We start from the raw sequence: 243,793 nt of genomic DNA, 5'->3' as shown, positions 1-243,793 counted from the left end.
ATTTACGGCTATTTACTTCACCAAACATCGCGGTGAAGCCCACTGTAACTTCGGGTTATGCAAGCAAAAATTGTATCGACTTTAAGAACCAATTGAGCTCCTTTCAATACAAAGTAGTTTTCGGCTTCAGAGCAGTTATTAAGAAGTTAAGTTATTCAAAATCATCGAAAGAATGACAGATGTATATAACAGAGGTAAATAAAAAATACATTAGTTAATATTCATATAATGTTTTGATTATCTTGTTTTGTTCAGACCCACTTTAGTAGCACCGTAACGATTTGCGAAAAAGGTTAAGCAATTTGCAAAACGGGTAGTTTTTCTTTTTCTTTTCTTTTCTTTTCTTCTTTAAAAAAAAAAAAAAAAAAAAAACTCGACAAGTACGTACATACTTGTCTCAGAAGGAAACCAAAGTTCAGTTTCCATGTATTAAAACGGATATATTCTGAAGGTATGTCTGAATTTCCGTGGTTTTGGAATTTTCCAAGATTCTTGTGTTAATTATGTGATATTGTTAGTATTTTGGTATTCTCAACATGTGAGAAACATATTAATTAAGAGCCTTCTCCTTATTTCTTTGGTTTCAGAAGAAATTGTAATAGCGACTGTCTAAAATGAGTATGTTGTCACAGTGTCAAAATAAACAGAAAACAAGTACTACGGACAACAGACTACTTTATTGTGTTGTGGCCTCATAGAAAGATGAACATGATGACGATGACCAGATGATAACGTCTTACATCCAGGAACCAGCGACTCCTGTCCGATGGCTGATGATGAGAAGAGCCGCCCTCTGGTGGCCTAGGAAGAAAAACCCCGCATTTGTAACCAATGAGGAACCAAACTACAGCAAGGGAACGGTGGCATAATGAAGAAACAACAAAAGTGACATTTATTTGTAGGCTGGAACCTTGAGGGGCGGGAAGGGAAGGAATGGACGATTGTAGAGGGGGGGGGGAACTAGTACCACTTCTGGTCAGAAACGCATGGTACGTCTCTGAGCAGTTGTATTGGGAAATGACGTCTATAAATTATGTGTTCTGCCACCGGTAAGCGGACAACCAGGGCTTCGCACAAAACACAAAACAACACGATACGGATGGCACTTTGGAGGTGATGGTGGTACCTTAGTAAGCAGTCCGTCCAACAGTGTCCCTTCATTCTTCTTGTCTCGAGGAGCCACACATACACAAAAGCCACAGAGTGATCTTCTGACCGCTCCAATTCATGACTAGAAATCGATTCACACTATGTGGTCCATGACTTATTACGCTGCCTTCTTCTTCTATCAAAGAATCTCTCTCAATAATGGGCCACGGAGGGAGGGGGATGAGAAGTTGTCATGCTAGATGCACCACCGTCTACCTCGTCTAACCAGGAAGCCGGGCTCGGCGGGAACTCCGGAAAGGTCATGTTACTCCGGTTGGTCGAGAGATCAGTGGGTTGAGGAGGTGGAACACCTGCGACTGACCCGAGAACCCGCGCAGGCTGGAGGGCTGCAAGGGGTGATATCTGTCCATTCTGACCCGGGACGGTGGTAGGGACGTGACCATATGGGCCCCCTATCCCGTCTCCGTAGTAGGAAGGAGGGTAAGGGCTGTGGCTGCCAGCGATGTACGGAGGAGTACCAGGACCAGGATAAGGATGTCCAGATCCTAAATACGTCATCCCATTAGGTCCGTGAGAAACTGGAGGTGAGTGACCCAAAGGGGTGTCTTCTCCTACCATCATGGAACTGGATAAAGAGCTTCCATATTGTTCGGAGGTCCTCATGTCGTTGACTTCATCTGAAAGGGAAAGAAAAAAATATTTCATTAGCGATCAAACTCTGTAAGGATTAACTGCATAAATAATCGAAAATGTCGCTAATATTCTGCTATACTACAGCGCTCTGTTACTCGGAAGTTATTCTACTTTACTATTCAATTGTAGCCTTTAGTCGCTGCAGGCGTCCTTTTCTGTAGAACACCCACTACGGCGACACAAGATGTCAATTCACTGGCGCCTTCCCTGCTGTCATGACGTCATCTCATGCTACCTCTGAATGTGTCAGAAGATCGCGTCGTTATTAATTTAATTAAGCAATTTGTTTGATAAACGTTGTCCCTGGCTTTGTTTAGTCATTGGAGTGTCGCAGTTTATGACCATTGTTTCCGGCAGTTCCTTCCTCTCCCCGCTGAATCCATAAAGGGAAACACGAGGTTACAGATAATTACAATCGTTTTCTCAAGGGATAACGGAATACAACGAATCATTTATTAAAGACTTTTAATTTTTGAGATGCTATAATATAAAATATCTAAAGCCAAGTCAAGGAATTTTGTCAATTTACACAAAACATCTACAATGAATTAAAACATTACAGTAGACAGTACTATTCGGATTATTAATAAATTTTTATCATTAATATTTGAAATAGGTGTCTTTATATTATTTTTATTTTTGCAATCAAGTTTTAAAATTTTAAGTGATTTTATATAAAATATAAAATATTATTATTCATAAAATAATATATTTGAGACAATCTTGTTGAAAAATTTTCAAAAATATACTTGTTAAAATATTACATATATATGACTAAGGATAAGGTATGCGATGGAATATCAGCATTGACACAGTGGAATAAAAAAATATTGTATAGGATCTCAAAAATCGATTCACAAAATAAAATACGTAAAACCTATTATATTCGTTTATTTTTGTTCTTTTATTCTACTCAGCTACATATAATCTAGTTGAAACGGATTTTTATTGAAATTTAATATTTTGACTCAATTTTGCCAGCCAGATTAGTTTTGCTTTAAATTGAACCATGCAACAGGAGACAAAATATTTCAAATAAATAATATCAAACATCTATTCTGGATGGATCGATGGAATTTAATGAAATTCGATATTTCGAATCCCTATGAAACTTTGTCTAGTCAACTCAATTTTGGTTACACGAAACTATTGTTATTGGCAAGATGATTTCACTGCCAGGTGTCCACCATCCTGCTTAATGGATCGGAATTAGCTTGAGATGTTAGGTCTTCTAGAGCAAGATTTCTGAATTATCTTACCCTTAGCCCACCAATGGTGATAAAGTTTACAAACTTTCGTGAGTAGAATTCATATAGAAATATTCCAAAGAAAACATCCTACAAGGCTTTATTCTCTCATTCTTTCTCTGATCATGCGACCTCCAAAAACCTACTTTTTTTTCCTTCTTCATGTGTATATCAGTAAATCCACCTTGTTTGTTGTATTCGCCTTTGTATATTTAATGTTATTTTGATTACTTGTTGTATTCGCCTTTGTATATTTAGTGTTATTTTGATATTTCTCTTGACGAAGCGTATTAAAAGCGAATTACGTAACATGCCAACTTCAAGAATTAATAATGAACAGCAATGGCTCTAGAGAAAATGCACCACCACCAAATGAAAATCCTTATATCCTTATAAGGACTGGCTTATTGACAATTGACAATTGACATTTTATATTGACAATTGACATTTTATATTGACAATTGACATATATTCTTTAAGGGTGAAGCAAAATGCTTTTCATATTCCCCGCTATCTGTCGTGGTTACAGTGAGGGTAAAATTTACGAGCAGTTTGCTCGCCCTGAATGGGCATGGAGATTATGTATTGCTATAGGAGGCTAATATAGTTTTTGGTCTTCTATATTTGAATATGTCCGTTGGCTCGTATGCTGCAGCTTGTTGAACCAAATCGTTGGGATGTGTGGACGTCTTTAGAAAAAATTTGGAAGCTAAGGATTGTAGATAAGAGAGAATATAGGGAATATTTGTGTCTCTGTGGAGTTGGCTGTTTCTAACATACCACGGGGCGTTCAAAATCATTCTCAAGCACTTGTTCTGCACTCGCTGTATCTTAATAATGTTAGAATTAGAGGTGTGGCTCCGGGCTGGAGAGGCATAGGTGATTATAGGACGAATCGTCATCTGGTATAGCTGCAATTTGATTCTGTTGCTGAGTTTGCTATTTCTATTAATTAGCGGGTAGATCTGAGCTATGGAAGGACTGGCTTAAAACATTTCTTTCTTATTTTAATATTAATACATTTATTTAAATATTTGGTGTATTTAGTTTCTTTAATAAAACATTTTTTGAGGCTGTTTTCTATTTAAGGTTTTCAGAATTCAGTGTATTTTAATTGATTAAATAATATAAAAGAGTAAAATTTCTTAATATTTTTTATTATAAAAACTATAGATTTCTTTAACGTAATGTTATGATTTCTGTTATGCTCTATTTTAAGATTATGGCAATGCAGATGACAGAGCGCTGCACCTGTTGATTTCAAGTAGCATCTAATTTTGCTGGTAGATGGCTCTTTTAATAATGGTAAGTGAGCTACGCTGCAAATATAAATCTGTCGGCTCCCTAAAGAGATGTCTGAATAAGAACAACACAAAGGGAAAAATGAAACAAAATCAGTCCTGAAAATAAAATGAAAATGAACATAGTACTAAAAATCAAATGAAATCACGAGCCGTAGAATTCCATAGAATATTCCTTTCCCCATCCTTAGAAAGAATGAAGAGGAACCAAAGAAATAAAGATAGAGAGAGAGAGAGAGAGAGAGAGAGAGAGAGAGAGACGTGAAAGGAAACAGATAACTGTAGTATGTAAGACTGTAGCAATAACTACTGAATAAGAAATAGCGCAATCATCATAACTTTACTGATAAAGTGTGTTCATAAGTTGCTCATTGATTGACAATTTATTGTAATGTCAAAAATCTGCAAATTCCAAATAAGGTCACTAGATGGCATTAAGCTTAATGTTGAATGACAATGTACTTTCACTAATTATGAGAGTGTTTTTATATTTAATGAACTGTACATTGGATCTGAAATATCGGCTATAAATATATATTACTCATTGTCATTCAGATATATTAATTCTTATATAAGAATTTCATTATTTATCCAAATCAGTTATCCAACTAAACATGCACTACGCAGGCGTATTCATTAACCTTATAAGTTCTGCGCATGTGTTTAACCTGAACATCGATCATGATACGCAGCAGATTTCATATGCAAGTTTTATATTTCTTTTGTAAGGTTGCAATTTACATAAAGTTATATTCTTTTTCACTTTCTTTATTTATGTTTATGTTCAATAATATAAATATATTATTATTATAAAATTACAAATAGTATGCAAGAATAAATATATTCATGGTATGCATTAATTGAATGATTATGTTTATATTGCAGCATTGTTCGTTTTTGTCAGACTGTTTTAATGACAATTTTCGTGTCTGCAAAGCATTGCAAAATACGTGACTCAGATAACATCAGCAGCTAGATCAATTTGATTTTTCAGTTAATTTCCTTCATTCAGCAACCAGTATCTAAATATTAGTGTTGCAAGCTTTGCATGATCTATACGAAATGAAAATAAGCTCGCAAACAAAATGTTCTTCAAGAGTAGAATAAAACAGGCTTCAAACTGAAAAGTAAAGAAGCCATATGGATTGAGAGTTTCCGCATCCAGTGGAACTAAGAGGAGTAAACTAGCTCCATCGCATCTTTTTAAACAGAACCTTCAATGAAAAGGAAGCCAGTCAATTCCCAAATACGTGGGAATAGACCATTCGGTAAATGTTAGTGATAACAGGCGAAACCTTGTAAAGTTGTCAGGCAGATGGAGAAAAATCTGAACAGTTTCTTTCGATACAGACTGTGACAACGAAAGATAAAAAGAAAAACACATACCTAGCAGCAGGAACATAAAGAATGGAAGATCTAGTCTGAGTTGTTTCTCCATTAGTTTCTAAGCAGCGTGTTTTTGGAACAATATTACCAAGCTACTATGTAAATTGAATCTCAAATTTAGCTGACGAAGTTAAGAAAGATTTTTGCGATGTCTAGCTAGTGACAACGCAGAAATCGTAATTATGAAATTTTAAAAAATACACGATCTAGCAACTTTTTTTAGAGTAATGTTTATAATAAAAAAATACCTCTACGAATTCTCTTTGTTTTTATTCTTTGAATATCTTCTTTCGATGGTATTAACTGAAAACTATAACGTACAGTTATTCAAATCCATTCCTAAAAAGTTGCATTTTTCCCCTTGTAACCTCAATACAGAACTGCCAACCAAATTTCTTTTATTCATAAAGTGCTCGTTGTTTTTTAAAACAAGGGAATACTTCTTTAAAATCCCCACTTAAAATAATAAATTCATATCCGAACAAGTCTAATAGATTTTTTAAATTTAAATTAATTTTGTATGCATCGGAGTCGTCGTGGCTTGAAGAAAATGATAACGAAAAAAAAATAATAAAACTTCATTAAAAAAAAATAGAAAATAAAGAAAATTTTCATCGCAGAATATTTTTTAGGAAATAACATTTTTGGCAAACATGTTTTCATTGGAGGGAGTGCCATTTCCGCTTTGATGTTTTCGCTAAATTCTTATCATTAGCAAAACTCGATTTAATCTCTGTCAACGGTTTTATTTATTTATTTTTTAATTCCTTACCACTATTTTATATTCATGGCACGGTATAACATCATAATGCATCCTACTTAAATATTATTTCTCTTTGTTCTTTTTAAATAATATATCTGGAAAATAATTGCTAGTAAGTGCATTCGCTGATGTTATTGATTTATTTGAGTGGATAGATTTAAATTTATAGCACTCATAAAGATCTTTTTAGATTTATTCATATCCATGAAAGGATGGAAATTCAAAACACATTAGTACCATGAGTACTAATGTGTTTTGTATAGGAGTAGGGCAAGAGTTTAGATCAGCCAGGAATACTGCTTTATAGCAAGGTCTAAATTAGAAGCTACTTGTACTGTGTTAATCCGGATGCCCTATTCTAGATCGAAACAATACTGAAAAATTACTTCAAAAGTGCCAAAAATACGCTAACCACTCGGCCAACCAGGCCGACATTATGAGATAAATCATGACGCTGTATGCGTGCTATTTTATTTTGTGCTGATACTGATATTCATACTGATACTGAATAGTGTTCACAGACGTTTACTTGATACGAGTATCTATTAGAGCGCCATCTGTTTCTCTCGTGCGTTTCAATACTTCTGCAACGCAACAAGTTCACCTATATTATAATCTAAACTTTTAATTAGATTTTTTGTAATTTAATAATGTAATGACTTATAAGATAAGATGATAATGATAATTTTTTCCCTTTAGGCATTTCCGACCCTGGGTGACTCTGTAGGCAAGTATTCTTGCCTACAAAGTGTTCCTGGTGAGATTTTTACAAGTTTTTTTTTTTTTTATTAAATCCCCTGTTTTATTAAATCCCACATATCCCCCATTTTATCTGGGCTCAGGATCGTCATATGGCTGGGACATATTCATGACTGTAATCCACGTGTGTGTGTGTGTGTTCACGGGGTCGGTTTTCCTGTTCTCGGGGACGAAACACCCGAGTTTCCGGGCGAAAAAAAAATCCCTATCCCAGTACGATACCGGCTGATTCACCTTTCGTCGAAAAAGGCCAGATAAACGTTACTCGCATCACTGACGGAAATCGAACTCAGGTCTTTCTGACCAAAGGGCTTCGTCTATACTGACTGAGCTACGGAGGCTCTTTTATTATAAGATAATATTTAAATTCATATATATTTTATATCAACAAATAAAAATATAACTGAATTTATTTGCTTCATTTGTATTTTAAATGTTTGTAATAATTTTTTTCATATTTAGTTATAACATATTTTTAAAATATACATAAAAATATTATTTCCATTTAGTCATTTCATTGATTCGCTGAACTGTACCCTTGAAGGGTAATGGATGGCAATGCTGTAGCCAATGAAGTTCTAACTGAGACTCGACTATTGCTGTTACCCTTCTGCCATGATCAGAGCTTTAGTAGCGCAATAACACCTTATTCCTACACTGTCCTCTACAGATAACGGGGAATATGAAAAGTATTCTTGCTTCACCCCTTTAAAGCCAGTCCTTTTAAGGACTTAAGGAATGGATAAGGAAAAGGAATGATTCATTAACCCAGAATCAATTCATTGATTTACTGACCAAGAATCCAACTGCTTATCTACAAACTGATGGCTCGTGCTATACTCACTTATGCTTCTCCGGCTTGGAGCCATTCTGCTGATGCAACGAGTGCAAAATAAATGCTTTATGGTTCATAAGAAATGTGCAACTCCATCGGGATACAGATGTCCCCTATATTTACACTTTCCTGCAAATTATAGCGACAAAGTTCTTTTCAAAAGCATCTGTACACCCCAACAAATTGGTTAGGGTGTATAGTCAACTAGCTGCAAATTACGAAACAACGGATTAATTCAAACATAAAAGATCAAAAGCCATCTTAAACTCCAATTCTGATTTAATATTCAAGCCCGCTGAGGGTGAGCAATTTCCTAATAATTTTTTCCACCCACTGTTTCCCTATCAGCGGGGAGTATGAAAAGCATTTTGCTTCACCCTTTATGTCAGAAATGTTAATCGTAATGATTCACTAACTTCCCGTGTGGTGGCCGGAATAAAAATAGCTTCACTGCAGTCCATGCATGTCGTACGAGACGACTGAAATGGATAGCAATGCTGTAGCCAATGAAGTTTTAACTGAGAGTCGGCTATTGCTGTTACCCGCCTGCAGTGATCAAAGCTCATAGCTCAATAACACCCTATCCTTACATTGTCCTCTACAGATAACGGAGAAGATGAAAAGCATTCTTGCTTCGCCCATCTAGCCAAATTAAAAAAAAAAAAATTAATTTACTAACTTCATGAGGAGGTTTAACCTTCACTTAATACGAAACTCTCACTGCATGCTAAACGATCCACAATCTGCATGATCTTGACTAGAAAATTTCATGCGATCTGTGGGACGGGAGTTAAACGGTCTCAGGTGGAAAAGCACTTCAAAACTTGGCAAACCAACCTTAAGAACACAAGCAATACATCTCCCCCCCCACCCCATAATTCTAAATAATCTAACCCTTTGGCTTCTTTGCTGAGATAAAAACGAGTTTTTGAAGTGTTACCTCCATATGAGATCAATTAATTCATCCTCATTTGAAAAGCCGATATAAAGAACCTCTTTCTTTTCCATTGAACACAAGTTTACCTTGACAAATGCGTAAACTTATCAACATATAACAATTAGATGTTAATTATTTATCTATAAAATAATAATAACATAATTTATTATAATTAATCAATAACGATGCAAAAATAATAATATATACTTTATTAAGAATAATTAACAGTTAAATATAAAATAATACTGCGAAGTAATTATTAAGAGTAATTAATAATACTACGTATTTTATGAAAATAATAAATAATCTCAGTTTATTAGCCTGCTTTATTTATAAAATAATAACACAGTTTATTCAAAGAGAGAATATTCAGTAATCATTATTTCTTCATAGCCAGACGCATTTAAAATTCTAAAGTTTCGAAGCTGTCTAAGAGCTTACCAATACAACATTCGACATCGGAGTTGCCTTGGTATTGCTATACTTAAGAGATAATACTTTCCCTAGAAGATTGTATATTCGTCTATTATTATTAATTCTTTATTCATTTATTAATTAATAAAGAATTAATAGATCAATAAGAACAATATCGTAGATAAAATAATTTGTGGTTCTTAGTTAATTTTTTTTTTCCCACTGGACGTTTACTTATTAAACCTGGGCATCTTGCTTTTATGTCGCATAATTGCTTTTATGCCGCTTAAAATAAACAAACCTTTTCGATTGTTTCGAATAGTCTGAAAAATACTATTTGATCTCTAACATTCTTCTACCCACTTATGTAGTAAAAGAAATTTTATAAGTAGAAAGAAATTTTATTATTAACACAGTAAATGCAAGTTAAATTGGTAGCAATTGGCTACTCTCCTTGGGTATCGTCTATGTTATGATGCGACTAATTCATGTTCCGTCTACATTGCCTCCTAACGCTAAGTCAGCTTTCCATAAACACTTACCCAAAAGATATTTTGATATTTATTTTAATCTTATTAAAATCTACGAACGCTAAGTATTTTCGAAAAATTTTATTAACAGCGTGTATGAAATGAATAAAGGATACAATGAGGATAGAATATAATACCTAGAAACCAATGCGGTTAGAACTCTCATGCAAGGATGATGGGTGATGTACACAACAAGCAACGTACACTAAATGGAGAGTGACGGAAAGAGCGATGTGGGACGAGAAGATACTGTAGAAAATGCAAATTATACGAGACAATAATTAGAGTTGCGATATTGCATGGGGGAAGCGATATAGACGCTCAGACGGCTAGGAGAGCAACATTTAAAGGAGGAGGACACAAAGATCATGAATGGAACCTCCGTCGAAATGAAGATACAAGGAAGCGAGGCGGAAATGACGAATCTCTCCGTAAACTGGAAGAGATAGTCAGTTAATGAGATAACAGTAATTAGAAGGAACAAATCAGAAAGGTTATTCGAATGAAAATAAACGGAACTATGAAAGATCCGTAAGAAATAATGGGAAAGGAGTAGAGATATGCAGAAGATGGAACGAATATGAGAGACACAAAATGGACGTGGATGATCCGAACGGGATACATCTACAGATTTGCTGTAATAACAAATTCTAGACGGTCGAACCTGGATCTTTTCAACCAAAGAACACAGTTGTGGTTCTCTTTTATTTTTAAGTATCTCATCTATGGTCAAGAATGTTCTTCAGTTAGGAGGCGACCAAACGGGTTAACGACTTTTAATATTTTTTGTGATCTTTCCAATGGAACCCACGAGCTGTCTTAATTTCTATGTGAAATTCTTTGACCTTTAAAGTGTCAACCTTTAACTCTGAAATAGAAAAAAGTTGACGTCGCAGGGTTGAAAAAGGTTAAGTACGAAAAGTGTTTCATAATTGAAACAAAGTGGTTATTACACTCCTCGATGAGCACAACCAATTTCCATATTAAACTGTACGCTGTAATATTAGTAAGTAGGTGTTGTGACATCTGTCAGCGCGTATCATACTACCAAGCTTTCTATTTTTATCGTTGGCTTTGTTTCAAGATGTGGAAGGCTGTCTTTTTATTGCTAATTTTTTTCAAGGTTTTCCGGTTCCCTCTTGAGACTTCTTAAACTACTTACAAACAAACGTGTGTTGGTGGTGGCATACAACACAGGTTTTCACCATTTCGTTAGTTGTCATTTCCCAATTTTAACAAAAAAATGCAAACGAGTAAATAAATAATAATAAAAATGAAAGAAATTGGTTATTATATAGCCATATTTTTAGATCTTTTAATAAAACGTTTTAATTCATGTAAACTATTGTTGCGTATTTTACCGACAGTTTACTTCGTATAAGTCCTTCCCCGCAGGAACGAATTTCACTGCTCCAGTCATTTTTTGCCGGAAATCTGGCTTCCCATGTCGAAAAAGTTAGACACCACGAGTGGAACAAATCTGCTTTTCTTCACTAGCTTTCTTTTGGGATGTACTATTCATTCTCTTCGTCACTAAACCAAATTTTGGAGGATAGATAGTATCCCCCAACGGCAGACAATCCATTGTGTAACAGCAATTCCATTCTTGAAATGAATTCATACATACAATCCATTGTTTGTCAAAAATTGTACGGTGGAGAGCGTAATACGGAAAGAAAAGTATAAAGCAATAAACAACAAGTTTTATTTAACCCCAAAAGCAAAAGATAATCTACTTGAGTTATTATCTAGGGAAAAAAGTTGATAAATTTCATCAAAAGAACCAAAATATTTGAGGCTCTCTCTATATAATATAATAAACTTCATCAAAAATTCATGTGTTTCTGGAACATGAATTAGTATCCTTATAAGGACTGGCTTAAAGGGGCGAAGCAAGAATGCTTTTTATCTTCCCCGTTATCTGTAGAGGACAGTGTAGGGATAAGGTGTTATTGAGCTATTAAAGCTCTGATCATGGCAGAAGGGTAACAGCAATAGCCGATCCTCAGTTAGAACTTCATTGGCTACAGCATTGCCATCTATTACTCTCCAAGGATATTAATCCTAATACCTCCTAATTAGTATCTTATAGTCCTTATAAAGACTGGCTTAAAATTAGTATCTCCAAGCATAATAATAATAAATAATAATTCATTCATTATAATTAATGGTGTCTATATATTCTAAAGAAATTTTAGTGAATAAAATTAACTTTTCAAAATATTTACACATATTTGAAATAAAAATTAAATTAATGATAAAATTATAAATATATTTAAGAAATAATAGAATATATCTCAAAGGAATATTTGTAATTGCTATCTTTGCTGATTTACAATGACTTGCATATAGGAAACTGTAATAGCAAACGAACTTATTTTTACGATTCTAAGTAAATCCGTCAAGGTAATTTTCTGTTAAAAAGCCCAAGAGAAATCAAACTAGTAAGTCGAATTTAGAATCTAGTTTTAATTAGAAGCTGAATGAACACGATGTCTCAAATCACATCAGAATTTGTTATAACAATGAAGTCGCATGTGAATTTAGAAATAAGTTAAAGACAATTAAAATAATTTTGATATTTGCATTTTATTGCAGTAAATTTAACATAAGTCATTTGAAACTCTTACAGGAAAGATGTAAACAGTGCAAACTTAAGAATGAACAATTCAAATTAATGGTAGACAACAATATTTATCGTAATACTAGTAATTTTTATTAGCGAATGAAATCAAGAACTAAATACGACTTTGTTATGTTTGTTGTATTGTATTTGTTTATCCGAAGCATAGCATTCCACTAGACTAAAAATATATCCCAATTTTTGCAGATACAGCAGGAACTAATTACGATTCTCTTATCCCTGTGGTAGACAGAAAATTGCGACAGTTCACGATGCAAAATATAATTAAGCAAGTACGACGCCTCGCGCCCATACATATACAGTTGCTGTTTTGCGCGAGCAGTTAAATTGCAGAATATAAAACAACAAAAATGGTTGTTTTACACTCTTGTAGAAAACAACTGTTAATTTAGAGTTTATCTACAAATGAAAGGCACCGTCAACATCTTAAGTTAAAGAAACATACAAACTTTTGTTTTTCAAATTAAAAAAAAAAAGAGGTAAAAAAAAAGCCACACTAGGATTTTTATTCTAAACTCTTGTAGATTCATAATAGTTGAGTATATTGGAATGATGCCAAAAGCTTATAACGTAAATGTAAATTTAAGAAAACAGACACACAAACCTGCCAGATTGGCTAAGAAGCACAAAGTAATGTGAAGATAAATGTTCATTTTGCAGCTGCAGATCTTTTGTATTTAGAGTAGGAGAAAAATCAGTTGATGCATTGGTTAAACCACTAGAGAGAGGGGGAGAGAGAGAGAGAGAGAGAGAGAGAGAGAGAGAGAGAGAGAGAGAGAGTATAAATAAGAAAAGCTTTAAGAATACAATTGAATCAACGTTGCAGTAGAAACACACACACAGAGTGAGGCAAGCAACTGGAGCCACACTTGCATCTTAGGTAGACGGAGCCACTTCAAACACAAAGAGAGAATAGCGGACGAATCTGAGTTTTTATTCTTTCGCTCAAAAAGAAAGAAAGAAAAAAGCCTAACATATTTTGTTCGTTTCACCTCGAGAAGTCATATTTCTAAGCTATAATGCAATAAACTCAGGATTTATAAGTAAAAATTTAATAAGACGTATAATCTAGCCCTGCATTCCGAAATAATTTCAAGACAATTGTGGAAGGAAGATGGTAATGATAAGAAACAGGGGGAGGGGAAAGGCAGACGGATGTGAAGCATTTGTTTTCTTTTGGATGGCTCGGTTTGTCTCGCAAATGGAAAAGTGCAGATGAGGATAATGAGTTAAGAAATTAATAGTAAAGCAGTTGACAGGTAGTATATGCGGAGAGATAAAAGAGTGAGAGAAATAGCAGAAAAATAAATGTGAAATATCTTCCGGCCGTTTTCGTTATTATCCTAATAACAAATACGGTAATTTAATATTTTGTTTTTCACTTATATAGATACTAAAAAAGGTCATTTAAAAAATCCGTATCCTAAATCTGTATCCTAAATTCTACTCTTGATAATATGCTAAAAGTTACTAAAGCCTTTTAAAATTGGCAAGTTTTCGTAGAAGAATTTGCCCAAGTGTTTATTTTTTTCTTATATTTCGACGCCATTATGAAACTAACACTTACTATGCTAAATGTGGCTCAGCAGACCAATTTTATGTTAAATAAAAATAAGGAGGAACATTTGTCCCAAATGCAGGCAGTTTCTTTCTGTTTGCCTTTTTGCCAGTAATTTATATTTATCACCTCTACTTCATCCTAATGTCATCCAGATGGTTTTGTTACATAAAGAATTTAAAGAAATAACAGACAGTCATTCAAAATATGAACTTTATAAGAGGAATGCATCACAGAGACTCTCATTTGTTTGATATCTCCAAAAAAGTTCACCTTCTTTTCCAAATTGGACTAATTTTAGAAGGAAGATGGAGTTATAGCCAAAATTTAAGGCACTTCGACGTTGTGGCTTACACAAGAATTTTCTTATTTAAATTCATGGAAACATCCGTATTGACAAGTCTTGGGAACGGAAATGAGCTACTATACGTAAACTACAATTGTAAAGAAATTATTTATTTTATTTTATCTTATTTTAAATATTAATATTACCTACGAAAGGTTGGCAACCTATTGCACGTTTATATATGTATATATATATATATTATAAAACGGCAATTTTTTAAATTCATTTTTAATAAAATACGGGATTAACTGTCCTATCATGAAGAATCCAAGTTACTTGGCCGTGGGAGACCAAAGAAAGAAAGATAAGAATATAGAAGATATATTGCAGGTGTAAAAAGGACAATTAATAGACAGATAGTAAAAATTAACAAAGGTGATAACCACTGTGTACTTATATGTTCGTGTTTACGCATTCACACGTGTTTGGCTAACGAGGGCTAAGACAATATTCGGATCAGTCGATACTTGAGTTTAGATTTGGATGTTTAGGATCCAATGCCATTTCTAAGTATTCCCAAATTCTTCTCTCGGTTATGTCATAGGAAAGGTAAGTTCAGACTTATCCCTTAATACTTGATGTTTCATTGTCAAAGCGTCCTGCGGGGTCAGCTCACGAGAGCACATGTGATGACAAAGCTGAGGCCTCACTCCTTTCATATTCTATATCTTGGATGTGTTCTTCAATGCGTTACTTGATTGATTTTTCTGTCTCTCCATAAGTAGAGATTGTCTTCACCGTTCGATATTTATAGGTTTCAGGTTAATTTTTGTAAAGAAATTACGCTTGGAACGTGTAGCAAACGACTATCTCTTTACAAAGGACACAGATGACATTTTTTTTTTTTTCCTAACATTCTTCATCCACACCAGCATCTTCTTTAGTAACTATCTAATTATAGAAATACTTTAGGTAAAGAAAGGTTTTAAAAAATTGTTTAAAACTACTGAATAATAATGGAAAACGGTGAAGATTTTCTCGTTTATATCTCCTATCAGCTGCTATGAAGGGATAGGTCGTTGATGGAACAATTTGTCTGATGTCTTAAGCGGTATAATTAGTGATTTATAAGTAGAAACTGAGGCTGAATTTCTGGATAACATCACCGGATTTTTCAATTATTCTCGGAGAAGACATCGTTACTGTAGACCAGACTATAAAATGATTGTCAGTGGTGGCATAGACAAATTTGATTTACATCGTTTTTCACGAGTTATAAGTTTATGATGCTCTTTTAGTCTGGTTTCTTAGATTCGACGATTCTGGTCTATGTTAAGACTTGCTGTTAAGTGACATTGATTTTGTAAACAGGCTATTTTTGGAAAATATTCATGCTATTTGAATATCGTAAAAACCTTTACAACTTTTGCATTAGTTTGCGAAATGCTTTAAAGTTTATCTCTCAAACTAAAGACACACAGTACTGATTAAAATACCATCCATGACTAACAGAAGGACAAAGTCCTTGTATATAATAACTGTATTGAAATAAGACTTTATTTATTTATTAGTAGTACTAACAATGTAATAACTTCTAAACTGCTTTCTTAGGATAGCTATTCTAAAATAAATAAACTGATCGAGAAGAAAATAACGTTCTATTATTTCTTTTGTTCTTTTAGAATGCATATGCGCCGTTTCTTAAATCATGACCTTATTAAAATTTCGACTAAGAGAGGTAGAAAGATTTTGTGTGAAGATAATAACCAAGTGTGGTTTAGTTCTAATAGATTCCTAGATTTATACAGCTTTCTGGTTTTGTTTACCCAAAATATCTGCTGAAGGTAATTTTTTATTACTTTCTTTCTAACTTAATAGTAAATAAATTTTATTTTTTGATGACATCTGTTGAGTAAATAGTTTAGTCTTATTATTACCATGTTTTAACTATATCATCGATATTATTCTCGAAAAAACTTGCCTAAGCATTGACTAAGTTAATGCTTAGTCAATGCTTAGGCATTGACTTCCATGAAAAGAAAACGGATCATTGTATCTGTTTTATGTATATTTGGTAGGCCATACATATGTGGTGTTAAGGGAGGGTTTTATTATTATTCTGTCCAAGTTTGCATGTGAGTTTTGAGTGAATTGGTTTTCATATGATTTAACCCAGTTGTCCCACTGGTTGGATAAAGTCATCTCATAATAGAGCTTTAATATATATATATTTTTTAAATTGCGTCATCGTTTATATTCACGATGGCAGAGCAGAATCATCACCTCCATCTACTTTCATAATTATTATTTTTAAAAAAAAATTTTTTTAGGTACATGATTTCAATTCCAGAGTTGTTATGTTGCCTTTTGTATTGGTCTGATTAAGAGAAAACAGAAAAGAGAAAACTCACAACATGTTTTAAGCCTACAGAGCATTAGTACGACTTTTTTATTTTATTTTTTTATTAATTTATATATTTTTTATATTTTATACATATTTTAGATAGTCTAAAAACGCTGCTTAAAAACCAAAATGAAACTTTTTCAAGTCACTATAGACCTCCGATAAGCAAGGTAGGTAATGGTGGTACACCTAGAAGCGAAAGCTATCTCTCACCTAAAAATTAATTTACTGTCGATGCAAAAATTTGCAATGGTAAAACTTTTTTTTTTTGGACAAGATGTGCAGTATAATACATTAAATAATTATAAGCTGGTTGAAATAAAAATTACGATCCAACTTCTCGAGTTACTACAGCACCATTGAAGAGCTACATTATAAAAACAAAACAAAACGATTTTTTAAAAATGATATTTCAGCACATTTATTTATTTAATTTGTTTTTGTTTTTTTTCTAAACGGTTTTGAAGTAAATGAGATAATGCCTTTCTAGTTAGTTATAAAACTAAGAAGAAAGGCAATACTCCTTTATAGGCACATCACCGTCAAATATCTAAAACGAAATAAGGTAATTTTAGGGAGGGGGGGAGAAAGGAAATCCTGTTTTGCCTTTTATTTCCCAGTAAGCGTAGGCGTACTTTTTTTAACCCCCAAACTCCAGTAATTTCATAAACAACTTATTTATAAATCGATTCATCCATTTCATTTTTAAGAGGGTCCGAAGCCACAAACCATCTCTTCTTGCTAAGACACAAGTATAAATGCTTTCCAATGAAAGAAAATTAGCCAATTTCATGTGTGGGTTGCAGAGTTTGTCCCCCAGGAGACTCCAGCTCCTCATCGGGCTTGAAAGCGCGAGCGCGCGCGCGCGTGTTTTCTCTATGATGGGCTAACTCACTTTTAGTTGAAAAAGTTCTTCCGTAGGAAGGTATTCGAACCCAGGTCGTTCCTACCTAAGAACGCTGTCGCTTCCGACTAAGGGGTAAAAGCTGTAAATACGTACAAATACTTTTGTAAATTAGAAAATAATTTTGACTTATATTCACTATTTTCATCTGATCACATTATATCAATTTTCAATTCAGGAACTGTCATTCGTCGAAAGCTGAAAAGCTTTACTCTAATTCTGTTGTGACCCTACGGACAAGCCAATTAACAACGCCAGTAGTAAACTATTTGAAAATAAAATAAAAAGTAAAATAAAATAAAAAATGAAAGCAGTGGCAACATTATTTTAAATTATTAATGCTGATCACAAGAATGTGAGTGTGCCATATAGGTGGAAGCAGTGGTATTGTAAGGGTGAATCATATATACTGCACAGAAAAAAATTGATTTTTTTGTGTGTGTGAGAGAGAGATAGAGAGAGAGAATTTAATAGAAGGGAAAGAGTGGAGTGAACAATGTCCATATGTGGTTAAAATATGGTATTCTCTTTAAGAAACGCAAACTTTGTATAAATAACTTACTATATTCAAATGGTTCTGTTTAAACTCAACTAAAGATCATTAAACGATTGATCACAGTGATGACAATTAGATTAGCGATTAGGATTCAAAATAGGAATGAATTTAAGGAAAATAGAAGAGTAGTAATCTAGGGTAACCATCCATTAAGTTGCTAATATACAGTAACTCACTTTTCACAACTATCCTCCGATGCCTTTTTATTCTCCGAAAAGAAGTAGGAGTCACCTTTCCAGTCCTAATTTTTGGAAATCAATTGGTGGAGTTTACTTCACTACGAGAAGAAGAAGACATCCACCACATTATTAGATTTCTAATGTTAACACTGGCGTCATGTACACCACTACCAATATCTGTCAGGACATTTTAGAAATTTACAATTGTTATCAGCAGGTGAACCCTAATATGATATGTCCACCTCTGGCTTTGATCACTTTCTGCACCCTTTGAGGGGAGTGCGGCAGACATCAGTCTCTATTCTTCCAAAGAAGCACTGTTCAGTAACAGATCGAGTACGTGCTGCTCTGAACTTCAATCTCGGCGCCAATTCATCCCACAGGTGTTCGATGGGGTTGAGGTCAGGAGTATACTCAAGCCAAGACAGTTGTTTAGTGCCTATCTCTTCATACCATTCCATGAATAGTTGCAGCTTTGTGGCATGGAGCATTGTCGCCTTGATAGCAACACAGGTCCGTTTAATAAAACCTCCACAGTCTAGGCAGCACCTGATTCTCCAGAACATCAAGGTACTGAGCTGCCTTCATGGAACCACGGACAACGATCAGTGGTCCTACTCCAAACCAGCTGAATGCTCCTACACCATTACTCCTCCGCCACCAAACTCTACTGTGGGTACAGCACAGTGGTAACAAACGGTCACCATTCTGCCTCTACATCCTGCCATCAGACTGGAAACAGGTGAAACTTGATTTATTGCTCCAGAGTACCGTTTTCCACTCAATCGTCCAGTTCACTCTTTGCACCAGGCCAGACGAAGCGCCTTGTTCGTTGTTGTGATGTTCGGCTTGTGTGCCGCTGCTCTTCCATGGAAACCCAGTAAATGGAGTTCTTCTCGTACAGCATGTGCTCACCTTGATTTTAACTGGCGCTCTGGAACTCATTACGGTTGGTCTGTACCGATTGTAGCCTGTTTTTGCATAAACCGGCTACGCGCTGTAACCCGTTTTAACACCTTCCTGTCCCTGTCAGTCATTTTCGGGGGTCGTCCCGGGTGTTTACCTGCACTAGTGATGCCAGAAAGTCTCTATTTGTTGATCTCATCGCCAACCATTGATTTTGAATGCTCCAGCTGAGCAGCAATTGCACGTATGGACATGCCACCAATGTGACAGCCGACGATGATACCTCTTTCGAAGTCACTGAATTCTCGTAGTGTTGCCATACCACCTGTATTCAACTGCTACGCTGAAATACTGCTTCCAGCTATCTGTACACCGGTTTTTATGTTATTAACCAGTCTGGAATGTCCCATAACTTCAAATAACAGCAGTGTTCGGACTATTATTGGTAGTTAGTGTATATATGTATCATCTCTTCTTCTTCTCTTCCGTCTAAGACGGGTTGAGTCTTCTCTTGAGTAGGATCTTCCAGTCTTCTCTATTCCTTGCTGTTCGAAAAAGTTCCTTATATATTCTGCATCCCGAGATGTTCTTTATTAATTTCAGCCAGGTAATTCTTGGTCTTCTTTCTTCAGTTGGAAAAGTATTGATTAGGACGTTAGGAAGTCTGTCTGCGTCCATGCGTACAGTGTGTCCAAACCATCTCAGTTGTTGTTTTCTAAAATCTATGTGCATCATACACGTAGATTTAACCCACTAAAGATCAATTTAAGACTAAGATGAAAAAAGCTCTAGAAAATGTCTCTGTAATCTTATTAAAATCAAACATAGCCATCTATAGGTATAGAATCATGAAAAATAATTAGCAAATATCTTTGTTAGTATGCCGTATATAGCAGTATAGCGGTAGCAGTTAAGTATAAACCACAAATATAGAATCTAGAATTATGAATAATAAATTATTAGAAACATCTTTGCTAGTATGCCGTATATAGGGGTAGCAATTAAGTATAAACCACATATATAATAAATTATTAGCAAACGAATTGCGGTTAGGAAATTGACCATAACCCTTGGAGGGTAATGGATGACAATTCGTAGCCAATGAAGTTCTAACTAAGGCTTGGCTATTGCTGTTACCCTCCTGCCATGATCAGAGCTTTAATAGCTCAATAACACCTTATCCCTACACTGTCCTCTACAGATAACGAGGATGAAAAAGCATTGCTTCGCCCCTTTAAGCAAGTCCTTAGAAGGACTATAAGGACTTTGTTAGCATACCGTATTTATGTTTATGGGTGCAATTAAGTTCATCAACGATTAGTACATTAAAGATTAGCAAACATCTTTGTTAGTATGCAGTATTTAGGAGTAACAACAAAGAATAACAATCACCGCAACTCAGGTGGATACAACCACCCTCCATCAACAACAAAGTATAAACCACAAATAAAAATTTGTATAATTAATATATATAAAATTTAACGGTGTGTTATTATTTAGTTCTTAATATAATATAATAAAAATTTAAAACTTTGCAAATTATCATTAATAAATAAACTATGATTACATACTATAAAATTTATATTAAATAAATAAATTTTATGTTAATTAATTACTTTTCAAATGTTTATTATGTATAATTTATTCGTAAAATATAAGTTTCAAAAGTCTGTCCAACCAATTCTCTCAACTTGAAAACATCTCTTTTTTTAAATTAACACGGCTTTTGAGGTGTGTGAATTCTTCTAAATTATAATATAAATGAATTATATAAAAAAAAAGAACATAAGGTAGTCAATTAAAAAAAAAGACATGTTTTTTTTAGAATTTCGGGTTCTTTTGCTTGTTTCTAAATGCACTGCAAATAATGGAAAAAAATTGAATTGGGATCCACGATACAATTATTGAGAAAATAAATAAACTGGTTTCATGACCTAATTTATAAGCAAATTAGGTTTCATGACCTATGTGTAAGCAAGACGGAATATTCATCTTGCTTACAATAACCAGAAGAATTAAGGTAATTTAGAATTTATGCCAAAACAACTTCACATTCTGGGGAAAGAGAGTATAATCATGCCTGTAAATTCGCATTTGTTCATCTAATTGTTTTCTTGTTTTATAGGGATAAACTTTAGACAAAAATCCTGTTATCAGCGTTATAGAGCATAGAAATTTACAGTTTATTTTAAATTTTTATTCTAGTTTTTTAATGCAAAGATGACGGCACATTTTAATATGTATGTTTGTTGAAAGCTCATAAAAAACGGCTTCGAAAAATTACACAATAATAATAATAATAATAATAATAATAATAATAATAATAATAATAATAATAATAATAATAATAATAATAATAATTTTGTAATTCTGTTAGAATAAATCCTTCTGTTTTCTTTTTTAATATATCCATAATAACAATAATCTACGTAGGGTATTTTCGAGCCTTATCTTCATTACAGTTATTTTCCATTTGTGATCCAACTTTAGTAGACGGTATATCAAATAAGTGTTCAATGATCAGTTTGCTTGTTACGTTGGAAAATTCCCAAGGTTTTAAGATGACAAATTTTCTTTTGAAAACATAGACATGCCTAAAAAATGCCTAATAGAAGTTCTCCTGTTAGGGAAAATATATGACACGGGCTCATGGTGAAACAGGTCAATTTAATATTTAATCGCTACTGAACCTCACTTATAACATCCACCTTCATTTTACGCATGCCATGATCAATATCATTACCGACTTTTTATGATAATTTTGTCTTATTTTTAAAAAGTATACTGTATCTGATAAAATTTGCTCGCAGCATAAGGTAAAGGTTAACTCATCGCATGTTCTGTGTCTTAAAAGAATAACTCAGTGATTCTAAACCCTTAAGATCTGATTATTATAAGTATGCTCTGAATTAGCAGACTCAGTAGTGATGATCTTAAACTGATAGTTATAGATCAGGAATATGCTGATATGGTTTGTGATTTAATGAGGAAACAGAGAACTTATTCTCTATTCTTGGTTTTCTATCATTTTCACGCATGCTGATGACTGTTTAGAGTCTTTCTCTCTGTATTCTTTATTCAAGTAAAGTAAATTTGACAACCAAGGGATTTTTCAATTTGATAGATGCCACTAATTTGTAGGTTGAAAGTAAGATTGTAAAGATAAAAGTTTCCAATTAATTAATGTTATTTATAAAATATAAAAAAAAGAATAAGCTCTTTCAATTTTTTCAGCTGCTATCATTTACATTTGAGAAGCCTCCATAGCTCAGTTATTATTGACAATACCTTTTGGTTAGAAAGACATGGGTACGGGAACAAGAAGAGGTTAACTTAGTCTTAACTGAAGGTGAGTCAGCAGGTTTCATGTATAGAGTTGGAACGGCACATAAAGAAAACTTAGCTTTCTCATCTGGCTAAGAAACAAGCCAATTTACGCACATAAATTGGAAGGTCCGATTAATTGTTGTTGTTTTGTTGAAAATTATTAAATTTTAACTAACATAACTCTTTCATAAATTATTTTCGTGATGTTTACCACAATAAATAATTTTAATTTAATTACCGAAATAAATTCAATAATAAGTAAAATATTAATTTATTTATCATCAAATAAATTTCAGCTTAACTGTATAAACAACGTGGTAACAAAATATTTTAAATGCTCTATTTATATAAATATTTCATATGAATATTTAGAATAATATTTACTTAAATTAATATTTTTAATTTTAATTTTCTGCTTAATTTTTTTTATATATATTTAATATATTTTTTAGTTGCAGAAACGATATATGAACCCTTATTTTAATTAAAGAACTTGAACAAATTCAAGATATATTTCTCCTTCAGGAAATTGATATATCTTCTATTAACCCCTTAACTTACCAATTAAAAACCAGAAAGCGATCGTTTTTCTGCCAATTTTTTGGGCGAGGGTGATTTGCTGGATTTGCACATATTCATCATTATTTGAAAAATAATGATGAATATGTGCAAACGCAAACGACATAGCCGATATACGCCGTTGGCAACTATTCTCGGCTGAAAGGAAATAGGTACAAGATTGTCTAGCGTCTATGTTCGGTTGTATTTATATGTGAAACCAAAATTAAAAATCAATTTTGGTGCAATAAACAAAAGACGTGTCACAGACGTATTTGTATGTTAAGGGGTAAAGCACAACGTACTTTATTTACTCACCTATTACAAGAGTATTATAATTACTGCGGAAAATATTGCAATAATTTTCCAACTGATCAAAGAACGTAATATAATTTGGCCAATCAAAACATTACCTTTTTATTGTTCATATATATATATATATATATATATATATATATAGAAAGTCTTTTTAACTTGGGTATAGTTATGTTAAAGATACCAAGTAATTTTAAACCTGGTTTTACTCCATTTTTTCCAAGTAAGCAAACAGACAAAATGTCAAGTTTGCGTCTGCAATTTATGCAAGACTAGCTGATCCCACAGGTAGTGCAAGACCAAGGCAACTCGTGGTAGAAGTGGAGCAAGCTCTGATCACTAATCTTAATATTTACCCTTAATGCCAAAACACATCTCCAAGAAGGGGATGTATGATGTTTTGTATTAAAGGCAAGGGGCCACTACTGGTATCTTTAACATAACTATACCCAAGTTAAAAATACTTTCTACATCTATATCTCCTCCTGAGATTTTTATTTAATAAGGTTATAACACCTTATGGTAACTCGTTTTGGTAAAATACTTACAAGCTCTGCATTACTAAATCTTGGTATTTCTAGCCTGGCTCCCACTGATGAGACCTCAATAAAGGTCGAAACCGGTCTGGGTAGTGGCCCCTTGCCTTTAATACAAAACATCATACATCCCCTTCTTGGAGATGTGTTTTGGCATTAAAGGTAAATATTAAGATTAGTGATCAGAGCTTGCTCCACTTCTACCACGAGTTGCTTTGGTCTTGCACTACCTGTGGGATCAGCTAGTCTTGCATAAATTGCAGGCGCAAACTTGACATTTTGTCTGTTTGCTTACTTGGAAAAAATGGAATAAAACCAGATTACGCTAGTAGGCAATCAGTACTTGTTATTTCTTTGTATAATTAAAATTAAAACTAACATTTTTTATATAAAAAAGGTATTATTTATTTATAAAATATTTACTTTATTCCATATTATTAAATAATTTTAGCGTTTAAAATCTTGATTAATAAAATATTAAATACACCAAATTTAAAATTTTGAAATAAATAATATAATACTTAAGAAATTTTAAGATGTGGAGAGGACCGTGAGATGCGGTGATTGATTCATTCAATCGAATATATGGCAATGCTTGTACCTATGAAGTTTAACTGAGGTCCGGCTGTTGCTGTTACCCCATAGGACCCAGAGATTCGAGAGTTTTGAGTTCGCTCTCTTAAGGTTTTTGTCTTAAGGGAGCAATTTGAGTCTCCGGAGAAAGTGTTCTCCGGCACGGCCCGTGAGGGACTTTGTCGGTGAATGCTTATCTTCGGAATAATTTTAGCGTTTAAAATCTTGATTAATAAAATATTAAATACACCAAATTTAAAATTTTGAAATAAATAATATAATACTTAAGAAATTTTAAGATGTGGAGAGGACCGTGAGATGCGGTGATTGATTCATTCAATCGAATATGGCAATGCTTGTACCTATGAAGTTTAACTGAGGTCCGGCTGTTGCTGTTACCCCATAGGACCCAGAGATTCGAGAGTTTTGAGTTCGCTCTCTTAAGGTTTTTGTCTTAAGGGAGCAATTTGAGTCTCCGGAGAAAGTGTTCTCCGGCACGGCCCGTGAGGGACTTTGTCGGTGAATGCTTATCTTCGGAATATGAGCAGTTCTGCTCGGTGGTGGTGTGTGGATGGAAAGCCATCACTGAGTGGAGCCACGCTGAGATGGACGGTCTTTCGACCACTATTGAGTGGTCTAGGGATCGTCCGAATTTTTAGAGTTGGCTTTACTTACACATCGCCAAAACCCTTGGAGGGTAATGGATGGCAATGCTGTAGCCAATGAAGTTCTAACTGATAAAATCTAATAAAATATTAAATACACCAAATTTAAAATTTTGAAATAAATAATATAATATAATACTTAAGAAATTTTAAGATGTGGAGAGGACCGTGAGATGCGGTGATTGATTCATTCAATCCAATACTCTTGGAGGGTAATGGATGGCAATGCTGTAGCCAATAAAGTTCTAACTGTGCTCGGCTATTGCTGTTACCCTCCTGCCATTATCAGAGCTTTAATAGCTCAATAACACCTTATCCCTACATTGTCCTCTACCGATAACGGGGAAGATGAAAAGCATTTTTGCTTCGCCCCTTTAAGCCAATCCTTATAAGGACTACAAGAAGATGTTTTTGATTTTGCTGCTGCTTGTATTGTTATTTTAGTACATAAAGAAATTTGTCACTTGGAAAGTTGCATTTAAATTTTAGTAGAAACGTCTTGAAAGATGGCTTGGTAAATATTCTCTTAACATTTTTATTTGTGTATACGAATTCTTCTAAGAACAATAATTTCCTAAACAGTCGTAGACTGAGTTTAAGAGCGTTTTTATTGCCCCCAGCTTCCCTAAACAGAGAGGGAGGAACAGTTATTGAGAATTGAGGACTTCTCATTGCGTTACATAATAACTTCTCTTAAACATTCTTAAATATTGTATACCGTAATAATATTTAAATATTAATGAAAACAAACAAACAGAACTCAGGACTAGACTTAGACAGTCCTCTTTCTGCAGTTGTAGAAAAATTTTATACGGAAATATTGAAGATGAAACCCTTAAAAGAATATTCTTGCAAATCTGAGATTATGGAAAGGGAATGTATTGTTTTCTTAGTTTAGAGCCAAGGACAACAATCGCTTTTTGATTTGTTTTATTATGCCACCTCAACATATATATTTAATTAATAATCAAGTGTAATCAACCAATAGATGCCTCCATGCCTCTTAATGCAATTACAACTTTCAAAATATGAAGTATTATCTGAAAACAATGAGATCTTTCCAACCAAGTGGTTTCGTCGAAACCTACTGAGCTACAGAGGCGCCCTCTTCTCTATATTGGTTCTATTCCAGTAAACCTAGCCAAAATTCTTAAAGAATATAAAATGTAAACAGCAGTTTTTATGTGACTCCTGCCGATGAAAGGTTATAAAACAATAGTACATTAGTAGAGTGGGTGCGCTAATTATTATTATTATTATTATTATTATTATTATTATTATTATTATTATTATTATATTTTTATATATGTTTATCTGTTTTCTATATAATATAGAAATCCTGTCCAGGAAACTATGCATTCCATCTTGGATCTACTTCCAAGATGGAATTTGAACCTGCAGCATATTTGTTTGCAGAGCAGGTGTACTAACCAACTGGCCAACTAGGTCTGCTTTACATTTTTTTAAATCAAAATACAAACTTCGATATGTTAAACTTAGACATAGTCCTCTAAAATAACCGCGAGTTTACCGCCCGTCTAAGTAACTGCAGGATCCCATATTCTAGACAGATAGAAAGAATCTGTTGATCAACCCATCGAGGAGCTTATTGGAGACAGAATCCAGAACCTACAATTCCATCATCGGGTGTTATCTTCAGCAAATCTGAATGACCTCAAAGAAAAGATCTCAAGTTCCTATTAAATGAAGCGAATATCTTGCAGTGTTGCTATGAAAATATTGTGAGAAAAATATACGAGTCTATTGAGATCTTATTAGAACTGTACATTTGAGTATATTTATTTATATTTAATATATTATATGCATATTTAACTTTCTTAAAGATGAAATAACTTAAATGGCCTTAATAATTCTTCAGACTGTTTTAATATATTTAATTTTCAAAAACATAAATATAAATTAATAAATATAATATCCTGTACATCCTCTGAGGGTAGATACTAAGAATTTGATAATTATGCTAAGGTAGTTCATAAGATTACTTGGCTATTGAAGAACACCTGAACAAGTAGAGATAAGGAAGTTGTTATTCCTCTTTATAAAGCCTTGATATGCCCGTGGATTACTTTACTCAAGTGTGGTCCCCTGGGTTTCTTGGGAAGAGGAAGCAGTGAAGACGATTCAGAGGCGAGTGACCAAGATGGTGAGTGACCTGTGGAATGTGTCCTATGAGGATAGATTGAAAATGTATGGATTGCAGAAATTGTTTGATAGGAGAAAAAGAGGGGATATGATAGAAACATTTAAGTTGATTAAAGCATTTTATAGGATAGATGCAGGGGAAATGTTTCAGCACATGGCTAGATGGAACATAACAAGGGGTCATCCCTGTAAGTTGAATAAAGGTGTGGTTAGTAGGAGTGTGAGGACTAGATTTTTTTTCTTGGAGAGTGGTGAATGAGTGGAATGGCTTGCCAGAGACAGTTGTGAGTGCTTTGTCTGTTAAAGGATTCAAGGAGAGGTGTGGATAGATTGGGACAAGCCGTTTTTCCAGCTCAAGCTAGCATTATCAAAGACACTAAAGATACACACTCGGTAAAAACTAAGAATAAAATAATGTCGAGAATCACGTGCACAGAGACGGCAGTGGTAGCTCTTCGTGGTGATCTTCTATGATTACTACTCACTGAAAGATAATGAGAGCCAAACTTTGGGCAGGAGCACACCTTCAATTCTGTTGCGGTTAACTTTTTTTTAGTCTTTAGAAGCTACCGAGAACAGTCCATGAACTTTAAATTGAGATTGGTGTAGCAGCCTGACTTTCTTCTTCAAGACATGTTATGCAAGTTCTCTTAGGTTTCCCCGTACATAATATACTTTCTTGTGTTCTTTTTTATTTCTCACCAAGGCTGCCGTTCTGTCTATTCGAAATACGGATCCTACATTGACAGGGGGATACTGCAGACACCCGAGAAGGGCGAGAGAGAGAGAGAGAGAGAGAGAGAGAGAGAGAGAGAGAGAGAGAGAGAGAGAGAGAGAGAGAGAGAGAATTCTGACTACTGTTATTTGTCTCAGGAAAGTGAAAATGTTTAGAGGTTTGTAGGCTGTTCTAATTTTATGTTGTTGTAGACGAATCAGTTTATCTGTCGTACGTTTGATGTAGGATAGGGATATGTTATATGGATATACGTAAAGTTTGGTGGAGAACATGCACCCCATCCTACATGAAAGGTAAAATTGGGCTAACTACTAAAATAACACAGAATTAGCAAGGTCTACAAGCCTACAAAGTTTTTGCCTTGGTTCAAATCAAAGACCGCCAGAATCCTCTTTCTGTGTGTCTCTCTTTCTTTCTTTCTCCTTTCTAGGTATCCCTCTTTTAATGTGAGATCGATCAGTATGTTGGACAGACAGCACGGACTACATTTGGTTAAAATACCTGTGTCTCGTGCCAATAATTCTGCTTTTCTCTAGCTGTCCTAAACAGTCCGTCTTCTTTATTTTTCGTTCATTCATAATCTGACGCATTAATTTAGGCCCTTTTTTTCTTCTGTACTGATTTTTTCTAATGTACTGAGAATGAAAACCAGAGAGATTCCTCTCGGAATCTCTCTGGTTTTCATTCTCAGTACATGTCCAATCCATTTTTTTATAATTGCATTGGTGATGCCTATTTGCTCAGTCAAGTTGATATTAATAATCGTTTTTTATTTGTTGGACCCAAAATATTTTTAATATTTTACGCAAATATTTTTGTTTGAAAACTATTTAATTTAGCTTCCTGTTTTTCGGTAATTTTCCATACGTCATCCATATAATAATACGGTTTTAACATTGCTATTGTAGATCTTTAGTTTGGTTTTATTATGATATTTGGATAATTTCCATATATAATTTAATTTTCTGAAATCAGAATTCGCTTTTGTCAATCTTTACATTATACCCCTGTCAGTTCCACCTTGAATATATATATTTGCTCCCAAATATGTAAAATCCTTAAGTTCTACTGCATGTTGATTGATTTTAATGTCTTTGTGGTATCTGCTAATTAGTTTAATCACTTTGTTTTAGTATTTCAGCTATTTTGTACAACGCTTCCGATTTTGCTTGTATATATATATATATATATATATATATATATATATATATATATATATATATATATATATATATATATATATATATATATATATATATATATATATATCAGTGAATTTTGATGGTATCAAAACTATGTCGTCTGCATAATCTAGATCTTCAGGTTGTGACATAGGATTCAATGTACTTCCTCTTCTTACGTCTGCCACAGGTGTAAGAAGAGGAATTAAATTGAATCCGGTTGCAGTAATAATAGAAAATCATCACTAAGAGCGCTACTGTCCCCCCCCCCCCCATGCATATAATTGTGCTCATTTTCGAGATGATTTCATTCTCAGTCGCAGTTAAGTGCGTATCTTTAAATTGTCCTTGATAAATCGACTTGTAAATAGTTAATTTAGTTAGTAAATTATTTATTTTCATTCCAGTTTCACGCACTTTTTGTTTCAGAAACTTTGTTCATAAATAAATGACTTCTTTACGGTCAAAAGAACCTTTAGTTTCAGAAAAAAAATGGCAACAATAAAAGAATTCAAAACGAATGTATATTTCTAAAGTCTATGAATTTATCATTTCGATGAAACTGTGCAAAGTGAAACCGTAAGTACTTTAATAATTGTTTTTTATGTGAATACTACGCACAGAATACTGTGATCTTATAGTATACGTTAGCATTAGTGTCGTGTGTGTGTGTGTGTGTGTGTGTGTGTGTGTGTGTGTGTGTGTGTGTGTGTGTGTGTGTGTGTGTGTGTGTGTGTGTGTGTGTGTGTGTGTGTGTGTGTGTGTGTGTGTGTGTGTGTGTGTGTGTGTGTGATCAAATCGCAACGATGTTCATCTTCTCTAATATCATAATTTCTACCTGTATGAACAATGTATGGCTCGCCACAGGAAAATCAAATTTTGTAGACAACTGGGAAATAAAGAGACCATAGGATGCTGTCTAGTTTTGGAGACTGCTTATTAAGTAATCCTAATGTATAAACCTTATAGCAAAGAAGTGATACGATTAAGAAATAGCATTCTTATGATAAACAACTATATAAAAGAAAGATAATTTGTTCATTTTGTCGCCATCTTTTTAAAATGCAAAAGACTCTATTTTTCAGTGTTGTATGTAATGCCAGAAAAACTTTGTGTAAGATGTAGAGATTTAACATGAAGGTGCATGGATTTTACATGGAAGCATTTGCTGCAGAAAGCCTTGTTTTAGTCAAACCGGGAGAAATTATGAACTGAGAAGAGGGAAACTTAGTAATGATGTAGCATAAAAGACAAATGAGGGTTTAATTGGTTATAACATCATCTGCAAACCACATTACAGACTAAAGGCTACTATATCATGGAAGACAACAACTTTTAGCACATCGTTTTAAAAGATGAACAAGGGTATTCCCAAACAACATCGGAAGAATTACGTAAGAGATGGTTTTTTTTATAGAATTTACTCACGATTAGTGCTGTTCATACTCGGATACGATTTACTCCTAAAGTGGAAAATGAAAGTTCATTTCTTTTTTTTTAGACTTCTTTATTCTTTTCTAGCCAGATGGAAACCTTCAGTTTTTCTGTCTTTCGGAAGAAAACCAGATTTGAACATTATATCCATGGCCAGTCACATCACGATCTCCTTGACAAAAATCTGGCCCCATTAAGTCTCTCATACATTAGACTCACTCTTTATGCTCTACTAAAGCGTGACTGATGCAAGAAATAAATTTGATGAAGACTACATTCTTGTCTAACGGCTTCATTGAGTCCTTTGTTAACAAGGCTAATGATGGTTATGGACTTTCTAGGTCACCTGCCTCTAAGGAAATTATCAACTGTATTGCCATCGCTTATATCAAGAGGATTTCTGAGAGGACCGCTAAACTACACTACTCAGAGCTGTTGGACTCAATGGGAACTTTTCGCCCGATTAATAAATTTCTTTCGTTCTAGGTTCTGCAAAGGATAAGCTTCTGCTAGTAGCGTATCCCGGTATTTATCAGTCCGAGTGGCAAACTTGATTTTGCGGTAGGAACGAAACAAGAATCAAAATTATGTGTCAAGAGTGAAACTCATCAAATAATTATTTACAGCCTTAGATAATAATAATAATAATAATAATAATAATAATAATAATAATAATAATAATAATAATAATAATAAAACCATTAGTGAGCTTAGCAATTATTGTTATTGAAAACGAAACCGCACATAAAATAAACTATGAGGATTCTTAAATTCATTCTTAGTAAAATTCTGAATTTTTGTTAAATAGAAAAATACAATTTTTATATTATTTCTTATTCATTTTTCTTTGTCCAAAGTATACGAAACATTCATGCTTTTGCAAAATAAAGTTTCGAAATTTTAAGCGGGGTGAGACAGAAATTAGTCTATGCACCCCCCCCCCCCCTTAATATTTTATAGATCCGACCCTGAAACAAGATGTTGGATATTTGGGTAGCGCAACTTGTTAGTATTGTGTTATATAATAACGAGATCATTGATCTCATATGGAGAAGAGAGAGAGATTGGCTTTTAATTTTCCAGACCACTGGCCAAATGAACATAATTACACAGATAATACCACACACTTATCTCATGCTCCTTCGGCCATAATTCCCAACAATCCAATTAAAGGGAATAAATTCGATCTTACTATATACTAAGTTATACAGTATATTATAGTATATATTATAGTAATAATTTAATTGCAAGAATATGTTATGTATCAGTGATATCAATCGTAAAGTATTGCACGAAATAAAGTTCAAACGACACTTAATATTCATTTCAGTTTAGTTATTTCAATCCTGATATGAATTTATTATTTTTTTTTTAAACAGAAATTTTTTAAGCGATTGAAGCGTTCTGCTTTCACTTGTTGCTTGAGACCTGAGATTCAGATTCAACTTCGTTAATCACTCCGTATTTTCCAAAACAAAAAATTAATTTGATGTCCCTTAAAGTTGCTCTCAGGAGCTATGTCTTCTATTCCTCCCTTGGCTCTCCCATGAGTTTGAATCTGTTTTAGAATGCAAAGAGCCTTTATAGAAAAATTTCAACGGAAAGTAGGTTACCCGGTCTTGTACGGAGGTGACATGGTTTTGCTCTTGAAAATTCAATGCTTTTATCCTGCAAGATAAGATAAATGCGAGGGTACTGAGAATATTCCATTTAACTTCCACAAAGTTCCACCTAAGTAATTTGGTGGAGTTTCCATATTCGTAGGAGACTGCTAATTCATCTTCAAATGAAAAGTACAGGGTGGCCATAAAATAACTTTCCCTCTTTGGAGGCATCTGTAACTAAAACCAATAAACGGAATGAGATCAAATTTTATATTAAAATTTTCAAGGCATGGGGAGATGATTTCCGCGAAAAAAAGACTTAGTACCAAAAGTCGCCGATAGAAAATTTTGGCGCAAACAAACTGCTAATTGCATTAATGGCAAATAAAATGGAATAATAACATTTCGACGGTGTAAGCGACAGCCGCGTCACGCATTCCAGCTGGATATGCGGCGCGTTACGATGATGATAAGAATAATAATAATTAAACTAAAACAGCAACTTGCGAGAGACACAGACATTAATGTAGTGATTGAACTGCTCTCCGTCCTCTGACAGGTCTAACTCTTAGTGATCCAGTTTCTTCAAACTTCTTAATCATAGCTCTCAGTGCTACAGCTGACATAAGACCTGTACACAGGCTATGAAGCCTTCTAAATTTCCGAAGCGCCGCTACGGCATTGTACTATTTAAGGTAAAACAACTTAACAAGTAAAGCACGCTGAGGCAAGGTAGGACGCATATTGAGCACAGATCGTCAGTCATTCGAATAACTGCCTAAACGTTCCCAATCCCTTTTTGGAATTGGTGGCGCTGCTGTCACGTAGGTACAGTAAAATTTGCATAATCCTTTTTACCTGTGTTTACTGCAAATATTTAACTGCTTTCGGCTCCGCCAGCGCCAAAATTTCCCCTATCGGTGACTTTTGGTACTAAATCTTTTTTTTTTGGCGGAATTCATCTCCCCATGCCTTCGAAAGTCTCAATTTAAAATGTGGTCTCATTCCGTGTATTAGTTTTAGCTACAGATACCTCCAAAGAGGGAAAGTTAATTATGGACACCCTGTATTTATAAAAATTATTTGCGTTGCTAGATAGGATTCCAACCGAAGGATGTCGTTGATACCAACTGAACTACGGAGTCACACGTACTATATAATTGGGAATGATTACTTTACTATTTCTTTCGCTTTTTTTTTTTTTTTTTCAAAAACTTGTAAAAGTACTATAGGAGGACTACGCTGCTGGTAGCTTTGCTTATTTTCACACCACTTTTTAAATTCAACTAAAAAGATATTTGCATTTAAGTGTAGTTTAACATATGTAAATCGTTGCAAAACTAATGACAGCAATAACTTCAGCTTGAAATTAGTTCACAACTAAACCTAAGCCATTAGCAACAATCGATTAAAAAAAAATAATTAATTTTTGTTTAAGATTCTTATAAAATATGTTGTAACAGAGAACAAAAAACTCTCCTTTAAGTTAGGATATAGGAATTCCATTTTAGATATACCACGCACTATGTTTTTTTTTTATTTATTTTTTTTTATCAAAGTCGCCTCAGTTATCCGAGCAACCTAGTCAAGTGACTGTCATAGTTTTTTCCAACTAATCTCCTTATCCCAGGTGTCACTACCATCGAGTTCAAAACTAAATGTTATAGTAAATGAAATCTGATAGCCTGACTCCATGACAACTGACTGGCACAGCGTCAACAACCATGTATAAAACTTATCCTCGTCCCTGAAATCAGCAAATAGCTTTTAGCGCCACCTTTAATTCTTATCGGTCTCAAATGTCAATTTCTTTTTCTTCAACTGATTCTAACCGAAGTAATTTTGTCATATTTTAATGCTCATATATATTCGGTGTGTGTGTGTGTGTGTGTGTGTGTGTGTGTGTGTGTGTGTGGTTTCATTTCGAACTGAACGCTCATTTAAAAGAACATAGATGTATAAGTCGTTACCTTCTATATACTTTTTTTTTACGAATTTCTTAATTCTCTGAACGTTAATCCAATCTACTTTTTATCTGTATATACAATTCAAGAACCTGAAAGTGTTTGTAATATCTAGAAAACCAATGTGATTGACAAAAAGACAAATATTATAATATATGATATTATAAATCAGATAAAACGTCCTATTTTTCTTCAAGTAAATTGACAAATGAAATCAATAAACTAAACTTGACAGAAAGACAATTTTATGACAACTTTTTTTTCATAAAATGTTCATATTGTCAAAAAAAAAAAAAACAGCAAGTACTTTCATGTGATATATAATTAAAATATACATAATAGGTAACTTTAATAATAATAATAATTAAATTTCAATAAAAAAATTATTTCAATACAAGTATAGATATTTGAATATTCAAAACATGATTGTTGTGATGAGTACGTATAGAAATGGTTTTGAATGAAATCAATCAATATATAAACTTTATACTGGATTATTTTTAGAAAATAATCCAATAAATATTTAAAGTAAAAATAATTAAATAGTTTATTTTAAAAAATTAAAATATAATTACAAATATAATTTAAATGTGAATAACTATAGAAAAAATAAGATTTTATTTTATTAAAATAGTATTTATTAAGGTACACCTTTTATTATAATTATTATTTAATTATAAATTAAATTGCTGTGAGTACGTAATGAAATGAGAGTAGGGATGACAGAGTTAATCGATCGTGAGATGCGGTGATTAAGATTAATACCCTTGGAGGGTAATGGATGGCAATGCTGTAGCCAATGAAGTCCTAACTGAGGCTCGGCTATTGCTATTAACCTCCTGCCATGATCAGAGCGTTAATAGCTCAATAACACCTTATTCCTACATTATCCTCTACAGATAATGGGGAAGATGAAAAGCATTCTTGCTTCGCCCCTTTAAGCCAGTCCTTATAAGGACGTTATGAAATTCCACGTGTGGGATAAGAATAGCACCAATGTCGTACGAAGCGACTAAAATTGGTACCCTTAGAGGGTAATGGATGGCAATGAAGTTCTAACTGAGGCTCTGCTGTTACCCTCTTGCCATGATCAGAGCTTTATATAGCTCAATAACACCTTATCCTTACACTGTCCTCTACAGACAACGGGGATGAAAAGCAATATTTTGCTTCGCCCTTTTAAGCCCGTCCTTATAAGGACGTAATGAAATCGAATTTTGAGGGGGGGGGGGAGTTGAGACAGGAGGGACTTCCTTTTTAGAACTTCCAGGGTAACAAATGGCAATGCTGTAGCCTATGAAGTTTTAACTGAGGCTCGGCTATTATCGTTACCCAGCCATGACTAGAGCTTTTTAGCTCAATAACACTCCCTCCACACATATTTTCTTCATTCAGATGACGGGATAAAGAGTCAAGGATTCAGTCCATCGCCCAGTTCTTTAAGAACGTAATGAAATCAATCAATATATAAACTTTATACTGGATTATTTTTAGAATTAAATAATAATATTTAAAAAAATTAAAATTATAATTTACAAAATATAATTTAAATGGTAACTATAGAAAAAATAAGGTTTTATAGTATTTATTAAAGTACACATTTTATTATAATTATAGTATAATTATTATTTAAATATAAATTAAATTACTGTGAGAATTTTCATGTAGCGTGTAATGTAATATAATTAATTATTGTAATCGTAACTAGTAGGATCACTTGTGTTATTTAATTGTAGTTTCCTTTATATACATTCTTAAATAAAAATGGAAGCGACGGATTTCGTGGTTTCATTTTTGTATGTTAACAAAGAAAGTTTTGAGGTTATTAGATAATAAAAAAAAATTTAACCTAACTATGATTATAATAAATGTAAAATATCGATGAGCGTCTGTACTTAAAGAGAAAATCGACAGAAAAGCAGAAAAAAATCGACATGAAAAAAATATTTAGAACACATTCAATGACAAGATTTATCTTAAAAATAGAAACGCAAGAAATATAAGGAAATAAGAGAGGTGTGTGTGGGGGGGGGGGGGGGGGAATCGGCAGTCGACAAGTATGAGAGACTAATAAGATCCTTCGCTACGAAGATGACAAAGTTGAAATTCTTATTATTTTAGACATAGAAATAAATGTAGAAAATGTAGAAAAAAAAAATTAATGCTGTTTTAGGAGGAGACTGCTGTTTGTCCATGTCATCATCATTACAACAAATGATAAATTTGCCAACTTGAAAATGCATTGATCCTTCTTGACTTAGGGATCCAGTTGAGTATTCAATTCTTTTTTCTTTCTTTCTTTTTTTTTCTTTATTATTATTATTTATTATTATTATTATTATTATTATTTTTTGTTTACGTAGATTGCGAGAGACGATAGTTAAGTAGATTCAATGTATTCGATCTTCCACGATGTACGAGGGATAAAATAAATAAAAACACTAAATTAGTAAGGTAATATAAAGAATAGTTTAGGAAATAGATATGCTAAGCGTCAGTTGCTTCGGAAGGAACCTTACGTTCAAATATCTTCTGAAAGGATGAATCTTTATTAGACATTTTTTATGTTGCTTCCACCCACGGAAAGTTATTTGCAAACCTATATTATATTTTGCACCGTGTCTGGGCTAACTATATATTTTTTCAATTTTTTTTATCAGTTTTTATATTTATTTTAAATTAATTTATTTATGTACATGTTGGGAACCTCTAGAGACCAAACATAGTACTTTTCCAAGCCACTTTAGGCCTCCAATAAGTGGAACGGTGGTTTCACACGCGATGAAATCCATCTCCCACCTAAAGACAATCGTAAACATCTACGGCAGAATTCAAACTCGTAGCCCCTTAGTCGGAGATGCAGAAATGCTAATCACTCGTACCAACTAGGCCGGCTTTCTGGCTAGAGTAAGTTCGCTGAAGCAAAATAAATACATAAAAATAAAAGTTAAATGGAAATAAAAAAAGCAAATAAAGATTTTTTTTTTTTAATTTTAAAAAAAGACCCTTCTTTCTGGCTAGAGAAAATCACTTCTCTCTCTCTCTCCTAGAAATGAAGCCTGATATTCTACAAACCTAAGAGACGGAATTAGTATGACTATCTTATTTCGATAAAGTCTTTTTAATGATAATGAGCTACTAAATACCTCGAATATACACCAATTTGTTTTTAAAAAAATAAACAGAGTTGTGTACATTGTACATCCGAGACAGTTGATTAGTGAGTATTTCGTGGAACGGGGAGGGAAAAACACAGATAACATTGAGGAGATCATAAACGTTATCCTCACATAACTAGAGACAGAGAACAAGCAGATCTTAAAGAACAAATTACTAGTTGTAAAAGTGCATGAAGGAAATGAAATCGTATCAACCATCGATGATTCTTAATGAATGAATGTTCTATTTTTGATTACGTGTGAATCGAAATAACTACAGAACGTCAATCGAAATAACTACAGAACGTCACCATCTTATGTTAGATAATAAGAGACCAAGATCCTAGAGTTAACAATACAGAAAACTGAATAGTTTACAAATCAGATGAAGAAAGTACATTTATGTTTTCCAAAGAAATTTCCTGCAAAAGTGGATACTTAGTTAAAGACAAATCGATGTGTGAATGTGCATGTAGGAGAGATGCGTAAATCCACGATTAAAAATATTTGGAAGAAAGACTCAGCAGAGAAATTAAAAAAAAAAAAAACTGGAATTGCAGCTTCGGGGATTAAAGTGTTAGAATTTTAATAGGAGAAAAATGCAATCACAAGTATGTTAATATTTATACAATAAGAATATATAATCGAAAAGTTGGCTGTGATAAATCTCTCCACTAAGTATTCTGAAAGCAGCTACTTACTAAAAGTTTAACTCAATTCCTCATCAGTATCTTTTTGAAGATATTAATGAAAAGAGAATTAATTTACAGGGGGCAAATGATGTTAAAGTTTACGATCTTAAACTACTGAAGAGAAAGGTTTTTTAACTAAAATATAAAATGTGTTATTAGATTAACTCATCGTTCTATAGTTCCGGACCACTTGTTGACATTATCATTTAAGCAATGTCGCTCTACATACGAATCTGAATTATTCATGCAAAGCGCAGTTAACCATAAATGAAAGACACAGAAAACGTCCTGTTACCTCTGTAAGAGGAATCTTTATGTCTTAAGTCGACGTCAAGGGAGTCGTTACTTCGGTCTCCGGGTCTGTCTACACTGCTATCTGGAGACGTAGGGGGCGCTCCAGCCGTCAGAGCCGCCGCCTGCTTCAAATGGCCGTTCCGGAAGTATTCCCCCCAGCGACTTTTGCCTGCATCTTTCTTCAGCCTTTTCTCTTTCGCTCGCCGATTCTGAAACCACACCTGCACCACTCGCATGTCGAGCCCAGTGTCCTGGCTCAGCTGCTCTCGAACGTGCCGTGCAGGCTTCGGACTGTTGTTGTAGGCGGTCTTCAAGGTCTCCAGCTGTTTTGCCGTGATCGTGGTCCTGGGCCGCTTTGTTGTCCCCTCTGTTCTGGAACAAAGGGGGAAGAATTAAACCAGTCAACGCCACCTGGTGATGAAACATCACGACACAACATTATGATGTTATACCTGATGGCTCATCTTTACAGTTATACAGCCTAAAGAGATAAAATGTCAAATATAATCCTAGCCACAGTGATTTTAAAATGTTAAATCCTAGCACATAATGTGGATTGTTTCAGTATTCAAACCTAGTTCAAAGCTTTAATCATAAGGTGACTTGATTTATAAATATCAGTGGAATATCATGAAATGCGAACAAGTGTTGTGTTGTTAAACTGTGCACGAATAATAGGTTAAATTTAATTTAGTCTGCAAGTGTTAGAAAATATAACAGTACGACAACGCACCGTTGTATTTTTCTTAGCATCTTAATCACTTTAATCATTCTTAATATATATATATATATATATATATATATATATATATATTTAAAATATTGTATTGTTACATGCTATGCAATACTGTTACGTTTGAACGTACTTGTAATGCAACACACTGCTAATGCATACTATTGAGAAATGCACCGAAAAATGCTGAGAAGGTTTTCATTTGTCTATTAATCAACATAGAATCCATAACCATCAGAGTCATTATATTTTGATACAAGAATAGTGTAAAATTCTGTATAATTTTTCCTTCTTTTTTTATCGATAATACCACTTTTTAATTAGTCGTGATTGTGTGTGTGTGTGTGTGTGTGTGTGTGTGTGTGTGTGTGTGTGTGTGTGTGTGTGTGTGTGTGTGTGTGTGTGTGTGTGTGTGTGTGTGTGTGTGTGCCGCGCGTTGGTGCAGTATCCACCTGAACGCCTGTTGGCCATGGTGAGCTTTCCGAAAAGTCTCCAGATGCTAGCTATCGCCTCTTCAAAGTTCTAGAAACACTCCATAAGGTATCATGCTCCAGACAGACGTGGATTTCTGAGAATTTGATAGAAGTAAATGTCCTTCTCACGAATCTCATTTCGCCACATCCTCAGTGGGACTGAGATCGTGTGACCGAGGAAAGCAAACAGTTAAGTTGCTATCTTGGTCCTATAACTATTCATGGATATACATTCCTGACTCTGCAACACTGCATTATCCTGTTGGAATCAATAGATGAACCTTGCGCGGTAACCTTCGTCCAGGTACAGATCTCTGGACATTACTTCATTTGTCACCACCTTGCATGGTTGTGTCCAGGCATATTGACTCCTTAGTTTCGTGCCTTCGCCATACCCTTGCCATTTTTTATTAGCTTGATATGACAGAAAACAGCATTCATCATTACACAACCACTTCCACCGGCTTGTAGCGTTTAATGTTCCTTCTGCAGCTGCAGCTAAAATTGGAGAAATTGTCATTTACTGTTATATCCATTCAAGACAGTATTTGATATATAGAGATTTTAGAAAATCTCCACCTTTCCACACTTGGTTATATTGTGCATCATGTGATCAGTTGTGTCCCATCTATTCGACTTTATGGTCTTCTAGTACTTTCATCTTATTTATACCATCAATCAGATGTTGTTTACCAAATGCCCAATATTCATGGATTTGTGGTATTCATGTTGTCAAGGCAACGGTTTTCGAGATAATTTTACTGCTTTTATGGTTGCCATTATAATTCCTCATTCGAAGCAACCGCAGTATCTCAAATCGTGACGATGCCCTTTGGTTGGAAAGTCGTTTTAATTCTTGTACACAATACACAGAACCTTTTTTGAGGACTTTTCAACTAAAGGTAAGTTTAGCGGGTCTCGTATGGAGATGGAGAGGTTTTCCTCCCCATCGGACTTTTTTTTTATTTCCCAGAAGATCAAACACACACGTTTAACAAGCATAATATGCTGCTATTATAACCTTAGCTGCTTTGATTGTAATTCCAAACAACCCAACCTCCATTCGAAGTGAAGTGACGACCTTTGACCACTATACGAACTTCAATGAGGATATTGTGTCTTCTGGAGTCATCTATCATCTATTATATATATATATATATATATATATATATATATATATATATATATATATATATATATATATATATATTTTTTTTTTTTTTTTTTTTTTTTTAAACTAGTGCATGCCACATGTAACTGTTTTGGTTTCTGGGAGATTCCACTTAGGAAGAGGATGTTCCTGATATTCTAATCACTGAAGGTACCATTAAAGGTACTGAAGGTAGGTACTGAAGGTACCATTTTAATTTTAATTCATTAAAATCGTTTGAAGTTTTATAGAAAACTTTTCTAAGAAAATATATTCTGAATAGCTTCTGTTCAGTTTAAGTAAGTAATTCAATTTAGTTAATTTAGTTCGGAGCATTTAACTGTTCGACTGAACTGTTGTTATTGCCTGACATTAAGTAAGTGAACTCCAAAATAGTGCAGTTACTTAGGTGCTGCTGAAGTAAGTCAACTTCAGTAGGAGCGGAACTTAGGTGTCTTTTACAGGAAAGTAACAAGACGAAATCACTAGATGAGGGCAAGGGTGGTTATAATTAGCTCTTTCTAATGTGTTCTTCAGTTTTGCGTTTCACTGTAGGTATTTTTTGGCAATGACTTTAATCTTATCTGTTTATTAATTCACCAGTCATATATTTTGATCGCACGTAACTCATTCGTGTTCGTTTTTTGCTTCTTTTTTTAGGAACAGAAAAAATATTTCATAAACTGAGTCGGTGGGTTATTTGATTGCGAAAACAATGAGTTAGTATACTAAAACTATCACCTACCTACAAGGCAATGCAGATAAAATCGAGCTATGGAATAGCTTCAAATACCATTTAGTAAATGCATTAGTAAAATACGGATACTTTACTCATTCTAAGTAGGCTGTAGATTTGATAAACACGGAACGATTCTAATAAAGTATGCAGCATATTATAATATGTCAGAAATTATATTTTCATTACGTAAGATGAGATCCTAATAAAGATCAAATTGAGTCTATATGTAACTTATTTTATTCTGTGAATATCATAACATTCTAGCAATAAAATTCCACATTTTTCCTCTTCTTTCTTTCTCCACCCCCTCCCCCTAGACTAGTATATAATGCTCTGTTAACGCGTTGATTAACAGTGGGTTAAGAGAGTTATACAACTTAAATTCATGAATATTCTGAAAAAATATTTCAGTTATTCTTTGTTGATCAATGGAAGTACATCCCTGTACGACTTATTTGAGTAATATCCGCGAAGTTTTGCTAAGTGTTTTCACAGCGGGCGAGGTTTATCATTTATGTAAGCGCCCGTTCTTATGTTTTCTTGTTTGAAAGACCAATGACCCAGATTAGAAACATCAGTTGCAAATTAATCGAAAACGATTCGTTAGAAACACCACCTCTCGCTATAGATCGATAATACCCTCATTGTCTGTGAAGAATATCTTCTTATCGTTAAATATATCCCAAGTGGAACAGAGATTAAAAACAAAATAGATCCCTCCAAGTTGTAGACTGAAGGCTTGTAGTTACTCAATACTTCCTAACATGATTAATCGCACTGACAATGAAATAGTCATTTGCTCTTCTACATGATTCATTACACGTTCTTTCTATTCGAAAAATCTGTTTCTGTTCGCCTTCCATCACTTTGCGCAAATGTTTGAGGTTATTGAATGGTTATATTTGGTTTTAATAACAGATAAGATTAGTCATCGTGATTTTTAGTTACGTTATACATGTTGTCTATAAATGTTTCGATTTTTATTAGTTCTCTTTTAAATAAATTTAATTATTTGTGTATTTAATAAATTAAAAACAAAATATAGTTTTCAGACAATACTATCAGATTTTTATAAAAGATGTTTGTATATTTCTAAAAAAAAAATTTAGAACGTATCGAGCATTTATTAATACACCATTTATATTCACACATAAGCAAGATAGATAAAGTCGTTTGATTTTTTTTATTGCCTTTATAGTAATGGTGTTTTTGTGTCATCAATTTGATAGTTGATAAAAGAGTTTCATTTTTTTTTAATTTTAAATATGATATAAGATAAATATGTAATAAAATATCAGTTTACTATGAGAAGGAAAATTTCCGGAATAAAACCTCGATAGATTGATCTCATACAGACTGAGGGGGGAAAAACTGGGAAAAAGACGCTCAGTGAATATCCAAGCATTTCCTTCATCTCTTTAAGAAATTAGTTTATTTGTTTAAATGTTTATGTATAATTTCTAGACATAAAATCTGCAATGAATAAACTTAACAGTGAATTTGTATGAAGCATTTTTCTAATGCAATCATCAGTATTTTAAAACTTAACCATAATATCTGTATGAATGATGATGTAATAAATGCTTGTCTACGTCTTTTTCATATTCAACTGCAAATGAGAGAATTCAAATAAAAATATGAATGCTAAATTATTTATTCCAAGTAGATACATCACATTTCTTGAGTGTGTTAATAAGACTGTATTGTGCATATTTTATAATGAATAAAAAAAGTATTTAAAAGCCCATCTTATTTATTTCATTAGAATGCTAGAAAAAATAGTCTTTTTTATAAGCGCGCAATTGATGTTGCAGTACAAGGTATATGAGTTCATAACCTTTGGTTGCTAGGAAACGTAATCGCGCAATTTAACGAATGAAATGTTGAAATTTACATGTTCTTGTTGCAAGGATATGTATTATTAATAATTGGTTGAAAAGCTGTTGATATTTCTTGAAAGCAAATTGAAACTTTTTACAAAAAAATTCAGTAATATATTATATTTCTACGAAAGTTTATATTAAACACCACTGAACAGAAAAAATTAGCCATCAATAATATATTTTTGTCTATCTGCATAAAAAATGCAAAAAAAAAAAACTTACATTAACGTTTTATTTATGATTATGATTAGAAATCAATGTAATAGTATATTTCTTAGATGCATATCAATTTTCGCTATTTTCTATCATTTAGTGCTGGTGTTAAAATGCATTACAAAGAAGAAGGGAGGAGTATTACCGCGCGCCTTGGCTGCTTCGTAGTCCGCTTTGCAAACGAGCTTGTTGTCTTCCATGAGGTAGAACTCGTCTCCCGTGTTTAACTGTCGTTTGCAGAGTATACAGGCGAAACAGTGCAGGTGGTAGACATTGTCTTGGGCTCTCCGAACCACCTGCGTAGGAGGAATGCCCTGATCGCAACCCGCACATTTGGTGCCGAACCTCCTGCGAAAAACAAAACGGTACAAGAGGTTAAAATATCCATGTGATATTCTTTTTTTTAAATAACATTCTAAAAGTACTAAATGGTTTTAAGACACAAAAATATACTTTTTTTTTTGTATTTTTTGGCTTTTATTCAATTATGATATTTTTTTTTCACAGATATTTAACATCTTCCGTTTTGTTTTTACAAGTTTTCATACAGAGTTGGGTTATTATTTAGTTAAATAGCTAAAGTTACAAATGTGCATAGCAGAACGTCAATTATGTAGAATGGGACACGTGGAATGTATGCCAAAATCAATTATGGGCATCTTTGATATGGTAGCGTGGGGATAGGTGGGGGGCACAATTTCGAGGATTCGTCTAAGGCATCAAGATTGCTTGATGCCATTCGGACTAACGGCGTATCGTGTTCATTTGTGTCACCAGCACTCCGAACTTAGCCGGTTACTAGTTCTTCAATAATTGACGCTCCACTGTAATACAAATAGTAAGGAAAATATTCAGAGATGCCTATTGTATACAGCTAATACTTATTCTTCAGAGCACAGAATTTGCATTAATATGTTATCATAGCAATATAACATTAATATCACAAAATTTCCAAATGTTCAGAAATTCTCCCACCGTAAAGTTTTGTGATAAACTGTTTCAACCTTTCCCAAAAAAAATAAATAAACAAAATTAAAGCATTTCCTTGGAGAAACTCGAATTGTTTTTTTATCAATTACAAAAGATTTCCTATAAAACACATTTTTTCTCCTCTTTTAATCATTTGGATATTAATGAAACCTCTGCATATATTATTGAAAGTATTAGGAAACATACCCAAGAAATTATATAAATTAAGTGGATATTAAATCTAACATCATTTCAAAGCCGAATACAGAAACTATAAAAATTTCGTGCGAAAATTGACCAGAGACTTGCGGGAATACACTCGCCGCCATACTACGAGTTGCCCTAGCCAAACATTATAGGAGACACGAACGCTTTTTAATTTTACATCGCCGAAATGAGGCCTTTTGGCTCTTAATTTTAGTAAATATCCAAGAAAGATTGTAAACTTATACATTAGTACCGTAAATGGACTATAAGGGCTTAGATAATCCAAGAATCTAGTTCTAGCGACCAAACATGAACCTTTTGGAGTCAATTCCTGCCTTCAATTAGCAGGATGATTTCACCCAAGGTACGAACCTCATCTACTCTATAAACATCCATGTCCAAGGCAGGATTCGAACCCACATCCTATTGGTTGTTATCCACTCAACAAACCAAGCTAGCAACTGTTCTTCTTCTGTCTAAAACGATTTCAATTCTGGGCTTTAAATAACATGTTGTGTATATTGTATACAAAATAATGCAATAATTTAAATAATTTCTTTCATTTATTTATTTTTGCACACCTTCATCCTTGTCTGAGTGGATAGCATCTCCACTCTTCAGTCTGCAAGCTATGAGTTTGGAAGGAAAAAGAAAGTACAACATCTTAGGAAACATATACAAATGCCATTTAAATAGCGATAAATATATTCAAAAAGAAAACATGTTTTTTCTCATTATGGTTTTTCATAATATAACTGGAACTGCATCGTCTACAGATTCATTTGCATCATTTAAGAATCTAAAGGATGCATCTGTTAAGATGAGAGAAGGCAGCGCTTATTCTTCGGCGAGGTAGGACATTTACATTAGCAAAAAATTAAATTTTCATCGTTCATCATTGGAATGTTGGTATAGAAGTCACAGCAAGTAGCTCTGATATTGTTATCTGTGAGGATAGCAACTTGAACTCCAATGGTCTTATGGGAAAAATTGCCATTTCCCCATACGAAAAACGCGTGTTGCACGTTTGGAATGGCCAAAGGTGCTAAGTCGAAGAATTCGGATCGATGAATTTATTTTTCCATGGTAAGTCGAAGTTCAAGTTATCACTCAGATGAAATTCAATACGTCAGAAATTTCCTGTTTTTCAGATGGCTGAAGTTCCGTTTCGAGCAAACAAATTGGTCCGTAAACTACATTTTTTGCAAGAAGCATTTAAAGCCGTTGATATCCTGAACTCAATATTACCATCATTCATGATTGAATAGTTTGATACATTTGAAAATTGTGTATTTCAGGATTACTATTAACTTTGTTTTTACACTGATATTTCCAATGATTACACTAAAAGTACAGGTTACTTCTCAAATTCATGAATGTTTCCACCATTTCTTAGCTAAACTAATAACTGCAGAGACAAAATATCACACTCTGTCATGACAAGAGTAGTACTTAATGAATAGTGATAGGAGAAGAATGATCGCAGAGGATGACAAGAGAAATGTAGGAATCGATAATACAAATGTGGATTATCACATGAGTTTATGATATTCGTGATGGACATTGTACCGATCTTTTTACCAGTATGCTTCGTGTATGTGCTGTCAGTATACAGGCAAAAGGTGATCACGCGAAGCACTCAAGAAACAACAAATGGCTGGTTGGTCACACAGAATCGTTATATTCGTATACGTTCATGTAACTTGATGTTTAAAGTTCATTACTGATCATGTAATACGGAAATGTGAGACCTTTGATTACATATTAAATGAAGATTACACACACACTCTCTCTCTGTCTCTCTCAGAATCCCACCCAAGAAAGAGTTAATGATTTGAAAATCCTAGGTTTTTCTGTTCTAGGAAAAACCACACATGGAACTCTTTCAAACTATTTCAGACCTCTAGTAAACAAAGACAGTCTCACACCGGGAGATGAAATTCATTTCCCACCTAAAATCATTTTGAAAACATTCATGCGTATAGCTGGAAAGGTCAGAACAAGAATGAAGCGACATCTGCAGCTTAAATTTGGAAACATTCAAAAACTGAACTATGGTATAATCGGGATTTTTAAATCATCAAATCTTATTTCTAATAAACATTAACATATATATACTAGCAAGATGCAAATTCTACCTGCGATCAATTTGTAATCAATGAGGGATTCATCACAGGTGAATAAATGATCGCTGGCTCTAAATTGGAAGACAATTTCATCACTATCAACAGTCATAGCGGATAGCGAAATAACTTTTTTTTTTTCTTATAATTTTTTATATGATTAGCAATTTTATAATAGCAATTCTCATTAGCAATATAATAATATTGTTGTTTAGTTCTGTGCTCTATGGAAAAAAAATAATAGTAATAAAAAAAGCCTGCATGCGCACACACATAAAAACCACAGGGAAATCAGTGATTGGCAACGATAGAAAACAATAAAGCGAAATGAAATTCTGCGAAAGAAAAGAAGAGGAGAAAAAGTCGGGCGAAAACGAATAAAAAAGAAACATGCATACAACCGCAGGAGGAAATTGATTGTAAAAGAAAAAAAGAAGAAGAACAGCATATTCACGAAGACACAAAATAGAGGGGAAAGAAGAAAAGAGGTGAACGAATGATGGAAGAGAAGAAGAAGAAGAATAAAGAGAAAAAAAAAAGAATAGGGGAAGGGAATGGCGGGAAAAAAGAGAAGAGAAAACGAAGAAGAAAAAGGAAGCAAAAAGAAAAGAGAGAGAGATGAGAAAAAATATATATTATTTTCTCTCTCTCTCTCTCTCTCTCTCTTAAATGATAAAGCAGACGTACGAATGTGCAGACGTACGCACAGCTGTGGTGATTCGTGCGTCTGCTTTAGAACAGAATGAACCTATCACTTGAAAAATTCTTTATAAGAGCTTTGCAACCAAATGTGAGTTAGTCGGTTTCGCGGCGTTTTTCATCCCCAGAAGCCAACTAGGCAAAGGCTGCAGAACATCCGCAGGTTAACAAACATAATAACACTGAATTGAAAGGCTTAGTTGCTTTGACCGTAATTTCAAATTTAAATACAACTCGACGGATCACAACAACAAACTTTTGTTTCTGAGGGCTCAAAAGAAGTACAGGTATAAAAAATAAAGACCAGTTCTCATATTATTTTTCATGAAATAATAATAATAATAATAAATGGTGTTTAAAGGTTTAGTAAATGGCCTCTGAATTCAAAAAAGCTATATTCTGAACGCAAACTCAAAATTATTCAAAGTGCCCAATAACTTAAAAAAAACACACTTACTTAAAAAAATCGTCCTTGCAAAAAACTTGTCCGTTTCTGGCAAAGCACTTATCGGATAATTGTGCTTGGCAGTCGATACACTTGAGGCATTTCGCGTGCCAAGATCTGTCTAGCACCTTGAGTATGAACCTGTCCAGGATTGGCTGTTCACAGCCGGCACATTTAGGAATGGTGGCTGGAAGAAAAGAAAATAATTATTTTTGAATACAATCGAAAAAGAAAATAAAAAAATAAAAAAAGAATGCGCTGTACAGGTAATAATCATTTACAGGCAAATGATTTTTAGAAAGAGAGAGAGAAAAAAGGGGATGCAGCATCCATAAAACCAAAACTTGACTATTATTAACTGTATTCTACCAAGAGAAGTATTCTTTATTACGGAAATAAACCTCTATTAGAACGTCGTCTTATTTTATACTCTCATATATTGACATTCGTATTACTTCCATCTCACACTTTATGGATCATGAAAATGTGAAATGTGCTTTCACAATGCATCATACAATTCCTTGTGTCTAGAATAAGAATGTAAAAAAAGTCAAGATATAAGTCGCATCCCTGTTCGCTATCCCTGTTCACAAAAAAAAAGGTATTTTTTAAACCATTTTTCTTCGAACTTTTTTTTCCCCAGGGATATTTTGTACGGGAAAATTCTCGGCAGTGTTCTTATAAGGTTTCTTTCGAAGCTCTCTGAGTTGCTGTCAGAATCAGGGATCTGAAGATGCTTCTAAAATTGGAACTGCATGTTCTCGCTGTTTGTAAAAGGCTTAAGTAACGAATCAAAAGCTTCCGACATAGTAAATAGGATTTGTATTCGTCCTAGAAAAGAAAATTGTCAATTTAGATTTTATTTCGATAACCTAAAAATATTAAATTAAATTAGAACGGAAATTAGTTTTTTCTATGATTATTTTTCTATAATTATTAAACCGTTAGTTTACACGCCCTTATATGCGAATGGTCAGTTGTTTACATACGACATTTAATAATGTCATATGTAATAATGTTTTACCGTGTGTGAGTATTAAAATAACTGTAAAGCACGCCTACAATTATTGCAATTGTAATTTATATTATTTTATTATTATTATTATTATTATTCCTGATACCTCCAAGGAGTCCGAAGACTCATCGTGGGAGGACATCTACAATTCTCTCTACACCTAACCTCTACTACGAATCATCTCCATCAACGCCATCTACCGCCCACTTCCAACACCACCACAACTAGTAATTTTTGTCTGTAAATTGCGTGTGTTCTGATGGGCCGATTTGTATGTATGCGGGATGAAAAACCCGAGTTTCCGGGAGAAAAAACCCTGCTACCTCCATATGAGATCGGCTAACTCACCTTCGATTGAAATCGACCAGATAAAGATTCCTCCCGTCGCGACGAGAATCGAACTTAGGCCTATTCCAATCGAAGGGCGCAATGTACCGTCGTTCTTCCAATTGCGCTACGGAGGCGCTTATACGATTTTATACGATTATTTTATTATTTATGCGATTTATTATATTATCCAATTAATTATTATAATAACAGTAAATATATTAAACTTTTTTAATTTAATTTTTTCATTGTTTGTCGAATTCATGTCACCAGAGGACAACTCGAGCGATAATAAAGATGTCGTCTGTTTGATAACTATGCTTACTTTGTTCGACACTCAAAGTGGCTCCCTCAAACGGAAGTAATACGTATAAATATTTTATTATTTATGCGATTTATTATATTATCCAATTAATTATTAAAATTAAAATAAATATGTTTGCATTTTTTTTTTCAATTTAATTTTTTCATTTGTTGTCTAATTTATGTCACCCGAGGGCAACTCGAGCGATAATAAAGATTAGAGTCTTAGTTTGATAACTATGCTTACTTTGTTCAACTTAAAGTGGCTCCCTCAAACGGAAAGTAATACGACTGGAAGGTATTTACTTTGTATAAACAATGAGAGTCATTACTCAATGTAAATCTATTAGTAGGAAGTTACCAGACAAGAATTTACACAAGAAATCATCGACAGGATTTCATTTTTTTTTTAATTCCTGACACGAAACGATTTTCACGAAAACCAACAATTATTTTCTGTATACGATAACATCATTTAACATAAAATGGCATCGTTGCGTCTAAATGTATGCAGATAAGTCATCCATTAAGGTTGCCAATTTCAGCTTTTGTATGCATTATTGTAAGTTATCGTTACCTTTATAGCACGCACTATTACAGATTTTTAAAATACTCGCAAGAATGATTATTACAAAGTGTACTACTTAATTGGATTGGAAGGAATGTCATGGGCAAGAAGTGAAGCAATTCTTGTTAATCGAATTGAATACCACCTTACTTTGCGTGAAGATAACAGCAATTTGATATGTTTGTGTCTTGTATTAGATAATTGTAATCTAAATTAATGACTTTCTACTGCATGCGCAGAACTGATTGTGTTTAAAAGAAATCTCGACTATGTTTACCCTTCACATACAGATTGCCATGGGAGTATAATAGCGGTGGTTTGTAATTGTCACTGCACATGCGCAGTAGCTGTCATGGAAATTTAGATTTTGAGAAAGTGAGTTATTTAATTACGTGCAATGCTGTATTAGAGATAATTATTGTTTTTCTTTCTTTTTTTATTACTATATAGAAAACTGCTGTTTGAAATCTCTCTCTCTCTCTCTCTCAAAAAAAAAAAAAAAAAAAAAAGACTGCATTTTTTGGGGTTTTGTAAATTGCTGGAGAATTGCTAAGACTATGAGGCTAGCGGATTATATCTGTTAATGTCGTGTGTTCTCTGGCTGATTTACCTGTTTTAGGAGGCAAACGCCTTATCAACATGCTGAGACAGGTCTATGAATGTTTTTTCTTTCAAAGTATTCCTTTTATTTCTTATATTTTTTGGAGGGGGAATGAGGATGATTATCGGAATGTTTTGGTAACTGCACATGCACTTTAGTACTTTATTAGAATTCAAGGAAAACTCTAGTAAAACCTATACGGCCTACCGTACCTTTTGTTATTTATTTATTTTTTTTTAATATCAGCCTCACACATAAGGAATCACAAAATCTATAACACAACAGTGTCGTATAATAGGCAAGTGATTAGGGAGAAAGAAAGAATCTGTTAGCATGTTTCTTGAAAATCTGGTGGGGGGGGGGAGTGTTCAGTGGATAAAACGGTATGGGGAGAAGGCCGTTCCAAAGAACAGAGATAGACGGAATGAAGGAAAATAAGAAGTTGATTCGGTAAGTTTCAAGTTGAACTTGAATGTATGTTGAAAGTCAATTCAACAAGACTAAACTGATCTTTACTTGAGATAGCAATATTATAAAAAGTAAGAGCGAATGAAGTGGGATCTTTATTTCAGATAGTAACACAGGACTGTTTGGATAGCCTTAAAATTCGCTATACTATCTTCACGTGTCAGAAAGGTGAAGAAATTAGTATGAAGTATTATAAGACCAATCATATGGTACGCTAAGTTGCTTATTGCATGGCATACATGGTACGCTAGCGAAGTTCAATGAAAATATTGAGAATTTCGTATGAAATAAAATCCAAACATTCTTACATTCATCCTGAAGAAATCTGGAGAAAGGGTTTAAAGAATTCACTTCCTTCAAAATTCCAGCCCATTGTACTTTATTTTTCTACATTTTACACTTTCTTTTCCTTTCTTTTTTTGTATTATTATTATTATTATTATTATTGTTGTTATTTTGTATTAGCGCGTGATCTTTTCTACTGACATCTATAAGAGAATAGTAATTTTATTAAAAATAAAATCAATGTATTTTGAAATTTTTAGATTTCCTAACAGCTACACGGAGTGATATGTTAATCTATCCTGAGAATCTGATCTCACTTCCAATGGCAAATATCCCTAAAAAGCATCACAGAAATATAGAAAGAGGAGAAGTTTTTGTGAATTACATATAGAGAGAGATCATCCTTTGTTTTCTTGCAGATTATAGACCTTGTCCATTTTCTTCAGTCACAAAGTTGAAAGGAAAATCAGGAGTACATTCGAAGTCAAATATCTTGACTTAATGCCCTCCTTTAATACGAATTTCTAGAAGATGTCTTCAAATTATACACGACTTATTTGTTCACTATCTTCAACAATAAATTACAAAATAAAACTAATGATGCATTTTTACGAGGACAGCTACCACACACACACACACATACACATTAAACAATTGACAAACCAGAAGAGATCGCTAATTTTTCAGTGAGAATTTGTGTGAATGGATTAAAGAGTGACACAAAAATAGGTTATTTTTATTATGAAGATGAGAAAGAAGACGTCATCAAGATAGATAAATGACAAGGAATGATAATCATCCATTACTTTAATGTCATGGGCGGCTAGATAATCCGGAAACGCTGCTCTTGAGACCAAACGTGGTACTGCTTTCAAGCTATTTCAAACCTACAATAAGTTGAGGGTGGTCTCCTATTGGGCGATGAGATTTGATCTCCCACCTGAAGGCATTTACAGTCATCTATCTCCATGGGAGTCGAAACCACAGCATCTTGCTTGAAGAGCGGGAATGCCATCCACTCCAAACAGTCTGCAAAATTTCCTTTTTTTTTTTTTTTAAATATTCACATAGAGTACTAATGAGTTACATGTTTTGGTCTTTAAGAGAAGGGTTTCTGAATTTAGTAAAACAATAATAAAAATATAAAAAATCCTTAGCCTGCTCACGGTACCAATGTATAATAGATTTACAACCCTTCATGGATGAGAGTCACATAAAAGAGAAAATGTAATTTTTTTTTTTTTAATCGTATGTTTTAAGTGACTGTCACGTTATCGCACCGCTGTGTGGCGCTTCCATTCTACAGATCCTTCCTTGATTAGGAAAATAATTTACAACCGGAATTAAGAATTACAGTCAGTTTCCGCAATGAATGCTGTCGAGTTCCGTTCAGCTCATTCCACACTAGCAATGAGATTTATATTTTCATCTTAATGCGGCTTTATGAAACTCATATAAAACTTGCGAGGTCATTATAACTTTAGCGCTTTAATAATCATATAAAAATACACAGTAGGACATTACTGTTATGTATTTCTCTTAGTAATAAAAAAAAGAATCGAGCAATACTTAAAATTCACTGCTTAAAAAAAACGTTCTGGCTACCACACTCAAGTTATTAACGAATTCTCAGAGATGGCATCGCACCCGTAGTAGTTTGAAAGGAATAATATTTAATTAAAATTAATTTTTAGGATGATCATTTAGTATGTATTATTTTATTTAATTTTATTTCAATTATGTAGAATTTTTATTGATTTAACAATTTTTTTATTATTTCTTATCCTTTATTTAATAAAGTAAATTGTCGATCATAAACCTCTACAGTTTATTCAGCATTCGAATTCATTGAATGCATGCATAGGAATTCATGCAACTCTTCTGTAAAAAAATGAAATGAAGCTAGATACCAATAGATATATCTTGCTTCAATACATAGACTAGATCTTTGGCATGGACGGAAGAGGCAAGTAAGGTTGATTTTTTTTCTTCCCGAAAATTCGTTTTTTTTAATCCTGCATAAAAAATCGGCCATAGAAGCTCGCACTATTACAGACAATAGTGTGAGTGTTACAATTTAGGGCCACAAGATGGCAGTAGCTGCACTCTCTCTTCTGGCAAGCCTGAATTCGTTGATAGTTTGAGCTCACTATCAGTGAAGACTTGAAGAAAGGAGACCCATTTGTCTTCAAAAACGATGGCAACTGAGATCATCGGTATTATGAGATCTGCCTGTTTTTTTAGTATCATAAATACTAAACATTGGTAAAATGTTTAGTATTTTCATACGTCCCAAATCACAGACCGTCACGCTGAAAGAAATGACACATCGAAATGAACAGTGTACCGTTATAAATTAATGGAGATGAATCAGTTTGCTGAACTCCAAGTTCTTCAAGCTTTCTCGTGGGCTTCTTCATGGAGAAATTCTACAAGTTAAGCCCAGTCATCCTAATTGTCAGATGCAAATGGACTAAAAGAACAAACTCATTGCAGCTATTGCTTATATTTCACCTGATAATTTATAGAGGGCGTGGTCAAAAATTAAACATAGTTGAGTTGTCTGCAGTATCATTGTTGGTAATGATCGACTTGTTATTATTGTTGTTGTAATGTTTCTAGATATCCATCATCGCTACATGATTTGTTTACGAAGCAATTTAACAATGCTATAAGACTTACAATTTAGAGAAGTTACGTTTGAAAACAGTGTAGGTAATACAACCTACGTATAATATAATCCGAAACAAACAAACCAAAATCATCCCATCTTAATAACGTGAAATTAAATTGTAATAATTTACTTTTCATCATGATTGCACTTTATGGAGGATGGCTAATGTAAAACTGGATCCTATCCCCCACCACCACACGCACATGAAACAAACAAAGCAGTTCGAGATTGGCTAAATCATATCTACATATAATAGCGTTATTGTATTGCTATTTGGCGTATTTCTAAATATTACTACTCATAATAGTATTAGTAACAGGATTATATACTGCGTACACCCGTCTCTAAAAACAACGTCTTTTTGTGAGGCTTATAATTGGACAATGTAAAAGATGCGAAGGTCGTTAAAGTTAATTAAATGGAAGCCATAAATTTTGTACTCGTTACAAAATATTAAACTTCTCACATAGTTAATAAATATTATTAAACCGGAGGTGCATTTATTGTGCCTTATTACAGGGAAATTTCGATATAGCAGCATATGTATTTAACATCAGTATTACTAATGAGCATATCTGCTTATCTCGACTAAATTCATTCCGGAGCGGTAAATTAGAATAATGATAATTTGCATCCTTCATTCACCCTAAAACGATAAAGAGCTTTCAGAGTTAGATAATAAACAGGGATTCTATTATATTCCTCTTAGCATTTAAGTCAATGTAACAATGTCTGGCTAATTCATTAGACGGTTGAGAGATTTGCTGGAGGAGACATGACTTCATCATTGCGTGACCAATGTCCCAACACACAGATTCTTGTCTGCTGTTAACCTCTTGCTTGCTTTCTGATGGGAAAGAAAGCGAGGTCAGAGGTTAACTAGCCTTCTAAAGACACTTCCTGTTGAGAGCCACCCACTCTCTTCACACGACATTATGTCAAGAATAATGACAGAATCTACCTCGGGAGGTGTTACAGTGACGACAGATACAATTGGGGGTGATGAGAAGCAGAGGGGGGGCTTTTATTTCTCTAAAAAAGAAGTTTCAATGATGACGTCATCATTCTTTTTTCATCTTCTCTATTTATTTATTTATTTATGTTTCTTTTTTTTTTGGTGAGATCTCTAGGCACATAAGCATCTCATACAAGGTTTAGGGCGCCCCCCCCCCCTTTTGCAAAGATCAAACTAATTGCGCGTTTTCTTCTAACAACTGATGTATCTACTTGCTAATCTGCAAAATATAAGACGAACTCTTTACCATCGTAATGGTTGTTGGTATGTCGGAAAGTTTTGTAATTACTACAAAGGCGTCTTGCTACAAGGAGATAACAATCTCCCATCCCTTCATTTCTCCTGCTCTTATTCCATTACTTTAACCGAACATTCATAGGAATGTCATGTCACTGTGAGCTCCCCTCGGTGACTTGCATGTGTTCGCTCATTACAATCAGTTACTATGACAACACCAGTTCATTCAGAATCCATCAACAGAGAGGGAGATAACGATTCTGATTAGCATAACTCTTCGAATTAATGTCTGGCAATTTTTCTTTTTCTTTAAATTAGAACTCCTCTCTCTCTCTCTCTCTCTCTCTCTCTCTCTCTCTCTCTCCATGTTTTTGAAAGTGAGGAAAGAGAAGTCTTCTAAATGACAGAAAACCCTATCTTTTTTACCCGTTTTTTTTTTCCACTACAAAACAAATCAATGCGAAGATTTTTACATGCACACATGAAACAAGTGAGCCATTCTAAAACGCAGTACCTTCTAAATGAATAATGAGAGAAAGACGAGACGCTCACGATTTTCTAGCTTTTATTTGTTATATCATTTGTAAGGAAGCAATTCGCACTCTTAATTCTAAACAACTATGTTTTGGTTCGTTTTAATGGACGAAATCGAATCTTTGTGATGTATTGCAGAAACTCAATCACCTTTTAGTTTCCAACGCAAAAATCTTTCATTTATTTGGTAATAAATTGTAGCTAAGGAAAGATATATTATTAGACTCCCACCCGCTGGACTAATATAGATAATCTATACACACACACACGCACTTTGGAATATTTATTGTTAGAAAAACAAATGAAAGACAGAAGTAAATTTTTAACGCAACGCATACTTGAGAGTTGACGTAACTCCAACTTAACCTTAGCTACTAAGTATACATATTTACGTATCATTGCAATAGTGATTGAGCAACAGAAAGTATTCATTAAATTTTCTTTAAAATCTAAACATTATTCAATTTTGAAGAAAGATTAATGTGAAAAGTGATCACTACCTACACAGTTCTTTGTTCTTAATCTAAAGCAGTCTGCAGAGAAAGAATATTTATGCAAAGGGTTAAATCCTGATCTTAGCATTGCGACATTTCAGATGTTCACAAAACATTTGTAAATGAAAGTTTGATCTTCTTAATGTCAAGTTTCACTTTTGTAAATCTTTTAGTTTGGTTTTATTTTTTTAATACATTTTTTCAAAGTATAGAGATCACCCAACCTGTTACTTGCAAATCGCACTGCAAGGTTGACCGGAAACAGTCCAAGAATAGCGATATCCTGCTATAGGGATTATTCTCATAGACATTACTGGGTCTTGTCATTCCTATTGAACACAACTTGACCACTATAATTTTTACCTGAGAATTGTTTCAGATCATGTATTGCCCTGCATGGTGATAACGTGGCCAGATAGATGTTATCTTCAAGACAACGCTCTCTGTTTTCTGGAAGAATCCAAATCTATGTCACAAGGCATACTTCTTTGAAGTGCACATCCAAGCATTCATTCGTGTTCCTCCAGCCATCCTAATTAATTGGGATTTGAATCCCAACTAATATTTTTGGGATCACGTAAAACGTATCATCCGCAGCTCGGCGCCAGTACTGCGCTCGGTCGGACGTTATTCTGTCTAGGTTCAGAATACCTTGGGACACCCGTGGGTGGAGTTATTGTCCCTAGCGGTTATCTCAATCAAAGGAAGCCCAATACGCTACTAGGTATATGTATATACACATCTGGATATTTTGGCAATTTACAATTGATACCAGCAGGCGAACCCTAATATCGGATATGTCCACCTTTGGCTTTCCATTAATGTGGCGACAGACATCAGGTGAATTTTTCTCTATTCCTCCATTAAAGCACCACTGAGTTCAGCGACAGATCGAGGACGTGCTGCTCTGGACCTTAATCACCGCTCCAATTCATCCCACAGGTGCTCCATAGTATTGAGGTCAAGACTGTGCAGGCCAGGGCAGTCGTTTAACACCCATCTCTTCATACCGTTCCATAACAGCCGCAGCTTTGTGGCAAGAAGCATTGTCGTCTTGATAGTACACGGGGCCGTTCCATAAAAATTCCACAGTTTAGGCAGCACCTGATTATCCAGAATATCAAAGAACGCGGCTGCATTCGTGGAACCGACCAGTGGTCCCACTCCAAACTTTACTGTGGTACAACACACTGTGGTAACAAGCGTTCACCGGGCTGCCTCCACACTCTGCCATCAGGTTGGAAACAAATGAACCTTGATTCATCGCTCCAGAGTACCATTTTCCACTGGTCAATTGACCAGTTTACATGCTCTTTGCACCAAGCCAAACAAGCTGCCTTGTTCGTTGTTGTGATGTTCGGCTTGTGTACCGCTGTTCTTCCGTGAAAACCCAGTAAATGGAGTTTACTTGGTACAGTATTAGTGCTCATCATGGTGTTACTGGCTCTCTGGAAATCATCATGGATATTCTGTGCCGATTGTAGCTGGTTTCTGCGTGCCATCCGTTTTAAACCCCCCCCCCCCATCCCGGTCAGTCATTTTCGGCAGCCCGCCCTGGGTATTTTCCTGCACTACTACTGATGCTAGAACGTCTCCATTTTGTTGATCACATCGCCAACCCTTGATTTTGGATGCTCTAGTTGAGCGATAATGACACATTGTCGCTCAACTAGAGCATGCCATCAATGTGACAGCCGACGATGATACCGCTCTCGAAATCACTGAATTCACGTCGTGTTGCTATACCACCTGTATTCAACTGCTACAATGATATACTGTTCCCCACTATCTGTACACCAGATTTTATGTTATTAACAAATCTGGAATGTTCCATAACTTCAGATAAGTACCAAGATTAATTTATATTGCATTTTTTTTAAATACTTAATAAATATACATTTATATTTCATGTGTGCTACGTATCCTTTAACATTTTCTAAATTTATAAATTTAGAGTTTATTTTCACATATTTATTTCTTATTCTTCTTATAAAGGATTATTTTAATATTAGAACAACTACACACACACACACACACACACACATATATATATATATATATATATATATATATATATATATATATATATATATATTATATTATTAAATAATACTAAATTCTCGTCCTTAAAAGGACTGGCTTAAAGGGGTGAAACAATAATGCTTTTCATCTTCCCCGTTATCTGTAGAGGACAGTGTAGGGATAAGGTGTTATTGAGCTATAAAGCTCTGATCGTGGCAGGAGGGTAACAGCAATAGCCGAGGTTCAGTTAGAACTTCATTGGCTATAGCATTGCCATCCATTACCCTCCAAGGGTATTAATCACCGCATCTCAAGGTCAACCCAAAGACCAGATTTTCTAAACTCTCCTCCTTATATAGTCCTTATAAGGACTGGCTTAAAGGGGCGAAGCAAGAATGCTTTTCATCTTCCCCGTTATCTGTATCTGTAGAGGACAGAATATCTGAGCTGTTAAAGCTCTAATCATGGCAGGAGGGTAATAGCAATAGCCGAGCCTCAGTTAGAACTTCATTGGCTACAGCATTGTCATCCATTACCCTCCAAAAACTCTCGTAAGTTTAAAATAATATATATATTATTCTATTATATAAAAAATAATGGTGTATTGGAATATTTTAAGTAATTTTTGGATTTCAGAAAATTTTGGCACTGTTTTCAAAAATTTTATTACATATTATTTATTATTTATTACATATTATATCTTGTAAAGTATATTACATATAGTTCACCAGAAATTATTTTTTTATTATCTTCTATATTTTACCTAATCATAAATAAAACGGTAAAAATTTAACCATCATTATGTAACCATTATATATTAAGGTTTGTTTGGTAATCATTTTTGTTGCTACAAATATATAATAAATATTCACTTATAGTGTCGAAAACATAAATAAAATAAAAATATAAATTAAGTGGTAATTAAATGTGAACAATAAATTATATTTCAGAAGCGAAAAATTAAATCAAATTATTTCATTTGAATCACTTTAGGTTCACGCACTTTCATTATAAGATATTTGGCTTTTGACGACCACAAATTCAGATAAAAATGATATTTTCTTTATTATCTATCCCCAAAATAGTCTAAGAAGTGATTTATTTATGCATAAAAAGTAATAATATTTACATCAATTAATTGTTATTTAACTGTACCTATAATGAGACGTGAGTTTAAAGAGTTTAAGATGCGTGGTTGCAATTCTCATAATTAACGTAAATAATTAGTTGTCGGCATTAACAAGCTCGTTAAAATTGATTACGCTGCTATTTGTACTCATAAATATTGCAGTTGAATGAAATCGGCTCAAAGTAAAAAAAAAAAAAAAAAAGTTCCTCTCAGAGGAGAAAAAAAAAAGTATGCGCGTGTGTGTGTGTGTGTCCGAGTTCTGAGAATTATCCGATGAAGAGAACGACATGAAATCTCCTGGGGCTTATTATTATAACTATTTTCGATATACATACAATTAAATATATTCTATTCTATTATATATATTAAAAACCAAGCTTGCTGGCCTGGTAGGCCTAGCGGTTAGTGTATCCGCTCTCCAACCAACAGACCACGAGTTAAAATCCCACCGCGGGCATGGATGTTTGTAATTGTCTTGAGGTTCTGGTGTAAGACCACTGACCAGATTCATGGTTCATGAAGCAATTTCAGTCATGTTTTCACATAACATTATGCGATTTCCGTATCTCTTAGGGACTGGAATATTTTTATGGTGACTTAATCCGTTTCAGAATAAAGTGGTTATTATTATTTTTTTCCCCTCGAAGACTGGGAAAAGGGGGTTTCTTTCGTTAGGCAGACGAAACAGGTCGATTAAAAGGCGCATTTGATAAAGTCAGTATACTAGCCTTTTGACCTTAATTCTCTCGATTTGAATTCTATATAAACCAAATAATTCGATTCGCCTTCCATCTCAACGAACATGATTCTATTCGTAACAATATCTATTGAGAAGACATATTACGTATTTGGTATATTACGCACACTGGCCACTAAATTAGAAACTTTTGCGACTACCAATACTGATCCTCTTCTGCACATAGTTCGGTAAGATGTGGGCCGGGAACAGTCTTCATTAAATGCTTCGGTCAATTGCTGCACGCAGGAAGTTCTGTTTGTCCATACAAGCATTCTAAAACGACGGCATCTCATTCCTGACACTCTTACGACCACAGTCACGCCTCTTAACCAAGCAAGTTGGGTATTTTTCCCAAAACGCGTAAGAAACCAGTCATCTATGCCGTTTTCAAAATCGGCATAGATGACGGAAAGATCCTTTGCTTTTCCCATTGTTCTCAACACTATTGACTTTTACTGACCAACAGTCTTAAATAGTTGCTAGAACATGTGGTAACGCACGTGACCAAGTATTTCATATACGTTGCGTAAATGACGTTTACGTACAGCTGCATAAATGTGTCTAATTCAGAGACAGGTATGTGTATAATGTCTTCCCTATGCGATCTATTTGTATCCAACTTTTGTAGAATCTGAAAAATTCTGGAAATCGAAGAACTTCCCCTTAGATCGCAGGAGTGATATCAGTTGATATCAGTTGTGTTCAACTTTTGTAATAAATCACCCAGAATCATTGTTGGAATGATCTGCAAAGTTGGTTAAACGTATGTTTACATTACAAAAATTTCATTGATGTTGGAACTACAGTTTTCTTCTCATATATCAGCGCGTACTCGAAAACATCCTCCCGACATTTGACATTTCGGTAGGAGCAATCTTGGTTTGAACCCCGTCTACGACTAGAAAATAAGTCATAAGGTCTTTTTGTTTGCGGATGGACATTTTGAAAGAAAGTTTATTCTTTCGAAAAACAGCCAAATTAGCCAGAGAACACACGCCGGTCAATTAATAGACAAAAGAAGTGTCAGAGTCACAATTCAGATTAAACCTAATCGATCTCATGTATTAAAAATGTATATTAATAAATAAAGCTAAGTTTTGTGGTATTAATTTGCGTAACGTATTTGTAATTATAATTATTTGGAGGTAACATCAGTGCAGCTGAGACCATTAAGCGAATGTATTTTGTGTCGTGTCCTTAGTTGATGGATGTGTACGTGTGCGTGGGAAGAAACTGATATCTTCGTGACAGGATTTACAAACTCTGAAATGGTAAAATATTCCTTGAGTTCAAACCACCCAACTTCAGTTATAACTAGCATTATGGCCGAAGCAACTAAGACTATGAGGCCACTATTCATGTCTGGTCACCGTGTATGTTCTTCTGACCTGTTTGACGTACAAGTGAGCCGGTACGTGGAACCAGTGGAATCTCCGTTGAAGCCCTTTAATTCACCTTCGGATGAAAAGCCCTGACAAAGGTTGAACGCAACCTAAACGGGATTCGAACTCAGTTCTTTCTAATGGACATTGCCTTTTGACATCGTCCAAGCGACTGCGCATTTGAACCCACTCCTTCCATTCGAAGAGCACGTGCAGGGCCACGGAAGAGCCTTGGCTAATAATAAAGGAGTGTTCGGCACTTTTGTAATTGTGGACTTTAATACGAAGTTCAGTTAATAACCTTACCGAGACCAATAACTCAAGAAACTCTATTCCTATTATTTTACGTACATGACGAGATCCAATTATCGTCGAAATCTTACAGTAAGTGGTAATATTATTTTTTCTTAAAGCAGCTCATGCACATAATCTGCTTCCAGGGTGACTATCACACTGTTTAACATGGAAGTGTGAAAGTTTGAACGTCATTTAATTACATTTATAAACTTGACGATCTTTCTTATGTGATGAAGAACATACAATTACAAGGTGCAAATGTAACTCATGACTGAGGTCTTTGTAGTCATGAAACGAGTATCGAAATATAAGAAAAAAAAGCAAAACGTAGTGACAAATCACTACGTTTGCGAGAACTGAATTATTTTCAACTAAAAGTAATTGTGTTAATCAGAATCTTAAATAAGGTTGATAAAATACATCCGTAAGATACAGCCAGACTCGATCTTTCTGGTTGGAACGATTCAGTTCGACTTTTGTTCAAGGAAGTAAGGAACTTGTCATAAGCCTTTTCTTCTACTTCTTCTTGAGAAGCTAGTCACCTTAGTGTTAATCTTTTGAGGAAGGGTTACCTTCCCACATCTCAGTCCAGAGACATAAGACACGAACGACTGATGGTCTGCTAACTTTACTTAATCAGGCATCTTCAACATTTCGGCTATAATTTATCGTCACTGATTTTGAACTGAATAGAGAGTTGTTGCCAAAAGTATTTATTCCCAAATTCCAAAGCCAACAATTTTGAAAAAAAAAAAAAAAAAAAAGTTTTTCATTTTATTATAAAGATTTTGTATGACGTAAAGGATTTCTTTGAAAGACTCGTTTCAAGCTCTTAGATTGGGAAGCTACGGATAATTAACGAAAAAAAAAACGGCATTTACATTCAATTAACACGCGGTTTCGGAACAAATCACCAAGGAAACAGGGTGGAGAGTTTGAATGTCTGAAATTTAACATAAAGAACGGGACTCCTCTGAATCAATACTTATCTGCATCGGATCAAACTTGTCTCTGCTTGGTTCTCCAGTAACCAAGGGAAAGTGTTGATCCGGTCAAGAACTGAAAACTACAATGAAATAGACTCGGGTTGTTAGTATCCTGTATTCGTATGCCATGCACTATTTAATTACGTACTTTAAAATATTGACGTGATAAAAATCTGACTTGGCTTTTTAAACAAACCAGCTGCTTATAAAATCGAAATTTTCATCAGTAGTCAACCGTTTCTTTAGAAATGGTTGACTACTGATGTCGACTCTATTCAAAAGAGAATAAGCTACTTGTTAGCTAGTAACTTTTCTGTTCGTTGCTGCATCTCTGAGTCCCTTCTAACTCTCTGGCAACCAGCTACAAGTCTGACTTTAAATTGCCGAACTAACTTTTTTTCTGTCTTCATTAATTTCCAGCTGTCATCTTTATTTGCTAAAATGTCCTAAATTAATACTGAATAAAAATGTTTATTGAATATTAATATATGTTTCTTCTTTCTTCTCAACCTGCAACTCGGCGACAGTCAATCAAGAAAGAAAGACGGCTAAATATACTATCCAACATCTTTTCGTGATTGCAATAAAGCAACTAAGAGGTCGCTGTATGATCATTGTCAATATTAATGGTAAGGATGAAAATTTTATTAAGATACTCATCACACAAATGTGCTTTCGGACTAGTTCATTACCATAATAAAATACTTTTTTAGATAACACGTTGCTACGGTGAAATCCCATTGTGCTTGTAGTTTAAACATAGTCTAAACTACAAGTACAGCCAAGGAACAGCAAGTGGAGAATATGAGCGGATGCAGTAAAAGGCTAAAAAAAGGACTTACGGTATAGAAGCGACGAACAATACGCAGCAGGGGGATCTTTGGTTCCTGTAGCTAGAGCACCAACAGGTGGAGACTGACGGGAATCTAGCCGTTGAGTAGGGGAGGTCACGGCGCATCCAGCCGTCATTACCATTGAGGTCGGGTCTCCGGGGCGACTGCCGTAGCATGTGTCGGATACTATTTACCCATGTGCGATTTCAGTCACATTCGGGAGATCTCCCGAAAACGTCCGGGGTGTTGATGACCTCGACGGTGACCTGCAAGCCTCGAATCCGACCTCGTATTTACAGGACACTGTCCACTCTCCCTCGCTCGGCTCACGACCATCACTAAGTAACACCGACTGACGCTAACTTCGCGGTTCACGCTGCTTGTGACGTAAGCGCACTCCTCCCTTGATTCTTTCCACCGTGCCGTTCGTCTTGTGACGGGGCGGAGTCAGAGGCTGGTGCCGAACCCAGCTAGTTGCCCAATGGGATGACTCATGGGTTACGGCCAATGACAAGCCGAGGTTGAACTGTGGCATGAAGAGGTGTGAAACAGCCGGGAAAAAAGAGGTGTCACCACGACACATGATCCCACTTCGACAGTAGGGAATAAGAAGATGACCTCTCCCCCCCGTACTTCACTCATACACACTCTATTCGGAAGTCCTCCGAGAGTTCACTTTTTTTTTTCTTATTTAGATTACAATTCCACAGGTGTTTAAAGACTGCGTTCTGAAGGTTCTCTCCATCTTAAAACGTCCAATCCCCTTGAGATATTTCTCTCAATGAATAATAATTCAAATATATTTAACTGTAGATGGAACGTATGTTAAAATAGCTGTCAGAATTGCTTAATTTGTTTAGATACGAAAAAAAATCAAGTGAGAAGAAAAAATAATCACTGAATATTAATTTTGACCAACTCCTAAGTTTAAATTATTTAAATATTAAACACATCATGAGCTAAACAAAAATTGATGCCAGTTTTGGCAATATAATTTCTACAATGTGTACTCTAATGTGGCGCCGTCGACATAGTGTCGCCATATTGTACCCATGTGGCTGTGAAACAGATATACAATGTCGTTCACCTCTTACCTACTGTAGCATGGCATTCTTTTCAGAACTGACACTGCTTTGTTGGGGCTAGTAACAATTACTTCACACATTGGACACAGAATTGCTGCGTTGTTTTTAACCTATTATTATTGCTTATTTCAAGAACTCATTTGTTTCGCCCTACAAGAATTTCTTTATGCAGTATTAAAATTCAGATAATCTAATTTGTTCTTCATAAAAATTCCACGTTTCCACTAAGGAAAATAAAATTATGACCATAAACAAAAATTACCATTAATGCAAATTACAAACACTAGATGGCAGTAATAAATAATTTAATATTCATCTAGTAGAAGATAAGTTTTTTTTTTTTTTTTTTAATGTTCGTAGCTTATACTTTTCGATATTCATATTAAATTTTCGCCTTTGACATTTTAAATAATTATCAAGCATGGTTAAGTAGATAATTATGCTAAAACGAATCGATAATTCTTTGACAAAATTATGACTCAACCTCAACTCTCATTGTATATAATAGATCACGCTTCAATGGGAAAAAAAAAATACGGAGGCATATTTATTCGGGAAGTGAGGAGGACGTCGAATGGGAAAATAAATATACCGAACAACAAGCACTTACTGGATTGCTTTGTTCTGTGACAATAGACCACTCACACCTAGGTTACGTGAGGTGTGTTTGTACTGGCCTGTCGTGACCTAGGTCGTGTGTCACAAAGCCCGTTTTGGTGGTCCGCAAATGACTTCTCAGTGTTTATCGACAAACAATTCGGTCACCACTTCCTAATTTCCTTGCCATATCTTACATTTCGGAAATATGCGGTTTAAGGACTACTAACCTTTGACTCGATACGTCAAACACGTGCCCTATTCGTTTAAATAAGTTCCCTAAATTAACACGGCCTCCTCCCCTCGTGACCAGGGCAGGCAGAAGTCACGTGTATCTAGACCCGCGCGTGACCAGTGTCGTACAGGTTGTAGTAGGCGTTCATTAGCCTGAAAGACCTCTTGTGGAATAATAATATGCGCACTTCCCCCCTTCTTTCAATCCCTCAGCACCCGCATTGTTTACTAAGATCACGTGTGTTTTTGAAACAGCTTCTGTACTGTACAATAGATACAGCAATTCATAGAGATACGGTGTGTTAGTAGCACAAAAATGTCATTATTAAACATGGACTGGGGCTTGTGTGATTATCAACAGGATGTAGTTTTTCCCTGTGGGGTTGGGTTTTATGTGCCGTTTCACTGGCAAGTAGAGGTACCTAATCATTGGCTCTGTAATCTTTTATATTATTAATTGTATTACTGAAAATGTTAATGTTAGCCACACAAAACTTCAGACTTACAAAAAATCAGCCTCACTAAGTTAATGGAGAAACTTTTGTTTATACTGAGATAAACTAGAAATGAAATAAATGTACAGTAATCTGTTAACTATAATATAGTAATAAAAACAGAAAAAAAATAGAACAGAGAGATGAAAAAAAAATTCATCTCTCTGTTTTTTTTTTTTGTTGTTGTTGTTTTTTGTTTCAAGAGTTAAATTAAAATCTAGAAATACAGTTTTATTTTTTGAATAGTATAGGACTATTTCAATTTTAAAAAATATAAGAAATTGGTAGAGAATCTTTTTTTTTAATTTTTTTTTTTTTATAGAACTTTAAATTTGATGTCAGATGGAAATAGCTAACAATATATGACACATGAACACAAACACAAATTCTGTCTCTTTTAGTTACGTATTTTTTAAATCTATTTGTAATTGAAACAGATGGCAACTTGTGAATTGTTGCAGACTATATACTTTCAGGCCCGCTCGGTTAGCCTAGTGGCTATGCGCTTCGCAACCATATGCCTGGGGAAGGAGTGTCCTAGGTTCGATTCCCGTCGACGACGTGAGGAGCTTAAAGATCAGCCAGAGCCAAGTTAGCCAGTCTTAGGCGTGGACAGCAGGGTTTTTCCATCAGTTTTATCGGGGGGTTTTCATCCCGCAAGCAGGCAAACCGCCCCCGTGAACACACAGGGTGCAGTCATAGGATATAGTACGCAAGGAAGGCAACGGGAGACCACCTTGCTCATAATCATTTCCCTAGTATGGTAGCATATAGCTACCCCCACCAGCCGTATGACTGAGGGAATAGAATAGAATATACCTTCAGCCGGATCTTTCTTTCAAAAATTATGATGCTAATAACATCCCCTTTTTTCCCCAAGAAGGATTGTTGTATATACTTAAAATATTACAGTGTAATTGATCAATCAGTCATTTCTTTTACCGTGGAATAACTGTTAGATAATAAAGTATTATAATAAAATACTCGAGAATAAAATGTATAAACTGTATTGTTGTAACATCCCCATGTGCCTCATGATAAATGTTCCGTCTTTTTTTTTTTTTTTTTTAGGACTGACTTTGAACTTTGCACTCATTCTTGTAATATTTAAATGATCATCGAATGAAGATTTGGGAGTTGATTAACATGATGAAGAGTTCGTTTATTAAACAACGTCTTGACTAAATCGTGAGAAAAGCGTTAATGAGATTATAGTTGAAAATGTTACGCGATGAGAACCTCCGTAGCGCAATTAGAAGAACGACGGTAGGTTGCACCCTTTGGTTGGAAAAGGCCTATTCTCGTCGTGACAAGAGGAATCTTTATATGTTTTTTTTTTCAATTGAAGGATTGTTAGCCGTTCTCATACGAAGGAAGCAAATCCCCCCACCTCTTCGGTAATTCGGATTTTTCATCCCGCATACAGACAAATCGGCCTTGAGAACACACGCAATTTACACACAAAAAAAAAGTATTGCTGGTGTTGGCAGGCAGTGGCGTTGTGTGTAGATGATGAAGGTAGTAGCATTTCTGTGTCACGTGATCATACTAATCATTTAAAGTGAGCAACAAAAACTTTTGTAAATAAAGAATGCACAGTCTATGTGCTATAGTAAGAGCAGAAAGTGTATACTTAGGCTTCGGTTGTACTCGTTCAGCAAAATCACTGTTGGTGTCAAAGAAACATTGCAGAATATACGCTTCTATTGACACGATGAAAACTTCACCGGCATTTGATACTATACTGTTGATACTATATTATACTATATTTGATACTATACTATACTATACTGTTGTACTCACTTGTATCATTTTGAGAGAAATTAAAGCAACTTAATTGATCAGAAAAATCCAGACATGGAACTTTATCAAACCATTTCCAATCCTCTAATAAGTAGGACAATAGAGGTCTTACGATTAACAACAATCACGATGGGCTAACTCTAAATTTCATCTAAATCCGTCCAGGCAGAGCAACAGTCATATGTGGACAGACAGGTGGTTAAATACATCAATAATGCATTGATGTGAAACGCATCTAATAAAAACTCCTAAACCGGCAATGAATTTGTCCATGAAGACCTAGCCGGAAATAATTATCTAATATAAACATAAAAAATTGGTTTTGAATGGCTATTCGGTTATCTTTGAGGACCGTAACCTCAGAATATACATGCCACCCCTTCTCTCCCCTCCCCCAGAAATGGAGCACTTTTTTATTTATTTATTTATTTTTATTTATTTTTTTTAAAGCTGATTATTAAGTCCAGGAGGTGGTTTATTCGCAAATACTAAATGCAGGGGAAGAGGCACCGATCCACACGATACTTAATCCCTCCCACCGCTAAAACAAACGAGGGGAAGCCTAAGAGATGTCCACAATGATTGCAGTTTGCAACAACTTTGACCGTAACATCTACTGCTACGACCTTCTCTCTGTGGAACACCTGCCTGTCAAATCGCCCGCATCGCCTGACCGATGATGGCAAAGCTATGACCTGAGTGACATCCTCAAACCCGTACCGTGTTTCCAGGAAGATTGATGGGTCTACATATCCCAATGTGGAACGTCTCATCACCACCTGCCCGATGACGTCATGGAGCAAGCTATCTTCCTTGACTGATGTGTGTGTGTGTGTGTATGTGAGCACGTTTCGATGCACATGAAGTGGATTGTTGTCCCATCTCTCTGACACTCCCTCTCTTGATCCTTCTCATTGCCCTTGCCTTATTAAAGAATTAATTCTATGCACATTCGGACACGCGTATGGCCTGCAGTCTTATCCACGCTTGTGTGTACTAATTCACCTAACGACTATGACGTCATTAACGAAATGTCATTATGTATAATGCAAGTCAGAAAATGTTGATTTTTGAACGCCCAGCAAATTAAACATGATGCGAATAGGTGGCAGCACGATCTAACCCAGCGAAATGCGGCTGTGATATATTTGTCTTGTATTTGTAATTATAATAATAATAAAAAAATGATAGTTTCTTGGAGATATTATTCTATACTATTTTTACATACATCTAATTTTATTCTTGAAATTGGTTTATCTCTTTTGAAATAAAAGTGTAACTTATAATTTACGTATAATCTATAAACTAACATTTAAAACAACTGAAAATAATTTATAAACTTCCAAAAACATAACACATTAAAGTGCTTCATATCAAAATGGTGTAATTACTTTATGGCAAGCTATTAGGATAGTTAATATCATAAAATTAAATAACAATATGGAGTAGTTAATAGTTTAATTACAACAATAGAATAGTTAACAAGATAAATAACACTGTATACAAAAGACATATTTCGGTTATTACACCACATTTTTTTAATGTGCCAATGCTGTAGCCAATGAAGTTTTAACTGAAGCTCGGCTATTGCCGTTACCCAGCCATGACTAGAGCCTTTAGCTTAATTAACATCCCATCCACACAGATTTTCTTCATTCAGACGGGATAAAGAGTCAAGGACTCGGTCCATCGCCCAGTTCTTTTAAGAACTTTAAGAACAGTATATTTAAATGAAATTATTTCTGTATATTGTATAACTGAATAATAAAAAATGTGGTGTAATCACCGAAATATATCTTTTGAACCAATTAGCCACAGAAGTCTACGCCTGCAACACTGTATACATAATTAACTAATAATAATAATAATAATAATAATAATAATAATAATAATAATATACGAAATAAGAGAATAATACAATCGAAATCAAATATAAACTAAGCTAAAAACGGTAACAAAAAACTTAGTTATAATAATAAAATAAATAGTAATATAAGAATATAAGACTAGTTAACAGTTCTATTAATAACAAAATAATATTAGGATGACAGTTAAAAAAATCCCACTCAGATAAGCATAGCTGTCCATACTCGATATTAGGATAGATTAGGCTAATATTGTGATAAAGATATATTGTAAAGATTTTGGCATGTAACTTCCCACATCTCTCAGAACTCACCGAAGTATTTCCTCAGACAGCAATCAAGAAGACCCAAGGAGTGTATTCAGCTGTTTGAACAAGACAGCTGTTTGTTATGTTTCTTTAAGTTTATTTTGTTCTGTCGTTATTTTGAAAATTTCTAATTGAAGCATAATCTAATATGCTAATTGAAGCAGTGCTCGCCCATTCTTGAAATTAAAATTAACGATATTACCATTTTAAAATACGAAACATTATTTCTTCTTCATTGCATACCATTCAAATAAAAGTATTTGCTTTGGAATTGCACGACTGTAATGAATATAAATTGTACATAATGTGGAAACGTATTTAGCATAACATACTGCACTTAAAAAAAAAAAAAAGTTATTTTCTGATTTAATAACAAAAATCACCGTCTACCTCAACTTTGTATCCGGAGAAGAGATTTCTCCACTGTTTCTAAGGCTGGCGGTTGATTCTATGAGTTACAAGCATTGCTGAAAATTTGCTGGTGAGTTCTGTCATTGGACTTGAGACTCATTCCAGTTTCTCGAGGAGTATCTAGTTTTGTTCTCACAAACGCAAAACATCTTTTGCATAACGTATGATTATCTCCAAAGAAGATATCAATACGTGCGATTGTTGATGCTGTGATGATAATAATAATAATAATAAATGAATATGTTGACAGACAAAAGAAGGTTTATTGGTAAAGGTGTATGAACAGATACTTCCAGCTGAACTTAGCTTCCGTAACTCAGTCGGTATAGACGAAACCCTTTGGTTGGAAAGCCCTGGGTTCGAATCCTGTCTAGAAGAACCTTTTATCAGGGTTTTTCATCTGAAGGCGAGTTTAGCAGTCCCATTCGAATGTAGCAAGGTTTTCCTTCCTAAAACAGACAAATCGGCCAGAAGAATAAACGCAGTTTTTACATACATAATACACTGACATCATAGTCTTAGTTTTTTGGGTCGTAAATCTAAAACAAACAAATCTGAAACTTACAAATCATCTTTCAGTGTAACTCACAACTCAAAAAGGTACAATAACAATAATGGATTTCGCAAGCGAGATAAGAGCTGCCTGTCAGATTGGTATAATAAAGCACTATAAAGATAATACATTTACACTAAAAAGGTGATGTGTAAAATTAACAAGGATAAGACTTTTTTAAAATTTTGGTAGGGAAAAACAGTCGTTTGGGTTCACGTTGGCGGTAATGCAGTAGCGCTTCGGCACTCTCTTTGAATAAGCGCTGGAATTTAAAACGGCATCGATGTAAATAGAAGGGTCTTCGACCATAGAACATCTTTAGTCCGTGTCGATTCCGTGCTGTGTGTGTGTGTGTGTGTGTGTGTGTGTGTCAGAATTGTCTATGGTACTTTTAATAATAATAAAATCTAAGTTTCAGATAGAAAAATTTGGTTCTATATATTATTAATAATATTCTTGTCTGCAAGTGCATATGTTTTTTTTTTTTTATTATTATTTTTATTATTCCATGACCCAAGGATCTGTTGCAATGGAAAGAATTAACCGATTGCAACTGACACAAAATAAGAACTCTTAGGTGAGTCAGGTAGAATTATTGTATATTTACAAAATAAAATGAAAACAAAAACCATTCTGTCTAGTGATTGAAGGTTTCTAAGAGCTCTCGCGATCAAAATGTGTAGCAGTACAACACAGTTCGATATTACATTTACTAAGCTTTCGAACAACGATACTTTATGAGATGTGGTAAAATTTGAATTGTTTTCCCTGTTAATTTTGAACACTTTTCAACAGTGCATACGAATATGATCTCATACAAGGCATTTTATGTACTCCATACAAAAGAACAGCTAACAATGAAACAAAAAATAGGAGTTATCAAAGAGAATCATAAAAACTGTGTGATAATCTTTAATAATAATAATATTCACTATTATTGTGAATATCTCGAGGTAACAATGATAAGAAACATATGCAACAAAGGGAACAAAAATATCATTGCTCATTGTTGTAAACAGCTCAATAAATTCATAATAAACTGTCTGTTTGTACAAAAATGATTAATTCGCAAACCCAACAATCAGGAAAGACATCCCAATTTTTCCGAATCCATTCGTTACATAATAAAAAAAAAAAGAGTTGAGGATATCTTTGGCCTTATTTTTAGATTTCTCTTAGGGAATGGAAAAAAATTGGGGTAATTCTAAACAACCCCTACACACCCAACTTGCTTACGGTAACATTTTCACTTAGTTCCCCCTTGAAATATCCTCATAAGTCTTTTAATTAAATGCAGCCATGTTGTTTTAAATCTGTATTCGCTCAGCCGTGTATTTGTCTCTCCCTATTATCCCAACTCGACACTCGGCCTTCGAAAGACGAAAGTGGGTCAAACAATTAGACCTCCCTATCTAGCAAACTTCCGCCAATGGCCAAGAAGATACAAGAAGTGAGTCGAACGGGGCTCATCAGTTAGCAGTGACGGCTATAGGATGGGACCATGTTTTTAGCCTTGCGCGGTCCGATAGAATGCATGATTAACTCAGCATTCCCTTCATTCAAAAAGCTAAGACAAGAAACTTTATGCAAAATCGACTGAACTCTGCCTCAAGTGACAGGCCCGTTTTAACTGATCGTCCTCGGATGGCACCAATTTCACTTCTGGCGGTGATGGCAATGCATTAAGTTCCGTGCATCCCTTCGCTGGTGACTCTCAAGATATTCAAATGGAGGTGTTCACCAGGAGATGGGTCGTGATCGATTAGGGCCTCTGTTTTCTGAGATAGCGGGATGTCATCTGCATATAGACGTCTTTTGCGTCGATGTCGTCAAAAGTAAGGGGGTGGTTACTGTTTAAACAACGCTATATAGACGCTAATGGAAACTCTCTCTCGGGTGTAAGTGTTATAAAAATAATCTGCTCCCTTTTTTTTTTTCTCTACTCCTTTTTTTTTTTTTTTGTCAATTCATAGGGCAGTTTCGGTGTTGAAAAATTTTTATGATTGTCTGTTCAGGTATTTTTTCTCGAGGTGAGACTGTGAAGGATTCTTCTTGAAGAAAAATGAGTTCTTCGGCTCTAAGATAATTGCGATTTGTCAAACAGTAAGGAAGCCTTTAGCATCTGTCTATAGTGAGGTAAAGAAATGGCTTTGAAAGGGGAAATGGAAGCGAAAGAAAAAAAAAATGCATTTGCTGCATTAGTAAGATTTTCGAGGATGACTTACGAAAATGGTGAGTATTTGAATCAGATATTCTGATAGATAAATCTGGAAAGATGTGACAGTCACTAAACTACTTTAAAAAAATAAAAAAAAAAGAAAGAAAATTTAACTTTTTTAGCTACTATAAGAACATAAAATGTGCTTCCAAATACACAATTCAGCTGCTCAAACAGAAATCTACTGTCTTCTTACAATCATTCTAACCATTTTATTCACTTGTTTGTAGAAGTATAAATGGAGCGGCCTTTGAATTGAGTGTAACAAAAACATATCTCCTAATTTAAATAAACTACAGAGAAAGAGAGGTTCTATTTGTTCTCCTTAAAAAAAGTGTAACTGTCTATTAACAATGTATGGTAAGTCTTGTATTGTTGAAAATTTTAGTTCTTTCTAGCATCTGCGCTATTGTTGATAATATCGTATTATTGCACCTCGTTTTTTGTTTAATTGACAAAATGCAATATTTTGTATTGTTGAGAAACAACAAAAAATTTATAATGACATGTTTGTTATGTAACTGACGGAACTAACATGATTCTCTGACGCGTTTTATTATTATTATGTGACACCTCCAAGGAGTTCACAGACTCATCGAGGGAGAGCACCTACTCTACAACTCTCCATCTCCATCACTCAATCCACCAACTAGAGCGAACCGCATTCGCTTTACAAAAAATACTTATGTTAGCGTCTTGCATTGTATCGCTTATAATAACCATAATTCTGATTGTGACGTTTGAACAATAAAGCAAACAACGTCACAACTTGATATTAGATTACATGAGATGACGTCAGAATTAGATATTAATGATATATCGTTGACAAAGTGAAATACTCAGGACGTCATCTGCACTATCATTAACAATGTGTGCTTATTCTAGTATCTACCTCTTGTATTGTCGAAAAAGTGCTCACTGGGAGTCATGATCTATTTGAAATATTTACAGGAAGTTGTTCTTCTTCAATCGTTTGATCTGTCCACTGCTGGACGAAGCCCCCCCCCCCATGGATTTCCAGATCACTCGGTTTTCTTCCTCTTCCATCCATCTCACTCTTGCAATTTATTCCACTTCATCCCTCCACCTTCTTCTCGATCTTCCTCTTTGTCTTGTTCCATCCATTGGTCTCCACTCTGTTGTTATTCTAGTCCATCTCCCGTCACTGCATCTGGCAATATGGCCAGCCCATCTCCACTTATCCTGTTTAATGTATTTTACAATATCCATCACCCCTGTTTGAGATCTTATCGAGGTATTTATCTTCCTATCTCTTAATGTTATTTTTAGCATACTTCTTTCCACGCGATGTTGTGTTGTTCTCAGCTTTTTGTTTACGGCTTCTGTTAAAGAAGATGTTTCTCATCCATATGTTAGGACAGGAAGTATGCACTGGTCGAAAGCTTTCATTTTTAGACTGATAGGGATGTCATTTCTGAATATGTCTCTCATTTTCCCATACGCCATCCATCCAAAGATGAATTCTTCGTTCAATCTCTTTTCTTTGGAAATCCTCAAAGGATAACAATTGGCCCAAACACACATATGAGGTAAGAGAAATAGATTCCGGTATTGAGACCACATGTTTATTAAATACGAACAGGATACGTGAAAAACCCGACAAGTTTCGCAAGTCGTATGACTTACATCATCAGGGGGCATTGGTGTATAAAAAAAGTGAAACGCAACTAATATTACACCAAGTGTGGTGGGCATTCATAAAAAATCTAACTCCCTCAAATCTCGGACATAACACACGTGAAGCACAGAACGTGACGATAAATAACAATGTTCCAACAAACATTCAGTAATGAATGTTTCAATTTTTTCAATGTTACAGTTGGAAACATCAAATGTGAATTTATTCTTTGTTAGTTGTGTTTAACTTTTTTTTTAATATACACCTTCCAGTTTGTATTCCATAGTCTATTACGACATAGATTTTTTTCTTGTTGAATTAAGTCACAATATTCTATTTATATTATCAAAACACTATCATCAAAATAAATTATGCTAATTAGTTATTACAAACTTCTCTAGATAATGAAAAAATAGGATTTATACATCATCACAACATTTTATTGCTATGTTGCTTTTCCGTCACCCCAATTTAAAACTACGATTTTATTTTAATTTTCTGGCTGTCTTAAAAACCTGGTTACAGTCACTGGTCATGTTAATTACCCATTGAAACAAATAATTCTTCCCCCCCCCACTCCCTTATTATTTGCTTTGATCAAAATATAAAACACGACAAAACGGAACATGCTTGCGCGTGTGTGATTTAGCCACTAAAAGAAAGAGAGAGCTAGTGAGGATAGTCCACCATAACTTTCTTGTTTGCTTTTCATAAAACTGCTCCGCTAAATCATTTCCCGCACGTTACACGACACTCCATTGGTAGGGAAAAGAACGCCTGCAACAACACCGGCACGTGGCTGACATGCGCATCCCCTTAGATCTCCGAGTGCCCCAGCAGGGGATGGAGGAAGGAAAAATGCACACTCACTAGAAGGGATAGCTCATCTGAAGAACGCAGCAAAAGGGACAAAGAGGCGGCAGAAATACACCATTCATGAACGCCATCTGTCATCTTTTTCCCGAACATGTTGGAAGCGACATTAAATTAATATTTGAAGAGGATTGAAGGAACTGGCAATGAAAGACAGGGTTCAGTCATTAGAACGTAATTGACGAACTCTCCATAAATAAGAACAATATTGGCTTTTAATTACAAATAATAAATTGCAGGTTGCATTCAATTAATTTTTTCAAGTATAAAAAAATTTTTTTGTAGTTTTCCCTCAGTGAAATATTATAGTACAGCATCATACAAAAGCGCCCTCTAGTGATATGAGTTATTTTAAAATCATGCGTAGGCGTGAAATGAACATTTAAATTTTCTTTCTATTTGGCATGATAAACTACGCCATCTCTCGGTAGATTCCTAAGTTACTCCATATATAAATTCAAAGGATTACATGGAAATCTAAGTGTGAACAGTGAATGCATCAATTACTTAAAACATGCATATACGTATTATCCAAAGAGTTGGTGTATACTTGATGGACTGGGTTGGTCTTCAAGAGGAAAAATAACAGCATCCTCACAAGGAATTAATGTTGATAATGTACTCCAGCTGCAATTTCTCCTCATCTACCATTAAAAGGCACTCTCCAATTACACTCCTTTATCTTGTCATTTGGCGTGATCGAAAGTTTTGATTTCTGCTGTTTTCAGCGGTAGTACGAGGCTATCACCATGGTAACTGTTGCTCAGTGAAGCGTATGTGTGTGGTGGCCGTTAGCTTCTACTAAAGCAGCCAGAAATGCTTTGCTGCCGACCGACCGGTCGACCCAACAGAGTGCCTGTGCAAAGCTGTGTGCAATCAGCAGAATGTAGAGCAAAGAAAAAAAATTCCGACAGAGCAGCAGTTTAATTAAATCACTACCAATGTAAACAATGAACCCTAATTAACTGTCTCTACCGGCAGCAGTAAGCACAGTTCTGCCATCGGATTCAGGAACATGGGACGACAGTGATTTCGGAAAGATGTCCCCTCGGGGGGTCGAGAACGCGGGCGGAAAGGTCATAGCTCCGAGTCCCAGAAGGGTTGCGTGATACATGGAGAACACGGCATTAAGATCTCCGTTCCTCCGGATTAGATATTGTCTCAACCACTACTTCGCCTGGATGGAATCTCCATTTATTGCTCCTGGGGATCTGATAGCCTGTGCGAAGCTTGTTATGGAGACTGCTTTTATCACGAATTCGAGATTCCTTATGCATCGTCTTCATGCCCATGAGTAATGAAGTACGATGGCAAGTGCTTATCGGTTATGCTTACTGCTACTTTTCTGCTAGATTATCTGTAAATAATACTGAACATTATCGGTGGAAGTAATTTGGTGTAAGTGAACTGTGCTGCCATCTAGTGGTATCTGAATGTTAATGTAAGTTCGGGAAGATGGTTTTTTTTTTATTGGAGGGGGGAAGAGAAGAGACAGGTCCCTGTTTGTTTCATCTCGGCTCTTATATTTTAGCAATCACTTAAAACATCTCCTTTTAAAAAAAGAGCGAATTAATAGCAGAGTAGGGGGTCGGGTGCACTTTTAGAAACGGCTGGACTATTTTTATATTGGTGGTTTTTCGGTATAATATTGATGCTGAAATTTGTGAAGAGAATTTATATTTGCAGCAATTGAAACGGCAATATTAGTCAGCGAAATAACCAATAAACCTTCTGATTGCCCAGTACTTGACTTCAATTTTTGCATACCCTATGTTAATTAAAAGATGTTACTATTTTTAGAGACGTATGTGAACCCTACTTCTCTGGTCAAAACATTTGAAGGATGCAACCTGTAGCATCGTCTGCTGCATTTTGCTTTTTATTTTTTATTTTGCTACTTCCTAACCAGTTATTTTTTCTGTCGAAGTTCTCCGAGCACCCTAAGCAACACTACATGCAGGGGAGGCCCGTGCATAGGCACTGCGGAACTGCAGCACCCCCAATTTTTCTCGATATATAAATATATTTATTAATTTATTTATATTTGCTTGTAATATTTAATTTTATCACCAACAATCCTATACAATTCTCTTATTTTGTATAAAAAAAACAATAAAAATCCACCTTGTAGCACTTAGGAGGGCGAAGGAAGCTAGCAGCACTGTGTTTACCACAGTGTCATATTGCTAGTATTTGTCACGCTCGCCAATGCAAGTCATAGTGAGATGCGAACTATTAGCGTAATGCGACACTGTCCGTCGCGCAGTTCCATTGTTGTTTATATGCAGTTTCCGCCAGTAGTAGAGTGTTCGTAGTGATTATCGTGTTTACTCCGTCTCTTTAAATATTTGGACATTACAATTAAAGACATAACATCTGTTATAGTTTATATTTTAGAATATTATTGGGGTTATGATAATAGATTTTTTTAAAGTAATTTGGATTATACTAAACTATATAATTTTATCGATAATAAACAATATTTTTTCATGTTATTTTTTTTAAATTTTTACCATAATTTTGATATTTTATCCAAACACGTATACACTGTACTTACAGTGTGTATTTCGAAAGTTGCAGCACCCCCCACGATTTCAAGCCACGAGCCGCCACTGACTATATGCCAAATCACACTCATTGTTCCGTTCAGATCCATTGTTCAATTGGAAGATGGAATCTGCAGAAGTGCCTGAGTGCGAGAAGGAAAAGAGAGAGGAATACAATAAGGATAAAAACGATTCTCTTTCCCCATCAAATATAAGGGGTTTATAAATGTTCAACTCGCAATCGAAGGTCGAATTTGGGCGGTAATTATTCTTGTATTTCGCGCGTAGTTAGTGACTAGCTGAAATACTTGATTTACAAGTCACTGCTGTGGCTATCGATATTAATAGGAGAGTTCAACATTGCAGAATCCACTTTGATATTGAAGTACAAATTCACTGTATTAATGATTCTTTTATAGACCGATTCCTTTGGGAACAACAAAACGTTGTCAGTATATAACACAGATACACTAAAAGAAGGGATGTTTCGGATTATGACCTTTTCAGTGTGACAAAGTCACATTAAAAAAAAAAAAAAAAACACTCCAATACTTTTTTTCCCTAAGTAAGATGGAATTTAGTGATCTTTGAGATGACGCTTCATCTTTCACGTGGGGTGTAACTTGGAAGGTAAGATTCGATTTAGCTCAACTGGAATTAAGACAAAAGTCACTACACATTACAGCTATAATTCCCATAATACCAATGTATTATCGCTTTCAATATCGTTTTCCGGACTCTTTGTCTGTTTTTTCTGGCAATAAAATCCCACCGATCTTCGTATGAATCCCAGTAATTCACCTTCCAACGAAACAACCTTATAAGGTTTGTTTATCAATAACATGGTTGGTTTATCAAGGTCATGTTTATCAATAGCATCTGTTCAAGGAATGGTTTACCTATTTTGATGGATGAAAAATACCCGAGTTTCCGAAACGAGACAAGCGATTGTAAATTATAATTATGGCTGAAGCACTTAAACCAGTTGATAATAGACTCAGAATAATATCTACTACGCCCAAGGTTGTCTGGAAATATTTTTATATCCAAATTATTTTAATTTTGGCATTCCTGCTATATATAAATTGTAAATTTGAGTGACTTTTAATTTATTTTAATTTATATTGACATTATATGCATTTTGTCAGCGTAAACAACAACAACAATTAACAATATATTGACAGCAAAAAATGCAAAGTATAATAAAGATATAATAAAAACATTATTATACAGAAAATTAAACGGGATCAATCGACCGTGAGATGCGGTGATTGATTCATTCAATCCAATATCCTTGGAGGGTAATGGATGGCAATGCTGTAGCCAATGAAGTTCTAACTGAGGCTCGGCTATTGCTGTTACCCTCCTGCCATGATCAGAGCTTTAATTGCTCAATAACACCTTATCCCTACACTGCCCTCTACAGATAACGGGGAAGATGAAAAGCATTCTTGCTTCGCCCCTTTAAGCCAGTCCTTATAAGGACTATAAGAAAATTAAACTATAAAATTAAACTATAAAAAAGTACAAACAGAACGCATGCATATTATGCACATTTCTTTCCGAAAAAGGTTTATCAAATCATGTAATATCTAAAAGTCTAATAGTCAATCTATTCATTAAAATGAATAGAATGATGAAATACAACCTCTATGTGGAGTGTTAGATCTATCGAGTAATGCGATGCATAGGCAACTCGTGACAAAGGTGGAACAAGCTTTTTTTTTGTTGTTATTAACACAAAAAAATAAACATTTTATTTTCCTTTTCTCCTTAAAATAATCCATTAATATATATTCAGTTATTAATATACCACTCATTTTATTTTTTTTGCGGAAATAATAGTAGAACATATAATTTATTGAAAAATTTGTTTTAATAGTTTAATACACTATAGCTTCGGTACAGTATGGATGCGATGTTGACCGAGAATCATGTGGGGTTGAACACTTTACCTTTCAATCCCAAAAGATATCTTATAATAATAATAATAAAAAGTAATAATATTAATTTTTTAAAAAAAAATATTAGAAGTTGTTTTAAATATTTTCTAAAAAAGTAAAGAAAGTTCATACACCTATAAATATTACATATCATAATAGATTATTAAAAGACGTCGACTTTAAATTAGGTGTTTGCTTGTTAAGCTCTGCGATTAGTTTTTTGAATGCTTCTCTATTTTGTTCAGTAGCATTGACTACACTTTTAAGGAAAATATAATTTCCATTAATTGACGTAATAATTAAAAATAAGTATGATATGGGGAAAAGAAGAGAGAAATAAATCCCAAAGTATTTATCTTTAGATCGGAAGCTAGTACGTAATATGATCACTTCTCTGCAAGTCTGTTCAAAAGGCATCAACTACACCTCCACTCCTAAAACAAACTTTGTCAAATGCCGACATTGTTTTCCCCTTGCCACGTGCCCAAATGTTATATGTGATCATCAGACCCATCTAGTAAATTCGTGCTTCGACAATAACCCACCAGATCTGGCTGGGTCGGACTTTTGTAATTACAGGCTACTCAGCTTAAGTTCGAAGCCTCTTTGGCGACAGCGGTACCTTTGAACTTCGAGGCGGACTCACTCGCAGTCTGCGAAAATCCCCCCCTTGTCGGAAAGAGTGTCTTTAATCAAACATCCGAAGCGTAATTGACGGAGAGGATTAGACTCCTTGGACCGATATATAAGATGGGCAAGCCGTTGGCAAGGCTGTTTCTCTCTCTCTCTCTCGCTCTCGTTGCGTCCGACTCCCACTTTTTGTGCCACTTATTAATTAACACCACGAACACTGGGATAGATGGGACGCGAAAGCGAAATTCTCTCTGAAAATCCTCTCCTGGTTGGTCTTAACCCGGCCTCACAATCCTAAGTCTTATCAAGCCGACCTTTTTTCTTTTTCTTTTTTATTCTGTCGCTTTGATGAAAGTGATTGCGTCTTGTGAAGAGTGTAAACAAACAATTTATTAGTGCAACAGAGAAAGAGGTTTGTCTCCTCTTGGCTGTGCGTGTGTGTATGTGTGTGTGTGTGGAGAGCTTTGTTCTGCTTTGCATAATAGTGCAATCGTAGTATACGCTCAGCCTTTCTGTTATACGTGCAAATTGGTATTCTTTCTCAAGATGCTTCTCATATGTCTTTCCCGTCTTAAGACAGAAAACCGTTTCTTTAGGACATACGACACCATTCGGAGTCTGTTAGATGATGCAAAGAACCTTGAATAGAGAAGAAGAAGGAAGTTGATTGAAAACGGGGAGGGAAGGAACTTGTTCTCGTTTCAATACAAATCTGAGATTGGATAAAAGTGTTTTTAGATACACTACAAGTTTTTTTTTTTTTTTTTTTTTAAGGCCACTCTAGAAACCAGACAGGACTGAAGTTTGAAATTAGATTACCAACAAAAGCCTGTTGTTAATGTCGGAATATTTTGAGAAGAAAGAGTTAGTACAATAGGACATTAACTAAAATCGTCCATCTCAGATAGAGAAAGATGGACACTTCTTCTCTTCACATTGCTGCTTCGCAACTTTTACGAAATAGATATTCTAGCACTTTCTCCGAGTTCTTACAGTATTCATTGTAACACTGGCTCAGGGACCCGTAAAAATATTGTATCCACTCAAGTACTTGAATTATCGGCAGTCATTCGCCAACGTGTGTGTGGGTCTTCCAAAAACTGATCTACTGGTAATTCTGCAGATGACTAATTAATAATAGTCCCTATTTGGAAGACGCTTTTAATATGGATATGCTTTTATACTACAACAGACATACAATACTTGCAGCTGGAAGATTTAATTCTAACTGCATAGAGACCAAAATGATTGCAGCTTCTTCCTCCATCCTCCAATCTAGCCATAGAAATATAGAATATTTTATTCTTGGGCTTCTTCTGGATTGCTTCCTCTGGGGGGGGGAGTCTTAAGGGTAGGGTCAATTCAGTACCTAAATATCTAAAGGTAGATACCAGAAACTATTCCAAAAGTATCTTAATACATTCATAAAGAAATGAATATTTGCAATGATTCCAACTGTTGTTATTTTTATATCCTTAGAGAACTTGTTTTGGTGAACTTGCTTATACAGTATTTATCTATCTTGAACAATTCTTCATACAATATCTACTTCCTTCCCCAGTAAATGAACACTTAACATAATATGCTTGTAAATATGTACCGAGGTGATTTTTGATAACCTGTGAAACGTCATAGTTTCTTGAGATCAGTTCTCACGAGGAAACAAAACGTGGTGAGTATGGAGACACTCAAGAAGACAGAGATACGAAAAACGGAGGTTTTCGAGATGGTTTCAGAAAAATAAATAAAACAAAATGGACAGAAAATAAAACAAATGAAACTGTAGCACAAGACCTAAAATATACCGACTCATTAATCGAAAATATTAAAAGAAGACAACTTCAGTGGTACAGACATGTCGAGAGAATGCCATCAAAAAGGCTACCTAACCTTGCTTTGCATGCAAGATTAAAAGAAAAAAGAAAAAGAAAAAAAAAAGGAAGACCAAGAAATAAATGGATAACATCAATAAAGGTCAACTTCGGATTTACAAACATATAGACAGCTCACCAGCCACGCAAGAAACCGAGACACTTGGAGGTTGTTGTGGAAACACGGAAGACTCAACCCGCCCCCGACGGATGAGGACAGTAAGAAAATACTGTATGTACATATATATGGTATTTACATGGTAGAACACAGAAATGAATTATTATCTATTGAAATAAACATCTTAGAGAATAAAGAATATATATATATATATATATATATATATATACAAAGGAATGAAAAATGGACTTCGAATGACCTTATTCGACAATACTAACTAGCCATGATTCTTGGAGACAAAGTGATTTAACTTTGAAATAATTCTTGACATTGATACATCTTTTACAAGAGGATCACGGAGGAGGTTCCAGAGGTGACCTTTGATGATCTGTTGAACATCATAGTTGCAATTTTCTTGAGATCTGTTCTCAGGGGGGAAATGATGTGGTGAGTATGAACTGCCTGAAACAAATCCATTTGTGATTTCCTAAAGGTTGAGTTCCGTTTGATTGAAATCAAAGCGAGACAGCTAAGACTATGAGGACAGTTATTATTGTAGTTAAGTATGTGTATTCCTTGGTTGGTTTGTCTGCGTTACAGGATGAAAAACTCAAGTTTCTAGTAGTAAAAATCCTGTCACTCTCGTGGCATAGTGCCACTATGCCACGATAGTCCTCTTTATAAAGAGTTCTCGGGTTTTAGACAGGATGCGAACCAGAATATTCAAAGGAAAAATATTGCAACATCTCTAAGGAGACGATACAGCGATATTCTAAGTTTGACACTTTAATTTCTCCCCCCCCCCCGCAAACTGTTGCAAAAATCTTAAGTAAATCATTAAAATCGAATTCGTTTATCATAACTATAACAAAATCAATCTTCTCGTCAGCTACTGATTCGTAAGCGAAGTTGTTGCACGTTGCACAAAATCCTGTTCAGATTTTGTGCAACACTTCACAAAATATTACACTGTTCAGTCTCTTATTAAGATTTAAATTTCTTAACAAAAATAAATAAAAATATAATATCTTATTAAATTAATAAAATTCTTTTAAGATTAAGCTTAAATTCAAAGTTTACTTATAATGTATTAATATACCTTTTTTAGTTTTACATATTTTTAATATATAATAAATAAAATTTGCTTTGTATTAGTACGTTCTAAACCTAGATTATTCTGGTTATAATTTACAGGATAAGTACATACGGGATAAGTACATATTGGTTATGGTAGGCAGTCAACTAAACTGTACTATTTTAATATATATTTAGCAATTTTTTTTCTTAAATAAATGTAGAATATAATAAATAATAAACCAATTAATACATTTTTATTAAAACACCGTATTTATCTGGATACAAAATGAACAATTAATGTTTAGTATGAATCTGATAATACGTAATTGATGTTACCGATATTGTACTTAGTCAGATCGCAAATGGCATTATAAGAAATAAATAAATCTGCATTTAAGAAATTAGGAAAAGGCAATAAATGTCAACGACTCTGAAAATAAACCCTCTACGAGAATTTGTGAATAAAGGTCTCAGACATCATTTAAACGAATACTTCGTATATTTTGGTGTGTGTTTTCCACATTATTCTAACTTGTTTTACTCCTTCTGAGGAGGGTTTTTAGGGTGACTTATTTGTCATTCCGAGTTTTCCCTTAGTTTCTTTCTAGACCTAATTGACTACTCAACTAATTTTGTTAGTAAAAACCTTTAACAAAAATGAGTTACTTGGAAGACATATAGCGTTTCTAAGTGGTTGATGAAGTGTTCAGAGGGCAAAAACACTTTCTTAAGATTGAACGAAGATTTATAGGCAATTGAAAGTGTAAGTCATTAAGCGTGTATATTCTTCAGCAAAAAAAAAGTTTTACGGGGAAGTCATCGAAAAACTAGGTTACTTTTTCTTTCTCGTTCTTTCAGAAAAGACCCCCCCTTCCCCCGAAGAGCATAGAGGGAAATCAAGTGAGGACAAGTTCAAAATAAAGCGCATTTGTCCAGGGGGGAGGGGGGCAAAAATAAAGTTTAACCTTGATCAAATTTTAATCACGTATAACTTTGTAGCCATGGTGAGGGGGGAGGAGGAAGAGTGTTAGAAACACTGTAATGGGGTTAGCGACATTGACGAATACAGTGTCAGTCGATATCAGAAAGTAATTGTTAATCTCTAGAGTAATGTGGGGGTCCCTTATCTTCCACCCCCTACTTTTAAACTAAAAAAAAAAAAGTTCGGTATAAAGAAGTGTTTTTTCAACGGTGGTGACAAATAGAGAACATTTCTACTCTCCCTCTTGTCGTCTATGTAGGTCTAGACCCCTCCTCAGTAATGGGCCTAGTAGAAGAGCCCCTTAAGAAGGGGGGGGGGCTACTTTAAATTTCCTTCTAGTTTAATATGATTTGCACCTCGCCTACACTCTCTAAAACAGGGACGGAAGCGGTTGAGAGCTAGCTAGCGCGGCAGGGGAGGGCTTGAACAGCGCGAGCCATCAATCACACGCCACGGGTTGCCACTGACACGAGACAGCGGCCACACGACAGCCGATGGCTGGGTGAACGATGGACCTCGGCCGATTCGCCTTCCTAATGGAGAAAAATTTTTCTTGGCTCTCTCTTGGGTATAAAAAACATCTCGCACCGCTACCTCGGCTGTTGGTGGCGGCTACAAAGTTTAAAAGATCACCGTCCGTCTCGGCTCTTTGGAATCTTTCTCATCTTTTCTGTGGTGCAGTTGTTAAGGGGAGTGGCTGAGTTAGGGGGGTGGTGTAAACAGTATTGTGCAGTGTTTGGAGTATTTACGGCAACTTGTATTGAATGATGGAAGAGAGAAAAGGCATAGTCGGTTGTTTCGGCTTCTAGCCATTCGTATGGATTACCATTGAAGGTTTCGGTTGCTTGCGTTAATTTTCCAGGCTCGTGCTGGTTTAATTATGCTTCGGTAAAGTCAAAGGATGAACGAGGAGGTCGGCTTCATTATGGTCAATAGTCTCCGTACGCTAAAACCTCTAGAGGATGGGTTGGAAAGACTGCAACCAAAGATAATCACAATTAATAAGCGACCACCAGAGAATTCTCTTCACCCTTCTTTCTACGAAAATCTATAGAGAATTGGAAAAGCGATAAAGCGGAGAAGATCACAGTCTTGTAATTCCTTTGTGTGAATGGAAATCATCAGAGTCTGCTTGTAGAGAAATTCGCTAGGAAATAACTTCGCTGACGAAACAGGTCAATAAAAAAAAAGTTCTTCAATAGATAGAGAATTCAAAAATCCAAAGAAGTATTCTAGAATAATCTGAGTTTAGAAAGCGGAAAATTTTAGTTTAAATGATGAAAGAAGAGGAATTAATTCTCATCCTTTGCATACGAACAAAAGAAACGGATAATCGGAATTGATTAAACTCTTTAATTCGAAGTTCTTCGAATTTCGTGAAAATTCATACATTTGATAAAATCAGAGAAAGTAGACAACTGATAATCTGATTCTCTCTCTTTTTTATCTTCGGATAAATACGGATGATATATTACGTGAAATTTCAAGAACAGACCACCGCAACATTCACTTATGCTCTTCAGTATGTCACTGAGTTTATCTACGTCCGTCTAGACATCTCATTTTTTTTCTTTTTTTCCCTATAATCTGCCAGCCATCCAGTCATCTTCTTTTATTAGTCTCTTCCCTTCCCTACTCTTCTCTAGCCCTACTAGAATTACTCCCATCAATGATCCCTATTTTGATGGAATCCAATTCATTATCCACACTGTTTCATCTATATCCTCCATGTTTGCTCAGGCTCAATATTACCTAATACCACTTCGCTCAACTTCACCATTAATCACTCTTTCAATTTCTCATATTTCTTAATTCTTGTAACGTCTTTAAAAATCTACTTAAACTATTTTAAACTTCGATCAAAAATTACTTGCTTGTACCATTCTCTAAAAATAAAATAGCAAAATAATTGTTTGTATATTTTTAAATTTCTTCTTCCTTCGTTCTCTTTATATGTTGAATCCTTTTTTTTTTAATTCTAACCTGGCCCTTTTTCCTTCCTTCCTTTACTCCCATCTAGCATTTTGATGACATTAAAATATTCATAATAATTAACAAGAAAGAAGAGTATATTCCATACACGAAATACACAGACATTTGAAAGCATGAAAGCTCTAAATATCTCTTCACTCTGGAATGACTTTTAATGGGATTATATTGATCAAGTGCATATAATAAACAACTATGTTATACCAACTAGTTTCACCAACTAAGGCTGTTGGCATCTTCAGGGTACATAACTGATGTAAGGCACTAAAAAGTAAAAAACTGTTACAAACTGTAAAAAACCCTATTCCAGTTATATCAGACAAAGAATACAGCACGTACAATACATGCATAGAGCGTGCATGATCTCACTTGTTGTTATTTATGAACGTACTATAGTTGACACTGTAATTCAGTTCTGGCGATTTGAGAGAGAGATCTAATAAGGGTCTTCCAGATCACGGGTAAGATTAGTCCTTGGTTCCTGTTAAGGTTTTGTATGCAGCGGGCAACTGTTGTGGCCTCTTTAAAAATTCGGGAGCGGAAGTCCTCCTCTATGTAAGGAATTGTGCTTCTATCCCACTCTATAGTATGATTCATTCTTGAGAAATGAAAAGCTAACCCTGCTTTTTCTTCTCTGTTATTAATGACGTCACCTATGTGTTCTTTTTGCTTAATTTCAAGGCTCCTTGAAGTTTGGCCGATGTAATTCAAGGCGCACGAGCAGGGTATGTTATAAACTCCAGCATATTTGGAGAAAGAATGACTATCTTTTGGAGATCTTAAGAATTGTCTAATCGTTTCTGTATGTTTAAAGGCCACTCTTATTTTATGTGGTCTAAGGAGTCTAGTAATCTTATTGGAAACTGTCCCTAAGTAGGGAATGACGATGGTAGAAATATAACGTATATCATCTCGTTGTATTTGTCGGGGTTCAGAGAAAAGTATTTTGTGGACGGGTCTTCGAGGAAATCCATTCATGGTAAAGTTGGTAGATATCAGGCTCGTGCGGCTTGAATTACATCGGCCAAACTTCAAGGAGCCTTGAAATTAGGCAAGAACACATAGATGATCAATAATAACAGAGAAGAAAAATCGGGGTTAGCTTTTCATTTCTCAAAAACGAACCATACCATAGAGTGGGATAGAAACACAATTCCTTACATAGAGGAGGACTTTCGCTCCCGAATTTTTAAAGAGGCCACAATAGTTGCCCGCTGCATACAAAACCTTAACAGGAACCAAGGACTAATCTTTCCCGTGATCTGGAAGACCCTTATTAGATCTCTCAACTCGCCAGAACTGAATTACAGTGCCAACTATATATGTTCCTAAATAACAACAAGTGAGATTATGCACGTTCTATGCATGTATTGTACGTGCTCTGTTCTTGGTTTAATATAATTGGAATCGGTTGATTATAGTTTGTAACAGTTTTTACTTTTTAGTGCCTTACATCAGTTATGTACCCTGAAAATGTGAACAGCCTTAGTTGGTGAAACTAGTTGGTATAACATAGTTGTTTATTATATGCACTTGATCAATACAATCCCATTAAAAGTCTTTCCAGAGTTTTTTGATCAAGAAAATTAAACGTTTTTTAACATCTCTTCACCGTGTTAATTCAATGATGTTTTAAAGCGCAGTGTTCATTTATTTTAATGTAACATTCACATCTTAAAAGCAGTAAAATCATATACAATAAAAACTAACGAATACTTTTATTCAATAGCTGCTAATTAAATTTTTCAGAACGATGGCTTTTATATTCTTAGCAGCATAGTAAAGAAGATAAGTTATTGTGAAATTAATTTTTTGTACCTTTTGCCAACCGTAACAAAGAGGTACCTTGTCTCCATGAGGCGTTGTAAGTTAAAGAATTGAAAAATGAGTATTTTAAGCATTTTTTTAAAATCTTATTAAGTATTCTGGGCATCCACTGTGTCCATTGAATAGGATCGGGCAGAATAATACAGGGTATCTGAGAAAAATGTCACAGTATTTTGGCTGCTTTCCAGAATCCAAAATTTTCTATTGCTATAATCTATTAGTAGCGGTCAACCTGACATAACAGCAGAAAGAATTGAGCTCATTTCTCTCTCTCTCTCTCTCTCTCTCTCTTTCTCCAGATTTCAATTACTCCCGAAGCAAGTTGGATTGGTTTGAATTAAGTAAGGCTATGTAGCCTTACTTAATTCAAAATGAATCAAGTAAGGCTATGTAGCCATTGCATTATATCAGTTCTATCTGGTTTTGTTTATTTCACGGAACGAAAAACCTGAGATCTCCGTAGAAAATACGTATGAAACCGATCACCTCACCATTTTTTGAAAAGCTCTTATAAAAGTTCTTTGCTTCCGGGATTCGAACCCAAGTCTTTTAGATCAATGGGTTCAGTTACGGAGGCCCTTGGAAGATGCTAAGGCCACTTCTGATTAGACAGGTTACCTCGCCTCATGGATCGGGTTCGAACTGTTCCATACCAACCTTTCTATTCGATCCTTTCGTCAATGCCAACTGAATTACGGAGGATCGAACAGAAAATAAAGAAACAAACAAAAAAAAATCTTAAATAAACATCCAAGAATTTTTTGGATGTTTAAAATTTCTTTTATGAGATGATTGATTATCAGTTTAAATTTGGATGGAAATTTTTTAAAGTGAGAAATATTTTTTGCGTTATAATTATGCATTTAGATTATCAGTATTTATTCCTGATCACAACGAATTTAAATGTTGTGATGTTGCCCTTTTATCTTGGCATTTCTCATTGAAGGCAATTGTCGCGACATGAATGAAACTTTTTACATAACAGATGTATGGAATGTCTAAATTAAAGCATCCAAAACGAATACTGGTAACATTTTACATTAAAGTACTCAGAAATTATAAATTGTTTCGTACCTTTTTTTTGAGACTTCACTGACTACTAATCAGATACCAAAAATTAATTATTTTGTATCCGATATTAGACCTAGATCAATACCCATATAGTGTGTGTATACTACCATTGTGATATACTGTCGTCGACATTCTCAAGTTAGTAGCATAACGGACATTTTGTAGAGTTGCAAAAGATAAAAAAATAAAGCAGCTAAAATATAAAAATATCGTATTATCCTAAAACAAAACTCTTATCTTAGCACGAGACCAGATAAGTTGTTGCCAGTTGAAGAGGCATCATTTTTTCGGGTATTCTTAAATATCCTAGGTATGATAGGAATCCGAGTATTTCTAAACAAAGAACGTATTCAATCACTATGGTTGAAGAAAAAAAACAATAACTTCGAATCTCATATAGCACGCGTAAAGGCTTTTCAATCAAAAATTAAAACTGACTTAGCTTGATACGTATGGAGTTAACCGTTTCCCCCCCTCCATGTGTCACGAGTTTCCCATGTGAATCGGCCACACCCTTATAGTCCTTAGTTGTGTTCGCATAAAAAAAACAATCAGTTCTATTTATGAATAGAGTTATAAAAACACAGAATATTTTTCTCATTAATTCGAATTCAGATTTCGTTTAATAAAAAAAAATTTAAAAAAAAAAGATGAAAGGAAGCGGGTGAAAAAACAATTTTTCTCCCTTATAATTTTCTAAAAATATTTACGAATTCTTATCCAATTCACATTACTAGGATATTCGGCCATTAAAAAACTGTTCAAGAAAATATTTTTTATGAACAAAAGATTATCACCAAGAAATAAAATTTTTGCTAAAACAGTCGATAACATTTCGTGTGTATTTTAGGCAGCAGATGTATTAATGCCTTCATATTCAGTGAAAGGGGCGCTTTATCCATAAAACTGATTCAAATTATCGACATTTCGTCCAACTGTTTTTTCTCTTGTCGCAGTGTAATAACCTGCAGGGTAAAATGTTGGATAAGTGATGGTAACACACTCAGAAAAAGAGAGAGAGAGAGAGAGAGAGAGAGAGAGAGAGAGAGAGAGAGAGAGAGAATCTTTTCCCTTTTGGTTCTGACAAAAACGTCTCCCAAGCTGTGTTTTTTTTTTCTACGTTTTTACAAGTTGACAGTGATCTAGCTGCTGTTGCTGGTTTCAATTTAGGAAACTAGCGATAATTTCCTCGGAGACATCTATTAATTTCTACCCTGCTCACTCCGCTAGTTTTTCTCATCTGCCCCAAAGTCAGAATCGCCGCGCCTATTAAATTTAAGTGGCCTGAAAAACCTCAGTTACCCGTGGGGACTTCGCAGACACACACACACATACACACACACAAAAAAAAATCTATTCATCTTGAACGAAATTCCTAATTTCCTGTGCACAGAGATGTGCACTAGAACTTCGGTTTTGACTCGTCCGTCTCCTCTCATTCTGCTTCTGTTAACTGGGATTACGACATAAAGTTTTCCTTTAATAATTCTCACATACATACCTATATAAAAAACATTGGATTTTTTTTTTCATTTATTTTAATATCATTTATGGCCGTTAGGGGGAGCTAAAGAAGTCTGGATGGGAACTCTCTTCCGGCTCGCTAATTACTTGTGTGGCTGTAATATTATTACGACTCTTGAGCAAGTAACATTATTCACAGCAACATGACGAGGTGACAAGGTGACATTTACAAAGATATATCGCCCAGGGTAGGAAATTAAACTTTGCCACAGCAATGTGTTAAAGTCAGACAGTCTGTAGCCTTTCTCTCTTTGTATGAGTCCAGTGAAATACGTTGGCAAATGTTACACTGGTATGTACCCTGTAATTACATTCGCTCTTTCTCGTCTCAGTTATTCGTTTATCTACCTTTTAAGTTAGTTTCTGAAATGACAAGCCGTAACCTTTTGGCCTTTTTCTTAAGAGGATCTTATGTTTGGGCGTGTGTCCACTAATATAAACCTGTATCATGGTCATATTTATATTTTTACGAAATTTATATTTTATAACGAAATTGAAGAAATAACATTTCTCAGAATCTGTGTGAAGATGTAAAGATAACATTTTAAAAGTATTTCCCTATAGTAGTTCTTAAGTTCTTAAAAGAACTGGGAGATGGACTGAGTCCTTGACTCTTTATCCCGTCATCTGAATGAAGTAAATCTGTATGGATGGAGTGTTGTTGAGCTAAAAAGCTCTAGTCATGGCTAGGTAACGGCGATAGCCACGCCTCAGTTAAAACTTCATTGGCTTCAGCATCGCCATTTGTTACCTTGGAAGTCCTAAAAAGGACTTTTGATTCCTCATCTTCCCAGTATTTCCCTATATTGACAAGAATGATACTTTTCTAAATAGGTATGATTTTAAATAAAAGGTGTTAAATTAAGAAATAAGAATAAATATATTTTTATTTTAAGTTTATTAAATAAAATTTCAGTAATTTAATTTATTTTAATAAATCCGTCTTATTTTATTTAAATTAAAATAATTAAATGGTAATTAAATATTTAATATATGAATATATCAACTGACTTAGCCTTGTTTGAGAAGACCTAATTTTCGTATCATTAACGTGATTAGAATGTAGGAGTTTGATATGGGAAGATGATGATTTCTCATCACACTCACAGAGCCATCTTTCTTGTTGTAGATTTGACAGAGAACTTTAGTGGTAAAACATACAAATGGAACAAAGAATGGAACCGATTTCTAATAATACAACTAGAAGGCATTAGCGCATATTGTATATCTAGGAATGCTGGGATACAACAGTGTTGGGATTTTTCAATGATATCTTAACATACTAGGAAATTTCTCTCTTTCTATCTCTCTCACCCACCTACTGTTCGAAATACTGATGGAATTAGACAATTATTTCCATCTTAATAAGCATTAATATATAAATTATGAGACTGTTTGGAATGGACATCGGCGTTTATGCATTATTATTATTATTATTATTATTATTATTATTATTATTATTATTATTATTATTATTATTACATGAAATGAGATGAGATGATGTAGAAGAGGAGATGAAAGAGAACTTAAAATCCAAACATGGTAAGCCAGAGTCCACTCTTAAAGCTTATTGTTTATCAAACGATTTCAAATTGACCTCTATAAAAGTCACAAAAATCGAACTTCTCATTGAGGTGAGTTGCAATCCACAAATCAGAGAAAAGAAAGAGTATAAAAAGTAAAATAAAATCAGGGAATATATTATTGAGGAACTCGGATAAAATGTTGATTATGTGCCAATGAGATTAGCAACACCTTGGAATATAGGATTTAATCTCCTCTTGCCACTGATAATGGGATTGCTAACCTAAACAGTTTTCGCTCAAGTTCGTAAGAATAATCTATGTTCTACCCACGTAGATTCTTGCATAGTATTGGGACGCAGGTGGGATGATTCTGATTACACAATTTTGTCATTGGTTGCATCACACCTCAGGTGGCATGTGAGCACATTAGCTGATTATCATTCCACCTTTGGAATTGGGAATTCCCTTAGCAACAGTAGGTGATAGTGATGGCTACAAAGTCCACTTAATGAGTCCAAGCCTAACGGAAGACATTTCGTTTCAGATTATAAATTTGATCTATTTATTGACGCTTCAACACGGATTAACTATGACAATGAGAACATTGAAGAAGAGATAATGATGGCGATGTAGTCAAAATAATAATAATAAAAGTTTGAATTTTTGATTTTAGCCTTCGTGTTTGACTTTATTAGGTTAGCCACTTATTAGATTAGTAAGTTCTTACGAACCTACCAATAACTTCTTAATAGACTTAATAGGCACCTCCTATTCCTTCGAATAAGTTCTTTTCATGAGTCTTCATGCTACTAAAATAAACTATTTTCATGTTCGGCTTACTTCATATTCCATGTTTTGCTCCACATGGTCAAGTATGTAAAAGAGGTTTAAATACTTATCTAATTTAAGGGATATTACATCCCATATTATTTCTTAGCAGATAAGAAACTCTTTGAGTTTCTTATCGAATATAGAAACTATATAAAGTTCGGCGATTCCAAGCGTAAGCAAATACCTGGATAGTGCAACACCTGACCCATTTCGTAGTGCAAACTGAGGCAACTCATAGCAAGGGTGGAGCAAGCTCCGATCACTATTCTTGGTATTTACCCATAATGTGAACTCAGCTCCTAAGAGCTGTATTACTGTTCTACATTATGAGAGAAGGTCATTACCCAGACATGTTTCAACCTTTATTGAGGTCTCATCAGTGAGTAGGTAGACCTAGTTAATACCAAGTTTGTAGCGAACAGAACTTACATCCCTTCTATGAGAATTGCCAAGAAGGTGTCCTTATAAATTACTAATTATATGAAGAACCAAAGGCTTGAATTCGGCGACATGAACTTATTTAAGTTAAGGGATATTAATCCCAGTTCTGTTCGCTTCAAACTTGGTATTATTAACTAGGTCTACCTACTCACTGATGAGACCTCAATAGAGGTTGAAACCGGTCTGGGTAGTGACCTTCTCTCATAATGTAGAACAGTAATACAGCTCTTATGAGTTAAGTTCACATTATGGGTAAATACCAAGAATAGTGATCGGAGCTTGCTCCACCCTTACTATGAGTTGCCTCAGTTTGCACTACCAAATGGGTCAGGTGTTGCACTATCCAGGTATTTGCTTACGCTTGGAATCGCCGAACTTTATATAGTTTCTATATTCGGCATGAAACTCTTTGAGTTTCTTATTCGGTTTAAATACTTTAATATCACGATCATAAATCTGAATATAAAATAAACTTGAGAGTGTTCATACTTGAGAATGTTCGCATGTTATTCGAATTTAACTGATCAAAATATTTAGACATCATTAACAGAGAATTATAAAGAAATCTCTCAGTTTCTCACTGATGTTACAACTATAATCTGTTGATCTGTTGGATGGAAAAGGCAGTCAGTTATATGTATGATTACTGTTTTGATATAATCAGTCTTTTCTTTTAGCATCGGAAATTAAAAACAAAATCGCAAATTATTCAAAATATGGACATCATTGCATGCTCTCAGAAAGTCTCTTTTGAGAAATATTTTGAATTATCATTACTCTGAGATATTTAATCGGGAAGAGCTATTTAAACTGAATGGCTGATTATTTGGAACAACTATGTAAAAGTGGATAACTTAATTTCTCCTTTTAACTTTGGAACCATCATCAGCTCGTTGAGACCTGTAATCCATAAGGTGCCGAATGCGTGCCATAGAGATGCTAGCTTCTAAAGAATCGATTGTATACCGCAGGTTTTTCATATTGTGTTACGGCAATTCCCTGTCGAGAGCAGTTCCAACTCATCTCATAGATGGTCAGTTGCATAGATCCGGTATAATAACATTGAAGGTGTCTGTCCTATTCAGACATCTCTCTACTGGTATAAGGGGATATAATGGGCTTCAAGAAACTCCCTCTACATCATCATCATCGAACAAGGCTTTATTATTATCAGCTGACACGAAGAGTCCATTGTTTTATGATGATATCGTCACACCCTAACTTTACTGTTAGCGTGGAACAAATAGAAGCTGAATTTTTGGAAAGAGACATGTTTCCATTCATGGTCTCCACTATATTGGTAGCTGCTTCTTTGTTAGCTACCAGATGTGGAATCACGGTGAGGTTGCTGTGTTGTTTTATACTGTACATAATCTCCGTTGTTGGAATGCATAATATGTTGGATCCAGTGCAACTCATCATCAATCTAATATGCTCTTTTGATATTGCTAAACAGCAATTGTGCGGTCATTTGACCTGTGATAATCTGTATTTGATCCTAAGATTATTAGAATCCTCGACTGATCCCTCATTTCAGCTGTCTCTGAGTGCAATTCTAGGTATACTATACACAAAGTTAGGTGTGAATATCTAGCTGGATGGCTCGTTTCCCTGATACTTGCACCTGAACATCTGACTTCCAGCTATCATAAAGAACTCAAAGCCACTAAAGTTACACTCATGTGGATAGGCTAAGTGTAACTAAGGTTACACTTAGCCTACCCAGGATATTAATATAAGCAGGATTGTCATCAAAATCTGTTTTCATTTTCTTTATAATGTGCGATACACTCTGAGGAGCAGATACATTGCCATCTCTGGTGAAGTGGCGAATTCTGTGGATGATAGATGCATACATATTAACCTGGCAACTTGGTATATGAAGGAAGACATGAAAATAACGCATTTTCTGGTCTTTTCATTTTGAGTTCGGTAGAAAGCTTTACACTTCATATAAGTAGTAGTACAGTCCTTTTGCTGGCCTGGTTTGCCGAGTGGTTAGCGTATCCGCTCTCCAGCTAATAGGCTGCGGGTTCGAATCCCGCGTAGGCATGGATGTTTGTGATTGTCTTCCACCTTCATACATTCCTTCATCCAACTATAGATATACTCTCCCAATATGGACTGGGTCACCATGGGAGTAGTAGATCCAAACCTCCCGCAATGGGAGAAGCTTTCACCCTACAGTGGGTAGAAAAATAGGCTGTTCATCATCACCATCATTACAGTCCTTTTATTCAAAAATGACAGGATGCTCGCAAAAGACGGAAGATTAATCCATGTTAAATAAATTATATTTTCTAAGAAAAAAAAAACAGGAGCCATTACTTCTACCACCCCTCGTATATTGCTATGGAAACGTTACCTATTTATAAAGACCAAAATAAGGTTAACGCACAAACGTACCGGTAGTTTACTGGGAACTTTGTGACTTCAATCAGTAAGCTACCCACCTTTAGTTTCTTAAAACCTGATTATATAAATATGGATTCTTTCTAGTCATCATTTCGCTGTATCTTAAGATTCAAAGTTGAACTATTCAAGGATGGTAATCTTAGCTCAAACTTGTTGTTCTGCTCCCAGCAGTGTTCTTAGAATATCTCGAAGTTATCATTTTTCGCGACAGATGATCATGAGATTCGCAACTGACAGCTTTAGCAGGAGATTTAGATGCAATTATATCTTTAAATCATTCCATATTTGGACCTAAACCATAGTTCTGGTGAGCTATGCATTGTTTATAACCACAACCATCTTTCTTCGCTTTCGTAACACAAGGATGAAACAACTACTTTTTAAAATCAGTTTTGCATCGCTCAAAATCAGCCATGTTATGATATGTCATCCGCTCATGATAAGTCTCAGGAAGTACCAAAGAATATCATAATATGTTTTTTTATAAAAAAGAAACATTCGTTGCACCTAATTTTCAAATTAGCATTCCGAACTGGAGGATACAAGACGGTCATGCGTACATAAAAGTAAGTGTAAAGTATAGCAATAATATTTCACTGTTATTGATTATCTGCATGGACCAAATTATTAAAACAATGTAATGTTAAACAAAGTGTGCAATTTGGGGAATTTAAACTGAATTCTTTACCATCAAAAAGTATTGTCATTCAGTTGAATAAACCGTGAGTTTTGTAACTGGCCAAGCAGCATATTTCATCCATTTGGATAACAATTTGTGAATAGGAAAATTAAATACGGAACCATAGAAATAAATTTGCATACAAAAGATAGAAGAAAAGACAAAACATTGAACTACTAATACATAAAACAGTGTTTAAACTAATTGTAATTAAGAATATAAGACTTTTGTTAAAAATTAAGCGGTTGTCCAAATAACCACAGATGCAAGCGAGGTCTGACGAAATTCGGAAACTATATAAATAATCTCCTTAACATAAACATATTACAAATCTATTTTGACATGAACTTGACCTAATTTGAATTCAAGAATGTGTATGTGTGTGTGTGTGTGAGCTAATTTCAGGAGGTCGTGAAGACCGCGACCGAAGAAGACGATGACTATGATGATGATGATGATGATGAAGATGAGATAGCACAGGTCGTACGTGAAAAAATCTCACATATAAATGCTTAAGTAAACGATTTAGAGAAATCCTTTGATCACCAAGACCTGAAATGAATAAGATCAGGAAGAATGTACAGAAAGAGAGAGAGAGAGAGAAGAAAAAATAGTAAGAACATTTTCCACCTTTAGCACTTCAGATGCTTCTGTCAAGACCAACATCAAATTTTATTGCTTATTTTGTAACCAGAGCGGAAAAACTTTAGTAGGGAGTGTTGTTTTCTTGGAGTCGGTTATAACCTCTTGCAGTACCATTTCCTTTCAAGCACCGCACACTGAAGGAGTAAAATCTTGAAGAGCCTCTAAATCGCAGAGCATCAGGTGCATACTATAAAAAAAAGCGCAGAGAAGCAAGAACATCATCCGAAGGACCTTATAAACCAGCGAGTCGGCAGAGCAAAGTGTTGATTGGCTAGTAGGGAGGCCCGCACATCTCCCATCAGTCAAGAAGACAGGGCGTTTCTCCCTACCAGCTGAGGTCTGTCTGGGGAAAAGAGAGAGAGAGGGGGGGGGGGATGTTTCAGGCTTGAAAAGGAACGAAAGGAAGAGATACGCTTCAGCCAAAGCACTAAGTAGCGCTATCTGGCCAATAGTATTTTTTATCCACAGACATTTCAGTGACGCAAATGCTTCTTTTTCCGACTCGCTTCGAAGAACCGGTCTCTCTATAAAGTGTAGCGCTAACTGCACCATTCCGACTCCGAAGCCATTACTGCCTCTGCTTGTGCCTCTCCTCCATCAAATACGGCTCGATCGATGCACCCATTAAAATCAAGGAAACCCTTGCAGGCTGGAAGAGATAAGGAGAAGCTGTAGGAATGGCTAATATCAGCACATTCCTCCAAACTAGCTGTGAAAGTCTCATGCGTGCTACCGCTCCCTACAGACTGCTGCCATTTGTTAGGCTCTGCTGTTAGGCAATTGATCTGAGAAATTAGAACCCAAAGCTGGCTAACATCAACTCTGTGTGTGTGTGTGTGTGTGTGTGTGTGTGTGTGTGTGTGTGTGTGTGTGTGTGTGTGTGTGTGTGTGTGTGTGTGTGTGTGTGTGTGTGTGTGTGTGTGTGTGTGTGTGTGTGTGTGTGTGTGTGTGTGTGTGTGTGCGCGCGCGTGCGTGCGTGCGTGTGCAAGTGGCCTCTTTCCCAATCGATTCCAACACCCCAACTAACGCTATGAATGGACTTGGAAATTTTGTTGAAAAGTAGAAACGTTTTCAATGAGTTTCCAACTTTGGTATCATTTCTAAACATTCCTCTTGAAAACTATCCCGCGGATTGATTTATCCCGTGCTTCTAACAGCTTTATTTTTCTACTCTTTCCAAATCTTCTCATCTTTTAAGAATGTGATTCAGTTGGAATTCAATTTCTGTTGAAATATTCTTACTCTTACACCTCAATAAAACAAGTACCTCCATAAATTATACAGGAAAGAAAATCCACACTTGTGGAGCTCTGATATTTGCAAAACTATGATAAAATATATAACGAAAAACTGACATCTACTTAGATTTCACACTATCACTACTGATGTGGCTAATAGTCTGCTTGAAGCCTGATACGAATATAATTAGAACTATTATTAGCCATCACGATGTCGTATAAAAATCAATGTCATTTCTAGTTATTGTAAATAAAAACGGAAACCACTTGTATTCAATTAAATTATAATTTATTGGTATGCCGCTTTATATACACTGATGTTTATATATAAACATCAATGTATTATTATATATTATACCTAACTTTTCCACTCACAAGCAAATCTTCTTTCGAATACATTTGATCATACAATTCTTAGAATATAAAGTCTCTGATATCCAATTCCATTTCGAGGTTCAGCGGTCTCTTAAAAAGGACTTTCAGCAACCATAAGGAGGTCAAATTTTTCTGATTTCAGTTATGTATGGTAAGCAACAGAATCCCTAATGCTTCCGTCATAAAATTTGAATAATATCTCTCTCTGTCTCTTTCTCTCTCTCTCTTGAGGTTCATTCATAAAATAGTTAGCACTGTTTTACTCATCCATCTGTTATAAACAACATTCAAATCGTAAAAACTCAGATTTCTTCCATTTAAAACATGATGCATAAAAATAATTTATCCTGTTTTTGTATTTTATATTAATTCTTTATTTAATAGATTGTAATCTAATCTAATAATATAATAATCTACCTCAATCGAATAGAGATTATTATATTTATGTTGATCGGCTTGTTGACCGTTTAAATGGGCATCCAATGACTGCAGTGGAAAGGTATTCTGGTTTATCCTTAGGCTCAAACTCTCACGCGACACGATTAGCCAGTGCCACATTCTTGCATCTCCACAGGAAACGTAATTATCATATATATATATATATATATATATATATATATATATATATATATATATATAACAAAAATATTTCATAGGCTATATTGGTAATTATTTCTCTGCAACCTATCCACAGTATTCATCTTTTTCAAAATAAGACAAAATCATCTTTATATTTTGTAAAATAGGAGAAATATTTTAGATACTTCTACTCTATTATCTTCCTTATTCTACCTTCCCAAAGGAATTTATGTATGTGCCCATATTTTACAGCGAATAGGTTTTAAAGGTTGATATATTTTCTCCAAAATAATTTGCTATGTAATAATAATAATAATCGTACTACTGTTTTAGCCGCAGTAATTATAATACTGTTAATAGCATAATTGTTATTGGTACTGAATTTGTAAAAAAAATAAAAAATAAATAATAAAAAAATAAAAAAATATGGATTTTTTTTCAATTCAAGCTTAAATGTGTAATCTCTATGAAAGATAAATTGTTTATTATTATTATTATTATTATTATTATTATTAAGAATATAAATGTCCGCGCAGTTAGCCGAATGGCTATGCGCTACGCAACCATATGCCTGGGAAAGGAGTGTCCTGGGTTCGATTCCGGTTGTCGATGTGAGGAGCTTATGGATCTTTCTCAGACATAGCCAAGTTAGCCGGTTTTGGGCGTGGACTGCACGGTTTCTCTCCCCAATTTATCTGCGGTTTTTCTTCCCACAAGCAGGCAAATCGGCCCCCTGAACACACGCATCTACAGACGTAGGACAAACCGGGAGGCATAGGGTTAGTTAGCCACCTTATCCTCGGGAGTACGGTTTATAAGGGCTAAGGATAGCCTTGTAACAGGCCACTAGGCTAATACGTGAATGGAAGAAGAAGAATATAAATAGTTGTAAATGGCGTAAAGATATGTGGGTTTTCTTGCTTTCTCTTAGACCAGTCTGGTCACGTAAAAAACAAAGCTGTTGTTACTCCCACTGTTGATTATGAAGTGTATTCGAGTGGGTCAATTATTCCCCTCCCCTATCTACTCTTTCTTTAACAATGTTACATTGAAAGTAAAATGAGAACAGCGAAGAAGGTATGCCGTTCTCAAGGCACGTGCTACTCACATAATTCACCTACACGAACACATGCAAATTCCATTATTAAACCACCGTTTCCATTTGCTCTGCAATAAAATCTGTTTCATTACTTTATTGTTCGGATTCGTTTTATCAGCCAAAGACAACTTGTTCTGGTGTTCTGATAGAAGGTTTTGCCATCAGCGATATTAAACACACACACACACACACACACACACACACACACACACACACACACACACACACACACACACACACACACACACACACACACAGTTTTTGTCCAGCTGTTTCAGTGAAAATTTTATGACAATTTATTCATAAACTACGTATTATGATTAAGTGAATCATAAAAGTGGGATATTTTTTTATCTTTGTGATTATGCTACAACAGTACTATCGGAGAGAATAAAATCTCCACAAACAAATCATAACAAAAGATAAAAAGAAGTACGATAATAGTAATACTGTTAATGCGCTTTTTTATCATATTTTCACTTACTCGATGCATAATAATTATTTATATACACTAAGTGACCAATTTATTAGATGTCCTTTCTATCCTCTATCGAGTCTACTACCTCCAGCAAGAGTGTCACGTCTTTCGCGCTATATAAAACAGCTAGAGCAATGCAGAGAAACAGTGTTTATGTGCAATTCAAAGATAATGGACCATAAGGGTGACCTAAGTGATTCTGTGCACAGTATGATAGTCGGCGTCAGACGTGTCCCTGTAAATGTCACTGAAATTACTGCCTACCTGAGGGTGGTCACGCACAACGGCATCTACAATGGTCCCAAAACTAGAAAATATCCCCCCAACGGCAATCAGAGACTGCTCGTTGATGTGCAAGATAAGAGATTCAGAGAATCTTGCCCTTTAAAGTTCCAGCAACAGACGAAGTTCGCAGCGAGACACATTGGTAGCTGGGGTCCTCTAGTATTATTTTTAAATCAAGTGAAATGTGAAGTCTATAAGTCGCTGGGCCCAAAGCAACTTTTCGCTACGACCGAATCTGAAGTTAACATTCGGAGACAATGGTGATAAAATAACAGTCTCATACAGGCGATAATGTGAATCTCTAGAAACATCAGAAATCACAAATGAGAATTCCAGTATGCTGATCTTTGCATATTCTCTCTAAGATAAAAAGGAGAGAGGATAAAAGAAAATGTTCTCATCAAGTTCCACTCGTTCGGCTGAATATTAAAATAGAAACACCAACACTAAACGTCTGAGGAGTGGATAAAGTTTATCTTGTCTTATAAATCTCGATTTCAGACATTCATGCTGACAACAAGACCATAGTATGGCGATAGCAACAATGAGTCATAGAACCTATTGTGACAGATGGAAACACTGCCGGCTGATGGTGTGGAGCTTAGCTTTAGGTTCACCGATACTGGTGTAACGACTTCAGACGATAAATTACGCGAATTGATGATTAGGCACATCCCTTCAAAAGGAGAGTTCATATATATAATGAGGGTTATTTCCAGCAGGTATCATGAAATCTCATGATTCAGCATTTCTGTGAAATGCTTTGATCAGTAGTTCCCCACGCAAAGAGTTGAAACTAAATAGAGGGAATTATTCGCTATTACATACTTGTAATAGCGTGGGATATCCAAACATATTTCTTGTTGTATCATTTGACCAATAGGACTTCTCCTGAAATTTACAGTTTTGGCGATTATTCTGTCTCTTCCATAGAACAGTTGTTTCAGGCCACTGTCCTACAATGATTGGATGGTTTCTATTTATCACATCATTCTCGATGTATCGGAGCTGTTATCTGGATAACAGCCGTGAAGGTGGTTTCCCATTGCCTTCCTAGCCGTAGTATATTTTATGACTGCATCCGTGTGTGTTCACGGGACCGGTTTGCCTGTTTTGAGAGAAGAAAAATGAGAGAAAAATTCCTTCACCTCCGTACGAGACAAGTTAACTCACCTTTAGTCGAAAGAGACCAGATAAAGGTTCCTCACGTCAATGACGGGAATCAAACCCAGATCTTTCCGACCAAAGCGCTTCATCTATACCGACCGAGCTACGAAGGTTCCTCATGAACTCTATATGTCCCATTTTCGTACACTGATGGAAAGACTTAAATTATCACGGAGAACTGTTACTGAAGCAACTCTATACCTAACAAGCATTGATAAGCACACTGAATTAAAGCTTCATTTACGCATGCGCATATTTTCTGAATTGATGGCTAGAGTAAATTCCACGAATCCAAGACGAGCGGGCTTGTTTAGGATATGCGAGCCGATAGGTAAAAGGTTTCAGCAATTAAGAAGTAGAAGTATTTCTTTAAGAATTAGATTGTTATATAAATTATAGTATATTATTAATAATAAAGTTATTATTAGTTAACAGGTTATCATTTTTTCTCTATTGATGATTAGGACGAATCAAATCGTGAATTCAAATACAACTCAGTCTGTAAACCTCAATAAACATAGTTCGTACACTTAGTAACTGTTCAGCAAACAATGTTTCCCAGTTATGGACATGATGCGCTTAATTTCTAACCACATAAGGGAAGCTGACTTCAGAGAGCAAAGTATTAATTGCTATTCTTACTGAAGCAAAACTTTAAAATAGCTATTATCAAGGAATTGAACACCCACTAGCCAGTTCTCAAATATACAACTAAATAGCCGTGACAGTTTATTCCACTAAACAGTTTCAAACAGTAAATTCAATTAAATTATTGTCACACACACACACACACACACACACACACACACACACACACACACACACACACACACACACACACACACACACACACACACACACACACACACACACACACACACACACACACACCATCTGGTTATATTTCTGAGGTTTTAACTTTTCAGATATATTGTATAAGAAGTTATTGTTATAGAATATATAAAATATTCTTAAACATATAAATGATAAATAGATTGATTTTTAACAATAGTTTTGTGTTGCTAAGAAACCTGAGAAAATGGATATACGTAATAAAAATATTCTTGTAAACAAATACGTGTGTGTGTCGTACATGATAAACGAAATTTAAACAAAAATATTTCAGAATGATAACACCTCTCGAAAAAAAAAATTGAATTTTGGAGTTTCTAAATATTTTGATATTTGTTGAACTTTCGATATATTCTAAATAAAAATGTCTTTGAATATTTAGTGGAAATAAACCCCATCATTCAACAGTTTATTGAAACTGAAGTGAAGAACGCGATATCCTAGTCACGAGGCATCTACGTACTGCATAAACAAATTATATTTATTCTTAACCATTGGTGTGCGTGACAGCTTTCTTTGCGATATTTTCTGATTAGTACTGAATGTCTCAAGGCGTCATCTCGAAGGGCACTGACTTCTAAGCTCTGGTTTCTTCTTACAAGCAGATTAATGCAATATTGGACATACACATCCTCAATGAGAACTGAAATATCAAATCGTTTAGGGGAAAAGTTATAAAGGAAATTCTTTCTTAATATGTGGATTTGATACACCGATGTTTTAATGTTAGAAATGATGCAGAAAAATAGAAACCTACTTCGAATTCTTTTAAAAACTGATTTTGTAGTATTTGTATTAGGTGTAACAAATAGAACTCGTGCTACAGCTGTAGTTAATATGTAAAAAACCAACAAAGAGCGAAGTGTTTTCGTTTATTGTTCTAAGATGAAGAAAAAATTGTTGTACATATAAGTTTAAGATACTAACACTTGAGGACCATGTTCGAGCACGGAAATATTTTCGAACGATGTGCAGCCTCAAATTAGGTAAAGACCATCATAATGAAAATTAAAAGTGTATTATAACGAAAATTCTAATAAGTAAATAATGAGAAGGGAAATGCTGGAATTTGAAAGAGACCTTGTGATATGATGCGATGTTGAAGGCCTATCTGTTCTGCAAATTGTTGACAAACTGGGCTATCTGAAGTCAAAAATCAGGGAGTCAACTGCAAGTCGAATGGAACACGAATTTGAAACAGAAGCATTCAGAACCGAGGCTCAAAACATGGATTTCCGTGGAAGGACTACAGTATACAAGCCCCACATTACCCGAACCGACTTGCAGCGTTCTTCAGTGGTGCCACGAACATTGAACTTCGAGAGGTATTTGAACATTCTGGACAATGCAATGCTTCCTACGTTGTTGCGTTTCTGCGGAACTGACCATTGTCTCTTTTAGCAAGATAATGCACCGTGTCACAAGGCAGGTTCTGTAACTGTGTGTTGTGGACACGAACGGCACCACATTTGACTGGCCTCAACGAAGTGTTGATCTGAACCCTATCGAACATTTGTCGAGTGAACTAAAGCGTCGAGGTCAAGGGACGTCCGTCTCACAGCAGTTCAGGACCTCATTACATACCTACAGAAAGAATGATCCAAAATTTCCATTGATCACTATCGTGCTCTTGTGAAAAGTATACCCCCACAGGATTGCTGTAGTCATCGCAGCGAAAGGAAGTCGTGCATCTTATAAGGTGGGCACCTTGGCTGTTTGTTGCTCACACTATGGTGTCCGTTAACTTCTTTCCACGCAGTGTATTTAAAGACATCTCATAGAACTGTATAAAATGGGGAAGGTGGACATTCTCACGACAGATTTTGTTAAATTTAAGGAAAAATTTTAATTATCTATGCTATGTTTCACTCCATTTCCTAGGCTAACCTTCCTCCCCCCGCTAAATCCCTTCTACTTACTTGAAGAAGGGATAGGGTACAGATCTAATACGGGGAACTGCACATGAAAATTACAGATAACAGTGCTTTACCTGCCGTTTATCCATTTAATCAGAAAAATCATTTGCGCACTTTTGTTACAGAATTGCTGAAGGATTTCCGTAAACACTCAACAAGAGGAAAAAAGAGCTCTTTGGAAACCAACGAATAGCACAGCAGATGTCCTTTACTCGACTGTTTAATTTAGCATAATTTATTTGTCTTTGATGCAGAACTTCTAAAAGATGTCTTCATAGAGAGATAGTCTTCTCTTGTGTGGGTTAGTGGTCATACTCATTCCATCCCATCTTTCGTTTCTCGTTAGGCTCAATGACCTGTCATGGCCAAGTACTGTAATTAGACTTCATAAAAACCTCTTACTCATTCATGATCAGACGGTTAATACTCTGCCAAGTGTATTTTGGATGATAACTGCATATATTCTTCTGTCCAGGTTTTCTTGATTTGTCGGTCGGTTGAAAACCCAAGTTTTCGAAAAACCTCTGACAGCGTATGGGGCCAACCAACTCACCTTTCCGTTGAAAAGTTCTGTTAAATGTTCTTTGTGTCACGCACACACGCACACACACACACACGCACACACACACACACACACACACACACACACACACACACACACACACACACACACACACACACACACACACACACACACACACACACACACACACACACACACACACACACAAATTGTATACGTCTGAAGATGACGACGTCGAATTATTACTGAATTATGACTTCACATACCTCTTGACATTCCTTTCCTCGCAAGTCAAAAGTATTTCATTTTCTGTACCCTCTTCTCCCTTTATTCATTCTCCGAAAGAATAACGTGTTATATGCTAAGTAAGAGAACTAAGGGAAGAGTTGCAGTTAACTTGTTATGTGAAATGTATGTTTTGAATGTGAATTTTTCAAGCGAAATATACATTCATGCTCTTATGAAAATATTAGCTTCAGTAGAACTGTAACTGGATTTAATATGCTATTTCGATTAAAAGTTACCACTTGCCATTTTAAGATAACACAAATATGGCTGAGATTCCTATGAATGCAACACAAGTATTTTTCAATGATGTCTAAGCCCTTTTTAGGTAAGAAAGCTGTGAAATGGACTTACTAATTTGGTCCCTATAAGTCATAGTTTTGAATAACGATGTCAACGTACTTGTTGAGTATCTACATTAAAATTGTTATTCGTTAATTGCTTGGATAATAACGCGAAACCGAATAAAGCTAAAAACAGCAATGGTGTATGCAATTACATATTATGTAGCCAGTTTACATGCTGTCAGATATGAATAATTTTTGCTATCTTTGTTCAGGACTTCTACCTCACTTTCCTTGAAAGCTCTGATATTCTTCGCATCTTAGAGAGATTTGAATCTGGTCCTTTTCAACTGAAGCTAATGTCACGATATTCTTGCGGCTGCGTTACAGAGACCCTTTGGCTAAAATAAAACCGAAATGTTCCTACTTTACAGGATTGTAGAATATCTCCCAAGATGGATTCATGCTGCCATTTTCAAGCCGTCGAGATTACTCTAGAATAAAAAAAAAATATTTAGAAAGGCTTTTCAGCTGAAGGTGAGTTAGCTGGTTTCTTACGGATGTGGTAGGATTTAATGTCCGAAAAACGGGCAACCTGGCCAAGGATATGCTGCAATTAATAGAAAATAAGACACTTGCTTCTTGCTCTACCTTAGCTTCTCTACTCTTCTTTAGTTTATTTTATTTTTTATTTTTTATTATTTTTTTAATTGAGTGCTAAATGCTTTAAACTGAATAGATATTTAGCAGGTGTTCCCAATAATGCTAGCTTAAAAGGCAAGTTTCGTATTGAGAATTAACTGGAAACCTAGTAATTTGTAGAAGTGATTAAAAATAGGCTTAGTGCTCAAAGATAGTTAAACAATCTAATTCCATCATTTTCTCTAAAGCCAAAACTCATATCGATTCAGGATATACTAATTGATGTTGGAAAGGTTGACTGGTCACATTAAAATAGTGTTCTCACCACTAATCATTGCTAAATTAATGGTATTCATATCATTGTGCAAAGATTGAATATATGAAAGAAATGATCAGGTTTTTAGTATCAAAAATCAGATCAAATAATAACCACAGCACATGTTAATGTGTGTGTGCGTGTGCGCGCGCTCTTTTTATACAGTGGATAGTAATTTTGCGGAGCTGTTAATTGTGAACTTGGCATGTCGATGCTGAGGCATATTAAAGTTTCACTGCTATTTCTTTCGGTTCACTCCAGACTGCAATAGTTTGTATCACCGTGTCTTACGTAGATTATTATTTTAGTTATATTTCTCTACAGAATTTAGAGTATTACGCTGATAAGAAATACCACAAGCTGGCTGTGACGAAAATCTCGAGATGTTTCGGTGATGGACATGCTTCTCCCAGAAATCAAATAGTACTCGAAGCAACTTAAAAAAAGGTCAGCTTCAGATTGCCAATGCCTGTGAATCAGAGTCTTGTTTTAATTTTTCTTGACCAATGAATTCGGTATAATCGGACACTATTTCTTTTCACTGAATCAGTATGAATACGAAACTCGAATGAACAAGAATGCGCTTTGGTTAGATTAGCTAACGAAAAAGTAAGCGTTTCTGTCGACCTGTTGCAGGAATATCGAGCACTGTTATACCAACTACAAGCTGTTATTATCCTTTCCAAATACTCAGTTATTTTACGTGGTAATTTCTGTCTGAAATTACCTCTAAATTCGAAACGACAGTCGTGTATCTATTAACCTTTATTTGTTTCAATTAATTTAATACTATTTTAAGCAATAACATTTTCAGCCTTCAAAGTATTTTGGATTTCAAAGTAAAATCTAAACTATTCCTTCTCGTCAACTCATTTGTATAAAGCCGATTTCCATGTTCGATCTCTAGAGCAGGTTTCCGGACGATGTAACCCACGTACTCAACATACCACAAGTAGATCGCAATAAGAACATCGGCTTTATACTCAGCTTTCACCGAACCATTCAAAAATGGAACCCAAAACCCAAACCCAAAACGTTGAAAGAGTCAAAAGCAAATAACTTGCCTCCTAACCAAATAGCAGTCGTTTACAAAGGCCGTCCGACACAACATGGTTCAGTTCATTCCATTGCTTCCTCTCTCTCTCTCTCTCTCTCTCAGATGACATCACTGTTGTAGCACCTAAAGATAAAGCTAAATTCCTGATGCTAACCTCCTGGCATCCTTCTTCTCTTGCAACCTCTGCATAGATTAACAAGGCAAACCCATCTCCTACCATGCCAGAAACAGTACATTGCATGCCTACTATGATTTTTTCCCATAAAGACATCAGAAGAATCTTGAACACCCAAAATTCAAAAAAGTCTTCTGGTCCTGATAAAGCCCCCTCTAACTGTCCTGAAGCGCTCTCTGTCCTGAACTGACACCAGTCCTATATCTTCTGTACACTCTTTTATACTCAGCTAACATTTTATAAAAGTCTTCTATCAGACTACCCATGTTGTTATTATTTGTGACTACAACCGAAAAAAAAAAGACTATAACTATGAGAAGGGTGTGTTAAGTCTGTTAGTTGCATGCCATTTTCTGGCTGTTTTCCTATTCTGTACAATGGGGGAAAAAATGGGTTTCCTGGAAGAAAAATCTTCAGTCGAAAGCTCTGATAAAGATTTTTCTTGTCTCAGACCGGATTCGAACCTACATCTTTCTTACTAAAGGGCATGTTGAGCTACAATGACTTAAAGTGCTGAAGCAAAATCAACGCCCTTCCTTCCTGATCCTCTAGTAGTAAACTGCTGATAACAACTCCACTACTACTGTTAGAGGCCTACCAATTAAGCAATATCCATCAATATGGATTCAGCGCAGTTCTCTTAGCGTACACCCACCTGTGAACATGCTATGGAAATGTTTGAAGAAACATGGGCTCTTGATATTTCCCACGCTTTTGATCATGTTCGGTATCAAAGTCTGCTCAGTAAATTGTCATTCTTTGTGGTTTATCTGCCATCCTTTATAATTAGATACACAACTTTTTCTCTAGTACTTCATTGTCTGTCATGATGGATGACTTCCTCTCATCCCTCATCTCCTCGAACTTCTTTGCCAATCCAGCAATGCCTCAGCAGCTTTCTTTTATCACCGAACTTCTTTCTCCTAGACCACATCCTTTCTACAGCTGATGATAGTAGACTCCGTTCCTTCTACTCATTCGACAAACCCTACATCAAAAACTTCATCTTTTACGACTAGCGCCTTAAATACTGATCTTCATACCAGTGAAAAGAGGATAACCTAGTCACTTTCGGTGCTACCAAAACACACCTTTCCTTATCGTTAGTAATACACTAATAAACAGACAGGATCACATCTTTCTCCTTGGACTGGCGTTTACCTCTCACCTTTCCTGGCATAAACACATCACACCAATAATCTCTTTATTAATATTATTTTGTTTTTAAACTGAGCATCATTTTCACTCATCCAACTAATAACTCTCTACAATCCCAAATCTTCTATTCCTTAGAATACAATTTGCATTTTTCTTGTCCTGCACATAAAACCTCCTTAAAATTCTGGAATGCTATCCAGAAGGAAGCGATTTGACTGACAGATGAATCCTCTCGTGCTGGCTCATTTCAACCATTATCTCGCTGACGGTGTGTTTCAATTTTATATCTTTTCTACAGGTACGTTTGTGGATAGTATTATACCGAACTGGTCTCTATCATTCCTGTTATCCATTGAACCTGTTTAAAGGGCCAGTGGATCTGCTTCTCCTCTTCCCGTAATATTCCATCTACCTCTGTTCTCTAGAACACCCTTCCTAAGGAAGCGCCCCACCAACAACTGCAGTTTTAGTTTTCCGGAAAGAATGTCAATTCTTTATCTTTATGTCAATTCAATTCTGATATAAATAAATAAATATATAGAACGAAAGAAAAAACTGAATCTAAAATCTGAATCTAATCATTTATTTTTGAAACAGAATATACACAATAAATGCCTTTATGATATTTTTTCCAATTCTGCATGTACTGTATAATGAATAACGATTAAATTTTTTATGCGATTCTCAATCATAAAAGGTTGTTGGCCAAGTATACGAGTTTATTGAGTTTTTGGTATTTTTTATTGATTTTTACATAATATCCAATCCCTGCTGTAGAAATCAAACAGGAAAATTATCTCAAGCCACTTCAGTGCCTCCAATAAGCAAGGCGGTGGTCTCACACCAGGTGATAAAGTTCTTTGTCTACCTAAAAAAAAGTCCCAAACATTCCTGCCCAAGGCAGCATGCCAATCCACAGTCTGTTGGTTAGAAAGTGTGCACCCTAGCTCCTCGGCCAACCAGGCCAGCAACCCGGACAAAAAGTTAGTTAAGCACTTTGTCTAATCAAGTCTCCGGTCTGGTTTGGCTCAGTAAAGAGTCACTTACCAGATTACAGACTGTGAGTTCGCATCCCAGTGTAACATATGTTCGTATGGTAAATTACTGCCATCAGAGTGTGAGCCTACCATCATTTTGCTTAAAGGTTCGTCTTCGAACCTTTCCTGTTATATGTTGAATGCATTTCTTTAAACGATGCTTCTCTTGTTAACATAAATAAAGTAATAAATACAAAAGAACACAGCAATGTTTTATTTGTGCAATATTGCTGAAGTTAATCTACTAGTCATAATGAATCAAGTAACAATTCTTGTCCATTACTGAGCTCCATAGTTGAAAGAGTTACTAATACTTTTCTTTTGAACTTGTAATGTGTCTTATGACATCGTTATTACTTTGAAAATTCTTCACATTGATTAATCAAACAGAACTGAACTGCGTACAGTTAAAATAATTTACATATCTTGAATTTATGCTGAACAAAAACGAAAATAAGTAAAAAAATCAGATTAAAATTACTACAAATGTCTTGGAATAACACAACCAACGATTACAAACACATAAAGTCGTCCTGACACACCCTTCTAAAATTGAGATAATGGCTGAAATAAGTCCTTATAAAGACTGGCTTAAAGGGGCAAAGCAAGCATGATCAGAGCTTTAATAGCTCAATAACGCCTTATCCCTACACTGTCCTCTACAGATAACGGGGAAGATAAAAAGTGTAGGGATAAGGCGTTATTGTGCTATTAAAGCTCTGATCATGGCAGGAGGGTAACAATAGCCGAGCCTCAGTTAGAACTTCATTGGCTACAGCATTGCCATCCATTACCCTCCAAAAGTATGGTGTCTTGGCTGAAACAAACTGTCTCTTAAAGACTATAAAGAAAAATATTTAGTTAAAATAATGGTGTATTTGAATTAAAAAAAAGCTAATAGCTAACCACATAAAGAAAAATTGTCCAATTACTATTATTATTTACAAATTAATAATAATTTTAATTACTCAGTAATTAATGCATTAATCTATCAAACGAACTTCTGCGTTATTAATATTATGACTTTCAGCATTTTAAAACCAAAGAAATGAAACATGGGAATTTAGATTTAGAAATTTTATTAGTGTTTATTCATTTGACTTTAAAGTAATGTATCGAGAAATATCCTCATTATATATTTATATTTATTACAAATCTTGCCAAAATGTGAAGTGAATGAAATATTATAATTATTTATAAATTATAATATTTTATAATATTGGCACATGAAATATTACAATTCTTGTCAAAAAGTGAAGCGAATGAAATACAGTTCTTGCCATATTTATTACAAATCTTCCCAAAATGTGAAGCGAATGAAATGAAATGACATGACATGAAATTAATTTCTCTCTTTAATCACTACAAGAAAAATTATATAAATAAAATAATGGTGTATTTGTTTGAAATGCAATAGTTAATAATTTTTTCGTTAAAAATGAAAATATTATTTTCAGATATAAGGCATTTATTTAAAATAGATATGTTTATATTTAAGAAAAATAATTTAGAATGGAATACAACATAAAAAACGAAGGGACAAAATATATGAGGTCACAAATAGAAGCATTGTGCCTTTTATACTTTATCTAACCTTAATCATTCATTAGATACCGAAACAAAAATAAATAGTTTACAATGCAACGCATTATAGCAGCAAGGTCTGCAACTGGTTCATGACTTATACATGGAGGACGCTCAGTGTTTTCAAATTATAATGGAACTACTTCGTTTGGTCTATGTACAGTTTCACAAGTGTGGACCATGACCACGCGCTACTTCACATGTGAACTACAACGCCTTTTGATTCTCCTTTACTACAAGAAGGAGCAAAACCTAAGTGGCCGCCAAGGAGAAAGGAAGACGGGGAAACGAGGGAAGGCCGACCCGAGCGTGCTGCCTAGTCGTGTTTGTCCTCTAAGGGCAAGAAGGACAAGAACCTTTCGATAGTGGGGTGGAGTGGCGACAAGGAAGCGGTAACCTGGTTAAAAGATCGATTGAAAGAGGGTTCTGTAATTCTAATACTGCTTATAGAGGGCGTTACTATATGGAAAAGTCACTTATAGCCTTCGTCGAAAGATAATAAAAAAGACAAACTAATTGAAGAATAAATAAAACAAATTATTTCTCTCTTTAATGACTATAGGAAAGTATACAAATAAAATAATGGTGTATTTGCTTAAAATATAATATTTAATAATTATTTGTTAAATGCTAATTTTTTTTAGAATTATCTTGCACTTATTTCAAATTATATACTATTATATAATATATAATAGTATATCATTTATTCTTTGAGTATATACAATAATATAAACGTATTTATATGATAAATTGTTTCCTCTAGCAGTGATAAATACTCGTATAGGAAACTATTTATAGGAAATAAATAAGAAAAATAAAGTATGTATTCAATATAAATATTAAATAAATACTTTTATTTATTTGATATTCGTGTTTGAGGCGATGAAAACTTTAAATTTTTAAAATATGCAAAACTGTTTTAAATAGAAAAAACTGTATTTAAATTATCTTTGTGTGATTTATTATCTATCATGCTTCTCTTTTCTTCGTAGAAATTATTGCAAAAAAAAAAAAAAAACAGTCATATTATGTTGCTTAAAAAGCCACAGACATTGTGACGTCATTCTGCGCGCGCATGACATGCCTGAACAAACTGAATTTGCACAACGTGGAAACTTGATTGGCATTCTGGTCGCAAAGTCCATTAGATCATCAAACACTAAACAGAAGCCACAAGTCACGCTATGCTTTTGCAAAAGGATTGCCTTCTCGCAAAAGTAGAAAACACACATGACGTTTTGTCTGTACGGTTTGTTGATTATTATGGGCTTCATTACTTCATCCCTCCTTCTTGGTTTGTCATGATTAAGGATTTATGGTTTTAACTGAATCATTATTTGCACTTTTAACACAAAACTAATATTTTATGTGAGATCGGGAAATCGAAAACTTGGTAATACGGGGTGTATTCTAATTTTAGAATCAGTTCTTTTTTGAAAGGTGTAAGAAAGTGAAGTACGCACTTAAAAATTATTATTGTTTCCTATTATTATTATTGTTTCCTAAAAATTATTATTGTTTCCTAAATTATTATTGTTCCCTAAAAATTATTATAGTTGTATTCAATTAATAATTGAATACAACTATATTTCTCAAGACACTGATCAACATACTGTGGAATTCCACAAAGTGGCAGAGCTATTTCAGATCAAAATAATTTACCTAATAAGTTCTTACCTCACCCGATATACATAAATAGGTCAACGGTGTGGAAGGATGTTGGGAAGTTTGATAAATAGCATGTGGATATTGTGTTGTTGTTGTTTGTCATAGACACAGAATAAATGTACGTTGCTACATATTTGAAAACAAAAAAAAATAAAATATAGAAAATAGACTTATTCTATATTACGCTTTCAAAACTACGAGAGTGAAATGGTCTTTCTAAACCTTCTAAATGCAAGCGATAATGGTCCACTAGGCCATAACACGTATTTTGGTAAACAGTCGTTCGTTGACAGATATGTCGCGTAGAAAGTGCTGAAACGTGTAACCATGATCTATGCATATATATATTGCCATTGTAGCACGGTGTGTGCCCCCCCCCCTTCTTGAAATAACCAACGTTAAAGCTCAGATACTGATTGCTAAATATGATGTCTACAAAAAAAAAAAAAAAATATTGTATTCTTTCCAAAACGTTATTACCTTCGAGATTTGAAAGAGTTATCACCAACAACAATTTTTTGATCCATATTTCTATCTTATTCTAGTAAAAATCACTGCAAAATTCTTACAAACCATAATAATGGTAGTTACAATATTATGAGTTTTTTCTTCTTCTTCAAATCCAGGGTACTTAAAGTATATAGTAAACTGCTGCTTATTTGTAAATGAAAATAATAAAAATGTAATCATTACAATAATTTTTTTATTTTATATTTTAAAAACTTTATAAGATAAAAACACAATATGTGATTAATATACAATTGCAGTGTTACATATGTGACCATAAAAATTAGCTGATGGGTAAAAAGTATAAAAATTTTCTCTTTAGATCAGAAAAATCAGGCTTTATTTGTCTAGGTAAAGAGATTGATATTCAGGAGTTGAGAAGGGTGATCCACTACATAAATATTAAGATAACATTCAACAGAATCAATGGCCTTTCGGCAAACATTCTTTCAAATACTTCAACGAATAGGAAATGGAGCTATTAGTAATAACATTACAAGTAACAGACTACAGAAAAATAACTATTCCAAAAACTTTTTTTCTATTAATAAAGAAATACTAACAAACCTGAATGCTGACCCTGTTTGTTTAATTGATATTACAGGTGAAGTACAAGTTACTAAGGTTATTAAAAGTAGTCTGTTATTTCTTATAATGGCATATTCTGGACAGTTTACATCTTTTCGGGAATCAAAATTCCGAAATTCTGGAAGTTAAACAATAGATAGCCTCCGTAATGCAATCACGAGTACAATACGATATTCGCCTTTCCTTTAGATAGACCTGAATTTAATTTAGTCTTGAAGACGAAGAACTTTTATAAGAAATTTTCACATACATGAGTTAATCGAGGCTGTCTACCTTTCAGGACACTTTAGTATCTAAAGAAGGATCAGAAGTAAGGCGATTCTATTAGTTTGCTTTTGCTAACGTTCCTTTCATGACCTTAACCAAATGAACACATGTTTATTATTTAAATTACTGCAGTCAGTCAGGTACCAACTACACCGAGTATTTGTGAGAGGATGGTACATGGGAAAATCACACAAAACACTGCACCTATGACACTTACATTTTTAAACTTTAAAGTGAATATTTATTACTAAAGAAAGAGCCATAAGGCTTCATTTCGGCGATATAAAATTGCACAGGCAAAATGGATACTAGATCCAACATCATTTCAAAGCTGAATGCAATTAGGACTACAATCCTCGGCATCCCTGAGTTGTCTTTATAAGGCAACTCGGGAATACCGAGGATTGTATTCTAGTAAGCTCTTAGGTCAACTTACGAAACTTTCATACATAGTTTCTACAAACATTCGGCTTTGAAATAATGTTGGATTTAGTATCCACTCTGTCTATGTGAAGATCTATTCCTAACCAGAACTGGTATCAGAGGAGGTTTGTAAAGGTGTTCACAGTGTAGATTTTTTACTGCCAAATGTAACCTCCTCTCGCCTGCTTTTATTTATTGCTGGTGTGAAGCTATTCAGCTTCAAGAGCAGGTTCCCTGTTTATTTAACCCTTGACCCTAGAACGGTACTAAATGCTGTAGGCTGCCAAAGGTTTGTCGATGGAGATAATGCAAAATTATGGAAACATTTTACAGCCAGTTCATTGGAAAATTGAAAACCATTAATACAGCAATACTCTAAGAATACATTGGCAAACCAGTAGTCACAGAAGTTACCTCCATTGGGTCGTGGTATACCAATGTGCTGAGGGGTCAAATAAACAGGGCACCTGCTCTAGATGGTGAACAACTTCAGCCATCTGCAATAAATAAAACAAGCGGGAGTCTCACACTTGTTCTCACAAATCAAATGACAGTTTTTTACACTGCAAACTAAATTACGATTTTAAGGGTATTATTTATGGGACATTTAAATGGGAGATGAATTTTATCGTTGGCCGTAGTGAGCTATGATTCACTCATAGTATTAATACTAAACAAATTATAGACTAACAACCTATCATCAATGAATTCACATAAAAAAATCAAATTTGAAGAAACCTTACTTTGACTGAATGAATAACGCAAGGACATTCATTTTATTTTTTTAACAGTAGAATTAAAATATTTTTGTTGGTTATGATGTGATTTGATTGACTGAAAACTAATAGAAAATCAATTCGAACTGGCATGTGTTATAGTCTATTAAATCGTCTACATAGAATGAAAGAGACACGTGTCTAACTAATAATGCAACTTGGAACAGACATGCATGTTTCGTTAATTACCAATACCTTGTAAATTTCCATTAAATGAAATTAAACATATTTTAAAATGCAATGAAATATATGTTAGTAAATATGCTCATTTTAATGCAGTTTATTGTATTTTTATTAAATTCATTAATTTTCATGAAATTTTTCATTGTAGATTCACTTAACAATTTTAATTTAATGCAAGTTATAATAAAAATATAAATGGTGTATAAACATTAACAACATATTACACTTTTAAGAAAACATTTTCATTTAAAAAATTATAAAAGTTTCAATTTTTATAATAAATGTAATTATTCTAAATAAATATTTTTAAAATTTTAAATGATAATATATAATTTTAAATGTTTACTATAAACATGATATTATATCTCCATGAATGAACAGAAGTACTATAGTAGACGGATAAAATCTATTGTACTCGTCAATTACGTCTGCAACAGTAATGCCCAGATTTTAAACATTATGAAGCCCAATGAAATTTTCATGAAATTTTTCATTGTAGATTGACAATTGACATTTATGTCTTTAGGGGTGAAGCAAGATGCTTTTCATATTCCCCGCTATCTGTTGTGGTTGCAGTGAAGGTAAAATTTATGAGCAGAATGCTCGCCCTGATTGAGCATGGAGATTATGCATCACTAAAGGAGGCCAATATAGCTTTTGGTCTTCTGTATTTGAATATGTCCGTTGGATCGTATGCTGTAGCTTGTTGAACCAAATCGTTGGGATGTGTGGACGTCTTTAGGAAAAACTTGGTGGCTAAGGATCGTAGAAAAGAGAAGATATAGGGAATATTTGTGTCTCTGTGGAGTTGAGTGTTTCTAACATACCACGGGGCATTCAAAATCATTCTCAGGCACTTGTTCTGCACTCGCTGTATTTTGATGATGTTAGCATTAGAGGTGTGGCTCCAGGCCGGAGAGGCATAGGTGATTATAGGACGAATCGTCAACTGGTATAGCTGCAATTTGATTCTGTTGCTGAGCTTGCTATTTCTATTAATTAGCGGATAGATCTGTGCTACGGCTTTAGAAGCCTTTGTGCATGCAGACTTGGTGTGTTGATTGAAAGATAGCTTTTTGTCGAGAATTACACCCAGGTAATTTGTTTCTGACTGCCAGGGAATTTTAATATTGAATAGTAACAGATCTCCTACAGGAGACATTGGCCTTTTTGAGAAAAGAACGGCTGAGCTTTTCTGGGGGTTGACTTCCAATCTCCATTTAGAGAACCAACCCTCCAGCTTTAGAATGTTTTCTTGAAGCTTTCTGGTAATGAAAAGGGGTCTGAGAGATCTGGTTAGTATTGCCGTATCGTCTGCATATAGGGCCAAAATGGAAGTCATCGGATTGTGTGGGATGTCTGACATGTATACAGAGAACAGCAATGGAGCCAGCAGAGATCCCTGCGGCACTCCAGCAAAGACATGGCGCTGGGAGGATGTAGAACCGTTGATTTTTACTTGCATTGATCTATTTTGAAGATATGAGTGGATTAAATGAACCATTTTAGGTGAGATGCCGGCTGAGATAAGCTTGTGCAGGAGTCCAAAATGCCAGATTTTATCAAATGCTTTGGATAAGTCTAGGAAAACAGCGCCTGTGCACTGGCGCCAGTTGTAGCTGGTTGTGATGTATTCAACAATTCTGTGGATTTGCTGGGTAGTACTATGGTGTTGCCTAAAACCAAACTGTTCTTTTGGAAGGATGTTTAGGTCATTTATTGAGGTTTGAAGTCGTGAGAGGATGACCTTCTCTGCAACCTTACCCAGATTTGAGATGAGACTGATTGGACGATAATTTTGGGGTAGGTGTGAGTCTTTGCCTGGCTTATGTATGGGAATTACGTCAGCCAGTTTCCAGGTGGAAGGAAAATAGTGAAATCTTAAAATTGCATTTATTATACTGGTCAGGTACACTACTGCCCTCCGGGGCAGAAGTTTAATCACACGATTAGTAATGCCGTCTGGTCCAGGAGCTTTTTTGTTCTTTAAATTTTTAATAATGTCATATATCTCAGCAGGTGATGTTGATGCAATATGGTCAGTGCTGGTGATAGGAAGTTTGAGTGAGTGTCTGACCTTGCTGTGAATCTTATGTATGTGGTCAAAGTCAAGGTTTCCATACGAAGGCCTGCATTGCTCTTCCAAGCTGTGCGCTATAACCTCTGCTTTGTCCACATCTGTGTGAGCAAGGCCCTGATCAGTTAATATTGGGGGAAGGGATCTGCCTTTGTTTTTGGTATTTTTCAGTAGTCCCCAGATGGAGTGATCACTAGGTGAAATGGAGGATAACTTTTCATCCCATACATGGTCTCTGTGAGCTTTCAGTGCATCTCTTACTGCCCCATTTAATCTGTTTAGATTTGTTTTGTCTTGTGGTGCACACGTGTTACGGAATCTCTTTCGAGCTCTGTTTTTATCTCTGATTAAGTTCATGATGTTTCATTGTAGATTCACTTAACAATTTTAATTTAATGCAAGTTATAATAAAAATATAAATGGTGTATAAACATTAACAACATATTACACTTTTAAGAAAACATTTTCATTTAAAAAATTATAAAAGTTTCAATTTTTATAATAAATGTAATTATTCTAAATAAATATTTTTAAAATTTTAAATGATAATATATAATTTTAAATGTTTACTATAAACATGATATTATATCTCCATGAATGAACAGAAGTACTATAGTAGACGGATAAAATCTATTGTACTCGTCAATTACGTCTGCAACAGTAATGCCCAGATTTTAAACATTATGAAGCCCAATGACTTCCCTTCACTAGCCCTTAATCCGAATCCGATAATTCTAGTGAAAACATGTCCTTAAAATTGGGCATATGTGGAAGTCTGATTAGAGGTTTTGGTGTGGTATTTGTATTCACGTTTGAAACTTCCATCCTGCAATGTCCAGTTGCAGAAAAGTTATACATTTTTATCGTTTACTATGTTTACAGAAATCAGTATTAACTTTATTTTCTAATACCCAAATACATTTCGAATCTGTTCCTGAATTGCCTCCTTGAGCATCTCGACGACAACAATAATAATAAATTATAATAAAATATAGAAATTATTGTGGGATATAGACCAGTGTGGTAATCAAAAATCTCACATCAGTGATGAAAATCATCCTTCACCAAAGCACATTGACATCCAATAGCATCTATACAATAATAACGTACGCCATTCATGCCACAACCGTTGAAAATGTACTTTCTCCGAAATCTTTATTTTCTTTATTATACCCAAATATTCTCTATACTACTACAATAGCATACACTGGTTTCAATAATTAGTTTTGAAAAAACACTCCGTATGTTCTAATTGCATTCGTTTAACACAAGTTTTAAAAAAAATGTTTTGAAATTTTTACCATTGACGTAAAAGCATCTTTCCTAGGTTTGTTAATAGCAACACGTAAAAAGGGTTTTGTTTCATCTTCGGTGTATTTATTTCCATTATCTTTCGAAATGAAAATTTCCATGCATTTTTGTAACGAATATTTCAGGGACATTGCTTATCTATTAACTATGTCGTTTAATTTCTCTCTCTCTCTCTCTCTCTCTCTCTGTCATTCCTCAATTTCGTTTTATATTATCCACTTATCTCCCTTTTGGTGTTATGCAACATCGACAGAATACAAATGAAGTAAAACGAATAGAAATAAACTATAGGGAAACAACAAAGAAAAATAACTACTTATTTAATGGTATCGACAAATGCACACACACACACACACACACACACACACACACACACACACACACATACACACACACACACATATATATATATTCAATTAATAATGTGTTGTAAGAGGCAGAAGCATTTTGGGAATCATGTGCTCGTGAAATACTAATCTTAAACCAAAGCGAGAAAAATAAATTATCCTAATCCTATTTTCCGCGTGCATTATATATCTTCTTTCACTTTCTCTTCCTTTTTCTGTCAAGATTTCTCACTTAGTCTATCATTTCCTATTTCTTTATTTCATCTTTCTCTCTGCCTACTTATTATCCTTGCTCCCTTTATCATTCCCTATTTATTTCATCATTTCATCTCTCTCTCTCTTTCTCTCTCTATTTCTTCATTGGTTCTCTCTGTCTATTGCTATTATTCTCCTACTTCATTTCTGTATTTTTCCAATTGCTCAACTTACGTTCGTGTCATTTTCTTTCTCATTCTCTCTCTCTCTCTCTCCCGTATTTCATCCACCCCCTGTCAAATTTGTTTTCCTTCTAATTTTTACCCTCCCACGCTTCTCTGTAATTACCATTAAAATTTATCCGTTCGAATTCGGATAATAACAAATTTTGAGTCGATCCTTATGAGACACTTGGTTAAAACTCGAATTAATATAATTTGTCTCTGTGTGTGTGTGTATGTGTGTGTGAATAAAGGGGGGGGAGGAAGAGGTTTCTCTGGTTCTCTTTGAGTACATCCTATATAAGGAGTAGCTGGAGGTTCAATTACGAATTAGAGAAAGTGACATTTAGCTAATACATGCTGAAGGGCACACAGGAGTCTGTAAACTTCGGTAATAAAGCGATGGAACAATTGCTCGCTTCTGGGGGATTCGCATTTGTGGTTGCTACTAGCACTCGATAACAGAAACGAAGTGCACAACAGCAGAAGCAGCAGCCACCTTGCAAGTTCTGTCTGTACTTTCCATACAAACTGTGACAGAGTGCGAGCAACCATTCCATGTGTACACAGCGGCCGTCAAACCGTGGAGACGGCACCAGATATTTACTCTAGCAATGACTGACGGCGTCCATTATGAATGGCATTTCCGGAGGCAACCCCCCCCCTCTCTTATATTCCCTTTCCTTTAGTCCTCTTAGGTAATCAGTTGCCTGCCGACAGAGCGAACCTACGGTAATGGACGGTACCTGCCCGTTCGGCTACCGCAGAAACACCGATGCTACCTGTGTCGTGGTTCCCGCTTTCTTTGTACGGAGCGTCCGTCGCACGCAGATTTCCGTGCCAGCGAACAATGGAGCTACGGCAGAATGCGGACTCGGGCATTAGCAGAGTCAACACCACCACGCATACGACACATTCTTATTAAGTCGTCAGCAAACACGTGCAACGGCAACTCACCCACAATACTATGGCGAATCGCCTTGGTGTGGTGGTCATGTGACTTTTGTCCTTCTTGTCTGTAGGCGAGGAAATTGTTGAACGGACGATCGCAAACATTTTATGAAAAAGCAGAACAATGGCTGAGATGAGGGGTAAGATGGGGATAGCGATGACTGTTGTCAACCAGTAGTCATTGTACAGACGGCTTGATTTTCTGGTATTGTAACTTGGGCGAGAACAACAACACCGAACTGTCTTTTGTTACCTGGAGATGTTCTGTAACAGGTAGCATGTGTTAGCTATACACCCACTTGAACAAAAGGATAGACGTGCGACGCCCAGTAGTCGCTGTTGATGAACCGAGAGGGGGTAGGGATGGACGTAGAAGCATTATATGGTTCAACCCCCTCTGCAATTCTAAAGTTTTTTCTTATTTCTCTTTTAGATAAATGGAAAATCTTTGTGGCAAGGTTACGCAAACATTCTATTTAGAAGTTTGGTTACTAAGGCAACAGATTTGTAGGCGAAATAAACATTATTATGGGACTGGATGATACAGCTGTTCTGTTTCTTTTTTTTTTTTTTTCAGTCGAAGATATATGTAACAAATCAAGACATGCTGGCTTCAAACTTGGACACCGAAAAAAATAATTAAATTTGCCCAATTTTACGATGGTTTTGTCCAAATGACCCATATCACAGTCAAATATGATTTTGTTTTAAAATAAACCACAGTTGCAATCATCATATTGTGGTCAATAGCTTATGCAACTGTGTCGCGTTATGGACCTGCTTATAGCAAGATTTACAATGCCTTTATTGAGTAGATTCATTAAATCTTGTCCGAATGAAACAGAGAATGAAATCCGCAAGTAGGATTCTTTGATTGATAAGTAGGTACTTTGTACGTTGGCAGAAGGATGTAGTTTTTCCTTTGAATAAAATGAACAAACCTCATTTAGAGTACTGTAGTTGGAATCGTTTTTAAAAAAAGAGCTCAATATACCGACGAATGACATTAATGAGGAACGACATATCATTAGGCTACATTCTTAGGTTCTTAAAAGAACTGGGAGATGGACTGAGTCCTTGAATCTTTATCCCGTCATCTGAATGAAGAAAACCTGTGTGGATGTGGTGTTATTGAGCTCAAAGCTCGTCATGACTGGGTAACGGCAATAGCCGAGCCTCAGTTAAAACTTTATTGGCTACAGCATTGCCATTCGTTTACCCTGGAAGTCCTAAAAAGGACTCTTCCTCCTACATTCTTAGAGTCCTTATAAGGACTGGCTTAAAGGGGCGAAGCAAGAATGCTGTTCTTATTCCCCGGTATCTGTAGAGGACAGTGTAGGGATAAGGTGTTATTGAGTAATTAAAGCTCTGATCATGGCAGGAGGGTAACAGCCGAGCCTCAGTTAGAACTTCATTGGCTACAGCATTGCGATCCATTATCATATCATATTCAGGATATCATATTCAAGATAATGCGATCCATTATTGAATGAATTGATTTAATGGATTGAATGAATTAATCGCCGCATTTTACGGTATTGCATTATAATATTTTTTTTTTACATTTTCTTAGAAAAGGTGTATAGGAGAAATAGTTTTTTTTGAATAAATATTTAGATGACCTTTAATATGACTCTAATATGCCTTTTCCATTTTTTTTTCAATCTTATTATAAAAATCTTATAATACTAGTAACAAAGTTATTATCAACAAAGAAAGAAAAAAATTGAAACACTATAACTAATGAAAAAAGTCTAATTTGTGATTAGTGCAATGATAATAACTATGAAAATTTGCGTGTACTAATACAGTCCACCTCTTTTAAGGCTTTTTATATGCTGTATGAAATAAGTTTAACGTGTTTAATTTAGTATTGTTTCTTCTTGATTAACACATCCCTCTGTAACTAATAAGACTATATATTGAACATATTGAAACTAGTCGCCTTGATCGACACGTTCATATTAATGTAACGTGTATATAAACATTTGAAACAACTTAATATTCCGAAAAAAGATAATGTACGTGTTCATAGATGCTGTTACTATTGACGAGCTCATCAGTAAAAGTTTCTTAATTGAAGGATTCGATGAATCTGTCAATACTTAAATTAATATTGACAATGGGTGCTTCAATAATGTTGTGAGAAACATATTCAAATAAACTTGTGTAACAATCCTACTAAACTAAAGATAAAAGGCCCCTCACATGCACATATTATTAAAGCACCTATTACAATATTGGTTATACTGGAAAAGAAACTGCGTTTGTTTCATGTATATATTTAATACTATTTGGCCGTACTTTCCTATGCATATATTTCCAGTCTCTTTACAATGCGTGTTTACATTTTTAATCCGAAAACATTTTTAATCCGGATAAATATATCTATACTTTATTTCAGAAAAAAGCATGAAGGTTCGTTACATTTTTAAATCTAATTAATTTGAGTTAATTTTTATTTATTTTAAATAAGATAACTTTGAAATATGAAACTAGGCAACTGCATGTCATATCTTGTAACAGTTACTATACTGAAACTTTTTCGCATGTAATTCATACATCGCTACGCATATAACTAAATATTGATCACAGAAATCCCTCAGTAAAAAAAAATATTAAAAAAAAATGCATTCTCTTTCTTTTGACAGAAGCCGATGCCGTGTGTGTGTGTGTGTGTGTGTGTGTGTGTGTGTGTGTGTGTGTGTGTGTGTGTGTGTGTGTGTGTGTGTGTGTGTGTGTGTGTGTGTGTGTGTGTGTGTGTGTGTGTGTGTGTGTGTGTGTGTGTGATGAGTGCATGAAAAAAAAAAAAGAAGAGTAGAATTCAATACTTGTGTGTATAGCTCATCTTTTCCTAGCGAAGATTGCTGGCTCTTACATTTTCATGAGAGCAAGCGCAGTTTAAGATGTACATAAAAGGAGTGCCAATTTTACAATGACTCTTAAAAGTTAGGGCACAGACGTAGCAAAGCTTCGGCATAAAGCAAGACCAAAAAAAAAAAACTAATGTTTGAGCACATGTCAGTAGAGAATTGGCAGAACTTGAAATCCAAAAGTGAGAAAAATGATTTTTACTTTTTTTAAGCTCTCCGAACAACCTGTAAAGATGACTAAGATTCAGATGTTTACCAACGTGGACAACTATTTGTTCAATTAAACCAGTGCAACAAGAGAGACAGAAATGATGTACAAGATACGTTCTTGCTCGTTTTTTATTTAGTTTTGTTTTTATTATTTAGATATTTTGAATTCGTTAGGATTCAAAGCAGTTTTTTATATCAAACATTGTGCTTTTGAGTTTTTTATTCAATTAGAAAACTGTTTAATCACAAAAGGACACTTCTGAAATTGCTTAAATATTTAGTAAATGTACAGCAAAATTAATTATATATACTGAGGTTTACGATTTTAGCGCCCACGTTATCAAAACATAAATACCTCTGTTGCGTTCAGAGAGAGAGAGAGAGAGAGAGAGAGAGAATACCACTAATTATGGGACAAAATGATTTAAACTGATATCAGAATAATTTTCTCCAACTAAAAATCAAAAATCAAATTGATTTTCTTGACTATGCTTTTCACTGTAAGTAATGAGAGCCTCCATAGCTCAGTCAGTATAGACGAAGCCCTTTGGTCGGAAAGACCTGGGTTCGATTACCATCCATGACTTGAGAGAACCTCTATTTGGTCTCTTTCGACTAAAGGTGAGTTAGCCGGTCTCATACAAAAGTAGAGGGTTTTTTTCACCTGGAAACTCGGGTTTTTCGTCCCTCGGAACAGACAAACCGGCCCGTGAACACACACACACGGATTTACAGTCATAAAATACATACTTAATCCCTTATTAGGAGGGCTCAACCACGGGTCGGTGGTGGAAAGGGGAAGCCCCACACGATTAAAGTAATTTAAATCCTCACATCAGTTTTCATCTCTCGCAATCCAAACAAACCGATTTTACAAACCGACTTTACATATTATCAAAAATAGCGCGCAGCACACACACACACACACACACACACACACACACACACACACACACACACACACACACACACACACACACACACACACACACACACACACACACACACACACACACAATCGTTCTTTCTCTCTGTCTTTTATTTACAAATCTATCTATAGTCGCTGTTTTCAATGATGTCTCCATGTGTGTTTAACGTAACACTAGAATATTATAAATAGCAAAACGACCAAGAAGTAAACTTAAATCAATGGATTTCAGAAAGATACGCTGTGTGATTACAATCACTGTTTTGTACTGAGTCGTATGTATGCCTCGTTTGTTTAAAACGACAAAGGTAATAGTTAATTTCAACACAAAAACTACACTGTGAGATAATAAAATAACACTAATAAAATTCTTTAGCATTTTAATGTTCCGCCTGTTCATTTTTAGAGAAATTTTCTATACGCTCTCTAAATTGTCATTCCACTGGTAGCTCTAACAGACAACAATGCCACGTTACCAAGGCTACTGTTCCAATCAAATCGTCTCAACTTGGGGCCAGCAAAACTCAGCGTAAGTCATTTGAAACAAATCCATCCATTATATACGCCATTGATATTTCCTTTTGGAAAAAAAGATCTTTTTTTTTTTTTTTTGACTGATTACTACATGGTTGTGCTAGCGCTTACTGGAAAGCAAATAGTTGAATATAATGTTTAGTGAGACACGAGAGTTTATTAAAGAAAAAATACTCCACAAAAACCCAAACTCATTATTACCAAGAAGATTGGTTGTTCACAAGTGTCTCCAGCAAACTCCTTCCGTCGAGAATAACATTACTAAAAACGTCAGACGCTGGAAGTTTTTATGTCCTTTCCATATGAATGATGCCTCTGAGTTTAGGCACATGTCAATAGAGTGATAGATCGTCTACCGTAATAGCCATCTGCTTTTCCCTTATTGCAAGATTCCAATGAATATAAACGGATTGTTTTAACAACAAGAGACTCAAACGAAACTGTTAAATATGTATGCAACACTAAATGCTTACTTTTAATTGAAGCTTCATGCATACCCACATTTTTCTCCTTTTTTTATGCAGTATCTAGTTAACTGCTGTAAGAACAACAGAGCCGCTGTTCGTCCAGGGACCAACAATGTCATGCAGATTAGTGGCTCCATAACTACACAGAAAGATGTCTCTTTTTTTTTATTTGACAAAGAGCTGAACTCCAGAAATACAATTAGTTAAAAACAGAACATCTCTCACCCATAATGATCCATTTACTTTTCTTAAAAATGTAACCATGCTCTTCATTAGTTTGTTGACGCCAAGCGATAAACCTGCACACTTGAAAACCCTTATACGATTTTGTTATGTAGGACTCGGTGGTCTCATTTATTAGCGTCAAAAAAGAAAATTGCAACAAAGTTGTTTGTTTTAAGTGTGGTCGATACATTCAGAAATGTCCGTGAGGGCAAATAGAAATTCCGTCTCAGATTATTGTAGTCCTCTTAATTAACTTGATTTGTAGAAGTAATGAAAAGCTATAAAAAACGAAGGAGGAAAAAAAAGTCTCCATAAATAGAAAGGGATCAACTATCTTCAGGGAAATAAGAAATTGTGGAAAAAGAAACAAATAAAAGAATGTGTGTGTGTGTGTGTGTGTGTGTGTGTGTGTGTGTGTGTGTGTGTGTGTGAGAGAGAGAGAGAGAGAGAGAGAGAGAGAGAGAGAGAGAGCTCAAAAGAAAAAGATTCATCTTATCAGAAAGACGTACCATCTTCCATTTTCTAAGAAAATGAAATTTGCTTTTCATATAAAGTAAGTAAACTAACTTGATGAATAGGGAAATGTAGATGTATTTATAAGAATGCATTCTTCTCAATTATTTGTCTATATTTAAAACATAACTTTATGGAGGTGCAGAAACTCTAGAAGAGGCTTGTTCAGGATCCAGTTGGTATTTAATATCTGACCACGCTAAAGAATCTGATCAAATATCTTCGCCTCCTAGAAGAAGAGATTCCAACCTATCTTTTTTCATCTAAAGGGCTCTGTCGATACCGATTGAACTAAGTTCTCCATTTACTAATAGAACTATAATAATTAAATTTTAAATTGAATATGATCCTGATAAAAGATTTCGACTACCAATCCACGCCGATGTAGACTACCATTAACCACACTTCTAAAAGAAAAGATATTATACGTATATTGTCTAAAATGCAAGATATGTTCCACTATCTCCAGAAAAGTTATTGCCCAAACTCCAGTAGACTATTACTGGAATATCATCAGAGACCGATGAAACAAAAATAAAAAAAATGCATTGTAATGTCAACAAAGAAATATTATTTGCACGACTATCTGAAATTCGGAATTAGAAACTTGCAGCACATTGGTATGCTAAGGTTTAGATAAAGTGGAACCCTTCTCTAGAGTAAGCATGGTATTTTTCATTTGACACTGATATGCAAGACGATGTTGTGCCACATCGAGAGATGAAAATCATGTACCATATAAAGACTGTGGAAGTCGAACCGGAAAACTTATAAGTTGCAAAACTGTGATGTTATCCACTAGATTACTTACGGAAACCTAAAACAGCATTCCCCGCCCTGTTATAAAGAAAATATATCGAAACTTCTTATTATAACTGTTTATGAATAAATGATTACTTCACCTTAGGTATTTATGCAAAATATAATTAGATCATACTGAGAAAATCAGCAGTATTATCGCCAAGAAGATATTCCATGTAATTGAACTCAAATCTTAAATTTATTGTAAAAATGACATACTTATTTACGTATAAAACATTCCTATTGTCAATAACTTGAACATTTATTAGAGATATTTTAAACCACTGTCGCCAGAAGTATAGTATATATAAGATGTTTATGATATTTATATAATATTTATCTTAAGCTCACAGAACATTGTACTTCTTAATGTGAATCGACCAATTATTTTATTTTTTAAATTTAAGACAAGTAGGCCAACTGTTTATTATTATCAAGTACAGCACTTGATTACGATTTGCGGTAATGTTATTTGCATGTTTAGCCCAAGTATTTTTGGTACTTCCTTCGAGCACGATCTTTTTCTATAGATGTAATTCAATATTTACGCCATTTATGTGATAATTGGGTGTTCAACTGCATGTTAATTATCTTTCTAAAAAACTGATAGTGAAATGCTGTTCTCTTTATTCTTCCCTTAGATGGCTGTCCCAGACTGTGCTACGTGGATGGTAATGATCTATGCTAATTACACGTCTAATTAACTATGTCTGGTATTATGTCATAAACGAAACTAGGTTGACATTCAACCATGTGTCTCTTTGATGATTTAAGTACCAAATAAAAGAAAAACAAATTATAAAGAACCAAGTCTGGGAATCCACATACGAAACTAATTTAGTAAATACTGTGAGCTGCAAATCTGTGTTATTAAATTTCTTCAGGGTCATCGCGAAAGAGGAAGGTTAGTTTGTACCAGGAGGAAACTGAGGTTGAAGAGAAATTTATTGCCATCTCCCACAGAGATATCCCTAAAGCTCTCTTGGTAGGAAAACCCATTAGATGTTGTTAAAGGTGTGCGCCATTTTCTCTGGCTGCTTTATTTCTGCTGTAGAAGCCCATTTGCCATTTACAGGATAACGGAAAAATGCGTAATTAATTATATCTTAATGGGAAGTATATATTATCTGTGCAGCGCCCTCTGATGTACGTTGTCGGAACTAATAGCTTAGTCGAATTAATAGACTTAAAGCCGCACTCTTGATTTTAGTTGCTATGTGTTATAATCTTTATATATACCATCTGATTATGTTAGGAAAAAATGCTCCCAAGTAATATATACAGAAGAAGACGCATTTGCTTACAGGATAGAGTAATACCGATAATTTCTATTTCTTTAATTGAGTGATGCACTTTGTTTCTAAGTACTTGATAATTTGTTCATGTAGTGTATATGGTTAAACATCTGAAAAAGTATTTAACATCTTTTACAACTGTAAAATATTAATGAAGTTTCAGTTATAAATAAAGCGCCTCGAAAACAACAAATGAATAAACGAAATTCATATTTTTAAAACTAGATGAAATTAGCATTTTGAAAAGATGAAATTGACATTTTCAAAACAAGATTCTTAACATGTTTAGAGTAGAAATTTAATAATATAGTTAAAGACAAGAATAAAATATACACGCTTTAAAGCATAAAAGATTAAAATTTTTTTTTTGAAGTTTATGTAACGAATAGTATTGCATTAGCAAATAACGTTTACTTCACCATTGCCTATTAGTTGAAGTAACATTTCACTACCTCAAAGGACCAATCACAAAGGGAACAACAGTTTCATTGTTTATTTTTACATCTCTAAGTTCATATTAGTGATATAATATAACACGTTCTCTTCATAAATATGTCTTAAAAGGTAGTAAAATGCAGGATAAGTTCGTGGCAAAAGTGGAGAGCAAGCTAAGAATACGATCCACAACTTAGTTTGCTTTGCTTAGTTAAGAATAGATATATTCATAACTAAATACATTTATTATCGTGAAATATCTAAAAATTTGGTCTTCCCAGACAATAGTTTTTTATGTTGACGAGCTTTAAAGAGCAAAACATCTCCAGAAGTTTTTGCTTGATTAATTTATCTTCAGGAATATTTTATTCAAACAAAAGTGTATATTTAAATGATTACTTTCATGAAGTATTTATCGGAGTGCTTCGATTTTTTAGACAATAATCTAATTGTGATAATAATAGGGCTGATAAATGCCTTAATGACAAAAAAATTTAGTTCGGCTTCATGTGATAAATTTTAAATGGATGTAGTAAACAGTAAAAGTGACAATGTAGTTTAAAAGCTGTCGCTGTTGTCAAGAATATAGTTATGTTCGTAGGGAAAGTAGCTTATTCACACTTTTCTTGCTGGAGTATTTCTGACAGGAAAGGATTGCTTATGAACTCAAGTTGTACTTTGTTAATTTTAATACTAAGCTTCAAAAAACTTTTTTTAACCATTATCTAGTTGTAAAGTGAGTGTTCAGTGTATTTTTCGTGAAGCAATAAAAATAATACATTTGATAAATATTTGGTTATGTATTGATATGAATATTAATCTTAATAGTCTCATAGCAAAGAGAGGGACACATAAACAACATTAATGCGACATGTTGGCCCTATCTGTAAATACTTGTAGACCCCGCGAAAACATTTTACAGCCGATCCATAGGGTGGTTCGATATTATAGTGTCAGCCGAATGAGAAGCTGCTGAGGCGTTTACAACGATAGGGGAAAAAAGCACATTTCAATAAATGAAATATTAACATGCGATAGATATATTTTTAGCGCAGGAGATGCTGCGAATTCAGTAAGGGCGGAAAAAGATAAGTATGTGAAGATGGAGCTTTATAATACATATATTATGAGCGAGAGCATTTTCTTCATCATCTATTTTTAAGGATGTAAAACGGAAAGAAATGTGAAGCAACTGAAACTGTTTCGCAAAAAAAAGGGTAATAGCGTCGTTTTCTCTGTACTGCTTTGGTGTTGTGCAGTGAAGTCGATTTTACAGGAGAAGATCTTATCACAACACACGAAACATAACTGAAAGGTATGAAGCGGACCTAATAATTGTAATTATTAATTAACAAGGCTTATGTAGGACGAAGTTAAAGCCCATACAATTATCAGTAGGTGTGGCGCATAAAATGCAATCCATAATAGGTATAACAAGTAGATCATGAAGATGCATGATCCCTTAGCGACCTCCGCCATCTGTCCCCAAATTATCAAGTAGCTACGGCAGGTGGCTTAATCCGCATGTGCACCGTTAAATGGGTACATTAGGCCACCATCACTTCGACAAGGCGAGCAGGTGTGCGGAACATGGCGTAATCTGCTCACGTGCCACCAGGATACACACACACATACACACAACGCACCATCACGGTCCAGGCAGGTGGCTACCGTGATCCGGGACCGTAATCTGGTAGAGTAGCGTTCCTCTCTCTCTCTCTCTCTCGTTCTTTTGGTGTTACGACCACTCATATCTGTACATGTAGTTCTCCTCCGATCAGGGCGTCACGACTTTTCCCTGCGTACTTATCGCACTCTCTCTCTACGGCAAGCTCACGCAAGGTCGACACAGACGTCGGACGAGGAGAAAACGTGCAGTCCTACGATCGGCCCGTGGCATGGCATGCTGCACGCTCAGTCATCCCCAGGGATCTCATGACGCACCTGGGATACGGTCTCTTCGATGCACCTTCATGAAATATAAAAGAGTCCAGAGAGCACAAAGCCATCGGCCGCTGCATTTCTCCGGCAAATTGCCTACCAAGTAAAGCATGAAATGTTCCGTGAGACCCACTAGGCTGTTGATGTTCACCAGATCCCCCAGCATGCAGCGAAACTCTGAACTCCGTACTCAGTCCCCAGTCACTGGCTAGACGGTCATTATCGCGGCAGGTACGTGGCCAGATACGATGAACACCGGAGGTAGCTTTAATGGCTCCATCGGATACAGGACTCTGCAACACATCAGAGGTAAAAACAAAAGGCAGTCTGATTCAAGAATAAAGGCGTGCAGAGGTGAGTGGGTGCCCTTCCCCTCCTCCTCCCCCTTCTTACACTAGGAGAGGTTTGTGTAGAAGGACAAGAGCAGAAGAACTTGCTGAAAGTTTGGAGAAAAGAGAGAAGTATGCACACACATACCCCCCCACACACACGAGAGGAAAGGGGGACAAATAACCCAAATCTTTCGTTGTTTCATATAGGCGCTCAGAGGTGCGTTTTGCAGGCAAGGAAATAAGTACAGGAGAACAGAAACAGGAAAAATAGATAGTTAAAATGTTTCTGTATGTGCATGTCAGAATGAGAGACAAATTCAGAATTTAGTTTTATATCAAAGACACAACTTGATATTCGCTTCTGGAACACAACATTACATCTCACTGATTCACTTCATATAAATGACGATATATAGAGAATATGTATCACCTATGTACTTTTAAGCTTTACTGGCGCTTGAAAAAAACCTTAAGTATCTAGATTTTCTTTTTTCAATATTTACACTGATATAGTATTACTTTATTACATCGCATTATGCACCCCCACCTTCATCCCACACACGTCTTCCCCAAAAAATGTATATTCCTATACAGCAATATGTAACGCAGAGCATGTAGGTCCATCCACATCAATGAAACATTAGCTACTCTCCGGTAAAAGGAATTCATATTCCATTTACGAAAATAAGGGCGATATTTTACAGCAAATGGCAAACTAGATCTTTCTCTAACTTCCCAATGGAAAAATACATTGAGAAAGCATCCGAAAATGTTTTAAGAGTATCTCCCAATAACTATTATACAAGGTGTTATCAAGAAGATATTGAAGATCTCTAGAACTAATTATCAAAAAAAAATTAATAAATAAAATAATTTTTCTGAAACTGAAGTTGTCACCAGTGACTAGCTATCATTTATGTGAAACTGGTTTTACGCATTTACAGAAACACGATATTTACAATCCCTTATTTTAATGATGGACGCTATGAATCTAGATCTCCACGGAGGTATATATTTCAGTGTACAATCTTTAAGTGACTGAAATATTTTCTGAATAATTCCAAGAAAGGAGTTCAAAATAGACCCATATAACTATAATGTCTCTGACCAACATCTGTTGATGTCGGCAAGAAGCCTATCAATAATGAAATGTTAAAATTGCATCATACACAATAGAATTGTCATATTCGTTATATTATAATAATACGTCAGTTGCAATGTACTCTACTTTTTCTTTAGTCAGTCTGTCATATTTACTACTTCACCAAAATTCTTATATTTTAGTATAACAGCATCCACAACTATTTCATTGCATTACTATTGCATTATCCTATTTTGTTTTCTATTCTAAAGATTTATTATTTTTTTTAACTGATATCGTTTCTGAAGCTTTAAACTCTCGCCTCTTAATAATTAGCAAATAAATATGCATAATTATGATCCAGTTTCAAACAACATCGCAACAAGAAATCTTAGTATGATCACTTAACGAAGGTTGTTTATCCATGCATCCAGTTTCTAACGTGTGTATTCTGATTGGCAAGATCACTTATAACTCACAGAATGAATTAACAGATATCAGAAAATGTTACTTATGGTCTCAGGTAAGGATTACTATAAAAGTTCAGAGTTCCAAAGCCAAACGCATAGCGCTGTTGTTTATTATATAATTGTCTGTCATTTAAACTGTATGGGGAACATCGGAAGTTACATATCTCAGATATTATGAATATGATTAGCCAATTGCTATATTATCACTGAAAAACAATGCAACATTTTATCCTACAATGAAAATTAGGAAACGTATACAATATATAGTATTTGACGTCACAGTGAAACGTATCCAGCTTAATTTAATTTAATTTTGGAAACTCAAATAATAATAATTGCTTCTTATATAATTTTTAGCGTACATCTTTCTATGACCTGTACAATTTGATAAAGAGGAAATATTACAGATTATTTACTTAATTTGTTTAATAATGTATGTTATACACCATTTTAAAATCTATACAATTATCAAATATAAAATTAAAACTTTATGGTTTACGATATGAAATGTGATTGCCAGGATAAGAATAGCACCAATGTAGCTAATGCATGTCGTACGAGGCGACTAAAATTGGTACCCAGGGAGGAAATTGGATGGCAATGCTGTAGCAAATGAAGTTTTAGCTGAGGCTCGACTATTGCTGTTACCCTCTTGCCATGATCAGAGCTTTAATAGCTCAATAACACCTTATCCTTACACTGTCCTCTATAGACAACGGGGAATATGAAAAGCAATCTTGCTTCTCCCCTTTAAGCCAGTCCGTATAAGGACTAATTATGATATGGATATATGGACAAAAGGATTAATACCCTTGGAGGGTAACGGATGGCAATACTGTAGCCAATGAAGTTTTAACTGAGGCTCGGCTATTGCTGTTACCCTCTTGCCATGATCAGAGCTTTAATAGCTCAATAACACCTTATCCCTACACTGTCCTCTACAGATAACGGGGAAGATGAAAAGCATTATTGCTTCGCCCCTTTAAGCCAGTCCTTATAGTCCTTATAAGGACTATAAGGAATTTATGATATGATATTCGTATATTATACACAACTTCCAAAGCTTATGAAAGATTCCTACATTCTCCTTTAAACAGAATATAAACATATTTACACATGAATTTACATATTCTAAACAATATTTTAATCTTTATGTACTATGCAATCATTTAAATCTCTATATTGTTATTATTATAACGTGACATGCCCAAGGACTCATCACAGGAGGGATTGTATGATCAGCTATATAAGATACATATATATATAGAGAGAAAGATTAAAATGAAAGTATCGCTGATAATCAGGTATACACCTGATGCATGATCACTCTAAAGAGGGGTTCGATATGGCTGGTTCAAAGTTCCTCTTATATTTAGAAAAGGTAGATGTGAAATGCCTGTTGTAAGGACTAATGCAAGGTTAGTTAGTTTTTTTTTTTTTTTTTTTTTAGAAAAGTAATCGAGATATGATAATTTAGATTACTGTGCAGTATGTGATCGTTTCAAAGTGTGTCTATTACTTGCCGTTTAAATAATGACGTTAATATTGCCAATAACTATTTTTCCATTGATTTGAACTTGAGTTTTCTGCGAAAATTACAATAATCTCGAATAAATATTATAGCAAATGTTAGAAGAGGGTATTAACATATTACAAGTTATTGTTAATACGGGAATTTATTTAAATCATTTGAAATAAAGAGAATGTAGTTGCCAATATGTAAGTAAATCTTGGCTGCTGCATTCTCTTTATTTCACTGAAAAACACTTTTAGTTTTTATAGCTTTTATAAGGTATTTTTTTATATGTAACGCTCAGTCATGAAAGAGATGTAATCTTGATAATATGTACAACAAAACGTTCTATAGTTACGTAAATTGAATAAAAGTGAATTTAATTTCGATATAAAATACTCATAATTTCAATGCAACTAACATGCATTTTTCAAGATTATATCTATTTTAAAAACAAAGGTATAGGCTATTCTATGGCTTTATATTAACCACCCGTGGTCCAGATGTAAAACAAGTTTATAATCTTTCATGACTGGGCATTACATATAAAAATACCTTATAAATGCTATAAAACTATAGATAGAATACCAAACATACAACGGCCGACAGTGAATTACGTATATACACATCAGATTACGAGAAATGAAAAAAATCCTTACAAGGAAAATATTGACATTCATAAGGTTTAACAGCATTTAGGTTTATATTATTTATTCTCAAATCCAAATCATTCTATCATCCAAATCTGTCTGAAATAGAGATTTGCAAGGTACTTATCCTTGGACTTAAGTCCAAGGATAAGTGGCAGAATGAATTATTCCAGAATCACTGCAAACATTATTCGCACTTCGAATCATTGCAATTGTTATTGTAATTTGCAATAACTTTCGCTATAATTCTAATCCTTCATTGCATTAACGCACGCATTAAAATCCTGAAGGTTACTTTTATCGAATGCATTACAAAACTATGCGTAGAATATGGTTGGAAAATAACAACTGCAGCTAGTTACGCTAAACACAGATGAAATAAAAGATTTGTCTAGTGTTGTGTTAGTAATAGTGGCTTCGTTTATATTCCTTTGACTATCACAGGAAAAGTAATTATTCCATGACATTCTGTCAACTGTCACATTCACGTAGTGTCTAAGTTCAAAAAGTACCAGACTATGTACTAGATGTACCTACGGTGTTCTTCCCGTTTGACGGAAAGATGTTACGGCTCTGGAGGCAGCAGCAGATTCCTTCCCTGTCATGTTACAAGATGCGACCGCTGCTGCAGAGATTATCATGGGTCACCGGTAACTCCCTTATGCATTATCTGAAGAATTCGGTCGGTTTTACGAATGCCAAATGATTATATGAAAACTCAGAATAATAAAGGAAAGACGTAAAATCAATTCAGACAAAAGACATATAGTACATCGTCACTAAAAGGTGAATGTTTTTATATAATTATTTGAAATCGGCAGCCAGAACATTATAATAATCCCCAAATAGAGAACATTGAAATATTTGATTCACTATTTCTCTTACTTGTTCCATAATTTTATGTTTATAAAGACATTGTATAAGAAATATACAGTTTGTTTGTAACTACTGCAGATAATACTATAATATATTATTTATACATACAACACGTAATACTATTCCATTAAATTTGTCTTTTTAAATGTTAGAGTTGGACTCTTGCAGAATTCAATAACCTGAGTATTGTATAATGAACTACATGTTTAATCCTCTAAAATAATTGTTTTTATAAATTTCTGATCTTTTTTTTTTACTTCTCACTAGACTAAAGTAATTTATATCACGCTATTCGTATTTAGAAATAATAAAAGTCAATGACTTGAGCAAATCATTCCTACATGTTATGAATAAACTGGTTGAGAAATATCATCACGGAATATAAATAAATAACAAGATAAATTAAATAAGCTACATAAGCTTTCAAATAATAAATAAAATTCAGATATTTTCTAAATATATATGTATATATAAACATTATCTAGAATTTTCTACTCTGAATGGGTTGTAAAGCATACACGCATATAAATATTACACAAATTACAGTATAGAGAAAAGCAAGCAAGTAAAATTATATGGGTGAGATTTAATACTAACTGATCACAATGCGCACATGTTGAAAGAATGAGAAAGGCGATAGTAAAGTCCTCGGCTGAAGAAGAAAAATAAGGATGAGAAAATCACTTACTTGCAATGCATAGGAAAGAAAACTTACTATTTATATACATTTAATAAAGAATTTTCAACTCTGTACGTATCCTGATCAGATCTGGGCAGTAATTCTTGACATCTAATAGAGAAAAAGGTAAAGATGGATACACTACACAAAGCCATCTGTAAGGAATAGAGAGTGGTCCGCTAACTTGCCTCCATACGTCTACAAACTACGGTCATGCAGAGATCCTTCGAACACTACAATCGCATCCCCCAACACATGGAGCACAGGAGTCGAGAGCCGGATATCAGAAGCGGGCCCCTTCGCATATTTTGTGGCAAAAACATTTCACATCTAACTTAAACACAACAAGGCAGGAAGGATGTAGTTAACGTCAAGGCACGAAAACACATCGTGTATCCTTGGCGGAAAAAGACAGCAATGGCTGCGGACAAGTGTTGGAGCCCGGTTAAATAAGTGTGCCGTGCCTACCTTCCTAAATTAGACGTAATCGAGACACCCCTCCCTCCCTCTTCCGCTGACAGACCTCCACGGCCAATTTACAGAGAAAGAAAATCTAGAGCGGCATTCTCGGAAGAAAATTGAATATTGGCAACGGCGAGGTAGATTGCCGCTGTCAGGAGTCATGCAGTTTTAATTTGAAATATTGTATGTCTGAGGGTCGTAATTGTATCGCATAGAAACAATTGCATTCACTCAATCATTGCTCCGCTCCGTAATATCCGGTCCCAGGCTCCGATAGATCGCTAATTTGATCAGGGGCCCGTAATAAGCGGTTCCAATTTGGCTAAGTGCATGCAAGCTATTGGAGGAAGTTAAGGCCGAGATCGGCCGGACCGAGGAGAGTTAATTAAGGAGAGAACTTGGCAACAACTGGTCAAACCTTCTAGAGCCTTGTTTCGGGAGAGCAGCGCCAACAGTAGGTCGGGATTCGGAGGGTTGCCGTCTGCGCTGACCATCGTGGACATTCCCGCAGTCCGCACGTCCGCTTCGCAGTTGTTGACCGCCGAGTCGTCGTCCGTAGTCACCTTGGCGAAGCAGAGGGCCGGCCTAAGCCTCGGCCGCTGGCGAACGACGTATCGAGAAGATATTTTCGGTCTTGGGGACAGCTTCAGGCCGAGCGATTCCGGCAGCGGCACGGCCGAAAGAGGTTTAATTTGGCTAAGTGCTCCACGTTCCCTTGCCAATAAAAAGGGAAGTGTCACCGAGCGCATGACAGGCCGTCCTTCAATTTGCGGTCAGCCCCGATCACGTGATCCAGCTGCCTACTTACTTATGCAGCGACCTAAGCCTAACGCTCCTCCCAGCATGGACTCACAACCCAGTGAACGAGCGCCGTACGACAGGCGGGCGGTGCCGAATAGCGCAGAAATGAGAGAGAAGAAACACGGCTCTGATGCCGAGTTTTGGAAAGCAAACTCTTGAGAAATTTCTACCTAAGACGATGCGGGATGTGTGGACATTCATGACAGGCAACGGTCATCGTAGTGTAGATTTAGGGACGAGGGTATTACGAAAATGGCTTATTTTCCTCATCTCCCGTCAGGGATTTGCTACTCAAAAATTTTTTGTTCTCATCCGATATCTCCTAAAGGGTATCCATTTTTAACCAGTTTCCAGTACTTCATCTTTTAAATGCTTCTATTGCAGTGCATAGTCATTCATCGTGCCCCTGTACATTTGGATTCTCTGCTGTACACAACTCCATTGCAGTTAAGCACTAGAGATTAAAATCTCTAATTCTCTTACCGTTTTTGCATAAGCGGACAGCGGACAGCTTGTCCTGACTTTCCTACCCCCCAAAGTGTCGTCCGCCAATCTCGCCACTTCTTTTGCTATACAGACAAATCGATGGAATGTTGGCCGCCGATATTTGCGCCAAATGCCGTGACTCTGATGGGAGATCCAGGTAGTGCTGGCGGTGGTCCAGCATGAAGGAGGCGGGAGGGGTCAACGATAGGACTTGTCGAACAGTGGCTTTTTTTTACGTCTAGATAAAAAAAAAACACTATTCGAAGGGCTGAGTGAGTGAGTGCTTCTTGATTCATGCTGGCCGCAAGCCAGTAACGACCGTACGATTCCCGATTCTTTCTGACGGCGATTGCCTGAGGTTTCAGTTTATAATTTATACAATAAAACTTTCCCTCTCTCTCTCTCTCTCTCTCTCTCTCTCTCTCTCTCTCTCTCTCTCTCTCTCTCTCTCTCTCTCTCTCTTTCTTTCTTTCTCTTTCTCTCTCTGATTTTTGATTTACAGGAACGAAAAATATTTTCTTCTGTGTCTTAAGACTATGTTATTTCGGCTAAATAAACGAATGAAAAATTGATTTAGCTGAATAATTGAATTTATAAAAAGAAGATAAAAAGATATAAAGGTTAATGAAAAGAAATACAGTCAAAATTGTGTCAAAAAGGTGAAGTTTACTAACTAAATGAAGACAGATATTTAATTCTTCCTCTGCATTTATTTCAAGTATGCATTTAAATATCTATTAGTTTATTCAGAAAAAATCGAATTAATAATTGACATTTAGAAAATAAATAACGCTAAATGAGTCTACTTAAAGGCGACATTATGAACTGAATATATCTAAAGATTGATCAATAGGAAAAACATCTAAATAATTAAAATAATTTTCGCACGTGGTCTTTTTCTGCAAAAGGGAATGTAAGTATTTTAAGGAGTTTCTGTTAGAGAATGAAAGAATATATTTTGATGTTAAACACGTAAGAATGTGCAGAGAAAAGTCATTAAAATGCAATTGCATAAAATATAATCGTATGGTTTTGTTATGCTAATGAAATAGGCCTAATGGTAGCAGTTTTGCTTGGCTGTTTCTATCATTCTGATTACGTTTTAGAGGTTGATAAGAATACGTAATTTGTTGTAGCAGTTTTTGCAACTTTTGCAGTAATTACAAAATCTATACGTTCAGTATTGAGATACAAGACTTCTGATGGCCTCTGGGAACGGGGGATTATATGGATATAATGATCTTATGATAAATAGGTTACTGTTATGAGTTATGTACCATGCTATCTAAGCTTATTATATATATGTTGCATTGTGAAGTTCTCATCTTTATACCGAACAATAAAGAGGAAATAATGAAGATTAAAAAAACATGAGAGATGTATAACTACATGTTATTTTGTAGCACATCGGAATAAATTATTTTTCAATAGCAAAATCACTAAGTTAGTAATGATTAAAAGAAAAATAGCATTTATGAAATTTTATCTTTTATTCTTTCCCCAAACCAGTTCTCAAATGGATAAAAAAAGAAGTTATTCTTAACATACCTTTGGGATTAAGCTTCTATGATAACTTTTTATAGTGAATTAACTTAAAGTTCAATATTCCTTATACTCATCCATCAACGTCTTTTTCAACTTAATATTATGGAGGAAGATTCACGTCACAACTATACTGAGTTCTATAAACACCTGAAAAAAAGTTGCGTTGTGACTGATCTCAGAGGTTATTCATTATTCAAAACGGCTTCCCAATTCTATCTATCCATTATACTAATCGCCTGAAGTACTTGCATTTTTATTACGTCTAATTAATTAATTACGTACTTGATTTGTTTTACTAAGATTTATTTTGTTATGTTGAATTTATCAGATTTTGCTTTGTTTAGCAAATCACTGTTCGCTATACTTAGTTATATCGATGGCGAGACTTCGTATGTTGGAATAATGGAAAATCATATCTTATCAGTTGAAATATCAATTATTTTTATGCTAATTTTCATAAAGTTTATATGAGTAAGTATTTAATAGATCATTTTCTAACTTGTATGTGGATAGTTATTTGATAGATGTTATTATCCCTTTCTAACTTATATAATTTTTTATCACAGTTGTATTGATCATGCGTGTCTCTGAGTGATTTTTAATTATATAAAAATATAACATCGACATTAATTTTGTAAAACCTTGACCATAATATTCAACATAATACTTACTCTGCAGCAATGATTAATACAAAAAAAAATTAATTAAACAATTTATTTCCGATGTTTCTTAATTTTCAGTGCAAACAAACTTTTTCTATTCTAATGTCTATTAAAATAGGGAATAATATTTGGATGATATTAAATATTTTAATAGTTACTGTCATCTTATTCATACTATGGAATAACACATTCCTAAATTAATTTAAAAATAATAAAATATTCATATTTTGTTGAAAAAATGTCAATTTCTTAATTTTCGCCACACTGTTAATTAAAAACGATTATCAAACTAATTGACTCCAGATGTTGTTGTACAAAAGCAAATACGCTAAATTCCTAATCGTGATAAACTACAACAGTTCTAATATTAAGATAACTGAATATCTCAAAACGAGTTATATTTGCATCTTGTGACTCCCCAGAACTTTTATAGTAAGATAAATAAAAGTCTGACTATGTAGCTTAAAAATAAATAAGCTTTTAAAAGATCTGTAAATCACACTTTAGACTTTACACTTTAAATATTCATAAGACTGGAAGATATTACTAAAATGATATGAGCTCTTACAAGATTTGAAATCTATCATGGAATTTAAACAGTCACAGCCTTCATTATAATGTACGCAGCAATACACCTGTTATGAAGTCTCTTATTTATTTTAAAATTAAATATCAGAAGAAAAGCAATTCGTATTGGTGTTCAGTTTACAAAATTGCTTCATTAAGTCGTCCACGAAATTTTCAACGTCTAAGAGTTGAAATCATCTATATGATAACTGATTCACGTAACACTGCTCTATTATCATGTACGTATGAAGTTCATAAAGTCCATGTCCCTTGACGAACAGTGAGGCCTTGTGAGAACACGTTCAATTAAATCACTCCAAATGCAGCCATTATGGAATATAGGAGAACCCATTTTTCCAAAGTACAACAAACTGCAACTAGACTTTCGTTCGTCAAATTTTTAAAACTAATCTTGATTTGTATTTTTATCCACTTGCCAGATAAGGGTAACTTGGGTAGATCATGAAACATCTCCAGGGTATAAAGATTTTCTAATTCTTTTCAAACAACATTAGATCAATGCATTATGAGCACTCCAGATGCCAAACTGTTGTTGCTTAGATAAGTAGGTTAGACAACCTTCACTACAGTATGCACATATATTGATGAGTATTACAAGCTTTTAATAAAAACTGGCCCATAATATTTTAATTTTCTCAAATATTTTTATCTGAACATTACTCATTCACCCATAAGTTCTTCGACAGTACTAAATGAATCACAGAAGTGCCTAAATGATAGCATAATTATAGGGGATTGTTTTCTTGTTGTACGACGTTTACCAAATTGCTTTTAACAAAATAATAATTTTATTATTATACTTTATATATGAATACACAACTGACTACTTCCAAATGTGTTCGAGGTCAGTTTTATTTTTGTAAAGGGGCAACTTGTTGAAAATTAAACCCACAACAGCTGCACACACTTGAGACAGAATCACCACTGTGGTCAACCCCATATTTCCGCTAGTAAATTCACTAACCACGATTTCTGTATATTCACTGATGGCTCATCTTTGAACTCTGTTTTATGTTATTTATTTCTTTGTGGTACATCGTGTGTTTAGTGTATCAGAAGGTTGGGTTGCAGTTGTGCCATCCACTTAGTTAACTCGGTGGATAAGTTACCTTTGTCTGTGTGTGTGTGTGTGTGTGTGTGTGTGTGTGTGTGTGTGTGTGTGTGTGTGTGTGTGTGTGTGTGTGTGTGTGTGTGTGTGTGTGTGTGTGTGTGTGTGTGTGTGTGTGTGTGTGTGTGTGTGTGTGTGTGTGTGTGTGTGTGTGTGTGTGTGTGTGTGTTACAACTCTCATATTTTACTTTCTGAAGATGTCCCTGTGAAGGAGATGAAATATTGGAAAAGAACAGATGTGTATATATATATATATATATATATATATATATACACACCCGATATCTGTCTATATATTATATATATAGACAGAGATCGTGCATGTTCTTTAGATATCCAGTATCAAAATGGGCTAAAAAGATTTCATACCAAATCTGTGTTTGTTAGGTTTCATTTTCTCGAAACCGTCAGGCTTCCAGAAACTACATCTTTCCTATAGTATAACGGATACCATAGAGGATATTGGTAGATTAATCTAGGAAAATGGTGGTTCTTCTCTCTTCTATATGATGGCTCAAAGTTTTCGCTTAGCATGAAGTCGACAGCCAAGACAGCATTTTAATCACTTTATCCTTGGAGAGACATCTCTAGCTTTAGTAAAAGATGCACACCAAGGTTCCGACTGAGAAGTGCAAACAATACTACCTTATCACTAGACGATTATTCCAATCAACCATTTTAAAAAATTGAATAAAATTATTATTTTTTTTAAATAAGAGTTATTATTTCATTTTGATTTTTGTAAATAGTTCCGACGCTACTGAAATCTAGATCATATTTCGTATAAAGGAATTCTTCTACATAGATAGATGTGTTTAAATCTCTTCATCAAGCAAATTTTGAAATATTTGAAATAATATAAAAATTTATTCATATTTATATTTAGTAGTTGAATCAGAATATTTTATTCATATTTATTTCTATTTAGTACTTGAATCAGAATATTTTATTTTATCTACAAATATGGCAATTTTTCGATTGAATTTATAACTCCAGCTTTATTTATGAAGCAACAGATAAACAAAAATGGAATGCATGTAGACTCATTTACAGAAGTAAATGTAGACTCATTTACAGAAGTAAATGTAGACTCATTTACAGAAGTAAATGAGTCTACTTGCATTCCATTGCAATGGGTCTACTTGTAATCTTTCTTACAGAAGTAAGAAAAATTACAAGTGTATATATCGACAGCATCTTCACTTCAAACAACATGCTGGAGCCTGAAATTCCTTATAAGGACTGGCTTAAAAGGGCGAAGCAAGAATGCTTTTCATCTTCCCCGTTATCTGTAGAGGACAGTGAAGGAATAAGGTGTTATTGAGCTATAAAAGTTCTGATCATGACAGGAGGGTAACAGCAATAGCCGAGCGTCAGTTAGAACTTCATTGGCTGCAGCACTGCCATCCATTACCCTCCAAGGGTATTAATCACCGCATCTCCATATCCGCGGTTCAGAGCCTGAAATTAAGGCTTTAGCAATTATTTATAATAGAAGTTGAATTTCATTGTCTGGTGTAAGATTATAATTTTATTTGTTGAAAGAATAACATAGTAAGAAACAAAGTAATGTTGGAATTACATTACTTTTCAAAAAATAAAGAAGAATAAAAAATTATATAAAATTAATAAAAAAATAGAAATAAATTCTTATCCCACACAAAAGTATTAACATACTATATATAGCTATAACCTTCAGTAAGTGGGAGTCACATTAAAAACATAAACAACAAAAACAATATTTTATAGCTAATAGAAAATAAAAACATACTGTTTTTTTATTAAAAAAAATCATTCTATATAAACAATACAACAACAACAACAACAACAACAACAAAAATATTTACACATTCATTTTTGAAAACTCCGAAATGCAAATCAGAGTAGACGACGTATTTATTCTGCTTCTTAGCTGAACTTCACTGTATAATTGGATGGGAGCCAAAGTCAACCGACTATAATAATTTACATTAGGCACAAATCTGAATGGTTAGTGTATACAAACACTAGCAACAGATAGTAAAATTGTTCTTTATAGTATTTAATTAATAAAATATATTTATTTACAAAATATTATTTTTTAATGAAAGATATGTGTATTTCACATAAACTTAATTAATTTTAATAATGTTCAAATACACCAATTTACTTAAAATATACAATATACTTTTTATACAAATAAGTTCACTTAATGTTGTGCGACAGATTAATCGACCGTGAGATGCGGTGATTAATACCCTTGGAGGGTAATGGATGGCAATGCTGTAGCCAATGAAGTTCTAACTGAGGCTCGGCTATTGCTGTTACCCTCCTGCCATGATCAGAGCTTTAATAGCTCAATAACATCTTATCCCTACACTGTCCTCTACAGATAACGGTGAAAATGAAAAGATTCTTGCTTTGCCCCTTTAAGCCAGTCCTTATAAGGACTATGTGTCCTTGGCTTTTAGACTGATAAAATATCCCTACGCTGTCCTCTGCAGATAACGGGGAAGATGAAAGTATTCTTGCTTCGTCCCTTTAAGTCAGTCCTTATAAGGACTATGTGTCCTTGGCTTTTAGTCTGATAAAATATCAGAATTATATACTCAGTATTCACACCAAAATCATAACTGAAATTGATAAATTAAGTTTATCTTTTCATGCTAAGATTTGCTTCCCTACAACTTGCTACTAATAATGATTAATTTTTTTCACACATACGTGTACTGTGTGTTAGAATATAAGATTTTCCAGTAAAAATGGCACTGTTCTGCTCATTGTTGCGATATATTCTCAAAATGATTATTAGTTGAAGTGAAAGCAAGGAAAGATAATTTTAATCCCCGGAATCGGTCCATAGTGAACACGCTGAAAAGAAATAGTTACAAGTCCACTATTCGAGGTCATCAGTAATGAATTGATTTGAAACACACGATGAGCGAATAATGTAGTTCTTTGAGGAGTTTAACACGAAGACAAAATATTTTACAAGAGCTTAAAGTTCTGTCTTTTGATATCGTCCAGAAAATTCTTCTCGGTAATAACAAAATGTTATCACCTCCAAGTAGTGGTAATAAAAACTACCATTAAAACAGAATCTCTTATAAAATTCGGACTTCTCTGAAAGCTACGGAGGAAAGAGAAAAGTGTGTGTGTGTGGGGGGGGGGGGGGGTTGGCTCTCGTTTCGGCATGACAGTCACGTCAACTTGCTGTAGATGCTTCTGCTGTCCCTTCGCCCACGGCCGAAGCTCCACCACCTCAGTCCTGGTTATCTGAGTCTACTGTCGTAACCAAAGTAATTTCGCTGAAAGCCGCCACCCCATTCAGCAACGCGTACATGTTACGTGCAGCCTCAGCCCCCGCGAGAGATGCCCTAGTTACGGGCGGTGACGTGCTAGGGCGAGGGCTCTCCGCACGCTACTCCCAGCGGAGGCGGAACCTCGGAAAACAAATCAACTAGTGCTGACTGAGGCACGCGCGTCGGCGACAGACGTCTTGTGCAAAAACCTGCAGTTCGCGAAGAGGAAAAGAGGGGGGGCGGTGAGGGTGAAAGATAAGTGCGGATGGAGAGATGGCAGAAGGGCATTTGTCTGCAGGGTGGAGGCCATGAATATCCTAATTCTTTCGATTAATTAAACTGTCATTCGCAAGTCACCTATCTGCCTTTTTTTTTTTTTTTTTTTTTTGGCAAGGACACATCTCGCCACGTTTTGATGTTAGTGTCGATGACTTCAGGTGAATTATCACTGGCGGTGTACAAAAGCAGAAGAAATTTCTAATATCGCATGTTGAGTTTAAAATGCCAGAAAAATTAGACAAATGAAAACATTATTCACATTTTAGGGTACGGTCACAGATCTCCTCTGAACTTATGGATTGAAAATCTGAGGCTACATTTAGGCTACATTACGATCTTCATGAACTAAAGATGACCTCCCAGATCGGAGGTCATCTTTAGTTCATGAAGAACGTAACGCGCATTCAGTTGTCTCTAAGACACCAGACTGCATTCTGTTATTGAAGAAACAGCTGGTTGAAACCAGGAAATCCACATAAGTGTTAGTGATATCGATCTTCTTCTACATTCCAGTAAGCGAGGTAATGCAAAGAGATCTTTTAGTGCTTTTCGGAAAAGGATGCACTTAGAATTTTAAACACACCAAAATGGATTGTCAAAAGTTTGTTTTTCATTAGCCTTATGACATCAATAGCTGCCGTTGATCTGAATGTTAACAGAGAAGCAGAGAGGATAGGGTAATATGTAATATTCGGAGATTCACCCATCCTGGGTTCAAACCATTCACGAATTTGCAGTTTTTGCGTATATTGGTTCTCTGTTCTGAGTGACTTTTGTCTCTCCACTGTGTGGAGTTCAAAGAGCAGTCTATACTAGTCACTGGATGGGTACTCTTTCTGATCGGTTGTTTCATAAGATGTGCAAAATCTTTGGTTGTGTGTTTGTAGCTTAACATAAAATGCTATTTAAGGATAAGCAGAATGCTAGGCTTTCATTTCAGTGTTAGGATCTAAATCATAAACTCATCCCTCAATTAATCAATATCCAGAAGGTTAATACAAGAAAATATTATTCCGTTAGCAGGGAATAATCATACGAGGATGATTTGAAAAGTTCTCTGCCTAACAATGAAAAAACGAATTCATAATTTCAAAATTCTTTTTATTTTTCAACATAATCTCCCTATCTCCCTTAAGACTAATACATTTATTCCACCGATGCTCCAGAGCCATTATCTCATCCCTGTAGTAGTTCTCAGTAAGATCTGCAAAAATACCCCTCTACAGCTGCAATCACCTCTTGATTCTAAAAAGAATGCTGACCAGCGAGGAAGAGTTTTAGTTTTGGGAAGAGATAGAAGTCAGAGGGAGCCAGATCTGTGGAATAGAGCGGATGTTCCAACAATTCATAGTACAGATCTCTTAATTTTCTTATTGCCAGAACACTTTGTTGGCAAGTGCATTGTCCTGATGAAAAATGATTTTTTCTTCTGCAAACAGGGTCTTATCTCATGAATTGTTTCCTCTAGTCTGGTTAAAAGATCGCAATAATATAAATAATATTCCCCGGTTATTGTTTTACCCTTTTCAAGATAATTAATAAACAGAACTTCCCAAAACTCTGATGCCATGATTCCTGCTAATGGAACTAACTTTGTCTTCTTCTTTGGCGCTGAACAACCGGCTTCTGTTCACTGTTTTGACTGCTGTTTGGATTCTGGTGTAATGGGGAATCCAATTCTAATCCATAGTAATAAATCGACGCACAAAGTCCGTTTTATTCTTGTTAAAACGCCTCCAAGCACTGTTCAGAGATTTTCACGCGAGTTCGTTTTTGATCTGCTGTGAGCAAGGCGGCATCCATCATCTTGCGTAAAGCTTTTTCATTTGCAATGAAATTTGCAAAGAATTTTGGAATTCTTCATGCAAAATACATCCTACACGTACTTCTGAAATGTCCACAGTCTCAGCAATGTCACGCACTTTGACTCGCGGGTCATCCAATACTATATCGTGCACTTCTTCGATGATTTCTGGTTTTGTTACACCTTTTGGACGTCCTTCACGTGGATCACCTTCAAGGCTGGTACGGCCATGTTTAAACTCGGCAGCCCATTTCGTAATTGTCTAAAACGAAGGAGAAGAGTGCCCATAAAATATTGTCTGTATCCCGTTTCAAGGGATACAGACAATATGTTTGTTTCAGACAGTTGTATAAAACAAACTACTTCATAGAATGACTTGCAATTTCACATGGATGCTTATGACAGATGTACCAACTTAGAAAAAGAAACTTGCCGATAGTGTTGTCATTTATGGTCGAGGCCGAGAACTTTCCAGACCATCCTCGTATGAAGGCCATTCAGAGAGTCAGGGTTGTGACGCGATTATTAAGTGATCTGTTTTTCACCAGATCATGCTCAGTGATATGTGCTATACCTGTCGATTCGAAAGTCATACGAAAAATTCAGTTATATGCTGGTTAGGAGCCTATAGGAAACACAAGATATAGGGAATATGTATAGATCTAATTATAGGCTGCTTCTATTAGTGTTACTTGTTTATCTGTCTGAACACGTATAAATATTGTATATGTTCCGGTGCCATTCATGAAAACTGGTTGAACAATAAGAAATGGTCTTAGCTGAACCGTTTTGTTTAAGTATTTTTTTATTGGGAAATATTATTCATTTTTAATTGATTCATTTTTTGGTCTACCACTCCGCTTAGAATGAAACTTTTCAAAATTCCATAATATTGAAGCTATTAATGATATGTAGTTCAGATTTCCACTTTTGAACTATTAGCAACTGAGCTTTGAGAGATAAACAACTCTAAAACTAGTATGGTTAGAGTATTTAATTAGCATAAATTTCGCCCTTTATCATTAAGTGGTAGATTATTTGATCAGTCAGTCGATCCATATTAGATTTTTCTCCCAATTGAAATTATATGTAACTCCAACTCCATTCTGTGGGGAATATTGATAGATATGATGTAAGAGGGGTCTCAGCAAAATTACTACCGATAATGCCCTTCTGATAGAAAGACTTGGATGGAATCCTGTTTAGGACGCAAAGAATTTCGAGGTAACGTTTTTTTTTCCCTACCAGAAACTTGTGTGTTCCATCCGGTAAAAAATGCAAACCGGCCAGGAAAAATACAAGTAATTTACAAACATAAAATACTCAATAGGCATAATACTAATCACCCTATCATACTAAATTAAGGTTTTGAAAGTCAAAGATAGTAGATAGTCGTGGATTTTTATTTCATTTGGATTGTTCTTATTTCATGATGATGATAATGATGATGGGATGAAACTAGAATATGTCTCCGTGTTTCAGTGGATTCGTTCATTTTCGTTTCATTTGAATTATTTTTATTGAAAGTAAAATTATTTGAACAGATACTGATTAATTCTCCATTGGCTAACCGGAAAGATATTAATGAAATATGATATTTAGGATATAACCTAAGACCAAAGAAAAAATCATCAACAAGTGTTGAGCTTAAGATTGCTATCAGTTGATCCATGAGTATGCATATGATCATATCACTACACCAGCATCTTATAAGTGTTTATACGAATGTATATATAATATAAACATTATACAGTTTGAGATTTTTCCAAGTCGAATTTCCCATGATGGATATTTTTATCCTTTCTGAGAAACTGTCATAACATGTGTAACCTATTTACGGTATTTATAGAGAACTATCGAATGGTTGTACCTATGGACCCGATGAGATTGTCAAAAGTTAGAGTGTGATTTATGAAACATCGATTACTTTAAGAACAATGCACCAGAGTGTAAAATTGTTTGCGAATTTTCTACAATGCATGGTCCGTCCGTTTATAATAGCACACGGACAATCGTATTATAGTTTATTTTGTAGTAAAATTGAATAGACCATTTGTAGTAATAAAATTTATAGAGAATTTATTTCTTTTTAAGAAAACAAACAACGAACTAAATTTTAATAGAGATCCTCAATATCGAATTTGATTAACTTCCATCCAGTCAGAAAAATGTTGCTATTAAGAACGATCCAAATGAAATAGAACAGCTGCGTGAGCGTAACTGTTTTATTATAATATATAATTTCGACACATTTTGTCTATTTTGTCTTTACGAGAGTAAATAATAGAGGTTTACTTTATTTGCGAAAGGCACCCTAAAACGTCAACATTTCATAACAAAGTGTTCTAAATTTTTATGCGAACATAATATTTTTGCAAAGTATCACCATTCGATAGACCTTTCTGCACACTGAAATCCACACACATTGCAACAGCTCCCCCTCCCAAAAAAAATCAAATATCGAATCAGAAATTCACATCCAAACAACTTCAAATTGTACTGAATATAAATAGTCTGACAATATATGCGACTCATATTTGGTCACATGTTATTACCTCATTGTGTAACGTATAATTTTGAGCCTCCATAGCTCAGTTGGTATACTTTGGATCGAAAGACCTGGGTTCGAATCCTGTGTACGACGTGAGAAACTTTTACCAGGTCTTTTCAGTCAAATGGTTAGTTAGCCGGTCTCATACGAAGGGATAGAGGTTGTTATCGCCCGGAAACTCAAATTTTTCGTCCTTCAGCACAGGAAAACTTGAATACACAGTTTTACAGTGTATTCCTTACTTACCTGTAAGGAATGCCTAAAGCTCTTAATCTGAGAACGAAACCAGTCTTGGACGGATGAGAAATGGTTAGTTGTTGAATGACTTTTTTAACTAAACCATGTTAATCGGAAAAACTTACAGAAATAAATAATAATTATTTCTTATACTCGATAGAAATTAATGAAATTTAGTACTTAGGATCTACATTAAAATTTATCGAATTATTGAAATTTTGATTTCGATGAGACCAATTTAATTGACAAAATTAGACCAAACAAAAATAATATTTGATCAGCTATCCTATAGAATCCAAGTTGTGTTCAAGTAACTTGGCTTCTATAGGAGGCTAAGTTACTAATTTTTGTCCGATTAGATCTGTCTACATAATCCGCTGTCTATCAATCAGTTGCACATTAAGGTTGAAAGATCCAGACACTTTTACACACTTGTAGGGATCCAAGTCCAAGGGATTTGAGTTGTGCAAAAGCCAGCTGTTGGGTAGTTGTCAGTAGCTTACAACAACAGATCGTATTTATTATTATTTTTCATATTTTTCAGCAAAGTCTTGATACTAAACTGTATAATATCCACATAGTGAGAAGAAAAATCTAGTTGTTCCGTTTCTATCAATTTTAATGCACGTGTTCTATAGTCTCTTTTTCTGTGTTTCCGAAGGTAGTAAAAACCATAATTTCCTAGATTTTTCTACCTTCGCAAAAAAGAAGTTATTCCATTTTAGAGAAGTTAACTTGCCTTCACTTGAAAGAGCCTTTATAAATGGTCTTTGCATCCTAGATTCTTTCTAAACCAAATTACGCTGTCACTGCGTACCACTACTACTTGCTAGTTGAAAAAGAAAATGAAAAAGAAGACTAGAATGTCAGAAACTGTCAAGTCACGAATTATTGGTTATCTCAGTAATTCTTTTATTTTTTTTTCACAGTATTGAACCCCTCTTCCCTACAATTTCTCGTTTATCGAAGATGAATAGATCATCGTGAATAAAAATACGCACGTTTTAACACAACAAAAAACCTTCTTAGCTTGCTGTTCAGCCACCAGAGGTTGCTAATCATTACACGTATCGGTGGTCTAGTTCCTTAACTAATAAGCTGTCATGCTTAAATAAGGAGTTATTTATGCCCAAATAATTTGCAGTATCTCCATATTTCAAGTTAATAAATAGGCATATATGTTGGCAAAGCATGTGCAGTCGCCAGCCTCCTAAATCTACCACATCCAGACAAGCTACCGGCAAACGTGTTTATCATGCAGATGCGATAGGTAGTCCACATCCTCCCGCCTCTCCGTCAGAACACCGGCCGTGCTATTGAAGATATTTGCACTCTTCAACTTAAGACATTTTATCAAACTACTTCAGCCAGCTTTTCTCTCTCTTTTTTTTTTTTCTTACTCTCCCGCGTTGGTCCCAGTGGAAAGCGGCTTGATGACTGATCCGCCTTCTCCCTTTAAACATCAGCTCCCACTCATCAGCATGCGAGCGTGCATGCTTTGCATATATTGTGGCCGAATGTAGCATCACAACTGACGCCTTTACTAAATAGACCCCCTTTTCTTAGCTTTGCGTATTGCTTCGTAAAAATTCAGCTCTGATCAAGTCTTAGCTTGCATAATAAGGACAAGAAACCAGATGGACTTCGCATCTCTTCTGATATGTACGTTCCGAAGCGCATTTTTTCTCCCTTCTTCTTTTTTTTTTCCCCTTTAGGTCCTCACCAAGTGCTATCCGCAAGCCTTCGTAATTACTGACTCCTGCCATGATGTGAAGTATGTTCTAGAAATACGGAGGAGAAATTTAAATAAGACACACACACACACACACACACACACACACACACACACACACACACACACACACACACACACACACACACACACACACACACACACACACACACACACACACACACACACACACACACACCGAGAGAGATAGAGAGAAAGAAAGATGCGTCTGACGAAATGGAGGATGATGAAAAAAAGAAAAGAAAAAAAGAAACAGAAAGAAGAAAACATTATTTTCACTTAGCTTAGTTGGAGGCAAAATGGTAATGTTAAGGTAATTCTCCACTGGGAGGGGGTCATGGAAAACTGACGAAACACTATTCGAGTATGGTCTGCATGATAATTATCTCGCTGGTAACGGATCTTCTCCCACATGCATTTGAGAGATTTAAAAACAGAAAGCCAATTTTAAAGCAATTACGAATATAAAGAAAAGGTCGCTTTCAACAATAATAAGCAAATGGGAGATTTTAAAATGTAACTCTCTGCGTGGGAATACACTTGTAAACAGGCAAATAAAAAACACGACCTTTGATAATGAATCAGTATCCTTTGGAGGTTTTGTAAAGAATATAAGAATCTAAACACACGCTTTTGAATAAAGGGAAAATTATTATTTGTTGTATAAAAGATGAAGAAGTGTTTATCTCTTTCTATTTCTTTTAATCCCAACTTCTGTATTGGAAATTGTCCTGCATTCCTCTTTTGTGATGAGGCATTCTTTTATTTTTGGAGTGTAATAACAGTGATCATTGGAGTGTTCGTATGGTGAAGAACAAATTCTGCTTTTCTTGTTCACAAATATATTAACAGGTATTTTTGTTTTTATTAATCTCGCACACTGAAGGTTTCAAAACTTATAGTATATTAGAGCCTTGTGCGAGCAGGTGGCTGTATTGATTGTTGATGCTCTTTTTGAACTGTTGGAGATTCTGGTTCGTAGGGAAAATAGTAAAAGTTTGTTTCGGAGGACAGACGTATATAGAAATTTTAAAAAAATGAAATGAATTCAGTGGATTTGAAGCCGAATTGTGAATGAATGCCAGTAGTTTCATTCGTTTGTATGAGTCTGGAGAAAAGTGGAAAAAAAATTAAACTGAGTTCACTAGAATCGTTGATACTAACTACAAGAAGAGAACATCTCGAGAAAAAAAAACTGGTCAGAGAGAGAGAGAGAGAGAGAGAGGAGAGAGAGAGAGAGAATCTTTTTTTACCTGATTTCCCTTTTCTACATACCATTCTTCATGAAGAATTTACGTAGTATTTTGGTATACCACCCCAAATTTAAAAACATTACTCTAAGGATATTGGTTAGAATTGTTAGAATGGACTAGTACAGCGCAGCTGTGTTCAGGTGAGTAATGTCATGTGCTGAAAGTGATGTCAATGGTTCAGATGTGTTTGTGCTAGGAAAGACTAAAGGATAATATTAGCCAGAGGGAAGAAATCTGATCCATTCTGAATACCCGGATGCTATCGAGAATAGGAAGGATGATAAGATTCTTCTGAAAGAAAGAATTTAGGACTGTTTTGATGGCATTCAAGTTGACGAGGTTAGTATTTAAAGAGAATTGGTTATGGAAAATCTCCAAGATTAGAATATTTCAGTGCTAAAAGATTTATCACACTTCCTTATATAATATTCAATAAACTTTCTTATTTCGTATTTTATTATATACATAGCGATATTGCTTATAAATTCGCAAACGAAATTTATTGTCTTGACAAGAAAATAAACACAGGGGTATTTGTTGTTCAAAAAGCTAAATATCGTTTATGTTACCAGGTGCAACGCACTTAATTTTACATCGCATTTCGAAACTAATTCCATTATTCCATATCTGTCAACTGCACATCTTTCGATACGCGATAAATTCTTAATTTGTATTAGTAAGTGGTTTCTTTTTGCGAGAACCAAAATAATACATTATGTTAACGAAGTCTTGAATTTAAAAAAATAGATAAAAAGTAATAAACACACACACACACACACACACATATATATATATGTGCGTGTGTGTGTGTGTGTGTGTGTGTGTGTGTGTGTGTGTGTGTGTGTGTGTGTGTTAGCTAAATAAAATATACATTGGACTTATTTCTTATGTATTCAAAACATACATAAGAATAAGTATAGTTTTTTCAGCTGAAATATATTCTGCTAATTTTTGTATTCCTTATCCTTATAAGGACTGGCTTAAAGGGGCAAAGCAAGAATGCTTTTCATCTTCCTCGTTATCTGTAGAGGACAGTGTAGGGATAAGGTTATTGAGCTATTAAAGCTCTGATCATGGCAGGAGGGTAACAGCAATAGCCGAGCCTCAGTTAGAACTTCATTGGCTACAGCATTGCTATCCATTACCCTCCAAGGGTATTAATCAACGCATCTCACCCAACCTCCATTATATATATATATCATTTTTTTTATTCAAATTATCATATTTCATTATTTTAATTGTTTATACAAAAATAAATATGGTGCATCTCTAAACTGGATCTTAGTCTATGCTACAATAATGTTTGATTGATAGCACAGTTAAAAAAAAGATATTAATATTCCTTTCATAATAGTATTATAGGAATATTAATATCTTCTTCCTCCTTTCACACACTTAGGCTAGGTAGTCTGTTTTTATGTTGGTGCGCATTCATTTTCATCTTGGGTATTCTTTCGTATTGAATTTTTTCTAGATGATTTTTCCATCCATTTATTTCTAGATTTTTATTCTTTCTATTATTGGTGTCTGGTTTAGCTCTTCATTTTTTTCTTAGTCTTGCATATCGTGATATTTTTCTTATATTACTCATTTCTTCTGCAACTTTTTTTCCTTTTCTTCTTCTTTCATTGTCCGCGCTTCACTTTCATTAAACAACGATGTTACTTTTGATCAAATCTTGTACAACTCTTAGTTTGCTTTTTTTAAGTGACTGTGTTGATTTTCGTGTATTGCTTGATACTTCATTTACCTTAAAAATGAATTATTTTGTCATATAAGTTAAATCTTCACAGCAACTGGTTTTATAATCCCAACAATTAAGCCCATAAAAATTTGTTTATAATACAGTAAATTTACATTGTCAAGTATAACGCTATGACTTGCACTAAATAAAACTATGAACAATCAAATGTATTCCAATAATAAAAAAATATTGAACAAGTAAGATCATTCAAATTCTGTACTACTGAAAATAAAGTTAATATTAAACTAAAAAAATTAAAAATTAAAAATAAAAGTAAATTAAAAAAATAATAATATTATAAAAATAATATAAATATATAATGTAAAAAATATAAAAATAATATAACAAAATATAATAAAATATATAAATATAAAAATATATAAAAAATAAAATTAAATTAAATTAAAATAATATTATAAAGGTGTCACTTTTACAAAAGTACTCCCACTCGGTAGAATAATTTTTTTTGATTAACCTAATTACCAGTGGTATGCTACTAGACAGCAATTTTGTTGTAAAACTACTCTTTGCCTTCAAATCTGCGCTAAAATATTCATTTATTTACTTTTCGCTATAATTATGTTTTATTGACTAAACTGCTTGAAACGATTTTTTTTTTCAATTATTAGCTATAATCATGTTGCTTTAGCTGACCGAAATGATAGCTCTTCTGATATCTAACGAACAGGCTGGCTTCGAATCCTACCTTAGGTTTGGGTGTTTCGAATGTCTTTAAATGGTAGATGAATTTTAGTGTTCCGGTTTGGAATAACCTCCCTGCTTATTGGAGGCCTGAAGTGGCTTCCATATACATCAATATAAGTTGCGTATAAAGATTACCAGATCTTCGTATGTTGTTTGGTGTCTTCATATCTTCAAGAGTTTCGAAAAATGCTTGAAGCAAACTCTTGCACTTTAGTGCAGAGTTTCTGGATTATCAACCCTTAGTACACCTAAGGGTATACTTACAATCGGTTTACAACCTTTCCTCCATGCCAGTGAAGTCACTCTTGTACTAAATGAAAAAAATTAGTTAAAAGAAAATTATGTCTACAATAGATATTCTGTTCCCCCAGACTTTTTCAATTGTTGTAATAATAATTATTTTTTTACAACCTTTTAGTACAAGAGTGACTTCACTGGCATTTGTGTAATATTTTATATATTTTCTGAGGAATTGGAGATCTTGGAATAATTTACAAAAACTTTCATTCAAATATAACAGATATGAAATCTATGGTAGATGGTACTCATTCAAAACCAACATCCAAAAGTAAATCAGAGATAAGGTATTTGAATAGAGTACGCTATATTTTTTATATTAATCTTTTATCTAAATTCATGTTCACGCGGTTAGCCTAGTGGCTTTGCGCTTCGCAACCATATGCTTGGGAAGGTGTATCCTAGGTTCGATTCTCGTCGACGACTCGAGGAGCTTAAGGATCTTGTTCAGCCATAGCCAAGTTAGGTTAAGTTAACTTGGGCGTGGACAGCAGGGTTTTTTCTGCCAGTTTATTTGGGGTTTTTCATCCCGCAAACCGGTCCCGTGTGTTCACGGGACAGTCAGGAATACTGGCCAAGCCATAGGCCTGATTCGTCAGCTATGCTGGTTCCGAGCCCGGATAAAAATTGGGTGGACTGAGATGGTGCCGTACCTCCCCATAAAGGGGACTCACGGCCGTGTATCATCATAGGATAATTATTACTATAATCTAAATTCATCTTTTCAAATTAATTCTGACAAGATGAATCGCTGACTCTTTACCATTGTTATACGAATAAAGAAACACGCCTTACAATCTGAGAATCTTTTCATTTCAATAAGTCATTTCAAATGAGGTTGAATTAGTAGATCTCAGACGGGTTCACAGATATTTTCTCTCCAAATCCATCAATCAACATACGCAAGTTAGAAACACGATAGACTTGCATATTTTATTGAGCTGATTTGATATTAACTGCAAACAACTAGCTCATCAATAACAATATTCATCAAACAAGAATATTTAAAAAGAAAATAATTAAAAATGAAGTTAATTTCAATAAACAAACTTAAGTAAGCAACATATTGAGAGGGCAAAAAACTTCAGTTTCTTATGATTAATTCTGTAAATATTGAAATTCTTCCAACTCTCAATAACGAAAATATTTCTGTCTTTAACAATGTAATTAGCATAATTAGCAACCTCAGAACTAAGAAGAAAAATAAAATAAAATTCTTTTAAAAAATCAAAACGAACAAATGTATGACAACGACAATCTTACATACTAATAGAAAGTGTTGTTTTCACCTTTACGTTCAAAATACAGAGGGGAAAAAAAGTCTTCTAGGAATGATTACATCTCCAGGTATATCCTAATCACACAAAAACTCTTGAGCGAAAAAGAAAGAACTAAAATATGCAAGTCTAATAAACATATTTTCATATTTCAAAACAATAATCAGATAATTATTTAAAAACGTTACAAATGAATTTTAAAAAAAATGTTGTGAAAGCATGTAGCGATGAATTAGCTGTTATCTGAAGGGAATGGGATTGCCATTTGTAGAGGAAAATACTTCGAAATATGGAAACAAAAAACGAATAAAAAACACAAAAGTAGTTCATTAAAGTTCGTTGTGAAAATGTATAATAAAGTTTTGATAAGTTTTAAGAAAAACTGAAAGTGGAACATTGAAAATTAAAATCGTTTATAAAAAATAAAATTGGTCTCCTAAAAAATATAAAACGGAGAAGTTGATTTAATCATTTACAGGATCACCTTTGTTGAACTAAAAATTCAGAGAATATCTCTTTAAGTACAATTATTTTTGAAATAATCACAGGATTGTAGTAGTACCGGTGATGAGTGAAAGAGTGAGAAAAGAGAAAGATATTGATTTTTTTCTTTTTTATTTTGAATAATTGTATGCTTTCTAACCTTCGCTAATAGTGACGAAGGATGATTAGTAACAATATGAAGGAGGAGAGAATGAAAAAAAAAGAAGAAAAATTATTTGATTAGCAGGATAGACAGAAAATCCACGCTGACATGTACTCCTATTAAGACCTTATGAGGAAAGTGAAGAGATTGTGGATGCAGGTTCGACTGAAGGTACATGGAGGAAAAGGATCATGGAGAAGTACTTATATAAAAAGCATAAAGCAGATATCCTATCCACGAGAGATTGTAAAGTTATTGTACATCAGTGACGTTGGCGTACTAATGATGAGATAATTTAGGACGCCTGTTCTAGAACAATAGTTGTTTAGCGACTTCAGACATCCAGTAAAAAAGGACAATGGTCTCACAGCAATCGATGAATATACTCTTAATTGAAGAATAGATGAATATACTCTTATATATGTTTTTTTTTTCAATTTCTTCTTTTTACATAGTCAGGAAACCCTGCTCAAGAGATAACAAACATGGAACTTTTTATTGGATGCCTGAAGCAACATATTGGTTGGAGAGTGGGTACGCTAACCAGGCCAGCAATAGGCAAAATTAAGAAGTGCTAGTCCTTTTCTTCATATTTGTTTCATAGATTTGAATGGAAAACTTCAACTCACAGAATAATAACAATAAAAGGAAAGACTAACATTATTGAAAGGCTTCGATAAGTATGATCTTTTTAATATAAATTGGCATAAAATTCTATAAATATAGATATTATTTCTGGGAAAATTCCCACCTCTGACCTTTTTCCCCATCAATCCTTCCTCTTCCCCAGAAAATAGTTTCTATTCTCAGATCGTTTCCTCATCCTCCCCTCTCAAACGCTTCTCTACCCACCCGGCTTTTTTCAAATAAAATTCCCACATTACTTTACTCCCACTTCCCCAAACCCTCTTCCTTTAACAGCTTAACAGCAGCTCTTATGCATATCGCCGGGATAAGGAGACAGCCAACGACATCCAAAAAGGTATGTCCGAATTTTCCTCCTATATTATTCTTCACATATTAGTTTTATAACACATCAGTAATGCCCTAAGATTTGAGTGAAAAGCCAATGACATTGTAAAAAAGAGGCACTCCTAAATGAAATTATTAACTCCTATATTAGCCATAAACATATATTCCTATAAATATGTTTTTATGCCAAGAATACTAAAGATTATTGTTAATTTACTGCTACTTCGGTTCTTGTTTCAAGAGTGATGTTATTGTATACATGGATAAGTTAAGAATAATTTTTATATTGAGAGAGAGAGAGAGAGAGAGAGAAATTTGTCTTAATTGCATTGTGATTCACTAGGTTATCTTTCTAAATGAAAATGGAGAGTACTATCATTAGCAAACCTAAGGAAATGGCTATTGATTTGGAGGAGTAAAAATATTACTTGAAAGAATGTGATTCTGGAGCAAGTCCACTTTCTTAGGGAAGTCTAAAGATAAATTGTCCACTATAATTCATACTGATTAGTCACTCATTTACGAAACAAAGCATTTTAATGGAAATCATTTTTACAGGGCGCCGTCTGTAGAGTTGGTAGCAACAACAGGACTTGGCAAGAGTGAAAACATGTGGGTTCGGATCCGTCTAGGATCTGAGGAATAATTTTAAGGGCTTTTCATCTGAAGATGAGTTAGCCGATAAAGAAGATAAAGAAATGTCTGTTCAATTTTCCCCCTTAAAACTTAAAAGGAAAGAGAAATAAAGACCTGCCTTGCTACGATTCCTAGTGATAACAATCAAGAAAGATTTTAAAACTCCCTTATGACTTAAATCAGATGTGAGAATAACAGGAATAGAAATACAAAGCAATAAAATATTTTAATACTGTAAATAACACTATGGATACTTTAAACTGCAAAATATTGTTTCGGTTTACAACGGTGAATTAAGAAATCAAATTAAAAAAAAAAATATATATATATATATATATATATATGCATAACAAGTCCATCAATTCGATCACTAAGCGATGCAATCAGTTTTAGAAATTTGAAGGGTTATTCCTTTATAAGGACACATTGAATCGAAGATAACGCGAACTGGATATAACAATCACTAAAGGATTCTAAGGACACTTATCACTGCTTAAAAACATATACCATGCCAATTTTAAGGACACATTGCATCAGAGATAACCTTCAACTTTATAGAAAAATCACTTTAAAGGATTTAAGGACACTCATTACTGCTTAAAGAAAGCGCATTTTAAGGACATGTTTCATCGAATATAACTGGAACTAGATATAAAAATCACTTTCCAGGATTTCAAGGACATTCATCATTGCTTAAAGGACACATTGCATCAAATATAACTGGAACTGTATATAAAAGTCACTTTCAAGGATTTCAAGGACACTCCTCGCTGCCTAAAGAAGTGCACGCATCGTCTTAGCAACACATTTTATCATAAATAAGTGGAGCTGGATATAACAGTCACTTTAAAGGATTTTAAGGACACATCATTGCATACACCGTCTAAGCGTGTTGTCCTTTAGATGTGGGCGTTATGACACAGTGTGTCCTTAAGGACCGACTAGGTGACAGGGCGAATGTATCGGTTACGAGAGCCATCAACGTAGCTCCTGATGCTAATTTACGTGGTGTAACAAACGCACGATCAATTTATCACCTTCTGCCATCTCGACGAGCAAAATTACGGCAGCACGACGCACTCGGAGTCCTGCGGAGCGTGACTAGTGCTGGGCAAACAGAGCAAGAGTGCAGCGTGATGGAGTGAGCAAACTGAGGCGAGACTGGCGTCATGCCTTCTATGCAGGTCTCTACGGACAGCGTTGTGCACTTGGAGGGCGGTGGAACAAACCGCTGTCTTTCTCTTCGGTTGACTCGTCGACCTCCCCATCGTCACGCAAGCGGCACCTCTAGAGGGATAAACGCATTGAGCGTGAATCAGGTGAACGCCAGAGTAGGACGGATGACGTCATATTTGTGTACGATACCGCGTACAAATAGACTTTGTAGCAGAAGCCAGTGCGCACGCACACACGCACACACACACACACACACACACACTAGGATCATTCTAGAGTTTGTGTTATGGTAACTCTCTTCCTCGTCCCTGGAGTGGTTTTCCGAACTAAGGTGTGTTACTTAGAAGTCGGTCAACTTGTCCTTTCACTCTCGGAGATCTCTTCCCCAGACCTGCGTGTTGTGAGACAGTTTGGCAATCTAGATAACAAATGAACACCTTCCCTCCACTTTTATGAATCAAGTTGCTGAAATTAGCAGTCGCTAAACTCTACCTGGTTCCATCCTATTGGGCCCGAGCTTCACTTTTTCATGTGTTACATTTGTTTACATATATTTCAATGTTCAGTCATCTGAGCATGCTTGCTGCTTTTATCTTGTTTTCTTAATTTCTTGTTAAAGCTTTTTTTTTTTTTTACTGACGATTGGATGTGAATAGGAATATTCTCGGAGCAGACTTTGAACGAATGCTCTGTAACGTTGCATCACCTTAGTGACCTTTAAGGACAAAATAATATCCGAGGCCAAAAGAAATTATATAAATGAGTCGACTTATACAATTATTTCTTTCCAGTGCAACTAAAATAAACATAAAAATTGAATTATAATAACAGACAATTTTCCACTTTTTCTTTCTCTTACCACTTTTGTCTGAAAAAAAAAAGTTATCATGTTTAGTGTAGCGTGAAATGCGCTGGCATTGGAAACATAATGTTTTGAGACATGTTTTCTTGGAACACATTTGCCCTCATGATTTTACATAATCGTTGTTGCAGATCATATAAACACCCATCCCCATTCATGTTTAACAGTTTACTCGTCTTAGTTTGGCTATTTTCAGAAACATAACACGCTATTCCAAAGTTCTTGAATAATAAAAGAGTGGAACAAAGAGAGGAACTTATCATCGCTTTATTAGCTGTTTGACATGAACTCCACTGTTCATTTAAGGAATGACGTAATGGGATTCATTTATCCATCCCTTCCACTCTCCTGTGAGATGCCATCAATATTCAGTCGACAGTATTTCTGTGTGTAGCATTATTCTGTAACTTTGTGGAATGAATGCCATAACAAGTCGCCGTGGCTTTGAAATCTAAATCTAAAATCTATGCAGTTGATACCAATAAAACTGCCACTATGTAGAATCAGTTTTTAAAAGTGCGGTTTGGGGACACATTTATATACAGTTTATATACAGAAATTCTGTAAGTATTAGAAGCACTTACCTGAGAAGTAGATCTACATTCAAGTTTCCATTACAAAAGTTAATCAATATTTATATGAGGTTCCGAACGACTTTATTCGAAACGATTTTCCTCTATGGAAAATAGGCCTATTCAAGAATAAATTACAAGCATTCGAGAAACATGACAGACAACATAAATGTAGATTTAAATCATCTTTTTTTTCTGTTATAACTAAATCACTAACAAATTACCGATGGAAAAATGGATAGTCAACTTATCTAACCGTCCACTAACAATAGACGAATTAAATGTTCTAGCAAGAGGTCATAAATTTGCGATTTCACCAAAATGTTTTCCATATTTAGATTTCATACATAACATAGAGAGAAACATCTGCCATCTTTCCAGTATTGAAGCCAACAGACTTCGTTTCGAGGTAACAAAAATAATCTATGATGCCAAACCTTCGGACTTAAATATCCCACCATCAGAATTGAAAGCTCTTACCTCCTAAAAAACGTAATAAAAAATAATCATTACCAGAGCTGACAAAGGAAATACCACTGTGGTTCTTGATACCAATTCATATGACCGAAAAATGAATTTACTACTCCGAGATCGTAATATTTACGCCAAACTGGATTATGATCCTACAAAACGTCGACTCAGGAAATTAAATAAGTTACTTGATGAAACTTATTGAAGGTCAGATGAAGAAACAATTAAAAAACTCAAGACATACCATGCTAGACCTCCTAGAATTTATGGCTTACCTAAGCTTCATAAGGTTAATGTTCCACTCTAACCCGTCGTAGATTCTATTAGCAGTCCAACTTACAAGTTATCAAGATTCTTATCTGACCTTCTCCGTCCTCACATAGGCCACTCAGCCTCTTCAATCAAACATTCCACAGAGTTTCACGCAAAAATAAAAGACATTCAACTGTTAAAAACTGATTTGTTAATTAGCTTCGACATGGTCTCCCTCTTCACGAACATTCCCCACAAAGAAACAGTAGAATTATTAACTCAAAAATTTCCGTCTGATATAGTTGAATTATTGAAATTTATTATTTCATCCGGTTACTTCACTTGGAAAGGTAAAATTTACAAGCAAGAAGAAAGAGCAGCAATGCGGTCTCCTTTACCACCAAACTTAGCAAACCTATTTCTAGAACACCTGGAAGAAAAACGTTTCACTTTTGAACCTAAATCAAAAATTTGGCTACGATATGTCGACGACGTCTTTGCAGTCTGTGATCATCCCGAACATGAATGATACCTGTTTCTAGATAAAATAAACCTTTTTCACCCTCGCATCAACTTTACACTAGAAAAAGAATCTCCACAGGGTATCTCCTTTCTAGATTTACACATTCAAAGAAAAGAAGACGGTTCCATCGCCACGTCTGTCTATCGCATGCCTACATTTTCAGGTCGCTACATTCACAATTCTTCCGCTCATCATCCATCTCAGAAATTTGACATAATTAAATCACTAGTTACCAGAGCACACAAATTCTGCTCCTCTGAAGAATCTCTAAACCAAGAACTAGAAATAATCAAAAATACAGCCACACTAAATAGATATAATCTTAAAACAACTCAAAAAATCATCAGTCACTTCCCCCACACATCAACATAGACAAGAAGACACCCATGGGATTCCCATACCTTATGTCAAAGGCATCTCCGAACGTCTTTCAAAAATTATGAAAAAATACAATTTTGCCACTACTTACAAACCTATCAACCAGATCTATAACTTGTTACCTTATCCTAAGTACAAACGTTCACCTCTGATGTTACTTGGAGTTTATGAGATCCCATGCTCCTGCAATTTGTCTTACTTTGGACAGACAGGTAGGTCTGTTCAGAAACACATCTCGGAACATCAAGACCACATTCGTCTTCTCAAACCGCAGAAATCTGGTCTCTCTCAACAGGGAGTTGCAAACCCAAACCTTAGGATTCGGAAAAGTCGAAACTTTTACATCAATCTTTATATAAACATGAATGTTTATATAAAGAAAGTGCTGAAGCCCTACTACACATACCAAATTTAAACCGCAATGACATTCTTACTATTCCTAAAGTATGGGAAATTGTCGTACAAAATTTTGTAAAATAGTCACTTTATATGTGTTATTTATTTATTTTTGTTCAGTTATATTTTAATTTACTTCTATAACACCCTACTTCACGCATATTGGGATTCCATTGTAATCATGCGCCCTAACTGAATGTTATTCCTAGTATTGTTTGAACTACTGTACTGAGGATGTGCCAAGATACTTGGGATGAAATATTTACGTATTAAAACTTATCACTGTGGTCAGTACGTGTTTTTTTTTTAGTGATGAATTCACCACGGGTTTCATTCTATAAAAAATAGGTTTCAAAAGACAGTTAATATACGAGGCTAATAGCAACTAAAATCAAAATAAGGATTCCGATTCATCGTGATGTCATCCATAGACGTTCCACTGTAGATCTTACTTTTGTAATCCATCTGAAAGCAAGCGCTTTTAGAAATATTCAAAGATAGCTCTCCTAAGGTAATCTCTAAGATATTTGATCGGATTAGGTTGAACAAATTTCCAACTAGTTGGATATTTCTAGTTCTTCATTTCCTAATTGTGTCCAGTTTCCTTTCTGGTTGTTTCCTGCATGCGACAATGAATTATATTTCTTTCAGTGACATCATTAATAGCGGCTTATCTCAAACATTTCTTTTTCTTTTTCCAACACTTCCATTTTTGTATTAACGTTCTTTATTCACGAATCCCAAAATCCATTACCAGTTTTGCTGCTGAGACACAGGCTGTGATTTTTTACAACAAACGTTTTTAAAAACAATAGTCTTCACGTCATTCCACTCGAGTAAGGAATTACCTACTTGATTTCAAATGATTTAAATTCAATCCTGTCTTATTTTGTTGTCAACATCTTTCTCTCTCTCGGGTTGACTCCATTTATTATGTTGTGCACATGAACATATATTGTATGGAGGATTCTTTCGCTCTCTCAATATCTTTATTATTATTATTATTATTTTATTCTTATTATTACGAAAGACCTCCAGGGAGTCAGAGACTCATCGAAGGAGGCCACATACTACACACGCCAGCTATCATATTTATTCTTGAATTCATTCACACTTCTTGCACTCACAGCATCCAATGACAATCCATTCCAATCACGCACCACCCTCTGAGAGAAAAATCTAGCCCTCACACCCTTCTTGGTGGCCTTCATTCTCAGCTTCCAAGGACGCCCTCTCGTTCTTTCCCCACCCTCCATAAATTGAAAAACTCCATCAATTGAAATCCTGTATGACCCCTTCAGAAGTTTGTAAGTGTCTCAATCATATCACCCCCTCTTTCTCCTGTTTGCTAGTGTCTGCAGTCTACAAATTCTCAATCTGTTTTCATAATCAGTATTCCACAATCCTGATATCATTTTTAACACTCTCCAATCACAACGAAAACCAGGAGACCAGACCTGCCCACAATAGTCCAAGTGAGGTCATATCAAAGCCTTGTAAAGAAGCAAAATAACATCCTTATTTTTACATGTGAACGTTCCTTTCAGCATAGCAATTATCTTTTGAGTTGTGTTTGCAATCTTTGCGACATGGCCCATAAACGTTACCTTTCTATCTATTAACACTCAGAGATCCCTAGCCTCATCAGTGTCTTCTAGCCTAATGTCTTTCTTTCATTCATTCCATCTAACATACCCTCTGTCACTCGAGCTCTCTTATACCTAGTATTTTCTCCCTCTTTTTAAATTCTCACTTCTTTTCTTCTCACGTTCCATCCCTTCTCTCTCTCTCTCTCTCTCTCTCTCTCTCTCACACACACACACACACACACACACACACACACACACACACACACACACACACACACACACACACACACACACACACACACACACACACACACTTGTTCATTGTCTTACCATCCCTTTCATTTTTTGTTGACAGTGTCACTCTCTCACACTCTTTTTTTTTTCTTTCATACTGATGTTCCTACTTCTCTCTCTTTCTCATGTTATTTTATTTATATATATTCTATACTTATTTATTAAATTAAATCATATCTCTTTTCTCTTTCTCTTATTTTCTGTAAATGGTGCAGACATTCCTATAAACCATCACAGATTGAATTTATTTGAATTACGTCTGGTGAGTTCTGCCTAAATAAATTACCATCGAAAATAAGGGGTAGATGGGACAGGGATTCGGAAGTGAACATGTGTCTAGCCTAGATTTTACAAGATTTTTTTCCGGAGAGATTATCCGGGTATTAAGTGATTCGCAAACATTGAAACTTCCTGTCTGATAGTCTGTTAAGTTCTCTGTATACAGCAGTCTGGGTTCTGACGTCACTTTACCTGATGTGTAACTATGGCAACGGAATTCACTTTTCCGTCACGTGCTCTTCAAGTGTGTGTCCTTGTCGTAAGAGGGACGAAAAGGGTACGGTAATTACATTACCATAGATCGCCAGGTCCGAAGATAATCGCCAGCGCCTTATGCAGTCCGATCGCTGTGTGTGTGTGTGTGTGTGTGTGTCGCGAGGATACACGCACATTCGTGCGCAACATCCCTATCGGGACGCTTCTCTAGGGAGACGGATTGCTTCAGATTACGACGACCTGTTAAGTGGTGCAGTCAACAGACGAAGTGTCGACAGGGTCCACGGAAGTGGTGTGTCAATTGCCGGGCTCAGATGAGTGGAGGATGCTTGTCATAAGAGGTGTGTAGTGTGACTCAGTACACTTGACATGCTATAAGGATGCAACATGCACGTATAGTGGCGGTGCAGGAAACGATAATAAGTCTGTGTGTGAAGGAATTAGGAACAAAAAAAAGGAAGTGTACGTCTGTAGTAAAACTAAAAACTGTGATGTATTGTAGCCTCAGTGAAATCTATCTAAAAGTATTCATCCAATGTTTTATTTTCCTCTTTTTTTTCCGTTCTTTAGCAAATTCACAGTCGCTAGAGGACGCTTTATTCGTCACGACTAATAACATTTGTCGGGTGATTGCGTGCTTTCAAATTAAAAGACAGCACGCCGTGTCTTCTACAACAACCAAGTAGATGAACTCAACGCAGCCATGAGGGCCCTATTAAAGGATCCCAGATACAAAGTTACAAGTAATAGTATATCACACAAACCTGCCCTCTTTTTTCTCCGGCTACCTGTTGGACAATGTCAGCCTCCATTTTCCCCATTGTTATGTAATGATTAATGTCTTCGTATGCCTCTTACATAAACATGAGTCGGAGGTCTCTTGTGTGTTCTGTTGTCATGACAACGAGATGATGACACTGTTGATCATCTCTCCAGCAGTCGAAAGCCTGTCGCTAATCACCTCTGTCTAGCCGTGGCCGACAACGTTTGCCGCAATTTCAGTAAAGGACATGAGCGACTTTCTCTTCCTTTTCCCCATTCTTTCCCCCCAAACCTGAACGCTGGGTGGACCACAGATACCCACCACAACGGGACATACAAGTTGCCACCTCGGAAAGCCTGGAGGGAAAGGCCCCTCCCTTTCCTTCTCCCCCCCCCCATCCTCACAGCAGCCTTTCAATGTTTTCGTGGGGCTGTCATCAGAATTGGTAATTTAATTATCTCTGGAAGCACTATCTCCCTTGGCTCGGGGATTAACAGAGAACAGGCCACGGACAATAGAACTAGCAGGGGATAGACGCTGATCCTTCTTCAGTAGAGTCGCTAGATTTTAGAGGTAGAACATAGGGATGTGTAGGAGTTGTTATATCGGAGCGTTTCATCCAGCCGCTCCTGCTACTCGGCATCTGGACTGATTCTACGATGATCCCTCTTGACTTCGGCACAAAGTAAAACCTTACTCAACAGTTTCGGTTGATTAGCTAGCATTCTGTTCACCTAAAATAACCTAACGATTCTGTTTTATGTCTAGTAAAATTTCGTTATTAAAATTACATGAATACTATTTAGACAGCCAAATGACAAAATGATTTTTTTTATGCTTTTTAGTTCGACTGTTTTACTTTTCAACCTTCAAACCCTCTACGGTATATCAATATTATAACTGGAACATACCTTGCTGTTTTTTTTTAGGTTAAATTAGTTATTAAATACTAGACTGAAAAAAAATTACAAAGGGAAATAGAAGCAAAGAGGGAAAATCCTCGACGTTTATGTTTAAACAAGAAGGTAAAATATACTCCATAAACGAAATACATCGAAATCCCAAAGGCATTTTTATATCGTATCGTATTAGCATGTACAGCGCGTATATTTTGTATATTGATATCCTAATTTCGGGGCATGCGTAATGAAATTAGAGATGATTAACAGAACGATTTAAAAGTGGATAAGATAACTGGAATAAACAGTTACTAAAGTAAATTGGGAACATCAAGCGAATAAGCATTAATGAGACTATATTAAGTGTGACTACAAAGTAATGAAGCTGATTTTATTGATCTTGTTACACGCAGTGAGTAAAACGGATTGTGTTGCTTTTGTAGACATATCCAAATACATTGTAACTTGCACAGAAGTGGTCGCATATTAATTGTGGTTTTTACAGAGAGAGAGAGAGAGAAAGATATACGGATCGATATTGTGCTAATAAAATTTAATCTATAAAAAGCAATCTATATAATAATCGCTTAGTTTTGTTGATAGTTCGAGACTAATGTGAAGTCATCCACCCTTTACATTGTTTACCAATAAAATGTTAAAAACATTTTAAAAATTTTGAAAAAAGAAAACAGATACCTTTAAACGATCCGTATCATAATATCAAAATTTTGTTACGACAATGAGCTCTAAGAGTAGGTTCAATAATATTTCCTATATGAGAAAAAATATCGAAATGTTATATTAGAGTGATGAAGATCTCTCAGAGCAGCTTCAATTACATGCGCATCTAATTGGATAGCTGCTGTTAATACATCGCTATTTAACAGTGAATAATAGCTATAAAATGTTATTCATAATAGAATAGAATTATAATTTCACAATAGAATTATTATTATTAGTTAATTGTGAATAATAATAATAGTATTGGTAAGTTTTATATATTGAAATTCATAAATACGATCTGTCATCCCGAAAGAGATTAGTAACCATAATGTTAACGGTAACCAATCTGGTCCTGATGGATTCCCATCAGTTCTTCTTACATATCATGTTACAGAGTTAACTTAATATTGCGTCATATTTTTGGCATCCCTTATTCCATCGTCTAACTTGGAAATAACCCATATTATTGCCCTTTAGCACTAAACTATTGACTTGCCCTTTTATTCTTTACAAAGTAATGGAGAAATCGTCTAACTTCTACATGGAAACTTCCTACCTAATACATGATCGCTAATATGAATTCTCTTGATCCACAGGGGAATCTTCTAACTTGAAGTTACCCCCTTTTGGACATTTGCCACGGAAAAGTTTGGGGAAAGTCAAACAGCTGCCATTTCAAAACGTTGACATTTCAAACATATCAAAAGCGATGTAGTTTATCATAAGGTGTTTTAAGTAATCGTCTATCTCACGATCTTTCTTCTACATTTTGCTATTGGGTAGTACGTCGTTCCATTTTTGGCTGTAATGTGCATGTGTGTGTGTGTGTGTGTGCTCTTCCACTGACTGGTCATTTTATTCCTTTGGCTAATAAGATTTCGCGCAATACTAATCTTTATAAGGTTTCCTGAATTCGCACTACGTGGACAAAACAAATCTTCCAAAATATCTCTGGCAGCGGGCCATGGACCAACGTGTTGACAAATTCCTTGTAGGAGCTTTAAGTTTGCATGATTCTACAAATAGCCATGGTGATTTTACTCGACTTTGTCGAACCAACATTCGGTATATACAAAAGAAGACTCATCGATAGGAAACAGAATAGAATAGCACTGATCGCCCTCTTTTTCTAGCCATTAACTCCAAATTAGGAACTGTAAAACCTGAACTGCCAAACCCTATGATCTGGTCCGTTAGCATGTTTAGATGTGAAGTACAATCTGAACAATCTTTTATACCTAAACGAAATAACGTGCTGTTTTAAATCATGACAGATACTATACTTTTTATCGTAAGACAAAATCAACATTTTTTAAATTGATGTTTGTAATTCGGTTTTTTCATTATGTCCAAAGCAAAATGCCCTGTCTATCCGCTTCTCGTACTTCCTGATACCAAGTAGTATAAAGTACAATTAAACTAAAGTGGTTTTTTAACTTTTTAAAAATGTTTATGCAAGTATGGTGCCTTGTTCCTCTCAAGAAAATTATTTCTTGACTGAATTAATTTCTGTTGGAAAGACAAATTAGCTCTCATCATGATGGCATGGTCATTTTCGAATTTTTTCCCCATTTTTGTAAGCAGATCAAAATTACAGCGGTGAACTTTTAAATCCAGTATTAGGAAAGAGAAAAATCACCGCCTTACTCTTATTACAATAGCCATTCAGGCATAAATTCAACCTGACACGAGTCAAGCTCCCAGTTTACGATTGTCGACAACTTTTATTCCACTTTTATTTATTCCACAGGCCACTTTTATTCCACGGATGTATTCAGTTGGACACAGCTCAAAATTTGGAGTGTCGAATCCAATTAATAAAAGAACTACATCACTCAGAAATTTAAAACAAAAAAAAGAACACCGATTTCCAAGAAATTCTGAATATAGTCTTCCTCTGTTGCTCAAAATCGCTTAATAAATTTCAATCGAAACAGAATGGAAGGTGGATTATAAAGGGTGAAGTAGAAAGTAAAAGATCACAAAGGGTGGTCCTGTAGAACCTCGCTTCAGTAGAAGCATAGTTCTACAGAAGCTATTCCTCAACTGCGTTATTTCTCTATCTAAAAATTTAGTGTCATCTCTCTGTATGGGAGTGACTAACTCGCCTTCAAGTTGAAAAGCCCTTATAATGGTGCTTCGTGTGAAAAAGGATAGCAACTAGAAAACTATTTCGATGAAGTCGGCACGATTATCACTCAAAATGAACAATGATTTTATTCATGTATCATTTTTCTCTAAAAGTGAAAACGGAAAATGCTAAAATCAACTGCTAGTGAGCTCGCATGCATCTCAACATCAGAACAAGACAAACAAATTACGGAATCAAAACTAATCACACACCGGTCAAGCATATCACACTGCTAAACTAATTTCTTTAACTTCAGCTATTTTTAACACTCACGATTCTTTAAATCATTTAAATAACTTTCACGGCTTACATGTGTAGCAAAATTATCTAGAATTTTATTCCAAAACTCCAGTTTATTTCATCCAACGTTACATGGACATCGTCAGGGTGTTTTGAATGTTAATTACCAACGAATCAAAATAATGAGTCACCAATCATGCGTATATTAGCTCTTGTCACAATTAATAGTGATCACTTCCCCATACTTGGATATCAGTATGCAAACCTGATCGGTTGCGGCTCGGAGATTTCGTAGCGTTTCACATATTTTAATGAAAAGACAATCAAATGGGAACTTGCTGAAATCCAGAAGTTGTGTCTGGTTCCAAAGAACTCTATGCCTAATGTCTATAGCGAGAGAAGCAAGAGTAGACTTGCGGCATTCCAAAAATGTAATATTGCCGTAATGTTCTTCAATTCGGACAGACTCGCCGTTCAAACCAGAACGGCCAGTTGAGCAGGATACTTGATTGACATGTGGTAAGAAAAGAGTTGGTAACGTATCCTTCGCAGATAGCAGTTTCCGAGTTGGTTTGAAGGAAGCATACAGATTGAATATTTACGAAGAATTCTCTATCTGTTTTGAGGGTCCTTTAAAGTAGGGTATTGATATGCTTTTCACACCGGATTGAAGATTGACATAACTCTGATAATTATCAATAATTTTTTGAGTGATAGTTTGTTTGTATCCATTACATATCAGATGTTCACGTAACCTTGGATGAAATATACAGGAAATTTTGAATGAATTTCTATATAATTTTTATTACACGTGTATGCCCTGAAAGTTACTTAAATATGTCTAATGCACATTTACTATTAAAACTAATAGTAAATTTAGGTAAATTTCATTTATTGATAAATAGTAAATAAAAGTAAGAATGTCTTTTCGTTTTTTTCGAAACAGATAGAAAATATTGCTTTTGCGGATGGCAGTAATATCTCTTTAGTTGTTGTTAAGCCGCCGTTGACGAAGAGTCAAAAAATTAGAGACGGATAGAGAGAGAGAGAGAGAGAGAGAGAGAGAGAGGTGATGAGGTGATTCTGACTAATTTTTCACACACACAAAAAAAAGTGAACGAAGGAATGCGCACAAGAATCAGAAATGTGGCTATAAGAAAGATGTTTCTTTTTCTGTAAATGTTTCCAGGATGAATCTAGTGTGTTCCAAGCCTTGTTCTTCAAGATTAAATTATTCTACTTAATTATAGATGATTTTCATCGTCCTATGTAAAACAAAAACTCGGTTTATATTTGAGCAAATAGTTTGAAAATATACAACACCTGTTTTCTTAAAAGCAATTCAGGATTATCTAACTCCTTATCCATCCGGTATTGGTGTTCTTCCTTCAGTGGATAGTAATTGCATAGAGAAATGAAGCAACAAAATCTAACCTGAAAAAAAAAGAATTAATTTTCTGTTACTGGATATGATAAAAAATGAGAAACATTCCAATGAAAAATTTTATCTTTTGAGACATCATAGACTGAGCCAGAATTGAAGTGGATTAAACATATTTGAGAAACAATACCATGAGAGTGAAGATGCCCAACTCCGAAAAGAAATTACACACAGACAATAAAGTGAGTCGCTTGTAAACATTCAGGAAATTGATGATCTTAAGACTATAATTAGTTTGCGGAAGTACTTGATTATTAATATGATTTTTGTTTAAATTTTAGCAAGCATTCAGTCAATAGCTTATTTATTTTACTTAGTTGAACATTAAACAACACTTGGAAACAGTTAAAATTCTTCTTCCTTTTTACGTATTAAGCCTAGTGGCCTGTTACGGAGCTGTCTTTAGCCCTTTCGAACCATATCCGTCCCGTGGATAAGATGTTTAGCCCTATACCTCCCGGTGTGTCCTATGTCTGTAGATGAATGAGTTCACGGGGCCGCTTTGCCTGTTCTGGGGTGAACGAAAAACCCGAGTTTCTGGGTAAAAAAAACCCTACCTCCGTATGAGACCGGAAGTATCACTGACGGGAATCGAACCCAGGTCTTTTCGATCAAAGGGCTTCGTCTATACCGCATGAGCTACAGTTAAAAATAAAAAGCACACACCTGTTTCAGATTTAAGTCACATTTTCTTGAAAACTGAAAGCTGTAGGGAATGGATTCCACTTGCATTCAAAAAACAGTACCGCCCCCCCGGGTTTTGAAGCCTTTCTATCTGTCTTTTATTTTAACAGGATCGTGTGCGTAATGTTTTTATTGCAATTACTTATAAAATCTCTGATAAATATGGCCATTACTATCGTTGAATCCAATTGGGTTTTCGTAGCTTTGTACTACTTTCTGTAGTTCTATTTTCTGTGTGTGTGTGGGGGGGGGGAAAGAACTCACCTTTTTGGATGGTTTATTAATGTCAGTTTTGTATTCGTAATGGATACTGGAAGCTTTTTGTCGAGTCCATAATAAACTCTTTTAAGGAAATGATCGATATTTCCGTAATATAGCTTATAGATGATTAGCTCATCCCACGAGAATATAAGTCCAATTTAAATTATATACCACATAGCTGGAAAATTCCTTGGCAAATCCACAGAATCCATTTGGTTGGTGTATCAATGAAGATCATGGGAATAACGCAATTTCATAAAAGCGGTGCTTCAGATAATGAGCGATTGTCGCTTCGATCGCCTGATCCACTATGGTTGCTTGACTGGAATAAACCAGTTCACTTACGAAAAGCTGATCTGTTAAAGCACGGCATTCCATATAAATTATATCTGCTTTTCTCCCATTTGCATATAACCATTACATAGAGCATTTTTAGTCTTTTAACCTCTTTTCCTATAGATCATTAACTCGTTTACAGTCATGCACGTAACTACTCTTTGCTGATATATAAGTTGATATATTCTCGTGAAGTCAACAGGAAAAAAACTATAGTGACGTCGTAAGTAAACAATGAAGCAGAAAAACGACTATATAATGATCTTGGTATAAACTACAAAGTACAATTTGTATTCGATGTCTGGGCGTGTCCTTCAGGCAACAATGCAGTCACGTTTATTTGGTTACCATAGCAGCATCAAAGAGCACATGTTCACCTACATGGAACATATGTTGAATTTATACTATAAGAGCGTCCTAAACTAAAAATAGAAAGAAAATAGATGTGCTGTTTGACCACCTAGAAAACCTTAATGGTTTTCAACGTATAACATTTATAATCCTAAACAATATTATATAATTTAATTTATTGGAATATATATATATATATATATATTAAAAGATTTTAATGACTAGAACCGAGATTTAAGTAAAAAGGTTTTAAAACACGACTAGTTTCGGCTTGCAACAGCCTTCATCAGGTGACATTATAAAAGAAAGAACAAAGAAAAAACATTAAAACACTGAAGCTTAAATTAACAATGAACATAGAGAGTCTCTATACATAACTGACATTAAAACGTTGTAGTTGTATTTAAAGCTGTTCTTTCGTTCGTTGTATTGTTGGGAAAGTCATCTCGTAGCATCTCGTGAACGCCAGTACATGATTACAGCTGAATGACTATCTGGGAGGTTGTAGCTCAAGTTATTATTTAGATGAACAGGATTGAAGATGATCTCCTAGATTCTACGATTTTTCTCTCTAGTTCATCATTGCAACGGAAGATGTTAGTAGATTTTTCCCAGCAGACTTTGTGACTTTGGCTTTCATCATTAGAATTAGCCGAGAAAAGGATATGACTTGATAATGCACTGGCTCGCTGTCTCTTGTAAGTAATGTCCCTCATGTGTTCTTCCATACGCAATTCGACAGATTTGTCTGTCTGCACAAAATAAGGCATATCAGGGAAATCGTCTTCAGTCCTGTTCATCTAAATAATAACTTTAGCTACAACCTCCCAGATAATTATTCAGCTGTAATCATGTACTGGCGTTCACGAGATGCTACTAGCACGCACTTTCCCAACAATACAACAAACGAAAGAACAGCTTTAAATACAACCACAACGATTTAATGTCAATTATGTATAGAGACTCTCTATGTTGTTCATAGTTTATTTAAACTTCAGTGTTTTAGTGTTTTTTCTTTTTTCTTTCTTTTATAATGTCACCTGATGAAGGCTGTTGAAAGCCGAAACTAGTAGTGTTTTAATATTAAAACCTAACTTAAATCTCGGTTCTAGTCATTCAAATCTTTTAAAAAATTTGTATGTTAACCGAGTTAATGATCATTCATTCATATATATATATATATTATGATTAAAATATTTCTTAATGATGTTCATCTAGTCTAAATATCATCAATCTATCCGTAAATTTTTAACTAGTCTAATTATTATTCAAATTCAGACTAAGTATTAATTATTAAATCCATCAGTACTTAATTTACATCAAATTTAGTTAGTACTTTAAATTCGAAATTGAAATCAAACGTAACTTTTATCCGTTAATTATTTATATGAAAATTTTATTATCAAAATTATAGATATACTTAATTTTTATTGCTATTCTGACTTACTAATTTAATTTATCACAATCCAAAACGAATATTACGTGTGGAAATTTAAATAATTTTTTTAATGTTTCTATGTTTTTAGAATATTAGAAAAAAATCAAACTATTTAAAATGTTGAAATAAAATATTGAATATAATATGTAAGTTGTATGCCATAGTTATTTCTTCATGAAATAAAATAAATTACATGGATAAGCACTGGAAAAGTAGCATATGACGCCACATCCGTTTTAAAGAAAATTTTCTAGATATAAAAATACAAAATCTTTTATACATTGATTAAAATTTTACATATTTTGCGTTTCTAAAAATGGACTTTGTGAACAAACATATTGCACGATTGTAATTCGTGCAAGACTAGGCTAGAGGGCGCCATAATCAGATGGCGAAATTAACAACAATGAATTAACAACAAAGTTAGGCAATAAATTAGAAACCTTAAATTATTATTGAAGTTTCTTAACAAGCATTTGAATTTTGCCAGAAGTTGATTTCAGATTTTGTGCATTATTACACATTTTTTTCTCCTCATATAATTTATTCTACGAGTACATTTTACGTAAAAGCCTAAAGCCAACCTTTTAACTGTAACAGCAATGTTTCACTTGTTGATCTCGCCCAACTAGGCTAATTAACTACAACAACAAGACAAATCACAGTTTAGTTATTGTTGTTGCCAAGCCGTAGACAGCCATCGGTATGATTTAGGTGTCTGCAAGCTGTTTTATTTGCTCACCTCCTCACATGTGCGACCACCCTAGAAAACGATAGGTCATTTTTTTTTTTAAACAACTGCACGCGTCTTTGTCGTCACCATATGACGTCAGCACTGTCACTTTCCGGCCGAAGAGACACACCTAGCCACAAGCACACCCACAGATGAGCCGACCGCAAAGGCGAGCAGCACGTATCGTTGTGCACGATCCAGGAAGTCGGGTCACAGGGCAGTCGGTACCCGGGGAAATCAATTACAGAAATGGAGGCAGGAGAAGGTCCCACTGGGCAAGCGGGCCTAATTACTTAAATGGCGACGGATGAGGCAGTTCAGGCTGCACTTAGTAGTAGCGAAGTCGGGTCACTCGGCCGTAAGGAACGTTTTGTTGGGGGGGGGGGGGTTGGAGCTACATATAGCGCGTGCAGACGAAGGCTCCTAACTAAAGAGAACGAAAGAAAAGAAAAAAAAGAAGTTGGTGTTTGTAATGCAGTTCCTCTTTTCTTTCTGTTTGACTTCCGGCTAGCCAAGCATTTTACGGAGGGGAAAAAAAAAAACAACAAAACGTAGCATTCTGATGGAATGTACTGTGGATATCGTGCAGGCTATTTATTTGGCTCGTCTTACTGGTAGCTCTTCTTCCGCGAGCCACTGCGAACCACTCTGCCTAATGCCACTAAGGATTTTCATACAGCACAAAAGGTTAACTTTATAGATTAACGTCCTGCGGTGCTTCCATCCATGGACATTCGGCGGACTAAAAAAAAATTCTCTGGCGACTCTTTTATTGTCCTCTCCAATCAACCATCTCCACTTGTTTTCTACCATAATTTGAAAACAGCACACACACACACACACACACACACACACACACACACACACACACACACACACACACACACACACACACACACAGTTTATTTCCTTCGACATAGATTCCAACATGTATGAACGTTTTTTTTACCCCTTCTAAAAGGAAGCGCCTTTCAAGAATATTTTGGGTGCCTTTAAAACCTCTCCCCCCCCCCTCAGTCATATTTTGTCTAATTGTGTACATTACCAACTCTTTTGCATTCACATTTCACGTTAATTTAAACTAAGGGCAAATCCATCGACCATACCACGTTCATAAATATTGAGGAGTACTTCTTTAAAGCACTGAAGAAGACTGACTTTATCCATAGATAATGTCCGGATTTGAATCCTGCGTGACACTTTTGTGAACTTTTCGGCTGAAGGTGAGTTAGCCGATCTCGTGGCGAGAAAGTTTTTATTTCAACAGAATAGACAAACTTGCTTGAGAATATACACAGTTAAGAAACATAATATATCGACTTCGGTCATCATATACTGACTTTGGTTGTTTATGCTATAGTTCTATCCAGTTCAATCCAATTACGAAGGACATCAAACAAGAACATTCTGTGTAGCTAACGTTTGTAATCTAACATGAAATGAGTGTGTTGAACCATTACTATTATACATTGTTCGTCTTGTGTGAACTTACCAGTGTTGTTCACTGATGATCGATTGTCTGTCATGGTTCTTCATTTCTAACGGCTGAAAAAACATCTGGGTCACTTTAAAAACCGTGTGTGTGTGTGTGTGTGTTGCTTTTGTTGTTATCTTACAGAATTTTAAACAAAACTTCTAGATGCTTTTCATGATTCGGAAACCTAAAGATTGTAATACGCAGTAGCAATACGCTCGATTTTGAACTGACCACGAACCACTTAAGCAAGTTACTGTGAATGATTCCTCTATAAGTGGGCTTGAGGTTACAGTAATTTGTTCTGGTACAAAAAAATGGATTGATCAGCACCACTGGATAGTATGATTTACTGGAGAAATAAAGTCATTCATATCAGATTTCGTATTTACTGATAGCGATTTTGAATATTGATCCATGTTGGTTGCGAAATAAGATACAATGAACTTGTAATAGATAAAATAAATAGATTTTGTACAGATGCAATGCACTTCTAAATCTTAACCCTCATTTTCATATTCCAGCAAATAACTTCTTATTTTCAGTAAATATTGCATTCACTGCAACCCTGCGTAGTTCACGCGATAATGACAATGAACTTTGATTAGAAAGGAAAGACTTCGAATCACATTCAAGACACGGAGAACCTTCCTTTATAAAGGATTTTCAAATGGAGGTGAGTCAGCTCTCGTAAGTGGTGGCAGGATTTTTTTTTCCTGTAAAATTACCGCCTAAACAACCCGACTTGAGAAAATGACAGAGATAACTGACTATACAGAAAGGATCAACCACCCTATCGGAGAATTATTCAGGTTTCTACGAAGTCAAATCACTTGATCGTGACGAGCCATTTAGCCAAACAAGTAAGATCAGATGAGAGTTCTTTCATTGTTAATATTCTATCCATAGTCAGCGTATTGATCGTCCTGTCCACAGTCTGAAGGCTATAAATAATGAGAACTTTCTTGGAAATTCGTTACTATATTTGTATTTAATCGTTCTCCGCGAACTGTCACTTCTGACAATATTCACTTTGTCGCTTCTGGGCATCTTGAAGTAAAAGAAGTGTCGATGCACTAATTGCAAAACTGTCACTAATAAATGGATAGTTTATCTCTTAGCATTGGTGAGAAATGATGACCTCTGCAGTGTCTGTGAAATTGCAATAATTATGGCTTGATATGCACGCTATTTTGTTTGCTTTTGGAGTCTTCTCTCATACATGTTGCACAAAAGCTTGAGAAGAACCCTGTCCATAGAAGAGAGCCACTTAGGTTGGATGGTTGTAAATTTCATTGAAAACTTTGGATATGCAAATTATACAAAACCATAATTAAACAAAAGTATGGTAAAATAATATACAGATTAATAACAGAAACTTAACACACCTAAGATATGCAGATGATATGATACTTTTTGCAAACACTCCAGAAGACCTTAATATAACGATAGAAGACCTATACCATGAAAGCGGAAAAATTGATTTTAAAATAAACAGAGAAAAAAACTAAAATTATGTTTAATAATTTCGCAACACCAAAAAATATAATAATAGAAAATAATTTCCTGGAAAGAGTCTCTTCATATACATACTTAAGTCATCTCATTGATCTAAACTGTGGAATCCAAAAGGAAATAAATAGGGGAGTTCAACTTGCCCAGAGTGCATTCAAAAAATTGAAAAGCATCCACTCTGTTTAAAAAGGAAGACATTTAACCAGTGTATACTTCCAGTCATCACATATGGTTGTGAAACTTGATCGCTAACAAAAGCACTGGCAAATAAACTAGTAACAACTGAAAGAAAAATGGAGAGGTTGATGCCAGGCATCACATTAAAAGATAAGAAGCGAAACACCTGGATAAGAAGCTAGGCTCACATCACTGACATCACTTTACCAGAAGCGACTAAAATGGAATGGACCGGACATCTATCCAGAAGAGAAGATGAGCGATGGACCACCATACTAACGAACTGGATTCCAAAAGTAGGGGAAAAGAGACCGAGAACGTCCTAAAATAAGGTGGAGTGATGAATTGTCAAATTTTGTTGGGGAAAATTGGTCAATCATTGTCAACCATTTATTTTTTTATTTTTGGCTAGATGGGCGAAGCAAGAATGCTTTTAATCTTCCCCGTTATCTATAGAGGGGAAGTGTAGGGATAAGGTGTTATTGAGCTATTAAAGCTCTGATCATGGCAGGAGGGTAACAACAATAGCCGAGCCCCAGTTAGAACTTCATTGGCTACAGCATTACCATCCATTACTCTCCCTGGGTACCCATTTTAGTCGCCTCGTGCGATATGCATGGGCTACATTGGCGCTATTCTTATCCCGGCCACCACAGGGGACCATTTATTATTACTAAATCTTCTTAATATTTGTAATACTCATATGTGCGAATTAAACTGGTTGATATTATCCTTTGCAGAAATGTTCGAATATATGTTAGTTAGAGAGAGAGAGAGAGAGAGAGAGAGAATTATAATCCAAAACCCCTCACAAAGAGGTGTGTTAAACTATTATTCTCTCTTTCGTAATATTTAAATATTTAATTTAATATTTAAATTTATTTTAACCCCATATGAACAAGTCTTAGACATGTCCCAGAAGAGTGTTCAAGAAACAGGTGATATTATTTTTTTCATTTCATAAAATTGTATTTTTGTTTATGTAATATCAACGTTAGCGAAACTTTTTCCCCACATCTACGAAAGGAGCGCAACAATCTTTCTAATCTTAGCAGTTGCATCAATAACGGCAAAAAGGAATATAGCAGAAATAAAAATATAAGCATCTCCAATTACGAAAGTAAAGTGGATTATTTTGGAGATTAGATTTATTTTAATCTTTGGTAATCTAATGATATGCGATGGAAATTGCTTCCGAAGTTGTTCGAGGAAATAACACTAACAAAAAAAAAAAAAAAGGGAAAAAGATAGATGTCGAGAATGGTTCTGTTTTTTTTTTTTTTTTTTTCCTCTCTAAGGCAGGAATTGGGATTGGGTTAAAATTAATATGAAACTAAGTCTAATAATTCTGTTAATAATAAATTTTCTTCTCTTCTGCTAATACTGTCTGTTAGAAGTGCGCGCTTGTGCCGCATGTCTCAGACGTTGCTTAAAGAGGAGTCCGTTACAGTTTTCTTTCACTTGTACTGGATGATTCCCCTGCTCATATATAATAAAGTAGACGCTGTACGAGTGTGAGGAAAGAAATATTCTCCAACTGAAGGTGGAGATTGATGAGTTTTCTTTGAGTTCACTCATATTTTATGACGACATAAACGTTCGGTTCAAGCAGCTGACTGGCTGGCTCTAATTACTGGTGATAAAACTAGATGTCGCTGCCGACACACCACTAACTCTAGAAGATTGCTGACTCAAAATAAAAAAGTAATGCCAAACCGCTTTTGGACTAACCATCTTACCTCTCTTTGCCTACTCCCTTCCTCTCTTTCCCCCAGCGTTACTGTGATCGCTATCTTCTGCCGCTAATGTGCGGAACTGTGCGCTGACAATGATGTGGCGTTCCCTGCTGTTCCGTTCATCTGTCAGGGAATAAAGTATTCCACTGCCGTAGCCCGTGATTAATGAACTCGAATTTTCCGCTTCGTCCGCACAAGGTGATTCCGTTGCAAGAAGGTGTCGGGTTGGTTGTTATATCATCCACAGTGTGTGGGCACGTCTTGGTGTTTACTGTAAGAAGCGTAGCTGTGCACTAAACACATGCTTCCCCCCCCCCCTTGTTAATAATTTTTTTTAATATAATTTCCGCTTTATTTTTAGTTTTTTCTGTTTTAAGATTAGCCTCAGTTTCTGGACATAGTAATAGTCGGTTTAGGCTTAACTGCAAGGGACAATTCAGATGCGCGTGTGTGTGAATTGCACAAGATATATTGACGTTTTCTTGGGAAAATAAATACAAATTATTTCTAGTCTGACTATCACTGTTGAAGCTTACTAGGGTATGTTTGTATCGGTCAGAAAACACTTTTGAGAAAATACGATTTAACGGGATGTTGCCGTAGAAGGATTGATGCTACCCTGAGTTCCTGCAATGTTGATCAACTGAAGCGATTTTCATTTTTCTCTTTTTTATTTTCTATAAGAAACGTGGGTATTATCTAGAGGTATACAAAATACATGTATCAATCATTGGTGAATATGACCTGGCAACTTCCGTATGAAATATTTAACAAAGTGTATTTTATGAAAATGGCATTGCTGTCTTTACGTACCAATTCTCCAGATATCGTTGCTTTTGGCTCGGTTAAAAATCAGGCATTTTGAATTCAATTTTTTTGACCTAGAGCGATATTCCTGTTTCATGAATTTCGTCAAGTTGCATTATTCATTTTATGAAGTTTAACACGTAAATTCCATCCTTACTACCGAAGCTACATTATGCTGCATGTAGAAAGTTGTGACAGAAGTGTGAAATGGTGTTTTGTAATCATGTGATTGTCTCTTTAAGTGTTGCAAAAAAAAAGTTATTTCCTCCACTTTTACTGGAGGCGTGTCGACATTTTGCCGACAGTCCAATCCTTCACGTAATGTGGTAGGCGGTCATGCTCTCAGCTGTACATGTTATGCAGCCCTGAATTTAAAAGTACCACCACCTTGCAAAGTTAATATGGACGATTTAATTATTTAACTTTGGCTGAATTGCTATCACAGGGCTTAACATCTCTTCATCTCTGTCCGTCTCTGTACATTCTTGTCTTCTTTTTGTCCGTTTTTTTTTTTTTTTTGTTACTACAGGATGGTCATTCTACTATTTAATTCAAAACTTCAGAATTTGTACCGTTTTTCTCTTGAATGTTCGAGTAAATTGGAGATTATTTAATTAGTTCATGTTTGACTATTAAATGTTAAAAATATTATAAATATAAGCAATGGCCGATAAAAATATCCTCTTATGAATATCCTTTCAATCATCGGCATTTGTGTGATTTAAGATGACTCATTTAGTATTTTTATTAATTTTTCCATTTCTGATATGATGCATTGTTCAAATTAATTGATGCATTTTCTGGGAAAAAAAAATGAATACATCAAAGATGCGAGAACTTTGTTTTTTATTCTTGTCTTTTTAATCAGAAGTAGACGCCATTTTTTTATCTTCTTTGGTCAGACAACATAATAGGTATGACAAGGATCGCAGTGAATCATAAGAAAAACGTGTTTTGCGCTTGAGTTCCATCGAATACTAACATTCAATAACAGAGTTATTATTATTATTATTAATCTTCCGTCAGGAAACTTAATCGAAGTACTAAAAACACAAATCAAATACTAATAAGACATCAGTGGGATAATTTTTAATGAATATCCCCCTCATTCTCCGATATGTAACATCCTATATTCAAATTTAGGCGAGATGATCGTACTCTTCATCCATCAGCCGTAGGGTGCAATTAACATTTCCATCTCACCCAAGAGTAACTTTTCGGGGCGCATCGTTCGGACATAATTAGCACATTACATGCAGAGTATTATAGGGATTGGTAGCAATGATCCTAAGTTTAACCCTAGAAAGCGTTAGTCAGTGTAGTTTTCTTGTTAATTGCATGCGTTTTCGGACTTGGTTGCCTTTTTTTTTCTAGGATGGAAAGCCTGAGAACTCACTTTTAACCGATTTGAAATTTCCATCCTCCAACCATTCTTATCAAGGAATGTCTATTTCGCACTCATTTCGGTATTAGTGGAGATATTTTTGAGGATGGAAGGAGGCAGGCAATGCATTAATGAGACAACTCTGAAATGTTGTGTGCTATATCCTATATGTTTCATCCTCTTTGGATATATAGAATAAGTCGCTTTTCGTGGGGCACATTTTAGTAGTAATATTCATACAGGGATCAAACAATGTAGTAATATCCACACAGGGATCAGTGGAGGCTCATGGCTTGAAATCGTGAGGTGCTACAACTTTCGAAATTTACATGCACACTGTAAGTACACTGTATACATGTTTGGATAAAATATCAAAATTATGGTAAAATTAAAAAAAAATTAAACATGAAAAAATATTGTTTATTATCGATAAAATTATACAGTTTAGTATAATTCAAAATTACTTAAAAATAAAATCTATTATCATAACCCCAATAATGTTCTAAAATATAAAATATAACAGACGTTATGTCTTTAATTGTAATGTCCAAATATTTAAAGAGACGGAGTAAACACGATAAGCACTACGAACACTCTACTACTGGCGCAAACTGCATGTAAACAACAGTGGAACTGTGTTTTCCACTATGACGTGCATATGCTTGCGCGCATAGCAATATGACACTGTGGTAAACATAGTGGTGTGCTAGTGTCCTTCTCCCTCCTAAGTGCTACAAGATGGATTTTTATTATTTTTTATACAAAATAAGAGATTTGTATAGGATTGTTGATGATAAAATTAAATATTACAAGTAATATGTTTATATATCTAGAAAAATTGGGGGTGCTGCAGTTCCGTAGTGACTATGCACCAGCCGCCCCTGACAGGGATATTACTGTACACAAGGGGCATTGTTCCCTTGCGTATAATCACCATCGTGTTTCCATAGTTAGAGGTCTGCACAACCATCTTAATCATGTGAATTCAGTTAAGACACTTCTTGACATTTGCTTTCTCCCACTAGATGTCACTCGTTTCGGGTAAGTAAAACTGCGTGCAATGTTCTCTCGCTAAATTTGATTACAAGTAAAGAGAAGCCTTTCCGTGTATCGAACTGCAACATGGTAAATTTATGCCGTTCCTTTCTTTACGGCTGATTTCAGATCTCCGACTGAAAGTTCTGAGCTTGAAGATAAAGTGGTTGAAAGTAGTATGCCAGAACTATGTATATAAAAGAGATCTGGCTGGTTGACATAAGGGGTGGTTGACACACTGACACTATTGGAAACAATAAAAAAAAAAAAGACGGAGACCAGAATTGATATAAATGAAAAACGGTACGTATTTTAATAGTAATTTTGTCATTGTAAGCGAAAATAATTAAAATGTCCTCATAATTATTTTTAATTTCCTTTAATTATAAGTAAAGAAGCCTTGTTTCAGCTACGGCTCGTATTAACAATTATATTTTAAAAACTTATTTTCAGGGTTAGTTAGCCGATCTGAAATGTAAGCATGGGATTTGTACTCTCTCTCTCTCTCTCTCTCTCTCTCTCTCTCTCTCTCTCTCTAAGATATCTTCATAGGCATAACTTCGTGCTGTGAATATCATGTAAAGTTCTACATAATTCGTTTTATATTTTATTTCTAATGGAGTTCTTTCAATTACAAACATGTCAAAGATTTTGCAAATCTTTTCCGAGCTCCACAAGATAAATAAATAATTTAGTTGTTTTTGTTGTTTATTGCACTGTATTCCAATCAACCATGGTAACGGGACTGATCGACACATCTAAAAAACTGGGGATGCATGACCGTATAGATTCCGAAGGAAGTTTCATGCGGTGCCTTTGTACTTTGGTATCCCGACAATAAAGTAGCCTGTAACCGTGTAATGGACTGTTTCAGTAGCCAATGGAATGACATGCTATTCAGTGATTTTTAAGGGGAAAATGTACAATGTACAATTGTTCTTACTTCAGGATTGGTATATTGCAAAAGAATTAAAATATCAATGAATTCAGAACGGAGATTTTATTTATTTTATTTTTTTTTAAAACACAATGCGTCATTCTATGATATTCCGATGAAATCTGATTGAATAGTTTATTCCTGATATAGATGGGACGTTGAAATTAAAAACAACCTCGTTTGGGTATTCGTTCTGCATTCAATCATATATTTCAATCGGAGTCGCTGATGATTGTTTAGGACAAGAGAATGCATTACTTTTAACTCTGATCCTACTCTTCATCTACGTATCTAATAAATAATTTGGTTGGATATAGGGAATAATAGCATACAATAGCAGATACGTTGAGTTCATACGGAACTCTAATGTATTCATCTATCAAAGTCCGTGGATTGCTTTGTACGATTCTGATTGAAAGTACAGGAATGTTCGCATATTAAAATCTTAGTTACATCTACAACTTAATTCGCTTTGCCTGAAACACTTCGAATGTCTGCATATTTTTGTAGGTGGATACATTAAAGGAAGTTCACTTTACGTAGGCCGTTTGACAGTTAAAGTTCGAATAATTGGCAACGTGTGCTAAAGATCTTAGCGCGAAGTACACTGAATACTCTAAAAACAGTCATTTGGGCATTTAAAAACGTTAATGCATGCACAGTAGATTTATGTGTTCTGGATGCCTCACATGGTCACTAATCCCGTTGGTAAGTGAAAGGCTATAGAGAAGAGCCAAGATATTCATTACCAAAAGTGTTCTTTTGTGGATAGACGATTTGGGATTTCTGGCTAAATTGAATCTGGCAACTATAGATAGGTGGTTTTATTGCATCCTTTTCTCTCTGATTGGTCCTATTTGCAGTTGTTTATTATCACCAATACATGTTATTCTTTTTAATTAATCCAATGTGAATTAACATTTGTACTCTCTAAGCAGTTAAGATGTTTCAAGTGCTTTTAAAATCAATAAGAAGCTTCGTCATCAAACTTCAGAAGAATTGCTTTTGGTTGTACCTGCTGTAAACTATGCATACTACTTTGACTTGGTCATCACGTGAAACATGTTTTTATAGAAGACCAAATAGTTACTCGAGGATGGATTTGGACCATAGGGTAGCTGAGGGAAATTTTCAGATTAAAGTCCTTGAACTGTTTCGATGATTCCATCAGCTAAATGAAGTGGAGAATGTGACAAACTCTTTCTTGGGAATATTTCTCTCGTTTACTGAATATATGAGGTTTTAGTTTCTCTTTTTAATATTTTTACTTTTTGCTACACTTTTTCCATCGTACTAAACTAAATTCATCTGTCAATCTCACAGGATTTAATCACTTCTGGCCATAAAAACAAATTAGGTGACGGCAAGGTATTACACGTAATGGTACAATAGCAATTAAAACCCACATGTTCTTGTTCGTTTCTCCAATATATGAGACGTCACTGGTAATTGGAAAGACAGGTTTAAACTTGTGATGATGATGCTGACGATGAAAATGAATTTGAAAATTCGTTTTGCAATCTAGATTATTTTTCTATTCAAATTTTCTTTAAATGTTTTACTTTATCAAGTTAGTTTTATGCTAAATCTGATAAAAATTACATTCACTGCCTTCTGAATTAAAAAAAAACAACAACTTTAAAACTCATTTATGCAGCATATGTGCAAAATACTTGGTCAGGTATGTCAATTAATCTTCTAGGCAACTATTTAAGAATACCCTTCTGGTCAATGATCGTCAGTTGTATTCATCACGATGGGAAAAACAAGGAATCTTTCGGAGTTCGATAAACGGCTTATTGTGGGTGCCAGTCTGAATGGAGCCACGAGTTGGAAAACAACAGAGTTGACTGGTTTTTCAAAAGGTGAGATATCCCGGGTGTTTAATCTGTGCAAAAATAACCCACATCTCCTGATATTTCTAGAAGTCGAGTGTCCTCCAAGGAATATCTGAACATTGTTACCGATCAAGTTCATCTGCAGTGTTAACATTTTATTCAGCAGGTGATGTTTGTTTCATGAACGATAATGCTACTGTCCATCTCGCAAGAATTGTTTAGAAGCGGTTCAGCGAGCATGAGAGGCGACTTCCACCATCTTCCCTAGTCATCACAAAGCCCGATCTGAATCCCATTGAGAATGTGTGGGCTTCTTAGAAAACGGATCCTGGAGCAAAATCCTTTTACGTCAAATTTAACCCCTTAAAGGATTGTCTGGTGAACGTCTGGTATGTTGTAGATATAGATGCAATACGACACCTTTGTGGAATGTATGCCAAACAGCATATGTGCAACAATTCAGGCTATAGGAAGTCCAACACAGTATTAAATGAAAGTGTATAATTCAGTAGCTGGTATGTGTCAGCGTATTTGAACAGATACTCGAAGCAAACGTATTGTTCTTACTGGGTTTGTTGAAATGCTTTTCAACGTAGACATTTACAGTAACCAGCACTTCTTCTAGTTTTCCAATAAATAAATGCCCCTAGTTTTTATCTTTTAAATGTAGTTTTTATATATCAAAATCTTCCACAATACATTTTATTTATCTCTGTATTTACAAAATTTTACCTTTCAAATCGCTTTTATCGAGAAAAGTCACACGAACCAATAGTCAGTGAATATGACGGGGGATAGGAAAGTCACACACTGACTAGTGCTGCATGGGGTTAAAGTTGCATCACGTGGGGTGGGTGTTAAGACTATGTCATAAGGAAGTTATTCGTTAGAAAAGTTTGATTTTTGTAGTTTCCAGCTTTGTGCCTCGAGGGAGTCGTTTCGCCAATCTCTCATTAACTTTTTTTAAAAACTACCCAACTACTCAAAAGCTCTTCCAGAGTTTGATGTTTGTTTTATGAGTCTTCGTTGACATCTGACTGATTTTCATACAAAACCTACTGCGTATGTCTTGTTTTTGATAATCAGACTGATATATAATGAATGCGATGCACGCTGTAACTACCTTTTTAATACTAATCATAACACGCTGAAATATAAAGAAATGTGATTATGTATTTCACAACTTTACCTTCTATCATTCTTATGCTATTGAATAACTTTTATTCAAAAGCAAGAGCAATAAATGTTACTGATAAGAAATCCCTTCTGAGAGTAACGGAAGGAATTGTCATCTACTACACCCCATTATAAACGAATGCATTCCTCTGTTCAGATTCAGGGAAAAAATCAAAGTAAGCAATAAACTGACGAATAATGCAAGCCTTAAAGAAAGTGAAACTGCAGTCAGTATAAGAATGTCTTTTGACAGCGTAACAAATTAAACAGCAAAGTAAAAATTAATGTATTTTGCTATCTGTTTGATTTATTTTTTGCTGTAGAAAAAATAAAAAAAAAAGAACACATTGCTGTATTCAGAAATAGTCATAGAATTGCCCAAATGAAGTTTATTTCTATACCTCATTATCTATCGTTTACTTCAAGTAATTAATTTTAGTAAACCTGTTATCGTATTTTGTTTCTGTCGCTCGTTAGAAATGAAGACAAATTTTATTTGGATTCTGCGATTACTTTTGAATACTAGAATGAGTACCTTCTAGATGACTGTATATTAATGCGAGTAGTTTCATTCACGCAACAAAACTAAATGAAACAGAGAGCAAAACTGGCTATGGAATATATAAGAGAGCTTCAACTTCACTATTTTGCTGTTTGTATTCATAAGATCTACTTTATTCTACTTTATTACTTTGTGTTTCTCTTTCCTTCTTTCGCTCTTATGGTTTTTCATTCCCTGCTCTCTCTCTCTCTCTCTCTCTCTCTCTCTCTCTCTGTGTGGGTGTGTGGGTGTGCGTGCGCGCCTCTCATCCACTCTTCCTGCTTTGTGTCGTTCTTTTCACTTTCTGTTTCTCCCTCTCCCTCTCTCTTTACTCTCTTATTTCCTCTGTATATGTGCTTATTCCTCTATCCCTTTTATCTTTTTTGTTTCTGTTTATTTTTATTCTCTCTCTCTCTCTCTCTCTCTCTCTCTCTCTAAATAGTGCGTGATAGGAATAAAGTACATGAACAGCGGTTCACTTTTTAAGGGTCATTCATTGTTCCAAAATACTGCAACCCATCAACCATTGTTATCAAGGTGGCACAATTCCAAGATAAGAATGCAACTCCCCCCCTCCCTCCCAACTACAGAAACAGCACGCTCTATTCTCTCAGCATCCCATCCCATCCGTACAAGTTATGGATGGAGAATTAAGAGGTCATTCAACACAGAGCAGCTTTGACTTTTGCTATGCAACCAAATTGCTTGGAGACTTTGAACTGAAGAGAAACAAATTAGTCTCCTATGAAAACTCTATTAAAGAATTCTCCTTGTGTAGCCGCCTACTCCTCCTCCACTGAATGCGAATAGTTGAGGAACTAGGAGAACGCACAGACCACGTGATCCGACTGCGAACGAGGGTGGTTGAAATAAAAGCGCGGAATAGAAATAAACGTACCTCGACATTCTCCGCATCTCTCTCATATTGATTACCACAAAGAAGACTTTGGTAAACATATTTGAAAAGTTTCGTAGCCACATAATGAGACTTCCTCTCTTCCTAGTTGTAATTAGAGGTCTGTCTTTTTAGGGTACATACGACGATGCCGCGGTCTCCTCTACTTTGCGGGCTGTCGAATGATGCCATTAGGTAAATCACCCCACGAAGGTAAAACATGTCCATACTTTGCACTTATCAATCACCGCCAAGCGACCCGGCCCCTTCTTTTCCTCCTTCCCCCCCTTATTCAACAACCTGGCTGTCATTCGATCCGCACCATACACCACCGCAGAATGCTGTCACGGAGCATCAACAGAGCGGTGAGGTCATTGTCTCACGGCAGGTCATCCGTCCGCTCGGTCACACCACAACAGTCACGGAGCTATCCGTGCCCACCCCTCGCTGATCGATGACCATTATGATATTAAACGGAATCGGCTGTGATCAGCGAAGCACGAATTGTTGGCCAGGTAACGACTCCATGCTGAGTAGCAAACGTGACGGTGCCAGCTAAGCAATGGGCTGCTACAGAAGTGACAGGTGAGGGTGTAAATGGATACCTGCGTGTTCTCATTTTCACGGAATACGGACGCAAATCCAGAACTTTTGTTTTCATGTCATGTGCATCCTCGCAGCACTTCGTAAGTTGATAGATATTTAAGAAGAAAATGCTTCCATGCTCATTGGAACAACAATAAAAAAAAGCTAACGGAATTTACTAAGCAAAACACGTGCAGCCAGTTATTTAATGCTATCTTTACTATGAATGCAGTGTAATAAATTTGCGATAAAATGTGTATACTCGGATCTAAGGGTAGCAGATCTTTTCATGATAAACGTCAGCACAGGAAGCACTTATTGAAAAGTTAATTCGAATCGTTTACAATGAAGAAATGCATGCAACTTTACGGCTCATCGTGAAAATGCATCAAAGGACGTGAAAATAATGCTATAAATCTATAGGAAAGTTTTAAGATGTTATTTAAGCTTCAATAATTGGAGAAATGTATAGTAAAACGCACATATTCTGATTTCATGCGATGAAATTTGCTATGAATTAAAAAAATATATATTCTACTTATAGATATTTTAAAATTATTAATTAAATAGATCTACAATAAACAATTAATGTTTAATAGAAAACGTCGCAGTAATTGCAAAGAAAAATATTTTTGGTTTTCTAACATTATTGTTATTTTATTTTTTCCAATGTGAACAGAATCAGGAATTTTTTTCGGTAGTCAAAAAAGGACTTATTTGTTTCGAACCCATATATTTCACAAAAAAAATTCTCTTTCGAATAAATGCTAACATTTCGATTCAAAATGTCTTCATCTGATTAACATCAGATAATCTTGAGTCACTTGTGGATGACAATTATTATACTTGCAATAACGTAATTTGCTTATTTAAAACAACCCAATTATTGTCCTATAATACAAATACTTTTAAATTTTAAAACCGTAATATGTGCAGTGCATAGAAATATATTAAATTTAATTTTAAGAAGCAAAATGAAGTTCAAATTTTCCCCAAGAAGCATGGGCAATGATACTTAACTCATCTATAATAACTAACGCACACAACGGAAAAAGTTTTAGTTAGTATTTTATATTCGTATTATGCATTGATAGTGAATAAAATATACTAAGTAATGGCTCCTTTATAGTTTGGAAAGTATTGCTCGGTTTTTTATTTATTTATTTATTTTTGTTGTTGTTGACTTATGAGTATTCTAACTGTTTCAAGATGGAATATACTGTAATTTCCCCTAACAAGTCTGGATCTCCGCTGTACAAATATGTACTGCAGGATAGCTACATTTACAGGAGTAGAAACGTTTATAGAAACAAAAATTTATTCGGTTTACTACATGATTTTTTTTTTTTTCTTAAAAATATTCTCTTGTTACCTATAAGTTAATGGAACTTATGATTTCATCTAACTTTATTTGAACTTCACTCAGTGTGATTAAATACTATAGAATAAAGTTCTTTAGATTCCCACAGATTAACGTATACCTAAAAACAATTACCGGGCTAAATAAAATAGCCATTGAAAGTATTTTTTAGGCAAGTAAATAAACTTTTTAAAGGCCAAATCACATATTCAGGATTATTTTTCTTGCTATTCCCCCCCCCCCCCCCAAAAAAAGCAGACCAACAAATAACTCATGGAAAATCTCTTTGAAATGTCCTAATGAGAAAAAAGAAAAAAAAAAACTCTAAGGCAAAGTTATTCTTTTTCGTTTATCCTGACTCCATTCATACAACCTGTATTCAACCAATAATTCTATCAGCACAGTGCAGGGGGGTAACTCGCTCAAATAGAGGATCGTAGCCACCCTTTTCATAGCTTAATATCAGAGTTCTTTTAAACTCCAAAAAAGTCTGGCTCCTCATAGTCCACTCTCATGTCTAACTAGTAGCGCCATACATCACGTTCTCTATAGAACCCCCAGAGTTTTGCTGATAAAGGCCCTCTATTGATCCCTCGGCAGCGGAGATTTGTCTCTCAGGAAACGATGTCGGTCAGCTATTGACTACACACTCAGCGGATCATTGAAGGACTGATTACTGTCAGACCAATTCCTTCCCCCCCTCAACTCCGCAACCGCTGTCGGTACCGCTTGTTATACGCATGCATCAATCCTACGTCAGGACCCGCTGAATAGTTCAAAAGGCCACTGTCGGAAGATGAGAGACAGGAAGAGAGAAAGTATGGGTGTTCTGCCTACCTATTGTACATAACAATTCCAGTTCAAAGTTTTATAGATATTAATATTCAAACATCACTTTAAAATCAAACCAACGAAAAAACAGTAACCCGTAGTTTTATTAATAGATCTGAAGTTTAAATAGCAGACATTAGTAATTGTAGCAAATTTTACCCAGTTCTTCTTCCCTTTCCTATATATATATATAAAAAAAAAAAACATATCTATGGTTTGGGGGTTGGACGATCCAAATGTGAAGAACTGCGATTTTTTTTTTTAGCCGACAAATGTTCGATATGATTGTACTGGAATAGTTCTAAGAATACCCTAGCGAATATTTTTGTACGACCTTGACAACTATATGAATTGATAAGAATCTGCCATGTGCTGAAAATGCAACAGCTTGATTACGTATAATTAATACTTTATTTGGATTAAAACAGCTCCTTATCGATTATTACCATTTTAAATACGGAGATTGTAAACTTATCATTCATTTAATACCACGTGTAAGCTCAGGGTTAGATAACACAGAAACTATTTTGAGTGACCAAACGTGGAACTTTTTTTATAAAATGGGATATGAATTTTAACTCTCACCTCAAGACATTCGCAAACATTTATTTATCCCTATGGGATTTGATCCTCCGACCTATTGGCTGAAGGGTTGAAGTGCTACTCACTCGGACATCCAGGTCGGTAAATGATTTATATCAGTGACAAAAATAATCCAAATATTCACCTGAAATTAAAATCTGTGTTTTAGAGTTGAAATATCTATTTTATGAGAACAGGGGATTTTCAACATCTCTAGTAGCAGTTTTACAGAGCTTGATTGGATTGACATATTTCATTTTATTATTTACGAGCACGTGATTTTAAGAGAGACCTTTTTTTTAGGTACGTTGATAACAGAAATATTCCTGTTAGCTTTCTGTGTTTATTATCTGTAAGACATTTTAAGTGCCTTTAAAAAAATAAGTAAATAAATAAATAAAATAAAATAAAGTAACTCTTTGATTCGTTTTTTCAATCCAATGATCCACTATAGTTTTAGAGATTTTTCCGATTTATTTTAGGGAATCTTGTTCTTCTTTTCAATCTGAATGATTTTAGTACAGGATTTTACAAAGCTCGAAAATAAAATAATAATAAATTTAGTTTAATCCTTTATCCAAGTGTGAGCAAACAAAGTTTGCACCTGAAAATACCTTCAGGACTGTAGCAGGGTGGTGCAACTGTTGGCAACTCGGAGCAGAGGTGGACCAAGCTCTCATCACTAATTGTCTCAGTATCCCCCAGCATGCAAAGCACATGTCCTTGCAGACATGTATAATGCTATGCATTGAGGGAAGGGCCACTACCCAGACACACTACCTAAAGTAATAATAATCAGTCTGAAGAGGGGGAATTCTGAATTCAGTGAAATTTAGATATTTAGAATATTCAGGAATCCCTACTGAATGTCTTGCATCTTCTAAAGTTTAGAGTTTAAATCGATCATTTTAATTTAAAGAAAAAGATACAACAATCGTAATAAATAAACTATCCACAGAACTTAAACGCAAAACAGTGCCGAGATAACGACATAACTTCACAAAAATACTCTGAAGAAAGTCAGTTTTGTTTTTAAATGGTCGTCTCCGATGATGTCCATAATTCGTTTTCAAGAGCAGATAAAACAGATAACAAGACTGGAGCAGATAAAGCTACATTATTATCAACTACATAACGAATTTCCAAACACTGATTTATAACCAACAATTGCTTTAAAGTGTGCTTTTTTTCTGAGCCCATTGCATAAAAATTTGCTTGGATAATGTCTTGGATGAGTATAAAAATACCTAATTGCAGCTACTTTTTGCTGATTAAACGGATAGCAAAATAGGGGGAAATGAGTACATAGAGTTGGAAATATGCTGTTAGACCAATACGTAAGTTTGTAACTCAGTGACAGCATTTGAATTAATGTTTGTGCAATTGCACGTTACAGTTCATACCATAAGAGCGATTGATCAGTTTCACTGATAAATTGAGAGACATCGATTGTCTATTGGATGCCTGAAATTGTATGAAAAAGGTGGTATTTAGTTTCGAGAATACAATTATCAACGGCTTTTCTAATTCTTATCTAAAAGGCTAATGTGCTATATGATTTCAGCTTTTGGTAAGTAGGATTATTATGAAAATGAAATTTGGAAAAAAAGTTATAAAAATAAATCAAATAAAAGTGAAAAATATAAAAACCTCTCACAAAAGAGAAATAAGAAAAATAAAAGATAGATAAAAAAACTGAAAACAAAAATAAAACGAAGCAGAAAAAATAAAGATACCGAAAAAACGAGAAAAATAAAATAAAGATGCAAAGGAGACAAAAATTAAGCTAAAAACTATTTCAAAAAAGAAACAAATGAAACTAACAAAAACAGTAATCGAAATGAAACTGTTCCAACCTTCTAGACAAAAAAAAAAAAAAAAAAAAAAAAAACGAACGAACGTTCTCTTTGTGCAAACACAGCAAAGATCAATAAAGGATGAGCAGCCAGACTACAACGAACTGACAACAGGTCATCAAAAAGCCAATCAGCGTCGTCATCCAAGTATACGTGCAGGTAAAACAAGACATAAAAACATCAAAAGATGACAAAACCGATGTCGCGGATAGCGCGAACAACAGATCATGATTTTGTCATCTCTGCTCTGCATCTCCCTTAACAGACGGCACTAAGAGAGCACTTTAAAAAAAGACAAAAATAACAAAGTCCCCAACACTAAGAACGGGAATTTCTTGTCGCTGCAAGTATAAGAAAGAAAAAGCAAATCCTAAATTATCACTATAGGGAGCCATATATAAATAGCTTGTAATGTTTCCCTAAGCTGGTCTTTATCAATCGAAGCATTCTTTGTTGGCACGTGGCCACAGCTAAACCACTACTGTTGACACGACTTTTCTTTCTTATTCCCTTAGGAAAGAACGTGTGACACGCTCCGCGACATAGGCCACCCTCCCCAACACACCCTGGTGGCCGAAAGTAAATACCAGGGACCCAACATTAGCCAGCTCCTGCCCTGAAGCCAAACAAAGGACGATGTTTTACTTCTGTCCGATAACTTTTGGGGTAATCTGTTTCGGCTGTAATTAGTTCACCTCCTAACGGTACTCGAGGCTTTCATTAACCCCCCTGACAAGAACAATTTCGTTGCAATTCATCACTCGCAATCTTGCCTGAGGGAGATTTTCTACTCGGCAGTCCCACATGGGGAATCAACTTGTACTTTGTATCAATACTCGGCCCTTCCTGTATGACCTTAACTTCGACAAACGAGATTAGACATCCCCACGTGGTGGCTGGTGGGAAAATCTGTTTCGTCTGATGTACCCATTAGATTATAGGTTCGAGTTCTGAAAGGTTTATAGTTTGAATCGACACTTACGGCTTGGTACTGGAGGCAAGAGTCGTCTGGACCAGGCGGGTGGGAGGGAAACGAAACATTATATACTATGTCGCGTGATCAACCAACTCCTCGGTAAGGGGGCTATGTGTGTGTGTGTGTGTGTGTGTGTGTGTGTGTGTGCGTGCGTGCGTGCGTGCGTGCGTGCGTGTATACGCGTCGGAAATTCTTTGGAACAGCCGTGTGCTGATGAGATTAGCGAGGGAGCAGCCTAAGGCAACAAGGGAAGCTGAACAGTACAGAAGTGTGTGTGATTACTTTTTTTTTGTCAAGATCTATCGAAAATTAAGGACTGACTGCATCTCTACGCTTTATTCCTCAAAACTCAAGGGAATGCGGCAAATCGAAGTCGATTTGAATTGCACATTCATTTTATCCTGGTATTTCCCATTTAGAATGCATGGCGATGACATTGTTTCATATTCAAACCCGTTGATTCGCAAATCATCACTTGAAAGTTCTCACTAACTATTCGTAAAGTATAATAGCTTGGACTTTGGGGGTTCTAACTTGTTAGTGTTATGGATGCGATGCAAAATATATTTCCTGGTGAGATGTCGGATATTTGCATTTCACGTGGCAATTTTAATACCAAACGGGATGCAAGGAATTTCAACCAATCAATCATGTAAGAAAGTAATCCTATTTTGTGATGCATCCTTTTGTCTTAGAGAAAATTACCTTCATTTGTCACATAAAAGAGCCAATGCACTTTCACAGCTAACAGATCCATCTGACGAACCATCACACATATACTTCATATCGCTCTTCTGACATTCCTGAACTGCCAAAATAGAATCAAGTTTTGGAGTGATGAGAGAGAGAGAGAGAGAGAGAGACTAATGTTAGTCGTTAGTTTTTATCTTTTTTATTAGCAATAACATTCAAATATTTCTAACGTGTTAACTTGATTACATTCAAATGTGGATTTTGAAGTGTTACAGAGAAGATACACCAACCGTATATTTAAAGCTAAGAAAACATAAACCACTATTTTTTTAATAAAAAAAAAAAACAAATTGAAACGATGCCTCATTGAATCTATGAACAGAAAAAAGTCGACGAGAGAGAGAACGAAATGTTGTTATTATAAAAATAAACAGTCATAAATACAAAGATGAATTACTTAACACCTTATTTCTTGTTAATGAGAAATATATTAAATGTCACTATGACGTCAAAAACCACATATAAAAGATCTAATAATAAAATAATCAGATTGCCCAGATATCTGTAAATAAAAAATAAAATTTTTGAAACAATCGCCCCCATTATTTTCAAACTGTTTTGCTGGAAGTGAAATCTATCTTTTTCATGTTCTTTGCATATTGGTTTTTTTGTAATTTTCAGTACAAATGCATATATTTTCTTTCTAATTAATTTCCCACTGCAATAAAATTTGTATTCCTAATATTTACTGTTCCATCATGAAATAATTGTACCTTATGGTATTGGAAACTTAAAGGTATATTTCTTTATTTAAAATTTTAGAAACAATGTTATTTTTAAAGAAATACAATAAATTAATTTGATAAATTGTGTTTTTAACATATCATTTACGAACTACCAAACGCATTTTTATATACATTTTATATAAGAATGTATGTATGCATGCAATAATACTGATTGAGTAGATCAATCGACCGTGAGATGCGGTGATTGATTCACTCAATCCAATACCCTTGGAGGGTAATGGATGGCAATGCTTGTAGCCAATGAAGTTCTAACTGAGGCTCGGCTATTGCTGTTACCCTCCTGCCATGATCAGAGCTTTAATAGCTCAATAACACCTTACCCCTACACTGTCCTCTATAGATAACGGGGAAGATGAAAAGCATTCTCGCTTCGCCCCTTTAAGCCAGTCCTTATCCTTATAAGGATGAGTACAAAATTGAGGACGGAAGTGTGGAAGGAGGATGAAGTGACAGTGAGATGCGGTGATTAATTAATACCCTTGGAGGGTAATGGATGGCAATGCTGTAGCCAATGAAGTTCTAACAGAGGCTTGGCTATTGCTGTTTCCCTCCTGCCATGATCAGAGCTTTAATAGCTCAATAATACCTTATCCCTACACTGTTCTCTACAGATAACGGGGAAGATGAAAAGCATTCTTGCTTCACCCATCTAGCCAAAAAAATTGCATTATAATTGTTTATATAGTTCTCTATGCAAATGATTAAAGACGTTTTTGATATTGATATTTTTACTCATAAAATGAAATAATCAAGTAAATACGCCTCCGATTTCAGAAAAATGGACGTGATAAAGCAATACGTAAAAATTTTGCATTAGCAATCAGCTGTTAACTCGTTATTGAGACAAAAAGTACAGAGAGGGTTTCCCACATGGAAAGAATGAAAATGAATATGACTTATTGATTCCCAAGTCCGCCATTGCATTGATAAAATGCTGAAGAAATGGAAGTCCACATGTGCAGAAGAAACGACCAGGTTGGCTTAAAATAATGAATATCAAGAGCTAACGGTCCTTAGGATTGCTGATTTCTTAGCATGCTTGAAGAATGTGTTTTTGAAAATGCGAGCAGCCATACTGGTTTTTCGTGCGTTCTTTCACAACATGTAGAGAGCTTCACTCAATAGATAAATAAATAAATACATGTGTGTGTTGATATCGTTATCAATTATATAAGATCTAAATATTTCAGATTTTTTATTTGATGTAATCGAATATCTTAACTAATCCAACAACAAAAAAAAAGCCCTACCTCAGATATCACTGAGAATAGAAGGCGGAAGAACTTTCACCGGATTAAAATAGAAAGCGTAAACTGTTAAACAAAGTAAATACTGTTTTTCATTAACATGTTATACAACATAAAAAATCATGTTTATTGAATCTATGATTTGCGTTCTACTCGAAAAACGTCAACAGTAAAAATTCCTTTCTAATCGAAAAATTATTCTCCCGGTACTTCCTAATGCTCCTTATAAAAGATTGTATGTAACGCTAATATATTGCGCCATCCGGTAGCCAGTGACACGCCCAAAGCTAACATGGGTGTGACTGAAATCTTAATTTCTTCGTCCATCATCTCAAGAGAATTTAAACTTTTACAAACCCTTGAGCTGATGGACGAAGAAGGAGGACTACAACGATATTCTTCAGAGAGAGAGAGAGAGAGAGAGAGAGAGAGAGAAATGATAAGAACTAAAAAAGACAACGAAAAGAATGGTAAAATTTATGTAGACTACAAATCATTTTAAATGCCACAAATATGCATTACATGCGCCTCCAATGTACGTCTGCGATGAAGCAGAAAAAAAGAAAAAATACCAAATTGCAAAACCTCCCAGGATTCCCACCCACCAACCAACCCTTTGGTGTGAAGAGGGTTACCCCCTTCCTGTTACAATAATGAGATCAGCATGAAAAACGACCTCCACCGGTTTGCTAAGTACACAGCATTTGTTTGGGTCCTGATGGTGTCAGCAGGGGTCTGTAAGGGGTGCTTTGCTCTACTAATGTCTCGAGGGACGCGTGGATCCGCATCATTAAGCAACTAAAAGGCTCTCTTACCTCTGCTCAATGGTAGGTTAGCGTACAGTGTGCACTTTAGGTTGAGAGGTTACGCTAAGAACTACCAGAATGTGGTGATTTGTCTTGCCTATCCTGAGATAACTCCTCGCCGGGCGTGGCCCTCTGGTTTGCCGAAAAAAAAAAAAAAGAAACAAACAAAAAAAAAAAACGTACATTAGAAACCCCCTCCCCCATAACAGTGTTTGACTTTTACGGGGCTTTTTCATTTAATAGCTATATTCCATCTTTTTCGAAATTGTAGCAAACTAGCTTAGGAGCGAACGAATGTGCAATAGTATTTGATCATCTCTCATTCTGTTCTTCTCTCAATGACAAACACCATAGACACATCAGGTGCGTGTTTACCTTCTGCAACCTCCCTCCCGTTTCGTAAAGTGATATTCGACGTGCTTCAACTAGTGAGATGAAGTCGCATTTACCTTTCAATCCAGTCATGCTGATGAAACTCGTATTTATTTAGTTCTCTGCTCATATTGTATTCATGAAAGCGGTTTCGCTGCTAATGTACTGGTGATTGTATCTACGAGCTCGCTATTCGCTGCGTTTCAACATTTCAGAAATTAAAACAAACAAACCAAGAGAAAGCACAAGCACGGAACAGGCAAATATCTCGCATAAAAAAAAAATACCCTCATATTTACACGGAGAAGATACTGTTGCGCTCTTTCTCTCTCTCTCTCTCTCTCTCTCTCTTCTTCCTTTCTGTTTTGTATTTCTTATTTTCTGATCTATCTCAGTTACCTCTTTATTTACACACAAAAGCAGAGTTCAGTACTACCAACCAGAGTAGCTCTTGAATTTCTAAGTGGAGAGCATCAGACTTACTTTGAATCTTTTTTTATCAAAACTAGAGAAAAGAAGAAAATGAGGTTGCAATTGATGATCAAATGGATTTCACTTTTAATTATAAGGTTGTTAAAATTCGTAATGCGTTCTCAATATCTCTTATGTCTCTTATATTACATCATTATGCCCCCGTTTTGCCCATACTGTATGCCTTACTTCCCAAATTCTCAATGTCTTCGAATATTACGTTATTCCACAATTAATAAATAAAATCCTCTTTTCTGAATCTAGACCAGTTTGATATAAATAGTGAAGAAAAAGTCTCATGAGATAGGTTATACATTTACGATGCACGATATACAGATGAGAATTTAAAGATTAAAGATCTTTACTTTTTTGTAGAGAAACGTAATTCAATTAGATTACTATGGATCATTGCCTTTTAAATCTGACTAAAGATAAAACAAGCTACATTTAATCACGCGATAAGTTCAGTTGGTTTCAGCACGGAGCCCTTTGGATGGAAAGTCCTGGGTTCGAATCCGTCTATGACGCGAAGAACCGTTATTAAGGCATTTCAATCAAAAATAAGTTAGCCGGTGTCATACGAAGATTGAGGGGTTTTTCCTCCGTACCTCAAAACAGTAAAATCGGTCTTGTGAACACACGTCTACAGACAAGAATGCTATCAAATAAGGAAGAGAATCCAAACCACTTTGTTCTATAATAATTCCTTAGTAAAGTAGCATTGCTATCCTATCAACCTAGTGGTTGATAGGATAGAACCCGAAAACATCAAACATGTGTACGTTTCAAGCAGGGAGCTAGATTGTTGGGTTCAGGTGGAATTACTGCCAAAGTAACTGAGGTTATAAAGGCCATTGCGTCTATTGATATTTCTAAATTCGTTGTATTCTCTGGCTGGTTTGTCTATTTTATTGAAAAAGCACATTGTCCACCTCAATATGAGAATTATTCTTATTATTATTACGTGACACCTCCAGGGAGTCCAAAGACTCATCGAGGGAGGACACCTACTCCACATCTCTCCGTCTCCACCACTCAATCCACCAACTACACCAACGCCATCTACCGCCCGCCACCACCACTACTATCTCCAAAGACAATCACAAACATCGATGCCCACGGAGGGATTCGAACCCGCAGCCTTTTGACTGGAGAGCGGATAAGCTAACCGCTCGGCCAACCAGGCCTGCAAGAGGTTAATTGGCAGTATGGTTAACTCACTTTCAGCTAATGCAAATCTAGAGGGGAGGGGTTCGAACCTGGATCTTTCCACAGAAAGAGCTTGTTTCATCATCGCTACCGAACCATAAAAGAGCTTAGGTAGGCAAATACAGATGTGTGTGTGTGTGTGTGTGTGTGTGTGTGTGTGTGTGTGTGTGTGTGTGTGTGTGTGTGTGTGTGTGTGTGTGTGTGTGTGTGTGTGTGTGTGTGTGTGTGTCAGATAATCAGAATCCTACGTTGGAGCTTTTTCTTTTTTTCAGCTTATGCCCAAATCCTTTAAATGCATGATGATGATGATAACTTCATGCGTCCAATAAATAGTGTTTGTATCACACCTGGATATGAAAATCATCCACCACCGTCCTCCATAGAATAATTTCCATGTCACTGAAGGACTTGAACCCACAACCTGTAGGAAAGAGATATCTACCGAGATAATCAGGTCGGGAATAACGATCATATTTCAATAATTGCTTCATTTGTCAAAGCAAATAAGATCTCAATTTTCTTTAAAATATTTAAATTACTTAAACAGAGAACGATATTACATACATCAATTCCTATTGACCGTGTCGTTTCGTTGGAATGATTATAGTTCGAATCCATTCAGAGATTCGAAGAACCTTCATATGAGCTTTTAAACTGAAGGTGAGCAAGTCATCCTCTAGCGGCTATTGAGGGTCACCCCCCCACCCCAGGAAACTGGAAATTTAATCCCGCAGAGCAGACAAACTGGTCAGCGAACACGGACAAGTAATAGCGATAACATACTGGCTGTTAACATTTTGCTTCCACAGAACCAAACCTCACTGAATCTTGCAGTCTCAATACTTTCCTCAATATATTAAATATTTTCTTCTTTTTCGTCACTTATTTTATACATCTAACAATGAGCATCCTCCTGGATTCCCGCTAAATAAGAACAAGTGACAGTACCACTTAATCCCGCTGGTGTGCCATATCTGTAGATTGTGAACATTCTCCGGCTCTTTGTCTGCCTTGCGAGATAAAAACCCAAGTTAACTCACATTCAGTTCAGTGGCTCTGATAAACGTTCCTCTCATATTCAGAAGAGACTGCGTAATTGACCTGTATCGAAGATGCTCTTTCGTTGAAAAGATCCGAGTTCAAATTCCTAGAACTCGAAGAACTCATAGTTTAGAACAAATATATTCATAGTTGTTCATCTGAAGGAGAGTTGGTCGATCTCATGAAAAGGTGGCAGCGTTTTTTCCTCCTAGGAACTTTGGTTCTTCATTGCACAAAACAGATAAATTAGCCAAAGAACACACGCAACTTATCGACATAATATACTGTCCCTGCTGGCTCATTTGCTTTGGCCGTGATTCAAAGCAACCAACTAACTAGCGTATTGCGATGGGAATTGCACCCACGTCTTTCCAAATAAATGAGTTGTTAGCGACAATTCATTACAGAAATACACAAAGATCTTGTGTATTTCTGTAATGGGACTACCAAGATTATTAGTATTAATAATATTATTATTATTAAGCGACACCTCCAGGGAGTCCAAAGACTCATCGAGGGAGGGCACCTACTCTACGACTCTCTGTCTCCACCAACTACGCCAACGCCATCTACCGACCACCACCACCACCACTGGCATTTCCACAGAGAATCACAAACATCCATGCCCACGGCGGGATTCGAACCCGCAATTTTCCGAATGCGCCTTGGTTACGCGCTTAATAGTTGCATATCTTTATAAATGTAAATATATCGTCTCCCAAAGACCTCTTCAAGTCCATTCGATGCGGATAAGCCGAAATCATTTCACTTAACACAGTGATGATATAATCACCGATTAAAGTCAACGACGTCGTCCTGACAAACGCGTGCCACGCGAACGCTATCCATACCGGAAGTTGTTGAAGTGGAAGGAGGGCAAAAATGACTTCCGGTAACCATGTGACAACTTCCACTTCAACTTCCGGCAATCGTGTGGCTCTTTCTACTGCTAGTTCAATAACTTTTCCCTGACATGTGCCAGTTAGTTCCGGTAGGCACGTCCGTTGTCCACCCCTCTTTCCCGTCACGCGGTGGTAAAGCATGTTTACTCAGTCCATGTGATGAATAGCCAACGGGAGTTTTCACTCCACTCTACGAAAAGTCAGCGATCAGAACAAAGTAAATACGAGGTCCACGAACATTCGAATGTTTTGTGCATTCAAATATGAAAAATTCGATAAAAAAAATTACTTTTAAATCACGAATGCCCATATTGTGAGTTCGAGCCTGAAGTTACGTAACCCACACTTGAAATGTCTAGATGAATTGTTCATGTGATTGGCCAATCAGCGCTCTTTAATCTACAAATAAAAACCTCTTCCAACTGATCTGCTTATGGTCAGTTGTTGCAAATTAAAGACAGCAAAATTTTATGCGTTAAAATAACCAAAACGTAATTTTTTTCTTAAAAAACGCTCGCAGTGATTCGGCAGTGCATAAAAAGCGAAGCGAAAACGTCACCATATTAAACACCCTCGAAACAGTTCAACTTTTTGACACGTGGATTTACAATGTCATCCGAGTTTATGGAGTCGTATATTGTGTCAGTAAAAATCTTTCTGTAGAATCATTGGCTAAACTGGATAAGTAATGTTCGGGGGACACAAATATAAAGCGCAAGTTATTTTAATAAATTTTTCTTAGCGATTCCCATAAACATAAAAATTCTAACGATTCTCGTAAAAAGTAAAAGTGTGAACTGAATGTGGTTCTATGCTGGATATAACATCTTCTAAAACGTATGTTTCTTTCTAATATGTAATTTTTATTTTATTCTCAAATATAAGACAGGTTATTTGAATAATGAAACCTTGAAAAATTATGATATTATGAAATGATACAATAATGATCAGTTTACAATATATCTTCAGTTCTGGGGCGGCATGAACTCCATAAATTATCTGAAGTCATTACCTGAATGACTTCAGATAATGCGCAGTTACCTGTGCATTATCTGAATGCACAGGTAACTGCTACCAAACTGCTAGTAATTACGTGTACCATAATATAATATAATTTGACATCTGGGTGTGGCTCCCACTGACGAGACCTCAACAAAGGTCGAAACCGGTCTGGGTAGTGATCCACATAATATATAACATCATACATGTCCGCTAGGAGATGTATTTTACATTATGGGAAATACTAAGGATAGTGATCAGAGTTTACTCCACCTTTACTACGAGTTGCCCCTGTCATAAATGGTTTGCTTACGCTTGGATCCGCCGAAACTTTTATAGTTTCTATATTCAGCATGAAACTCTTGTAGTTTCTCTATTCGGCTTTGAAATAATATCGGATTCAATATCCACTTAATTTGAATAATTCTGCATCGCCGAAGTGAAGCATTTTAGCTCTCTTTTTTCAATAATATAATATAATATAATAGAGTGTGAATCTTTGTATACAAGATCATGTCTCAGTAACTTGCTCAAGTTTGATAACAAGGTGACGGCTGAACTGGATAAGGGTAATGGGTTTACAGTGATACTGCTGGACCTGGCAAAGGCATTTGACAAAATACCACATGGAATTCTAATCTGTAAACTACAACATATGGGAATGGATATAGGGTTGGTGAGATGGATAGGTGGGTGGTTGATGGAGAGATATCAAAGAGTACTTTATTCAGGAGTAGAGTCCAAAAGACGGCCTGTGACTAGTGGTGTGCCGCAGGGTTCTGTTCTTGGACCACTGCTGTTTAATCTGTTCATTAACGACATAGGGAAGGATCTAAGAGAAACAGTTCATTTGTTCGCTGATGATGCAAAGTTGGGTAGGACGATAGTGAATGCAGAAGATGTCAAAATCTTGCAGGATAACTTGGATAGATTGGAGTTCTGGGCTAAGGAGAATGGATGTCAATTTAATGTGACAAAATGTAAGATTATGCATTTTGGCATGAAAAGATTAGCAGCAGTATACCACATTGGTGGAACTGTACTCCAGGAGATTGATGAGGCCAGGGACTTGGGAGTGTTGGTGGATAGGGAGATGAAGTTTAGGGGACACATTGCAAAAGTAGCTAAATCAGCTCATCAACTCACTTGGTTGTTGAAAAATACCTTGACGAGCAGAGACAAGCAAGTTATTGTACCTCTGTACCGAGCCTTGATAAGACCTCATCTTGACTACTGTGCCCGTATGAGAACAGGTTGAAGATTTGTGGGTTGCAGAAACTAGTTGATAGGCGGAAAAGGGGAGATATGATTGAGACATTCAAATTGCTAAAGGGATTCTATAGGATTAATTCAGAGGATATTTTTGAGATCAGGATTGGTGGTGGGAGAACTAGGGGACACCTATGGAAACTGGGCAAGAGTATGGTTAGTAGGGGTGTTAGAGCTGGGTTCTTTACTTTTAGAGTGGTAAATGAGTGGAATAAGCTGCCAGAGTCTGTTGTGGGTGTTATGACGGTGAGCGAGTTCAAGGCAAGGTATGATAGATACTGTTAGAATGTCGTATAGTTGTGTGGACATGATGTTTAGGGCCTCCCTCGATGAGTCTAAGGACTCCCTGGAGTCGCCCGAAATAATAATAATAATAATAATAATAATAATAATAATAATAAGAAGAAGAAGAAGAAGAAGAAGAAGAAGAATTTGGTAAGGATAAGTTCATTTTTTTAGAAATGAGAAAGATGGGTTCGAATCCGGTTTAGGACGCGAAGAAGCGGTGACAACAGGGTTTGGGACTTCCGTAAATTTGGATTTTTCATCCCTACATACCGGCCAGAATAGACGCCGTCTACAGACAAAATGCAATGGGCATAAAACTAATCATCCTAAAAGCTCGGAAAGGAAGAAGAATGTAATAAAATACCAATATTTTTATTTATTTATTTTTTAAAAGAAACAAATTAGTATATAGGAGAAGAATTATGAAATAATATAAAAATATAATCTGAAATAAGATATTACCAAGCAATATGATATAATAGTATATCATTATTATACCAAACATTATAGTGATTTGTCATGTAATAATTATGAAATAATAAATAATATATAACAATGCATAACATTACGTAATATATATGTGCGTGTTTGTTTTTCATTTTATGAAAATCTAATGCATATAGATTTTTTCACTAACTTTATTAGGAATGCAATATTTGCCATCCATACTGTACATTTAATACCCTTTACAATAACAATAAAAACAACGTGGAATAATTTATGGCATGCAGGACACTCACTGCCATCAATACGCGTAAATATGGAAAGAAAGCAGGATGTATCGTTCTCAGAAGTTTATTGGCTGTCATAACTCGGGGACAGTTTCGATTTCTTTGATTCTTTCAATTGTTTTTGTGACGCACTTTCTCCTAAAGATATCAGATTCTTTTAAGCCTATTCTCTTATCGTTCCCTTGGTAAGAATATGGAGCAGTTCCCTATGTTACAGTATAAATAAAAAAATGCAGTTGCAAAATACGAAATCCTAAAACAAAGCAACAAGACTGATTTTATTGCGGAACACTTATTATTATGATGATGATTATTATTATACAGATATCTCCATAGAGTCAGAAGACATCTTGAGAGGGACCCACACTAACCTTTATATACACACAATACTTCTATCACGCCTCTCCTTAAACTCATTCATTGTCAGGACACACAATTAATTCTGGCAATCCATTCCACTCAATCATTATTCTCCAAACAAAAATAACCTAGTCCGCATACCCATACTACTCTTACACAATTTCCAGAGGTGACCTCTAGCTTAAATTATCGTGAAATACGAAAAAAAAAAAACACTTTTGAAGTTGTCGAAGAAATATTAATTGAAAAAGTATTGAAATTCATGCACAGCTGTGCGATTTTTTTAAACTCAGAATCATAATCATCAAGTAAGCATGAAGTATATGATTCCTTATGAAAGTTTTAATGGACAAAAATTGCCTACTAAAAATAATCACATTTTAAAACATTCTAAGAAATATCGTCATAGTCAGGTTCTGTATCTTATTTTGTACAAGAGTAAATACACGAGATAACATTTAATTCTTTTATCTCATGTTATCACATTTATTGTTTAGAATATTTCTTAGTACTGATTGTAGAAATTCATATATTAAGTCTATTCCAAATAAATATATAAATAAATACAATAGAATAAAAAAATATGCTTCTAAATTCATGCACAAATCGTTTGGTTTCGGGATACCGATGATAGCGCCCTCTCACCAGAGCATGCCTGCGTGACTCAAGCAGTAACTCATAACATATAAATAAATAAATATAATAAACAAATAGCCATAATAAACCATTAAATAAATAAACATACTAAATAAATATAATAAACAAATAAGTATAATAAACAAAATAAATAAGTAAATATAATAAAAAGTTTCGTTTAAGAAGGACGCGATATAATTATTTTGTGTTTCAACGACATCAAAGTTGGTTCAATCCAGTTCGTTGAGAAGTAGTTGGCGTTTGTTTCATCGCCAATAGGTATCATTGTACAATGGTACGACACGTTATTCTTTTCAAATCTTATAAGCTCGTTCGAATTAGGATTATACCACAAATGTTTTGATATTGGGGAAAAGTTAATCAGTTACTTGGTTGAATAAGTCGCAGATATACCTATTTGAAATAGCAGTAGTAGTAGTAGTATTTTTTTATTCTGTAATAACATTTTATTTATCATCTTATAGAGCATTTACATATATACACATATTTACATATATTTACATATTACAAATATATATTTTTTACAATGACTTTCATACAGATTTTTCCGTTTTTTGTATTCTAAAATGCGTTAATAATAGTTACTATGGATGGTAATTGATAGTTTGCAATTGAATAAGGTTACATTTTTTAAACAGCATTTGTAGTATAACAGTAAGCCATATACATTTTTACAATTTTTGCTTTTTAATGTTTTTAACCGCTGTAACTACAGCACTTTAATGTAATAAATAATTGTTTTTTTTTGTTTTTTTTATCTTGTTGATCTCGGTTGAGATGTAATGTCTCTGCTTGCATCCTAGAAGCTTTTTAATGGGCTTATCTGAGGATGACGCCGGTTAGATATATGTATTTTATTTTTTATTTTTATTTTGTTGATTTGATTGCTGTATTAGAAGTAGGCTGATGTTTGGGAGGTCAAATGAATGATCTGAAAGGTCTGATCAAAGTTAAATTGCCGGCAGTTCTGGTGTTATTGCATCTGTTCTTGGTGGTTCACAATCATTTTTATTGTAATCTTCTTTTTGAACTAATTAGGAGACTTTTTTGTGGCAGCCTCTAGAATTACTTGGGAACACTTCAAATTAAAAACAGGAGTTAGAACCACTTTAGAATTATAAATAATAATAATAATAATAATAATAATAATAATAATAATAATAATAATAATTATTATTATTATTATTATTATTATTATTTAATTACAGGACCTATCTAATATTTTTTCAATCAATTAACATAATGCTAGTAGCATTATTTTTTCTTTCCCCTCCTTAAAACCAGTCAGCTATTTGGCTAATTTAAGAAGAAAAAAAAAAGGTGTAATCATTAGACTATACATAAGGTGTTGGATAAAATGTTGATTTAAGTGAATGCAAAATGTGTTTGATGTTGACTGTTCCAGAATGATAATTCTCCAGCCAAATAGCTTTCTTATGTCATTGTACTTAGAAAAATACAATTTTACATGTTTGCGACACTCTCATTTCTTACCAGTCCTTGACAATACGGCTTACAAAAAATGAAGTCTCACGTGATAGGTAAGGTAGGCGACCTTAGCACAGTCGAGAGTATGTTACGATATTAGCTCTTCGATTGAAAAGACCTTGTTGAAACTCCGTTTCAGATTTTTTTTTTTTTTTTATCAATCCCACAAGTCAGATTTTGAAATCTATACTACATCAGTGCTGTGTGGTGACAAGTGGTCAATAAGAAAGATGTAACCTGTTGATATTTGTCCCCTCGGAAATAATATGAGGTACAAGGTGTTTGAGATGTAAGAAACCCTTTATAAGGACTCTTCAGTTGAAAGTCAGTTATCTAGTGAGATATCTGACTCTGTCTGAGCTAATGAGAATGGATGTCAGTTTAATGTAGCAAAGTGTAGAAATTTTGGGGTGATTAGCAGCAGTATATCGCATTGGTGGAACTGTACTCCAGGAGGTTGACGAAGCCAGAGATTTGGGTGTGTTGGTGGATAGGGAGTTGAAGTTTAGGGGGCACATAGCAAAAGTGGCTAAATCAGCTCATCAGATCACTTGGTTACTGAAGAATATTTTGAGGAGCAGAGACAAGCAAATTATAGTTCCCCTTTATCGAGCCTTGATAAGATCCCATCTTGACTACTGTGCCAAGATCTGGGCCCCTGGGTTTCTTCTTGATGGGGAGGAGGTAGAGAGGATCCAGAGGCGAGTGACCAAGATGATATCTGGTCTATGGAATGAACCTTACGAGAACAGGTTGAAGATCTGTGGGTTACAGAAATTGGTTAATAGGCAGAAAAGGGGTGATATGATTGAGACTTTTAAATTACTGAAGGGCTTTTACAAGATTAATTCAGAGGATATTTTTCAGAACAGGTCTGATGATGGGAGAACTAGGGACCATCCATGGAAAGTGAGCAAGAGTGTATTTAGCAAGGGTGTTAGAACTAGGTTTTTTACTTGGAGAGTGGTGAATGAGTGGAATAAGCGGCCAGAGTTTGTTGTGGGTGCCATGACTGTGAATGAGTTCAAAGCAAAGTATGATAGATACTGTGCGAATGCCGAATAGTTGTTCTTGATATGATGTTTAGGATCGCCTTCGATGAGTCTTTGGAGTTGCCCGTAATAATAATAATCATCAAGTTAAGGGAATAATGAATCCCGTATTATTTTACAGCCGGGTACGTAACTCAGAGATCGAAATACATCGAAATATAAGAGTTTCATGCCGAAGAACTATCGGCGAGTCCAAGCGTAAGTCATCACTTGGGTAATACGACACTAGGGCCATTCGTATCAAAGGCGGAGCAAGCTCTGTCACTATCCTTAAATTAAGGATAGTGACGCGTCAAAAACTCGTGTCAGAAACTCGTGTCAAAAGTGTGGCAAGCTCCGTCACTATCAACGGTGGAGCAAGATCCGTCACTATCCTTAAATTAAGGATAGTGACGCGTCAAAAACTCGTGTCAGAAACTCGTGTCAAAAGTGTGGCAAGCTCCGTCACTATCCTTAATTTAAGGATAGTGACGGATCTTGCTCCACCGTTGATACGAGTTGCCCTAGTGTTGTACTACCCAAGTGATGACTTACGCTTGGACTCGCCGATAGTTCTTCGGCATGAAACTCTTAGATTTCGATCTCCGAGTTTCGTACCCGGCTGCAAAATAATACAGGATTCATTATCCCCTTAATTTATATCGCCGGAAAAATAGACTCTTGGCTCTTTATAATAATAATTATCATTATCATCATGCATATCAAGGATTTAGGCCTAGCGTGGCCTGTTCCGACCTTAGATGTCATCGTTGAATCTCTTAAGAGGACATCCTGGTTTTCTTTTTCCTAATGGCTAATAATAATAATAATAATAGTCTAGTCTCAAATGGGGTTGGCATGAACGAGAAGTCAATCAAACAGTCCACACACGCACGCACCCAAGCACGCACGCACACACACAAAATCCCAAAATCAAAATAAATAAACTAGCCAAATAGATTTAGCTCTTCGGATAATTCAAAAATAACACCAATTCATCAAGGGTACATCGGTCATTCCCATCAACAGAACAAGTCAGGACATGGCTTCGGATACCATCTGAGAAGATGTAAAAAGTGCCTCCAAATTATTTGGAGATCGTCTACGTAAGTTGTTACCAGCGTGAGTATCAAATCTGAGGACTATGAACAATTTTAATAGCGAAATATACTTTTGACTGAATAAGATTATATACCTGTAAGCGCTATAATATCCATTTAATGATTTATGTTTTGATAGACTCGTGATTTTCTTTGGAATTTCTGAAATTAAGAAAACACTTTCCTGTCTTAGGTATCTATGTCATGATATATATGTATCATAGCCCAGTAGTCAAGAAGTAAGAAATATTATCTCTTTTTTGGTTTCGTTCAATATCTTACGCCCATAGTTAGCGAATGTACTCACAATGCATAATCTCTATCTGTAGACCATCTTCAGATAAGAAAACTGTTTAAGAAATGAAAAGTGCAAAACTATAAATCATAAGTCTTATCATAGATCATCAGGGCACAAGATATACACGCCATCATTTATATTAAAATCTCGTTGTGGTTCAAGTGACGAATCAGAACTGCACTTATTTTACAAACCGTTCTCTGATACATAAACAAAGACACGAAACCACATTGATTGTATTTAAATCACATATTTGGTAAGAAAGTTAGCCTACCTTGAAAATGAATAACTATGCCAATAAAAAATATCCTTCGCTTCTTTATATGCCTTGGTATGATTCACATTACTAGTATTATTAGTGTGTGTGTGTCAGTTGTAGGTTTATTCATTAACCTAAAATAATAACGAAAAATATTGCAATACTTGAAAAACTTGCGAATTCTAAGTTATAAAAACAACTAAAATTTGGCCTCTAGAAATATCTTTTTCATTGCATCTGCTATTAATAAATTCATTTTTATGAGTTTACCATTAGGTCCTTTACTTTCTGCATGATAACAAAAATATAAAATAATAAATACATCCTTTAGCCTTGTTAATTTCGCTATTTCTGTATATTTACTTTCTCTTCTTGATTTCTATTCCACTTCCATCCTATCTAGTAATATTTCTTCTTTAACATTCTTTATTTTATGATAAATGTTTACCATCGGTGTTCCTGTCTTTCATTTTTTTAAGTCAATCTTTTGTATTCAACGAGTGATATTTTGTATTATTTCACTCTTTATTCATATCACATTATTTTTTCCGATCATATCATAATATTTATGGAAAATCTCACTTCTCACACATCTGTTAAAGTGATTATATACAATTTTGTTTGTATATAATCACTTTAAATCACTAAAATCACTTTTGTTTGATGATCATCTTTACTGATGAATATTTCAAGATCATTATCTTCATATACAATTTTTCAGACATTATTTCTCAATTGTGATTATCATTTGTATTGGAATTATCCACAAAAAAGGCGAAATGTAAACGCGTTAGTACCATGGATAAGCCAAGGATTTGATAATTCGAGATGCCATCTTTAGAAACATAACAGCAGTTCTTTTTTTTCCGATTGAATTCGCTTCGGGTCTCCACTTCGAGTAACCTAAAGCGAAGACGCCATCTATCAGCTAATTTTCACATTATATAGAGAGATTGATCTCTATACTGTATGCAGTTGACCCTTGAAGAACGCGGGTTTGAATTGCGCGGTTCCACTTATATGCGTTTTTTTTTTATGAATAAATATACTGGAAATTTTTTTTGTGGGGGGGGGAGAAGATTTGTGAAAATTTGAAAAAACTCGCAGACCAACTGCAAATATCGAACAAAGTTAGGTATGTCATGAATGCATAAAATATATGTAGATACTAGTCTATTTTTATCGTTTACTCTCATAAAGTATGCACAAATTTATTTATAAAAAGTTAAAAACTATCAAAACACAAAAACAGCCCACAAACACTTACGACCTTACACGGCCATTTGCAGTCGAGAGAAATGTAAACGCACGTAAAGATGCAGTGTTAAATCATAACTGCATAAAATTGACTGTTATTAATTAGTTAAATTAATTAATTAGCATAAAATAAAAAATATATAACGATTCATTCATTAGTGTATAGGCTAGACTACCATAAAGCAATCATATGGCTGCTGCTTCGTTATTAATGTATGAATCGTTATACCTGTAAATAAATATGAATTTCTTTTTCATGTTATCTTTTCATTTTTGATGTCTAGGGTTAGTAATACGTATAACATCTACAGTGTTTTGCATCATATAAGACATTATTGATGTTGGTACAGGCAGACATACGATTCATCTTGTAAACAGACCACGTAAACTTACGTATCGATAAATACAGTACTGTAAATTTTCACTTCCTTATGATTTTCTGTAATAACGTTTTCTTTTCTCTAGCTTACTTATTGTAAGAATATAGTATATAATACGGACATGTCATATAAAAGATGTGTTAATCGACTGTTTATGTTATCGGTGAGGCTTCCGGTAGACTATCAGTAGTTACATTTTTTCTGGAGTCAAACGTTATACGCACATTTTCGAACAAAGCGGGGGATCGACTTCCCTAACCCTCGCGTTGTTCAAGGGTCAACTGTATAACATTCATTCAGAATTAGTATATTTTTTTGTAATATGTTTTATTTTGAATTTAAGAGGACTACTTTAATTTTCTTTGTATTCACTCCTCAATGTGCTCTTTCGCATAAGATCTGCTAACTTACATGCAGTTGAAACGGCCTCACGTACCAAACGGGATCCGAACTCAAGGATGGCATTTGATATTCTAAGAGGTCAAATGTTGCATCCTCTTTACAACTGGTAAGTCTGATAATGAAAACAGTCATTTATTAGTGCAATGAGAAAAAAAATACTACAACAAAAGCTATTGTGTAAATTCATTTTCACTGGAAAAAAAGGAAGAAAGATCGTCTAAATCTGATAAACTCGTATATAAAGAAGAATATTCATTTGATTGGTTGTTTATTTATGTCGTTGGATTTATCAGCAGCGCTAACACTGATTTTTGCATGGCCTTCCAAAGTGTAGGAAGACTAGATTTTCTAGTCAAAGTTTTGCATCCAAAATAACTACGATCTCCTGGAATACCATAATAGCGTAACAGATATCTATGTCGTTTTCAAAATATTATTCTGGAAACAAAATTAATAGTTTCTTGCAAAATTTAAAAATTTATGGACAGTATGAATTTACATTCTCAAATGTACACTAGGGTTCATGTATACAGTTAAATCAGAAACATTGTTCTGAAACCCTGGAACCAGGATTAACCAGGAATAAAGAAAAAAGAAACATATGAATTATTTGATAACACTTCCAAGAAATACGTTTAAAAATTAAATTTATTTTATAAACCTTTAATTCTATTTCCTAAATAATCTCATAAATATTAAAATATAAATATATCATCATTACATTAGAAATGTAATGATTACGATGTTAGCAAATTTACCTATTAGTAGTATGGAAAAATCAAAAAAAGTAATGGAAAATTAATTATGGGTACGATATTTTGAGAGATTTGTTTGTGTTAATTTTGACAAGATCTCTCTATCTTTTCGCAGGAGACAAACCGGACTTGTGGCTGAAATATTGCTAGCTGAGTGACGGAGCAACTCAGCTAGCAATATTTCTGATGATTCCAGTTACACAATAAGACCCCAATTAGAAATGGTGACCATATTTGTGCGGCAGACATGCTTTATAAAAGGAAACAAAGGAGAGTGATGAACACAAGTCCTAGTTACGATTGTACCCGGTTTAGATAGGCCGATATCACGTCTGCTGTCAGTATAATCTAACAGATGGCTAGCGATAGAAGAGCGGAGAAGATGGGGGTAGACAAAGGGGAGGTTTGCCCGTTTGCACGTATCTCAAACAACCACGTAATGCACGCGACTCTGCGTCGACAAAGCCAAGCGAACGAGTGAGCGCATTTCACAACCGGGACAGCCGACCCAGAAAGTCTATGGGTGGAGCGACTCGGCTGTTGGGGGGTTTTTGGCGGCACAGTCTCTATAAATAATAATTCGGATGTTCCGGCCCTGACTAATGGCTCACTGCGGCTTAATGAAAATGGTCAATGAAATATTCATTGGAATCACGCGCCCTGCATTGTCCGCATGATGGGATGCTTTGTCCGTCCTGTTCAGCCGACAGCTGGACACGTTTAAACTGTCGACACGCACGCCACCATTTAGCCGCGTTCGTCATTAAAATTGCCTTTTTTTCCCTCCCCTCCTAACGTCACTAAGGTGATGCTGAGTGAAAGCAACAGGAGGAGAAAAACCGAAGGTAAAACTTTGGCCAGATGGGGAGCACTTAATGGCCATTAATAGACCACCGCGAGATAGGGGAAGGGACAGCTAAAGTCAAACGAGGGGATTTTGATCCGAACATGAGCAATTCATACACGTTCTATCCCTCTTCACTTTTTTTTTAAAGTGGTGACGGCCGTAAACATTGTAGTTTCTTAGTTGCAGGACTTCGAGTGCGGAAGAATCAAAAGGTACAAGTCAATGGAGGAAGACAAAGGTGTCTGCTCTTTTAATGTAGGATCAATTTATGGAAAAGTACAGTCTCTTTCTTCGAATCCTAGAGAGAAAAAATCTTTTTAGTAATCATTAAAGATTTGTGCTCAGTGAAATAGCCATTTGACAATGTAGTTATTGGATCATCAACGCGCCCAGTCATCCATTTCGGGACCACATTTTCCCATGTGCATCCTCCCGGTAATGAAGCACATTCGTAGGCATCACGTGGTGATGATATTCATAATTCCATATGCACCATGTGACTTGTGATGCACACTGCAGACAGTGCACTATTTAAGATCTTTCCATGCTTCCAATGATGAGTTTGGTAGTCATTGAAAATCTTCAACCACATAATGAAGGATTATCTTCAGTGTATGGTTGTAAAAGACTGTAATGTTCATGAAATTATAGTTACGAGAGGCTTGGAACGTTTTCTTCTGCCATAGGATCTGTTAAGTGCCACTGAATGGACATATTTCATCAATCATTGAAAATGAGTAAGCCAAAATATTGAACAAGTATTCATGGGGTATTCACAAAGGGATGAAGTCCATTATACCAGCAGTTCCATATCGAAGACGGGAAATGAATTAAATTAGTTGAAAGTATATTTATAGATTCAATTTCCAGTAAACAAAATATCGTTTATATCAGAAAATAAGGAAGGATAATTCCTTCCAAATAACGACACATTTTCTATTTATAGTATCACATAATCACGGTGCACAAAAGAACAGAATCGTTCACATTAAGTGATAATCAGTTTATTGGACTTGTAAGTCATCTCTTTAATAATACCCGTTGTCTTTACTTATGAAAGATTGCTTGGAACCCATCAAGCAGTCACAATTAACCGTCAAACTGGTTGCTACTTATTATATATTTAAGTTAATTTTCATCTCCATTCCAGAATCCTTATTACTTATTTAATTCTATTGATTAGCGATGGCCAGGATGCACAGCCCTGAAAGAGTAATCTTTCAGGGCTGTGCAGCCAACGCAACTTTCTTTATTCAAATATTATTTCGGTGACTTCTTCATCCACAATTCAGTTAATCCTTGTAAACTGACTTTTTTCCACCCTTCTTTTTTCTCTCTCTCTCTCTCTCTCTCAATTTCAATTTTCTGTTTTATTTCTCCCTTCTTCACACTTTTATTTTCTTTATTGCCTTCAATTCATCTTTCTTTCTTTACCTTTCTCTCTATCTATCTGTCTGTGTGTATGTGAGTCTTTGTTTTTCTCTTTTCCTACCCTCTTGCAATCTCAGATTATTTTCATCTCTCTCTCTCTCTCTCTCTGTGTGTTCTTAAATAAATGTGTGTGAGAGAGAGAGAGAGAGAGAGAGAGAGAGAGAGAGAGAGAGAGAGAGAGAGCTCTTTACCTCGGTTCTTACCTCCTGGTTTTTCTCTAGTCTGACTTTCTTACTTTCTCTGATTAGTTTCATTTTCTTTCTTTTACTTTTCCTCTATCCGTCAGCGTTACTCTTATTCTATCTATTTCGGTATTCTGATATCTACATTCTTCTATTCTCTACGTACGTATCTGTCTAGGTATACCGTTATATTCTTTCTGTAGACACAAGAAATTTTCTTCAAACTGCGGAACGTTTTAGCGTGTGTAGCCGTAATTATCTTTTTCTTTCATAGAACAGTTGAAAGCAGTTATTTGGCCGTTGGATGTAAAAGTTGTCGATAAGAAAGCCCATCCAATGACTCCATTCTAAGCGTGATTTGGGAAGCTCCAGGTCATTTCTCCTTATCTACAGTGTAATGCTGTCCCATAATTTCATGGGTACTTAGGGAAATGTGCTTATCGTACATACATGAAATAACCACATCCATCTTCAGCCCATTAGCCTACTTCTCGCCAGCATACAGCACTGCCCTCTAGTGGACCGACGTGGTTCAACTCTTAGGTATTACTTTATTTCTACTAGAAAAATAGATTACAAATAACACGTTGGTCCGTCAATCGACGCCGCATGCGCGGGTGATTCTATTTATCGGAGTGTTTCATGCAGCTGACAGAATGACTTAATAACTGGACGGAGAACTGACCGCGTAATGGCGACGGGCTGCGCGGACCCCGTGGGTGGATGTTGGTGGGGGAGAATGATATATGTTTCCCTTTCGCAGAGTCTGTTGCTTGTTTATACACTGAACCCTTCATCACCCGTTTCCATGGTGATTTACTGTTATTACTACAAACATAGTGACCATCAGCTGAATGCATCACGGTCAACAGAAAGTGCATCGAGCCCGGCTTTATTTACTGTCACCCTCGATGGGGATTACAATTAAAGAAGTCGTTGCTAATTTATTACCTTCTACGACCGACTGCACAATGCTTTCTTTGGTGGAGGGGGATAAGTGCTGGGTTAAATTAGAAAAGGATCAAAAGATTTTATTTCAGTTTTTTTTTTTTTTTTTAATTGAGTGCGAGCAATGAGAAATTGAATCGGTTCAATTGAATTTTCGCAATGAAAAAAACATTGCGAAAATTAATTTACAGTGTATTTTAGATCAGCCTAAGTGTGACGTATGGTTGCTCTATGGGTAATTGTAAAATTTCATGGCTTATAGTGAGAAATTTTAACTTTGTTTCTGTATTACATAAAGAAGCTAATAACTGCATCAAAATTGTACGTGGGCTGTTCAATAAGTAATAAGACTAATTTTACTGTGGCGAAACCACTCATCACAATATTAATTTCTGTGGAATAAAGAAATGTTGCTGTCTGTATTAACAAAAGAGGTCGATAGATGGCGTATGCGGGCTGATGTGCCAGAGTGTCACGTGACTAAACGCAAGCTTGTTTCGTAGCGCCTACGAAGCGCGACCAGTCTTCGAAATGGAAGCGTCCTTGAAACAGCGTTATGCGATTAAATTTTGTGTGCGTTTGCAAAAATCGGCATCGGACACTTTTAACATGATACGCGAAGCTTTCCACGATGAAGCAATGTCGAGGGCAAGTGTTTTTCGCTGGCATAAAACTTTTAAGGAAGGAAGGCAAAATGTGGAAGATCTTGAACGTGAGGGAAGACCTTCAACGTCCATCACAGAGACAATGATCACCACGGCAGCGATTATCATCAAGCACGTCAAAAGGAAGTGTCCATTGCTGAAGAATGGCTTCTTATTGCACCACGATAATGCAAGGCCACATATTACTGGTTGTGTTGTGGACGTTTTGCAGAAGAACAACATAGATATCCTACCACACCCTCCATACAGTCCTGATCTCGCACCGTGCGATTTCTGGCCGTTTCCTCAGCTCAAGAAACCACTAAGAGGCCGCCATTTCGAAAGCAACAAAGCATGTGTAAAAGCTGTGGAGGCGGTTTTGAAAGAACTCTCAAAAAACGGACTTTCACATGTGTTTAAGAAGTGGACGCAACGTTGGGACAAATGCATCGCGTCTCACGGTAGTTACTTCGAAAAAGACCATGTAAATGATGACGATTAAAGTTAATCTGTTTTCTGTATAAATATAGTCTTATTACTTATTGAACAGCCTACGTACATTACATATCTCGTGTTGTGAATTACCAAAAGATATTCCGTGAGATTTGTTGTTCTTTATTTTTATTAAATAATAATCAAGATATAATTAGAAAAATAGGATGAAGTGTGTTTTAGGACATATCAATCTGATCTCAATGAAAATGAAGGTGCACGTGAAGACCATACACTCTTTTTATAGTGCATTTTACGTTTCTTATAAATTATAGTAACAATTCTTCTAATTATATTATAATTACATCTTACATTTTTAACTGTTCTTTTTCTTACTCTTTTTTTTTAGAAATATATATTTGTTATACAGTTTTTCTTGCAAGAAAAAAAAATGTAGTTTTGGATATATTTCAACGATGTTTTTAGAAATATATAATTCATTTTTTTTTAATGTTACAAGTTAGTATTAGAGGCAATTTAATTTTTGTACAGCACTGGAAATGCAGTCGGAAAGATGAAGCCCAATGCAATATACCTCTGGTTAAAGAGAACTGGGGTTTTAATCCTATATGAATACAAGAAACTTTCGTAGAGTCAAAGGTGAGTTAGGGTCGCTTATTTGGGGAAAACGTTTTTTCTTTCTTTCTTCTTCTTCCGAAACGTGTATTTAAACCGCTAAAAATGAGAGTAACCGAATGGCGAACATTGACTTTATTGCCTCTAATTGCCCAATCAGTCAATCCTAGATTTCTTGCTTCTTAAGATTCTTAGAATGCAGTCCCATCACTATATATATATATATATATATACACATCCCGCAAGATTCTTAATCTAAAATACGCTTGGGAACATTAAAATTAGCCTTGTTCTCATTTTCCTACAGTGCTATGATGAAATAAGGATTGAGAAATAGCATTATGCAGTATTTCATGGAAACCCCAATCGAACACGCACATTTGAATAGTATGCGTGGGCTGGCCTTTCGGTATAATCAAATTTTACAAGTTATGTGCACACTACTCACCAGTTTGTGATCATATGAGTGACGAATTTCAGACCATTTCCCATCCAACGTGATCATCAGTCCATGTACTGTTTGAATTTTCCATTTCTTCCTTAAAGGATCATTCTATTGAGTTGATTCCCTGCAGTCATTTATTCTCTTATATAGCAGCTTCAGTATAAAAGAGTGCAGTGTCGTATTAAAAGCGATATGATCCTGTTGTATAAATAAAACTGCCCCAATGTAGCAAGAATTGCATATCCAAGTGTTGAAACCAGTTGGCGTTCATCCTTCGTATCGAGTTCGTATACCAGAAGAAACAATCCACAGTATTACCTTTTTTTTGCCACTAAAACTTACAGTTGGTATGATTGCGTGGACTTATGCATTCCCAAGACATCTACCTCATCCAGGTGATGTTCTTTATTTCAATATGGTCTACACTATGGATTACTGTGGCTAATGGTTAACTTATATGTAGATGCCCTTCTGTATAAACTGAGACTGCGCATCTCTCTTTATGTAGTCTTCTACAATTGGTTTTGACCGATTGTTTTCAAATCGGACCATCAAAATTTCCGTACTCCGTAGCACTCTTTACTTCCTGATTATCCTCTGCGTTTCTTAACTATCCTCACGGTTCCATCAGCTGATAACGTTGCCTCCCGTTGATTTTGAGCAGTAGTATTTCACTGTCACAATTATAGGATATAGCATCCTATAATTTTATTATTATTATTATCATTATTATTACGTGACACCTCCAGAGAGTCCAAAGACTCATCGAGAGAGGGCATCTACTCTACAACTCTCTATCTTCACCACTGAAATCCACCAACTGCAGCAACGCCATCTACCGCCCATCACCACCACCACCACCAGTATTCCCACAGACAATCACAAACATCCATGCCCACGGCGGGATTCGAACCCGCAGCCTTTTGGCTGGAGAGCGGATACGCTCGCCAATCGGCCAATCAGGTCGGCTAAAAAACTCATCGAGGGGAGGGCATCTACTCCACAATAATAACGCCCCTTTTATGAAGTCCATAGTTCCTCAAGTGCTATTGACATCCAACAGATGTAGTCGACTGTCTAAGGATGTATCTGTTTGCATTGTATAGCAGTATACGCTACGTGTAATAACAGTATTAAGGATATTCTATAGCAGGGGTCGGCAACCTTTTCAGACTCTCGGGCCATATTAAACTTTTATTTTTAAGGATTGGGCCGCAAGCATTTAATTTAGAGAAAATAGTGGGTTAAAAAATACTTATGTTATCAATTTTCATTATATCAATCTTAAAATACACAGAAATATTTAAAGTATGAGATATGAAACAAGCATGAAAATAAAACTCAACGAAAAATTAATATCAATTAAAAACAAAGTAATATAGTTTATGCATCAAATATGTGTGTCTCCCTGCTTAATGTGACTTTTGCGATTGTTTTTCCCTTAGCCAAATTGTCTATAACCACTTTATAATCCGAGGTGCAAATTCGAATCGAAGCATGCAAATGTTCATCAGTCAGTTGAGAAGAAAATTTGTTTTTTTCTAAAACCCATGGCAGAAAATGCTTGTTCGCAATTAATGTGCTTCGAAATGCGACTATCATCTTCTTTGCGAAAGTGAATAATTCAACATACGGGCCACATGCCATGTAAGTATGGTCAACTTTTGTGGGCCGCCAAAAATGCACGTTTGGGCCGCATACGGCTCACCGGCCGCCGGTTGCCGACCCCTGAGTTGTGCAATATCTATCAACAGGGTGAATATCCATCAACATAGTAAGTTATTACATAATTCAGGATTCAACTCAACTTTACTTATATATCGAATAGATTACTGAAAAAAAAAAAACATCCCTTAAAATTATGATGTTGTTCTTTATGTGGCAACGATATGAAATTTTTTGGCGGACCATATGCCATTTTCACGTTACAGTGGCAGTTGATAACAAAGCCTGACTGCTAGTATAATATAGCAGTGAAGCTTTGTTAACGATTTGAAAAATCGTTGCTTGAAAACTGTCCACTGCTTTGTAAAATAAAGATACAAATATAAAAGAAAACACTTTTGGAAAAGGTAGAACTACCAACAATTTAGAATTCCATATTTCTCAATTTTTTTTTTTAATTATTTATCATGATTTAGGTTTTCTGAACATGATGTTTAAGTATCTCCTTTGAATATAATTAATATTTAGCTAGCAAAGTTTATTAGAAATGCAGTATCCTGAACGTTACCTTCGCCTCTCTCCTTGTGTATGCTTATTTTATGAGTTCAGAGCCAAGAATGCATACACTGAAAATATTGAATAGCAAGAATAAAATCATAAATATAAGAACCAATTAAACCAAAAATATGCGGACTGTATAAGAATAATAAATAGAACGGGAAAAAAAATCACCTGGAGTTCAATTGGCAAGCCAATAGGACTGTATGAAATAATTATAACGTGCTGATCATTTCGACTAATCATGATCAGACTATCGAAGAAGAAATACAAAAAAGAAAGGATGAAAGTGAGTCGTTATAGTCTTGTAATCATATATTGGTTACACAGCATCAGGTAGAATTTAAAACTTCGAAAGTAGGGGACGGCAGTTTATTTTATTTAGTTGTCAAGAGGAGAATATCACTCAAGGCCTGTGTGAGTTTATTACGTATTGATCAGTTCTTATTGCAAGGGTTTTAAACAGTGGCGTCGCTAGAGCTTTTGCCGCTCGGGATGGTCCCTGAGTTTGCCGCCCCTCTCAATACACACCAAAAATACCACAAAAAGTCAAAATGACGTATAGGGTAAGAGGTTCAAAGTGCCTCCCGGGACGGACCATCCCCTCCATAACCTCCTTAGCTACGCCACTAGTTTTAAAACATCATCATTTGGTTTCATTGTTGGTAAAAAAAATTTTTCACTTCTTCAAAACTTTATTTCTAAATTTCAAATTATGTTTGTAAATGATCGTGTTTATATGCAATTTTTTTCAACTACTTTTGGAATCATACGAAAAGTGCTTGCATAACAGCATCTCTCTCTATTACAACTGAACAAACACAGCCTTCGAGTGGTTATCTTTACCAGAAAAACGACTTTCTGAACTTTTTTCCCCTTGTGTTATAATCAATATGGATTTCCCATCTTTTTCATTATTACTACTGCGGGGAAAAAAAAAAAAATAGCTTCCACACTTTTTTCATTATTACTAACCAAACTTTTTTTTTCAGCGTAGAAGTCATCACACGTCACTTCCAAATCGGTAATATCTCATTTCTAGAAGTATTTTGTTCTCCGTAAACAACAAACAAACAAACACACTAAAAAAAACGCACATTTTTTTATCCAAGCGAAGAAATCGTCTAAGTTCGATGATGGAAGAAAAAAAAAAAAAAAAAAAGGAATCAGCCTTTATTTGGATTTCCATCCTTCTTTCTTTTCGGGGCCGTTATCGCGGGGTGTGTGATAGGCACTTTTTCCTTCCTTTCACGATATTCCAAACCCCGCATTCTGTCACACAAAAGCTGATTTCATTTCCCCGCCAATACCTGAGACTTTCATTCAAGTCAACGTTCACTTTTTTTTTTTGCGTTTTCTTCTTTCTATCCGAAGTAGCCACCTCAAAACTTTCCTGCCTCACGTTTAGAAATCCATCACCTTTTCACAGCTGTCCTTTTCTTCTCCAAGTGCTATTTGTTGTTAAAAAAAAAAGCGCCACCTACACTAACTTTTACGTTACTTTCGGATATTATTCGGGATAAACCGCACCAGGCGAATGGAACGGGCCTTCTTGACGCATGTGCAGTAGCCAATTTAATTAAGTTGAACGCCAGTGACGGCCTGCACGGAGTACACCATAACATTTCTATAACGATCAGTTTGGAGACCAGCGTCTCCTTGGGCCGCAAGATTCAGTGGAGTCCCTAATGACACTTTATAACCTCCGTCATAAAGAGTCGGCCCTACTAATAGTTTGCAGTGTGTCGATTAGTGACTAAGAGCCAACCGTAGACATTTATAGCCGATAGGGAGGGGGGTTATGAGAAGGAGGGGAAGAAATGTACTTTTTTTTTCTGTTTTTTTTTTTTTTTAGGATACCCAAACGATGGAAATCCCCTCTTAGCAAAGTCGGATTGTAGAAGAAATCGCTTTCGTGCTACGGACAGTGCAAGCCCTGACCATTGGATTTCTCCAGGTTAATCTTAATTTATATGGCAAAAAGTTTGTTCTATTAGATAGGCAAGCATGTTCAGGATGCTTAGACTGACAATCCATACACCATGAATGAGTAACCGATAATTTTAGAAAAGGCTTAGCACAACGAATTGATGGTCGCAAACGATATTCTCTATTGTAGTTGCGTGTTACATATATATTAACAACAAATGCAATGTGCTGGAAGATAGGCTAAAACGTATAAATGTGGTTAGATACAGGTCAATGTAGAAATAGCTAACTCGGTGCTAACCTTGATGGAAGTGAATGCGCCAAAATTAATAGTATATTTTTATAAAACAAACCAATGAAGTTTTATTTTGTTTTCTAAAAGTAGAGAACACAATCAGCCTGTATTTTCCCCACTGCTTGGTGAAGGTCTCTCCCATTACGGGAGGGTTGGGTCTACTTCTCCCATTGGTCACTCATTCCATATTGGTGGAGTATATATATGTTTGTATGAAGGGATATACGAAGGTGCAAGACAATCACGAACATCCATGCCTTAGGTAGGATAGAACCGCAACCTTTTGGCTGGACAGCGGTACGGTAACCATTCGGCCAACCAGGCCGCCAACAGAACGTCTATTTGCAGAATATACATAAACAGAGTTTTGTTTATTTGTATTATGTCTAAGTATAAGATAATTTTATAATTTTATTTATGTTTATTGAAATATAAAATACGATTGTTCTGTATACACAAGAATTCACCGTTCATACTGAAATAAGGCGTGCCCTTTTTTATTGGGGAAATTAATAAAAGAGAGCATCGTCTTTTTTGGGGGGGGGTTTAACTGTTGAAATCCTAGTAAAAGGTTTCTAAATATTCTTGGATATTATCATAAAAAATGAAGAAATGAATATTTTTGAGACATCGGAATATTAATAACAAACACGTTTCTTTATGATCTGAAAGATTCTCTCTTTCTCTCTTTTTATTTTCAACAAAGTTGATTTATTTATTGTCAAATGGTGGATGACGGCATAGTTTCGCTTTTCGCTTGGAAACAAGGTTTTCCTGTCTTAAAGAGATGCACACGCTTCAGCATAGCGGGGAGAGAGAGAGTTGATTCATCTCCTTCCCTTGCGTGAAATGCAACCTGCTTTCGCTCTACCACTCCTAGAAGTAAACCGATCTTGCATATAGTTTGCAGAACTTTCTTTCTTTCTTTTTTTTTTTTTTTCATCTGCCAATGAGAACAACTTTTTAAAACGAAGGAGTGCGGCACCTCTTGTTTGGGAATATCACACTTAAGAAATAGATTCAAAATAATCTGACCAGCATAATCCTTCTAAGTGATTAAACATTGGTGACTTAGTTCTTTGCAAGATTCCAAAGGTTTATCACTGTACAACACTCCCTCAGTTCCCTAATTCAAAGTGTGGTGACGTCAGAGCGAAAACTTGGCTCCATTTACTTCTATTAACATCTCCCCGTAATGGGATCGTTAAAGATCTCTCGGGCAGCAATAAAAGTGTGTTTATGCAAAGCTGGCGTTGAATTCTGGGAAATAAATTAATTTCAGTTAGCACCGTCACCGTGACCTGTTCGACAAGGCCACAGCTAATACCCGCAGGCTTTCCGTACACTTACTTATGACCCCTGCAGAGAGGATGAATGGCCTACCGGGTCTCTTCGTCATGCGTGTCACCGAGCTGAACTCCGCACCACCACCGCCGCCAACTCCCCCCCTCCCCCTTTACTTTCCCTCCCCTTCTTCCTCGCGAGAGAACTAGGAACGTCATCGAAGGTACACGGGCGACAGGTGGCATACGGCGACGTTCGATGTCGGTAGACAATGGAGCCCGCGTCGTCCCTGGAGTACAATTTTTCAACCAAGCAACGCTAAGCCTACTTCACGGCGGATTAGCGCTGTCGACTGGCTGCCTGGTCTGCATATATGATGCTTTAACAACCCCTCCATCCTAGCATTCATCCTTGGACGAAGCCGATGATCGCAACGATGAGGTTGGAAATCCCCTCAGTGTTGTTGTATTAAGCAGATTGCAACCCCAAGATAGCCTGTCGAAATCTGTCACGTTCCTCAGTTAACTGTTTAACAAGGTGAAGCGATTCGCAACACTTAGTCCGAGAGTTCCCCTGGGGTGTGGTCAACTGGTGACGTTAAAATGCTCACTGAATTTCTCTGCCATTAAAACATCTTTCAATGGAGAACTTCATCACGCATTCACATTCGCCAACTCGTTTCGAAAGCTACCACCAGTGGTGTATTAGCCCTAGAGAAATAGAAGCATTTTTTTTTTTTTTTTTTTTGTAAATATGGATTCCCAAAGAATTTTCAATATATTTGATCTCTTCAGTTTTAGTTGCGGAAAACAAAATAATACAAAGGTATGAAAACTAGAATGCTTGATATTGGGTTTCATATGCCACAAACTAATGTTTAGTATTATTAAAGTCGCTCATATAGTCTTATAGCATTTTACTTATCCATATCAACAATCTTTTATATTTAAATATAAACGTTGATAGAAAGGTTTAAAAATAAAGTCGCATTAATACGATGAATGTGCTAGCGCGTTGCCATGGTGAAGTTTTCAATCTCGGATGTCCAATTCTGGAATCATTTTAAGGACGCTGCACTGATTGTACTCTTGAATGTCATTCTTTTACCACTTGTTTGTAAATTACACATTTGAGCTTGATTCTTCTGTCATTTGAATATTTGATCCTTTTAGACGGAGATTCTTAAGTCTTTAAATTGGCATAACCCTTTAGCGCGGAATTATGTGTGATGACTATTTTCATTAAGTCGCGTGCTTCAGTTGTTCTATTACCGATTTTTGCACAAAACTCGATGCACGGTCGGTGTTTTTGATTCCCAGATCCCATCCAAAATACGATGAATGGTACTATTGCTGACTTACCGCTACTGAAGTAAGAGAGTACGGTGTATCCTCATTATCTACGTAATCAGTTACTCGTGAAGACAAGGCACGATACACTTATCGTGTCGCCGAGCAGTGTGGTTTACTGGAACGAAAAAGAAATTCATTTATGAATCATGAAAATTACCAAAACACTATCAAAGTCTTTTATAAAGCATTGATAGCTAGAAAATCAAATTCATGACAGAGCTTTTAGCGTAATTAAAATGATCAAAGATTTAAATACACATTCAGCTGAAGCTGCATGAATTTGAAGATACGAAAAGATGTCCTATATATATGTATATATTTTTATTGGGCCCATATACGAGAGGTTGGCTGGTCAACCTATAGTACTTTAGTAACTATATGGGTAGTGGGATGGGAAAGAAGGAACTTGTTAACATTTGATTTGAAAGTCTGTATATTGTATTCCTGGGGAAATAGATCACGGGGAAGACAATTCCACAGTACAGCAGCAGGGATGAAGGAGGAGGAAAAGAAACTTGTTCTGTGGGTTTCAAGGTGTACTGTGAAGGGATGTTGGGAAGTGGCTGCCCGTGTTCCAATGGGTTTAATACAGAGTGGGGGAATCATTGATGCTATTTCAAATGAACATTTCCCATGGAAATATTTATCAGTCTAATTGCTCTCCTCTGTATTGAGTCAAGCATTTTGAGGGAGCTTTTAGGGGCTCCACTCCAAATGTGAGAACGTATTCGATAGCTGGGCGGATTTGTATAAGGTTAACAGCTGTTTTGAAGTGAAGTAACGTCTTGAGCGAAAGAGAAAACCTAGCTTATTTGGAAGCTGAGGATGCAATAGTTGTGACGTGTTTATGCCTCTCCTGGCATAAACACGTCACCTTGTCTGGGCATTTGAGTGTTATCAAAAATAAATGAATGCTATATGAATTTATATATGAAGTGTAATGAAGTCTATATATGAAATGTAATAAAAATAATAAAAATAATCCGGAATGACCACCAGATGACGCTACTGCTGTTCGTACAAAAATCTTCCGCTAGGTGTAGGTAGAGTAGAATTAGTTTTACCCTTCCTTGTTTATTTCAAGCTTGTAGCGTGTATTCTTAAGAAATCATTCTTTATATAGTGTGGTTGTCTGTTTTTTCCTGTACGATTTGCTCGTCATCTAAAAATGGCAAACTTCAATGATTGGTGTGTGTACGCATCCGTTTTCACTACAAATTAAGAAACAAACAAAAAAAAAATGAGAAGTTAAAATACTTGCTTCCGAAAAGGAAGTAGTTTCATCACTACTGAAACATTCGATTGATTTTCCAAAGTTCAAAACTGAACGAACCGATTTAAATTCTGCAGTCACCATTGCTAATCATACATGACCATAATTTGCTGCGAAGAATACCAGAGAAGTAGAGAATTGATGAATGGTTTCTTTAACCCCCACTGCGACCCCTCTCATTCTACTTTGTCGGCGAAGAAATTTCTAGCCATAAAAAAAAAAAAAAAGACAGGTGTTCTTATGTGTCCTCTTTACTTTCTAGATGTGGCATCGTGTGGTTTTTTTTTCTTCTTCTAAAAATATATATAGGGCGGAGGACATCATGCGTGATGCATTGGATAAGCTCAAGACAGGAATTAGGACAGGAGGTAGATTGATCAGTAATCTGAGGTACGCTGATGATACAGTACTCCTTTGTAATGACATGGAAGAACTAGGACTAATTCTTGACATAATTAACAAGATCAGTAACAACAGAGGACGTCAACTAAATCCTAGCAGGACAAGGATTATGGTTCTCAAAGGAAATACAAACAGGAAAGTGATTGAGAAACAAGTTTACCTTAATGGAAAAAGAATTGAGGAAGTCAGCAAGTTTGAGTACCTGGGATCCATTATTAATGTGAAGAATTGCTGTTCAGAAGACGTAAGAAAAAGATTAGGAATGGCTAAAACAACAGTCAGAGACCTGTCTAAAATCTGGAAGGATGAATCTATCTATATGGGAACAAAGTTGAGGATTTTGGATGCAGTTGTTTTTCCAACAACGACTTATGGATGTGAGACTTGGAACCTAAAGAAATCAGATAAGAAACGGACATCTGATTTTGAGATGTGGTGTTACAGAAGGCTGTTGAGGATATAATATACTGAAAGGTGTACAAATGAATGGGTGTTAGAAAAGATCAGTAGAACTTTAAGGCTCCTTAAGGATATTGACAGAAGAAAATTAAAATATTTTGGACACATAGAAAGGATGGAAGGAGGACTTCTCAGAACAGTAATAGAAGGTAAAGTTCCTGGGAAAAGAGGAAGGAGTAGAACATCAATGAGATGAATGGATTGTGTATGTGTGGAGCGACTGATCTTCAGAGTTGAAGTCTCCAGAAAAGCAAACAACAGGACTACATGGCGAGGCTTGGTGTGGCACATCACCGAGCATCGGAGTGATCATACGACATCTGAGGATGTCCAATGAATATATAGATAGAGGTCATAGGAAGGTTAGGAAAGGAATTTTTTTCCTGTTAATCTCCTGCTAACAAAGTTGCCTGAAACATACAAAAATAAATCAAGGGCTAATAAAATAAAGAGCTAACAGACTTTTATTGGCAATATTAAAGTGGATTTTAAAAGCGTACTTGGTCCTTTTTTGCAGCAACTCTTCTTTATTATTCTGCGTGAAGCTGACCAGATACTTCAAGAAAATAAGATTGTATATCTGCGTAGATAGCCTTCGCTTCATGTATTCTGTCCAAAACAGGAATGCAAATGAAAAATTACTGCATTTAATTAGATAATAAAAACTTTTGGTCGATCTTAGGTTCATAAAATATCACTTAATGTGTGGGTACGAAAACAGAGCGAATTTACAATTAGCATTATAACATCTGCTAAAAATACGAAAAATGTTTTTTAATGACAGTACCACAGCCAGAACAAAGACTCTTATATTCCAAGTGGCGCCACCTGCCGGACTCAATTCAATACTTTTTCATGTATACGTGCTGTTACGACTCATGAGTGGCTTAGAAACCATCGCAAGCCATCCCATCCTCCGCTCGTCGAGCATGACAAAGTAGGGTGGCGAAGGGAGAGAAAGAAAGAAAAGAGGAAGCGAGGGATGGGTCGTTAATTTTATACCAGCCAATAATTAGATTACCTTGACAACTAATGATACCATCAACCGCCACGAGCGAGTTAGCCCCTCCCCTGCTGTCACAGAACATCAAGTTTTCCCAGAGCACCGATGTTATCGTACACCGAAATACTTCTCGGACAGCACAGACATCCAACCCCGCGTTTATGAGGGATGGGTTGCAAAAGCGCGAGACTGGGTTCTGTTAATGTCAAGAGGTTTTCATAATCGTGCAGATGCTGCATCAAATATAGTCGAAACCTCTTCAGTTTACCCACATGCGACTTGAATCTTAATAGTGTGCAAATATTGAAGATGCTACACTCATTCTGGTTATAAACTCCACACAAAATCAGACTACAGTTTACAAGGCTGCAGTAACATAGTTTCTGTAACATAGTTGAGATGAATTTCAATCGTGGTTTCAAAACAAGACAGATTTTTACCAGTAGAAAACTGTATTACGATTGAACTGTGCGGTTGTTGGCCTCTCAAGTTCTGTAACAATCAGTGCAGATACTAAAGAGGCTGGTTGTGGTTGACTGCATCAGTGGGCTACATGACACCAGTGTGAAGCGATCCAAGAGAGAGACAGAGAGAGAAAGAGAGAGAGACAGAGAGAGAGACAGAGAGAGAAAGAGAGAGAGAGAGAGAGAGAGATACGACACTCATTTTTTGATGCGTTGCGTTTCATAACAATCTGTAACTCTATTAGGATCGCCATGTCCGTTTGCTTGTCTGTACTCCCATATAACAATACCACTCTAGCTCGTGAATTTTGATTAAATCAAATTCCTTGCAGCCACAGAATTTAAAACTAATTTGAATTCGGAATGAAAGAAACAAAATCATAGGATCCAAATAGATCAACACTTCCTTACAACATCCATAGAGAAGGCATGAAGAACCGTGAAAAGAAACTTTCGAAAATTGAAAATTAAACATTTTCAGAATACCTGATACCCAAAAATAAGTGATTACGAGACCATTGTCCTGATTATCGAAGGTTTGAAGTGAAAGAGTTTTCTTGTTTGTCATCTACAGCAAGATGCTAGACCACCTAAGCCTTTCAAGTGTTTGTTTTCTACGATAGAAGAGAAATCATTTTTATATCAGCTGCTGATTACTTAATATGAATTTATAATATTAGAAGATTTACGTATTTATGGATCTATAGATAAGTTTGGAAAAAGTTATTTGTGGTTCGGTATTAGTGAAGTCTGAAAGATAAAGATTGGTTGCCTATCTGGCTAAAGGAAGTCCGTATGTCAAAACAAAATAATCCATTAACACTAGCCATTCCTTTAAATTAATTATTTTTGTATTAATATCTAATGTGCCGAATGAATTATAAAGAGACAACAGTTTGCTTTGTATACTTAACATGGTGGATGACACTAATCTCACGCACACGCTCTATTACTTATCCACATTATACATATACTGTGTATGCCAACGATGTTGGTTTCTGCAAATGTCGCAAGAGGAAAACAATTTGTGTTTTACATATGACTTATATATTTTTTTTAATTAATAAAAAAGAAATATCTCTTTAAAAATTGCTTGGTAAATATCTGAAAGGCCGGGGAGGGGTGTTAATTAATGGTTAAATAGTTTATTAGAAATCATGTTGAAGAGTTTACTTGCAGCAATTTTAGTAAGGAATCTATAGGGCAGAACTTTCCCTCCCAACAGCACAGTTTTTCATTTCTCACCAATGAAAATTGGCCAGGAAAATACACGCTATTTGCGTACAAAAATGTATACTTTGAGAGAAAACTAAACACCTCCTAAAAATTATAGTTACGAAAGCCAGTCCGGGTAGGTCGTGAACATTCAAAGCCATAAGTACCGTGGATTATTATTATTATTATTATTATTATTATTATTATTATTATTATTATTATTATTATTATATAAGCTTATCTGAGGTGTCATCCTCAGATAAGCTTACATTTAAGTTTCGAGGATGAAAGGAAAATAAAATTAGTTCTCATCCAAGATGTATCATATGTAACGAAATGCATGTAATGTACGTATCACAAGAAAACCAATGTATGTATTATATGTAAACCAATGCACGTAATGTAAATATCACATGTAAACAAATGTAAGTAATGCATCATATGTAAATAAATGAATGTAATGTATATAATAATTGTAACAAATGTATGCAATGTAAAAAAAAAAAAATTATTTTAAAAGTAAATCATGAGTTTACACCGTATGTTTGTGAAAATAAGGACACATAGTATTCAGATTGCATATCTGTAAATACTGTTGTATAATCACACCTTTTCAAACTTGAAAAAAAAAATAGTAAACCACAACATGTAATATTATACAACTTATGTAACTCTGAACAATATAATTGTAAATTATTATTATGATTGTTATAAAAAAAAAACTGTTATCAACATTACTATTTAAATCTCATTATATGTAGCACAAAGTGCTGAACCTTGTAAAATAATATACTGAATAGATGATCATTGTACATATGTAAATATTTGAAAGAACAAAAAAAAAAAAAAAATTACTATTATTATTATTATTATTATTACACTAATATTTTAAAGTAGTAATGAACGTACGCTAATATATACATCATGATACATAATATTTTGCTCACTGACGGGCTGTTTGGAGACTCAGTGTGAAATAAATGCTTGCTACATTCTTTAGGTGGTAGATGATTTTATTCACTCGGTGTGATCCCGTCATTCGGATTATTAAAGACCAGAAAGGGATTATGTTTTTGTTTTTTTTTTGCATGTTTTTTTTTTTGCTTGTTTTGTTTTTAGAACATGATTCCCGGTTATGTAGAATTACAAAAATCATTTCACAAAATTTGTTTTCTTGCGGCCATGAGGCCATCGAATTGCAAATGGCCCAAGAAGTGACGTGTATTGCACTGTTTATATTACTATTATGTTTAGAGATGTGCGAATTTGAAAACCTGGTTGCAAAATAACTCAAAGATGTGTGGCCGAATTGAGGACGATGCATAGAAAACCGTGGCAGAGTCACCCCCATAGATTATTCGAATGAACAAATCAACATACTGAGAAACATTTTCTTATGGCAATCTCGCCCATTACAGGCTGCTTGAGATCGTGAGTGGGCCAAGATGAGATAATCTGCTCTAGAGAAGACCAGTGTACTGCTTCAAGCCCCTTCAGACTTGCAATAATTAAGATGGCAGTCTCCTGCAGGCGGATCAAAATTTATTCATCAGTTCCCGACATTCATAAACATCTTTGCAATGGTGGATTTAACTCATAACCCTACGGATGAGATGGAAACTATCTACTCCACCAATCTGCCGAAACAGAACTCATCAAAATGCAAACATAAGATTTGAAAGTGCTGTAAAAACACACACGTTAATAAAGTCCTGGTGGCATATTCTGATAACATCATTGTACAAAGGCTACTTTAATGAGTGTGTTTCACCCTATTTTTATGTGTTACATCTTCGTTTAACGAAATAAGAACAAATATGGGTTTCAAATAAAAGAATTACAAGCATATATTCTTCATTGTGCTTTATATATATATAAAAAAAAAACTCCTATGGTTCATTAAGTTTATTTTTTAATTTTAATTTTTTACAAAAAATTAAATTTAAAAAAAATAAATATTTTTTTCAAATTGACTTTGAAATAATATTGATTTAAATTAAATCCAATTAATTTAAAAGAAATATATGCTGTACATCGAAATTCACTCGTATAAAAGTATTGAAATAACATCCTTTTGAACCTTATTTATTATCGTGTAAATTCAATTTTACTTGCTTCAGAAAACTACCGCTTATTATTAATTGACTCATATAATCAACTGAATTACTGCAAATAATGACACAGATGTTCGTTTCACGTAAAGTGTATATTTCCGAAAATAAGCTTTACACAACCAAAATAAGCCGTAAGGTGGTGCCATCTATTATCAATAATTCAAAGCAGGATGACTACAAGGAATTAAGAAGGGGAAATTAAAAATGGGATTTAGTCTTATGACACCTTGTAAAATAGACATATAAGGTGATCTGAAAATATTTTTAATCTTCTTTCTGACATGAAAGTAAAATAAAAATAAATTAGTGTTTTATTCTTATATTTATAATTTTTGGATCATACATATATAATTAATTAATTTATTTTTAAATTCTTTAGTATTCGAGTATTGGATTTTAAATGGATATTAACTCTATATTATGCTGCTATCATTCCCATAGAACAGCCGCACAAATAACTTTGTAATAATTTATAGAGTGATTAATTATTGATACACAGATTATTGCATGACCAATACATAAGCCTGATATACAATATAATTCACGAACCATTCAAGCAGACTTCAAAAATTAAACTATGAAAACAATTTTATGCATTAACAAGATTCATATTGGACTGAAGACGGCACAAGCAAACAGAGATCAGCGTATTAAGCCCAATAACTATTTACTATTTTCGGTTTTAGTTACACTTTACGATTTTGGTTGAGTGCTGAGTGTTTTAACTGTCTCTACAATGTTTATTATTAATATTTACACTATGAAAAGTGTAAATAAGTTGCTATTCATTTGTTTTATTCATCTTGTGCAACTATAAAATGGATTCATCTCCAAGAAAGCGTTCAAAAACATCTACTCTTTCTCAGCACACATTCATCATTCCGAGGCAAATTGCCACTGTGTACGTTGTTGGTTTGAATACTGTTAATGCGATTTTAAAGAGGTTTAGGGAGAGAGGTACCATTTCTCCTGACAGAAAAGGAAAATGGGGGCGAAAAAGGAAAACTGCACTTACTCAAGATCATTAACTAGTTAGGATATGCAAAATGAATCCAAGGTACACAGTAGGTAGGTAATTCTAACTTCTGAAATTTGAATTTAATCGTAAATCTTTCTGCTATCCGCGATGTTTTTTTTTTTTTGTTTTGTTTTTTAATTTTATTAATGAAATCCTTACCTTTATCAATATCAAAGCTACTCAGAGGTGAGAGATGTTCAATCAGTTAATCGCAACTGACTGACTGAGTCAGTTTCTAAACAAATTTAAGTTTATTTCCAAAAAATATGAAGCTTTTCTTTTACGATTTAGTCCAAAACTGAATTTAAACTAGCTGATAAATGTTGAAGTTTTCTATAATGTTAATAAATCCCTTTGATGCCTGTGTGTGTGTGTGTGTGTGTGCGTGCGTGCGTGCGTGCGTGCGTGCGTGCGTGTGTGTGTGTGTGTGTGTGTGTGTGTGTGTGTGTGTGTGTGTGTGTGTGTGTGTGTGTGTGTGTGTGTGTACGGTCGATGGGGATCCAAGTAGAATTTAAAAAGTTGTTTGCAAACTTATCAAGTTGAGCACCTTTGGCTTAGTGGTAACCGAGAAAAATATACGACGCTGAGTCGATGAAATTGATCAAGTCGTTGAATATTAAATTTTTATAACGCCATCATAACCGTATAATGGAAGATCCTGGCCATACTCTGAAAATAGATGAATTTAAAATCGGAAAAATAGAAGGGTTATAAAGGTAGAAGTGAAGATTGATATGTGGGTGGAGAGGTAGAGAACTTTGTGAGTTAGAGAATATCGATGGATATTTTCTAACTGATGGATAGAAATGTGTCCCTTCCTTTACAAATCATGGACAGGAAGATAGAGTACAAGAAAAGTATCATAAAAATATATACTCACTTCACTGTCAAACGTTCAGTGAATAGAATTATATAAGGAGCAAACAGAGATGTTCTTTCTATGTGATTTTGAATAATAGTTGCTTCTTTTTGAGATAATTAAGATAACACTCATGTTTATTTCGTGTTTTTTTGTTATTTCAAACTTTATACTCATAATAAAAATCATAACTATGAATAGATTCATTACAGGATATACATAAACTGGTTGCATTCTGAATGTTTATCATCAAAAATGATGATTCGCTCCAAATGAAACAAAATTACAATTACAATGAGAGCTAATAATTATCTTAGTATTAAGTTCCACGTGTATTTTGACACAGTTGATAAAAACGTATCAAATCTAAGTATGTGATTAATTGTGAATTCTGTTATTTCAATTCAGATCGGAAAAACGAGCCAATGCGAAGGATGACTGAACTCTATTATATGAAAGTAAAAAAAAAAGCTATTCAGTACAAACGTTGCCTATTCACTTTAACGGTAAAAATTTTCGTAAACAATTTTAATTATTAATATTTCTAAACCTGACGCTTTATAAAGTATCAGAATGATCGAAGACCTACGAAGCTCACCTAACTAACCCTAAAATGGCTAAAAATTACCCATTCAGAAAAAAAACAAAACAAAAAAAACCCATCGGAATCTCCTCTTCCAGTGAACATTGAAGTCCTCTCTACGAACATAGTATGGTGTGTCATGTAAAAATAACAGCAAACAACCAAGCAATAATTGCTTACCAAAACATTACAAATGTCAAATTTACGAGTGTTGGTCTACGAGTCCTATTAATGCTTAATAGTGCTTCGGACATCTAAATGTCTCGAACGGCTAAATCTCAACCAGCCAACAAGGAACCAACCAAAAGAATTTCAATTTCTGAATATATGCGGAGATAAAGAAGTTATCAAACCTCTTTCTAAGGCCTCCGCATCTGGATTACGCTGCTCAGGTCTGGTCACCTGGATTTCTTGGGGATGAAGAGGATCCAGAGGCGAGTGACGATGAGGATTTTTGAGTGATCTTTGGGATTCTTCCTATGAAGATAGATTTATAGTATGTTGGTTGATAGGCGAAAAGAGGTAATATGATAGAAACATTACATTACTAATAGGGTTTTATGCCCATCTGATTGGCCGAGCGATTAGCGTATTCGCTCTTCAGCCAAGAGGATGTGGGTTCGAATGCTTACATTGTGATCACTACCACTTCTAAGAACCTAATGAGATACGGCATCCAGTGACTCAAAATGGGAAACAACTAAAGGGTTTTATAGAACTAATGCGCAAAAAATATTTCAACTCTTGGCTAGAGGCGGCAGAACAAGTGGTTTTCTCTGGAAATTGAGCAAGAATGTTGTTAACAAGGATGTGAGAACTAGATATTTTAATTGGAGAGTGGAGAATGAGCGGAATGGTTACCAGAGTCAGTTGTGAGTGCTTCGTCTCTCAATGAGTTCAAGGAGAGGCACGATAATGTGCGGATAGTTTTGATCTCTAGTGATTAATCTTCACACCACGGAAGTGTCGTATATAACAACAACAACAATAAGCTCTTACTGCATAAAGTGCTACAATTATCTTATGTGCTAAACAAAAAGTAACTTTGCGTTTGGGAATGTCAACAATAAATAAATAAAAAGAATTTTAGGTTTATAAACATGTACTTGAAACAGAAATGATGCTAGTTAGTTCATTATTTACATGGGACATCAATCGATGCCGTATGGTAACTTGCGTACCATACGGCATCGATTTGGGAATGAAGTCTTCTGCGAGAAGTGGCAAGATGCCTGTTCCACACGGAGTTAATAGAACAATTACGAACCTCCATGCCTATAGTAGATTGGAACCCGCAGCCTCTGTAAAGCGGATACGCTAACCACTCAGCCAACCAGGCCTGCGTCTTATATATGTGTACATGTAATCTTCTATTCTAAGTTAAATAACGGACATATTCATCAAAAAAAAAAAAAAAAAGATTTCCATTGCTACTCCAGTATCAAATCAAAATTAAGTGAAAACTACAACCAAATCCTTTATTTCAAGATTAGATATTAGCTGCGTCTCTGTTGTTGATAAAGAACCGGGATGAGTACTTTATATTATCTCTGAACTTATAATGTTGCTCCTTTTGTAATCTTTGATATAAAAAGATAAGAAAGCTTTTATGTTATCTATAGGGTGAAAAACAAAGCATTCTAAATTTACAAACATCCCTGACTATTTCATCGAGAGATTGCTTTTCATCATAGAATATGATGAATAATAATAAAACTATTTATTATTATTCATATAAATAGTTCAATAAATTTCCTAAACTTAACTATTACACGAGCAGGAAAATAGTGTTCATACAAAAAAATCTATCATAAGTTCACTAACGTAGAAAAATACCTACACTTTGATTCTTACCCCCTCCCCCCCACTGTTAAAAATCAATTTCAATTTATCAACGCATTATAACTATACAACGGTTCACCACGATTTAAACCGGGAAATTATCCATCTAAAAAAATGTTCTTACACCGCGCTTACCCCCAGAAATTAATCAAGGATGTGATTTCGATAGTCAAAATAAGAGCCTCCATCCCTCGGAAGAAAGTAAATATTTCCCATTAAAAAATAAAATAAAATAAAAAATAAATTCCCATATATACCAAATATATATATAAAGCTACGCTTACTCTCCACTGATTTAAAAACTTTTATTTCATACCGTGTTGGACCTCCTTTAGCCCGAATGACTGAGGTTTGGCATGGATTCCACAAAGGTGTTAGATTGCATCTACGCCTACAACATACTAAGTGTTTGCAAGACAGTCCTTTAACTGGCTCGCATTTGACAGGGAAGGTGGTGGAAGTCGCTGTCATGCTCGCTAAACCACTTGATCAACATTGTTGACGATTACTGACCAACAGCATTCTTAATTACAACACATAGACCACGTGACCGAGTATTTGCATATACACTGCTTAAGTGCAGATGTTACTAAAACGTCACTAAAGCAGTGTACATGGTTTTTAATTCAGTGGCCAGTTTATGTACAAGACACATAATCTAACATTCTGATTATAAAACTGTTTTCACCTGCGATTCAAAATTATTAAATCAACTAAAAATAACAGAAAAGAAATCAACCCTGGCTTTCTATAGTGTTGCAATTTTGTTTATCTTTTCACTTCTAGCTCAATGGAATTGCAATACCTTCTCCTATTATTGGGTCTACGATCAAATCACTTCACTCCCACTTGTACAGGGTGTCCCAAAATTCACGCAAGAAGTAATTTTGATAGAAAACACAGGTTTTTAATTAAAAATTATAATTTCTTATTGATTCATAAAGTATACAGTATAGGATTATGCATGGAATAGCATATCGGGTAAATGGCCTCCACTGCTTTGCTGGCACATACGCACTCTTTTGTCGAAATTTTCCATGACCGTTTTGCATAAATGTGGCTGAATTTCGTTGATACAGCGCTCAATTTCCTCCTTCAAGGCGTGGGTGATCGTGGACTTGTTGGCAAAAACCTTAGACTTCAAAAAAAACCCAAAGAAAAAAGTCCAACGGCGTTAAGTCACATGATCTCGGCGGCCAATTCTGATCACCAAAACGGAAAATTACACGACCAGGAAATGACTCATGCAGTAATTGAATTGTTTCTCGGGCTGTATGGCATGTGGCACCGTCTTGTTGAAACCACTTGTCGTCCACATCCATATCTTGCAATTTAGGCACAAAAAACTGGATTATCATCTCGCGATAGCGAGCACCATTAACAGTTATTGCTTTATCAGCCGCATTTTCGAAGAATGGACCGATGATGCCTCCAGTCCAAAATCCGCACCAAACAGTGACACGTTGTGGATGCATTTATTTCTCAACAATCACTGGTGGATTTTCTGAACCCCAAATGCGACAATTTTCTCGATTAACGAAGCCATCAAGATGAAAATGAGCCTCATCTCTGAAGATGATTTTGTTCGAAAAATAAACATATACTTGTTGTTGTTCCATAATCCATTCAACGAACTCTCTTCGCTGTGTGTGGTCATTTTTAATAACCCTGAACTGTCAGCTGTCACTCTGTCTTTTTTTTTTTTTCTCGTTGGCAACACTTTACCGCACAAATGGCGCCAAATTTAAATCTTGCGTGAATTTTGGGACAACCTGTATAAGCATTATCGGGATTGTCGTATACCCATAACCGAAATTTTGTCAAAAGAAACCCAAAAAACAAACCAGCCAAACACCAAAAGCTACAACTACAGAAATAGCAGCATATGCAAAAGAATACAACCACATTCCACTAATAAGCAAAGTAACCATTCTTAGCTTAAAAAAAAAAAAAAAAAGAAAAGAAACAATGTTAAGAATATCAGAAACCATCGAAATAAAAACACATTGCAGCAAATGTCCACCGCCCGTACATTATACCTGAGGTTTGGTATCTCCCCAACAACAGAAAACTTTTAACCAATTAAAATACCTTAAGGACGTTGACACAGCCTACAAGATATACGATATACATTACGAAATTCTATTCTTTTATTCTGATGACGGCTTTCCATTAACAATCTTACTTCACGCGTAAATCGATTTCGTCTTTCATAATATATTTTTATATTATTTTTACACCATAATTGTATCACCTTAATAGTATACTATTATTATTACGCTTTTAACTCCTTTATTCATATATGTTTTAAAATTTTAAATTCAATGGAGCTCCATCTTATTCTTTTAACTATCATTAATCTGATACTCGTTTATCACCACCTGCAACCTCCTCTCCAAATTTCAAAGATCGTTATTGCCAAAAGAACAACAAAGACAAGCAATATATATGATCACTTCATTAAATTTTTATTTTATTTTAATTAAAAAATAGAGTTGCTGACAAAAGAAACACGTTCTTATCTAGGGTTCTCCATAAATTTATTTGGAATA

General features: G+C 35.2%; 1 protein-coding gene across 2 annotated transcripts; it reads right to left on the bottom strand.

Annotated features, from left to right (window-relative positions):
• Nucleotides 1-769: 769 nt before the first annotated feature.
• LOC150103903 (LIM/homeobox protein Lhx3-like) lies at nt 770-139,721 on the bottom strand. 2 transcript variants are annotated; one of them, XM_090396639.1, is made up of 5 exons: nt 139,621-139,721; nt 48,259-48,433; nt 43,949-44,151; nt 38,614-38,979; nt 770-1,787 (listed from the first exon to the last, which is right to left on the bottom strand). In XM_090396639.1, the coding sequence occupies exons 1-5, from the start codon at nt 139,703-139,705 to the stop codon at nt 1,303-1,305; spliced, it is 1,314 nt and encodes a 437-aa protein (XP_090252765.1). In that variant the 5' UTR covers nt 139,706-139,721; the 3' UTR covers nt 770-1,302. The 2 variants fall into 2 exon arrangements, with proteins under 2 accessions (XP_090252765.1, XP_090252764.1); XM_090396638.1 differs by lacking the exon at nt 139,621-139,721 and adding an exon at nt 64,165-64,488.
• Between the last annotated feature and the right edge of the window lie 104,072 nt (nt 139,722-243,793).

This window comes from Typopeltis vanoorti, chromosome 8, assembly GCF_054136105.1.
Source record: "Typopeltis vanoorti isolate ZY-2024b chromosome 8, IOZ_Tvanoo_1.0, whole genome shotgun sequence".
Taxonomy (NCBI): Eukaryota; Metazoa; Arthropoda; class Arachnida; order Uropygi; family Thelyphonidae; genus Typopeltis; species Typopeltis vanoorti.
This window is presented reverse-complemented; position numbering and strand designations above follow the sequence as displayed.

Coding starts and splice junctions, on each gene's coding strand:
- LOC150103903 (XM_090396638.1), bottom strand. CDS start 64,297: ATGGTAATGACGGCTGGATGCGCCGTGACCTCCCCTACTCAACGGCTA. Junction 48,434..64,164: donor TTGTTCGTCGCTTCTATACC/GTAAGTCCTTTT, acceptor CTTTTCTTCCAG/CCACCATTCCTAAATGTGCC. Junction 1,788..38,613: donor TAAAGATTCCTCTTACAGAG/GTAACAGGACGT, acceptor TTTCCCTTTCAG/ATGAAGTCAACGACATGAGG.